Below are 203,658 nucleotides of genomic sequence, written 5' to 3' on the forward strand. Positions count from 1 at the left end.
GTTCGGGGGGGTCACGTGACCCCCCCGCCGCCCTGGGGACCCCGAAAGGGCTCGTTAGGCCCCGAATCGGCTCGGGAAACGCACCCGCGCCAAGATGGCCACCCCCGGGATCCAAGATGGCGGCCGGCGGGGCACTTCCGGTCCGGCGGGGGTCACGTGACCCCCCCAGGGGGCCACTTCCGGTTCGGGGGGGTCACGTGACCCCCCCGCCGCACTGGGGACCGGCGGGGGCGCCGGAGGGGCCCCCGAACGGGCTCGTTAGGCCGAGATTCGGCTCGGGAACCGCCCCCGCGCCAAGATGGCCGCCCCCGGGATCCAAGATGGCGGCCGGCGGGGCACTTCCGGTCCGGCGGGGGTCACGTGACCCCCCCAGGGGCCACTTCCGGTTCGGGGGGGTCACGTGACCCCCCCCGCCGCCCTGGGACCGGCGGGGGCGCCGCAGGGGCCCCCGAAAGGGCTCGTTAGGCCCCGAATCGGCTCGGGAACCGCCCCCGCGCCAAGATGGCCGCCCCCGGGATCCAAGATGGCGGCCGGCGGGGCACTTCCGGTCCGGCGGGGGTCACGTGACCCCCCCAGGGGCCACTTCCGGTTCGGGGGGGTCACGTGACCCCCCCCGCCGCCCTGGGGACCGGCGGGGGGCGCCCCAGGGGCCCCCGAACGGGCTCGTTAGGCCCCGAATCGGCTCGGGAACCGCCCCCGCGCCAAGATGGCCGCCCCCGGGATCCAAGATGGCGGCCGGCGGGGCACTTCCGGTCCGGCGGGGGTCACGTGACCCTCCCAGGGGCCACTTCCGGTTCGGGGGGGTCACTTGACCCCCCCCGCCGCCCTGGGGGACGGCTCGGGGGGCGCCGCAGGGGCCCCCGAACGGGCTCGTTAGGCCGAGATTCGGCTCGGGAACCGCCCCCGCGCCAAGATGGCCGCCCCCGGGATCCAAGATGGCGGCCGGCGGGGGTACTTCCGGTCCGGCGGGGGTCACGTGGCCCCCCCAGGGGCCACTTCCGGTTCGGGGGGGTCACGTGACCCCCCCCCCCCTCCGCACTGGGGACCGGCGGGGGGCGCCGCAGGGGCCCCGAAAGGGCTCGTTAGGCCCCGAATCGGCTCGGGAACCGCCTCCGCGCCAAGATGGCCGCCCCCGGGATCCAAGATGGCGGCCGGCGGGGCACTTCCGGTCCGGCGGGGGTCACGTGACCCCCCCAGGGGGCCACTTCCGGTTCGGGGGGGTCACGTGACCCCCCCCGCCGCGCTGGGGACCGGCGAGGGCGCCGCAGGGGCCCCCGAACGGGCTCGTTAGGCCGAGATTCGGCTCGGGAACCGCCCCCGCGCCAAGATGGCCGCCCCCGGGATCCAAGATGGCGGCCGGCGGGGCACTCCCGGTCCGGCGGGGGTCACGTGACCCCCCCAGGGGCCACTTCCGGTTCGGGGTGGTCACGTGACCCCCCCGCCGCCCTGGGGGACCGGCGGGGGCGCCGCAGGGGCCCCCGAAAGGGCTCGTTAGGCCCCGAATCGGCTCGGGAAACGCCCCCCGCGCTAAGATGGCCGCCCCCGGGATCCAAGATAGCGGCCGGCGGGGCACTTCCGGTCCGGCGGGGGTCACGTGACCCCCCCAGGGGCCACTTCCGGTTCGGGGGGGTCACGTGACCCCCCCCCGCCGCCCTGGGGACCGGCGGGGGCGCCCCAGGGGCCCCCGAACGGGCTCGTTAGGCCCCGAATCGGCTCGGGAACAGCCCCTGCGCCAAGATGGCCGCCTCCGGGATCCAAGATGGCGGCCGGCGGGGCACTTCCGGTCCGGCGGGGGTCACGTGACCCCCCCAGGGGCCACTTCCGGTTCGGGGGGGTCACGTGACCCCCCCCGCCGCCCTGGGGACCGGCGGGGGGCGACCCAGGGGCCCCCGAACGGGCTCGTTAGGCCCCGAATCGGCTCGGGAACCGCCCCCGCGCCAAGATGGCCGCCCCCGGGATCCAAGATGGCGGCCGGCGGGGCACTTCCGGTCCGGCGGGGGTCACGTGACCCCCCCAGGGGCCACTTCCGGTTCGGGGGGGTCACGTGACCCCCCCCGCCGCCCTGGGGACCGGCGGGGGCGCCGCAGGGGCCCCCGAACGGGCTCGTTAGGCCGAGATTCGGCTCGGGAACCGCCCCCGCGCCAAGATGGCCGCCCCCGGGATCCAAGATGGCGGCCGGCGGGGCACTTCCGGTCCGGCGGGGGTCACGTGACCCCCCCAGGGGCCACTTCCGGTTCGGGGGGGTCACGTGACCCCCCCCGCCGCCCTGGGGACCCCGAAAGGGCTCGTTAGGCCCCGAATCGGCTCGGGAAACGCACCCGCGCCAAGATGGCCACCCCCGGGATCCAAGATGGCGGCCGGCGGGGCACTTCCGGTCCGGCGGGGGTCACGTGACCCCCCCAGGGGCCACTTCCGGTTCGGGGGGGTCACGTGACCCCCCCCGCCGCCCTGGGGACCGGCGGGGGGCGCCGCAGGGGCCCCCGAACGGGCTCGTTAGGCCGAGATTCGGCTCGGGAACCGCCCCCGCGCCAAGATGGCCGCCCCCGGGATCCAAGATGGCGGCCGGCGGGGCACTCCCGGTCCGGCGGGGGTCACGTGACCCCCCCAGGGGCCACTTCCGGTTCGGGGTGGTCACGTGACCCCCCCGCCGCCCTGGGGACCGGCGGGGGGCGCCGCAGGGGCCCCCGAAAGGGCTCGTTAGGCCCCGAATCGGCTCGGGAAACGCCCCCCGCGCTAAGATGGCCGCCCCCGGGATCCAAGATGGCGGCCGGCGGGGCACTTCCGGTCCGGCGGGGGTCACGTGACCCCCCCAGGGGCCACTTCCGGTTCGGGGGGGTCACGTGACCCCCCCCGCCGCCCTGGGGACCGGCGGGGGGCGCCCCAGGGGCCCCCAAACGGGCTCGTTAGGCCCCGAATCGGCTCGGGAACCGCACCCGCGCCAAGATGGCCGCCCCCGGGATCCAAGATGTCGGCCGGCGGGGCACTTCCGGTACGGCGGGGGTCACGTGACCCCCCCAGGGGCCACTTCCGGTTCGGGGGGGTCACGTGACCCCCCCCGCCGCCCTGGGGGACCGGCGGGGGGCGCCGCAGGGGCCCCCGAAAGGGCTCGTTAGGCCACGAATCGGCTCGGGAACCGCCCCTGCGCCAAGATGGCCGCCCCCGGGATCCAAGATGGCGGCCGGCGGGGCACTTACGGTCCGGCGGGGGTCACGTGACCTCCCCAGGGGCCACTTCCGGTTCGGGGGGGTCACGTGACCCCCCCCGCCGCCCTGGGGACCGGCGGGGGCGCCCCAGGGGCCCCCGAAAGGGCTCGTTAGGCCCCGAATCGGCCCGGGAACCGCCCCCCGCGCCAAGATGGCCGCCCCCGGGATCCAAGATGGCGGCCGGCGGGGCACTTCCGGTCCGGCGGGGGTCACGTGACCCCCCCAGGGGCCACTTCCGGTTCGGGGGGGTCACGTGACCCCCTCCGCCGCCCTGGGGACCGGCGGGGGCGCCCCAGGGGCCCCCGAAAGGGCTCGTTAGGCCCCGAATCGGCCCGGGAACCGCCCCCGCGCCAAGATGGCCGCCCCCGGGATCCAAGATGGCGGCCGGCGGGGCACTTCCGGTCCGGCGGGGGTCACGTGACCCCCCCAGGGGCCACTTCCGGTTCGGGGGGGGTCACGTGACCCCCCCCGCCGCCCTGGGGACCGGCGGGGGGCGCCGCAGGGGCCCCCGAACGGGCTCGTTAGGCCGAGATTCGGCTCGGGAACCGCCCCCGCGCCAAGATGGCCGCCCCCGGGATCCAAGATGGCGGCCGGCGGGGCACTCCCGGTCCGGCGGGGTCACGTGACCCCCCCAGGGGCCACTTCCGGTTCGGGGTGGTCACGTGACCCCCCCGCCGCCCTGGGGACCGGCGGGGGCGCCGCAGGGGCCCCCGAAAGGGCTCGTTAGGCCCCGAATCGGCTCGGGAAACGCCCCCCGCGCTAAGATGGCCGCCCCCGGGATCCAAGATGGCGGCCGGCGGGGCACTTCCGGTCCGGCGGGGGTCACGTGACCCCCCCAGGGGCCACTTCCGGTTCGGGGGGGTCACGTGACCCCCCCCGCCGCCCTGGGGACCGGCGGGGGGCGCCCCAGGGGCCCCCAAACGGGCTCGTTAGGCCCCGAATCGGCTCGGGAACCGCACCCGCGCCAAGATGGCCGCCCCCGGGATCCAAGATGTCGGCCGGCGGGGCACTTCCGGTACGGCGGGGGTCACGTGACCCCCCCAGGGGCCACTTCCGGTTCAGGGGGGTCACGTGACCCCCCCCCCCCCGCCCTGGGGACCGGCGGGGGGCGCCGCAGGGGCCCCCGAAAGGGCTCGTTAGGCCACGAATCGGCTCGGGAACCGCCCCTGCGCCAAGATGGCCGCCCCCGGGATCCAAGATGGCGGCCGGCGGGGCACTTACGGTCCGGCGGGGGTCACGTGACCTCCCCAGGGGCCACTTCCGGTTCGGGGGGGTCACGTGACCCCCCCCGCCGCCCTGGGGACCGGCGGGGGCGCCCCAGGGGCCCCCGAAAGGGCTCGTTAGGCCCCGAATCGGCCCGGGAACCGCCCCCCGCGCCAAGATGGCCGCCCCCGGGATCCAAGATGGCGGCCGGCGGGGCACTTCCGGTCCGGCGGGGGTCACGTGACCCCCCCAGGGGCCACTTCCGGTTCGGGGGGGTCACGTGACCCCCCCCGCCGCCCTGGGGACCGGCGGGGGGCGCCCCAGGGGCCCCCGAAAGGGCTCGTTAGGCCCCGAATCGGCCCGGGAACCGCCCCCGCGCCAAGATGGCCGCCCCCGGGATCCAAGATGGCGGCCGGCGGGGCACTTCCGGTCCGGCGGGGGTCACGTGACCCCCCCAGGGGCCACTTCCGGTTCGGGGGGGGTCACGTGACCCCCCCCGCCGCCCTGGGGACCGGCGGGGGCGCCGCAGGGGCCCCCGAACGGGCTCGTCAGGCCGAGATTCGGCTCGGGAACCGCCCCCGCGCCAAGATGGCCGCCCCCGGGATCCAAGATGGCGGCCGGCGGGGCACTTCCGCTCGGGCGGGGGTCACGTGACCCCCCCAGGGGCCACTTCCGGTTCGGGGGGGTCACGTGACCCCCCCCGCCGCCCTGGGGACCGGCGGGGGCGCCGCAGGGGCCCCCGAAAGGGCTCGTTAGGCCCCGAATCGGCTCGGGAACCGCCCCCGCGCCAAGATGGCCGCCCCCGGGATCCAAGATGGCGGCCGGCGGGGCACTTCCGGTCCGGCGGGGGTCACGTGACCCCCCCAGGGGCCACTTCCGGTTCGGGGGGGTCACGTGACCACCCCCGCCGCCCTGGTAACCGGCGGGGGCGCCGCAGGGGCCCCCGAACGGGCTCGTTAGGCCCCGAATCGGCTCGGGAACAGCCCCCGCGCCAAGATGGCCGCCCCCGGGATCCAAGATGGCGGCCGGCGGGGCACTTCCGGTCCGGCGGGGGTCACGTGACCCCCCCCAGGGGCCACTTCCGGTTCGGGGGGGTCACGTGACCCCCCCCGCCGCCCTGGGGACCGGCGGGGGCGCCCCAGGGGCCCCCGAACGGGCTCGTTAGGCCCCGAATCGGCTCGGGAACCGCCCCCGCGCCAAGATGGCCGCCCCCGGGATCCAAGATGGCGGCCGGCGGGGCACTTCCGGTCCGGCGGGGGTCACGTGACCCCCCCAGGGGCCACTTCCGGTTCGGGGGGGTCACGTGACCCCCCCCGCCGCCCTGGGGACCGGCGGGGGGCGCCGCAGGGGCCCCCGAACGGGCTCGTTAGGCCGAGATTCGGCTCGGGAACCGCCCCCGCGCCAAGATGGCCGCCCCCGGGATCCAAGATGGCGGCCGGCGGGGCACTCCCGGTCCGGCGGGGGTCACGTGACCCCCCCAGGGGCCACTTCCGGTTCGGGGGGGGTCACGTGACCCCCCCGCCGCCCTGGGGACCGGCGGGGGGCGCCGCAGGGGCCCCCGAAAGGGCTCGTTAGGCCCCGAATCGGCTCGGGAAACGCCCCCGCGCTAAGATGGCCGCCCCCGGGATCCAAGATGGCGGCCGGCGGGGCACTTCCGGTCCGGCGGGGGTCACGTGACCCCCCCAGGGGCCACTTCCGGTTCGGGGGGGTCACGTGACCCCCCCCGCCGCCCTGGGGACCGGCGGGGGGCGCCCCAGGGGCCCCCAAACGGGCTCGTTAGGCCCCGAATCGGCTCGGGAACCGCACCCGCGCCAAGATGGCCGCCCCCGGGATCCAAGATGTCGGCCGGCGGGGCACTTCCGGTACGGCGGGGGTCACGTGACCCCCCCAAGGGCCACTTCCGGTTCGGGGGGGTCACGTGACCCCCCCGCCGCCCTGGGGACCGGCGGGGGCGCCGCAGGGGCCCCCGAAAGGGCTCGTTAGGCCACGAATCGGCTCGGGAACCGCCCCTGCGCCAAGATGGCCGCCCCCGGGATCCAAGATGGCGGCCGGCGGGGCACTTACGGTCCGGCGGGGGTCACGTGACCTCCCCAGGGGCCACTTCCGGTTCGGGGGGGTCACGTGACCCCCCCCGCCGCCCTGGGGACCGGCGGGGGCGCCCCAGGGGCCCCCGAACGGGCTCGTTAGGCCGAGATTCGGCTCGGGAACCGCCCCCCGCGCCAAGATGGCCGCCCCCGGGATCCAAGATGGCGGCCGGCGGGGCACTTCCGGTCCGGCGGGGGTCACGTGACCCCCCCAGGGGCCACTTCCGGTTCGGGGGGGTCACGTGACCACCCCCGCCGCCCTGGGGACCGGCGGGGGGCGCCCCAGGGGCCCCCGAAAGGGCTCGTTAGGCCCCGAATCGGCTCGGGAACCGCCCCCGCGCCAAGATGGCCGCCCCCGGGATCCAAGATGGCGGCCGGCGGGGCACTTCCGGTCCGGCGGGGGTCACGTGACCCCCCCAGGGGCCACTTCCGGTTCGGGGGGGTCACGTGACCCCCCCCCGCCGCCCTGGGGACCGGCGGGGGCGCCGCAGGGGCCCCCGAACGGGCTCGTTAGGCCGAGATTCGGCTCGGGAACCGCCCCCGCGCCAAGATGGCCGCCCCCGGGATCCAAGATGGCGGCCGGCGGGGCACTTCCGGTCCGGCGGGGGTCACGTGACCCCGCCAGGGGCCACTTCCGGTTCGGGGTGGTCACGTGACCCCCCCGCCGCCCTGGGGACCGGCGGGGGCGCCGCAGGGGCCCCCGAAAGGGCTCGTTATGCCCCGAATCGGCTCGGGAAACGCCCCCGCGCTAAGATGGCCGCCCCCGGGATCCAAGATGGCGGCCGGCGGGGCACTTCCGGTCCGGCGGGGGTCACGTGACCCCCCCAGGGGCCACTTCCGGTTCGGGGGGTCACGTGACCCCCCCCGCCGCCCTGGGGACCGGCGGGGGCGCCCCAGGGGCCCCCAAACGGGCTCGTTAGGCCCCGAATCGGCTCGGGAACCGCACCCGCGCCAAGATGGCCGCCCCCGGGATCCAAGATGTCGGCCGGCGGGGCACTTCCGGTCCGGCGGGGGTCACGTGACCCCCCCAGGGGCCACTTCCGGTTCGGGGGGGTCACGTGACCCCCCCCGCCGCCCTGGGGACCGGCGGGGGGCGACCCAGGGGCCCCCGAACGGGCTCGTTAGGCCCCGAATCGGCTCGGGAACCGCCCCCGCGCCAAGATGGCCGCCCCCGGGATCCAAGATGGCGGCCGGCGGGGCACTTCCGGTCCGGCGGGGGTCACGTGACCCCCCCAGGGGCCACTTCCGGTTCGGGGGGGTCACGTGACCCCCCCCGCCGCGCTGGGGACCGGCGAGGGCGCCGCAGGGGCCCCCGAACGGGCTCGTTAGGCCGAGATTCGGCTCGGGAACCGCCCCCCGCGCCAAGATGGCCGCCCCCGGGATCCAAGATGGCGGCCGGCGGGGCACTTCCAGTCCGGCGGGGGTCACGTGACCCACCCAGGGGCCACTTCCGGTTCGGGGGGGGTCACGTGACCCCCCCCGCCGCCCTGGGGACCGGCGGGGGCGCCCCAGGGGCCCCCGAACGGGCTCGTTAGGCCACGAATCGGCTCGGGAACGGCCCCCGCGCCAAGATGGCCGCCCCCGGGATCCAAGATGGCCGCCGGCGGGGCACTTCCGGTCCGGCGGGGGTCACGTGACCCCCCCAGGGGACACTTCCGGTTCGGGGGGTCACGTGACCCCCCCCCCCCCCCGCCGCCCTGGGGACCGGCGGGGGCGCCGCAGGGGCCCCCGAACGGGCTCGTTAGGCCGAGATTCGGCTCGGGAACCGCCCCCGCGCCAAGATGGCCGCCCCCGGGATCCAAGATGGCGGCCGGCGGGGCACTTCCGGTCCGGCGGGGGTCACGTGGCCCCCCCAGGGGCCACTTCCGGTTCGGGGGGGTCACGTGACCCCCCCCCCCCCCCCCCCCCGCCGCACTGGGGACCGGCGGGGGGCGCCGCAGGGGCCCCGAAAGGGCTCGTTAGGCCCCGAATCGGCTCGGGAACCGCCCCCGCGCCAAGATGGCCGCCCCCGGGATCCAAGATGGCGGCCGGCGGGCCACTTCCGGTTCGGGGGGGTCACGTGACCCCCCCCGCCGCGCTGGGGACCGGCGAGGGCGCCGCAGGGGCCCCCGAACGGGCTCGTTAGGCCGAGATTCGGCTCGGGAACCGCCCCCGCGCCAAGATGGCCGCCCCCGGGATCCAAGATGGCGGCCGGCGGGGCACTTCCGGTCCGGCGGGGGTCACGTGACCCTCCCAGGGGCCACTTCCGGTTCGGGGGGGTCACGTGACCCCTCCCGCCGCCCTGGGGACCGGCGGGGGGCGCCGCAGGGGCACCCGAACGGGCTCGTTAGGCCCCGAATCGGCTCGGGAACCGCCCCCCGCGCCAAGATGGCCGCCCCCGGGATCCAAGATGGCGCCCGGCGGGGCACTTCCGGTCCGGCGGGGTTCACGTGACCCCCCCAGGGGCCACTTCCGGTTCGGGGGGGTCACGTGACCCCCCCCCCCCCGCCGCCCTGGGGACCGGCGGGGGGCGCCCCAGGGGCCCCCGAACGGGCTCGTTAGGCCCCGAATCGGCTCGGGAACCGCCCCCCGCGCCAAGATGACCGCCCCCGGGATCCAAGATGGCGGCCGGCGGGGCACTTCCGGTCTGGCGGGGGTCACGTGACCCCCCCAGGGGCCACTTCCGGTTCGGGGGGGTCACGTGACCCCCCCCGCCGCCCTGGGGACCGGCGGGGGCGCCGCAGGGGCCCCCGAACGGGCTCGTTAGGCCGAGATTCGGCTCGGGAACCGCCCCCGCGCCAAGATGGCCGCACCCGGGATCCAAGATGGCGGCCGGCGGGGCAGGGCACTTCCGGTCCGGCGGGGGTCACGTGACCCCCCCAGGGGCCACTTCCGGTTCGGGGGGGTCACGTGACCCCCCCCCCCGCCGCCCTGGGGACCGGCGGGGGCGCCGCAGGGGCCCCCGAACGGGCTCGTTAGGCCGAGATTCGGCTCGGGAACCGCCCCCGCGCCAAGATGGCCGCCCCCGGGATCCAAGATGGCGGCCGGCGGGGCACTTCCGGTCTGGCGGGGGTCACGTGACCCCCCCAGGAGCCACTTCCGGTTCGGGGGGGTCACGTGACCCCCCCCGCCGCCCTGGGGACCGGCGGGGTCGCCGCAGGGGCCCCCGAACGGGCTCGTTAGGCCCCGAATCGGCTCGGGAACCGCCCCCGCGCCAAGATGGCCGCCCCCGGGATCCAAGATGGCGGCCGGCGGGGCACTTCCGGTCATGAAAAAGGTTGCTTTGGCCCATGTTGTAGAGGTTCCTGCCTATGCTCTCCTCTATGATTTTGATGGATTCGTGTCTCACATCTAGGTCTTTCATCCATTTAGAGTTTATTTTGGTGTGTGGTGTGAGAGAGTGGTCAAGTTTCATTTTTTGCATGTAGCTGTCCAATTTTCCTAGCACCATTTATTGAAGAGACTGTCTTTTTTCCACCGGATGTTTCTTCCTGCTTTATCAAAGATAAAGAGGGTCCATTTCTGGGTTCTCTATTCTGTTCCATTGGTCTATGTGTCTGTTTTTGTGCCAGTACCATGCTGTCTTTGTGATCACAGCTTTGTAGTACAGCTCGAAATCCGGTATTGTGATGCCCCCGGCTTTGTTTTTCCTTTTCAACAGTTCCTTGGAGATTCGGGGCCTTTTCTGGTTCCATACAAATTTAAGGACTATTTGTTCCAGTTGTTTGAAAAATGTCCTCGGTATTTTGATCGGGATAGCATTGAAAGTGTAGATTGCTCTGGGTAGCATGGACATTTTAACTATGTTATTCTTCCAATCCATGAGCATGGAATATTTTTCCATCTTTTTATGTCTTCCTCAATGTCTTTCAAGAGTGATTTATAGTTTCTAGAATATAGGTCCTTTACGTCTCTGGTTAAGTTAATTCCAAGGTAACGTATGGTTTTTGGTGCTATTGTCAATGGGATGGATTCCCTAATTTCTCTTTCTTCAGTCTCGTTATTCATGTATAGAAATGCAACTGATTTCTGAGCATTGATTTTTGTATCCCACCCCGTTACTGAATTGCTCTATAACTTCTAATAGTTTGGGAGTGGATTCTTTTGGGTTTTCCATATAGAGTATCATGTCATCTGCGAAGAGAGACAGCTTGACTTCTTCTTTGCCAGTTTGAATACCTTTTATCCCTTTTTGTCGCCTGATTGCTGTTGCAAGGACTTCTAGTACTATGCTGAATAATAGTGGCGAGAGTAGGCATCCTTGTCGTGTTCCTGATCTTAAGGGAAAGGCTTCCAGCTTTTCCCCATTGAAAATAATATTTGCTGTAAGCTTTTCATAGATGGCTTTTATGAGATTGAGGAATGTACTCTCTATTCCTACACTCTGAAGGGTTTTAATCAGGAAAGGATGCTGTATTTTGTCAAATGCTTTTTCCGCATCAATTGAGAGGATCATATGGTTCCTGAGTCTTTTCTTGTTGATATGATGTATCACGCTGATCAATTTGTGAATGTTGAACCACGCTTGCATCCCAGGTATGAATCCCACTTGGTCATGATGGATAATCCTTTTAATGTACTGTTGGATTCTATTAGCCAGGATCTTGTTGAGGATTTTGGTGTCCATATTCATTAAGGAAATCAGTCTGTAATTCTCCTTTATGATGGGGTCTTTGCCTGGTTTGGGGATCAAGGTAATATTGGCCTCATAGAATGAGTTTGGTAGCTTTCCTTCTGTTTCTATTTTTTGAAATCGCTTTAGGAGAATAGGTAGTATTTCTTCTTTGAATGTTTGGTAGAATTCCCCAGGAAAACCGTCCGGGCCTGGAGTTTTGTTATTTGGAAGGTTGTTTATCACTGACTCAATCTCTTCATAATTAATTGGCCTGTTTAAAAAATCAATTTCTTCCTGTTTCATCTTGGTAGTTTATAGGTTTCCAGGAAGTCCTCCATCTCTTCCAGATTGCTTAATTTATTGGCGTAAAGCTGTTGATAAAAGTTTCTAATAATCCTTCCAATTTCATTGGTGTTGGTTGTGACCTCTCCTTTTTCACTCATAATTTTATTAATTTGAGTCCTTTCTCTATTCTTTTGCATAAGTCTTGCCAGCGGGTTGTCAATTTTATTGATTCTCTCAAAGAACCAGCTTCTAGTTCTGTTGATCTGCTCTACTGTACTTCTGGTTTCTAATTCATTGATTTCTGCTCTAATCTTGGTCAACTGCTTCCTTGTGCGTGGATTAGGCCTGTCCCTCTGTTGCTGTTCCAGCCTCTTGAGGTGAGAATATAAAACTGCATTTTAGATTGTTCTATTCTTTTGAGTGAGGCTTGGATGGCTATGTATTTCCCCCTTAGGACTGCCTTTGCAGTATCCCAAAGGTTTTGGACCGTTGTATTTTCATTCTCATTGGTCTCCATAAATTGTTTAAATTGATTTTTGATTTCCTGGTTTATCGAGTCATTCCTGAGCAGGATGGTTCTTAGTCTCCAAGTGTTTGAGTTTCTTCCAAGTTTTTCCTAGTGGTTGAGTTCCAATTTCAGAGCATTGTGGTCTGAGAATATGCAGGGAATAATTTCAGTCTTTTGGTATCACTTGAGACCTGTTTTGTGACCCAGAACATGGTCTATTCTTGAGAATGTTCCATGGGCATTAGAATAGAATGAGTATTCTTTGGTTCTGGGGTGTAGTGTTCTGTATATATCTATGAGGTCCAACTTGTCGAGTATGGCATTCAAAGCCCTTGTTTCTTTGTCAATTTTCTGCATGGGTGCTCTGTCTATTGCTGATAGTGGAGTGTTGAGGTCCCCTACTATTAACGTATTTTTATCTATATGTCTCTTTACTCTAGTTAAGAGTTGGCTTGTGTATCTTGCTGCTCCCCTGGTGGGGCCATATATATTTATAATTGTCTATCCACTTGTTGGATACATCCTTTAAGAATAATATAGTGCCCTTCTGTGTCTCTAACTATAGTCAGTAGTTTAAAATCCAATCTTTCTGCTATGAGAATTGCTACCCCAGCTTTCTTTTGAGGTCCATTGGCATGAAAGATGTTATTCTATCCCTTTACTTTCGGTCTGAATGTATCTTTAGGTTCAAAATGAGTCTCTTGTAGACAGCAAATGGATGGGTCATGTCTTTCTATCCAGTCTGCAACCCTGTGGCATTTATGGGAGCATTCAGGCCATTTACATTGAGACTGATTATTGAGAGACATGATTTTAATGATGCCATGTTGCCAGTAAAGTCTTTGTTTCTATAGATTGTGACTTTCTGTTATCACTCTTGGGGCCTTTTTACTTTTATAGAACCCCCCTTAATATCTCCTGTAGGGCTGGTTTTGTGGTTACGAAATTGGTCAATGACTAGCGATTCCGGAAGGTCTTTATTTCTCCATCCATTCTGAATGACAGCCTTGCTGGATAAGGGATCCTTGGCTGCATGTTTTTCTCTGAAAGAGCTTTAAAAATGCTCCCCCAACCCTTTCTCTCATTCCAGGTCTGTGTAGACAGGTCTGACGTAATTCTGATAGCTTTGCCTTGGTACGTGAGAAATTTCTTTGCTCTGGCCGCTTTCAATACTGTATCCTTGGATCTAATATTTGCGAATTGTACTATGACGTGAGGTGGTGTAGGTTTGTCATGGTTGAGCTTGGGAGGGGTCCTCTCTGCCTCTTGGACATGAATGTTTGTTTCCCTTGCTAGATTAGGGAAGTTTTCAGCTACAATTTGTTCAAATATCTCTTCTAGACCTCTGTTTTTCTCCACCCCCTCGGGGATGCTGATGATTCTGACATTGGAACGTTTCATTGAGTCAGTAATCTCCTGTAACCTACATTCCTGTGTGTGGATTTTTTTGAGTCCAGATTCTATTTTAGCTTTTTCTTCTACTAACCCATCCTCCAATTTGCTGATACGTTCTTCTGCCTCATTCACCCTGGCCATCAGAGCCTCTAGTTTTGACTGAATTTGGCTCATAGAATTTTTAATTTCTGCGAAATTCACTCTCATTTCTGCCCTTAGAGATTCTATATTCTCATTAACATTTTCGTTAATACTTTTTTCAAGTCTACACATCATCTTGACCATTGTTACTCTGAACTCCATTTCTGATAATTTGGTTATATCCATATCCATTAGTTCTGTGGCAAAGGGCACTGACTTGTTGTCTTTTCTTTGCTGGGGCGGGGGGGGGGGACTTCTCCTTCTCGTCATTCTGATGAGGAGAGGTTGTGGGGTTGTCCAGAGCCCAAATTATTGACTGGGACCCAGGCCGTGCGCCCTTGTTTTATAGGGATCTTAGGGATGTGGGCTTCTTGATTTTTCAGCCTGCCTTCTGGGGGAGGGGCCTGCCGCGCTGATACTCAGGCAACCCTGTTTGGGTAGAGTCTCCGTGTCCCCTGCGAGGGGGGATGGGGATGGGCACACTGTGAGCCGGTGTTTCCAGGCTTTTGTTCTCTGGCGGCTTTCCCTGGCGGTTTGCTGTGCCTCTTCTGAGAGTCAGAGCAGCAGTGGCTGAATCTCAGCCTCTGTCTCAGAACAAAGGGATCGCGGACCGTTCTCCACTGATGTTCTGGCCACTTTAACTCTGTTGCTGTTGGTGCTGCTCAACCCTGCATCGTCCCAGGATGTGCGCCCCACACCCGGCGTCCCAGCCTTCCCTTCCAGGGCCGGCACGTCTCTGTCCTTTGTGTTTCTAATACCACCAGCCGCCAGCCAGCCCCGCGTGCTCCGAAACTCTGGCCCTCAGTCTGGTGGCGCACGTTCCTGGCCGGCCCGCTCCCCCGTGCAGGTGGCTACTGCCTCCTGGTGCCCGAACACGGCGTCTCCCTACCCCTCCCGTTTATCTTCTGATATCTGTGCGCAGTTTTACGGCTCCTCGTTTTGTACCTCAATACTCATCACTGGAGATGTTCATTTGTAGAGACCCAGATGTATCTTCCTGCATCTCAGGCTGATTCTGTGGATGTTCAGGCTGGTCTGGTACCTATCCAGCTCGACTCAGGGGACCGGCTGAAAAAGGGGTCCCCTACTCCTCCGCCATCCTAACTCCTCCCCGGACTCTTGATTTCTGCTCAGGTCATGATCTCAGGGTCATAGGATCAAGCCCCGCCTTGGGCTCTGTGCTCAGCGTGGAGTCTGCTTAAGATTGAGTCTCTCTCTCTCCCTCTGTTCCTTCCCCTGCTCACACTCTCTCTGTCTCTCTCTAAATAAATAAAAATCTTTAAAAAAAATTAGATCTGGTGGTGCCTGGATGGCTCAGTCGGTTGAGGGTCCCACTCCTGGTTTTATCTAGGGTCATGATCTCAGGGTCGTGAGGTCAAGCCCTCATTGGGCTCCACACTCAACAGGGTGTCTGCTAGAGGATTCTCTCCCTCTGCCCCTCCCCTTCATTGGCAAGCACGCTTGCTCTCTTTTGAATAAATACATAAATCTTAAAAAAAAAGTAGATCTCATCACAAGAAAAAAAGACTTGTAATGCGTTGATGAATGTCAACTAAGCTTATCATGGTGATCTTTCACAATATACACAAATGTCATATCGTTATGCTGTACACCTGAAACTAGTGTTATATTTCAATTATACCTCAATTGTTTAAAAATACAATTAAAAATAACTATGTTGTACATCTAAAACTAATCCAATGTTGTACATCAATTTCTTAATTAAAAAGTTAAAATTTCAAAAAAATGACTCACTGGAGCAGTATTCCCTGAGTCCCTGCAAAAAAAAAGAAAGAAAGAAATTGTTCCCAAGAGAAACTAGTAAAAGAGTTTGGGAAGCTGGGCAGGGAGGGGAGAAAGCCAAGAATGGGTGCAATTGCATGCAAAGTCCAGCCGGATCCTGGAGGGAACTTCTGGAATGTAGATAATTGCTCAGAGTTTAGAGTTTATCCCAACCAGAGTCAAGGAAGTTGAGCTTTCATGCTTCTGCAGTGGCTGAGGGCTGGGAGTGTTGGCAAGGAGGAATGTAAACTCCCGGTCACTTCCTTTGGCCTTTGCCTGAGCAGATCAGCTCTGATGCTGATTTCATTTCCTTTGGCTGTATACCCAGAAGTTATACTAAGTGAAACAAGCCAGATACAGAAAGGCAAATGCTGTATAATCTCACTTATATGTGGAATCTAAAAAAGTTGAATTCATAGAACCAGAGAATAGAACATTGGTTGCTCGGGTTTGGGGGCTGGGAGATGGGAAGAGGTTGGTCAAAGGTACGAACCTTCATTTATAAGATGAATAAGTTCTGGGGATAAAATGTACAGTGTGATGACTATGGTTAATAGTAGTATATTGTATACTTGAAATTTGCTAAGAAAGTAGATCTTAAGCATTCTTACCACACACACACACACACACACACACACACACACACACACACACAGCTAGGGGCACCTGGCTGTTTGGCTTAGTCAGTAGAGCATGTGACTCTTGATCTTGGGATTGTGAGTTGAAGCCCCATGTTGGGTGTAGAGATTGCTCAAAAATGAAATCTTTTTTTTTAAAGCTAACTTTGTGAGATAATGGATGCATTAATTAATTTGATTGTGGTAATCAAGTAGTCATTTCACAATGTATACATATATCAAATCATCGCACTGTACACCCTAAATATAGGGGGTTTTTATTTGTCAGTTATACCTCAAAAAGGCTGGAGGAATGAGGAAGAAGTTGTAATAGACCAAGGAAAGTCCTCCTAAGACAGTTGCAGGTGCCGGCCATTAAAAGGCATTAAGAAATGTTTTACTAAGGGGTCCAAGAGGATCCAGGCAGAGCACAGACAGGGCTCTGTGTTCAGGAACTAAATGGCTAGGAAGGGGCAGAGGGAATAGTTAGAAATAGGATTGTGATAGGTCTCCAGTATTCTAGAACACTGTTCTATTTTTTCTCATTAAGTAAAAATGTATTGACCACCATAAGGTGCCAAATGCCATGCCAGCCCCAAGGATACAGTCATGGACAATAAGGACACAGTTACTTGGTCCTCTTGGCACTTACAGGCTCACCATGAATAGAAACATTAAATCAGTTTTGAGCAATACGGGACACAAAATAAGAGAACATAAGCCAGTTTGGGAATCAGAGAAGGCCTCTCTGAGGGAGCAGGATGTGAGCTGAAGCTGAAGGGTGAACAAGATGTAGTCAGGCATAGGCTGGGCTGAGGGGAGGTGAGGAGGAGAGTGTTTCAAGAGATGGAACCAGATGTTCAAAACCAGGAGGCGTGAAGAGCGTAGTGAGTTCAAGGAGCTGAAAGAAATCTGGCATAACTGTGGCAGAAAGAGTGAATGGCAAGAGGTGAACTTGGGGATGATGGGAGTGAGCAGATGGAGGAGTAGTTAGGAGCCAGGGTGATATACTGTAATCCAAGGACAGTGACAGGATTTAAATGGGGCTAATGGGTGTGGAAATGGTGATTGTTCATGCTGGATTTACAATACATATGTCTAAGGAAAACTAAGATTGTGAGAAGAAAACCAAGTTTTGGGAAAATGTTTTGCCACTTCATCCTGTTTTTAAATATCAGTATTTTTACTAGTGTAAGATGTTTATTAGATATTTCAAAGACATCTGAAATATGAGTGTTATATAAAGTAAGATCTCATTTTTGTTTCATATATGTATTATGTTTGTTTATATGTGAGAATATGTACAAAATTATAATAGTGTGTCCCTCTAGAAAGTAGGACTGCAGATTTTTTATTCCTATTTTGCATGTTTCTGTATTGTTTGAATTTTTGTGAGCATATATTTTTACATAATTATTAAAATGTTGCCTATAATAATAAAGAAAAATAAAGGAAGATTGTGTGTGTGTGTGTGTGTGTGTGTGTGTGTGTGTGTGTGTGTGTGTTGTTACTCTTTTTTTTAAATCTTTTTATTTGAGTATAGCTGACACAATGTTACATTACATTTCAGGTGTACAACATAGTGATTTGGCAAGTTTTATACATTATGCTATGGTCACCACAAGTGTAACTACTACCTGTCCCCACGTCATGCTACTACAATATCGTTGACTATACTCCTTATGCTATGCTTTTTATTCCCATGACTTATTCATTCCATAACTGTATCTTCCAATCTCTTTCACCTATTTTTACCATCCCTCCACTCCCCCAACACCAGTGTGTTCCCTGTATTTAAGAGTGTGGGGTTTACATCAAAAAACTGATAATGTACTATATGTTGGTTAATTGAACTTAAATAAGTAAATTTTTTAAAAGGGTAAAAACAGGAGCACCTCAGTGGCTCAGTCATTAAGTGTCCACCCTCAGTTCAAGTCATGATCCCAGGGTCCTGGGATTGAGCCCCGCATCGGGCTCCCTGTTTGGCAGGAAGCCTGCTTCTCCCTCTCCCACTCCCCTTGCTTGTGTTCCCTCTCTCTCTCTCTGTCAAATAAATAAAATCTATTTTAAAAATTAAAAATAAAAAGGGTAAAAACAAACAAAAAATGTGGAGATTTTTGTTTTTTGTTCATTTTTTTTTAAAGATTTTATTTATTTGGGGCGCCTGGGTGGCACAGCGGTTAAGCGTCTGCCTTCAGCTCAGGGCGTGATCCCGGCGTTATAAAAAGATTTTATTTATTTGACAGAGAGAGAGACAGCCCGTGAGAGAGGGAACACAGGCAGGGAGAGTGGGAGAGGAAGAAGCAGGCTCCCAGCAGAGGAGCCTGATGTGGGGCTCGATCCCAGGACTCTGGGATCACGCCCTGAGCTGAAGGCAGACACTTAACGACTGAGCCACCCAGGTGCCCCTCATTTTTTTCCTTTGTTCATTTTTTTGGGTTATTATTATTTTTTTAGACTCCACATATAAGTGAAATCATATGGTATTTGTCTTTCTCAGTCTGATTTATTTTACTTAGCATAATGTTCTCTAGGTCCATCCATGTTGTTGCAAATGGGACAATCTCAGCCCTTTTTATGGCTGCATAATATTCCAGTGTGGGGTGTGTGTGTGTGTGTGTGTGTGTGTACACACATATATACAATATCTTCTTTATTCATTCAGCTATCAATGGACACTTAGGTTGTTTCCATATCTTGGCTATTGTAAATAATGCTGCAATAGACATAGGGATGCAGATATCTTTTCCGATTAGTGTTTTCTTTTTCTTTGGGTAAATACCCAGTAGTGGAATTACTGGATTGTATGGTATTCCTATTTTTAGTTTTTTGAGAAAACTCCATACTGTTTTCCACAGTGGCTGTACCAATATATGTTCCCACCAACTGTGCACAAGGGTTCCTTTTTCTCCACATCCTCACCAAAACTTGTTATTTCTTGTCCTTTAGATACTAGGCATTCTGACAAGCATAAGGTGATATACCTCATTGTGGCTTCGATTTGCATTTCCCTTATGTTAGTGATGTTGAACACCTCTTCATGTGTCTTTTTTGGAAATATGTCTATTCAGGCCCTCTACCCATTGTTCGGGTTGTGTTTTTTTTTTTTTTTATGTTGAGGAAGGCTCTTTTTACAGATGAATGTTACCTAGAAAATATAGGGAAATGGTTGAATTAAGAAATCACCCTTTTTGTAGCATTGTGTCTCAGCTACACTTCAATAAAAAAAAAGAGAGAGCAGAAAAAGAAATTACCCTTTTGTCACCACAATGTGATAATTGACTGAGGTGGGAATCATCAATGGATGCCAAAATCATCAGGAGAGATTGGTCGGAAACATGATGCCTGTTGTAGACTAATTGTGAAGAATGGTCTCACTTCTCCCCTCTCTAGCCATGTCACTTGCAATGTGACTTTGTAGCTCCCCTATCAAGAGATGGAGCCTATTTTTCTCTACCCCATGAATCTCAACTGGCTTCATGATTTGCTTTGACCTATGGAATATGGAAGAAATGACAGTGTCAGTTCCTAACCTAGACCTCACGCACTTCCACTTACTCCCTTACAACCCTACCATTGGTGTGAGAATAGGCCCAGGTTAGCCTGAAGAGGAGATTCGAGGTGCCACAGGCTACAGTGAGTCAACATCCAGGAGCAAAGCCATCTAGCCAATCCACAGCTGATCGTAGATGCATGAGGAAGTCCAGCTAAAACCAGAACTGCCCTCTAAACTCAACTTAAGGGGTGCCTGGGTGGCTCAGTCGGTTAAGCGTCTGCCTTTGGCTCCGCTTGTGAACCCATAGTCCTGGCTCCTCACTCTCCCCCTGCCCCACCCCCTGCTTGTGTTTTTTCTCTCTCATAAATAAAATCTTAAAATAAAATAAAATAACTCAACTTAAATTGCCAACCCTCAGAATTCTGAGCTAAATAAATCATTATTTTAAAACACTCAGTTTTGGGATGGTTTGTTATGCAGCAATAGCTAAATAATCTAAAACCACATACATTCGTTACTCATCACTAAGGGTGAAAATATGCGCCATTCAGTGGAGTGATCTTGTATTCACCACCTTAACCTTCACTTGTGGTGGAACAACCTGGCATTGTGTTTCCTTAGGTAATGCAATAGCAAATGTACAGCATTCAGTATGATGTATTCTCGCCAAAGTCGTTTAAACTGAATCTAATCAAGTCTCTAAACCTCCAGTCCTGTATACAGGAAATACAGGGAGAGAAAAACAAGTGATATGGCAGCATGAAGAAATAAACAAATTAAGCATCCAGAAATTTTACAAGATAGTTCGCCTGGACTTTTTAGGAAGGAAAAATGTGTCATTAAAAAGGAAAGGAAAATGTGTCATTAAAAAGAAAATCTTAAGAGATCTAACAGATCTGCAGGCTGGGAAGTCCAAGATCAAGTCACTGGCAGATTCAGTGTCTGATAAGAAAGAACCTGCTTGCGAGATCATAACCGTCTTCTCACTGATACCATTCATGAGGGCTCCACCCTCATGACCCATCACCTCTCAAAGGCCCCACCCCCTAAACCATCACACTGGGGTTTAGGGCTTCAATATATGAATTTTCAGAGGGACACAAACATTCAGTCTACAGCACCAGTCAACCCACAGAATCATGAGAAATATTAAATAATTCTCGTTGGAAGCCACTAAGCTTTGGGATGACATTTAACACAACAATAGATAACTGAATCACACAGATAGTCTTCATAAAAACTCTATAAGTTAACTGCCATTATTATCCTCATCCTGCATAAGAGAAAACAATGCTTAGGTTGTTTAAATAACTCGTCCAAGATTACAAAGTTCAGAAATGGCAAAACCAGGAACTAAAATTTATATTGGTTTGAAACTAGAGCCTAACTCCTGAGTATTACATTACAAAGCTTCTGAGCAAGGCCAATTTGTACCCCAAGATATAAAATAAACTCTAAAATTCAGTGAGAGAGGCACCTGGCTGGCTCAGTTGGTAAAGCATGCAACTCTTGGTCTTAGGGTTGTGAGTTCAAGCCCCACATTGGGTGTGGAGATTACTTAAAAATAAAATCTTAAGGGGCGCCTGGGTTGCTCAGTCAGTTAAGTGTCTGCCTTCGACTCAGATCATGATCCCAGAGTCCTGGGATCAAGACCCACATCAGGCTCCCTGCTCAGCGGGAAGTCTGCTTGACCCTCTTCCCCTGCCCCTCCCCCCGCTCGTGCTCTCTCTCTCCTTCTCAAGTAAATAAATAAAATCTTTAAAAATAATAAAATCTTAGAAATAAACAAATAAATAAATAAAATCCAACTACAGAATAAAAGGTTCTAGAGATAATATATTCAGAACACGAATAAATGACTTTACTGCAGCATTTTTGTCACCTGTAGGCAATGTCTCCAAACACAGGGCTTCTATTCAAAAAATACTCTGTCATAAGCAGCCTTATTAGTGTTCACCCCAGGCAGTGCTAGAGCACAGGGGAACACAGAGATTTTTACAAAAAGTAAGCACCCTCCCACGGAGAGTAAAGGGAGGAAGGATACTAATTAGGATCAAGCATGAACACTAACGTGTGGTCTCAGTTGGTATCATGGTTAAGAGGAAGAAGTCTTTGAAGAAAGATTAAAAACCAATGATGAAAAAGATGTTCAACATCACTCGCCATTACAGGAATGCAAATTAAGACCAAAATGAGATATAACCACACACCTATTAAAACAGCTAAAATTTTGAAAGTAGTGACAACACCAAATGCTGTTGAGAATGTGGGGCATCTGGACCTCTCACACCTTGCTGGTACAACTTAAAACGGAGGACTGTAGTTTGGCAGTTTCTTGTAAAACTAAACATGCAATTACCATACAATCCAGCAATCACACTCCAGGCATTTATCCCAGAGAAGTGAAAATTGACTTCTACTCAAAAACCTGTGCGTGAATGTTCATCACAGCTTTATTGGTAATAGCCAAAGGCTGGAAACAAAATGTCCTTCAATAAGTGAACAGCTCAATGGACTGCTACATCCACTGCATGGAATACTAATCAGCTATAAAAAGGAATAAATCGTGAGACATATAACTTTGGATGGGTCGCAAGACCGTTACATTAAGTGAAAATGCCAATCTGAAAAGCTTTGGGTTTTTTAAAGATTTTATTTATTTGACACAGAGAGAGAGCACGGAAGCAGGGGGAGCCGCAGAGGGAGAGGGAGAAGCAGGCTCCCCACTGAGCAAGGAGCCCAACAGCAGGCTCAGTCCCAGGACCCTGGGATCATTACTTGAGCCAAAGGCAGATGCTTAACCGACTGAGCCACCCAGGCAACCCTCTGAAAGGGTTTTTTTAAAAAAAATTTACATGCTATATGATCACACTTATATAAAATTCTCAGTGTGACAAAATTGCAGTGATGGAAAACTGTCAGTGGTTGCCAGGTGAGGGATGGTGAGGAGGAGAGGCGCAGGTGTAACTCAGAAGAGGTAACACAAGGGAGACCTTTGTGATGACGGACTGGTTCTGCATCTTGATCTTTGCACTGGCTACCTGAAGCTACACATGAGATATAATGGCATGGAACTATATACACACACTCTATCGACATCGATTTCCTAGTTTGGATATTGTACTCTAGTCATATAAGCTGTAACCATTGGGGGAAGCTGGTATGTGGACCTCTCTGTACTATTTTTGAAACTTCCTGTGAATTGATAATCGTTTCAAAATAAAAAGATAAGAAAAAAATTACAGTGTAAAATAGACCTCAATAAAGTCCATTTTAAAACTAACAAGAAGAAATGAATATAGTATCTTGTTTATTCTCATTGATCTTTTCCCTGGTTCTAATTCTTTGATCTTGTTTATACCCTGTTTTGTGTGTTCTGATTGTGAGCCAACAAGAGAATTTGTGAAATATGGCATGAAATAGCAATATATGTTACTTTGCATTTAGCCAATAATGATAAGGCACTTACTTTCCACCAGGCACCATGCTAGACCCAATGCAAATGACTAATACCTGAACACATGCTCTGCTTTGCCTCTTTGCACATCCCACCACCACCACCTCCACTCCTCCCCACCTCCACACACAGTCCCTGACCTAGTTCTCTCCCACACTTCATTGCTTGTTCTTGGATTTTTCATGAAAACTTAAATGGTATTTCTGAGAAAAGAAAACGGCAGGAAACAGAACTCTTCGGTTGCCTCCAAAAAGGGGAAAGCTCAGGATAAAGACGGAGGAGGAAATGGCTGCAGAACAGCTAACATTAGGCAGGGCACATGGGGAGGCTGGGTCTGTGTGTGCCCCAAGCAAAGCAGTTCCTGAACAACAGTCCCATGAGCTATGTGTTGGTGCCAAGTTCAAAGCTGTTCCCTTTATTCTGTACTGACCTCACTCTGACAACTCAAATTCATACCGTTATTCCGGGGAAGGATTAGTGCAGATCTAATACCAAAGCTGGAAGAAACAACTCGGAAGGTAGTGGTGTCTTCGTAAATACCAAAGACGTTCTTTGTTTAGTGGCCTAGTATTCTGTAAAGAACACTGAGAATGCAGATCTCAGAGCAGTGACTCGGGTACCGTGATTAATAGCCATTATTCCAGGCCCCCGGCCTCGAGGAACTCACAGAGGAACAGGGGATGTCTGAGACCTACATCAGCTATTGGGGTGTGTGTGTGTTCGTGTTTTTTAGAGGGTTGGTTTTTTTGGTTTTTGTTTTTGTTTTGTAAATCTGAGACTCTCAAACACCAGAAAACATTTATTAAACACAGGTACATTCAGCATATGGTACACTCAGGGCCACAGAGATGGAATTGCCCCTCCTTCCTTGCTCACATGTGTCCTTAAGCTGTAAACTCCCCTTTTAAAATTTTTTTCCTCGTCTCAAACCTATCTTGAGTATTATTGAATATGGTGAAATTTAACTGTGATTTTTTCCCCCTAATCTCTAACTCCCCCAAGGACATCCTTGGTAAACCTAGAATGAAGGCATAAAATCCGTGCCTATCTCTACCAAAGAGAAGTCCAGCCTCTTAGCTCCCCAAAAATAATCTGGTTTAGTATTAAATGAGCTTCTTGCTTATTGAGATTTCATAAAATGGTCCAATATTAATCGTGGCTCAAGAATAAGATGGAATGAAGAAGCTGGAATTCAAGTCCCACAACCACAATAGAGACTGTGTCCAACTCACCTTGTATGTGTATATGTGGATATAGATATTTATAGATATAGATATAGATATAGATATAGATATAGATAGATTCCCAGTGTGGTGTCTGCTACATAGGGATTGCTCAATAAACATTTTTTCATTAAATTGATAACAGACAAGATTGTTTGTCAGAATTCCCTCCTGCTTTAAGGCACCTCTAAAATGAATAGAAATACATTTAATCCCAAAAACATGTGGGAAACACACTCCTGATTTTGATTTTTCTACCACATGCACAGACTTCTCCAGAATCTTTATCTCCAACCCCAAGCTCCAGATCCACATTTTTACAAGCCTCCTAGACAATGCCACCTGGATCTGGCTGGTGCCTCCCAGCGAATATGTGTAAATCATGTCAACCCCAAATCTTCCTAGGCTCCCAAGCTAGACCTAGGCTCCAACTATGAAGCAAGCACCTAAGAGATCCTGGAGTCAGCAGGGTTACCAGGGCAGGTTGATGAAGGGGTCAGCCCCAGGTACAAGGCAATAGAAGTGTGTGTTCCATAAGGAATATAAAAACAATAATAAAATGGGCTAGAAATCAGTCAGCATTTTATTATCACTATGCATCAGCAATTCTGAACAATGACAGTGATCAAATGCTCCTCCAAACAAAATATCTTATGAATCCAAGTTTTAAACAATTGCTGTGGTTACTTTTGAGTTTTAATAATATTTATTTAAGCTTCAAGTTGGACATTTTTATTACTGGCCCTTTAATAAACATTGTAATCTGCATGGAATTTAACTCAAAGCTCTCTCAGTTGTACAACTGCCCCCAGACACAAGCAGATTCAGTAGCTATTCCCCTCACTTAGAAAGTCTGCGAAGGTCCAGAATCATTCCAGACTACTTCAGGCATCCTTCAAGTCTCCAGCCTCTGTGGTACTCTGTATTCCTACATTTAAACAAATTTGACATAAACAATGATAGCATAGTGATAGTGTCTCAGTCAGCTGACAAAATACCATGGGTGGCTTGAGAAACAGAAATTTATTTTCTCACAGCTTTGGAGGCTGGAAGTCTGAGATCATGGTCTGTTTATAGTGAGGGCTTTCTTCCTAGCTTGCAGATGTCAGCCTTCTCACTGTGTCCTCACATGTCAGAGAGAGAACACAAGCTCTTTGGCATGAGGTCCCCACCTAAGGGTCAAATATGCCAAGTACACTACTGCATGGAGTAATTCCAAGGGGGCTAGTAATCAATATAAATACCAAATATTATCTGCAAGCTGAATAAATAATAGAACTCATATGTAGCCACATGCCTGGTCCCTAATTAGTTGACTTTGAGTTGATCAAAAGTGATATTATCCTGGGTGGGCCTGACCTAATCAGGTGAGCCCTATAAAAGACAGTCTGGAGGTTAGACTGTCTCTGGTGCTGGCAGTAAAATCAAGCTACCATAAATTCTCCAGCCTCGAGGAAATGAATTCTGCCAACAACCAAGGAGGCTTGGAAGCAGATCCTCCCACCAGAAGAGAACATGGCTCTCACAACTCCTTGACTTCAGCCTTGTGAGACCCTAAGCAGAGGACCTAGCTAAGCTGGACTTCTGTCCTGGAGAAACTGTGATCATAAATAGAGGCTGTTACAAGCTGCTATTTTTAAGGCAAATGTTATACAGCAACAAAAAACCAAAGTGGTTTTTTGCACATAGCAGAATCTCTGACTTAAACTGGCTTAATGAGCAAAGAAATTTATTTTCTCAGATAACAGGAAGGCCAGAAGTACTTCAGACTTCAATTTGGTTTGCGCAGGGGCTCAAATCCATCATCAAAGACCCAGATTCTTTGGTCTCAGTGCTCTATCCTAAGTGATGCTTGATCTTCAGTTGTAAGATGGCTCCAGTAGTCCTGGGTGTCACATGCAGAAACACCCAGAGCATAAAAAGAGAGGGTTCATTTGTAAGGCACTTTCTGGAAGAGTAAGGAAAGTTCCCGGAAGTTCCTCAGATCTCCATTCATGTCTCATTGTCAGAGTCACACACCCATTCTAAATCAGTTACTGACCAGGAGAAAAGGACTACCTCAGATAGGTTCCACCCAACCTGGCTGCCCTTGAGGCAAATGGGTGTGTGAGGTAGCTAGGTACTTGAACCAAATCAGGGTTCTGTTAAGGAGAAACAGGGAGAAAGGACCAAACAAAGAGTTTACAAAAAAGAAAGTATGAAATCTCTAGCCCATCAGTCCAGCAGCACTGGCAGAATGAATTATACTAGTGCATGTAAATTAGAATAAGGCAGAGAGCAGAGGGGCAAAAACAAAGGAACAGTACCTTGGCAATTAGCAGCTAATAGCAAGCAGAACATTTTTGCAAAAAGTTAATGAAGATTTACTTAAAATGTTAAAAACTGCCACAAATACTGAGTTTACTGTGCAATCAGTGATAAGAAATCTGAAACAATGAAGTAACAGCATGTCAGAGAACAGCAAGGAGCAGGAACGTTGCAAGAGACATAGCAGGTGAATGGAACGAATGATAGAAGAATAGATATCCACACCAGACACATTGCTTAAGGGTTTTCATCAATTACACAGAATCGGAAACTAGTATCAAAGCTTTCTCTGTACATCATTGTTAATATGTGGTTATGCTTAATTTAATTACATAGTAATTTGCATATAATTATTATTACTCTATGGGTTTGAGTTCTAAGCTTAATAACTCCTCCTGGTATGGTTATAGATAATTTATGTTAAAATATTAGGCATAAAAAGCAAATATGTAACTATGAATTTAATGGATTGCCTTAATTGAGGAAAATGAAATTATAAAAGTATTTTAACTACCTTGGAAAGATAGATAGATACAAACCTGCTCTCCCTCAAATAGGTGGTAGAGACGCACACGTATGTGATTAAAGCTGGAATTACTCAGTAAAGCTGGAAATGGTTTTTAAATTTTTTAATAGGTAACTGAGCTACTGAATCTCTTCTAAGAACATTTAAAAATAAACAAATCGACTAGGATATCCCTTTGTTTCTCTGAGAATGCTGATGCTCCCAAGAATACAGGTAGGGGGGCGCCTGGGTGGCACAGCTGTTAAGCATCTGCCTTCCGCTCAGAGCCTGATCCCAGTGTTGTGGGATCCAGTCCCACATCAGGCTCCTCCGCTGGGAGCCTGCTTCTTCCTCTCCCACTCCCCCTGCTTGTGTTCCCTCTCTCGCTGGCTGTCTCTATCTCTGTCGAATAAATAAATAAATAATATTTTAAAAAAAAAGAATACAGGTAGGAATTAAGTGAATTAATTATGGGGCAGGGACGGAGAGGAGGGATCTAGATAGAAGCAGAGTGACTTCTGTCTTTTGCCTGATCCCCCTTCCAATGAAAGATTAATGGTGCGCAATGATCCAGCAACCCATTGATCTGTCCCCACTGTCCTCAGGAAATAGTGACTGACAGGAATGCTTAAGACAGAAAAAGAGGTGAACTGAAGGCAGCTTCTTTCCTCAAGCAGGGAGGCTCTCATCCCCTTTTTGTCCTGGGTATTATCTTTCTGATTGTGTTACTAGCTGTGGACCTCAAAGTCCACCCAATTCTCTGATCTCGCCACCGCATGACAAGCAGGTGCTGACCACAAGTTTTCCAGGATGGTTGAGAGCCTGGGCGCGAAGGGCAGAGACAGAAGAGAGGCAGACAGAGAAAAAGAGAGGAGTGAAAAGAAAGCTGCCTCCGCGGTCTTTCCGATTTTCACCGCCCCTCGCCAGCCAGGCCTCGCCTGCTCCGGGAAGCACACGGGCCAGCGTCTCAAGGGCCGCTGGGGCCGGGCGGACGCCAGGTGCGCGCCGCAGAACCGGAGACCCTGCTCGGCACCGGCAGGACGCCCAGGGGAGGGGTGTGAGGCACAATACGGCCGCCAGAGGGCACGAGCGCCCCAGGGCCTCCGCGATGGCGTCGCCGAGACCGCCAAGCGCAGGCGGTCGGCCGCGAGGAGGGGTGGCTGGGGCCCGCGAGCCGGCGGGGACAGCGGGGCCCTACTGGCCCCCGAGTTGCGGGCCTCGGCGCACCGCGCACCGCTCCTCCATTTCCAGCCGCCCGAGGGCCCCGATCGGCGCTCGCAGGGTGACCTCGACTCCCGGGCGGGGGCGAAGGACGCTCTCAGCTTTGCGCCCACCTCGCGGCCCCAAGCCCGCCGCGAGCCGGAGGCCTGCGGGGAGGCCGCGGCCCGGTGTTCCGAGAAGAACCCGGGAGGGCCCGGCCCCGGGTCAGCGCGCCCGGGCATCCGGCCGCCGCGGAACAATGGCCGGAGGGGCTGCGGCGGGCAAGGCAGGCGCGGAGGAGCCGCGGCGCCCGGGCGCTGGAAGCCCCGCCCCTCGGCGCCCGGCACCAGGCGGGGCCCCGGACGGAGCTCTGCAGCCGCAGCCGCCGCTCTGCAGAGCGGGACCCGGGGTCGGGGCCGGGGCGCCCTCGCTCCCACCTTCTCCCGCCGCTATGAGCCAGGGAAGTCCGGGGGACTGGGCCCCCCTCGACCCCAGCCCCGGACCCTCAGCGCCCCCCAACCCCTTCGTGCATGAGTTACATCTCTCCCGCCTCCAGAGGGTTAAGGTAAAGTGTGAGAGGGGGCGTCGGGAGGACTCGTGGGGTGAGAAAAGGAGGCCGTTTAGAGCCCAGGCAAAGATGGGGATGGGGATCCGGAAAAGAGGTGGGTGACAGGCTTGCGGGGAGGGTGTCTGGGGGAGCACACGTGGGGGCGGCGGGGGTGGGCGAGAAGTCCTTGGACAGGGCGCAGGCTCGGAAGATGGATAGCTCAAAGGTGTGGAAGAATTGACTAGGTGAGGATGGAGGACTGCAGGAGACCCGGCGTATGGGGAGATGGAAGATACTGGGGAATGCGGTTTACATCCTGCGGAGGCCAATGAACTAGGATGGAGGTGGAGGCTACGGAAAGCCGGGGGTGGGGGCAGGGGCGTGCTGAGTGCTTCTTCGAGGCTCTGAATGAGAGGGAAGACATCTCTAGACCCGTAGCCTGCGCCCTGTGTCGATCGAACACCCCCTCTTTCCACTCCCCCCTCCCCGCACTGCAGCACCTCCTGGTGGGGGGCAGGGAGGCTGAGAAGGGGGCTGGCTACAGGAAGTGGAAAGCCGCACCAGCCTAGGGGAACTGGGGAAGGGTGTGGAAAGGGAGTGTCCAAGGTTTCTGCTGCCCTCAACGCCCCTGAGGCTGGCTCCTGGGGCTCAGTTTGTTTACCTGCACTCTCCCCAGGGCAGCCCTAGGAGTCACCCTGGCTCCTGGCAACCCCTACCCTGCGGAGTAGGCCACGCTCTCCCCCCACTCCCAATCCTAGGGGAGTGTTGTTGAGTGAAACTAGACCGGCCCGGGCCTAAAAAGTGGACCTCTGTGTGTTCCAACTCTCTACCACCTCCCAGGGCCAAAGTAGAAAGAACTGTGCACCTGGTTTCTCTTGGACATAGGAGCTATTTATGGAATGCGAGGTGGGGGAGGAACTATCTCCAGCCTCCTCTCCGTCAAGCACTGTGCTGGGCGCCTCCACAGGGGTTGTCATTAAATGCTTTTAACAGCCTACCAAGTGATAGATGCGTTTTATGATTAAAAAAAATCAGGTCCGATCCTAATAATGAGGCCCCTGATCCTATTAATCCTTTATCCTCTCGCCTTTATTGGTATCTTCATCTCACCTTGGATTCCGGCCCCATCTTCTGTTCCCACACCACCTGTCCTGATCCACAGGGGGTGATGGCTCTCTGCTTCATCCTTGTGGGAGAAGGGAAGCAATGGAGAGAGTGTCTCCCAGTCCTGAAGTGGCATTTTCTCCCACCCTCTGCAGTTCTGCCTCCTGGGGGCACTGTTGGCCCCCATCCGAGTGCTTCTGGCCTTTATCGTCCTCTTTCTCCTCTGGCCCTTTGCCTGGCTGCAAGTAGCGGGTCTTACGGAGAAGCAGCTTCAAGAGCCAATTACAGGATGGAGGAAGTAAGTGGGGGTCAGCCCCCAGAGACCCTACTTCTCACTTCTCTTCCCGCTCTTTGAGAAGAAGCTGAGGGAGGGTTCTGAAGCTCACCTCCCCAGCCTAGGTAGGTGAGATGAGTCAGCCAGGCTCAGACCCGGTACCCAGGACCTCAGCTCTAAGTGATGTGCCCAGATATATCCCAAAGTCGGCAGACTCCAGCCCCTGGGCAGAGGAACAGAGGACAAGAGAAGGGCAGCTGCTTTTCTGGGTGCCTAAGCCTGAGGGTGAGTGCGGGACAGAATCACCGCCTCTGCTGATGCCCAGCCTTGTCCTGCAGGACTGTGTGCCACAACGGGGTGCTGGGCCTCAGCCGCCTGCTCTTTTTCCTGCTGGGCTTCCTTCGAATTCGTGTTCGGGGCCAGCGGGCCTCTCGCCTTCAAGCCCCTGTCCTTGTTGCCGCTCCCCACTCTACTTTCTTTGACCCCATCGTTCTGCTGCCCTGTGACCTGCCCAAGGTTGTGTCCCGAGCTGAGAACCTTTCCGTGCCTGTCATTGGAGGTGAGAGAGCATAAGAGGGATGAAGGGGAGAGATGACAGCTCCGAGCAAAAAAGGCAGGAATCAAGGCAGGAATCAGAGACGCTCTGGAGAGAAGAACTGGCCTCAAGGGGGAAGGGAGAGGTTAGAAGGGAAATTGGCTGTTGCTGGCAAATGAGATGCAAATGGATCCCTTTTGTGAACCAACCCCTTAGATTCTGAGGGCTGGTGCTTAGAGGTGTTGGAAGGACCTCAGATCACTTGCCTAAAAGGACAACACACAATAAAAAAAGGGTCCCGAGGGCAGAGAGACACTGAAGCATCTCTTGTTGAGAAAGGGGAGGCTGCAGGTATTCATGCCCCTGGGTAGGAACCGAGTGACTCCTTGTATCCTCTTTGGACCCCAGCCCTTCTTCGCTTCAACCAAGCCATCCTAGTATCCCGGCATGACCCGGCTTCCCGTCGCAGAGTGGTGGAGGAGGTCCGAAGGCGGGCTACCTCAGGAGGCAAGTGGCCCCAGGTGGGTAAGGGTCTCAAGATCTCACCTTTTATGTGCTCCCAAAGAGGCTTCTCTTTCCTCTCTCCCCTTCAGGCTACCCCACCTCATTCCGGTCCCTCCGGTTTTTTCCTCCCCCAGGTACTATTCTTTCCTGAGGGCACCTGTTCCAACAAGAAGGCTTTACTTAAATTCAAACCAGGTGAATAAAATGATTGTGGGTAGGGCTGTAGGAAAAAGAGCCCCAGATTTGGAGGGGGACTCTGGAATAACCCAAGAAGTGAAGTGGGGATCGTAGGGAAGAGAGACAGGGTACTTCCTAGCTGACCCTGAAAAGTCTGTAGGAGTCAGAAAGAAAATTACAAACGAAATAGAGCCAGGCCAGGTATCATTTCAGAACTGTCCCAGACCCTGACACTTCATGCCTTCTAGCTACCTCCATGAACTAACCTCTCCCTGGGGGGTGGGGGGTGGAAATGGGATTCAGGAGCCTTCATCGCCGGGGTTCCTGTGCAACCTGTCCTCATCCGATACCCCAACAGTCTGGTAAGTCTGAGTCCAAGAGAGAAGACAGGGGAGCCCAAATCCACCCTAAATCAGTGAAAACTTTTAGTGTCATGGGATGTGCATGTGGGGTGGGGGTGGGGTCAGGGCCTCTGCCCAAAGAGGTTTGGCTAGCTCCAGGGAAGAAAAGTAATGCCTTTCTCCCCTCATCTCTGCTTCTCCCCTAGGACACCACCAGCTGGGCATGGAGGGGCCCTGGAGTGTGAGTCTTGGTGTTCCTGGGATGAGGGTGGGGAGCAGGGCCCATCAGAGAATTCCTGGCCCATCTTCCAATCTCCGGACAAGGCAATCTCTCAGATTGAGAGAACTCTAGAGAAGAGGGTGCCTGTTTCCCTGTTTTGTTCTCATCTGCTGATACAATCTGGAAGTGCTTTCAGCCATCCTACCTAATCATTCCTGCTGTGATTGTAGCTCCTTTGAACTTACCGTCCAGTGTTTCTGAGCCATCTCCCTCAGTCGTCTCCTTGAGAGCCAGCACGGTTGCCTCACCTTTTCTGCACCTCACCTTTACTCACACCTCTTCTCTGGCAGGTCCTCCTCACGCCTGTCCCCACCATCCTTTCTCCGTACCCTCTTCTGGCCCTTCCCTCTGTCTCCCAACTGCGTATTTACCCAGTTCACTTGTGTGGTTAGAGGTCCATTTTTATATGAATGCGCAGAACTTTTCCACTCCCCTCCTCAGGGTGGGAGGCCCCATAGTTAGAGATTGGTGAGCATCTGAGGTCTCTCTTTTCTTAGACTGAAAGTCCTCTGGCTCACAGCCTCTCAGCCCTGCAGCATCGTGGACGTGGAGGTAAGACACCTCCCCACGCTCTCCAACACCACCATGGGTGGGGAGGGGAATGGGCATCGGCTGACTCTTGAAGGGAAAAGACGGTGGGAGTGCTCACCCACAGCTTTGAGGTCCTGATGAGAAGTGTGTGTGTGTATGTTTCAGTTCCTCCCTGTGTACCACCCCAGCCCGGAGGAGAGCAGAAACCCCACCCTCTATGCCAACAATGTCCAGAGGGTAATGGCACAGTGAGTATCCCACAGAATATTTCCTGGAGCAGGGACATAGGAAGCATAGGCGGGTGGTGGAGGGCTGAGGTTCCAAGGCAAAGATGGGGGATGGGCATTGGGATGGGCTCTGCACAGCCGAGACTGGGGGTGGTTAAAGGGACCTGGTCTCCTCCCTGTTCAGCGGCCCAGACTTGGTAATGAAGCCTCAGAAAACTCTTCTTCCTTGTCCGTCCCCCCCCCCCCCCACCATTCCATCGCTCTTCATCCTGTAGGGCCCTGGGCATTCCAGCCACCGAGTGTGAGTTTGTAGGGAACTTGCCCGTGATTGTGGTGGGCCGGCTGAAGGTCGCACTGGAGCCACAGCTCTGGGAACTGGGAAAGGTGCTTCGGAAGGCTGGGTATGTGACCTTGAATGTAAGGGTATGGGCGGTGTCACGGATGGATAAAAAAAAAAGAAGAGAGAAATGGGAAGATGGAAGGAAAGTCTTAAAAAAGAAATAAGTGGGAAGGTAGAGGATTTTTTTTTAAGATAATGGAGTAAAAGGAAGGAGGTAAAAAGAAAGGGAAAGATATATAATAAGCCCAGTGAGAAAAGGAGGAATGGCTCTCAAAGGACTGTGAGGTAGGGCCCATCTTAGAAAAACACCACTATAGCTCTGCTGGGGGGACTCTTGGGGCTGGGGTCGAGGTCCAGGAAGAAGCTGCGTAAGCTCTCTGCCTTCAACGATTCCACTGTAGGCTGTCCCCTGGCCATGTGGACATGGGAGCCGAGCCAGGCCGGAGTCGAATGATCAGCCAGGAAGAGTTTGCCAGACAGCTACAGCTCTCTGACCCCCAGACGGTGACTGGAGCCTTTAGCTACTTCCAGCAGGTAAAGCAGCTGGGACGCAGAGGCCAGAGCCCAGGCCCTGCCCTCCAGGCTGACATGCTCAGGTTTTAAGGACGCTATCCAATGGGCCACATGGGTGGCCAGCTTGGAACCTGCCCTGGATGTTCTGACAGCCGTTGTTGGATGGTCATCTCCTGAGGTCCACTGGAGGATTCGTTTCTTATAGAGTATCCAGTGCATTGGAGAACAATGTTTTCATTGTTGTGGGAAGGAACAATGGAGAAATAATCAGTCAGTGAGGTCCATAAGTGTCCAAAGCCACTTTAGAGATTGGCAAAGATGGGGGGACCATACAACCTCGTGGGGCACCTCTGAGTGGTGGGAAGATGATATATGGAGGAGAACATGGGACAGGTTAGATGGTGACGAGTTTGAGACTCAGATCTTTGCAACACTTTTTAAAAATAACCCATAGCTTCCCTAGGGGATTCCTGAACTATCTCAAGAATTTTGGCACTCCATAGATTTTCTGGAACTTAACCAAGTTTTCCTGTTGAATTACAATAATCCCAAAAGATTCTTAATGTTTGCAAACAATCACCACGGGTTCCAAAGAGCTCTCCTTGGTCTAAGATGCATACCATGGCTCTCAACATCCTGAGTGTTGATTCCTTAGATTGGGGCCGACTGTGTCTGAAAGGAGTTTCTCCACTTAGCTATATAGCAGAGCAGAGCCAAAACTGGAATAGCATAGTTTCACCATGGCAGGCATCCTCCTTGGGGTTTTTTGGTAAGAAATTATGCCAGTGGCCCCCTTTTAGTCTGTTGGACCAGTTCTCCATCATAGGCTGAGTCAGCAGAGAACCAGTTTTTCCAGCTTGGGGTATGTCAGAAACTTGATGGTAATAACTTCAGCATTCCTGAGGGATTCCCTAACATTCACAGGAGATCCCTTTCAGGGGAGCTTCGTCAGGTGACGTGGAGATAGCTCAAGCGAACCCTTGACCTGCAAGAAATCCCAGGAAACCTGGAGAGTTTAGGGCTCACAGTCCTGAGGGAGGCAGACACAAGGGTCATCCCTGTGCTTGCTGAGAAAAGAGAGGAACCAAAATCCAGGGCAGGAGGGAGGATGCAGTGTTGGTCCTCATACTGCCCTGGTTTCTCCTTCCAGGATGCCCAGGGTTTGGTGGACTTCCGAGATGTGGCCTTGGCACTGGCAGCTCTGGATGGGGGCAGGAGCCTGGACGAGCTGACTCGCCTGGCCTTTGAGGTATCAGTTGGGGGCGGGGGGAACATGTGGTGGCCATGCCTACCCCACCCAGAGGCCTCTGTGGGGTGCTGCTCCCAGTAGCTTCCAGATAGTAGGTGCTCAGTATCCACCCCGGTGCCCCAGTGTTGAGACCTGACTGAGAACGGGGCGAGGGCAGCAGCTGTGAGTTCTTAATTCTGCACAAAGGGCTGGGGTGGGGGTGGCAGGGGAGACAGGGAGGGCCTGTACTGCACACTCTCCGAAGAGGAGGAACCTGTCAGGCAGATCTGCAGGGCAGTGTGGGGCCATGGCTTGAGGAGAGGGCTTGACTTAGGTCCCTTTCTGTGCCAGCTGTTTGCCGAGGAGCAAGTAGAGGGGCCCGGCCGCCTGCTGTACAGAGACGGCTTCAGCACCATCCTGCACCTGCTGCTGGGGTCACCCCGCCCTGCTGCTGCCACTCTGCATGCTGAGCTGTGCCAGGCGGGTCCCCACCAAGGCCTCTCCCTCTGTGAGTCACAGCCTTCTCTGCCAGGAGGGCCTGGTCTACCATCAGCACCGGGCTGGGAGGGAACAAGGGCTGGTGACCAGTGGAGGGGTGGAGGGTTCATCCTCGGAGAGGTGAGGCCAGGAAGGCAGAGAAGACGGAAGCCTGGATTTGAGAAGTTGAAGCATGGATGAGAGGGACGGGACATACCAATTCCGAAAAAATACAGGGCGGCCCTCTTCCCCTCCTCCTTAGGTCGTTTGACTTTTTCTCTCCTCACTTTGCCTGTCCAGGTCAGTTCCAGGCCTTCTCCCTCCACGACCCGCTCCACGGGAAGCTGTTCAGCACCTACCTGCGCCCCTCCCCGAAACCACAGGCCTCAGCCTCAGGCGGCCCCGCGGCTCTGGCCAACGGGACTCTGCCATTGCTCAAGCAGAAGGGCGACTGAGCCCCTCGACCTCCCCAGCTCACCTCCGGCCTGCCCTGTGCCTCAAGCCCATTTCTGCTCCTGCTTGATTTTTTTGTTATTGTTGTTCTGTTTTGGTTTTTTTTTTTTTTTAAGTTGATTTTCGTTTTTTGTTTGTTTGGGTATTTTTTTTTGTAAAAAACTATTTTATATATAAATATAAATATATATCTATATCTATTTAAAAAAAATTAGGTTGTTATATTGATAGTATCAGCTGGGAACAAAAGAGATTAATGGTTGCAGGCTGCCCATTGGAAGATCCCAGAAGTTCCAAGGGTCAGTCCTCTTACCATTGCTGGATGAATCCTCACTTCCAGCTGGACTAGATGGGGCTCTTCCCTGCACAGAAATCATGCCGATGTCACATCCTCCCCTTCTGTTGTCATACCCTATATATGTACTTTTATATATGTATATATATGTGTGTATATATATGCACATTTTAACAGGCTTCCTCATGAACCTCTTTCCAGCCTATTCCCTCTTGTTCTGTCCTCACTAGAGATTAAAAAATAGCTAACTACCATTTTATATTTAATAATCCCACTGAGAATGACTCCGCCTCCCATGGTGGGAGCAGAGAGCTGTGTCCGTGGCAGCCAAGCATCTGCCCTGCAGCTCAGACCAACCTTAGGAAGCTGTGTTTTGCCTGGGGATGGATGAATAGAGGACATTTAAGTCCCTCTGTCCAGCCTCTTCAAGGAAGGGGAAAAAAACAAGGCCGCCCCCTAAAAAAGGTATTGTCTAGATAGAGTTATAGAAAATTAATTAGATTTAGGAAATTAGATATCTAACCCAGAGATCTGATGGGTTTAAAAAAAAAAAAAGCATCTTGCCATCTTACAGACTTTTAAAGGGAGACAGATAATGATGGCCTGCTCCGAGAAACACTCCCCAGCATCAAGTCCAGGCTCTTCCTGAGGGGAGGCTAGAGTGATCACTGGGAACTTCTCAGGACAGGACCTGGTCAGGGAGCGTGGGTAAGGCTGGCGGCTAGACGGATATCTCAATCCAGTGAATCTGGAGCCCCCTCCACCACCTCCCTTTCAGCACCTCACCCCGTCTAGCAGCGAAGACATGAACATGAAAGGGCACAATGCAAGCTTTTTCCAACAACCAGAAAATCTTTTATTTTTCTTTTCCCCGTACAACTTCCAAAGGTACTCCACCTCCCACCAAGGGGACCGCCTCCAACCTAGCCAGTGTGACCTCCCTCCCCACACTCGCCACTCTTGCAGAACAACAAAATAACACGGGGTTGAGAACCAGTCTGCTAGGGTGAGATCTATGCTGGGGCCCCCACCTTTAGGGATCAGCAGGTGGGGTAGGTGGGTCCTGCTGTCCCCTACTGACTACGCCGACGTTTCTTCCTTCGGCCGGTAACAAAAGTGTCACGCCGCCTTTTACGAGGCTGTGAGGCTCGAACTGCTCCCAGAGCCAGGGGTTTCTCCCCAGAGATGTCAAGGTCAGCTCCCTGGTGGGGCCTCTTTTCGGCAGGGGCTGGACCTCCACTGAGAGTTCTCTTCCCAGACTTGGCAACAGGACGTGGAGACTGGCCAAGGCCTCTCGCCTTAGCAGAGAGGGAGTGGGATGCTCTTTGGACCCCCCGCCCTCCCGTTGAGGGCAGGCCTGAAGCAGGGTGAAGACTGAAGGGAGGCGCCCTTGGTGGCGACAGGCTAAGTTTAGAAGCCAAGAGGTAGGCAAAGCTGGAGAGTTCCTCATCCTCCCCCTCCTCCTCCTCTTCCTGCTGCTCCTCCTTCCCTTTGGCCCCGTCTGTTGAGCTGCATGTTTCACTGACAGGAGAGGTTTCTCTCAGAACTAAGGCATCCCTGGCCCCCCATCTAGAGGAAGTGCTTCCAAGGCCCTGGTGAGGAGATGTTGATTTGGGGGTTCCATGTGCATAAGACTCTTGATTCCCTGGTAAGGGAGCAAGGTCTTCGGGCTTGGATAAATCAGTAGTATCCTCCCTGCCCTCTCCTTGGGGGTCATAAGGATTCAAATTTGGCCGGTCAGTATCCTCGCTGACCCCTAGCTGGAGGCCACAGGCATCTCTAATATCTAGTATGTTGACATGTTCTGTGGTTTCCAACAGAGGAGCGATGGAATGGCCTCTGCTCCCCGCCTCCAGGCTGGCCTCGGGGAAGGAGGAAATGCCCTGGGTCCCCAGCACAAGAATATTGCCTTGACATGCAGGCTGAGGGGTTTCTTTGGGAACCTCCGGTGTGGGGGCACGGTTACTACCTTCCAGCAAAGGGGGGCAACCTTCAGCCCACAGATCGCTGGGATCCCCTGTAGCCTTGGGGCTCTGCTCTCTATTTTCTTTAGGCCTTAAGGCTGGGCTGTTGGCCCTCAGAGGTCCCGGCAGGCTGTGGCAGCTCGTCTTTTGCAGGACAGCCATGCCATCTGTGCCTCCACAGGGAGTGGCACTGCCCCCCCCATCCCCAGGTGCTGTGGCTTCTCCAGGACCCAGAGAAATGTGGCTTCTGGAGCCCAGTGCCTGACAGCTGCCCTGAGGCTCAGTGACACATTCCCCGTCGCGGAAGTTCTCTATGACCTCCTCAATGTGTAGGGGCAACTCCAAGCCTACGGCGTCCAGCTCACTGCTCAGCCAAAGTCCTGGACTGAGAGAGGCTCCGTCCCCATCCCTGTCACCAGCTGCTCTAGGGGAAAGGTTCTGATCGTAACTCTGAACCACGGGAGGACTTTTGTCATCTCCCCACATGGCTCCCAGAGAGCCTTCCTGGGGCACTGCTAGTAGCTCCTTCCCTTGAGGAAGCATTCCAAGCCCCCCTAGCTGCTGTCCTGTCTGCAACCCCGGGACCCGCTTTTCTAACCCCTGTCCTTGCAGAGGAGACAGCTCTTCGAGGCCCACATCCAAACTGGGAACTATCTCAGGCTGGGAGCCTTCCTGCCAACAAAGGGGCAGAGTCTCAGAAGTTCTGTCAGCCACCAGGGGGTGCCCAGGAGACCTAGCACCTCCCAGGTGGTCGTCCTGATGTGGAAGTATTTGATTTGTAACCTTCGCGGGCCCTCTTTTCTCCGTATTTAAGGACCCTCGAGTTCCCTGTGGAGCTCTAGGTTCTAGCTGCAGGTCCCAGCTGCTGGGGGATGGCACGGGGTTCCCGTCTCTGCGCATCCCCCTCAGGCCATCTAGGGCCCGCTCCTGCCCACCCTGCACTTCTCTCACCCGTTTTCCTGGAGAAGCAGCCTTTCCAAGGCGAATGGTGCCCCCAGCCACCCGAGGCCCAGGTGAGGGCCGAAGCCGCCCACCCCCATCGTCATCCTCGTCAGAAACAGAAGGACTGGAGTCCGATTGAGGTCCACTGCAGCTAGGAGGTGCCTCTGCGTCCTCCTCTTCCAAGGCCAGGAGTCTCTTCTGGACCAGCTGGAAGGAGAATGGACAGACACCGTTCTATACATGGCTGTGAGAAGTGGGGGCTGAGGGGCTGGTGAGGAGATGGTCCTTGGACAAGGCAGGGAATGCAAGCAAGTGGCATAAGTCGCGGTATCAAAAACAGATACCATAGCTCTTCTCTTCCGCCTTCTTGGGTCTTATTCCCATACTTTGACCACTTACGCTCTCTCCCCTTTTCCTGTGTTTCAGTCTCTTGCCTACTTGTTCTGCACCTGAATCCCAATTCTGAAGCTGTCTGTCTCCAGAAGCCATACCAGCCAAGACAGCGTAGGGTTAGATTAAATCACACAAGCTTCTTATCCTGATATTTCCTACCTCCCAGGTTTACCTGGGCAAGGCTGAGTCCTTCCTCTTGCTCCAGCTCCTCAAGTAAGGCCAATGGGTCCCTCTGCTGTTCTGGGGACAGCAGATCTGCCAGAAACTGAGGATGAATGACAGCCTCCACCTGGGGAACAGAAGAAACAGTGATCTGAGTCCTTGACAGGAAGTAACCTGTGAACCAAGAGGCTCTAGAGAAGAAGCCATGTGTCCCCCTCCCCCAACCCTCCCCGCCACCAGCTGAACACATTCACGTGCGTGCATGCACACACATTTCTCAGTAGGAAGGCAGCCTAGTTCCTAACTGCCTCAGGCAAAGCCCTAGCTCTTTAGTCCCCTGGAGTTTCCACCCCAGGTTCTACTAGAAACTAGACACCGAGGTCCAGCCCACCTTGGAGACAAAGACCTCCTGAGAACAAAGCTCATCAATGTAGCTTAGGAGGCCTGGATCCGGATACATCCCTTCCTCCTCCTGCTGCTGCTCTTCTTCCTCTTCCTGTTTTCCATCTGCCTCCCGGATGGCCAACTGACTCCCCACCAGCCCTTCCATGATGTCAGCATACTCCTTCACAGCTTCTGGTGGGATCTCCTTGGGGGCCTCAGGGACCAGAGGCCTCTGTGTTTTGCGCTGCCGCCGGCGGGGGGCCCGTGCCTTGGAAGTCGCCTTTTTGGGAATGTACACTAAGGGAAAGATGGAAAAGGAGGAATGGGGGGTGCCACAGGGACTGTGGCTTCCGCCTACCAACCTTGGGTTTGTCAGGGCAGCGATCCGGTTGTGTGGAAGGGCTGCAGGCTGGATCAGGCCTGAGACACAGCCAGCCATGGGAGAAGACTGTGGAGCTGAAGGTGTGTGAGGCATCTGGAAACCCCTGCAATTCCAAGAAGTCCTCTGATCCAGCCCCCATTTCTTAGGAAGATGAGGTGCTGTGTGCCTCACGTACAGTCTCAGAGAGTAGTTGGTTCACTTGGCCAAGGTTACAGTGTGGGACAAAGGGAACCTGAGAAGCCAGCCTCCTATGTATGTATGCCCCGTTTAGAACATTAGTGCCACCCCCGGAGGGACAGTGACAGAAGCAAGGCCAACGCCTTCCCTATCCACGACTGCTCTGTGCGCGCCTCCCTTTGGGCCTCGGGCCCCAGGCTCCTGCTGGAATGCGGTAGTCTTACCTGGCTGCTGGCTAACGTCGGGGGCTGGGAGCCCTGGAGGGTCGAGTTTCAGGGGGGCTGCAGGAGGCAGGCCCTGGGACCCATTCGCCACCTGTGTGTTCTGAATCTGCATCTCCTCCTCGGCCTCAAATTCCATGAACCTGCAGAGGGTGAGGGAGGCCTGGACAGTGCCGAGAAGGCCGGACACCAGCAGGGAGCTGCTCACAGACGGCCCAATAACAGTTCTGGGGAACCTCACAAGGTCACCACAGAGTCCCTTATGCACAGTCATTGGTTAGGAAACTTGCAGAGAAAATGAATGTCGAGCTTCTCCAGGACAGAACCATCCCTTTCACTTCTATCTCATCCTGGATCTCACCCAGCATTATGGAGGGTGTACAGCAGCAATTAATACAGCCTTGCTGAAGCCAGTCAGGCCTATGCCAAAGCTGGCAGGATCCCACCAGCCGGCCCCGCAAGGCCTCATCTGCCCCTACCTAGAACCGTAAAAGGCGACTGAAATCCTAAAGCAGGGCCTGGGGTTGCAGTTCAAGGCAGTTCCCACCAGGAGGCAGTGCTGAGACCCAAGTCCTGAGGCTGGGACTGGGGGCCAGGAAGATTAATTCTAGGAGGTATGGGTCCAGAAGGGAGGAAATGGAAACTAAGTTTTGGAGGAAAGGGTCATTTTCCCCAGAGTTACTTCTTTAACCAAGGAGACGATCACGGAGAAGGGAGGGATATGAGCCAGGAGACCACTCCCGCCATCCAGGACCTTCCCCTGACCAACCTCTGCAAGCACGGAGCCCTCCCTGAGATAACAGGGTAAACGATTTCCGTGTCACTCTTTCTACAGGAGGAGTGGTCTCAAGGTCTGCATCGATAGCCACTTGTTACCTGGCCAGCGAGATAGGAAAGAACCTGCGTAGTAGGGCTTACCTCCCCAGTGTAGGTCCCTTCAGCAAGGAATTTTGACACCAATTGGGCTCCAATCCTATTCTAAGAGCTTCAGTATCAAGGACCTATATAATTCAGGATCTGGAGGAGGGAGAGCTTCCAAGGTGACAGGACAGAAAAACCCAAGAGTCAAGGTGGTGGAAACAGTGAGATTCCAGGAGACCCCATTCTAGTCTACACCGCTCCTCCTAGCATCCCTTTTAATGATCACCCACATGCCCAGATTCAAGCCTCTTACCTGCCCCCATCCATCCCTCCGCCTCACAGCACCCCTCAGGAGAATGAGGGTTGTTCAGACTCACTTTTCTGCCATCTCATAAAAGATCAGCCTGTCGAAGTTGCTGGTGTGCTCCCACTCCTGCACAGCCCTTGGCAGTCCCTCCTCCAGGGTCATAGTGGGCTTCAGCCGGGCCAGGGAGCGAAGCACTGGGCTAAAACCCCCATTGGGTCAGTCATGTTCTACAGTGTGCCCCCCCAGTCCACCTGTCCCAACAAACACCTCAACACACACCCCCTTGTCCCTCAGCAGAGCTAACATGCCCCCCAATCCTTGTCACGCCCCACCTCTGGTTAGACTTCCAGACCCCCAACCTCCCACCCACCCATCTACCATACTAGACTCTTCCTGCTGAAATTTTCAAATCTCACACAAAATCAGAAGATTGCCTCTGCTCTCCACCTTTTCAAATCAATCACCCTTAATTCTCACAGTGCTATCCTCAACTAAACACGAGGAAGAAAGCATTCATGTTATAAAATTCATGGATTCATTATAAAGTAGGCTTAACCCTGCCCAAAGGCTCTTGCTTTTCAAAAAAAAAGGCACTACCTAACCCAAATGAATCTCTAATTAAAGGTTGTGTGGTGTTTTTATTTGTTGGTTTTTAAGTGGTTTTTGTTTGTTTGTTTGTTTGTTTGTTTTGCCTCTGGGATGCCCTTCACAGACAGTCAAATATCAATACTCTTTAAGTTCTTTACGATTCATTTTTGCCTTTCTGACGAGCCAGAGACCTCAAGCACTGTGCCTAGAATCACCTGCTGAGGCTTGTTATAATTCAGGAGTCCAGCACCCCAGGATCTCTGGACTGAGTATTTTACCAGTTTCCTGGACAACCGCTGGAGAGAGTGTGGACCGCATTTTGGAGAAGACCCTGCGTGGAGCCCCTGAGCATGGAGAGCAGGAAGAGGCTAGCCGTTAGAAATTCAGCCTGCTAGGCTCCGAGAGAACTCAGAGCCATCTGGAGAAAGCAGGGAGCTGGTAAGGTGATCTACACCAGGGACTCTGGGGGAGCCTTTTGATTTATTCACTCCAGAGTCAGAGTGGAAAGGGAGATTCCTTTAGGAGCTCAGAGACTGGGAACACAATGGACCTGTTTTTTAAGTCCAGTAAAATGTGGTACGTGTTACATAGTGATTTACACAGAACGTCGAGAGGGCAGCGCCGCTGAGGGAAGCAGTGGGTCCTTGTGGGAGGAAGAGAAAATTCCCCAGATGGTTGGCTAATGGCTCAACTTTATAGACACGACAGACAGCCCCTGACCCCTGGGGTCCTTGGCTAAGCATACACTCACATAGACATTCTGGCATTTTGTCAGTTCTTTTCCTCTTCTCGATTGCCTTTTCTGTAATAATAGCAATAGTAACAGCAGCTGCCACTTAATGAGGCACTCTGTGCCAGGCACTCTGCTAAGCACTTCACAGATAAGAACTCATTTCACCTCAGCAACCCTCTGAAGTCGGGATAACCATCTCTTTTCTAGATGAGAAGACTGAGGGCAAGGTAGTAAATGTGGGGCCCGGGGTCACCAATGTAGCAAGCAGAGGAACCTAGGCCATTGGTCACTATGTGAGCGAGCTCTCCCACCTCCCTATTTCGGCTTGAACTCAGAATAAAATAGGGGGTGGTGGGGAGGGGCGGCACATGCTTTGCCTGGCCTCCCACCACCCTCCACTCCTACACAAAGGGTCAGGGCCCAGCTGTTTGGATGGCTCAACCTGATGTCGGACAGTAGTAAAATAATAATAAAATAGAATGGTAGGCCCATGTATTGGTGTCAGAGGCCTAAGCTCCACCCATGGCCCTTCGCTTCATCATAGAAAACCTCTGGGCTTCAGTCTTCTCATCTATACATGAGGGTTACGTTAGCGTGCTTGCCTGAACTCACAGGGTTGTGAGGGTCATTTGAGAAAAGACACCTGAAAGCTCATTACAATCTGGGAAGAGGGTGAAGAGGCTCATCATCATCATCATCATCATCATCGTTGTTATGCTTTTTTGTTCTCATAGCCTCGCTATCACCCTCATGTATTCCTCAAGCATTCCTAAATAGCCTAACCTCCTGTCCAGCCCAAAGTCCTCCTTGTTTAAAAGCGCTAGGATAATTAATCTCAGATCTCCCCACTTACATAAGAAAGCAGGCAAGGGCTTCTGCATCAGGACTTTGAGACAAGTGCCTCCGAGCCAAGGCTTTGTAGCGCTGCCAGCGTCGGAAGTTCTCATAAACACCTTTGGAGGTATAGGAGAGGTCACCCAGTGAGGGCTTAGACTGGGCGGCCAACGGACCTCCTTCTCCGGTTGCCCCGTGTGGCCCTGGCCAAGCCTTTTCCGGGGGCACAATGGGGGCCAGTTGGGCAGCTGGTGGTAGAGCCTGAGCAGGAAGGCCTGGGAGGCCCTCCTGGCTCACCCCAACAGCCTTAGTGGGCAGAAGGGTCTTCATGTTAGAAGCTGTCATGAATCGAGGGGGAGGACCCTCAGGGGCCCCGCAGGAAGTGCCTGAGGCAATCCAACCGAGGGCTGGCTGAGTAAGGATGAAGTTCTGAGTCTGAGAGGGCTCAGCTGGCCCCCCTTCTGTCTTGACTTTGACAATGACTCCAGCCCCAGTGGGGCCAGGGCCCCCATCCCCTGTCACCAACAACGGGCTGGGGAGAGCAGAGAGCACCAGAGGGTTGCCTGGAGAGAATGCTGAAGGCATGGGAGGCTGTGGAGGCGGCTCCCAGGGTGGCTGGTCTGGTAGGCCAGCAGCAGGCTGGGGAAAGGGAAGTGCAGTGAAAGGAGACAGGGCGGCACCAGGTTTCATGGTCATATCCGGTCCCGACAGTGAAGATGCTGTTGAGATGAGGAAAAAGAGGGAATGAAGTAGGAGAAAAGGAGGTCAGAGGTTAGGCTGTCAGAGTTCCATCTAGTCCCTGAACAATCAGAGCGCTGATTCTCAACAGGTGAGGGAGGGATTGGGGCAGGGGAAACTGCATAGTTTGCAAGCGTCCCCCAAGTGACTTTGACGTCCCTTACTCCTAGGTGAGAATTATTGCACTAGAGAACTTGCAGTGACCCTTGGGCCCATGAGCTCATACTTCCTAACACATGGCAGCCAGCACACAGTACCTCTTATTCCCACCCACTCCAAACACGTTCAAACCACCTGAACCCTGCCCCCAGCTACCCTGTGGTCCCTGCCATGACTCACACAAGAGCTGTTCCCTGCAGAGCGTGTGTGGATTAGGTGTTTGGTTTCCAGAAATTGTGTTACATAACAGCCAGGAATGACTAAGAGATAAGGACCAGGAAATGGGTGAAGGGAGGGGTGGCTAAGAAGGGAGGTTTCCAGAGCTCTAAGTAGCTGCTGGACATGTTAAAATTTGGTGTAGGCTGTCTGTGGTCCTTCTGTTTGGAAGTTCCAATAGCAGAAATTTAGGGTCCACTATGAAAAAGGCACAATGAAGTCTGAAACACAGTACGTGCTGAGAAGGAGCTATGTGGACTCCAGGCCAAGAACCCAAGGATAAATACCTAAAATGTGCACTTAATCAATCAGATAGGTGTCACAGGATTTTTAATTATAATAATAGAAGATCATTTGCCTAATTTCACACAAGTCTCCTCCGCCTCTAATAAAGAATATTCCGCTGGCAAACTAACAACACTCAGCTTCCGCTTCCTGACCATGAAAGACACACGGAATATGAGCAACCTCATCATCTCAACCACAAAGCAGAGGGCCAGGAGGATTCTGTGAAGTGAAATGGGTCTGAGGGCCTGAGCTCCACAAAAGGTAGAAAGACTGAGAGCATCTCAGGGAAGGCCCAGCTCTCATTCTGGTTGCCCACCTCCCCTGGCCGTGGGAAATCAAGGAAAACTGCTCCCGGAACTGGAAGAGAAGCCATCTCTGGGGCAAAAAGGAGGCATCAGACTCTGAGCAGAGGCAATTACAGTACTTCCAGGCTAGCGTTTGGGAGGACATTTCTCTACAGACTCGGCAACAGATAACCCAGAGGAATAGTTTTCCAGCTAAGGTCTCCACCCACCCCACTCGATCCGACGGAGTGTGGCTCCGGCTCCAGTTTCTCAGGGCATAATTCAAGAGCAGGCTCCAGTTGCCTAAAGAAGACCAGGAATTTGGACCTTCCCCTTGAACCCTCTCTGTGCTGCTCGTACCGCACACGCCCCTCCGTGCCACACAGACACATGTTGAAGGGATCCCTCTTCCAGGGAAGCAAGTTGCTAACTGCCATCCCTTTTCTATACTCAGCGTATTCCTCTGAGGGGCTTTGATCTGTCTCCCAGGAGGCCCTCTTCATCCCCTAACCCCGGTGCTAATGGCACAATCTCCTTCCCCAGCCTCCCCAAGACTGATGACTTTGCTGGGGTCTAGTGCTCTTACATCCCTCTAGGTCAGCCCCAAAACCTGGTCCCGGGTAAGATGTCAAATTTGAATCCGCAAGGAGTACACAGGTAGCGAGGAACTTCCCCACAACTTGCAGACTTACCTCCATCCGAAGCCATCCTCTCAGGTTTGGGCACTAACAGTGGCTGTCTGGACGCCTCCAGAATGAGACAGTCAGGTCCAGGACCCAGAGAGCAACCTGGCCCCAGTAGATACACAGGGATCCAAGGAAGGGAAGATAAAGATCAGATCAAAACAGAACTAGAATCTAGGATTCAAAGCATTCTGCATTGGGGGAGGGGAGGGAAGCAGGGGCAGAGGTAGAGAAAGACGCCAAAGGGCCCTGGTAAGTAAGCAGTCACCAGGAATTCCCTCCAAATCAGAGTATGGCAACACAATTGTTGTGTGTCTTTTTAGGGCAGTTTGTAAATTCTTTCTGATCCCAGCATTACAGTTTTACATCTTGGTTACCTATACATTTCTTCACCAATATATATATAGTTTTATGTCCTGCAATCCCACCCAGTTCTGTAATGACTTCCTATTTATAGCAGGTTGTGACAGCCCCTTGGCTTAATTCAATGTCGGCTATATTTTCCAAACCAAATTCATAGCATAAAGTCTGTGCACTTAAGGAGCAAAGAAACAGAATATTTGAACCTAGGATTGTCTCAGAAAATCAGGGTGTATGATTGGGTGCATGCATATCATTTCCTTAGAAAGCCGTCCTGCAGGGGCGCCTGGATGGCTCAGTCGGTTAAGCGGCTGCCTTCAGCTGAGGTCATGATCTCAGGATCCAGACCAGCGGCAGGCTCCCTGCTCAGCAGGTGGCCCTGCTTCTCTCTCTCCCTCTGCCTGCTGCTCCCCCTGCTGTGCTCTCTCACTCTCTTTCTCTCAAATAAATAAATAAAATCTTAGAAAAATAAATAAATAAAGCTGTCCTGCAGTACCAAATAGTCCAGTACCATCAGCTCTGCAGTCCACAGAAGGTTCGGTTTACCGATGGCTGAAAAGCACCACTTTATCAAAAACTGCCATTCAGCCTAAAATCCCAAAACTAAAAAAGTCCTTCTTTTTGTTAAATTATTTTGTTGTTTAAAAATTTTGTTAAATAATTTTAGTTTTTGAAATGACAAATACATTAGCATGGTCCAAAAGTAAAACTTTGCAAAATGGAATATACACCAAGTGTCCTTCCCAACTCCTTTCCTCTGGAGCTGATATCTCTCTCTCTCTTCCTCTCTCTCTCTCTCTTTTCTTTCTTTTTGGAACCAATTTCTTTATCCCAGAGGAAACCAATAGTATGTTTCTTGTGAATCCTTGCAGAGATATTTTATGCAGCTACAAGCAAACACAGACTATATACTTTTAAAAAAGAAAAATGCTTTCAGGCTTTTCTTGGTTATAAAATTAACGTATGTTCCAACGTTTTTGCCATTGTAAATAATACTGTAACGATCGTCTTTGTAATATCTGAGTTCCAATTGTCGTTTTTTAAAGCCCAGAGTTCTATAAAGAGAATTTCTACGTTCCTTTAAAATTTCGAAATAACCCTAGGAGGTGCATCGTATCATGCTATTATTAGCTACTCACCACTATAAGAAAGAGCGCTGGATTTGTGGTGAAGAGACCTGAGTTTAAATCTTGGTTCGACCCCTAAAATATACTTCACCAGTTTCATAAAATAACTTCACGCTGTCTTCGCTGTACCTAATATTGAATACCCATCATGCACTCTTTACCGCCAATACTTTGAAATAGGACGGGGGAACCGGATGTGAAAGAGGGGAGGGAGGAAAACTTTCTTCTTTATACGCTAAGGTAAAGGGGCTCTGAATCCTGGAGACTTTGTTTCTCCAGGCACTAGACACCCACTGCCCGTGAAATGGGTGTGCATCTCGAGATAAAGACAGGATTCTATTCACCAATGTTCAACTCGTATCCATTCCTACCCCCCTCTAACTCCTAGCAGTGTCTTGCACACAGTGGGCACACTCCACGTGTCTCCCAACGCCTGCAAAGTTGCAACTGGAAGCCAACGCCTGCAAGGTTGCAACTGGGTTGCAACTGGGCCAAATCCTGCACTAGTTCGCCCCCTTCTGGCCAGCTAGAGAGAGAGGCCTAAATGGACTACATTTCCCGGCAGGCCTTGAGAGAGACTTCCGGCTTTACCGGAAGGAAATTGACAAACACGTGAGACCAATAGTTAGAGCTGCAGACGAAATTGGAACTTCTGGCTTCGGTGTGGTCATGTTTCTCCAGTATTACCTCAACGAGCAGGGAGACCGGGTCTATACGCTGAAGGTGAGGAAAGAAAACAAAAACAAAAAACAACGGGTTGTAAATGGTCATGGTGAGAAGCATAGGTGGGAGAAGCGGTTGAGACCCGCCACCGAATTCCCTAGGTGGGTGAGGGGAACTTGAAAGCCCAGAAGCCACGAGTGTGGAAGGAGTGTAGGACTAGTTGATCTGACCGTCGCGTGTCCTGTCTTCCTGTTCACCTTTTTTCGCGCAGCCCCCTCCCCATCCCAGCCTGTGTCTCCCTGATGACGCCAGTGACTGAGTTTTCCCACCGCTCCTGTACTGAAATTATGTCTCTCTCTCTTCCTCGAGCAGAAGCTTGACCCTATGGGCCAGCAGACCTGCTCGGCGCATCCCGCTCGGTTCTCCCCAGATGACAAATACTCTCGACACCGAATCACCGTCAAGAAACGTTTCAAGGTGCTCATGACCCAGCAGCCGCGCCCTGTCCTCTGAGGGTCCCTTAACGTCATGTCTCTTCTGCTGCCCCTCAGAGACTTTCCGAAACCCAGCTCTTCAGACTGTGAGCCTTGAAGCCCTCTTACCACCCTTGCTCTTTGGAATCCGATTTCATCGTTACCCTCGATCATGCTTGTGTGAAGCAGTCATGGTAGCATCCGTCTTAGCGGAACAAGTTTGAATCTTCTTTCCATGTTTTGAATCACTGCTGGGTGATTAAAATGATTTGAAAAAGCTCCTGTTGTATGTTGTGGGGAAAAAGGAGGGGTTTAAAAACAAAAAAGAGGGAGATGAGAAGGAAGAGCACCCCAGCGGTACAACAAAGAGTACTTGGAAGAAAAACTTAAGTCAGTGCTGTAGCAGTAATGCTATGCGCGATAGGGTGTTGGGGAACGGGAAGAATGGTTGAGATTCTTCCACAACTGCCGCCATTCACTGAAAAATACCCTTGTTCTCATTTAAGTAATTTGCCCCTTGAAATGACGTTTTGACTCAAAATGGAGGAGTTGCTTGAAAAATGGCAGCTATATTGTAGAGGGAGTGCAATGAATTGGAAGTCAGGAAAGCAGGATTTTCCCCTCCGCATAACTTTGAGAAAGTCACTTACCCAGTTTTGTCTCATTTTTCTCATCATTTCTAAGCCTTCTTCCAACTTGAAATTTGGTAGGGTTCAGTGGTGGATGTCAATATATCTACACTGTGTTGCAAAGAGAACTGTTGTGATTACAAATGCCTTGATACCTATATACTCCCCCCTGAAAATATTCCCAGGTTTTTAGTTCTCTCCATCAAGGAATTGTCTTCTCACATACACCTAACTTTATATTCTCCTTGGCAGCCAGCTGCTTTGTGGAACTCTACACAAATCTTAATTTAGAAGATGAGGTATGAGAGATTCAAGCACGGATTTTGCTGTTTTTTAAGCTATTGTTGGGGTTAATTAAAAAACAACAACAAAAAAACCCTGGGAAATTTCTTAGGACAGTTCATAGTAGAGGGATGATGAGGCAAAATACTGTATATAAGCTTTCAAGAAATGCTAGCTTGCTTCCTCTCTTTGCAAAGTTAATCAACTCATTATTTTCCAATCTTCCCGTTTGTGGCTTTTGACACTGGATTTGAATGTTTGCCTCATGCCACTGATTTAAAAATTGCTTTATGGAGATTGTGTTCTAATTATACAACCTTTTCTTTTTTTAAGATTTTATTTATTTATTTGACAGAGAAACAGGGAACACAAACAGGGGGAGCAGGAGAGGGAGAAGCAGGCCCTCCACTGAGCAGGGAGCCCGATGCAGGGATCGATCCCAGGACCCCGTGATCATGACCTGAGCCGAAGGCAGACACTCAACAACTGAGCCACCCAGGTGCCTTATACAAACTTTTTTGACTGCATCAAGACTCTAGACTCTAGAAGCAGATGTAACTTAAATCAGCATAAGTTTAATTTATCAGCACGGTCCTGGAAAGGGATAGATAATGTTTCTCTTGGACTCTGACTGTCTCAGCAGAAAAGCTGAGGATAGTTGCTGACTGCTAAAAAAAAAAAAATCTCTCATCCTGGGTGATAATTAATAGAAGACAGATGATCTTTGAATCACTTAACTTACGGCCATATTAAAATGAAATAGTTGTTTCCTGGCAAGCAATTTTTAATTTCTTAGCCTGTTCACTTACAGGGATTTTAAAGTGTTACCCAATCTTATTAAGGGGGTCATGATGGAAGAAATTTTAATTCTGCAATAACTAGAAAAAGGATCTGCTTTGGAAGCTTCTTAAACACCAAAGTCAGTAAATGAACTCTGCTAGCAATGTTTTGTAATGTTGACTGTAATTTTGTCTTTATAAGTAACCCACTACCTGCCCCTGCCCCTCGCCAAAAAGGATTACTGTTGTTCCATGCTACTTACCTGCTGTGTAAACAGAAATGAAAAGACTTTGATCTGAAACTATTCCTAATTGAAATAGAGGAGAAAAGGTAGACTGCTTTAAAATATATCAAGGACTTTTTCCTTAAAAGGTTCTCTGGATATTAACATTTTCTGAGATACGCTCAGAAATGGAAGAAGAGTTTTAAGAGGTGTAGGATATTGGTGTTAGGTAATATATGTAAGTGAATGAAAATACACTGTGATATGAAACAGAATTGAATGTTGTAGAAATCCACCATTTCCCTATAAATATGAGAAAGTCTGTGAGAGCAGCGGGGGCTGGCTGAGCCCAGCAGGGTCAGCTGTGGGGAGTGCAGGAGCCTTTGCCACCTGGAGCTGGCCTGGCGCCTGTGTGGCCGCAAGTTGGGTGGCTCTGCTGTGCGCCATCACCTCTGAAACATGCATCCTGACTTATCTCCACACTTGCACACTGAAGAATGCAAAGTCTTGATAAACTTGCTTCAGGAATGTCACAAACACTACAGCATTCTGCAAAATTTTTAAAAAAGATTTTATTTATTTATTTGTTTATTTATTTGACAGACCACAAGCAGGGGGAGCGGCAGACAGAGGGAGAGGGAGAAGTAGGCTCCCTGCTGAGCAAGGGGCTCAATCCCTGGACCCTGGGATCGTGACCTGAGGTGAAGGCAAGATGTGTTTTGTTTTGTTTTTTTAAGATTTTATTTATTTGACAGAGACAGCCAGCAGAGAGGGAACACAGCAGGGGGAGTGGGAGAGGAAGAAGCAGGCTCCCAGTGGTGGAAGAGCCTGATGTGGGGCTCGATCCCAGAACGCTGGGATCACGCCCTGAGCTGAATGCAGACGCTTAACGACTGCGCCACCCAGGCGCCCCTGAAGGCAAGATGTTTAACTGACTGAGCTACCCAGGTTCCCCTGCATTCTGAAATTTTTTGGTCATTGCAGTGACCTCAGTTGGGTGATGAGAAAATGCTCGAAGAATGAGTACATGGAAAAGGACCAAAAGCAGGGAGCATGACAATGTAATGCAAAAAAGAATTTTTAATCCCGTGGAGAAATCTGAAAAATAAATTACAGACATATACCTCATTAAAAAAAAAAAAAAAAAAGTCTGAGATTTGAATGACCAGCCAGCCTGCCTGAGAAAAACATTAATACCACAGGAAGTGAATTTCTTGCCTCCTCAGAAAGCTATGAGCCAGAGTTGTTAATCGTAGGCTTTAAAGAGAAAGAATCAAACTTTAAGGAGGTTTACATTTTATCTTATTTTTTAAAAAGATTTTATTTATTTATTTGTGACAGACAGATAAACAGCGAGAGAGAGCACAAGCTGGGAGAAGTAGGCTCCCCGCTGAGAGGACATAGGGCTCTATCCCAGCACTGCCCCCCCATCATGACCTGAGCTGAAGACAGGCGCTTAATGGACTGAGCCACCCAGGTGCCCCAGGAAGTTCACATTTTAAATGGGAATTTATTTCTCATTTTGTTACCTGGATCTTTCTTGTTTTGTGTTTTTGTTTTGTTTTTGTTTTTTATACATTTCAGTCCTTATTTACATACTATATATCTCAAAAAAGTTTTTTTATTTTTTTATTTTATTAAAAAAAGTTTTTTTATATTTTAAAATTTTTATTACTGGATCTTTTTAACCAGACTTTGGATTTTATGTGTCATTTGATAAAAGAGAATTTCCTGGCTCAGGTTTTCAATACAGTTCTGATCTATCGCTAAGGGTGATGTATAAACATTTCCGCTTGTGAGGTGGAAGGACCCAGGCAGAGCCTGGAAAACTATAGGATAGCTATAGGAAATAACTTTCAAACAAAACATTGATAAGTCGAAATTTATTGAACGCTTCTGTTCGTATATTAAATAAACATGCTAAAAAAATATAATGGTGGCAGTAGTAGGAAAAACACTGGCAATAGAGTAAAAAAGTACCTCATTGTTTTCTCCAGGTCTAAAATAAAAGACATTTTCTTTAATAGAACCTCCAGTCTAACTAGAAAGTGAAAATAGCATTTTTCTCCAGCCTCATTGAGGTATCATTGACCAAATTGTATATATTTAAGGTGTACAGCATGACGAGCTGATAAATGCATACGTGGTAAAAGACATTTTAAGAACAGGAAAAAGAAAAACTTAGCACAACATGTATATAATTTGAGAATATGGTGCTTTAAAAACAGACATCTGCTTAGAAATTTCAGTAAGGGTCATACCTCGGTATATCGTATGGGAGGTTTGTGATTTTTAAAGAAATTATGAACGGTATTTTCAGAGACGCTTTTATTAAAGAGAGATGGTTTTTGAGGTTCTGAGGGCAAAAGGCATCGTCTGCTCCCCGAATGCCTCCAGAGTGAGTCTGCGCGGGACCCAGAAGGAAAAGGGTTTGTTTTCCCCAGTGCGCGCAGCTCAGGCCCCAACACTCAACTACAACTCCCATCTTCCTCCGGGCCTCCCACATTTGGCTCCTCAGGCCCGCGGCGACCCCGGCAGCGCATGCGCGCAGCCGTTTCCGTCACCTTGCAGACTGCAGAGGCTGGGCGGGGCTCCTTGGCGCTCGCGGGACGGTACCGCCCTCCGACCGCTCCCCCAGGCTTCTCTTCGGACCGTTAACCTCGAATGAGGAACGAGCTGAGAGGGAAGGGAGGGGCTGCGGCGGCGCTGGCACAGCCCGCCGGGCCCGGGGCCGGGGGCGGCGAGGTCACGTAACCGCTGCTCTGGCGTCTGCCCGGGGAGGGGGCGCCCTCCCCGGCAGCCGGAGCCCTCCTGCGCGCGCCGCGGCTCCGAAACAGTTAGCGGCTCGTAAACAACAGCTGCGCGCGCACCCGCATCAGCTGGCGCCGGGATCCCGCACCTGCGACCTCCTCCTCCCCTCATCCCCGGCGCCCCCTCCTGCTCAGCCCGTGCCAGCCTGCCAGGCCATCTCCTCTCTTGCTCGGACCCGAAGGAAGAACGGCGAGGGGCTGACCTGCGCCGCGGCCCTGGTGGGGGAGAAAGCGTCCTCCGGCAAAGGGGTGGCCCGTCCTGTCACACGCAGGAGCAACCCAGCGAGCCGACCGTGGGCTCGACGGACTAGCAACGACCTGCCACGACCCTGACTGAGCTGCAGTCCGAGGGGTCTTGATCCGCTCTTTAGCCGGCGCCTCCCAGATCCTAGGGACCGTTCTGCCAGAAGAGCTGGTGGGCCACCCCCGCAGACCCCTTGGAGACGCGAATCCGCTCTGCCCCTGCATCCTCTGCTCACCCTTTTCATTCTCCTCTATCCAGTAGCGTGGGGTATTTTTCCCGTTATGCATGCGCATCTCTCCCACCAGACCCAAGTGGATTATTGGCCTCCAAAACATCGGGTGGCTCTACACACACCTCCCAGCCAGACCTGTGGGGTATTCACCTGATACACAACAGGTGGCCGGGTGTACACCGTTTCGCAATCTGATCTGTGCTATATTTTCCCGATAAGGGTGGGCCTGCGCGCACTTTGCTGAACTAGAACCGTGGGACATTTACCAGATAAAAGGCTTAACTACCTCGGCGGAAACCTGGGGGTCGAGGGGAGAAAGGCTTCACCTGCTTCTCTGAGACCATGGCACTGAGCCCGCAGCCCTGGACCAGGGGAGGCAGCTAGATAACTCTTCTTTCTGAAGGAACGAAGTTACACGAGATTGGCATCGTTTTGTCTTTTTTCTTTTTCTTAAATAGTTACTGGTAGTGCACTTTCTGGGATAGTGTGAATTCTGAGTAGGACTCTCATTTGGGACTTTTTGTGTGGTGTAAATCAAGGTTATTGAAGGTTTTTTTTTAAAGTTATCTTTTCTATTTTTGCAATCAAAAGTAGCTAGCGTAGGAGGAAGGATTTTGTGGGGTTTTCCTTTTTTCTTTGTTCTTATAAAGGAAAAGAGAATAATGCATCCTCCAGAAACCACCACCAAGATGGCTTCAGTCCGGTTCATGGTGACACCAACGAAGATCGATGACATTCCAGGTTTGTCAGATACCAGCCCGGACCTCAGCTCCCGATCCAGTTCCCGAGTAAGGTTTAGCTCACGGGAAAGTGTGCCTGAAACAAGCCGTAGTGAGCCTATGAGTGAGATGTCTGGAGCCACCACTTCGCTAGCGACTGTTGCACTGGATGCAGCTAGTGACCGGACTTCTAACCCCCAGGACGTTACTGAGGGTAAGTGGAAACACAGATGACAGGATGCATTCATACTGGCTTATTTATCTGGTTGATTGTCTACTGGGAAATCACTTTTCCATTATAGGGTAATCATCAGGAACCGAGGAGCCCTTTGGAATAATGGTTAGCACAATGACTGCAGTAATACTTCGGCATGTGGGAAGGAAAGTAGATTTATATTTTGACTTCTTCATTTTTGCCTCCTTGGAATTGAAATGAGTGGTTTTGGTTAAGGATGAATATCAAAGAATTTAATAGTTTTTCAGCACAGAGAATCCTAAATTGTGAAATTTAGTGGAGAGCTAGTTTTGGGGCTCTATTACAGTCTGCTTTTAAGGCTCCTTACCAGCAGTAGTTATTGGTCGTATCTTAGTTACTGGCTTTCCTACAAAGACTTCAGATATTGTATCACAAAATTCTTTGTAGAATTGTATATTTTACAGAGACAGTGGTTCAAGAAGCTGGGCTCAGGGTGAGGCTGGTGGATCTATTGTGCTATACTGTCGAATGGAGAAATTCTAAAGAGGCTTTTAGGGCCTGGTTCCCATATAATTTTGTAAAGAGGCTTTTAGGGCCTAATTTCTACAAAATTTTTTCACTTTGAACTTTAGATGGGATGTATTGAGTCTCTGTACTCAGGAAGTAGTAGTACACAAGCCACTTCTGACTTACTTCACCACTGTGGGCCTTTAGCTGCCCAAACTAATTTGTGTTAGCTGATTTGGAGGTTTTTACTGCATTTAGTGGGAAGAGGTGGATGGAAGAGAGAAGTGAGATAAAATGGAAAGGTCATAACGTTTTTCAGACTACGGGGTAGAAAAGTTTGAGAATTGCTGTACTGCTTTATATGTTTAGTTTTGTGCTAAATTCTGACATAGATATGTCAAGTAATGAAAATTTCTCTTAAGAATCTTAAAGACTCTTAAAATGGTATTCTACCCAAATTTGAAAACCATAGCTTCAGCTACTGACTCAACATTTTCCGGTGTCAGGAAATATTGTTCCTCTTAACCTAAAGGGTGCAGGAAACCAGAATGATTTTAGTTCCTTATTTTGGTTTGTGTTTTTGAATGTTTGGAAACAAGGTAGATTTGGTAAAGTTTGTAGTCCTCAAATTCACTTATCCTTGACTAATTTATTTTATGGAGATATGGACTTAACTATTTACAACTTCTTTTTTTTTTTTTTTAACTATTTACAACTTCTTGACAAACTTTATACCATGTACCATGGTATTAAAGTTACATTATGGAATAAAAATAATTTATCATTTTCTCTTCCTCTAAATTCTAAATTGTAGTTTTAGTTTATATCCATTGTACTATATTTAGTTGTAAAAATACCAAGTAAAGACTCTAACAGTGTTAATTTTTTTCTATTGCTGTAATGGTCATTAGACAATTTATAGCTAAATGTTGTTAGACTTGTGACTTACATGTTATGGAACTGTACTTTTATTCTGTTTAAAAAATGTACTTGAGTAATGTGTTAGGCTTGTGGAACAGGATCCTGATCCGGGCTGCTGTCCTTATCCTATTTACAAGCATTCTTTACAGTAGAGTGGTGCCATTTTACATGATAGGGGTAAAACTGGGACACGTCTAGGTGAAATCTATGTTGTCTAGGTGGATATAGAAGTTAAAGCTTGGCTCTCTTTCTATCTAACATACTCCTTAATGTTTAAATATTCTGGTACCAAATGAAAGAGAAATCAATAGTCCACCCATTAGATTGCAATTTCCACTGTATTCTCAGGAAACTAGTTCCCTATTTTACTAATGACCTATTTTTTTCTCTTTCCATTTTCTTAAAAAAAAATCCTTATGATAACTATAATCTTATGATGTATTTTCCCCACTATCAGAGGGACTGGTCAAAAATACAATTATTTCATCCTTGGCTTCATAAGCTGTGGATACCCTTGTTAGACTTGGGTATAGATCTTTACAGAATGCTGTTGTCAAGAAAATCAAGGACATAGTGATCTACATTTGTCTCTGGGCTAGCGTTATTATAGGAAAACAACACTGCGTTTTCTGCAATTGATTCTGTCCTTAAGCTCATACTGTATTTCAAAATTGTGTTTGCTGTTTTAATATTTAGAATTCTGTGATTTTTTGGCCTTTTATACATCCTTCTGTGGTTGTGACATTGGTATGATTATCTCTCCTTTCTCCACAGTTCCCATGCCTCCCACATTTCTTCCACATTGAAGCTTCCCACCTTAAATTTCTTTTCTTGTCATACGCTTTTTACTCATATTACATTGCACAACTGGGGTGGGGGGGGTGTGAAACAGGAAGTTTTAAATACTCATGTCTATCTGTTTTAATTTTTTCTACTGTTGGCCTTTTGAGTAGATAATTATCTTTCTGTTATCAAAGTATTTTTTTAAAAAATTTATTTATTAGAGAGAGAGAGAGAGCGCACACAAGCAGGGAGAGCAGCAGGCGGAGGCAGAGGGAGAGAAGCAGACTCCCTGCTGAGCAAGGAGCTGGATGCGGGGCTCCATCCCAGGACCCTGGGATCATGGCCTGAGCTGAAGGCAGACGCTTAACTGACTGAGCCGCCAAGTGCCCCGTTATCAAAGTATTTATAATTGTCCTTTCATTTCGTCAAGGTTCCCTTAGAATTGATGGGACTGTGCAGTTGGTAAATAAATACAATCTTAGTCTGTATTTGCTTATCCATGAACAGTGCGTTAAAGATACCAGAAACAGTTGAGAGTGGGTACCTTTGGGGAGTTATGAAAATCCCTTTACCTAAACATTTCAGAAGGCCATGTACAATTTTTTATATTGAGGGTATATCACTTTTATAATACAGATTTTAAGAGGCATAGTATGTTAGGGAACCTCAGATGATCAAGAATTGAATTCTGAAAAGAAAAAAGAAATTGACTTCTGGTGAAACTCCCTTTTAAAAAATGAGGAAACTAAGGCTCATAGTGATGGTTACAGAGTGGCAAAGCCAAGACTGAAGTACAGGCCTCCTGACTTACATCCAGTGCTTTCCATTATATCATTTTGTCTCTGCCATAATAGCATTTTTTACATTTGCCTCATAACCATCAGGTTATCTTAAATGATTATTGAAATAATAATTCCGGAAAAAGAGCAGGGAACATATTTTTATATGTTTTACACAGTGTCTGATACATTTCATCCTTTTACAATTTACATGCTCAAATACATGCTCCCTGAGGCTCTGATATGTGTGAGGCACTCCAGCAGGAATTACAGGAAATCTGTAGATGAGGTAGTCTCTGCCTTTGGAGAGCTTGTGGTCTGGTGGTGAAAATGACAAGAATACTTCATCCATTCCTTCGCCAAACATTTACTAAACACTTATTAGGGGTCAGGCCCTGTTCTGGGTGTTAAGGATGCAGGACCAAGAAAAAGAATCCAATGACTATTCTACAGAAAGTTATGATCTAATAGAGAAAACAAACAAATGTTCCTATAAATTACAATGCTGTATGATAAATGCAACAATAAAGATACAGCAAAATACAAAAAAAGGAAAATACAGCACATTGTAGAATAATATGATAGAAAGATACAGCAAAGGAAAATGATGAACTGAGGTAAAAATGGAGACGCTTAGAGACGGGAGGACTTGGTGGGGATGTAGAAGGTTTAAAGATTGTGGTCAGATAGTTGGATGTTGGAATTAATGGTTTTAGAGGTGGGGCCGTTCCAGTGTTAACATCTAGTATGCAGCCTTGGGAGTGGGTTTTTGAAGTAGAGTAAAAGTAGAAGCTTTAAGTCAAGGAGCTCTAAATAGACCAACGTCGAGGGTGGCTGTTACCAAGTTTTTATTGGGGGGTGTTAGGTGGTAGAGATGAAAAAATAACTTAGATCTAAGTCCCTCCTTCAAAGAGTCACCTTCTCTCTGAAACTTTTTCTGATTCAACCCCGCACCCAGAAAATAGATCAGTTCTTTATAGCCCTATATCCCTTATACAGACTATTACTGTAGCACCTATTTCACTTAATTTTGTTGTTTTATATGTTATCTTTCTCAATTAGGCAATAAGATTCTCAGGGACAGGTACACAAAGTTGTCTTTGTATCATCAGCACCTAGGATAGTGTGTGATGCTACATAATATTTGCACTCAACGAAATACATATTGAGTTGAAGATCTAGACTAAAAGAGATGGAAATATAAACAAAAATTAAAAGCATTCTTAGACAAAGGCAAATGAAATATACCCAGTAGAGCAGTGATGCTTCATCTAGCTGCATTTTTTTTTTTAAAGATTTTATTTATTTATGTGACAGACAGCCAGCGAGAGAGGGAACACAAGCAGGGGGAGAGGGAGAGGAAGAAGCAGGCTCCCAGCCGAGGAACCCGATGTGGGACTCGATCCCGGTACACCAGGATCACGCCCTGAGCCGAAGGCAGATGCTTAACGACTGCGCTACCCAGGCGCCCCCATCTAGCTTCATTTTGGAATGATCTAGAGATCTTTTTAGAAAATACCTCTGCCCCTTATCCAGGGATTCTGATTTAATTGCATCAGTAGTTTTAAAAAGCTTTTCAGCTTATTCTAAACTGAAAGCCAGAGTTGAAGACCATAGCCCCAAAGGAAAGAGTGATTAATGCTGTACGTATGGGAAGAACTTTCCCACCTGATTGGGATTTCACCGAGTGGATAGGCACATCAGGCTTTCCTTAAATGTTAGTAGGTCTAATGGAATAGAATAGTTATCTGCCCTTGGAGCCATTACATTACACTTGTGTTTAGCTTATTTGGCTGATCTACCAATTCTGTGTTACTGGTAGGTCTCATAAATGCCTCTTATGCTAGGGTTAAATCAGAATGATGATTAAGCAACTTGGAAAGCTATCTAGTTTTTTTTCATAAGAGCATGTTTCAAAGTACCAAGTACTTATCTATACTTCTCCAAAAAACTTCTAAATTTTTGCCCCAAACAAAAATAAGTGAATTACATTGTTTTGCCAATCGAAGGTGACTATTACCCTTCTTTTAACTGTATCTTTCATATTATAGTTAACCCTTGAACAACACAGGGATTAAGGGTGCCAGCCCCCATACAATAGAACATTTGAATGTTGTTTTTTACTCCCCCAAACCTTAACTGCTAGTAGCCTACGGGAAGGCTTGGAAGCTTGTTGACTGGAAGCCCTACCAATAATATAAAGTCAATTAACATTTTTGTATGTATTATATACTGTGTTCTTATGATAAAGAAAGCTAGAGAAAAGAAAATGTTATTGAGAAATCATAAGAGCCGTGCCTGGGTGTCTCCATCCATTAAACATCTGCCTTCGGTTCCATTCCAGGACCCCGGAATTATGACCTGAGCCGAAAGGCAGATGCTTAACCGACAGAGCCACCCAGGCACCCATCAAGCTTTTTTTTTAATATACAGAAATAATACTTATTTTCACAACTGGGTAATTTATATCTAAGATAGATGTAAAAAATTTACTTAGTTGATTTATTTTTTTATAGTTTAGCAGTGTGCTAATTTCCAAATAAGATTCTAAGAATTATTAGGATATAGAAAACATTCTTCCCTTGAAAGGTTAATTCTTTCCTTTCCTGAAAAATCATATTTTGATATTTTTTCATTTTAAAGATTTTATTTATTTGTCGGGGAGAGGGAGAGCACACACACAAGCAGGCAGAGGGAGAAGCAGGCTCCCCACTGAGCAAGGAGCCCAATGAGGGACTCAGTCCCAGGACCCTGGGGTCGTGACCTGAGCCCAAGGCAGGTGCTTAACTGACTGAGCCACCTACAGGTTCCAGATATTTTTTCATTTAAAAAAAAAATCATTTTCTTAGGAGCTGTGATGGGATTTCTCATCCAGGAGAAAATTGAAACTGATAAGGTTAAGTAACCTACTCAAGGTCATACAAGTAATAAACTGAAAAATAGTGATTTAAACCCAGGTGTGTATGATTTTAATATTGGTATTCCTGTTATTACACTTCCTCTATTATATTAACATTGGTTGGCTCTGTTGAAGCATTTAGTAAGAAGCAAAGGTAGAGTAGAAGAAGCATAAAAGAAATTTTTATGTTCAGTGTACATTTTTGCAGCTTTTTGCCTGGCATTGGGGGAATGAAAGGAAACAGTTTATTGTTTTTGTTTTTCAAAAAAAGGTAGTAAAATGACATGTTTCCTGAATAATTTTAAGGTTCTATGTTCCTGAAAGGAAATCTGGCCTAAAAATATGTATTTCAGTGTCTTTCTTTTAAAGTTTTTATTTTTAAGTAATCTCTGCCCCCAGCGTGGGGCTGGAACCCACAACCCTGAGATGAAGAGATGCGTGCTCCACCGATTGAGCCAGCCAGGTGCCCCTCTTTCAGTGTCTTTTAAATAAATGGTCTGCAAATACCCAGGGCAGTTTAGTAATGCTGATTTTTACAGTTATTGATTTAATACAGTCATCTCTCATAAAGTTAATGAATATTCACATTTTGACCCAAGTTTCAGTAGATCTGTTTGTTTTGGGTTTGTTGGGTGTTTTGTTTTGTTCTGTTTTAGTAATCTCTACATCTCTACCCCCAACATGGGGCCTAGAACTCACAATCCTGAAATCAAGAATTGCATGTTATACTGACTGAGCCAGCCAGGCACCCCCCAGGAGATCTATTTCAAAATGGAGTTTTGTGGCAAGGGAGGAAAGAAGCAATAACTTATTTAAAACAACAAAAACACTTGTTCTCTGAGGTGAAATTAACAAGAAAATCTTGTTTTGAATTGTGTTTTCATTTTCCTTTATTTACTTTTTAGAAATACATCTCAGGTTTTGACCGTGTGTTGCAGTTTCATTTTCTATGCACTGTTTGTAGTGTTGATTAGAAGCCTATCTAGCAAGTATTTCATAATAAAGAATGAAATGGCATACATCAGAAATGAAATTCTGAGTTACTGAGTAGTCCGTGTACATAGCGCCAGTGCTGTTTTTGGTTGGTGATCTAGGCTGTAATGACGTTAGACTAATGAAAAAGATGGGCAGCCTTATGTAGGGAGTTGTAATGTTGTAGAAAAGGAAAGAGTGGAAGCTGAGGACTCTGAGTGCACAGAGGCTTTTGATAATGCCTTCTTTACTATCTGGGTCAGCAGCCGAAATGGGTGGTACAGCTATCAAATTAGCTAGCCATCAACTATCCTTCTACTGCGTCCTTTCCCTTAGTGAAGACTCACAGCTTCAGCCCCTTGAAGAAGTGACTAGGCAAGGTAGTAGTGTGTTGCGCTCTAAAGATTTGTCTATGCTTGCACTATGTTGTGCGTACAGCCCTGGTTTAAGATTGCCTCTTATTTTATAGTGAAGTAGATAATAATGATTGTGAGCTCCTCGAGGGCAGGAACAAGTGCCTTGTTCTCCATTGTATTCCTGTTTCCTGGCACATAGTGGGCATTCATCTTTGTATTGAATAATGCATGATTTCTTAGCCTCAGTAAAGCATGAGATTTTCCTGATGTTTTGATTTGGAGAAGTCTTTGTCTTCCTTGCAATACAATATGTTGAATCCATCAGACAGTAAGGTCTTTTATGATATATTATCTTTCAGTTGTTAGTCCCAAAATATGTTATATATTCATCACTGATGCCATTTTATAAAAATCAATTTTCATAGATAATTTTTTATAATTCTGAGATTTAAGAGTTTTAAATTCTTACTATCCATGATCGTTGGTCTTCACCAAAGTAATTGATTAACTCATTAATTTCTCTCTATAATCATCCACATAATAAGGTGTAATTTAGAATTTGTGATCATTTTGGTATATTAAACCACTATTTACTGTCCAGTGTCTGAAGGAGAAAAAGGATTTGCTGATATGCTGAATAAGGAAAATATCTAGATTTTCTGCTTAAGAATGAGAGTCAGTATACTTTTACAGCTATAGCGCTAAATTTAAGTAATGAACTGCTTATTCTCTGCCAGTAAAAGGTTTACAACATTCTGCAACACAGCCATTTGGAGTGTGATATGTAAATGGTGCTGGTCCATGAGCTGTTCACTTACCCTGTCTGTGAGGAGATAAGCTCAGAAATTGAAAGTTTTTAAAAACTTGCATAGCAGTTTGATAGAGCAATTTTATGTCAAATCTGATAATAAAAATTAGAACTTCTGTTTTGTATATTTTTCATTTTTCTAGTATTTCATATGAATTGTGAATATAAAGAAAAATAGTCCTATACCAGAGATAATTTGCAAAGCACTGTTCTTTTGAATGTTTGCCTAACCTTCTGAATGATACCACATGAGGTATTGTCTCCCTACCAATGGTCCTTTGAAGCCTGAGTAACTGAATGGGGGTCGGGGAGTGAATTAGTCCTTCAGCCAAGTCTGATATTTTCCTTAAGAATCCCTGCTCTAACACATGACCTCTTTCCTCTCTTGACATTTGAAGATAAGAAGTTAAAAATTTTTGGAAGTTCTGGGGCGCCTGGGTGGCGCAGTCATTAAGTGTCTGCTTTCGGCTCAGGGCATGATCCCAGCGTTCTGGGATCGAGCCCCACATCAGTCTTCTCTGGTAGGAACCTGCTTCTTCCTCTCCCACTCCCCCTGCTTGTGTTCCCTCTCTCTCTGGTTGTCTCTCTCTGTCAAATAAATAAATAAAATCTTTAAAAAACAAAGAACAAAACAAACAAAAATAAAAAAATAAAAAATTTTGGAAGTTCTGTACTTTTTTAGAGGTTGTATAATTCAGACATTTTAAAGACATTGTTTAATTCAGATCTTTTTCCTGTCAAACAACATCTCTTAATAAGATGAATTATTACAGATTTGTTGTTAGATTTATAGAATAAAGAGTATGAAGGGTTTACAGCTGAAAATAAAACATAACTTTTGTTGCTCAAAGTTTATCATAAATTTACCTTGGTCAAGAAAATTAAAGTATAATGTAGTTTTCTACTTACATTTAGTTGCTGGCTGGCAGTTACAATGATACAATGAGAATGTCTATCCTAAATATTTTGAAGTAATAACTTGCTACAGTAGAAGCAAGTGCTTGGGAAAGAAATAGAAAAAGCAACTGCTTGGAAGTAGATTACACTTTTTTTTTTTTTTACTATTTCTTATAAAAATACCGTTTGTAATAAACCAAATACTGTAAGCACAAAACTATTAATTGGCTACAATTTTAAAGGTTCTTTCAAGTGTGGTTGGTTCTTAATAGTAGATAAAGTACTCTGAATGGTATCTTCAAACTCAAGAGTTAGGAGAGATTCATAAGATTTGAATCTGTTTCCAAATCAGAATCCACTGTTCTTTGCATACCGCTCCCACCAAATTTGTGTGTGTGTGTATGTGTGTGTGTGTGTGTGTGTATGAGAGAGAGACAGAATTCTATGAAAAGGTGTAGACAGATAAGTCTATGTTGTGTGTATGTCTTGGAAGCTAGTCTGCTCTGTTTTTCGGCTTTTTTTTTTTTAAGATGTTATTTATTTATTTGACAGAGAGAGACAGCGAGAGAGGGAACACAAGCAGGGGAGTGGGAGAGGGAGAAGCAGGCTCGCAGTGGAGCAGGGAGCCTGATGTGGGGCTCCATGTCAGGACCCTGGGGTCATGACCTGAGCGGAAGGGAGACCCTTAACTGGCTGAGCCACCCAGGCGCCCCTATTTTCCAGCTTTTTAGTAGCATGCTAGTACCATTGATCAAGCTGTAGTTGGATTTTTTATTTAAAAAAAAAAGTACTATTTGGGGCGCCTGGGTGGCACAGCGGTTAAGCGTCTGCCTTCGGCTCAGGGCGTGATCCCGGCGTTATGGGATCGAGCCCCACATCAGGCTCCTCTGCTATGAGCCTGCTTCTTCCTCTCCCACTCCCCCTGCTTGTGTTCCGTCTCTTGCTGGCTGTCTCTCTCTCTGTCAAATAAATAAATAAAATCTTTAAAAAAAAAAGTACTATTTAATATGTTACTAAAACCTTAACATTATATCTACAAGATGCTGTCAGGAATGAGCAGAATGACATTTGGTAAAACTCGTGTTCACAATGTATGTGGCTTTTTAATTCCAGGGATTTGCTTACTGCTCACTTACTATAGAAGTTTTCTTGCATAGTGGATCCATTTTTAGCATGGATTACTAAATTCTTAAGAATCACTTCAGCCGGGTGCCTGGGTGGCTCAGTCAGTTAAGCGTCCACTTTTGGCTCAGGTCGTAATCCTGGGGTCTGGGATCGAGCCCAACATCGGGCTCCCTGCTCTACCCTTCCCCCCTGCTCGTGACCTCTCCGTCTCTCTCTCTCACTCTCTCTCTCAAATAAATAAATAAAATCCTTAAAAAAAAAAAAAAGGATGACTTCAGAACATAGTGTGGTTCTAGATTATTTGTGTATGGTTTTTGTACAGTACAGTTCTCAGGTTCTGAGAATGAAGAGGAGACACACGTATGATCAGCTCTAACCCTGAGTGATGTAGTGTAACAATATAGTACCACCTGAAAGAGAACCCTTAAGTTGAAAATAATTTCCCACTGACTTTTCCTTGTTTAAGTCTTTTCACTACATCTAATTTGTCTTTGTTTTTTTAATAAATGGGTTGAATAAAACAAAATGCTAGTTGTCATGATTTGTTAGCTGTGAGTAAAAAGAAGCAATTGGGTAGTGTAGCATGGTAAAGTGTACTTTTAAAATATTACCCATAGTAGACCCATTCTTCTAAAGAATGGGCAGGTGTGCTTTTTTTTTTTAAAAACAGACATAGTGTAGTCACTAAGTTTTACTGAAACTGATTAGTAAAATAAATATAATATGTATAATATTTGGCCTTATGTACAAAGCACTATGGGAATAATGCCATTATAAGTGCCCTTTTTGCCCTAGCCTGCCCTATGTCTTACTACTTAAAAATACCATAGTTTTCTTTTTTTCCTTAATGTAAAACTGTAGATATTTCAAGTCTGTTTGATGACTCTGATTTCAAACAGCATTCAACACTATAAAATCAAAGTTCGGGAGTAGCATTTATGTAACTACCTAAATTTTATGTGAAATGGAATTTGACCCATAAGTGATTTGCTTTATACTTAGATCTAGAGATCTTTATAAAGAGTTCAGTGAACTTCACATCACTGTATTTTTTCCAACACTTTATTATGAAAATTTTCAAACATACAGAAAAATTGAAAGAACACTCGTATCTTTATCCTCCAAGTTAACAATTTGCTGTATTTGTTTTACCACATATTTATCCCTTCCAGTGGATCCATCTATTTTTGAAGCATTTCAGAGTAAGTTGCAGGCATCATTTATGCTTCAACTCTAAACACTTCTGTATGCATGTGATTAATATGGAATATGTAACTTAAAATGTTTTTGAGATTCATCCATGTTGTTGAATCTATCAGTAGTTTGTTCCTGGTTATTGTTAATAGTCTATTGTATGAATATACTGCAGGTTCTTTATCTTATTGATGGATAACTGGTCTGTTTCCTATTTGGGCTGCTATGAATAAAACTACTATAAACATACTTGTTCAAAATTTGTATTAAAAACACCCAGACCAGGGCGCATGGGTGGTGCAGTTAAGCGTCTGACTCCTGGTTTTGGCTCAGGTCGTGATCTTGTGGTCCGGGATAAAGCCCCTCGTTGGGCTTGATGCTTGGAGTAGAGTCTGCTTGGAATTCTCTCTCTTCTCCCTCTGACCCTCCACCGTGCACAAGCGTGCATGTGCTGTCTTCTCTAAAATAAATAAACCTTTAAAAACAAAAACTGCGAGACCTTTTTCCAAAGTGGTTGTATTATTTTATATTCCCACCATTTGCTCTACATCCTTGCAACAGTTTTAATGGTGATTTTAATTTGCATTTCCCTGAAAGCCAGTGCTGTTGAGCGCTTTTTCAAGTGCTTATTAGCCATTTATGACTTCCTTTGTGAATTGTCTACTTAAATATTTTTTTCCATTTTTATTTTTTTTGTCTTTTTATTATTGAATTGTAGATGATTTTTATATATTCAAGATATAAGCCCTTTGTCAAGTACATGTTTTAGGAGTATTTTCCCCCAGTCTCTGAGTTGTGTGTTCATTTTCTTAATGGTGTCAGTTTGTTGTATTTTTTTCCAACATTTATGAAAATTTTCAAACATACGGAAAATTGAAAGACTTCTATAGTGAACATCTGTACGCCCACCAGAGTCTATGATTACTGTTTTACTGTACTTTTTCTAACACGTTTCTGTCCATTTTTCTCTTATTTGCATTTCAAGGTAAAGTGCAGATAACAGTTCACCTCCCCCAGATACTTCAAAATACATATTAAATAGAATTCAGTATTTGTTTGCAGGTGTTTTTTTTTGAAGATTTTATTTATTTATTTGACATAGAGAGACAGCCAGCGAGAGAGGGAACACAAGCAGGGGGAGTGGGAGAGGAAGAAGCAGGCTCCCAGCGGAGAGCAGGGAGCCCGATGCAGGGCTCCCTGGGATCATGCACTGAGCTGAAGGCGGATGCTTAATGACTGAGTCACCCATGCACCCTATTGCAGCTTTATTTTTAAGCAAAGTTTTCATACAATGAATTACACTAACTTTAAGTGGACATCAACTAAATTTTGATGAATGCATATGCCTATGGAATCTTAAACTCTAACAAGATGTAGAATATTACTATCACTCTGGGAAGTTCTCTCATGCTCCCATCCCCACAGAGGCAACCATTGTACCATAGATTAGGTTTGCCTGTTCTAAAATCTCGTATGGTGGATTCATATATTGTGTACTCTTTTAATAAAGGCTTCTTTCACTTAGCATAATGTTTTTGAGATTCATCCATATTGTTACGTGTTTCACTGAGCCATTCCTTTTTATAGATGAATAGTAATCTTTTGTGTGAATATATCATACTTTGTTTATCCATTCTCCTATGGATATACATCTGAGTTGTTTCCAGTTTTGGGTTGTTGTTAATAAACTGCTGTGAATATTCTTGGACAAGTCCTTTTGTGGGAATATGTTTTCATTTGGGAGGAATAAATACCTGGGAGTGTAATTGCTGGCTTATAGGGGAGAATACTAGATCTTTTTCCAAAATGGGTAAACCAATTTACACCCATTAACAATGTATAAAAGTACCCTTTGTTTCACATTCTCACCAGATTTGTTGTTTCAGTCTTATTAATTTTAGCCATCATAGTGGATATGCAGTGGTACTTCATTGTGGTAGTGTATTTTTTTTTCAATTTTATTTATTCTTTAAGCAATCTCTACACCAAATGTGGGGCTCCAGTTTATAACCCCAAGATCAAGAATCCCATGCTCTACCAACTGAGCCAGCCAGATGCCCCCATTGTGATAGTTTATTGTACTTTAAATAGCTATTTCTAATTTTTAAAAAAGATTTCTTTATTTGAGAGAGCGCGTGCGCTCAGGGGAGGGGGGAAGCAAAGGGAGAGGGAGAGAAACCTAAGCACATTGTTGGGAGGGGTAAGGGTGGACTCATCTCAGGATCCTGAAATCAGACCTGAGCTGAAACCAAGAGTTGGATGCTCACCCACTGCGCCACCCAGGCACCCCTAAATAGTTATTTCTTACAGCTTAGCTTCTCTATTTAGTCACTCCCCACACAGCGCTCACCTCAGCTTTACCAGTCCTCCCTCAGACTTTTTCTGTATTACTTTAACTTTGCCTTCAATTTTTTATGCTCCTGCACTTTTATCTACAGTCTACTCTAGAAGAGAACTATTTTAAAATTGCTGAGCACTGTGGTATCAAAGCATCAAGTTGGTAAATAAATACTCCTGCCACAGATTAACAGGAATGTGTTACCTTCCTAGATCTGTAGTTTGGGAATTTTCTTAAAGGGGAGAAGTGACAGGATAACGTTTGTACATAAGCTTATATTCACAAGCTGTACAGATTTATAATGTAAGTCATTGTTCGGGTCCATCAACTGTAGACGATTAGCTATAGTTCAGGTCTCTTTATTAAATAAATACGAAAGGCAAGATCCTACTGGAAATATCCAGTGGCACTCAAGTATTAAAGAATTTGGAACCCAGAATATGATGTTGAAATATTTGACAATTTGGTAGTTAAGTTCCTTTGAATAAATTAGTAGGGTAGCTACCTGAGTTGGGTTTCTAGTGTAATGCAGAGTACAAAGTAGGTCTTCAACAACTATTGGCTTTCTTTTCTTTTAAAAATAGTATAGGAATAAATGAGGATTTTTTTATTTTATTTTTTAATAAATGAGGATTATAAACCATCATTCCTTCTCTGTTAAATTTAGTGCAGTCTTAGATGTCAGGTGTTACCAGCAACAAAGCCCTTATATTACATCATCAACATGGAAGTTAACACAGGGCTCAATTTACTGAACTCCCTTATCTAAGTTCAGAGATAGGGCTTCCAACTCTATAGTTAAAGTTATCAGCTGAGCACTTGGTACAGTTATCTGATAAAACACACCAAGAATTAAATATGTTACATGTGTTGAAGGAACTATACACTTCTTAAAGGGATTTTCTTGAATTTTCTTTCTTTAAAACACAATGTTTAAGCTCTCCGTACAATTAAAAAAAAAAAAGCCTGAACTCTTTAAAAATATTTTGCTTTTTTAAAACAAACTTGGACTTTTGGGAATATTAATGTCTCTTCTTGGATGTCGTGGTATACACTAGTGTCTAGAACTATGCCTTGTATAAAATATGGAGACATTCATTGAATACTTGAGGAATTGGTGTTCTCATTTGAACAGTAAGAAATTACTGTTTTTCATGTGCTTTAAAATAAAGCAACAACAGAAGCTTACATACAATTTGTTTCATTTTCTAAATTGATATAGTACCAGTTTCTCTTTAAAAGGAAAGTTTGTACAATTAACTGTTCCCTAATCCTTCTCGTGTGAAATATGAGGGCAGAGGTTGAGATCGTGACGTGCACATAGGGTTGGAAATAACTTAAGTGAAGGAAATGAGTGGGTGAGTACACAGTGGGCGGTAGTTCATGAATTCGGCCCACTCTCAGCTTTTGGCAGGTCCGGGAAAGCTGCCTAAACAGTTCCTTGGGATTCTTGAGCTTAACGACCGTAAGCAAGGGGTGGAGTGCTTAATCCTTGGGAGTGAATGGTAAACACAGTGGAAGGCGTGTCTGCCCGCGTCCACTCCCTCGGGGCTGCAGGTCACGTGAGCAGAAAGTACTTCCCTATTCCCAGCCTCGGTCTCCCGCAGGCAGTGATTTGAGCCTGAAAGGGGCACAGCAAGGGAGACGTAGGCAGGGAAAGTAGACTGGGAGGAAGTTTAAAAACGGCGAGAGCAAAGGATTCCTAACTCGAACAATGCCACACTTCACGGTGACAAAGGTAGAGGACCCGGAGGAGGGGGCAGCAGCTTCGCTCTCCAAACTGGGAGAGCCCAGCTTGGCAGAAATCAAAGCCCTGATTCAGCATTCGGATGAACCAGGTGAGTCCTCAATTTAGGAGTTTTTGGAACCTATGGGGTCTTTTGTCAAAGAAATGCTAACTAAAATATTAAAAATACCTCCTGAAGGATGGGAAGTATTGTGGTTAGTCAACTGTTTCCCTCCCTTGTATATCTGATAACTTCTCTCTTTTCACATTCTGGTTTGTTTTCCCCACAATGAGTTCTGTGTTCATTACCTGCAGGTGAAATTGAATCAGTGGCAATGCATGAAAAGAGTTTTCAAGCAAAAAGAAAGGCACAGTAAAAGTCAATTTACGCGGAATTTAAATTGCACCTTTTGCTCGGACAGTTTATATCTGGAAAAGTACATTAAGGGGAAGAGTGTGGTTCAGTAGTTTTGTACAGCGGACTCTGCACTTGTGACTTCTCAGGTTATTCAGTATTTTGCCTCAGTTTACCAGTTAAAAATTAATTCAGTAGCGAATGGTCTAAGAACTCTTTAAGGAAAGAAGTACAATAGATCATTATGGTGACTAGCATAGCATCAGGTTTAGTAAGTTTGGTGAATGTGATTATCCCTATTATTTTCTCTAAATGGTAACAGTTACACTTGCTGGGGGAATTGTGGTTTTGAATTTTTAAACATGCAATTAAAATGTTAGTTAATATTGTTAAATATAGATGTAGTTTGAAGCCTTTTGTTTTTTAAGTCTATAAATTTCATAAATTGTTGAAAAACTTCTCAAGTATGTGAATAAAGGCTAAAAGAATAACCTCAAAATTCCTTTTAATTCCATGAATCTAACTTTTCTTTATAGCAAGTAACACATAATTCCTTTCTGTAAACTATGTCTTTATGAATTTTTAAGAATCTGTTAACTTACAGACAAGGACTACAAAATTCCTTTTATTTTTTCCTTCTAGTGAAAGAATTTACCAGGGGAAGATAGAATTTTATGGAAAATCTTTGTCTGCCAGGTTATTTTCATTTTGCTGAATAGTCAAGGGTGATAAGTTGAAGTAGTTAGCCTACTTTGAACTTGAACCTGGTTCTCCACAACTTTAGCTCAAAGAAGTTAAGGTTTTCTTTTCCTGATCGTGTGTGTTTGAAGTTAGTATTTTCTTGGTTGCTTATGTTTGCTGCCCTTAGATTTTATTTATTTAATTTTTTAAAAAGATTTTATTTATTTATTTGACAGAGAGAGAGAGACACTGCCACGAGAGAGGGAACACAAGCAGGGGGAGTGGGAGAGGAAGAAGCAGGCCCCCAGCAGAGAGCAGGGAGTCCGATGCGGGGCTCCATCCCAGAACTCTGGGATCACGCCCTGAGCCAAAGGCAGACGCTTAACGAGCCACCCAAGCGCCCCCCTTGCCCTTAGATTTTAATCCCTTTAGGCTTTTGGCTTTGCTATTGTCTTAATTTCACAAAATGCAAACAAGTGAAGTCTATCTGTACCTTATTTCACTTCTCATTGGTTTTTATTCCTTTCTTTACCACCTCTACTCTGTTTTATTATTTCATCTTTACTGGTCCCATCATGTTTGATGAAATCTGCTTTACTCAAATTACAACAGGGTTGATGTCATTTAACCTATTAGCAACTACCTAGAAAAGCTCTAAAAATTCTTTGATAGTAGCCAACTTTGTAATAAGTGACATGCTAGGCTTAATTTATGTTCTTCCATAGTTATTGCTTTGGGCAAAGAAGAAGTGACAGATATAATCTAACTTGAATTTAATAAGGTTTTTTATTTTGGCGTTTTCCATGACAGCCCGAAAGTGCCCTCTTGAATGAACTATTTGGTAAGTAAACAACTGATGGGAATATATTATCTAAATTGTATTTTCTTTATTGTAGGGTTAACTTAGAGGGAAAGGAGGGAAACATATGGGGAAACTTAATTAAAAGTTTTTTTTGTTTTGTTTGTTTTTTAGGATTATGACATTTTTGAGGATAGATGGTGTTTTGGGAGCAGTTGCTTAAAACGTAATAAGTTTTAGGCCCCTATTCTTCTGAGTTAAAAATCTAAATTGATTGTGGTTTTGTGGCAAGCACTTCTAACACTAGCCAGTTTTGTAAACAGTCGCCTTTTTCCATGTTTTTCTGTCTGTATCTGTGAGGAGAGAAAAATACATACTGTCATATAAATGGAACATATTTAGAAAGCAAATCCTTCTTTAAAATGTGTTTTTTTAAAGGTGAGATTTGAACTAGACAGGTAATTTGAGATAAAATAGAAATTGAATATAGACATAATCTAAACTAATTTTAAGAAGTACGTTAATCCCTGCCATGCTAGCTACTAGAATGACAATCTAGTAGAACCCTGCTTAATTAGTTTTGAAGGGAAAAGCAGAAACTCAGACTTCCTAACATCTTTTTTTTTTTTTTTTTTTTACTTTATTTGAGAGAGAGAGAGAGAGCGCTCACACAAGCAGGGGGAGGGGGCAGAGGGAGAAGCAGACTCCCCACTGAGCAGGAAGATTGATGCCAGGCTCCATCCCAGGACCCTGGGATCATAACCTGAGCCAAAGGCAGATGCTAAAGCAACTGAGCCACCCAGGCGCCCCTCCTAACATCTTTCTTGGCTGTTTTCCTGTTTTCCTGTCCTGTTTAGGTGCCCCATCCTATGTTTTTCCAGCAGCCTGTCCATAGAAATCCTATGAAACACATCTGTATTGTAATCATCTGTTACAGTTGTCTCTCTTCCCCCAGCCGACTAACTATAGGTCCTTGAGGATAGAGACCTTGTCAGATCATTTGTGTGTACCCAAATCCAGCTGAATTGCACATAAGAGGCTATTCAGTGAATAGACCTTTTCTCTGCCTTTTTGCAAATACCATGCCAGGTGTTGTACTTTTTTCTTAAGGCTACAAAGGCACAGAAAGTGTAAGTTCCCCACCAAAGGCAGCAGAATGGCTTTGGAGCCAGGGACCTGGCTTTGAATCCCAGTCCTACTAATTATTACTAATTAAGAGTAGTGATAATTTGTATTAATTATTACTTGAGTGACTTTAGGCAAGTTATTTAACTTCTCTAACCTTATTTTACTCTTTGATAAGAGGAGTAACAGTACCTACTTTACATGGTGGTTGTGAATTACATTGGAAAATGAATATAAAGCACAACAGCATTAAAAAATAAGAGCTACCTTTTACTTACTGTGATTAGTGGTTTAATAAGAACAAAAAGAAACAGCTTTGGGTAACAGGTGATGGAGAGAATAATAATATTGCCTAGAGGGGACCCTAGACAGGTATCTCAGAGATTGGGATACAACTGATTCTTGAAGGAGTGTCTGGGAAAGATTACAAGTAATAGTAAAACAATAGAAGGTATGAGAAGAAGGTACAGCATATGTGGGAAATAAAAGTTTAAGGTAGTTAGCACATTGGACATGTGGTGAAGAGTGCTAAGAAATGAGACTACTTGGGGCACCTGGGTGGCACAGCGGTTAAGCGTCTGCCTTCGGCTCAGGGCGTGATCCCGGCGTTATGGGATCGAGCCCCACATCAGGCTCCTCTGCTATGAGCCTGCTTCTTCCTCTCCCACTCCCCCTGCTTGTGTTCCCTCTCTCGCTGGCTGTCTCTATCTCTGTTGAATAAATAAATAAAATCTTTAAAAAAAAGAAAGAAATGAGACTACTTAATGAAGGGTTATCAATTTCATCTTCTCCTCACTCTGCGGAATAGTGGGTGTTAATGCCTTTCTAGAGATAAACCAAGGCTGTGGTAAGTACTTGCCTTGGGCTACATGGTGAGTAGTAGTGGAGCCAGTGTTCAGACTTCTAAATTTTATGTGCTTCCCATCACACCATGATGCCAAATCATAGTTTTTTTAAGAGTAAGTTAACTTTATATCTTGATGTTCATGTGTCCACAGGATTTGGTGTGAGTGTTACCAAATCTGTGATGGTTTTTGTAGGAACAGTGCAACTGAATGTTACTGTTTATTGCATTTACTCAATCAGGTATAAATGTTTCATTCTTTCATTTATTTAAATATTTACTGAGTTTGTTAAAGTATTTCTCTAAAATAATTATTCCCAATCTTCTCCCTAATTCCTCAGATGTTCTTACAGTGTCTATGGATTAGGCAGATTTCAGCTGCTGGGTTTACCTTCACTTGGTACAGATAGCAGATTGGAAGGTTCCCCTTTCTTGGAAATGGGAGTCTAAGGAAATTTTCAGAAACAGACCTGTAATAGAAAAGAAAGGAACCTGTATTGGTATTGAATGGCATCTCTAGACATTAACTGTCAAGTAATCCAAATGGCATGAGAGCATACTAGGAGAGAGATTTTGTGTTAGAGTTTAAATTTTGTTAAGAACCCACAAGCTGTTAGACTGCTATTAGTTCTGCTTGTTACCCATGAAAGCTTATATTCTAAAGAAGGTGATATGACTACTTTCTCTTACTGACTAACATTGAAATAGGTTGAAGTAGATAATCAGAGTTTCTTTGTATTGATTAAAAAAAAAAACTTTTCAGAGAGTGCTTGGCTGGCTCAGCCGGTAGACCACGCGACTCGTGATCTCAGGGTTGTGAGTTCCAGCCACATGGTGGGTGTGGAGTCTACTTAAAATTAAAAATTAAAAATATAAAAATTAAAAAAATATATTTTCTGTAGTAAAGATGTTAAAGCTTTTTGTATGTGTGCCCTTTTAACTATTCAGTGGGGTTTTCACCAACCCAGCTAACAAAACTTCAGGTCTGCTGTTTTAAAATACGAGGGTCAACGGTTTTCCTGAAATATGACTCAGTGAGACACGTTTTTCTGCCTCCCTTCCCAGCCCCTGATAGTCCATCATTGTCAGGAAGAACACCTCCCTGAATTTCAGTACTCTTTAGAATCTTTTTTTTTTTTTTTTAATCTTTCCCCAGTTTTCCTTGCTTGGTGTCCAGCCCTCTGTGTACCATCTACTACTTTTGCCCCATAGGGGAAAAAATACCAGATTGGAACTCATTTAATGCTATAAAGATAAAATTTCTCCGAAATATATATACATGCGTCCTGTTTAATATTCTTATATTCTATACTCAAAGCAATGTTTAGTTTAGGATTATAAAAATATTAAGTGTAGTTGTAGCATATGGTAAAATGGTTTCATATTTCAGACTGAATTTAGACATTTGGCATAGGTTACAAAATAGATTGTAAGCTGATAAACTTTAAAGAGTTTAGTGTGTCTTGGTTTTGCCAGGTTGAAAGAGGAAATGACTTTGCATTACAAAATATCATCAGCGTTATAGTCGTAATTGTTGAGTACCTAGAGTGTGCCAGGCGTGTTACAAATATTGGCTTATTTAATTCTCACAACAACCAGGACAGGCAACCATTAGCCCCATTGTAGAGATGATGAAAGTTAGGTGCCCAGAAATTAGACAGGCTGTTTAAGTGATAGACATGGAACTCAGACGAGGGTCTCTATGATTCGAAAGCTTTTTTTCTTTTCACCACACCACACTGTCCCTCTACTTTAAACAGTCACATAATTATTTATTGCTCTGTTGTCTCAGTAGTTACTAATTCTCCTTAGATTCTATTTGTCTCTGTGTATTTCTCAAAATTAGTTGAAAGTTAGTTGCTTCTACTTTTTCATGTGTTGGATTTTTTAAAATTTGGTGTTGAATATTTCCACATGTAGAATACTCTTTCAGATGATGCTGAAAATTGAGAAGTCTGAACAAGCAATGAACCTGGTTTACTCTGGCAATCCTCCACTAGCCCTCTGCTCCTGAAATTTCTAGGGAGATGTATACCTACAGTGAGATAGGAATAGAGGCTTCGTTAAAGACTAAGTGTTAGTGATGGGCATCTGGAGCAAGTGAAAGAATCTTAATATAACTTTTAAGAATATATATACTACTGAACGTAAGAGGTGTTTATTTTAAAGTATTAGAAAAAATTGTGTTTCTTTTTATGGATCTTATTCTTAGAGTGAAGGTAGGTAAAAACACAAGTCTGATTAGAGAAATACTAATGTAGGTAGAACAATGACATGGTAAAGATTGAATATGGTTGCGTAAATAGTATAAATGATTTTGATCCATTCCATACCTTCACATAGTGAATTAGGTTTCCTTTCCTTTCCTTTGGGTTCCTTCCACTGCAACATCTAGCCTTTTGGTGACAGGAGATTTCAATGGTTGTATTAAGAATGGTGAGCCTATAGTAAGAGTCCTTTTCAAAAACTGTCTGTATCTCCCCCCGCCCATCACATTGCCTTTGTTCATATATTTTTCGTCTGAACTCTTTTCTCTTCTGCCTACTTCCTGTGTACCACAAAAAATTGTACACACTCACGTCATCTCAAGACCAAGGTGACTTGCCTGATGCTCTTCCCCCACTTTGATTATTGCATCAGTCCATATCCATCAGCACATATACTTTGCAGTACGGCCTGAACTTGCAATGGCTTTGTAATTGTATTCGTATCTCTTCAACCATATTGTTAATTACATGAGGGCTAGGGATAGTGTTTTAATATTTTTTGAAAATTATTTCTATTTTATTATGGAAAATTTCAAACTCACAAAAGCCACAGATATTTGGACTTCACAGAGGCTTTTTAAATTTTTGACCTGTTTGCCAGGATTTGGATGTTTTTAGTATTAGTCTGTAAACAGAACTTACTTTTCAGAGCAGGTTCTGGGAAGGTGAAATCTCACTATCCCTCTGTTCCTGATTCCAGCCTGTATCTGCCTTATTTGAGCCAAATGGCCCCTGGATCCAGTGAACAGTTAGGTGCAAGTGAGGCCTGGGCTCTGTGGGAGATCTGTCAGGGAGAGATGGCACAGGACTTGTTCCTCAGGGGCTGGACAGGAGCCTCGGCAGGAGGATAACAGTGGCAGATCCCGGAAAGAGCTTGGCTTGGTAGAGATCCGTGGACTCTTGGAGGAGAGAAGACAGGGAAAGAGCCAGGGGGCTGATACCTCTTTGTCTCTGAGGCTGGGAGATGTAAGGGGACCCCAGTGCCGGGAGGCTTCCTCGTGGGCCTCCACAAGGCGGCCAGCTTGCCCGCTGGACCGCCCGCCTACGGGCGTTGCGCCTGCTTCGTCTGTCCATTCTCTGGAGACTGCTACCTCTCACTTTTGTGGTCCTTTTGACAACAAAACCTAAGCCCCCTCTGAGATAATAAAGGAAAAGAACCCATGTAGGGAAGCCAGGCAACCAGAAAGAGAAACATCACTTAGAATAAACAATGTGGTAGACTAGCTAAATAGCAGTGCTGAAGGAGACCGTAACTTGAATATGAAAATAATAAATAATAGGAGTATTTAAGGAATTTTAAGTGAAGTACAAAAAAAGACTTTATAGAGCAAAAATAAGCTTTCCCAGCTAAATACTACTATCTGCTCTTAATCCATGTGTAAACACTTTTTTTTTTAAATATACCATCTCCACTAAAATGTGAGCACTGTAAGGGCAGGACCTTTTTCTCCGGTACACACTGCTGATCTGTTGTGAACACCCAATGCCTGGAACACTGTCTTGGCATATAGTAAGCATGCAGTGCATAGTTACTGAATAAAGGAATGAGTGAATGTGGTCATTTATTGGCCTGGCAGATCTAGTGGAAGAAATATTTCAAAGCACAGAGCCAAAATTACAAAGAGATTGAAAAAAAGATAAGAGACTGGGAGGGTAGATTCAGGGCACCCAACCTGGCTAATTAAGTTCCAGAAAAAGAAACAAATGGAGAAGCAATAATTAAACAAATAGAAAAAATGTCCTGAGCTAAAAGCCTTCAACGTGCAGAAAGAAGTTCCAGGGAGGATCGGTGATGAAAAACTCAAACCTAGGGTTATTCTGGTAAATTTTTTGAACTGTAAAGATTCATCTTGGAGGCTTCCAGATAAAACATGCTGTATCTATCAAGTGTCAGACTGGCATCATACTTCTAATCCATAGCACTGGAAATTAGGAGACAGTGGAAGAGTATCCACAGATTACCAAGAGGAAAAAAACTGTTATCCCAAATCTTTATTTCTAGTGAAGATATTTCCAGTACAAGGGGGATGCATGTTACATAAATGCAAAAAATTAGAGAATGTGTTACCACTTAACCCCTTAAGTATTCTGAGAATATTTGAGAAATGTTTTTCACCAAATAAATGGGGTGGAAGAGAGATCACAGGGGAAAAGAAGTAGAAATAGTAGACAATGACAGACTCTCCTGGGAATATGTTGTGTGAGTGCTAACCAACGGGACGTACTTCAGGGAACAATTCAATGGTAATGATGATGCAGAAGTACTCAATGAGTCAAAGCAAAACCTCAGAATTATGGGAGGAAAAAGAGGCAAAAGCTTTCCGAATGGAGATGAGGAGAGAAAAAAGTGCCAGTAAGCGCCGACAAAGCTGTTCAGCATCATTAGTCATCGCAACCACAAGGAGACCACTTCACATCCGTGAGGGTGGCTCTGGTAAAAGCACGGGCAATAACAAGTGTTGACAAGGGTGTGGGAAGATTGAAGCTCTCATATCCTCACGGTGGGAACATAAAATGGTGTAACCACTTGGGAAAATAGATGGGCAGTTCTTCAAAAAGTTAGAAATAGAGTTACCATATGGCCCAGTGATTCTATTCCTAGATCTGTACTCAAAAGAAATGAGAATATATGTGCACACAAAAACTTGGAATGTTCATAGCAGCATTATTCACAATAGCCAAAAAGAGGAATAGAAAGAACCCAAATGTCCACTAATTGATGAATACATAAATGAAATGTGGTGTATCCACATAATGGAATATTATTTGGCAATAAAAATCAGATGAAGTTATGTATAACACTCAGTGCTCTAATGAATCATTGAACACTACATCAAAAACGAATGATGTACTACTATACAGTGGCTAACTGAACATAATAAAAAAATAAATTAAAAAAATCAGATGAAATACTGATAACGTCCTACAGTACGGATGAACCTTGAAAACATTATGTGAAGTGAAAGAGCCAGTCACAAAAGACCACATATTATATAATTCCATTTATATGAGATGTCCAGAATAGGCAAATTTAGGAAACGGAAAGTAGATTAGTTGTTGCTTTGGACTGGGTAAGGTGGGGGAGTGAGATGAAGATTGACTGCTCATGGGTATGGGGACCAAAATGTGAGATTAGATTGTGGTGACAGTTGCACAACAATGCAGGTACATTAAACATTGAATTGAACGCTTAATGGGTGAATTATATGATATGTAAATCATATCTCAATAAAAGTTTTTAAATAAAGGGACTAAGTACCAATACATGCCAAACTTGTATAAATCTCCAAGGCCTTATGCTCAGTGAAAGAAGCCAGTCTCAAAAGGTTATATACTGGGGCACCTGGGTGGCTCAGTCGTTAAGCGTCTGCCTTTAGCTCGGGGCGTGATCCCAGGGTCCTGGGATTGAGCCCTGCATCGGGCTCCCTGGTCAGCAGGGAGCCTGCTTCTCCCTCTCCCACTCCCCCTGCTGGTGTTCCCTCTCTCACTGTGTCTCTCTCTGTCCAATAAATAAATAAATAACTGTATTTTTTAAATCATGGAAGATTGTGACACATTTATTAATAAAAACCTGTTTGTGTGCATGTGTACAGTCACATACTAACAATGTTTTTTTTAAATTTCAGTGTACAACCTTTATAGCAATTGTTTCCATTTTAACTTCTCTTTATGTTTGAAACTTTAGAAAATATTTAATTTAAGCAGTTTTGACCATGACATGAAATCAACATAGGCTCTTAAAATACCAGAAATGTTTATTGTATGCTCTTAGTCCACATAATACAAAGCTTTAGCTCCTTAGTTCTTAGCTCCTTAGAATTCGGGTATTCAGGTCAATTTCCTACCCTCCTTCTTAAGGAGGTAGTCTATATGATGTTGATGTCTCTTCTTCCAGAACCATCTTTTAAAGTGAAGGAAACTTGAGGAGCACCTGGGTGGCTCAGTCAGTTGAGCGTCCAACTCTTGGAAGGAAGGGAGAGAGGGAAATATAAAAATATATAAAGTGAAGGAAGCATGAAATATATTTTTCTACAGTTCATGAAAAATAGTTTGGGTCATCCACAATGCCAAAGAAGGACATAAGGTGTCAACAGTCATCCTGAATGTTTGCAATAATCCCCAAATCTAAGTAAGGATGACTTCTTGGTGAGAGTTTTCTGTTTTATTAACTATGTAAGTTCTGCCCTCTTCTACTTGGATTTGGCCCAAGAAACCATCTTTATATCATACTGTGGGCTTTTTCCAAATCTGCTTTCTGCTATTATGCTTGCTGTTTCCCAAATCTTACTGATTGTGTGTTAAAATCACAACTCTCTTCATAGATGAATTCTTCGACTTCTGGTGGATTTACTCCTATATGAAGAGTTTCAACACAACTGAGTTATTCAAATGAGTTAAGAAGAATAATTTATGTCATTTTCTTTATGCAAATCTGAAGCCCCCCCCAAAAAAAGTGGCCTTCTAAGAACATTTCTCTTGCTTGGCACACTCTACTAGACAGCGCTGGTTTCCTCGAGGGTCTCTCTTAATCTAATGCTTATGCTTGGCATGTGCAGAATGTGAAGGGTATTTTCGATGAGCAGCCAGCATTGGTGGCAGATCTGCCTGTATGACCTAGTGTCTTCTTCCACTTCTTCTGTCTAGAGCGCATTGTCCCCCAGTGCCATCCTTTCACCTCTGCCAGCATCAGGCTGTCCCCCTCCCTGCACTACAGTGGGCCCCTGCTGCAGGGTCAGGATTGAGTGGCCTAGATAAGACATGACTGGTGCTGGTTCTTGGTCTACTCAAGCTTCAGCTACTTCCCTGCTGGCTGCTGTTGTCTTGCCACCGCTTCTGCAAACCAAGTCTGATGGATCAGAAGGAAGATTGCTAAGTGAATTCTCATAAATTTTTTCAGGATTTGTGTGTAGTGTTCTCTGCTTCCATTGACTCTGTATTTTTACTACTTCCCACCTTTATTACCTTTCTTACCCTTTTAGTGTCTAGTTTTGTTGGGGGAAATTGGCATGACAGCATTACAGTCAGTTCTTTCAATGATTTTTTCTTTGTTTCCTTCTGTGTTTACACTTTCCATTATTAACTTTTTGTTGAAACTAGTCCTGAATTTCTATCTCTGGATATTTTTCTTTGAAATCAGTTTATCACCAGTCAATTAACAAGCATATATTGAGTGTTTTATAGCCTGTACAAGATAACTGCTGTGTTACAAAAAGCTATAATTGTCACAGCAACACAAAAAACGAAGTTTGCCCTCAAAGCACTTAAAATGGCACATAAGACCTTGACCCTGCCCACCCACTCCCCTACCCCTGGATTGACTTTTACTGGGCCTCCTCTCATTCTCTTTTCTTTTAAAAAAATTTTTTTTGCCTTTACTTTTTCCTCTCATTCTTAATCTTGGCAGCTGTGTTGCTGGGGTAGGGACACATGGGTGGTTATCTCACAGCTATGAAAATTTGTGCCACCAAAATTCATTTCCAACTTCAACTGTACTGTTAACACTATTCAGAAATTCTTCTAAGTAATCCTAGTTAGCCTCCTTTCTCTTAAGTTCTTCACAAAATTTAAAATGTTTGTTAAGCTCCCAATCCTCCATTCTCTTATACTCAGCACATGACTGAACTTCTGCTTCTCTCAGTAAACTGTAATTTCAAAACGCCTTTTCCCAACATCCATATTGACACGTATCCTTTACCGTCTTCCTTCTTATGTAATACTCATCTGTACACCTGTGCTCTAGAGCTTTTCTTGCCCTCCCTCTCCTGTGTTTTTTATATTGGCTCTTTGCCCTCCATGTATTAAAACATTCAGTCTCTCTCCACTTCCCCCCATCCCTTTCTTTCCTCCCTTTTCCCTCTCTTTCACCAGTTGTTGACCCTTTAGTCTCCCGAATATTTCTCAAATCTGTCCCCTTCTCCCCATCCTCACTGCTACTACGTTAGTTCAGTGTAGTTCATTGTTCCTTCTTGTCTAGCCTCCTAAAGCTATCCTTATAGTAGCTACCAGAGGAAGTTTTCTCAAATATAAATCTCATCCGTTTACTCTCCCATTTAAAACGCTGTATTGTCTCTCCATTGCCTGCAGAATAAAGTCTGTTCTGCTTAGCATGTGCCTTCATGATCTAGAACATTCCAGTTTAACAGTCTCCTAAAGACTGAGTTCAGACTTCACCTCTTCCTTGATGGCTTCTCCATTACATTCTTCGGGGAATGTAATGTATTTTATACAATCCTATATCTCTTTGTCTCTACCTCTACTATATAGTGCTTCAGTCACTGTGATGTAATTGTTTTACCCATGTGTGCTATAAATCCCCAAGGGTAGGTACTGTGCTCTGATCTTAGTGTATCCCAAGTGCCTAGCATATCGTATTGACACATACAGGTGCTTAGTAAATATTCTTTGAATTAATAGGTTGATTAATGAAAAGATAATACAAGGCAGTATATGCCCAACGATTCAGAGGAAGGTTAAAGCTGATAGAAAATTAAACCTCAGGGTGGACCTAAGCAAAGAAGCACTTGTGTTGGCCCTTTTGAAGGACGTAGAACTCAGATAAGTAGAAAAGAAAAAAAAGGAAATTTTCAATGAGAAATTGGTGTAATCAAAGATACATGGGTCTGTGGCATGCCTGGGTGGCTCAGTTGGTTAAGCGTCCAACCCTTGATCTCAGGTCTTGATCTCAGGGTCATGAGTTCAAGCCCCAGCAAATGATAAGGTTAGACAGAAGTAAGCTAGTGCTAGATTATAAAGACAGGATGAGGTTTTTGGATCCAAACAAGTAAACCAGTGTCTACTATAGGTGTTTAATCCCTTAGCCTCTGCTATCACCAGTACCTCCATGCCCAGCCTGAGAATTCACAGTAGGAATGGAGGCAGAACTACAGAGACAGTCCTTTCTCTTCCTTAGAGGGACTTGAACCAGTACCCACATGTGATGTCCGGATATAAGTAAGTGAGAATGGTCATATCTTCACAAAATGTTTGGGGACTCCTGGCACTGTCATTAGGAGACCTTTGAAAATGTTTGTTAAGCAGTGAAGCAACCTAATAAAGGCAGAATTTTAGGATTATTAATATGAAGGAAAATACAGGATTGTTTGAAGATGGGAGAATTGGTGAAGGGGGGAATAACTGAGCTATTTCAATGGCCCACGCTGGGAAGAACATGAACCCAAACGATGGCAGTGCAGTGGAAAGAAGAGATGGGTGTAGAAGCCATAATTGACTGGGTTTCGTGGATGAGGGAAGGGGAAGAATCTAAAGTTGAAAACACTATGCTGACTGGTCTTACCCACAGTTTTTTGTCAATGACAAATTCTTTGATCCTGTCAATTTAAGTGTATGTTATATATTAGGTACAGTGTATTTGTTTGTATGCTAGTATAGACTAATACATAATATTACATTACATATTATATGGGTTGTAATATATACCTGATATTCTATAAAGGTATATTTTTAGGTATAATAATTCCTATTATATCTCTAGAACTTCTCCACTAGCTATGTCCTGACTGTTAATTCCTCTATTTAGAAGGTCTCCCATTCTCCATTTCTCTCACCCTTATGCTTTTTGATAAACTGTCCGTCCTTCAAGATTTAGCTCTGTTATTTCCTTGACACCATTCCTGACTGCTTTATTTTGTTTCCTTTCCTTTTTGATTCCCACAATATTTGTATCTATATTGTAACAATTATTATTGTTTCATAATTGTATAATTCCTCTCCAAACTTCTTTTTTTTTTTTTTTTTAGATTTTATTTATTTATTAGAGAGTGAGAGATCATGAGCAGGGAGGAGGAGTAGAGGGAGAAGCAGACTCCCCACTGAGCAGGGAGCCCAATGCAGGATTCAATCCCAGAACTCTGGGATCATGACCGGAATTGAAGGCAGACACTTAACCAACTGAGCCACCCAGGCACCGCCTCTCCAAACTTCTTGTGTAGAAAGGGTAACTCTTTTGGCATCTGTAGTGCCTAGCGAGTACCTGACATATGGTAGGCATTCAGAGTATTGGTTGGATTAATGATAATAATCCTAGAGACCATGTTAGAGGTGATTGTTAGCACATGGATGCATTAGCGTGGTCTAATAATGATTGTGCTTGCCTGTCTCTAATAATTCTGGCATTCACTTCATTTTGCATATTGCACTTGTTTCCTTGCCTAAACACTGCTTTCGTTTTTAGACTTCTATGTATAGAATTTCAGTTGTTTTCCATCGGCTTTAGACTCTCAGGACTTTTGCTAATATGACCCAACCCTTCTAAGCCAGCCATCCTAGACATGTGCCGTGTTTGTTCTGCTCCTGTGATTTTGAGTTTGCTATGATTTTTCAGGTTTTTAAAAGTTCTACTTAAAGCTCATACTGCCTCGATCCATGTTGCTCTCTTTCTTTGGACCCTTAACAGCACTAAAGGCCGTACCACAGGTTATTGGCTCTACTACCTTGGACAAATCATTTCAGCTTTCTCTGAGCTAGTTTCCTCTGGAACATGGGAGTAATTCTTCGTCACAGGGTTGCTGTGCAGAATTGGTATGATGATAGCAGGACGTGTTCCCTAAATTGAGTCATTTAGAGACTGCCTTTATAATCTTTTCATTTTTAATGTATCATCTTTGTGTTTAATATTTTTTTACTTGAATCGAATCACTGAAAGGAACTTTATCACTAAATGAAATACCAGCTTGCTTGCCACTCTATAAATAGAGAATAAACTAAAAATAGATATAATATAAACACTATTAATCTTGCTAGATACTGTTGCCAAGCAGAGGCTCTTAGCCTGTTAAAAAAAGAGATGAAGGGGAGGCAGTGCATCTTCCTGGGATAAGTGGTGGTTATTTTTTTTTTTAAGATTTTATTTATTTATTTGTTGAGAGAGAGAGAGCACAAGCAGGGGGAGCAGCAGGCAGAGAGAGAAGCAGGCTCCCCGCTGAGCAAGGAACCCAATGCAGGATTCGATCCCCATACCCTGGGATCATGACCTGAGCCAAAGGCTGATGCTTAACCGACTGAGCCATCCAGGCGCCCCATAAGTGGCATTTTTAATGATCACTGTTAGTTAGTTCCACACATTATTTTGCTAATTTATAATTTATTTTATAAGTACCTTGTTGTAATTTCCTAATATATTTTCCTGGACAATGAAGAGTTGACTACATTACTAATATTCATTCTCATACCTACATTTTATGACTTGCATAATATAATAGAAAATCAGAATCCAGGATCAAGCCAATCTTTGAAATTTTCTCTCAGTATTCCCTGGCCAAACCATTGAACCTAACTTAGCTTTAACTTCTTTATATGTGTCCTACCTGTATCACAGAGTTATCATGGGAATCAAATGAATATGTGAAAATACTTTTAAAACTGTAAAATGTTATTAAACGTAAAATACCATTATTACTGCCATTCTTTTTTAGTTTCTTAAGTTGAATTTGACTCTTCAACTAGCTGCTTAATGTCAGGAAGTATCTTATTCTCATTTTTTTTTTATTTCTTACAGTATCCAACACAGCTTTAGGTGTATTTAAAACTTATTGAATTAAGTTATTGTTTATTTGAATAGGAATCATTAACAGACTTGTACTGGAATGTAATACAGACACTCCTGGACAATTACTATTGTAATTATTTTATCAAAAAGTCCCAAATCATATGCTAATGCATATTTAATCCAAACTATCAAGGTATCAAATTTCAAAATAAGACAAGTTACTTAAACTATTAGTATCACATGACTATATGATTTTAAGTCAATGTGTATATCAGTCCAAGGATTCACCCACATTACTTTTGTATTCTCCTAAGAACTCACCTGAGCTTTGTCTGCTTCCAGATCCTGTGTTCCCTTTTCACTGTGCTTCGCATTTGCACCAGGACAGCTGCCCAGTTGTCACGTGTGCCTCCTCTCCCCACTCCATTCATCATCATCACTCTTCTCCCAGACTCCCACAACTCAGGAAACGGCAACCCTGTACGTCTAATTGCTCTTGGAAAAAACTTTGACTCGTTTCCCCACCCCACCCCCACCATCTCCAGTCAGTCTGTGTGCTAACCTTGTGAATCCTTCCTTTAAAACATACACAGTCTCTGAGCACTACACAGCAGCTCTGGTACTTCTGACCTGATCCAAACTACCATTACCTTTTCTTGGACCATTGCAAAGTCTTCTGTGTCCTACTTCTTCACTTGCCTCCTGCAGTCTGTTCTCCAGACAACAGCTAGAGTGATCGTGTTAAAGCATAAATCAAAACCTTTCAATGACTTCCTAGCTCGCTCAAAGTAAAACTCAGAGTCTTCACTGTCTCACAGGGCCCCACTGTGTACTACAAGGCCCCACACATCATCTCTTCTCCTGTGTCCTATCACTTTTACCCTATTCCCTTTGGTAACCTGGCCTCCTTGCTGTTCATTGAACATGCCAACATGCATCTGCTTCAGGGTCTCTGCACTCAGCATTCCCTCTGCCTGGAATGTTCTTCCTGCAGGTATTTGTATGGCTAGATGCTTCACTTCAAGTTTCTGGTCAAATACCGCATTATCTGAGAGACCTTTTTTAGACTCAGTATAACGAGCACACAACCCCCCCCCCCCCCCCACTAATCCTCTCCATTCTCTTACTCTGCTTTTTGGGTTGTTTTAGAACTCATCACTCTTGACTAACATGTTGCTCTTTGATCCCGTAAGCTCTTTGATGGCAGGGATTTTGCTGCCTCATTTCTAGTAATTAGAATAGTATTTCACATGTAGAAGGTACTCAAAAATTTTATTGAACAAGTGAATGAGAAGAACTACAAATTTAGAGTAACATGGGCATGACCTCTGAAGACAAGCTCAAGAATTCTCCTCTGGAAGATATCATCACTCTGTCCACCATGGATTTCACCATCTTCGCTTCAGCCATTACCATGTCTTCCTAAGATTCCTGCAGTAGACTCCTAATTGCTTCCCCCGTTTCTGCTCTTGCTCCCTCCACAGTGCATTCTTCAACAATTAACTAAAAAGTTAATCAGACCTCTCTTGCTGCTTTTAAAACTTTCCAATTGTGTCACCTCACTTTTATAGTAAAATTTACACTTGTTACCATGGTCTGCAATACCACAGCATGTATCTGCTACCTAGTTTGAGGACTTTTTTTTTTTTAAGCCACTTTCTTACACATTGTGCTTTAGCCACGTTAATGTTTCCTAAACATGCCAAGCTTATTCCCATCTTAAGGCCTTTGCATGGCTACTTCTCTTCCCTGATCAGTCCTCTTCGAGATCCTCACGTGTCTGCCTCCTTTACATGCAAGTCTCATCATAAAGGTTACCTCCTCAGAAAGGCCTTTACTGTCCACCCAAACCAAAATAGCCTCTCTCTCTTTTTTTTTTAAGATTTTATTTATTTATTTGACAGAGAGAGAGACAGCCAGCAGCGAGAGAGGGAACACAAGCAGGGGGAGTGGGAGAGGAAGAAGCAGGGTCCCAGCGGAGGAGCCCAACGCGGGGCTCAATCCTAGGTTTCCAGGATCATGCCCTGAGCCGAAGGCAGACGCTTAACGACTGAGCCACGCAGGCACCCCCAAAATAGCCTCTCTATTCACTTTTCTTAACTTTGGCTTATGATAAATGTTATGAAGAAAATAATCTTGATTATTAATTTTCTTTTATTCTTTATCTCCACATATCTGCATGAGAACAGGAAATTTGGCTTTCTTATTTATTTATTGCTCTATCCCTAGCCCGTAGAACAATGCCTGGGGCTTCTTAATCACTCAACTAGTTGAATCAATGAATGAAGATATATAATAGTTATCTGGGCAAGTTATAAACGGCAGAATCTCAGGCTTTTCCCACGAGATCAAGTCAATTAGGGCTAGTTATATGATATAGGAATTTGTAGCTTAAAATAACTCCAGATGATTCTTTTGACTGGGCAAATTTGGAGAATACTGGTTTAATGGTAATATTGCTAAGTGAAAGGAATGAATAAATGGGAATGATGATTCAGGGAGTTATCATTTGTTTTATTTATTTATTTATTTATTTTTATTTAATGATTTTTTATTATGTTAGTCACCATACAGTACATCCCCGGTTTCCGATGTAAGGCTCGATGATTAATTAGTTGCGTCTAACACCCAGTGCACCATGCAATACGTGCCCTCCTTACTACCCATCACCGGTCTATCCCATTCCCCCTCCCCCCTCCCCTCTGAGGCCCTCAGTTTGTTTCTCATAGTCCATAGTCTCTCATGTTTCATTCCCCCTTCTGATTACCCCCCCTTTCTTTATCCCTTTCTTCCCCTACTGATCATCCTAGTTCATATGTTCCATAGATGAGAGAAACCATATGATAATTGTCTTTCTCTGCTTGACTTATTTCACTTAGCATTATCTCCTCCAGTGCCGTCCATGTTGCAGCAAATGTTGAGAGTTCGTTCTTTCTGATAGCTGAGTAATATTCCATTGTATATATGGACCACAACTTCTTAATCCAGTCATCTGTTGAAGGGCATCTCGGCTCCTTCCACGATTTAGCTACTGTGGACATTGCTGCTATGAACATTGGGGTGCATATGGCCCTTCTCTTTACTACGTCTGTATCTTTGGGGTAAACACCCAGTAGTGCAATGGCTGGATCATAGGGTAGCTTACTTTTTAACTTTTTAAGGGACCTCCACACTGTTTTCCAGAGTGGCTGTACCAACTTGCATTCCCACCAACAATGTAGGAGGGATCCCCTTTCTCCACATCCTCTCCAACAATTGTTGTTTCTTGCCTTGTCTATTTTTGCCATTCTAACTGGCATAAGGTGGTATCTCAGTTTGGTTTTGATTTGAATTTCCTTGATGGCTAATGATTTTGAACATTTTTTCATGTGTCTGTTAGCCATTTGTATGTCTTCATTGGAAAAGTGTCTGTTCATATCTTCTGCCCATTTTTTGATTTGTTTATTTGTTTCTCGTGTATTGAGTTTGAGAAGTTCTTTGTAGATCTTGGATACCAGCAGTGTCATTTGCAAATATATTCTCCCATTCCGTGGGCTGCCTCTTAGTTTTTCTGACTGTTTCCTTGGCTGTGCGGAAACTTTTAATCTTGTTGAAGTCCCATAAATTCATTTTATCTTTTGTTTCTCTTGCCTTTGGGGACGTATCCTGAAAAAGGTTGCTTTGGCCAATGTCGTAGAGGTTGCTGCCTATGTTCTCCTCTAGAATTTTGATGGATTCCTGTCTCACATCGAGGTCTTTCATCCATTTGGAGTTTATTTTTGTGTATGGTGTGAGAGAGTGGTCAAGTTTCATTCTTTTGCATGTAGCTGTCCAATTTTCCTAGTACCATTTATTGAAGAGACTGTCTTTTTCCCACCGGATGTTTTTTCCTGCTTTATCAAATATTAGTTGCCCAAAGAGCCGAGGATCCATTTCTGGGTTCTGTATTCTGTTCCACTGGTCTATGTGTCTGTTTTTGTGCCAGTACCATGCTGTCTTTGTGATCACAGCTTTGTAGTACAGCTCGAAATCCGGCATTGTGATGCCCCCAGCTTTGTTTTTCCTTTTCAACAGTTCCTTGGAGATTCGGGGCCTTTTCTGTTTCCATACAAATTTAAGGACTATTTGTTCCAGTTCTTTGAAAAATGTCCTCGGTGTTTTGATCGGGATAGCATTGAAAGTGTAGATTGCTCTGGGTAGGTTGGACATTTTAACTATGTTAATTCTTCCGATCCATGAGTGTGGAATATTTTTCCATCTTTTTATGTCTTCCTCAATGTCTTTCAAGAGTGATTTATAGTTTCTAGAATATAGGTCCTTTACGTCTCTGGTTAAGTTAATTCCAAGGTAACGTATGGTTTTTGGTGCTATTGCAAATGGGATGGATTCCCTAATCTCTCTTTCTTCAGTCTCGTTATTCGTGTATAGAAATGCAACTGATTTCTGAGCATTGATTTTGTATCCCGCCACGTTACTGAATTGCTCTATAACTTCTAATAGTTTGGGAGTGGATTCTTTTGGGTTTTCCGTATAGAGTGTCATGTCATCTGCGAAGAGAAACATTTTGACTTCTTCTTTGCCGATTTGAATACCTTTTATCCCTTTTTGTCGCCTGATTGCTGTTGCAAGGACTTCTAGTACTATGTTGAATAATAGTGGTGAAAGTGGGCATCTTTGTCGAGTTCCTGATCTTAAGGGAAAGGCTTCCAGCTTTTCCCCATTGAGAATAATACTTGCAGTAGGCTTTTCATAGATGGCTTTTATGAGATTGAGGAATGTACCCTCTATTCCTACACTCTGAAGGGTTTTAATCAGGAAAGGATGCTGTATTTTGTCAAATGCTTTTTCAGCATCAATTGAGAGGATCATATGGTTCCTGAGTCTTTTCTTGTTGATATGATGTATCACGCTGATTGATTTGCGAATATTGAACCACGCTTGCATCCCAGGTATGAATCCCACTTGATCGTGATGGATAATCCTTTTAATGAACTGTTGGATTCTATTAGCAAGTATCTTGTTGAGGATTTTGGCGTCCATATTCATTAGGGAGATCGGTCTGTAATTCTCCTTTTTGAGGGGGTCTTTGCCTGGTTTGGGGATCAAGGTAATATTGGCCTCATAGAATGAGTTTGGTAGCTTTCCTTCTGTTTCCATTTTTTGAAATAGCTTTAGGAGAATAGGTATTATTTCTTCTTTGAATGTTTGGTAGAATTCCCCAGGAAAACCATCCGGGCCTGGAGTTTTGTTATTTGGAAGGTTGTTTATCACTGACTCAATTTCTTCATAATTAATTGGCCTGTTTAAGAAATCAGTTTCTTCCTGTTTCAATCTTGGTAGTTTATAGGTTTCCAGGAAGGATTCCATCTCTTCCAGATTGCCTAGTTTATTGGCATATAGCTGTTGATAAAAATTTCTAATAATCCTTCCAATTTCAATGGTGTTCGTCGTGACCTCTCCTTTTTCATTCATAATTTTAATAATCTGAATCCTTTCTCTTTTCTTTTGGATAAGTGTTGCCAGTGGTCTGTCAATTTTATTGATTCTCTCAAAGAACCAGCTTCTAGTCCTGTTGATCTGCTCTACTGTACTTCTGGTTTCTGCTTGATTGATTTCAGCTCTAATTTTGGTCAACTGCTTCCTCGTGCGTGGATTAGGCCTGTCCCTCTGTTGCTGTTCCAGCTTCTTGAGGTGAGAATATAAAAACTGCAAATTAGATTGTTCTATTCTTTTGAGTGAGGCTTGGATGGCTATGTATTTCCCCCTTAGTACTGCCTTTGCAGTATCCCATAGGTTTTGGACCGTTGTATTTTCATTCTCATTGGTCTCCCTAAATTGTTTAATTTGATTTTTGATTTCCTGGTTTATCGAGTCATTCCTGAGCAGGATGGTTCTTCGTCTCCAAGTGTTTGAGTTTCTTCCAAATTTTTCCTTGTGGTTGAGTTCCAATTTCAGAGCGTTGTGGTCTGAGAATATACAGGGGATAATTTCAATCTTTTGGTATCGGTTGAGACCTGTTTTGTGTCCCAGAACATGATCTATTCTTGAGAATGTTCCATGGGCATTAGAATAGAATGAGTATTCTTTGGTTCTGGGGTGTAGTGTTCTATATATATCTATGAGGTCCAACTCGTCGAGTATGGCATTCAAAGCCTTTGATTCTTTGCTTAGTTTTTGCCAGGTGTTCTGTATATTTCTGATAGTGGAGTGTTGAGATCCCCTACTATTAATGTATTTTTATCTATATGTCTCTTTATTCTGGTTAAGAGTTGGCTTGTGTATCTTGCTGCTCCCCTGTTGGGGGCATATATATTTATAATTGTCATATCCACTTGTTGAATACTTCCTTTAAGAATAATATCGTGCCCTTCTGTGTCTCTAACTATAGTCTCTGGTTTAAAATCCAATTTATCTGATATGAGAATTGCTACCCAGCTTTCTTTTGTGGTCCATTTGTGTGAAAGATGGTACTCCATCCCCTTACTCTCAGTCTGAATGCATCTTTGGGTTCGAAATGAGTCTCTTGTAGACAGCAAATGGATGGGTCATTTCTTTTTATCCAATCTGCAACCCTGTGGCGTTTTATGGGAAGGTTCAAACCATTCACGTTAGCACTAAGAACTGAGAGATAGAATTTTAATGATGCCATGTTGCCAGTAAAGTCTTTGTTTGTATTGGTTGTGACTTTCTGTTCTGTATCACTCTTGGGGCCTTTTTACCTTTATAGAACCCCCCTTAATATCTCCTATAGGGCTGGTTTCGTGGTTACGAAATTGGTTAATGACTGGCAATTCTGGAATGTCTTTATTTCTCCATCAATTCTGAATGACAGCCTTGCTGGACAAAGGATCCTTGGCTGCATGTTTTTCTCTGAAAGAGCTTTAAATATGCTCCCCCAACCCTTTCTCTCATTCCAGGTCTGTGTAGACAGGTCTGACGTAATTCTGATAGCTTTGCCTTGGTACGTGAGAAATTTCTTTGCCCTGGCCGCTTTCAATACTGTATCCTTGTATCTAATATTTGCGAATTGCACAATGACGTGATGTGGCGTAGGTTTGTCGTGGTTGAGCTTGGGAGGGGTCCTCTCTGCCTCTTGGACACGAATGTTTGTTTCCCTCGCTAGATTAGGGAAGTTTTCAGCTACAATTTGTTCAAATATCTCTTCTAGACCTCTGTTTTTCTCCACCCCCTCGGGGATGCCGATGATTCTAACATTGGATCGTTTCATTGAGTCAGTAATCTCCCGTAACCTACATTCATGGGCGTGGATTTTTTTAAGAGCAGCTTCTATCTTCGTTTTTTCCTCTATTAACCCATCCTCCAATTCACTAACCCTTTCCTCTGCTTCGGTGACCCTGGCTGTCAGAGCCTCTAGTTTTGCCTGCATTTGGCTCATAGAATTTTTAATTTCTGTCAGATTCGCTCTCATTTCTGTCCTTAGGGATTCTATATTCTCAGTAACATTTTCGTTAATACTTTTTTCAATTCTACTCATCATTTTGACCATCGTTACTCTGAATTCCATTTCTGATACTTTGGTTACATCCATATCCATTATTTCTGTGGCAGAGGCCACAGACTCACTGTCTTTTGTTTGCTGGGGGGGGGCTTCTCCTTCTTGTCATTCTGATGAGGAGAGGTTGCGGGGTTTTCCAGAGCCCAAATTATTGACTGGTTCCCAGGCCGTGCCCCTTGTTTTATAGGGATCTTAGGGATGTGGGCTTCTTCTTTAAGATTTTATTTATTTATTTATCTCAATACTCAGTGCTGGAGATGTTCATTTGTAGAGATCCAGATGTATCTTCCTGCGTCTCAGGCTGATTCCGTGGTTGTTTAGGCTGGTCTGGTACCTATCCAGCTCGACTCAGGGGACCGGCTGAAAAAGGGGTCCCCTACTCCTCCGCCCCAGGGAGTTATCATTTAACCTTGATACTTTGAAATGAATGAGTTGAACATTTCCCAGAGTGTATACAATAGAACACTAATTACATAAGATGTTTAGTGATAAATGAGTTATCTCTTCTGATATATTTAAGAATGCCAAAATTATATTCTTTTGGAGATTAGTAAGGCAGCCATTAGCATATTGAAGGGTCTGAGAAATTAAACATTATAGGAATCTACTTGAGTGTTAAATATATTTGCCAAGTGTATTTACCACCCCTACCCCAAATTATTTTCTCACCGAATCTCTATGAACATACTAAAGAATATGCATGGTGCAGGAAGTACAGCCCTTGGTTCACTACAGCGGCAGCTTATTCTCTCCGTGGTTATCTGTCTGTACAGACCAGTTGCATGACTGATGGTTTGGACTAGACTACGTCCTAGCAGAAATTATGTTTTTTGGCAGAAGTATATTCTAAGTATCTTTTTAAAATTATGTTCTTATTATAATAAAAATTCAGATAAGGATCTTTTGACTCTCCTTTGTTGGGTAGACTAGAAACAAAAAACTAATGATTTATTAACTTCTGTATGCATTCCTTTACATTTCCATCTTACAGCTAAATTATTTTGCCTACAATTGCCTTATGTTTTTCACCCACTTATTTATTTAAACCCAATTAATCACATGTAAATTTTTTTAGACCTTTCTGGTCTCATTGCAATAAGTTCAAAATGTATATAAAGAAGATAGGCTTTTTCAGATTTTACCTTATTTCAGCTTGTTTTCCTTCTTGGAAATAAGTACTCATTATAGAGATGCTAAATCTAGTAAGTGTGAATGTTAGAGTAATTGTCTTTGGTTCCATTTTTAATCCGCTTTGCCTAATTCTGAGTCAAAATGGTTTCTTACGATAATGCTACTTCGGTTTTTTAAAAGTTGGAGTCCAGAAAATTAGGAATGTGTTAAGACTGGTGATTTCAGGTATTTTTGTATCCTGAAATAGGTTTTTGAGGTATGTCTCGATAATATAGACTATAAAGAGCTGATTGCCCTCATGTAAATGCACTTGGTCATGCTTACTTCTTTTTCTAGATAATTAGGCCTAACAGTTTCCACTATTGACTGTATTACTTAATGAAATTACTGATACTATCTTTAATGAAGACTAAAGCCTGCTACACTGAGTTTTAGATGCAAGGTACAAGCTAGCCTTTATTTGCTTCAAATTCTCTACCAAGAATGGTAGATGAAGTAATTAGAGGAAATTCAGAAAAAGGCTATTGCTATGGACAAACTCAGGGAGATAATAAGGCCCTTCAGAAAAATTATTTACAGAGGCAGTTTTGCAAGCGGGTACCACCCACAATCATTTTTCTCTCTATTCTCCAAGGCACATGGCAAGAAACTAAATAAAATCTCCATTCTTTACCATTTACCCAGGATAAATGAAATATATTGAGAAAGTGCCCATTTGTAAAACTATATCATTACTGTAACAAGGAAATACTTACAGGTCATTTTTCTGAGTGTATTTACTTGTGAAAAGGTACATGTTTCTATTTGAACTACCATTTTGACTGATAGAGTATCACAGGCTTTTGAGTATAACCTGGTATAACCTTTTGAGTTATAACCCGTGAGTAGCTTAGTTTATGAAGGCCATCAGAGGTAAAAATAGTTACATTATTGGCAAGTTGTTTCTATTACAGGAAGTAATTTGGTTAAAATAAATGTCATTTTGAGTAATGTTTAGGACAACTACCAGTCTTCGGCAAACTTGGGTGTGCCCTCACCAGTGACATAAGCGGGAAAACCGTCAAATGGGAGATTTCAGACATGTCTCAGAGCTGTGTTACCATGTCGATCACACAATTTGGATTGCATACCCAGAAACCTCAACTTAAACCCATTTACCAACTGTGGTTTTTATAGGTGTGCCTAATTTCATTCTCATGCGTTCGGAACCTCTCTACTCCTAGATTTGCCCTTGTTTTGGTTTTATGTGTATCAGTAAAGTATTTGCAGGTACTTGGACCTTATCTTCAAATTACCAAATAAGAATTAAGTAAAGGTTGCCCTGCATTCCTTCAATTAATAAAAAATGAAAAACAGAAATCTAAGTTGAACTTGTAGGGAACTACACAAAAGACTTATTTCTACTCATCTCAAATACAGGAGGGTGTTCAAAGGAAGAAAGCGTCCTGGCTTGACTAGAAAATGCATGTATGGCATGTGGGCACAGCTTAGAAGGCAAGGGAGTATATAGTATAGAAGGGGGTTGTAGGAAAAAAATCATGTGTTGTTTCCCCATCTAAAATCATACGTATTCTGCCTGAGTTATCTGAGATGTTTTTCTATTTTTACTCATAGATTCCCTGGCAATTCCAAATAACTTGTTTTATTTTTTATTTTTTTAAGATTTTTTATTTATTTATTTGACAGCCAGCGAGAGAGGGAACACAAGCAGGGGGAGTGGGAGAGGAAGAAGCAGGCTCCCAGCGGAGGAGCCTGATGTGGGACTCGATCCCGGGATTCCGAGATCACGCCCTGAGCTGAAGGCAGACGCTTAACGACTGCGCTACCCAGGCGCCCCCAAATAACTTGTTTTGGGCTATTCTTCATTTTAGGACAAAAAAGTTAGAATTACAGAGTACCAAGAAACATGAACATAGGCCCTCAAAAGATTAAGACAATCTCTCTAAGCTTTCTCTTTTGACAGTAGTGTGCTGTGTCTTTGGCCACTTATTAACAGCATTAAATATATTTTAGTGATTTTTTTTATTCATTTGAGAGAGAGAGAGAGAGCAAGTGAGAGCACAAGCAAGGGGGAGAAGCAGAGGGAGAGAGAGAAGCAAACTCCCCACTGAGCAGGGAGTTTGATGCAGGGCTCAATCCCAGGCCCCCGAGATCATGACCTTAGCTGAAGGCAGGTGCTTAGTCAACGACCCCTCAACTATAAATATTAAGAGGTCCTCAAGTTTGCCCCATCCCAACATACATAAAAGGCATTCCTATTAATGACAGTATCTGAGAATCAGAATCCTGAAAAGGTTGTTGGTATGATTTTAGGGGGAAAAATGATGCTGGTAATTTCTCCAGTTTTTCCTTTGGAATCATTAGAGTAGAAATAGATGATGACCATAGTTCTGGTTCTAAAATTCTGTGGTTCTTTGTGTACTCTTCCTTCCATGCTACCTTTACACCTGCTTCTCTGTAATGATAGGGCCCAAATTATCGTGTGTGTGTGTGTGTGTGTGTGAGAGAGAGAGAGAGAAAGAGAGAGAGAGAGAGAGAGAGAAAGAGACAGGTGAATCCAATACACTAATGTACTGTAGAACTGTTATTCCTACTTTGTCTTATGCACAAACCCATATTGTTTATATAGAAAATAAGATGAGTTTAAATTTAAAAACTAGAAATCCATTTGGTGGAAAATACTGAGAATATAAAATTTTAGAATATCTTTTTAAAAACCAAATTAAGGAAGAAAATATAAAAATAGATCTTAAAATATTCACATAACATTTAAAACTTTAGTTGTATCAACCAGGTTTCTACCTCATTTCCTCCTTGATTAGAGTACATAAACTATGATATGTACCATACATCAGATATAGAATTTGTTTAGTACTCTTACTGATTCTTTCTATATGGGATGCTTAAAGTGTTAGATTTAATTAAATTATATATAAAAAACATTTATTACAAACACCATCAAAAATATTATTTGAATTTTGTTTAAAACAGTATTCTAAATCTTTTTTGTGTCTGGGACCTCTTTGGCAGTCTGAAGTCTGCAAATTCCTTTTCAGAGTAATGTTTTTAAATGTGTAAAGTATTAACATGCATATAAATACATATACATATAGGATTAAAAAGAACCCTCTTATATTAAAATACAATTATCAAAATATTAAGTTTGTGATCTAATAATATAAGTGCTTTTTTATCAATGCATTGAAGAAGACCTAGTAGCCTTTTCATTACTACCATGATTTCAAAGTAGTATTGTACCTAAATGGTATTATGAGATATATATAACAATTACAATGTGATATAAAAAATTATATTTATTGTTGACAAAGCATGGGTACTTTTATGTAGTTTGTTGCTGACATCGCACTTGGAGAAAACGCTAAACTTCAATTAGAGGTTAGTGAAAAAGATGTAACTTTTTTCCTATTGTTCACCGACCCCCTTGTGTAAAGTTATTTTTATTCCCCAGACACATTCAGGGAAGTCATATGTAAACCTCAGTATCTCAAGAGACTTAATCTTTGAGGAAAGTGGAGCTCAAAGTCTTTTCCATATTTAGCCCTTAATGTTTTTCAAGCCTTTAAAATAAGCAGGTGGTTAGTTGTGAAATCATGATTGTCAATATCTCTTGCATTAGGAACTTGTGCCACTAATTTTATTATAGATTAGAAGAACTAGATATTTATAAAAGCCAGTTTAGTCATTTTATCATGAAGTCGATCGAATCAGGATATACCTGCTAGTAGTAACAGTGCTTTACTTATGTCCCGACTTTGAGCTGCTACGCCATTTGTTCCTTTGCCATTAAAGAGAAAATGTAACCCATGTGGTAAGCCCCAAATCAGACTACTTTATGGAACTACTATCGCTTGGTTAAATTTGTGTGATTATAATTTTAATTTACCTTTGTCTCAAAATTTCATTTAAGCAGAATTATTCAAAATTTGTCCTTCTCTTTCTGGCTTTTTTCCGTTAGCATATTTTCAAGGTTCATATATGTTGTAGCATGTATCTGAACTTCATTTCCTTTTTATGGCTGAATAATATCCCATTGTATGTATATACCACATTGTTGTTTATCCATTTATCTGTTGAAGGACACTTCGGTTGTTTCTACCTTTTGGCTATTGTAAATAATGCTGCTGTGTACATTGTCATACAGTCTGTTTTGAGTCCCTGTTTTCAGTTCTTTTGAGTATATGCCTAAGAGTGGAATTGCTGGGCCACATGGTAATTCTGTTGCTTAACTTTTCAAAAAAGCTGTGTGATTATTTTTTATAATAGTTTATTCTATCTTTATTATCCTTTTATTAATGTCTTTTGAGCATTAGAAAACTTTTTTTTGCTTATTTTCTTGGTTGACTTTTGTTGCTGAGTTTCAAGAAATTATTTGTTTTGGTCATTCATTTTTTCTTTTCTTTTCAATTGTTTGTTTTTCAGACCCGAGTCAGAACTCCATCACAGGGGAACACAGCCAGCTGTTAGGTATAGTATTACTGTGGGGATTGACTATCTCTAAAGTCACCCTTTTCCTGACTATACTAACAGACATTACTCCCACTTCTTTTTCTATCCCCTCCTTTTCTGCTTTTCACTGCTCAACTTTTTTTCCTCCTGTTTCTATTCCCAACTTGGTAAGTTTTAGGAAACTACTTCTACAATTGATTATTAAGGCCCAATGTAGTTACATTTAAAAGTAATTTACATAGTCTATGTTTAAAAATAAAGTCTGTAAGAATTAGAGCTTCCTTTTTCCAGGATAATTTTGTCAAGAAGATAGTATAATACTCTATAATATCTTGGGCTTTGCAGCTGTTTTGCCATTTTTATTATTTTTCTTGGTCTTTTAATTACCCTCATTTTTTAATTACTGGAAGTATTTCATAAACAGCATGAGCTTAACCAAGATGTAGAAGTTGATGTTCCAGTTCTTTATCTGTTTAATAAGTGATGGAAATAAATTTGTTTCTTCTAGGGATCACATATTTAAATTTCAGTAAGCTTGTTATTTAACAGGAATTTCACAACATCTCAGAACTTATAAAATGTAAAATACAGAAATAAAACATACTCTGGTGAGGAATTCAGACACTACAAAGAGTATATGTAAAGAAAGTAAGTCCTCTGAAGTATCTCTTCTCCCCACCACCTCACCTCAATCCCCCGAGGGACTTACTATTGACACTTCCTTGGAAATTCTTTTAGAAATTTTTAGTTACACATTTTCTTATTATGTATGACTATCTTGTTTTTCTATCGGGGTTACACTCTACAGACTGCGACTTCCTTTCTTTCACCTGACATTTTATCTTAGACACATTGTTTCAGTACACAAAGATTTGCTTTTTCCTTTATTTGTTGTGGAATAGTAGTCCCTTGTATTCCTGTGTTCTGACTTTACACAGCCAGTTCCCTATTCTCGACTACTTATTTCAAGGTGTTTTTCTGTTAAAAATTGTGTTACAGTGAACATCTTGTACATGTAGTCTTGCATTCTCATTGCCAGTGTATTTGAAGGAAAAATTCCTGACATTAGAATTCCTTGGTCAAAGGATATACATATATGGTTTCACTCGTTTATGGAACATAAGAAGTAGGAAGATCGGTAGGAGAAGGAAGGGAAGAATGAAGGGGGGGGGTAAACAGAAGGGGGAATGAACCATGAGAGACTATGGACTCTGGGAAACAAACTGAGGGCTTCAGAGGGGAAGGGGGTGGGGGATTGGGATAGGCCGGTGAAGGGTAGTACGGAGGGCACGTATTGCATGGTGCGCTGGGTGTTATACGCAAATAATGAATCATGGAACTTTACATCAAAAACTAGGGATGTACTGTATGGTGACTAATATAACAAAATAAAAACTATTAAAAAAATACATCCGTTTCATAAAGAGCAGATATCAGTCTTTCCCTAACAGATGAAGACGGCATCTCTAGTTTTTATTTGTACTTCTTTAATCATGAGTGAGGTTAAGTGATTTTAAATATATTAACAGCCATTGTGTGTGTGTGTGTGTGTGTGTGTGTGTGTGTGTGTGTGTGTCTTTTAATTTGAGGCTAATTTTTTGTTGTTGGGTTTTTTGTTTCTGTTTTTATTGAAGCAGAATTAACATACAGCAGTGTTATATTAGTTTCAGATGTACATACATTGATTGGAGAATTCTGTGCATTGCTCAGGCTCTCACCATAATAACTGTAATCACCGTCTGTCACCATATAGTGTTACTACAGGATTATTGCCTATCTCTCCTGTGTTGTGCTTTTCATCTCCATGACTTACTTATTATAACTGGAAGTTTGTATTTGTGTCTTTTATTTCTATTAAAAATTAAGAAAATATAGTTCATATGCAATGTTACATTAGTTTCAAGTATACAACATAGTCATTCACCTTCTCTCTAGGTTATGCTGTTAACCCCCCTTATCTCGCCCACCCCACCCACCCACCTGCTCTCTGCAAACTTACCAGTTTGTTCTTTGTATTTGAGGGTTGTTTTGTTTGTTTCTATTTTTTTTCTTTTGGGGGGGAGGGGCAGAGGGACAGAGAGAGAATCCTTTTTTTGTGTTTGTTTTGTTTGGGTTTTTTTTTTTTTTTTTTTTTGAGAGAGAGAGAGAATCCTAAGCAGGCTCCACGGTGGGACGAGGGGCTCAATCTCACGGCCATGAGATCATGACCTGAGCCAAAATCAATAGTTGGTCGCTTAACCAATTAAGTGCAGGTGCCCCTGTTTTCTTTTTATATACAACATGCAAGTGAAATCATGTGGTATTTGTCTTTCTTTGCCCTGACTTCACTTAGTCCAACGTCTTCTAGATCCACCCGTGTTGTTGCACATGGCTGAATATTCCTTTCTGCATATAATACTGCATCTTTATTCGTTCATTTGTCGGCGGACACTTGGGTTACTCCTGCAGTCCGGCTATTGTAAATAATGTTGCAGCAAACACAGAGGTGCATATGTCTTTTCAAATTAATTTTCTTTGGGTAAATACCCGGTAGTAGAATCATTCGATCATATGGTAATTCTATTTTTAATTTTTTGAGGAACCTCCGTACTGTTTTCCACAGTGGTCAGTCCAATTTACATTTTCACCAGTGGTGCATGTGGGTTGATTTGAGACTTTTTTGATTTTTTACATTGGTGAACTTTTTGCTGTTTGAGTATGGGCAAAGCAGTTGTGGAAGATATAAGCTCTCAAAAAGTCCAAAGTAAGGAAAGTACTTGACTTCTTTGCTTATTACAGGTTCAGAGTATTAGTTGAAGAAACTGGGATACTCCTTTTCTGCTCTCTGTTAAGGACATAAGTTTCTAATTTTTTTTTAAGATTTTATTTATTTGAGAGAGTAAGAGAGAGTACAAGCTGGGGGGAGAGGCAGAGGCAGAGGGAGAAGCAGATTCCCGGCTGAGCAGGGAGCCCGAGGCAGGGGTTGATCCCAGGACCCTGGGATCATGACTTGAGCCAAAACCAGCCGTGTAGACTGAGCCACCCAGGTGCCCCATAAGTTTCCGATCTTAATTCTCATTTCTTTGAGATAGTTTATGTGCTGGAATAGTAACTGACATCCTAAACACTCAATAAATATTTGTTAGGTAAATGGTTTGACATAAACATTTGGCTAAAATCTGATCATAAGGGTCTTAGCCTTGTGATATTGTGATTGTCATTGTTCTCTTTTTTTAGACTTTTATATTGGATAGCTTATTTAGACTGTTCAAAATTCTTCTCTATATAAAAATTTCATATTTGGACCAGGAATGATTAAGATTTCATTGAAGGGCAGACCAGGAAAAGTACAGATCCCCCCCCCAAACTATTAAATTGCTGTGTCTCTGATAAATGCTAACAAGCAGAGGAATTTGAGAGTGGTTTGTCATCTGGCCTGGAACATGTGTGTAATGGAGGTAGGGAAGGACTTAGCTAATGAAATGGACAGTCAAGGGAGTTGGGGCCATTCCAGTGTAAGCTGGATTTTGTTTCCAATGAAGCACTTGTAGTAAGAGATAGTAAAAAAAATTATGGGCAAAAAGAAATGGCATATGATTGTGAAGAAGACATTAGCTAGAAACCCTAATATTTTGCAAAGAGACTGCTCCAGACATCAGTCTCATTTGGCAACCTATATTTGCATTCAATTTTAAACTAACCTGGGAATTTATCCAGAGTCTTCTGGCTAGATTCTCAGGTAAGTTCATCCTGCTACCTTGGGTGCTTCCTCTGAGGTTCATTAGATAAGATTATATTCTCCTTTTTTCTCATGCTCTTTGTGACTACCATCTGTGTCCCATCCTGAGTATCTTTCCTTTCCTTCTTTCCTTTCCTTTTCCTCCCTCCCTCCCTCCCTTCCCCTTCCTTCCTTGTAAGCTCTACACCCAACATGGGGCTTGAACTCACGACCAGAGAGTTGCATGCTTTACTGAGAAGCACCCCTCTGAGTATCTTTGTTTAAGCTACAGCCTCAAGATCCTTAAAAGGCTGGGTTATTAAAAAAAAAAAAAGTTTGCAAAAGATGGAAAGGTGATTTTTAAATTATATTTTCTAACCATCTTACAGAAAGGGCATTGGTAGCTTGAATTAAAATTTTGCCAGCTCTTGGGGCACCTGGGTGGCTTAGTCGGTTAAGTGTCTGCCTTCGGCTCAAGTCATGATCCCAGGGTCCTGGGATCAAGCCCTGTGACGGGCACCCTGCTCAGTGGGGAGATTGCTTCTCCTTCTCCCTCTGCTGATCCCCCTGCTTGTGCATTCTCTTTCTCTCTCTGTCAAATAAATCTTTTGAAAAAAATCTTGCCAGCTCTCAATAAAAGTCTTGCTTAGGAGCACCTGGCTGGCTCAGTCAGTGGATCATGTGACTCTTGATCTAGGGTTGCAAGTTTGACCCCCACCTTAGATGTAGAGATTGCTTAATAATAAAATCTTAAAAAAAAAAATCTTGTTTAGCATAATTTGGCTTGGTAGGTTAGAAACTGCTTCAGTTGCCTTGCCTGCTGAATGGAATTTATAATAGCATCTTTCAGACCTTCTAAATGTTGTTCCTGTCAATAGGGTGCAGTTATTTTAATGTATCTATTGTTCCCACTGACTCATCAGATTTCTTGTAAAACTCAGGGTCAGGCTGAGGTGCTGTATGGAAGAGTGAAACTGCTATTGTGGTAAAGATTTAAGCTGTATACTTACGATTTATGAACTGTGTGTGTGTGTGTGTGTGTGTGTGTGTGTGTGTAATTTTTAACTTAAAACATTTTAGTAAACAAGCAAATGAGCAGTGGGCCCTAGCATTTTTACAACAATTTTTACCAAACATTGAATGAAAAATAGTTCCTCTTCCACAGTTTCTCTCAGGGAATAGGAAAACAAACACTCCCCAACTCAGTTTGAGGATTGCATAACTTTGATACCAAAACTTAGCAATGACAATATGAGACAAGTATAGGCCAGTCTTACTTTTGAATACAGATACAGATGTCTTAAATGAAATGTTTGCAATCTAAATCAAGCAATATATATTTTTAAAATTACCCCTGTGAGCACTTCGGGTTTCTGCTAGAAATACATGGTTTTAATTGTTTTTACTGTTAAAAATCAACGTACAAGGTGGGAGGAGGGCTAACAGGGTGATGGGTATTAAGGAGGGCACGTGTTGTGATGAGCACTGGGTGTTAATACATAACTAATGAATCATTGAACACTACATCAAAAACTAATGAGATACTATACAGTGGCTAACTGAACATAATAAAAAAGAAATGAATGTATATAATTCAGTGTGTTAACCAATGGAGATTAGGAGCACCTGAGTGACTCAGTGAGTTAAGCATCTGACTCTTGATTTTGGCTCAGGTCATGATCTCAGGGTTGTGAGATCAAGCCCCGCATCAGGCTTGCACTGGACATGGAGCCCGCTTAAGATTCTCTCTCCCTCTCCCTCTGCCCTTTCCCCCCCACCCCTTAAAAAAAAAAAAAGATTAAAGAATGAATCATCTTAACTGATACAGGAGAAGAATTTCATTTGAAATATATCCAATATATAAATTCATCAATTCATATTGATACTTTAAAAAACTAATTGGTAACCAATTCATTATTCTGAGAATTGGTTAATAAAAGGAAAGAATGAAGTCCTTTAACAATACTAATGGGTAACCAAATAGTATATTAGAAGGAGTGCCTCTTTATACACAGTATTTCAGCTAGTAAATAAAGGAAGAATGATAGAAGAGAGTATCACCACCTTGTAATCCCTCATAAATTAATGGATTTAGTCATTAATTACCAACAGTTGTTAGTATCTCAAAAAGAAAGAAAATCCAATGACATGTACCTCCTGACAGAAGATCAAAATACCACTGTGAAGTTTTCCTGCCTCTCCCCTAAAAATACCGAATGTGGATAAGCCTCTAGACCTAATTAGCAATATATAGGAAATACAAAAAAACAGAACAGCATTTACACGGTATCACATGGATGTCATCATCAAAATCAGAAACTCTAGGGGCGCCTGGGTGGCTCAGTCAGTTAAGTGTCTGCCTTCGGCTCAGGTCACGATTTCAGGATCCTGGGATCAAGCCCTGTGTCGGGCACCCTGCTTCTCCCTCCCTCTACCTCCTTTCCCCCACTCTTGCTCTCTCTCTCTCTCTCTCAAATAAAATCTTTAAAAAAATATCAGAAACTCTACTGAACATATGACGTGGTTTCTTCAAATAAATGGTAAAGAAAAAAGAGAGTAAGCTATTGACTTAGATACAGCAGTCAGTTACAATGTTTGCCTCTCACTTGACTGCTTATTCAAACACTGTAAAATCAGAAACATAATTTATAACATTTTAGACAACCTTTCATGTTCACACAGTCACATAGTTCAGACCCAAACCTGTGCCAAGGGAAATTAAGTACATTTGCTGCTCTTGTTCTGTCTACCTCAGATCAGCAAAGACCATTTGACAAAATCAGGAGACTAAGGGAGGGATCTGAGATTTATTTATCTTAGCCCAAAATTGTGGTATAAGTGGCAAATTACAAAATGTAATGTAGAGCAATGTAGAGATAATGGCACCACAACAATAAAATTTTTATAAAGAGCAAGACAATTGATATACCATTTTTCTGTTTACAAAAAAAAAGTATGCCATAAAAGATGGAAGTCTGAAATCTGTAGTAGAATTAATCGCACTTTATCAGGTTTTGTTTGAATTGTGCAGTGAAACACCAGTAATGTTAGCATTATCTGGATAGTAAAATGAGGGGGAAAAAACCAGCATAATGATCTGATGGACTGTTTAATTCATAGCAGTATTGGGATTAGTCTCAGTAGGTATCCTCCAAAGGAATTCTTTTAGGATTCTGGATAATCCTAAGACAGCCCTAGGATATGGATTTGGTTCTTGGTTCCTGCAAAGTAAAACTTATTTACTATTCAGACACTCTAGAACTTCCATCCTTTTGAGATTTCCTGAGGTCACAGTAGTGATCCAGACTTCTGAAAGGCTCTACTGTTTATCTATCTATTTATTTATTTATTTTAATTTTTTTTTAGAGAGAAAGAGCATGTGAGCGGAGGGGCAGAGGGAGAGGGAGAATCTTAAGCAGTCTCCAGGCTCAGCACAGAGCCCAACACAGGGCTCAATCTCACAACTCTGAGATCATGACCTGAGCCGAAATCAAGAGTCAAACACTTAACCAACTGAGCCACCCACGTGCCACCCCCCCCCCTTTTTTTAAGAGAGAAAGTGAAGGTTGTACTTTTTTTTTTAAGGCTATACTTTTGAAGCAGTATGATTTCCCATCAGGAAGCTGAGATTGAGAGTTGATCCTTGCCTTTCCATTAACCACTCCTGATGAGAACTTTGTTTTTTTCCTGGAAAGGATTGATCTTCCATGATTGACCAGGAGCTCTGTGGAACCCTCACATTCCCAACGCCTCCGCATGTAGACCCTGATAAGACTATCTTGGAGGCATCATTGGTCTCATAAATGTAGGCAAAGTCTCCAGGGATATTCTTCCACCCCAAAAAATTAAGCAAGCAAGCAGAGTCGGGCCAGAAATATCTAGGACCAAAGTGCCAGAAAGTTAAGGTGGTTGCATTTGAAACTTGAGACTCCAGGGGCCCCAAATATAAAGGTGCCAGGGCTGTAGCAAGGGGAGCCAGAGCTGTCAGGACATGGCCTGGATCAGCAGGCAGCAGAATGGGGCAGGATTGTTCTGGAAGCCAGGTTTTTATAGCAACAATATTGTAAGGTTATTGAACCATCAGGGAAGTAGTGTGTTGGATCTGGGACTCCTACTCATATAACCCTCAAGAGGGATGAAGTGGTCCTGAGTCTGTGATACAAAACTATATTAAATGTCTAAATCAATAAAGGTGCAGTTAGGAAGATGAACATACCACTCAGGAATGAAAGACTGTTTACAGAGGACAAATGGAACTTGTAGAAAAGAAAAAAATAGCTATTGATATAAAATATAAAGGTAACCGATTAGAAGCAGGGAAAAAGGGGTTTGTGAACAGAACAGAAGCAAAACTACACCTAGACATATCTTCATAAAGCTGCAGAAACCTAAGAAAAGATGTTGAAATCAGTCAGAGAGAAAATACAGATCATCAAAGGGACAGCAGCATGACAGGAGAATTCTCAGTGGCAAAACAGATGACAAATCTTGTCTCAAAGTGTTTGCAAAGCTTTTATACATCCTGGAATTGTGCTTATTAGGCAGACACTCAGTAATAAGGTCAAAATACACAGTCGTTGCTAAATAAAAGCCAAGAACATTTTTCACCATAAGATTTGCTCTAAGCTAGCAGCTTACAACTGAGGACAGCTTTGTCCCCCAGGGGATATTTGGAAATGTTTGGAGTCTTTTTTTGATTGTCACTACTGGAGATGCTCCTGGCATCTAGTGACTCGCAGCTGGGGATGCTCTTAAGCAGCCTACAATGCGCTGGACATCCCCCACAACAAATAATTATGTGCTGAGTTTGAGAAACTCTCCTCTAAAGGAATTCTCAAGAAGGTTCTGCAAGTAAAAGTGAAATGATCCCAGAAGACTAGTACTCTGAAATGCAACAAAAATATTGAACAAATAAAATGGTAAACGTGGACCTTCACCCAAGTCAGTGCTGTCTCTATGAAATTTTTTAGTGTCTTATTTGTATAATAAAATAAGCTATTAGAAATATTGGACAGAACAGTAATATGCGAATCTAAGGAGAGAGACTAAAGTGTTTGAAAGTCTTTGTTGTTGTTCAGGAGGATGACAGACTGTTGTTTAAACTCACTTAACAGTTTGGGAGATTTGGGTTTTTTTTTTTAAGATTTTATTTATTTGAGGGGGGAGAGAGATCATGAGCGGGGGGAGGGATGGAGGGAGAAGCAGCCTCCCCACTGAGCGGGGAGCCTGATGCAGGGCTCGACCCCAGGACCCAGGGATCGTGACCTGACCTGAAGGCCCATGCTTAACTGAGCCACGCAGGTGCCCCTTTACAGTTTGTTTTAAGTAAAATATGTGGTAAAATTTCAAAAGTAATTACTGAAAGAATAGATACAGAATGTGGAAACTCCAAGAGGAGAGAGAACAAATGGAATAAGGGAAAAACAAACCAAAAATCCAGAGAGAAAAAATGAGAATGAATCCTAAAGAAAAAAGACCAAATAGAAATTTTAAAATGGTAGAATCCAGTCTTAATCATATGAATTACTATGGTTGATGGACTAAATTTGGCATTAAAAAGACAGATCGTCAGATTTTTAAAAATAAAGCTATCTTCTGTTTACAAGAGATCTCCCCAAAACGTAAGGACCCAGGAAAAATGGACAGTTGAAAGACAGAAAAGGATATTGAACCAAAGGACAGCTGTATAGTTATTGTCATATTTTCTACCGTCTTAGAGTTTATTCTGCTCTCCCTCTAGCTTGCTAAAATAGGTACTTAGTTCAAATAATTTTTATTCTTTTTGCTTTGCTAATGTAAAACTTTAAGACAATAACTTTTCATTGAAGTGCTACTTTTGGTGGATCCTACAAGTTTCAATAGGTAATGTCCTTATTGTCATTTAATTTTTTGAAGTATTTTAATCTTTGATCCTTGTGTTGTTTTGCAGTGGATTTTCTCTAATTTCTAAATTTGGAAGGATTTAAAAATTTATCTTTTCACAATTCTAACAACTTTTGTTATAGACCAAGATCACAGCCTCTGCCCTTTGAGTGAGGGCTGGACTTAATGACACCTTTTAATTAATAGAAAATGGCAAAAGCAGTGTCACTTTCAAAATGAGATTACAAAAAGGCTGTGACATCTGTCTTGTACTCTCTCTCTCGCTCTCTTTGATGACTTGCTTTGAGGGAATCCAGCTGCCATGCTGTAAACTGTCCTATGGAAAGGCCCACGTGGCAGGGAACCAAGAGAGGCCCTTGGCCAACAACCTGGAAGAAAGTGAATCCTGCCAACAACTATGTCGGTGAGCTTGGAGGTGGATCTTCAAATGAGACCACAGTCCTGGCAGAGGTTTGATTGGAGCTTCATGGGAGGCTGAAGCAGAGGAAGCCATCTAAGCCGTGCCCATATTGCTAGCCCATACAAACTGTGAGATAAAAAGTGTGCGTTTAAGTGACTAAATTTGGGAGTAATTTATTTTACAGAAGATAACTATAAACCATAGATATATGTTTAAATACTTTCTTGCGGGGCCTGGTGGCTTGGTTAAGTGTCTGACTCTTAGTTTCGGCTCAGGTCATGAAGTTTCGGCTCAGGTCATGATTTCAGCGTCGCGAGATGGAGTCCTGCTTAAGATTCTCCCTCTTCCTCTCCCTCTGCCCCTCTCCCTGTCTCACGCGCTTGCTCTTCTCTCTCTTTCTCTCTCTCTCTCTCTCAAAAAAAAATATTATACACTGTTTTCTTGGTGAATTCAACCTTTTGTTATGTGGTTACCCTCTCATCCAAAATAAAATTTTCCCCTTAAAGAAAAATTTGTCTGGTGATGATAAAACCATACCAGCTTTTTTTCGGTCAGTATTTGCCTGACCTCTTTACTTTCAGCCTTTGCATGTCGTTATATGTCTCTTGTAAACAGTGTATGCCTGGATTTTGTTGTTAGTAGTTTAAAACTGGCATGTGTGAATATTTACAACGTGGAAATTGGCTAATACTATAGGTCAGTTTTGTATGTGTGTATGTGCTTTGAACTGTCTTCTGTGACTCCAGTGTACACACAGTGAAAGCAGCATCTTTAACCGCTTTGTCTACTCCTGTATCCCCGGGACCTTTCCGAAGGCACAGAAAAGCAGATAGAATAGCATAGTGAACCTCCATGAAGCCATCACTCAGTTTTAACAATGTCAAGAATCTGTTTTCAAGCCTTACCTAATTTTTCCCTGGAATATCTTAAAGAAAATTCCAAACATCACACGATTTTATTTACGCTTTTTTTTTTTATTATTATGTTCAGTTAGCCAGCGTATAGTACATGATTGGTTTTTTATGTAGTGTTCAGTGATTCATTAGTTGTGTATAAGGTTTTATTTAAATATCTGTTTTAGAATTGTCTTTTTAAATTTGATTTGAGTCAGGATTCTAACAAGTTTCACACCTTGCACTTGATTGATGCGTTTTAAGTCTTAGTTTATGAAATCACCTGTTTTAGTTTATGCCATTAATTTTTTGAATAGGTCAGGTTATTTGTCACATAGAGTTTTTCACATTTCGAATTTGATGATTGCGCCATCTTTGTGGTGATTGACATGTTCCTCCCCTGTTTTTTGTGAACTGATAGTTAGATTTAGAGGCTTGATTAGATTCAGTTTCCATTCTTTTGGTAGAAATACATCACAGGTTGCACAGTGTACTTTTCACTGTATTACGTTTTGTCCGTTTTTGGCGATGTTGAGCTCGATCATTGAGTTCCAGGTCACCCTGATCCACCCATGGTAAACTTATGTCTCAGCCTTTCGTCTAATGGTTTTAGCAGCTATTGATGATGATTGCCTAGATCCATTATTTCATTAGAGGTTGAAAATTGGTGATTTTTCCTAATTACATTATTCCATATGCATTAAATTTTTTTTGTTTAAATTCCAGTTAACAGACAGTGTTATATTAGCTTCAGGTGTACTGTATAGTGATTCAGCAATTCTGTACATGACTCAGTGCTCCTGATAGTGCACTCTCATCCCCATCACCTGTTGCACCCATCCCTTCAGCCCCCTTCCCCTGACAACATCAGTTCTCTATAGTTAAGAGACATCCCGATGCCAACAGACACATGAACAGATACTCAACATCACTCATCATCAGGGAAACGCAAACCAAAACTATAATGAGTCAGCAAAGTTAAGCTTAGAAGATAAAGCATAGCTCTCTGGGGGTGCATCTCTTTCTAAAAGTTGTAGTTAATGAGTGTTGAAGAAATTGAGGAATTTATTTAGGGATAGCAAGTGTTAGGACTGATGTGAGTTCCAATAAAAGTTAGGAGGAAGAACACCTTGGGATGCTTAAAACACATAGGGGCATTGTGTCCAGTGTTAGAAAAGTAAGACTTTTCCATCAATTTAAAAGAAATATTTTAAAAATCAGTTTATGTAGGGGACAGGGATGCCTGGGTGGCTCGGTTGGTTCAGTGTCTCTTGGGCTTGGCTCAGGTCTTGATCTCATGGTTGGGAGCTTGGGCCCCAAGTTGGTCTCCATGCTGGGTGTGGAGCCTACTTAAAAAAAAATCAGTTTATGTAGGATGGTTAGAAAGTTTGGGGAATAGGTAGTGGTGATGGTTGCACAACATTGTGAATGTAATGCCTCTGCTTTGCACATTTAAAAATGGTTAAAATTGCTAGTTTTGTTTTAAAATTCACCACAGTTTAAAAAATTAAAAATGTAATATACCCAAAACTCTAATATTGTATGCTTTAAGTCAATGAATTACGATGTCTAAATATATACAATGGAATATTATTCAGCTATCAAAAAGAACGAGTTCTCAACATTTGCTACAACATGAACGGCACTGGAGGAGATAATGCTAAGTGAAATAAGTCAAGCAGAGAAAGACAACTATCATATGGTTTCTCTCATCTATGGAACATAAGAACTAGGAAGATCGGTAGGGGAAGAAAGGGATAAAGAAAGGGGGGGTAATCAGAGGGGGAGGGAAGCATGAGAGATTATGGACTCTGAGAAACAAACTGAGGGCTTCAGAGGGGAGGGGGTGGGGGAATGGGATAGGCTGGTGATGGGTAGTACGGAGGGCATGTATTGCATGGTGCACTGGGTGTTATACGCAACTAATGAATCATCGAACTTTACATCAAAAAAAATTATATTTTAATAAAGCTGTTAAAAAACCAATCTATAGAGTTAAGCCAGAAATTTCTGTAGAAGTCAAGTTAAAGGGAACTGGTCTAGTCCTTGAAAACTGCCTTAAGCAGTTTGACAGCGTTTTCTCTGGTACTCAGTAAATATTTTTTAAGTGAATCAATAAGCAAATGAAAAACAAATTAAAAAAACTACAGTGAGATATCACACCTGTCAGAATAGCTAAATGTAACAACACAGGAAACAACCGGTGTTGGCAAGGATGTGGAGAAAGAGGAACCCCCTTGCACTGTTGGTGGGAATGCAAACTGGTGCAGCCACTCAAGAAAACAGTATGGGGATTCCTCAAGAAGCTAAAAATAGAACTACTGTACAACCCAGCAATTGCATTACTAGGTATTTACCCAAAGGGTACAAAAATACTGATTCAGAGGGGCACATGCACCCCAATGTTTATAGCAATACTGTCCACAATAACCAAACTATGGAAAGAGTCCGGATGTCCACCCACTGATGACACACCAAACGGAATATTACTCAACCATAAAAAAAGAAACCTTGCCATTTGCTACAATGTAGACAGAGCTAGAATGTATTATGCTGGGTGAAATAAGTCAGAGAAAGACAAATACCATATGATTTCACTCATGCAGAATTTAGGAAACAAAACAGATGAACATAGGGTAAAGAAAAAAAAGAGAAGCAAACTGTAAAATAGACTGTGAACTCTACGAAACAAACTGAGGGTTGCTGGAGGGAGATGGGAGGGGATGGGCTAAGTGGGTGATGGGCATTAAGGGGGGGCACTTGTGATGAGCACTGGGTGTTATATGTAAGTGACGAATCACTAACTTCTCATGCAACTAATACTACACTATATGTTAACTCATTAGAATTTAAATAAAAACTTGAAACAAGAAAGAATATGTTGGTTGGTTCGTCTCTTTTTCCCTATGCTCATTTGTTTTGTTCCTTAAATTCCACATTTATTAGCTGGAATGTTTCTATGATGAAGAAATTTTCTTTAACTTTTTAGTTACCCTGAATTATAGTGGGTACAAGAAAGGTAGGATAATTGCTTGATTCTTTCCATTTATTGTTTCAGAATGTTGTTTCTTTAGTAACTCTGCAAAGGTGACTAATTTTTTTTAATATATTGGATATTTCACATATTTACATTTCAACTCAATGCATTATTAATTTTAGTGTTCATATTATCCCATTTTTAGCTAGCGGGGACTCTGTCAGGTTGGCTCTTTTGTCCTTTGACATGATCCAGTTATTTTGATAGCTTATTGGCTGTTTCTCAAACTTGTGTTTAAGGTTATTGGACTTTAAATTAATTTCTTTAACTTTTATATTGGTATCAATTTCCTGAATATTTAAAATGTTAGTTCTTAATGACATTTATATAATTTTATTTTCTTTCTCTCCTAATAAGGCAGTTATAATTATATATAACTCTTACACAAGAAAGAACCAAAGCTAAGGAAACACTCACACAAACTGTACTGTGTGAGGGAACCCAGTCTCTTTTTCTTTTATTTTTTTCATAGCTGGTTCACCAAATTCTTGTGGGTTGCCTCTTTTAACATAAAAAACAAAACGTGGTAAGGGTTTGTACAAAACTAATGCTTGGTTGCATGACCGAATGTCTTTTTTTTTTTTTTTTTTTAACCTAATGTCTCTTATAAAAGGTTGGACAGCCCTGGAGGTAGAGGACTTTTACTACTATTATCAATAGCAATAGTGTATAAAGTATACAGTAATAAACTGAGTAAGAACTCAATAAGTACTTCTTAAAAATTTTATTCTAGATTTTAGTGACTTTAAGAGTAGGGTCCTATTGGCTAGAATCCTGAAAGAATAGTGTTTCCAGAGGTCTTCATACTGTGAAGCCTTCCTATTGTTTACCTCTTTGAGATTTATTTTTCTCCTGTTCTAGAGGGAGCCACATTCTCTAAGGATGGCTAATTGAGTTCTCCCACTCTCAGATTAAAATTTGAATATGAAAAAGGATTCTGTTAATACAGAGGCAACATGAAGTTATTTGGTGCAGATACTTTTTTAATACCAATGAGAAACTAACTTGATTTCCTTTTTTTTCCCCAGATGATGGGCATAAGAAAGCTCGAAATGCTTATCTCAATAATTCCAATTATGAAGAAGGAGACGAATATTTTGATAAAAACTTGGCGCTCTTTGAGGTAATATTTGGGAGAAAACTAGGGCACAAATTTCAGGAACATAGATTTCAGGATAGCTGTTTTCTATCCCATTTAGTTTTAAAACAGTACAGGCTCGATAATTTTAAGAACTAATTGTTAAAATATAATACTATAACTTGTCATTGTAGTTGATTTACCTATGTAATCTAATTATCACGAACTAATAAGTAGCCATTAAATCAGATTTCTATGAATTGAGGAAGAATGTTGACATCACAGGCATATGAAGAACTTGCTGCCTAATTCAGCTAGGATTTAAATATTTGCATTGGAATTATCTGTGAAGTATAAGATAGAGCTTTTTTCAACTCTGTGTTTGGGAAGACATCATTTGCCTTAGAACTACTAATCAAAAATCAGTGTAGAAAGTAGGCTGCTAGATTAAGAGGGCCCGTATGTCTTACTTAAGACCGTATGGATTCTGATGGGCTCTGTAGTTGGGTTGTTGAAAGGAGCCTGCTTTAGTCCAGCACTGCCTCTGTGTTTAGGTTTGGACAATGATGTGAGTGCCAGTTCTCTCTGTGTATCTGTTTTTTAAATGATACCTTTTTTCAGCTTCCTTCAAGAAAAGATCTGAAGTGAATATTTAGTTCAGTCACGGAAGTTTTTTTATTGAGCTGTCTGTGCTTGGTGCAATAAATAATAGCCATAAATGTTATTAGAATGTTAGTAGCCTAGGGCGCCTGGGTGGCACAGTTGTTAAGCGTCTGCCTTCAGCTCAGGGCGTGATCCCAGAGTCCTGGGGTCGAGTCCCACGTCAGGCTCCTCCGCTAGGAGCCTGCTTCTTCCTCTCCCACTCTCCCTGCTTGTGTTCCCTCTCTCGCTGGCTGTCTCTCTCTGTCAAATAAATAAATAAATAAAATCTTTAAAAAAAAAAAAAAAGAATGTTAGTAGCCTAAAGAAAGGGGCACTGTAGTTAAAGGTAATATTATCAATGTTTTTTTCAAGGTTACAGCTGTCTATAGAGGCCAACATGAGTTTGTTTTTACTGTAAAGTTAAACCATTAGAAAGAATGATAAAGCTTTTCACTTAAGAATTTTATAAGGATTTGTATACTCCTAAGTGATATTTTAATGTGGGAGGAGAATAAAGTCTCATTTATAAATTTTCTTAAAATATTTACCTGTGAAATATTTTCTCATTTAATTTGCAATTTTCTGGTAGAAGGCCACTTCGGTCCTTATTTCCAGTGTTCTTTTTTACTCATTTCTTCCATGTTTCTGGCTTTATAGGAAGAAATGGACACCAGACCAAAGGTATCTTCTCTCCTCAACCGTATGGCCAATTATACTAATCTGACACAAGGAGCAAAGGAACATGAAGAGGCAGAGAACATCACTGAGGGGAAAAAGAAGCCCACCAAGGTGAGGCCTTAAAATAACAAGGATAAATAAAAAGTCCCATATGTAAGAAAGGAGATATCCAGGGCATCACTCTGTGCTCAGTAACTGTTGAATGCTTGATCTATGCCAGGCAGTGTTTTGGGCAGTGGGATCATAGCAAAAACAGAACATATAATGTCCTGCTGTCATGCAGTCTAAATTCTAGTATGAGGAGATAGTTGTTAAAGTATGTATTACATGTTGACGATGGTCTAACAAAAATACAAGCAGGGACGGATGGCAGCTGCACTTGTGATGAGCGTAGCATAACATATGCAGAGACTTGTCAGATTACTTTGTGGTACACCTGGAATGAATGTAACATCGTCTGTTAACTTCAATAATTAAGTAATTTTTTTTAAAAAAAGGCAGGGTAAAGACACTGAAATTGGCCAGCAAGAGAGCCAGGGCAGAGAGGGGGTTGCTGTTGCAGAGAGGTTGGTCAGGGAGAGCCCTTTCTGACAGGGTGAGGTTTGAGCAGAGGCCTAAGCAGTGTGAGACAGTGAGCCCCCTGGTTGGGAGAAGAGCATTCCAGGGAGAGGAAGTGGCCTTCAGAAGAAGATTCACACCCATCTGCGGATGCCGTCTCTCTGGTGTGAAGTGATTAGGTTTTTCAAAGACTAAATTTCAGTTTTTCTCAAAATGAAAATGTGGAACAATATTAGAAGTTAGATCTCTGGTTGTGCAGGAGTAAAATGACCCTCACATCCTCATTTTACCACCTCATTTACCAGCTCCCATGAAGGGTTTACGCCAAATTCTGAAGGAAGTCCGTCAAATCATTATTCAATTTTTAAATGAAAAGGAAGAGCTAGGGGCACCTGGCTGACTCAGTCGGTGGAGTGTGCAACTCTTGATCTCAGGGTTGTGAGTTCGAGCCCTATGTTGGTTGTAGAGATTACTTAAAAATAAAATCTTAAAAAAAAAAAAAACTAATAGCGTCAAAGAACAGAACATTTTAAATTGTTGGGGGTACACTTAAAAGTTTATGGTCAGATTCCCATGTGAAAACATATGGGGACCTGTGTAAAGTAAAAATGTATAATTCTAGGAATATTAAAAAGTATGGTGACCATTTATAAGATGGAGATTTTATAAGTGCCTCTTTTAAAATATTGATTATACTAATTATCTCTTTTATAAGTAATACGTAGTTAGGGAGCAAGTTTTTATATACAAATAAAGGGATAAAAGCATCTCTTCTAGATGCTTATATAATTTTTCTTTTGTCAACATCTTTCTTTCCAGACCCCTCAGATGGGTACTTTCATGGGTGTCTACCTCCCATGCCTACAAAATATTTTTGGAGTGATCTTGTTTCTACGCCTTACATGGGTCGTGGGCACGGCTGGAGTTCTTCAGGCCTTTGCAATTGTCCTTATCTGCTGCTGCTGTGTAAGTCCCCAGCTGGCCCCTAGAGATCATCTGGAACATTGCAGGAGCTCAAGATCGTACGCACTTGACCTGTTAGAGGCGAACACAAAGACGAGTAGGGAAAGACTCATGATCTCAACAGGAGACATTATTTTGATATTAAAATCTGAAGGATTTTCAGTTAATTAGTGTACATACAGTCTTTGCTGCTTATATGCATAATATGTGCTCAAAATTACAAAGGAAGACTTCTAGAGGAGGTAGAAGATACAGTCCTTGATTCAAAGAATTCAGAATACAAACCATTTGAGTTTGATAGCACCAAAGTTAGAAAATGATGATGGTATTACTGCAGTATTGTATTGAGGACCAAAACGGATTATTGTTTGGGGTGAGGGGTATTTGTTTTGTTTTGAAGTCTCATCTGTTACCCCTTCCCCAGAAATTCAGGTGTGTTTTTCAGGTCTTCTCCCCACTATTCTGAGAACATTCTGATCTTGCTTGAATTTAAACTCCTCTTATCCACATATCCCAGCCACATCTATCAATTTTATTATAAGTTGGTTATTATAGAAAAATTATTTTTTATTCAACTGCTGACCTCTTTAATTACTGTCATTCTTATACCCCCCTTGTGCGTTATGCTCGCCTGAGTGCTATGTAAAGCGGGGTAAGAACACCTAGTTTGTATCATTAATAATGTAAAATTAATAGTACCACCTTTTTTTTTTTTTTCTGTTTCTTAGTCTTAAAACTTCAGGGCCATGTTTGGCTCCTTGATTGCCCCTCACATCTAATCAGCTACGAAGATCAATCCAGTCTCCCTCTGAAATCTCTTACATACAACCCTTCCTTTATATTCCTGTTACTAGCACTACAGTCCTTCCTTTTCACTGAACTGTAATAGGCTACTGACAAGTCGCTGTGCCTTCATCTGCGCCCTGTCTGCCGTCCGTTCTATACTGTGCTGCCACCATGTAGTGTTTCCAAAATACAGTTTTTATTAGTTCAGAAGTCTGCAGTGTTTCTGCTCCTTACTGAATATTGTTCTTGTAATTGTAGCTAGTGCTTAGTCAGTTTCCAGTCTGTTCTCCAAGTTAACTAGGAGACCAGGGTGAGATCAGTGGCTCCCACTAGCACCTAACCTCCTGCTTATGATGTAGAGGCATTTTAACAATACTCAGAATAACAGTAATGTGACTAGTGCAATGAGTTGAACCATATCATCTCATTTCAATACCATTAGGTAAGGGAGCCAACTCCCTCCATAAAAGTAGGAAGAGTTAATTTTTCAGAAAGTGCTCTGGGGCCCACAGACGGGAAAATAGTACAGAAATCAGTAACAATCTTCTCCTTTCACTTCCTTTACAGACAATGTTGACTGCTATCTCCATGAGTGCCATTGCCACTAATGGAGTGGTGCCAGGTCAGTAGGCTAAGATTGGATTTCAGGGATTGTCAACGACTACTGTATGTTTATGCTATAAAGTCAGAGGTGCAAGCTTCTGAGGACTAGAATACTATTTAGTCTCTTGGTCATAAACATTCACATTATTTGGCTTTAGGATACATTCTTTAAAAATCTCTTTATGTTATAAACCAAGGGAACCCTTGCTCACTGTTGGTGGGAATGCAAACTTGTGCAGCCACTTTGGAAAACAGCATGGAGGTTCCTCAAAAAATTAAAGATAGAAATCCATACAGTCCAGTAATTTCACTGCTTGGTATTTATCCAAAAAAAACCCAAAAACAGTAATTCAAAAAGATAGATGCACCCCTCTGGTTTTGCTGCATTATTTACAATAACCAAGATATGGAAGCAACCAAGGTGCCCATCAGTAGATGGCTGAATACAGGAGATGTGGAGACACACACACACACACACACACACACACACACACACACACACTCTCTCTCTCTCTCTCTCTCTCTCTCTCTCCCTCTGACCAGAATATTATTCAACCATAAAAAAAGAACAAAATCTTGCCACCTGTGATAACAGAGGTGGATCTAGAGATCCACTTTATGCAAGTGAAATAAGTCAGACAAAGACAAATACCATATGGTTTTACTTATATGTGGAATCCAAAAAAATAAACAGACAAAAAGACTCATAAATAACAAACTGGTGGTTGTCAGAGAGGAGAGGATTGGGGGTTGGGCAAAATAGGTGAGAGGGAATAAGAGGTACAAACTTGCAGTTATAAAATAAGTCACGGGATGAAAAGTATAGCATAGGGAATACATCAGTAATATTGTGGTAACATTGTGTGGTGACAGATGGTAGCTGCACTGTCAACGGTGTGCGTAATGGGCAGAATCGTCAGATCGCTATGTTGTACACTTGAAACTAATATCACCATTTATGTCAACTATACTTCATTAAAAAGGAAAAAACCTCCTCATGTTCTAAGCTGAAATTGTTGATTTGTATCGCCTTCTTCTAGTTAGAATATATTTTCCTGGCTGTGTCATGCTGTGGTAAATACCCTTCGATGCTTGTCTGGGCCGTACTGACAAGTCGCGCTCCTTTACCTGGAGTGTTAGATGTGCGGTATATCCTACCGTGAAGGGTTTATCTTTTACTTCCCACTAGCAAACCTACGTTTATCACAGAGTTTTAAGAAACTTGAAACATTTACTCTTCTTATTAATGACTCGTTTACATTCTTCTTACTGATGTACTTTCTTTATCCTGCTTACGTTCTGTTTTGTCTTTTAGCTGGGGGCTCATACTTTATGATTTCCCGGGCACTGGGCCCAGAGTTTGGTGGGGCTGTTGGACTCTGCTTTTATCTTGGTACCACGTTCGCAGCTGCCATGTATATCCTTGGTGCCATTGAAATTTTTCTGGTGAGTAATGGCTTAATTGTGGTCTACAGTGTAGAAAAGATAGAGATTTGGATTTATTTTGTTGTTTGATAGCCAAACTTCTGAGAGATCCACTGAGGAATCAATCAAGTGATTGACTGTTAACCTGTTATTGACTTCCCCTGGGGAAATAAGTCAGAAAGGTTGAGAGTATCCTTCGCCTGCACACTGCTTCCCTTCTGCCCATTCACCAGCACCCTACCAGTTCATCCAAGAAGTTAAAGTCTTGAGGCAAGACTTGCACTAATAGGGAAAGAGTAAAAGTTTTTGTCTTTTTTGATATCTTCATCCCGATGAAATAAAATGCTTTTCATTTCTTTATTCACTGGAATATTTTTTTACTACTTAAAATATCATAGGTAAGTAGGAATAATGAGGTAGGACTCAAGATAGTCATTGTAATTATTTTATATAGCCCTTTGTATAAATTATTAATGCTTTTTTTGCTGTTTCCTTTTGGAAATGTAGGTATTCAGAATAGCATGTAGACTTAAAAAAAAAAAAAGATAAATGATGTCCGATCTCTGTAGGAATTAGGTTAAGTCTCCAGTCATTTTCGGTCTTAGCTTTGCTTTCCTTTGTGAAAGCAAATGCAAACCACAGCAGCCCTTTTACTTGATGACTTTGAAATAACCTCATTTTCTACTTCTTTTGCTTAACAGGTGTATATTGTCCCCCGAGCTGCCATCTTTCGTAGCGATGATGCACTCAAGGAATCAGCAGCCATGCTAAATAACATGCGTGTCTATGGCACAGCCTTCTTGGTCCTCATGGTATTGGTGGTGTTCATCGGTGTACGCTACGTGAACAAGTTTGCCTCGCTTTTCCTGGCCTGTGTCATTGTATCTATCTTGGCCATCTATGCAGGAGCCATCAAGTCTTCTTTCGCCCCGCCACACTTCCCGTACGTGTCTGTATCTCTGACCAGCCATCGTTTACTGGGTAGCCATTGACAGTGTCTGGTGATGTGATCCTGAGCTTTCGCTCGTGGATACGCTCCCTTAGCATCTAGGCAGGAGGCCTCCCCGCCGACCTCTCATGTTGGTCCTCCACCTGTGTCACAGGCATAGAACTGGCAGCTCCCAGCATCATTTGGATATAGATTCTAGGTTTTTCTCAAAACCTCCTTATAATGATTGTGCATATTCGAACAACTATTCATGAAGGGATTTCGGATAGTATAGTTATTACCAGCAAGCTTTGTAAAGTACTTAAATTTTGGGTTCCTGTCATTAATAAAATATCAAGAGAATCAAAGAAACCGAAACTCCTACCTGAGGATTTGTAATTAATTAAACTTTTTAAGCTGCTGTTAATACCGTGGCAGACTTTCTAGTCGTAAAGTAAAGAGAAATAAGTGTCACATTGTTTGCATATATATCTATATCTAGAGACTGTATGATATACCATAAGTCGTGCAGGTACATTAAAGTGTAGTTTTTGAAGCAGTGATGGATTTGTACAGATAGGTGACTCTCCGGTCTCCTGTTCTCTGTTTGACCAATGGCATAGGGATTAGCTAGCACTAAGTGGTGTTTGTAATCTTGCTACAGAGATCGTCTTTAAAAAGTCATCTGGATTATCCAGGTATCAAACTCCTCACTCCTATGTTGATTTAACCTGATTACAGAAAAATAGTTTTTTCCGAGATGAAAAAACAGATCTATAGAGATTAAATGACTTGCCCCAAAGTTCATTAAATGGCAGAGCAAGAATGTGAACCCTTTGGTTTCCTAACTCCTGGTCCAGTATTTCTGCTATGCTAAATGATGTCAGTGATTGATTCCATCATCAATTTTTAGTCTGCTCGTTTAGGGATTGCAGACTAGCCAAAAGTACTGAAGGCTATGTTCTGGATATCTTAACTTGAGAAATTCCATTTTGCCTCAAGTTCTCCTTTGATGCTTTTCTTTTTTGGTGGGTAAAAGGTCATGATGTGTGGTATTTTCTTTAAAATATCCCAGTAGAACAAGACCAAATTCCCCAGAGGACTGCATGAATCCAGACTGGGCAATGTTGTGTTGTTGAAGCTGAGTAGTGGGTACATGGTTTGTTATGTACGTTTGCTGTCATTTTTGCATTTCTTAAAAAGTTGCTTTGTTCTTCTTGAGAGTTACTTTAACTGTGGGCATATTATTCTTTTGTTCATATTTATAGCTCTGGGTTAAAGAAAAAATTAAAATCAGCAGTTATTATTTGTAATGTCCTTAAATACCCTCACTCCCACTGGGTCTAGGCTTACGTTCAAAAATAGTTTCTCTTAGGCCATAGTGGGATGTGCTTTTTCTTCCAGGCAAGCTGTCTTTCTCGAAACAGTAGCCAGATTTTTTGACCTTTAGTGTAACATTTTCAAAGGGGTTGTTATGAATATAGGCTTTTCTAGGCCAAAAAGGGGGGGGGGTTTAGAAAGAACAAAAGGACTCTAGGATTCTTTTAGACCTAACAATTGGTTAATAACCTAGAACATTTGGAAGATGAGTACGCACAGTGTCTTCAGACAGTTCTTCTGTTTGAATTCTGTCACTACTGCCTGCTGCCAGTATGAGTCAGGGAGATTACTTTATCTCCCTAAACTTCAGTTCCTCCATCCACAACATAGAAATACTAGTGCAGATTTTGTGAGATGGCTGTCAGGATTAAATTAGTGTAATTTATGTAAATAAAATGTAAATAAATCTCCATCTACAGGATGAATCAATAAATACTAGGTCCTTTCACATTTTCTTAGAGATGAGGGTTTTTTTTCCCCATTACTTACCTATTTACTAACTTATTTCTAACTTACCTTCTTTTTTTAAAATTTCTCTCTCTCTCTCTCTTTTTTTTTTTTTTTACCTTTACTTCATCTTTCTCTTTGTTTGTTTTCACTTAGGGTCTGCATGCTGGGTAACCGCACCCTTTCATCAAGACACATTGATGTTTGCTCTAAGACCAAGGAGATTAACAACATGACAGTACCGTCAAAGTTATGGGGCTTCTTCTGTAACTCAAGTCAGTTTTTCAATGCCACCTGTGACGAATATTTTATTCACAATAATGTCACTTCAATTCAGGGGATTCCTGGATTGGCTAGTGGTGTCATTACAGGTAAGTCGGGAGGGTTTTGAACAAGGAAAGCAGGTGTTTCAATCGTAGACTCTTGTGTTGTCCATGACGTCTCACTGCCACAGTATCACTTCCCTCCTTAAGCTCAGCACACCGCTCTCAATTCAACATCCTTCTGCTTTTCTGTTAGTGAACTTATCCTTTTTCAGACTTCCTTGTGGCACTTTCTGCTAAAATACCCCTGCTTTTGGGGTGCCTGGGTGGCTCAGTCGGTCAGGCATCTGCCCTCAGCTCAGGTCATGATCTCAAGGTCCTGGAATCGAGCCCCATGTCAGGCTCCCTGCTTATCACTCTCCCTCTGCCTGCCTCTCACTCGCTCTCAAATAAGTAAATAAAATCTTTTTTGAAATAATATAAAATTTCCATCCTTTTGAGAGCAGAGCTAAGCAAATCACTTTTTGAAGTAGGATAAAATAATACAGTACCCTGTGTGTTACTATACAATTGCTAGTGTTCTTCCCACAGTGACAGAATAGAGCTTTCTTTTAGTGTCACCACACCCACATGTGTTGTTTTCCTCACTCAGCACAACTCTTGCCTTAAGTGACTTCTATCTTTAATGTTTGGTCCACATATGTCTTCGTGTGTAAGCAAGTTTACACTAAGGTGTTAGAAATAGCTTTGATTACTAATTTCAAAAAAATAAGGTTGGCTGAGCATTCATTAGTCCACTTAATTTTTACTAATTTGCATTTGTAAATTTAACTGCATTTGTATGTACCAGAGCATTTTGTGGAATTAGATTTGAATCAGATGAGAAAGAGCATTAGGTTTTTACTTACGTGTTCTTTATTGTGTGATACATATGTGCTCGTGTAGAAGCAAACATACCTTTAAAAACTATATAAATAAGGAATCTGATTTAGAATAGCGTTTAGGTAGAAAATTACCCGGTTATCTTCTTTCCGTGCTTCTGTTGCTTATATACCCTTTTCTTCCCACTTGCAGAGAATCTTTGGAGTAATTACCTACCAAAGGGAGAGATCATTGAAAAGCCCTCAGCCAAATCTTCTGATGTCTTAGGCAGTTTAAACCACGAATATGTCCTTGTTGACATCACCACCTCTTTTACTCTTCTGGTGGGGATCTTCTTTCCCTCTGTCACAGGTAAGCAGAAGTTAGGAGACCCAAGGGAGTGATTTTTCTTAGGAGACAGAATTACATTCTCAGGCTTCTCAGATTTGCTTCCAGTCTTTGGTATCGGCATGAATATCAAAGTGTCCAGGAACTAAGAAGTTGACTTGTTCTTTTTTCCTCATCTGAAGGTATCATGGCTGGATCAAACAGATCCGGAGACCTAAAGGATGCTCAGAAGTCTATTCCCATTGGCACTATCCTCGCCATCCTGACCACCTCCTTCGTCTGTATCCTTTTTGTGGGTCCTGCCTGAGTTTTAGTCATAGGCACATCTGTGGAATGAGGCTGATCATTATTTTTATCCTGGTAATAAAGATACCTGCTTTCTACCAGCTCACTTCTCACCAGATAATCTACCCACCTCATCTCTAAAATTCAAGAAAGAATTGACAACATTAGTGAATTTAGCACCTTATTTTACCGATAGAAGAAATATCCTGAGTGTTTACTTTCTATCTCAGAGGGTTGGAGGTCAGCTTCCTTGACTCTCAGTGTGGTAGATTTAAGCAATGTTGTCCTTTTTGGTGCTTGTATTGAAGGTGTTGTTCTTCGAGACAAGTAAGTAGTTGATCTCTTTGTAACATTTACGTGTCTGTCTTCCATTATATCTGATCATTCCACATTGCCCCACAACAGTCGTGAACTCAAAACCCAACCTGAGGTATAGATCATGACTCAAGACTAACAATTAGAAAATATATGTATATAGTTCCCAAAAAGGTTTGTGAATAATAGGTACCAGTTACATTGTTCCAAATATGTGAGATGCAATGAATATAGCGCTTCAATAAAGTAGTGAATTTGTCTGCATAACAAGGGCTTCCCTGCACGTGAAGAGCTGTTGGAAAATTAAAACCAAAAGTGAAGGAGAGCAAGTTAAAAAACCAAACAAAACAAAAACTCTCTAGCATCTCCTCTATGAGATGTGTAAGTATGTATCTTTTTAGCATTCTAGATACAGTCTTGAAACTTTCTTCATTTCATTCATGAAGGCCACTGGCTATTTTTCCTTTTCTCTCCTATGAACAAAAAATATGTTTGTTTGTTTGTTTGTTGTAATAAGTTTCTATTATATTATGTTAGTCACCATACAGTACCTCCTTAGTTTTTGATGTAAAGTTCCATGATTCATTACTTGCGTATAACACCCAGGGCTCCGTGCAATACGTACCCTCCTTAATACCCATCACCGGCCTAGCCCATCCCCCCACCCCCAACCCCTCTGAAACCCTTAGTTTGTTTCCCGGAGTCCGTAGTCTCTCATGGTTCATTCCTCCTCCTGTTTACCCCACCTTTCTTCTTCCCTTTCTTCTCCTACCAATCTTCCTACTTCTTATGTTCCATAAATGAGTGAAACCATATGATAATTGTCTTTCTCTGCTTGACTTATTTCACTTAGCATTATCTCCTCCAGTCCTGTCCATGTTGCTGTAAATGTTGTGAAATCGTTCTTTCTGATAGCTGAGTAATATTCCATTGTATATATGGATCACATCTTCTTAATCCAGTCATCTGTTGAAGGGCATCTTGGCTCCTTCCATGATTTAGCTATTGTGGACAATGCTTTTTGTAAGAGATTCCTACAAGAATCTTTCCCCTAAACCTGCTAGATCTCTTCCCATTTTCCCCCAACTGAGGGAATCACTAGCCTCACCATTCACCCTTTCTCAAAACAGGCGCCATCTAGATTTTTTCCACCAGTTCCTTCATCCAGTTAGTTTGTAATTCCTGTGAATTGCACCTTTCATCTTAATAGGTCTCCTCCTTTCCACTATTCTTTATTCTCATCCCTTTGCCCAGGCCTTCAGGATCCTTTGCCTAGATTATTGTAATTATCTCCCTTTCAGTCTTAGCACCTTCCAGTCCTTCTTTCACACTGCCACCAGAACGGTTTTTCTACAACACAAAATTAGATCATACACACCTTCCTGCTTCACAGCCCGCCAAAGCCCCTTGAAACCCATTACTTCGATCTGGCCCTGTGTACCTTTTTCTGATGTCCTCTCCCATCATTCTCTCATAAACTCCTGTGCCCCAGCCATAACCTGAAGTTAAATACGCAGCCACACATTTGTTTGTACAGTTTCCTTTGCTTCGAACGGGTAATAACTCCCACCAGCAGACACATTGATCCTCTAAGACCAGACTTCGTATCTTCTGTCCTGCGAAGCTTTCCCACACCCCTTCTTGTTTAGCCACTACAGTATTGCATGTACCATACACGTTGTAGCTCTTCCTATCACTCTCCCTGACTCCAGGTTCTTTCAGGACAGAAGCCCTAGTGGATGCTGTAGACACATACTGTTGACAAAAAAGAATAAGTAGCACAGTTTACTATTACTACACTGTTGCCATGGAAATGTATGGGTTATGAGCTTTGGTAAATTAAACCAAAATATAAAAAATATTAGAAGTGTAAGCTGGCATATCCCTTTGGAAAACTGTTGGTCATTATCTTCTAGAGTTGGGCGTACACATACCTTATAACCGGCAGTTCCTCTGCTAGGTAGACCCAGCAGAAATGCCTGCACACATGCATTAAGAATCATGCACAAGAATTCTCACAGCAGTATTATCATTAATAGTCAAAATCTGGATATAGTTCAAGTGTTCATCAGTAGTAGAATGGATAAATTATGTACTTATAATGGAAATGGAGTGGAAAACAGTAGAGCAATGAAAATAAATGAACCACAGCTACATACAAAAAAATACATATACATGATGAATTTCACAACGTTGAGTGAAAGAAACTAAACACAAAACACATACACCATATTTCATTTATTGAAAGTTTAAAAACAGGTTAAGTAACAGTATTAAAAGGACAGTGGGGGGCAAAAGGGCTAGTGATAGTGGACATAAAAGAGACTTTTGGGTGCTGGCAGTGTTCTGTTTCTTGACTAGATAATAGCTGTATGGATGTTTTGTGAAAATTTATTGAAATGTACATCTATTTTTTTGCATGTTACTTTTTGTGTGTGATACTTAATAAAAAGTGGGTAAAAACAAACAAACTGAGGGCTTCAGAGGGGAGGGGGGGTCGGGGAATGGGATAGGCTGGTGATGGGTAGTAAGGAGGGCACGTATTGCATGGTGCACTGGGTGTTATACGCAACTAATGAATCATGGAACTTTATATCAAAAACTGGGGATGTACTGTAGGGTGACTAATATAACAAAATAAAAATTATTAAAAAAAATAAACAGTGAAATGCCATGTTACACCCATCAAATTAGCACTGACTTTTAAAATTTTAATACTCAAGGCTGATGTGAAATAGGTATGTGCTATCAGCCTTAAACCTTCATATATTTCCAGTGGAAATAAAATGTATTATAACCTTTCTGGAAAGCAGCTTCGTAGTGATTTTGAAATTTTAAGATATTGATCTCTTTTATTGCAGTCATTCCCTCTTAGGAATATGCCATAAGGGAAAAAATCTGAAGTGTGAATGTAAATATGTGCATAAAGATGTTAATCACAGTATTTTCCAGCACTAGAGGGATGGAATATGTACATTATGATGCAATATTATTAAAACCACTGAAATTTTTATTCATGAAGTTTTTCATGACATAGGAGAATACTTACAAGTTAAAAAGAATATGGAATTATAGGTGTAATGTGGTTTCATCTATGTTTTTATTTTATTTTTTTATAATTTTTTATTATGTTATTCACGATACAGTACATCCCTAGTTTTTGATGTAAAGTTCCATGATTCATTATTTGCGTATAACACCCAGTGCACCATGCAATACGTGCCCTCCTTACTACCCATCACCAGTCTATCCCATTCCCCCACCCCCCTCCCCTCTGTAGCCCTCAGTTTGTTTTTAAAAACAGCAAACAGACTAAAATGTGCAAAGTATGCTAAATATTACCAGTTATGTTATGATTATGAATTTCCTCCCTGCTTTTTATATTTTTTGTATTTTTCCAATTTTTCTGCAAAAAGCACAGATATTTTGATATTTTGAGGGAGAAAAGCTATAATTGAAGCTACAATTTTCTGGCTCTACGGGTTATTCTTTCTTAATATAAATCAAATCTGCCTACCTTTATGTTTCTTAGTATTTATGTCAGTCTCAATTTTAATTCTCTAAAAATTATAAATTAAAAAAATCAGGTGAATGTCTCTTTTGTCTTTCATTCTGTCATTAAATTTCCCCACTCTCATTTCTTTCCCAGGTTTGGGGATGCTGTGAAAGGTAATCTGGTGGTGGGTACCTTATCTTGGCCATCCCCATGGGTGATTGTTATTGGCTCCTTCTTCTCCACATGTGGGGCTGGACTTCAGAGTCTCACAGGTGCACCAAGGCTGCTACAGGCTATAGCCAAGGATAACATCATACCCTTTCTGAGGGTGAGTGACCCTTTCCCATACCCTATTTCCTTTTTCTCAGATTTTATGAGAAACAGTGTTTGGTCTGCATAGGCTTAGTAATTACTAGATCATATAATGTGAAGATGTGGGTTTTTAGTACAAGACCTTCTAAATCCCTGTGAGGGATGAGTTTATATGTGAGTGGGATAAAGGTATTTAAAGATATCACAGTTGTTAACACTATTATCCGTCATATATCTGAAACTGTAGCAGAGAGGAATCAGGGAGACTCTCCCCACACATCTGTGTCTGATATTTTCCTTCTCTGTACAGGTTTTTGGTCACAGCAAAGCCAACGGGGAACCAACCTGGGCTTTACTTCTAACTGCTGCCATTGCAGAGCTGGGGATTCTTATTGCCTCCCTGGATCTTGTGGCCCCAATTCTTTCTATGTAAGAGCCAGTTCTTCTGTTCACTTTTTCTTGCTTATATGATGTGTATTACATGTTGACTTCCATCGGGCATACATGAGTAGTGATAAGAGAGTGAGCCAAGTACAGGTGTAACTTCACTAAAATACCTAAGAAGTTTCAAGTAAGGCTAACTTTATAAATTGTCATGGTTTCTTCCTACCTGTATAACTTCAAAGGTTCTTTGCCTTCATTTCTTATTCATTATCAGCTGGTTGTAGCTTTTACTGCTGCTGTTAACTTTGATCCTTCACCTGCGACTTAGTGATGACTTAATACCTACCTGGCACTGGACAGCATGCTAGGAATACAAAGATGAATTACACAACCCTAAGGAACCAGTGAGAGAGCGAAAAACCAGTGACCCTTGTGTAGTGTGATGAGAACTGTAGTAAAGGTGAACACTGCTCTAAGACTCTGAAGGGAGGCACCTAAATGGACTGAGACTTAAGAAAGGTTTTCTGGAGAAAGGGACACTTGCATCTTGAAGGAGGACTGGTTATTTACTAAGCAACAAAAGAGTGAGATGTCCCGGACATGGAATGTGTGTAAAGGAATTGAGGAATGAAACAGTGCAGCACATCTGCGAATCCACAGTAGTTTGGCTTTGATAGAGTGGAGCATGCCTGTTCGGGGTAGCTGAGCAGAGAAGTAGGGAGAGCCAGGTCACAAGAGACCTGGAACTTTAACCCCGGAGGTCGTGAGTGATCCTTTGAGGATAGAATGATCATATTTATGTTTTAGAAGACGAATTTGGTATAAAAGACAAGTGAGAAGGAGGCAAAAATTGAGCTGGGAATGCCAGCCAGGAGCTTATTTAATCCAGCAAGGAAGAAATGAGATCCTGAACTAAGGTGATAGTAGTAGAGACGGAAAGGAAGGGAAAGGGTTAAAAATGTGTAAATAGGTAAAATCCAGAGGATTTGATAAATTGATTTGGAACAAGTGACAAAGAGGAAACTGGATTATCCCAAGAACAACTGGGTAAGAGTGGTTGTGTCTCCCTGACAGAGAACACGGGAAAATGAGCCAGTTCATGGGGGGAGACGTTGAAGTTCTCTTCACCCTAGTCTCAGTCGAAGGCTAGCAGGCCAGAACAGAGGATTAAATACAACAGAGGTCTCTGTCTCCCCTGACCCTGGAGGGTCATTTCACAGTAATAATCAGGCCTCTTCCTGTTTTTATTCTGCCAGGTTTTTCCTCATGTGTTATCTCTTTGTGAACTTGGCGTGTGCGTTGCAAACATTACTTCGAACACCCAACTGGAGACCCCGGTTCCGCTACTACCACTGGTGAGTCTGCTCTTTTTCTTCTTCCCCGCATTTGGAGAGAACCTGTTATTGAGCTAGAAAACTAGGAGATTCTGGGTGGTTAATAAAATGTTTCTTGGCCAGCCGTCCCACACTGCCTGTTTCAACTTCCGCGATGACCTGAATTTCCACCATCTTACCGTGTTTTTTCATAGGTCACTCTATCATTTATGACACGCACTTGAGAATAAAGATCAAAACTGAAGTAAATATTTCCAGCCTGCAGCATTCTTCAGGTTAAACCAGTCTACCCTTTGCACATCTGTTTTCCCATTTTCCCCCTAGCTAAGCACTGGACTTCACCCCTTTCTATCTTTATTCTCATGTTCTCATTAGTTCAGTCTCAAACTCTCTTCCTTATGAGGTTCATTTAGCAGGTAAGAGTATGAGCTGTGGAGTCAGATGTCCTTAGCTCAGTGTCAGCTTTACTATTTCGTAGCTTTGTGGCTTTATAACATAGCACATAAGTACATAAAGTGTAATTTTATTCATTTGTAAAATGGGACTGGTAGTATTCCCTATGTCATAGGGCTGCCTTGAGATGATCTGCGGTGCGTAGCACAGTGCGTGCTACGTAGTAAAGCTCTCAGTGAAATGTTGCTGCAGCTGCTGCTGCATTCACGTCTCCTCAGTCCTAAGGGAGTCATCACGCTTTTAGCTACCATCCCAACTCCTCCTCATTTCTTCCCTGTCTTAGCTAAAGATTCTGTAATATGCCCTGTTTGCACCTCTTGCTACATTCCTCTGTGCTAACTTCCTCCTTGACCCTTTCCTGACTTCCCTTACCAGTGATGGGCAGTAGTGTGACCTTTATGTGGCAAAAATTTAGATCCTGGGAAGCTTGGGTGGCTCAGCTGGTTAAGCATCTTCCTTCGGCTCAGGTCATGATCCCAGGGTCCTGGGATCGAGTCCCGCATCAGGCTCCTTGCTCGGTGGGGATCCTGCTTCTCCCTCTACCTGCTGCTCCCCCTGCTTGTGCTCTCCCTCTCTCTCTGACAAATAAATAAAATCTTTAAAAAAATTTAGATCCTCACTGATTTTATCACCTCTAATTCTCTTTCTAGCTTTAACCTTAATTAAATGTTCACTGTGAACTTTGTTGTGTTACTGTTTTGCTTTTGTTACCTTTTCCCTTTATCCTTCTGCTACGTTTTTATTAGATCCAGTTGTCTCCATATTAACAATTGTCCTGTTCACTCTCTGAAATTCATCGTAGGGCTAAGACGTTCGTTCTGTACACAGAAGAACTTCAGTAAGCATGGTTGTCTCCCTAATCTGTTTGATCAAAACAGGCATTTCATCATTCTCTGCCAAGTCTCTCTCTCTCTCTCTCTCTTTGTTTTAGAGACGGAGAGGGAGTGAGAGAGAGAGTGAACACAAGTGGGGGTGGGCAGGAGGGAGAGAGGAAAACTTTTTTTTTTTAAGATTTTATTTATTTATTTGACAGAGCAAGAGAGTGCAAGTAAGGGGAACACGAGAGGGAGAGGAAGAGGGAGAAGCAGGCTTCCCGCTGAGCAGGGAGCCCGATGCAGGGCTCCATCCCAGGGTCCTGGGACCATGACCTGAGCTGCAGGCAGACACTTAACCCCTGAGCCACTCAGGTGCCCTCTGCCAGGTTTCTCTTATGGGAAGTAAGGACAGTACTGGCAGATTCCTTCAGTAGGTTCTGCGTGTATGCTGATGAATGTTCATAAGGTTTTAAGCAATATATACATGAAATACTTTTTTTACAAAGATAATGTTAATAATTCTGACTACATGCCCCATCCTTGCTTTGTCCAGTAGGTGTTAATTTTCCTCACAACCACAGTTAACTTTCATTACATTCTGATCATTTATATGTTTTCCCAGCAATGGGAAACATCAGCACAAAGGGTAGTTTGGGCCTTGGTGCAGGTCTGCCGACCACTGCAGTCCATGAGAAGACAACTATAAAAACTGAGAAAAATCATTTTGAAACTTTTATAGCAATTTGACATTCTCACAGCATCCAGGCATACAGTAATTTTTCTGACAATTCATTTTTATTGTATTTTACAAAAGTTCAGTGTGCACCGTGTTGGAATTAAAAAAATAATAGCAATCCCTCACCAGTTTGAGAAGCACCTCTAGCATGGGCTTCTTTTTTTAGCTGCTTAGGAAAACACTCTCGTTTGTGTTTTTGTTTTTAATTTTCTAGGGCCCTCTCTTTCATGGGGATGAGTATCTGTCTGGCTCTGATGTTCATTTCGTCCTGGTATTATGCCATCGTAGCTATGGTGATAGCTGGTATGATCTACAAGTACATCGAGTACCAAGGGTGAGTCTGTGGATTTGACCTGGATTACTGCTTCAGGTGTCAACACGGGCTAGTTCGTGTAGAGCCAGCTCAATGAAAATGGCATTACGGATCCAGACGATGTCATTCATTAACTAAATTTTGTGTCTCCAGTTCTTCTAGCCATCTTACAGACACAAACATACAGAATCAACAAGGGGGACCCATTGAGAAAGTATGAACAGATCGGTGAAAAAAGTAGCTAAAAGGACATGTCAAAATAATAATGATGAGTATTAAAGTATAACACAAATATAAGTATTTTTGTTTATCTCTTCAGTTAAGGTATTATCTCTGAAATGAAAAAGAAATTAATCCTGAGTAACTTTGTAAACAACTAAGACTTCAGAAACAACTTGCAAAAATTAGGAATAAATAACACTGAAGATTACATTGGGTTTTGCTTTGTCCCCGTTATTTTCAAAATAAAATTAAACTTTGGGTCTGTCGTAATTCCTTCTCCAAATTGCTGTTGCTTTTGAATAATTACATGGAAGGACAAGTGAGTGACCCTTCCAGCCTTTACTTTGAATTGTTTATTGTACAGTGTGGTCCATTGATGAAGGGCAGCGTGGATCTGCTTTTTGTGGGTTCATTATGTTAATAAAGAGTGTTATATAAATAATATGAGTTTTAACTTTCTACCTTGTGCATATGTTAGTTTTAGATAAAGAAAAGATAAACTTTATGTTTTGAAATTGTACTTTGCTGTAGTTGAAATCTGTCTCTGCTTTTTTCTGTTTTTTTCTCCCAGAGCGGAGAAAGAGTGGGGTGATGGAATCCGTGGGCTGTCCCTCAGTGCAGCCCGGTTTGCTTTGCTTCGGCTGGAAGAAGGACCTCCACACACTAAAAACTGGAGGTAAAGAAATCACTAGAGCTTAGTGGTGTGGGGTTTGGCACGTGGTTAGCACACAGAAGTGTGTGCTTCTGTGATTACAGGATGAGGAGTTAGGTGGCTCAAGAAATTGGTGTAATGGACCTGTTTTGAATGATTCAAAATCCTTCATACTTTATTCTCTTTTCTTCATGGGGTATCTGATCTAGACTTCTGCCATTTTTATTGTTCTTGCAGAATGATCAATTTGTGGTAATACTGGGAGGTTCAAATAAACTACACCCTCATCCTATCGTTTCCTCTAATCTCTTCCTTCTGCCCAATTACATGTTTTATATAGATCTCCTGAATTAAAGGGTAGAGTTGTCATTCTGTTCCCCAAACCCAAAGTGTTTTCTCCCTTCCACCCTCCCACCAACCTCTTTACAGGCCTCAGTTACTTGTGTTGCTGAAATTAGATGAAGACTTACATGTCAAGCATCCTCGCCTCCTCACCTTTGCCTCACAACTTAAGGCAGGAAAGGGTCTCACTATTGTGGGCTCTGTCATCGTGGGGAACTTCCTGGAGAACTACGGGGAAGCTTTAGCTGCTGAGCAGGTAAGAATCAGGGCTTGTTGACTTAGTGGAATTCAGCTGATGGTTTGTGATGTTGAGCTGTAAGACGTCACATTTCTAAGTTAATCCCTTTCCTGAGTGATCCTGGAGGTTTCCTTCTTAGTGCTGACTTTTGAACAGTCATATTCTCCCAAATAATAAGATGAACCAGAAGATAACAATGTATTTTTTCCATTTAAAGAACATTACTAAAGTTTTGTTGTCAAGGCTAGGCACTGTTTCCAGATAGACTGTAAACATTGACTCGGGCCTCAGAGAAGTCATGTAAATAAATCTGTCCCTTGAACTGTGGAGATGGTTCTGCTCAGTCTGGTGACAAGGAGCAATGAACAACTTCCTTTCTCCTTACCAGTCTGCACTGGTATCATGAGCAAGGTTCTTTGCTTTACTTCTGATTAACTTGCCAAGTATAAGTTCTCCCTAAAGAAGAAAGCAGTTTTCACTCTGATACTTATTGTAAATGATAAAACCAGCCCTGTTGTTCATAGAAATGTACAATTACATTTCAAAAATGTTACTGGTTTCATTTTGGAGTACTCTGAAACCCTGAAAACTAGAAATGGTGAAGAAGCATGAGTCTGCAGTGATGGTAAAAATAAAAGCACAGGATTGTAAATCAGTAAACCTTGCTTATTACCCTTATTTATTACACCACTGAGTAATCTGTGCCTTTAGGAAAGTCCTGTCCTCTTTCTGCCCCATTATTCCCTTTGTCTTTCCACTAAGAGAGTGGAGGAAGAGCAAACGAAATATTATCTCCAAATTGGCTTGAATAAATAATAGCAAAGCAAAGATAAGGGTCATCAGTAATCACCATTAAAATATCAAAACAGATGGAAGTAGGAGAAACGAAAAAAACATTCCTGAGAAAATTCTTAAACTGAAGCATAGATTGAGTTTATAATAACATGAGTCGGGGCATCAGGATGATTGAGGACGGAAGCAGATCACGTGCACACTCGGTCTGGCCAGTTAAGAAAGAATATTGAATATTGTTTTTTGAAGATTTTTGATTTGTTTGGTGTGTTACAAAGAAGGAAAAGCAGAATAGAGGAAAAGGCGGAGGAACTTCTTGCAGTCGACCAGCAGTATATGTAGTAAGCACTTAGTGAAGAAGGCAAAGGATAATGAAGTCCCACTGGGTTAATTTTACTTTCTGGACTTTTCTGTAGGAGATACAGGCTTATGCAGAGTTTGGAAAAGAGATGGGGATATAACAAAGAGAAGGAGTAATAGATTGGAAGATTCAGGGTGAAGCAATTCAGCATTGAGGTTCTCTTTTTCAGACCATAAAGCACCTGATGGAGGCAGAGAAGGTGAAAGGGTTCTGCCAGCTGGTGGTGGCGGCCAAGCTGAGGGAGGGCATTTCCCACCTCATCCAGTCCTGTGGCCTTGGGGGCATGAAGCACAACACGGTGGTGATGGGATGGCCCAATGGTTGGCGCCAGAGTGAAGATGCTCGAGCGTGGAAGACATTTATCGGTACAGACCACTTCTCATTTTGTCCGGAGGGCCCAAGTAGGGGACACCGTTAAACTGTTGCCTTGACCTCCCCCCGCAGCCGCCTCAAGTAGAGACTGTGCCATTGCTGAAGCATAGTCCTGTACGGGCACCTAAGTAACTGCTAACGGAATAATCTATTCTCCCCACCCTTCCAGCTTTATATTGTGTTCATGAAGTGTTTATCTCTGTTGGGTATTAGGGTAGGAATCATCTCTGAAATTGCCATATTTTCATTTGTGATCTGCCACATTGACGTTCTCGCGGGAATTGGAAGGATTGTCTTTCATCAAAATCTCCAGAATTCACATAATCTCCCCTCAGAAATGTAGTGATCAGAATATATTTAGTAATGTAAATAATGGTTCTGAATCTAATTCTGTTAGTTATTCAGATTTTTCTTAAATGATTGTTGTCACTTGATGGGGTATAACCCACTATGTAAACAGAACATGTTGCTTTAAGAAATGTGGGAAAAAGCATTATCCTTGCTTTCCTGACATTGTGGGAAGCAGGGCAGGCCTCAGGAGTCCTCTCTGTTTATCCTGATTCTGTTTTCTCCCTAGGCACAGTTCGAGTGACAACTGCTGCCCATCTGGCCCTGCTGGTGGCTAAAAACATCTCCTTCTTTCCCAGCAACGTGGAACAGTTTTCTGAGGGCAACATCGACGTGTGGTGGATTGTGCACGATGGGGGGATGCTCATGTTATTACCGTTCCTGCTTAAACAGCACAAGGTAATCTAGATACCTTTTGAAAAAAGTCTTTCTCCCTTAATATCTGTCCTGGTTCCCTAGACACGTCCTTCCTTTTTGATGACAGTGTTGGGGCTTAGGATCAGAAGAGTTGGGGATTTTTCTTAGCTTTCCCATGATCCTAGTTTCAACCGTATGAGAAGTAGTTTTCTTTCTAGTTGATACTTACCTATCTCCAAGTGTAATTCAGCAGGTTAATAAAGTTCCATACGAACTCTTGGAAAAACATTAACGAGGGAACACATCCATTTAAGGGGCGCCTGGGTGGCTCAGTCGTTAAGCGTCTGCCTTCGGCTCAGGGCGTGATCCCGGCGTTGTGGGATCGAGCCCCACATCAGGTTCCTCCTCTGGGAGCCTGCTTCTTTCTCTCCCACTCCCCCTGCTTGTGTTCCCTCTCTCGCTGGCTGTCTCTATCTCTGTCAAATAAATAAATAAAATCTTAAAAAAAAAAAAAGAAAGAAAGAAAAGGAAAGACCAGTCTCTCAAATACTGGAAACCTATGTTCGGGTGTGTGTGTATTTTATACATATGTATACTGATCCTTTGGTAAGACTAGTTAAACTGAACTTTAAAATAATAAATTTTAGAATCTGCATGAGGCCATCAATATACTATCTGAATACAGCACCTTCTTAATGTGTCATATATCCTTTTTGCCAGTTTTCTTTTTAGGAAATTAAGAACGTCTTAAAGCTGTTTTTAATGTGTTTCTTAGTCAAGTTTTTGCCCTCGTACAGCAGTAATATCAAGTTAGAAGCTAAGAACAAATGCCCTGATACTATAGCAAGGTTGTCCAAGGCAAAAAAAAAAAAGCCTTGTGTTTTAGGAATAACTCTTCGCCTTCTTGCCTCTAACTTCCCGTGTGTGTATGGTGCTTTCTCAGGTGTGGCGAAAATGTAGCATACGGATCTTCACCGTGGCCCAACTAGAAGACAACAGTATTCAGATGAAGAAGGACCTGGCCACCTTTCTCTACCACCTGCGCATTGAGGCAGAGGTGGAAGTGGTGGAGATGGTGAGAAAGCTGAGTTTAAGATCAAACGGACCACCTTCCCCCATTTCCTACCCTGTCTTCCTAGAACTTCATCTGGTTTGGGAAATTGTGCAGCTGCAAATGTGGGTTAACCCTTTAGTTCCAACAAAGCCCCAGTGTATTGATCTAGGTCAGTAGGGTATGTATGTGTGTGTATTTGGTGTTTCTTTTTTATTTTTACTCTTGTTTGCTACTCAGCCTTTGTATTTCTCCCAGATTCTTATGTGCTTAGTATGGTTTTATTAAGTTTTAATTCATATATGCATGTTAAAATCACACATAGCTTTTTTTTTTTAATATCCTAGCAGCACTTAAAAAAAAAAAAGACTAGAGTTTGTGTTTCGTTTCAAGGAAACATATATGTAATGGTTAGATCATGGAAAAGACTCTCAGGGCTTCTAGATTTGATCTACCGTCCATCATGTTATATAGCTCAGTAACTAAACAAAATAGGGCTGAAACTTAGGTTGATGCTGTGCTTTCTCTGGCTTAGTTTAGTGAGTGGAAATGAAAGTGTGTGGTTCATCCCTTATTCTGCTCTGTGCTTACTGCCCACTCTGTGTGCTCCATGGCAGCATGACAGTGACATATCTGCTTACACTTACGAGCGCACCCTGATGATGGAGCAGAGGTCCCAGATGCTCCGGCACATGCGACTGTCCAAGACAGAGCGGGACAGAGAGGTGAGGCCTCCTGTGTGCTCTGAGTCCCACTCTGTCACTGAGGGGGAGGATGCTACATTGTAGAATGGCGCATTCTTCCCTTCTCCCTTGATCAGTCCTTCCACTCTAACCACATTACTGTTTGAAAATAATCGAAGCTGAAGCATGAGGGGAAATTGGGTATAGAGGTCATAGCTGTGTTGGGCCCTCCTCAGGCACAGTTGGTGAAAGACCGGAACTCAATGCTGCGCTTGACCAGCATTGGCTCTGATGAGGATGAAGAGACAGAAACCTATCAGGAGAAGGTGCACATGACTTGGACAAAAGACAAGTACATGGCATCCCGGGGACAAAAGGCTAAGTCAATGGAAGGATTCCAGGACCTGCTTAACATGCGCCCGTAAGTTTTCCAGCTCACAAGCTTATCGCGTAACATGGTCTCCTAGTCAGTGGCACACGTGGGACTTTGCCTGGATACACAGGATGAAGTCTCTTCTTCATCTCACCCCATACCGAGCGATCCCTCTGTTACTTGCCTGTGCATATCAGCTACCGGTGAACATTGTGCACAAGCTAGCCACCCTTCTTTCTCACCATACTGTGTTCCTGGCATAAAACAAGCAAATGTAGAATGAGAAAACCCAGGATATTAGTATAAGGAAATCGTTTGTTCATTATTCATAGTCACAGCAAAAAAGCTCTGTATGTCAAGGTTTTTAAAGTTCAGTATATGCCTGTTTTTCTCTTTGCCTTAACCACCTCTGTTTCTCCCTTCCACCCGCCCAGGGACCATTCCAATGTGAGGCGGATGCATACGGCAGTGAAACTCAATGAGGTTATAGTTAACAAGTCCCATGAAGCAAAGCTGGTTTTGTTGAATATGCCAGGGCCACCCCGAAACCCTGAAGGTGATGAAAACTGTATCCTTTCCAAGGGAACTACCAGTAGGGAAAGTCTCAGCCTGTTTCTTAGAGGACAGCACTAGGTAACCTTAAAAGTCATCGTGTGTGCCCATATTTCCCTCTCAAGGAGGGTAGGCTGTTCAAAGTCTTAGGCAAGGATTCTTTCATGGCAGTGAGATTGATCTCCTTTGGGGAAGTTGGGTGTATATGTTCTCTGAACCCTAAAGAGACTTTTTAGGTGGTAAATTTGCAGCATGACTTCTAATATTCAGAGTATAGAACCTTCTCTGAAACAATCCTAGAGACGCAATACCCACATCCTTTCTCCTTTTCAGATCCACCCACTTTGCAAAGCCTCTTTCTTGTGGATGTAGTTAAAGTGAAATTTCCTCTGGGGGAAAAAAGAGATACGGATTTTTCTTCCTACCCGGATGGCAGGATTTTTTTAAAGGGACCCGTTCAGAAATGCAGTGGTATAGACTGGCCCATTCCCGTCAGTACCATTTAGGAAAAGAAGAAAAGAACCGGCAGAAAAATCTGACTTGAGCAGCTTCACTTAAAAATTACTTGGGTTCTCTCTAGCTGTCTTATAAGCTACCCTGTAGCTTATAAGCTTATTTTGGCTTATTTTGCTGTGGTACAGACACATCACTTGTGAGTTTCCCCCATTTGTAAAATAACATCTAGAAAAAAATCTAACAGATGAAGGTCTTGTATTATATATGCAAAGGAATTAGATGCCTGGATTATTTCACAGGATTAAATTGAATCCAGAGCTCAGACATCTCCAACTCTAAGTATATAATAATTAAAACAAGCATGTTAATTTTGCAGCTTTGTAGTCAGATAAACCCCGATTATCATGTCAGGTTATAAAGTGTGCTGTTCTCCCACCTGTTTGTCTCCTTGACAAATTCGGAAGACATGGAGTTCCTAGAAGTGCTCACCGAGGGACTAGAGCGAGTCCTCCTTGTCCGAGGGGGTGGCAGTGAAGTGATCACCATTTATTCGTAATCTGCTCCTGAAGACCACGCTTGGCCTCACCTTTCCTAAAAGGCTCCCCTTCTCCATGGAAGTGCCAGCTCTTTACTACTGTTCCCTTCAAGTACAGGCCTGGGTTCTGTACACGTCACACTGAACTCCTGACAAGCTGAGCCTCAAGTACTTGTGCAAAAAGTACACGTAGTTCTGCTCTTTGCTGTCCTACAATCTGCTGTCCTTACAGAAGCAGCAGATATTTCCTCAGCATCAGAACACTGGCCACGTCCTAAAAGCCATGTCTGTACTAGTTGAAGGCAAATTAGAATTAACAAGCTAAACCATTAAAGTGAATTGGCATAAGGGATGCTAGAAATTCAAGAAGACAAAAAGCAAGTACATGTCCAACATTAAAGGGGAGCCTCAGAAGTCATGGTTCAATGATGACACCCGGGGTAACAGCCAGAGACACAGCTTCATCATACTCAAGAATTCATGGCCAAGTATGTGGGGACCTCACATCCTTGTGGAGATAACCTGTGGCAAACCAGGATGAAACCCTTTTTTGCCCTCCAGGGCTCTATTTTATATTAGGGTTCTATACAAAAACCGAAACACGGCTACAGCCTCTACTTCTTCCTCCAAAACAAGATTCCCCCAAAGTTCCAGGTTCAAGTACGCACCCTGTGTTGGTTTGTATGTCAGCTGGTTCTCAAAACCCATTGTGTGGTGAAGATTATAATACAGGCATTGTTATCCTGGAAATTGTTTTTTTTTTTTTTTTAAGGTGGATAAAAAGAATTTCAGATTCTTCTCAAATGGCCAAATTAAGGTAACCCCATTAAATTAAGATCTACTGAAACAGTCTGTGGTTACCTGTGTGACATGGTCAAAACATACAAGCTGTTATCTAAGAAATGTAGACGATGGTGCACATTGACCAGTAGTTTCTCCTCTCCTTTCTTTTATGCCCTCGGTTAGTAGGCACAGGTCCAAAATCACAGGAATAAACTAGGAAGACTGGCTAAAATCCTTCCCTAAAAGCTTTGGAGTGTCTTTTAAAGGGGGAATCCAGCAATGGAATTCAAAGTTCTAGAGCCATACTCCTTCCATAGTGCCAAAGATTGAGCTGCTGCTACTCTCCCTACCTGCTTCACTAAAGTGGCATACGATTGGCATTGACCTGATTCAAGAAACGTTTTTCACTAAGAAACCTGTGGACTCATTTCCAAAGCCATAGGAAAAACTTGAGGCACTCAACTCACCTAAATGCCCAGAGTATGAGTGTTTTTCTTTTCTCAGTTTTATTCTTCATTGTGACTGCAGGAGCTTGGCTCTGAACTAAGATTATCCCAAGCCAGCAGTCCTCTGCTATTCCAGTTGTTTTCAGAAAGCTCTCAGTGTGTCAAGGAAGTAACTTGTACAAGCTTAGCTATTTATTTGCTGGTCATAAAACATTTACTGGTCCTTTTAGTTTACTGGTCATAAAACACCTAGCTTTCAAGCATAGGGAAACTACCTTGAGTGGTAATTGCAAATATGTGAAATGCTCCTTTTATAGGGTAAGTATTTAGAGAAACTGATTTGCCTGTATTCATGACTGCTTTTGAATCACTTTGTTAATGATAAATAGTGCCACTCTTTTTTGATCACCCAATAGGATATGGAGCAAGCAAACCTAGGTACGAGCAGATTCATTTGACCCTTATGGACAGAGAAAACCCTTCAGTATGGCTTAAGAAATTGAGTATTTTGTTCCTTTTGCTCTTTTTTCAACCTCAAGACCCAGTCAGGGTAGCAAAACAGACACAATCTTTAAGTCTGTTTTCCTGCTCCTTCCTGCAGAGGGTAGAAGCGTTGTTTACAATTTCCACTGTAACACTGTTGTTGAGTCCACACTAGTGGACCAGGTTCTCTCGGACCCAAGATATTGAAGCCCCCATGCTCTAAAGGTCAGCCTGCCCAGGAGTTCCTCTACATTTACACACATCCTCTGGCCAAAGTGGTTGATACATATATATTTTTCCATATAGAAAAAATATGGGCAGGAAACAAGGTTAGTTTAGAAGAGCTTTTTGCCGTTGGAGCTCTGTAAGAATCTTTTAAAGGGATAAGGGAGTTAGTGGCTATGGATACAGCCACTGCTTCAGCCCCTAAAACATAAAGGCACCATTACATGGGAAGATGATTATTAGGCCAGAGTTAAACTCATCTCTGTCTAGAGCATTTCATGTCCACATGTTGCTTATGTTGTTTGTCTGCAAAGTGTCTTGTCTCTTCTAATCACTGCAAATAAAGCAATACTGAAAACTTGATAAGAGAGAATGCACCTTAGGGGAAGGGGCTTTTGTGTTTCAAGAAGGAAGAGAAAGGAAAGACCTCTTCCTGACTTTTGAATAAGATCCAGCTTTTGAGTCTTAGCTAAGATTTATCGGGGCAGGTTGTGACAATATACACTCTCCAGTTGCTGGCCCTCTGCCTTCTAAAGCTATCTTAAAAGCTGAAGTTTGAATTGCAGCATCTGCTTGACAGGTGCCCGGTTCCTCCTGGCAGGGGAAAGATCATTACTGTGTATCTTCCTTTGCCTCCGATTCCTGTGGCCCCAACTAGCCCTCCAATCCTCACTCCCCCTAAATGTGTTAAAAATCCATTGTGGATATTAAAGTAGAAATTACACTGTAAGCATATTTATGTGCTCTTTTTGTCTGGTTTATTTTTTTCATCATGTATAATCTGAATCCAGCATTAGTTTCTCACATCTTCCACAAGTGTCTCCAACAGAATTTTTATGTCCCAGCTGGTGTTAAATAGAAGTGAAATATTAAGGAAAATAGATTTAAGGGAAACTTGTGCAACTTTTTTTTTTTAAGCATTGTTCTCAAGCATTTAATTTATTGAAAGGAGATGCTGCTGTGGTTCTTGATTTAGCAGCAACCATTCTTTTGTTTACATAGAGTTACAGTTTTATTTGTTGTTTTGCTCTGTACCGGAAACATAAATAAAGTTTTCTACATTATTTTCAGTCAAGGGTTGTCGTATAGTCTCTTTGTTTGGAGTGATACATACACTGTCTTTCTGGGATTCGTCTCCTCACCACGGAGTAGAGAGCTTTGTGTTCTTTTCAGCATGAGTGATGACGTTAAGAGTTAATATGCTGAGAAGGAGTCCCTGGGCACAAAAAGAAGGTTGTAAATGAGACCCCGATACATAGGCACCAGGTGCTGCTTTCTCCTGTTCACAGAAGCAGTCCTCCACCACTGAACTCCATCCTCTGAAACAAGAAAAGGTAAAAAGGTGAACGGTCAGTCGGTGTTGAACTAACTTACGGAATCAAGTACTTCATTTAATCACAGGCTCTGTTTGCTTTATCCTTAAAAAAGTAACAACTTCCAAACTCCCAAGGGATCTTATTTCTTAAGAAATAAGGTCTGGTACAAACTCAAATCCCCCACCATCAAATGGGTCTGTTATTTACATTACAACTGCCCAAAACTTAACTTTCCCTTTGCCTTACCTCAGGGGGCTCAATGAAGGCTAACCAGTCCGAAGCGTGTGTAGGCAACAGTCCCATTGACTGGCACTTATAAACAGCCAATGCCAAACCCATGAGGTTTCCAATGAGATACACCAAACCCTGAAGAAACTTCTGGCTTGAGCTTTCTAGCATCTTGAAAGCTGTTGGGGTAACAAAAAGTGTCAAAACCAAAACAATTAAAAAAAAAAATGAGGGTATATTTTAAAATAATAGAGACCCAAAGTAAGATAGCAAATAGGACCATTACAAGTGAACAAAAAACCATGATAAGCTCCACTTCCCTCCTCCATGCCACCACCGCTACTATCACCACCCTGCACACCCTCCCCTGGCAACTAACCAAGGGCAGTACTAAAGATTTTCACGGGTCTCACGAAAATTTGTCTTTAAAACTTACAGCTTAAGGAAAGGTGGTTGTATCAAGTATACTTACTGGCTGAAATGGCCATAAGTGCCTGAATGGGCCGCCAAGCCATCATGCACACCATCATGGTAGGGAAGATGGAGATAGTATTGCCTGCCATGTACATGATGAAGAGGTTCATGGGAATCTGCTTGAGGGGACCCAAGGCGATGTCCCAGCAACGCTAAAACAAACACAATTTTAACCTGTGATCTCTATACTCAGTCCCACATTTATCGGATTCCTGATCTTAAAGTCAGATGAACACAATTCCCAATTCTGTGCTCCTGACTGAGCTGACTCCTCAATTCCACCACCTCCGTCTGCCCTTCTCTGTGTTGCCACAGGAAGCTTGCTCATCGACTAAAAATAAGGCATCCTCACCATTCGTTATGTTTTTCCTACTGGTCTTCCAGATGCCATTTTTCTCCATGATCTGGCTAAAAAAACACAACCCTTCCCTGCTTTTGTTCTTACACTTCTGCATCTCACTGCCCCATCTACAGCTGAGACCGGTAAATCCGCAGGGTGGGAGATCAGCACACCTCAGTAGCTAGAAGAACAAGCTGACAAATCAAGATGTTACGATCTAAATGACACTCTCAACTGACACATACGCAACACTGCACCCGACATGTGGAGGATTCACGGTCTTCTCAAACACACATGGGGCATTTACAAAAGCTGACCACTTGCTGAGCCTTAAAGAAAGTGTCAACTCTCAACCCAAATCATGCAAAGCATGTTCTTTGCTTATGATGCAATTAAGCTAGAAATCAGTAACAAAGCTGAAGATTCCCTACACATTGGAATTAACAAATACATTCTAAATAATCCATAAATGAAAGAAGAAATTACAATGGAAAACAGAAATATTGTTAACTGATAACAAAAATGCCACATATTAACCCTGGTGGGGCACAGAGCACTGGAAAATTTATAATGAATACATATTTAGAAGACTAAAAGTAAGCATCTATTTCTTTTTTTGCAATATTTTTTAAGTTTAAATGCCAGTTAACACAGTGTAATATTAGTTTCAGGTGTACAATATAATGACTCAACACTTCCATACAACACTCAGTGCTCATCACAAGTGCCCTCCTTAATCCCCATTGCCTTTTTCACCCAACCCCCTACCCACCTGCCGTCTGGTAACCATTGGTTTTGTTCTCTATAGTTAAGAGTCTGTTTCTTGGTTCGCCCCTCTCTCTTTCTCCCCTTTGCTCATTTGTTTCTTGAAATTTCATATATGAGTGAAATCATCTGGTATTTGTCTTTCTCTGACTGACTTATTTCACTTAGCATTACACCCTCTAGCTCCATCCATGTCATTCTCAGCATCTATTTCAAGTTAGAAAAAGAAATACATTAAACCCAAGGAAGTGAAAAGGAAAAACGAGAAAAGAAATTAATGAATTTTTCTTTAAATCAACAAGGTTAAAGGTGTTTTCTTTTAAAGATTAATAACATCAATACTGGTGAGCCTGCTGAAGGAAAAAGAAGAGAAATATTCAGCACTGGGAATAAGAGGGACAACTCTGTAGTTCTCGCAGCGTATGAAAGTGATCATAGGGGCGCCTGGGGGCTCAGTCGGCTAAGCGTCTGCCTTGGGCTCAGGTCAGGATCCCAGGGTCCTGGGATCGGGTCCTGCCTCGGGCTCCCTGCTCAGCGGGGAGCCTCGTGCTCCCTCTGCCCTCCCCTTGCTTGTGTGCTCACTCACTCTCAAATAAATAAAATCTTGAAGTGATCATATTACAAACTTGGGGAAATGGATAAATTCCTAGAAGAAATACCTAATGGCATAATAAATTGAAAATTTAAATGGTCATAAAACTGAGAAACTGGAGAAACAATCTGTAATTAAGCTCAGATGGTTTCTCTCGGCAAATTCTAAACATTAAAGGAAAAAATAAAGCCAATCTTACACAAATTATTTCAGAAAATTAAAAATGAACATTCTAGGGGCGCCTGGGTGGCTCAGTCGTTAAGTGTCTGCCTTTAGCCCAGGGTGTGATCCCAGGGTCCTGGGATCGAGCCCCACATCAGGCTTCTCCGCTGGGAGCCTGCTTCTTCCTCTCCCACTCCCCCTGCTTGTGTTCCCTCTCTCACTGGCTGTCTGTCTCTCTGTCGAATAAATAAAGTCTTAAAAAAAAAAAAAAAAACATTCTACAACGCATTACATGGGGCCCCATAAATACCAAAACCTGACAAGGACATTATGAGTAAAGTTTGTAGATTGATATCACTCCTGAACCTAAATGCAAAAATCCTACTAAACAAAATATTAACCAAGTAAATCTAGCATTATTAGAAGAATATATCACTATCCATTTGAGCTTATTCATGTTAAAATAAATGGTCATATTTGTAAGCAGTTCCCTGGTGTGTCACTTACATAAAAGATCATTTATCTGGGAATTTAAAGATCAAACCATCCATACAACAGAACTGTTCTAAAGTAAGTATAATCGACCTTCAAAATCAGGCCATTTTAATAATACTTTCATGTTATTGTTCATATTACAATTTGATGTACCAAGATGAAAAATGATATACTTATCAAGAAAAGCCCTGATACCAGCTGCCATTTTCATGTAAAAATCACTGCATTTCATGAAATGAAGATCATTTGGTATTGAACAATATTAAGGCTAAGAGGAAAGAAAGTGCCAGGTCCTGTTCTAGGGACTTGGGAGACAAAAATCTGCTTTCCTGGACCTTACAAGAGTAAAAGGACAGGTAATAACTATATCATATATATGAATGATACAGAGAAATACAGGAAGTAGGAAAACAGGATAGGGAGTGCCATGAGTAGGTTTCTCTAAGAAGGTAACATCTGAGAGACCTAAGGGAGATGAGAGAGCAAGTCATACCGGGATCTGGGGGAAGAGTATTCCAGGAAGACGGAAAGAACTTGTACAAAAAAGTCTGAGATGGAACCCTTGCCTGCTATTTTCAAGGAGCAGCAAGGAGGCCATTCTGACTACAGCGGAATGAAGAACAAAGGGGAAAGTGGCAGGAGATGAAATCACTCAGACTAGAATGATAGGTAAGATAAGAAAAAGTAGTGATAAGTAGCAAAAATTTTAATCTGTTTTGAAGATAAAGCCAAAAGAATATCCTGACACATTGGTTGTGTGGTTGTATGGGAACTAGGGTAAAAGGATGACTTCAACCTTTAGGCACTGGCACCAATAGATAATTTTCAACCTACTTTCTTATATATTCAAACATCTTTTATTTTTCCAACTATTAAGCACTTTTACTACTGTAAATTAATCTCAAGCAGTTTACCAGTATTAGGGATACGACTCCTAGAGCAGGATATTCATATGCTGCCTGGAGAGGAGGGTGGATATGTAGGTCAGGACTGGCCTAAGAACTACTGTGACATGTATACCTCTGTACCTTCTCCACCAGGATCCTGTCCGTCTCTTGCACGCTGGTGTCAGGCACTTGCTTGTCCAAGTAACCGACAGGGTACAGCGAGTCTCCTTGGCCACCGCCGCGGTCACTTCGGCTCCTAAAGAACCAAACCAAGAAACTAAGGCTGCAGCCTCTCACGCTTCCTATCCCACATTCCTGTTCTAATCATAAGAATAAAGATCCTCAGATACACCTACCCAGATTAGACCAAGCCCTCTCGTGGGTTCGTCAGACCTTTGTGTATAGGGAAGAATGAAATAAGCATCTTTTGAACATTAGAAACTTCCACGGCAGAGAAGCCGCTGGCTCCCCGGGCGCCGTCTTTGTACTACCCATCCTTTTTAGAGAGTTGTACCTGAGCAATCAGGTTCTATTCCTCTGCTGCAGTTCTGGGGTGAAGGCTCTGTTACCGAGCTTCGCCCGGGCTCCTCACCTGCTGCCTCCTCCAGGCCCGCTCAGCTCAATGGCCCACTTGAAGCGCCGGCCTCGGTTGGCCACCAGGCTCCCCTGGGCCGTCATGGCAACGGCCGCCTACGAAAGTTGCGAAGCTCCTTACTCTAAAGCGGGGCCCAGGTCCAGGGCCACCGACACCCGCTACTTCTTGGTCTTACTCCGCAAGCCCGCTTCCGGCGCGTAGCATAGACGTCACTTCCACCCCGGAAATTGGCGGGCGGAGGATGGGCTAGAGAGTGCTTGGAGCTGCACAGGAAAGTCGCCGGTACTTAGCTTCCTCCGTTCGCAAGAGGCTTGTGTTCCTGACCCCAGAGGTGCGCTTGTGGGACCGAGGGGAAGTCCATACTGACTCTGCGTTAGGAATTGAAGCCAAGGACACCTTCTTAAGCTCCTGCGCGTTTCCCTGAACACAAGATTCAAATCTCCATTTAAACCTGGTTTCACCACGGGTTTGAGCAAGTTACTTAGTAGCTTCCGAGTATTGAATATCTGCCATGGCCCAGGAGCTTTGTGTTTATTATTTAAGTCACATTAACCCTGCGAGGTAAAAACAGTTCTTTGCCCGTTCTGCCCCAAAGCTAGGAAGCAGTGTGGACGTGGGAAGGCTCATGGGTTTGAGATTCAGATGGCTCCTTTTGAACCCTGGCTTCTTAACTTAATTGTGTGACTTTGGACACGTTAAATATTTAGTGCTTCAACCTCTTCATGTGTAGAAGTTAGATTATCTATTTTCAAGCGTTGTGAGGTTAACTGGAGTGCCCGCCACCTATGCATGCCTTTTTTTTTTTTTTTTAAATTAAAAACACATTAGTAGGGCGCCTGCCTGGCTCAGTTGGTTAAGGGTCTGCCTTCCCCTAAGGTCTTGATCTGAGGGTCCTGGGATGGACCCCCTGTGGGGCTCCCTGTCAGTGGGGCGTCAGCTTCTTCCTCTCCCTCCGCCTCTCCCCCTGCTCGTGCTGTCTATAACGCGCACTCTCTCACTCTCTCTCAAATAAATAAATAAGTAAATAAATAAAATCTTTTTTAAAAAGGCACACTAGTGATCAGATTTTGTATTGAGTTGTATACCTATATAATAATATAACCTGTTACTGGATATTCGTTTCCCGTTTTTCCCCCTTTCATAAACAGTGTTTATAAACAGTATGTCTTTTCTTATTTCCTTAAGTTAAATTCCTAAAAGCGCAGTTGATGGATCAAAGACTATGCACATTTTAAGGGAATTTTCATTTTAAAATCCCCTAGCAAAGTCGCGCCTATTTGCATTTCACCAACTTTATAATAGTTTTAAATTGGTGGTTTGAAAATGGTACCCCTATTCCTTTGACTCCAGGTTATTTGATATGGTGGTGGGGGCGAGGGAAGAGGAGTGCTGTGAGAGTGTGGTTGGGAAAGGGCCAATTAAAGAGTTTGGACCCTTGAAGATGATGGTGATCTGGAGACACTGAAGATTTCCACCCCGGTTTGTTTTCTGATTTTAAAGATATTTTGTGTTCATAGCAGACTGTTTGAATAAGGCAGTAATGGAAAAGGCTTTTCCCCTTCCGATTCATTCTAAAATGTTTATTTACCTGATCATAGGAAGACAGAAATTGTGGATTGCTTTCCTGCTTCTTTCTACTTTTCTGCCTTTATCTGTTGTCCCTGATGAAACTTTGAGATTGATCTCAGACTTCACAAGGGTCTTGGCCCTTATTGGGCGATCTTTGCCCCAGTGAAACCTGCGTCAGCACTCACTGCATTGCATTTGTGTTTGTTGACATCCCCTGAGCACGCATCTACCCCCTCTCACTGCACTCTGCCCTAAATTCCTTGATGTTAGTAACTATATGTTAATTATATTTGATTCCACTGCCTAGAACATTTATGTTTAGTGAACGTGAGTAATTTAATTGAAAGTAAATATAATACAGAACTGAATGTACTATAATTACATTTATGTGAAAAAATGTAAAAACTAGAAGGGAATACATTTTAGAATGTTATATCCAATTAATGGTTTTCATGCAATTTTTTTGATGCTCAAACTATTGTTCTGCTTCTTAAATAAGTTGTAAAGGAGCACTTTCGAAAACATCAGTCATTCAAATCACATATTCCTTCCCTTTTAAAGTACTCCCCCACTTAATATAAAAATGTTTCAACTGTAACCCAAATCAAACTTGCTTTGGCCTCAGGTTAGTGCAGGCTATTTATTCCTTTATCCTAGGAATCCTCATAGCATTATTTGCTAAAACATGAAGACTGAGGTGAAAATCGGAACTGAACTGAAGAAGGATTCCAAGGTCAAACACATTTGAGAAGAACTGCAGATACTATTCTGCACACACTTTAGTAATGCTCAGTGGGATTAGAATAACATTAAAACCATGAGAAATGGTTCAGTAAAGAATCTTCTTTAATTCTGTTTCCAATTCATCTAAATGAGAAGCTCCCCCTTTCTTCCCCTTATCACACCTATTAACTTCCCATGGAGTCAGTGTTCCATAGGATACAATGAGGGCAATGTTCTTTAAGCATGCTAGAATTTTTCAGGAGAAAGATGAAGGTACTCCTTGAAAAGCTCTGCTTGTTGTTGTTGTGTTTTTTAAAGATTATTAGAATATCATGAGAAATAATGGATCCTTTACAATAATGGAGTTTCAAGTTGAAATTAAACTTGAGGATTCAAATATATATATATATATGAAGTATATTTTGCAAAAAAAATCAAGGGAAACCTAGATTCTAATCCTGACTCCAAATGAGCTACCTGTGTGACTTTGAGTTAAGAACTCTTGGCCTTAATTTCTTCATCTATAAAAATAAGGGACTTGTACTAAATGACTTCTAAAGTTGCCTTCTAATTCTAAAATATATTTTAAAAAACATTTTGCATATTATTCTTTCATATCTATTCATAGAAAAAAATGATGAACACATAAAGGAGTCACGGGATTTCAGATGATTTTTTAAAATTGTGCTTTCCTGTACTTTTCCTAGTTCTCTGCATTGTGCAGTTACCATTTTTGGATTTAGAACAAATATTAATGTTAGTATAAGATGATGTATTTCCAAACCTCAGAGCATAATGGTTCTCTATCCTGGATTCACAGGAGAGTCACCTTGGAAGCTTTTAAAAGACACTGATTGATACGTGGGCCACACTCCAGAGATTCTAATTCATTTGCTCAAGGTAGAGCGTGGACATCTCCTGTGCAGCAAGAACTAAGAACCACTCACCCAGAGCATTTTGCTGCTCTAAAAGGTTTGAACTTACACAACGTAATCTAAGCTAACAATCAGCAGTTTGGGCCCGCCTCCTTGCGTGCCTCCCACTGGACTAAACTTGAATTAGTAATGGAAACACTCAACTTGCAAAAATAAATGTTAAACTTCCCTTTGTGCCTTTGAGCGAATATGATTTTAATTAAAGAAACTGAGAAGGCACACCGTGATTCCATAGGTCATGTGAGTTGCCTCGTTTGACTTTTGTATGTGGGCCATCTGCACAGTTTTTGTATTTGTTTTGGAATCTCACCCCCTCCCATTCTAAAGAAGCTGACTATTTCTAATACTTCATGCTGTTTTCTGAGCAGTTACATTTGGATGGAAACTTGCAAAAGGAAATTTTCTTTTTATTTGTTTACTTTAAAAAAAAAATTAAGTAGGCTCCACACCCAATGTGGGACTTGAATTCACCAGTTGGAGATCAAGAGTCACATGTTCTGACTAGGCCAACCAGGTGCCCCGAAAAAGGAAACTTTCTATTCAACCAGATTTGCAAGAATGGATCTCTCCAAAGGAAAGAAAAAAACAAAAAACAAAAAACAAAAAAAATAAACGCTTTTATAGATAGTGTCCTATATTTTGGTCTATGCCGTTTAACAATGTCTCTATAATAGTTCCGTTCAGCTCTATTCCATGGTCCAACCAGTTCCTCCAGTATGCTCTAAAAGAAGGTTCTGAGACTTTTGGTAGCTTCCATAAAATGGGTTTCCCTTGCAAATCCCCAGTTATTTGTGTTATTTGACTCTAATATCATCACTGCCTTCTGAAAAGGACCACCTTACACTACTTTATTCAAGATGCAGTTTATTCTGTGTCAGTAAGGGTCTTAACAAGAGGAAACTTTTCCCCTCATTTTGTTTGTTTGAAATTTCAAACCCCTTCAGTGAAAAAACAACTTTGGGGTTTTGTTTGTTTGTTTTTTGTTTTTCGCGGTTTTTGTTTTTTTTGTTTTTTTGGTAAGATACTACCTTCCTAATTATTGTTGGGTTTCTACATCATTTCCATGTGCATTACTTTTTTTTTTTTTTTTAATTTCTGGTGTATGACTCTGCAGTGTCATGAAATGCCCCTGTCAGCAGTGACATGAACTAGACAGTGCTGGGGGAAAATGTTGGTTAGTAATACCATTCTTCCCTAGCAATTACCTTTTTTCATTTCAGGAGAGCTGTTGTGCAATTCACATTTTAACAAGTTCCCATTATAGCCGGTCCCTCCAGCACTTGCTTAGGAAACTGGGAGGATTGCCATTCCCACAGATCTTATTAAAGGATAAGAATGACAACCATAGCATGAGTCATAATGATACATTGCTGATGGCCTAGCATGTTTCTTCAAGCTTGGTTACTTTGGATTCATTCTGATGATTAATTTCAGCTATCTTGGAAGTGAGCTAAACTGTCTCTACAAGTATCTGAATGACCAATCCAGGTCCTTTATGGTACTTTTTCCTATGTGCTAATTTTTAAAAAATATATTTTATTTATTTATTCCAGGGAGAGAAAGAGCAAGCAAGTGGGGCAGCGGAGGAGCAGAGGGAGAGGAAGAGGGACAAGCAAACTCTACACGGAGCACCGGGCTCAACCTCAGGATACTGACGTCATGACCTGAGCCAAAACCAGGAGTCAGACACCCAACCCTGAGTCACCCAGGTGACCCCCTATGTGCTAATTTTTAAAAGCCTCAATTGGTTCAGGTATAAGCATTGCTTTATGGCCTGAATTTTTTGGAAGGAAGATTGTTGTGGACTGATTGTCTTCCCCCGAAATTTATATATTAAAGCCCTAACCCCCAGTGTGATAGTATTTGGAGTTCTGGACTTGGGAAGTAATTAGGGTTAGATGAGGTCATGAAGGTGGGGCTTGCATAATAGGATTACTGTCCTTAGAAGAAGAGACACAAGTAGAGCTCACTCTCTCACCCCCACGTGAGGACACAGTGACCACGTGGCCGTCCACAAGCCCGGAAGAGAGCGCTCATCAGTAATTGAATCAGTAATCACCTTGGTCTCAGACTTCGCAGCATCCAAAACTGTGAGGAAATAAACCTCTGTTGTCTAAGCCACCCAGTCTGTGGTATTTTGTGATGGCAGCCTGAGCGACTAATATGAGGGTGAAGTGGGATTCAGAAAAATTGAAGGAGAACAATAAGTACCTTTTGGTACTTGAAAGACAAAGTCGTCCCTTAAAACATAAAAATAAATGTAAAGTTGTTTAATTTGTAGGAGCTATTGTATAAATTAAAACACACTGAACATGTGCACTTAATTTTTTTTAACTTTATCTTGGATGTCTTCCATATCTGTCACTCGGTTTTTTTCTTTATTTTTTTTTATTTTTATTTTTTTTAAAGATTTTATTTATTTATGTGACAGAGAGACAGCCAGCGAGAGAGGGAACACAGCAGGGGGAGTGGGAGAGGAAGAAGCAGGCTCCCAGCGGAGGAGCCTGATGTGGGACTCGATCCCAGATCGCCAGGATCACGCCCTGAGCCGAAGGCAGACGCTTTAACGACTGCGCTACCCAGGCGCCCCTTTTCTTTATTTTTTTATTATTATGTTCAATATAGTACATCGTTAGTTTCTGATGTAGTGTTCATTGATTCATTAGTTGCATATAACACCCGGTGCTCATCACCACACGTGCGCTCCTTAGTACCCGTCACCCGGTTAACCCAGCCCCCCACCCCCTCCCTACTGCAACCCTCAATTTGTTTCCCAGAGTCCAGAGTCTCTCATGGTTTGTCTCCCTCTCTGATTTCTTCCCATTCAGTTTTCCCTCCCTTTAAAGACTATACACTATACATGGCATGGGTGTATGATAATTTAGTTAACTGGTTCCCCAGTTGATGGATATTTAGGTTGTTCCCATTTGTCACTATTACAAAAAATGTTGCTGTGAACATCCCTTAGAGACCTCGTTAACACAGTTCTATAGGACAGTCATGTAATTAGGATTGCGTACCACAGTGGTTATAGTTAAAACATTGATAGGCTCAAAGAGGCCCTCCAAAAGGGCTAATTTATACTTTGAATGGTTTGTGGACTAAATTATTTCTATAGTAAATTGAATAGTGTCCCCAAAATTGACATTCATCTAGATGGAAACTCAGAATGTGACCTTATTTGGAAATAGGGTCTTCGCAGATGTAGTTAGAGAGATGAGGTCATTTTGGATGATTGTGGACCCTATATCCAATGACTGGTGTCCTCATAAGAAGAGAGGAAGACACACAGATGCACAGGGAAGAAGAAGTCCATGTGATAAAGGAGACAGAGGTGGGAGTGATGCAGCTGTAAGGTAATGACTGCCAGAGCCGCCCGAGGCTGGGAAGAGGCCGGGAAGGGGTCCCCCCAGAGCCAGCAGAGAGAGCGCGTCCCTGCAATGCCTTGATTTTGGTCTTCAGCCTCCAGAACTGAGGATGACTATATTTCCGTTGTTTTAAGCCACCTGGATTCTAATACTTCATTACAGCAACCCTAGGAAAAGGGTACAAGTTTCCTTCTAAAAGAGGTCCATTCAGATGAATCAAGCTAACCAGGGTTAGCTTAAGTGGAAAAAAATAACAAGTAATAAAATAATATCACCAAAGCTGCAAATTAAATTCTAAACTTTCAAAGATTTGCACAAAAAGTCTCATTTAATTTCCCAATTGCTTTTGATTGGTTCCTTTAATAAAGTGATTTTTTACAAATTAATTACAAAAGATGGACATTTATTAAATAAAATGGAACATACAGTTCAGTAAAAAAAGATAACAAATAGTACCATGCAAAATAAAATTTTTCCCCATGGACATTTTGATTTAGACTCTTCCAGACTTTTTGATTTATATTTAGACTTACTTAGCATACTGTTTTATAACATGCTGTTTCATGAAAAGCCATGTTGTTGTTGTTTTTAAGATTTTTATTTATTTATTTGAGAGAGAGCGTGAGCATGAGTAGGGTGGAGGGGCAGAGGGAGAGAATCTCAGGCAGATTCCCTGCTGAGCACAGAGCCCCTCGCAGGGTTCCACCCCAAGACCCCAAGATCGTGACCTGAGCTGAAGTCAGACGTTTAACTGACGGAGCTACCCAGGTGCCCTGCCATGTTTTCATATTTTAAAAAGACAAAGAAAAAGGTATGGCTTAATCTTTACTTCAGTTTTTTAAAATTTGTCTTTTATAGGTCTTGCCAGATGTTCAGGCTCTGTGGCTCTCCTCCAGCCCTGACTGATCACAAGGCACCCACCCGACTTCCACACTCCTCGCCACCCAGCCCACAGCTGGAGCCACACCGCATCCCCCAGCACCCACGCTAGTCCTGCTACTCTTTTTAGATTAGAGTAATTCTTTAGAATATTTGTTTTCTCCCCTTTAAAGGATTCAGAGTTCGGGTAAGTTTGAGCAGCACTGTATACATCTTTCTTTTAGAGATTTGCAATTGATGTTAGTGTTTTAAAGACTGAGAAGTACTACAGTAAATAAATATTTGCTTAATATTTGTTTAGTCTAAAGTTACCAAACTTTGTGGCCAAGGAAGCCTTTCTTTTTTTTTTTTTTCCTCTTTTTTTTCAATGTATCAACAGCTTATAGAACTGGAATTGTGACGAACATAGCTAACTTGGGGTAGGAACTTGAGCCAGTTCAGGTTCAGATTCAGTTTTGTCACTGCAAGAGTGGTTTCACCTTTGTGTCCAGCTCTGAGAAGTAGACTTCGGTCTTATAATCTTCCCACGGGCCCCATCTCATGAGGCTGGGGGTCTGCTTTGCTCTTCCAAGTCTCCTTTCTATAGACATTATCCTGCTTCTTATAATTGCTGTCCTGCCCATTTCGTTGCCTTCCTGCCTGCCGCCCAGCCCTTGAACTCCTCCCCACGAGGCCTGTTTGTTATGAGGCCCCAGTAGCCGTGAATCCCCCAAGCACCTGCATGGTTGGGTTTGTGTTGTGCATGGCCATAGGGTTCAGACGCCATGTACTGAGTACCAGGTCATCAGCACCACAGCGAGTCTGTCTTCCCACCACTGCCCCCCTTCTAAAGCTGGTGTAAAGCTGGTCCAGGGCTCTGCTTTCCAGGGCAGCATGCAACCATACATACTGTGTTCTCTTGGAAAAATCACTGAACAGGTAAAGTTAGGAAGTGGGGGATGTTTTGCAGAGAGAGACACAGTCACTGCACTAGGCACTATTGAAGTGTTTGACGTAGGTTCCCCTACTTCCCAACAACCCCTAGGAGAAGAATAGTATTATCCCCATTGTGCAGTTCGGGGAAAAACGGAGTCGAGAGGGCCCAAAAGCAGTGATCCAGGCTTCTGATGGAGATGAGCTTTGTTTTTTCCTCTCTAGCATGCTGCTCCCTACCATCTACCTGACGACAGTGTACCCTAATTGTAGGAAATCTACTGGGAAAAGGAGGGAAATGGTCTCTTGAGATTCAGATTTGAAAATCTCTATAGCGAATATTATCACCTGCTTTCCATCTGTAGACGCGTAACAGAGAGCTGCATCAGAAACTATCTTAATAGGAGGATTCCCTAAATCAACAATCTCCACCACTCCCGCCCCCAACACCCCACCCCCACTCCCACCCACCCACCCACCCACACAAAAGCCTGCTGCTTCTGCACCATCGAGGGCATCAGTCTGTGGTGGTGCTTGAAATAATCATGAATCTGGTAAACTACCAGTGAGATTTGCTAATTTCCATGGCTACGGCCTTATCAGAAACGTTCCCTAATGCCATTCCTTCCTTCTACAGTCTACACAGGAAGGGGGGGAAGGGAGGAGCAGGAAAAAAAGGATTGACTTCCCACTTTGACTGCCAAAGTCAAGTGCCTGGAATTTTCCAAAAGCTCTGAGGCTGAGCAGTGGATGCATTACTTACGAAATGAATGAGCTGTTGCTGTCTTTTATTTACGTCTTCTCAAGCGTAGTCCTTTATCAGGCCTGGCATTAGTCTGCATTGATGAGAATGACACACACAGTAAAAGCTATGGCTCCCGGAACCTCCGGTCTGAACTACAGCTCCTTCATACCTAATGTTCTTGCCATCAATCCTCCCACCCTCCCACTAGCCATCTTGCAACCCGGTGACAGATTAATCCTTCTAAAGTAACGTTGTAACTTCATCATTTCCTCCCTCAATGCCTATGCCTTTTTATTTAACCGCCGTTTTTATTATGTAATATATTAATAATTAATTTATGTAATATGATATTTCTCATAAAAAAGGCAGTTTACAAAGTTGTAGGTAGGATATAATCTCATTTCTGTTCTTACATATATTTACATTTGCATGGTAAAATATCTGAAAAAAACATTCAAATGGAAATTGTGCTTATCCATGAATAATAGACTTTTTTTTTTTAAGATTTTATCTATTCATTTGTCAGAGAGAGTGCGCACAAGCAGGGGGAGCAGCAGGCAGAGGGAGAGGGAGAAGCAGACTTTCCGCTGAACAGGGAGCCCAACGAGGGGCTCAAACCCAGGACCCTGGGATCATGACCTGAGCTGAAGGCAGATGCTCAACCCACTGAGCCACCCAGGTGCCCCGAGTAATAGACTTTTAAGGGTTTTTAGTGATTTTTTTTTTCTTTCCCAAAACCCTTTGCTTGATCACTCCAGATATTCACAACCTGTCAAGGGACTACAGGCCTTCTCAGTCTTTGCTCTCGCTACTCTGCAGAGCTGCCTCCACCCACTCAAACCTAGACAGTGCTGCTAGAACTTACTTTGCACTCCCTCCCCCAGAATGTTCAGAGCACCCTGCTTGTCAAAATCCTGTCCAGCTTCTCAGGCTTGTTTCAAATCTTCCCCCATAGTGATCCCCAACGGTCCAGTTAGAAGGAGGCAGGAGATGTTGCATGAGAGTTCTTTTCTCATATGGGGGTTTATGGTCAGGGTTACTCTATACACCCCTGTACGACGTCCGTAAGAAAGGCAGAGGGGGTGGGGACAGAAAGGCTGACTTAGCTGCCTGTTCATTCAGATACAAGGAATATATGGTATTCAGAAGGAGGGAATGAGGGAATGGCCAGAGGAGTAAATTCCCTTGGAGACCGCTCAAGGTGAGGGTGAGCAGTGAATACCTTTCTCTGTACAAGGACTAGTGGAGGGATAATAAAAATATGTATGGGCTGCACTTTTTTAAATTTATTTTTTTAAGTAATCTCTATACTCAATGTGGGACTTGAACTCACAAACTTGAGATCAAGAGTTGCATACTCTACCAACTGAACCAGCCAGGTGCCCCTCTTTTTTTTTTTTTTTAATCTTTTTTTATCTGTAAAAGAAAAAAAACTTGATTGGGCTCCAAGGGAAAAAAATTCAGCTTTGGTTGACTAAAAAGTGTCAATGAAGAAAACTGATCTGCATTCTCATCACTAAAATGGTATATATTTAAAACATAGCAATAAGAAGGCAAATTTCTTTATTTTCACCTTAAATTATGTTGACACATGGCAGCCACATGAGATCTATGGGTCAGGGCTGCTCATCACCAGTGTAACCTCAGAACCTGAGTCTGGAGACAAGCTGCCTGAGAGACTGTGCCCTAAGAACCTATAGAAATGGGAATATCAGGGTTATCCTCCGGCCTCGGACAACCCGAGGCTTTATCTTAGCTGAGATCTTTCTGTGTTAATACAGCAAATTCACTTGAGTCCTAGGACTCCGTTATTTGTCTTCTCTCATCAACCAGCCTCCCTTGAGGCAAAGTACTGTGTCTTACACTCTTTTCGTCCTCTTCTGATGAGGACCCCACACAATGCCTTTTTTGGGTCATCAGGAAATTCCTGTTTATGATGACAGTAATGAAGAAATAGCTTGAGAGAAAGTGACTTCACCTACGTGTGTTGAATTTTTATTTTCTTCAATATAGCACACCTGCTTAGTGGAAGTCATACTCAAGGAATGTTCTATATTGCACACCCCTAGAACCCAGGGCCCCTGCTCCCTTCCCTCACTCACGCTGCTGGAGTCTCTCAATAGTCCTGCCTGTTACAGGTGTGGCCCCACGCATAGGCATGTGCCTGCTTGTGCTTGGCTCTCAAAGGCATTACTTAGGCAAAATATATCTTAAAAGATTTCTCCCACCAACCTAAAGTAGTGGTCCAAATTTTCATCATTACTTAATTCTTTGCATTAAGTTACTAGGAAAGAAAAATACATTGTTTTGTATCATCTAATGATGTCTTATTTCTGATTAGTTTGTCTACCAGGCCTCCCATTGCTCTGAACTCCCACAGTATTTAGGATATGTATTTTATGATTGCACTCACTACAGTGTACTGGAATGATTTCTTCCTGTTTGTCCAAGCCACTATGAGCTCCTCCAGGCTATCTGTGGCAGCTGGTACAATGTCAGCCTGGCACATGGTAGGCCTTCAAAAATATTGCTGAACCAAACGTAAGCAACCCATTCCTTAGGCAAGCCCTGGAAAGTTCAGAAAAAAGAGCCTAAAAAAGTGAGTCAAGGAGTGTAGTAATTGCAGTGAGGAAATGTTTCATCAAAGATGCACCACTTGAATGTGGCAGGATACAAAATCAGTGCACAGAAACCAGTTGCATTTCTATACACTAACAATGTAACTGAAGAAAGAGAATTAAGGAATTGATTCCATTTACAACTGCACCAAAAACCATAAGATACCTAGGAATAAACCCAACCAAAGAGGTAAAGGATGTATACTCTCGAAACTACAGAACACTGACGAAAGAATTTGTGGAAGACACAAGAGATAGAAAAATATTCCATGCTCGTGGATTGGAAGAACAAATATTGTTAAAATGTCTATGCTACCCAGAGCAATCTACACTTTCAATGCAACCCCTATCTAAATACCACTGACATTTTTCACAGAGCTGGAACAAACAATCCTAAAATTTGCATGGAACCAGAAAAGACCCCAAATAGCCAGGGGAATGTTGGAAAAGAAAACCAAAGCTGGGGCACAATGCCTGACTTGAAGCTATATTACAAAGCTATGATCATCAAGACGGCATTGTACTGGCACAAAAACAGACACATAGACCAATGGAACAGAATAGAGATCCCAGAAATGGACCCTCAACTCTATGGTCAACTAACCTTCGACAAATCAGGAAAGAATATCCAATGGAAAAAAGACAGTCTCTTCAATAAATGGTGCTGGGAAAATTGGACAGCCTCATGCAGAAGAATGAAACTGGACCATTCTCTTACACCATACACACAGATAAACTCAAAATGGGTGAAAGACCTAAATGTGAGACAGGAATCCATCAAAATCTTAGAGGAGAAGATAGACAGTAACCTCTTCAACACTGGCCACAGCAATTTCTTTCAAGACAGTCTCTAAAGGCAAGGGAAACAAAAGCAAAAATGAACTATTGGGATTTCATCAAGATAAAAAGCTTATGTGCAGCAAAGGAAACAGTTAACAAAACTAAGAGGCAACCCATGGAATGGGAGAAGATATTTATAAATGACATTACAGATAAAGGGCTGGTATCCAAGATCTATAAAGAACTTCTCAAACTGAACACCCAAAAAACAAATAATCCAGTCAAAAAATGGGCAGAAGATATGAACAGGCATTCCTCCAAAGAAGACATACAAATGGGCAACAGACACATGAAAAAATATTCAACATCACTAGCCATCAGGGAAATACAAATCAACACCACAATGAGATACCACCTTATACCAGTTAGAATGGCCAAAATGAACAAGACAGGAAACAATAAATGTTGCCGAGGATGTGGAGACAAGGGAGCCCTCTTACACTGTTGGTGAGAGTGCAAGCTGGTACAGTCACTCTGGAAAACAGTATGGAGGTTCCTCAAGACGTTAAAAATAGAGCTACCCTACCACCCAGCAATTGCACTACTAGGTATTTACCCCAAGGATACAGATGTAGTGAAAAGAAGGGGCACATGTACCCCAACATTCATAGCAGCAATGTCCACAATAGACAAACTGTGGAAGGAGCCGAGATGTCCTTCAGCAGATGAATGATAAAGAAGATGTGGTTCATATATACAATGGAATATTACTCAGCCATCATAAAGGATGAATACCTACCATTTTCATCAACATGAATGGAACTGAAAGGGATTATGCTAAGTGAAATAAATCAAGCAAAGAAAGACAATTATATGGTTTCACTCATATGTGAAACGTAAGGAATAGCATGGAGGACCATAGGGGACGGGAAGGAAAACTGAAAGGGAAGAAATCAGAGAGGGAGACAAACCATGAGAGACTCTGGACTCTGGTAAACAGACTGAGGGTTACAGAAGGGAGGGGGTGGGGTGATGGGTTAACCGGGTGACGGTTATTAAGGAGGGCATGTGTTGTGATGAGCACTGGGTGTTATATGCAACTAATGAATTGTTGAACACTACATCAAAAACTAATGATGTACTATGTGTTGGCTAACTGACCATAAAATATATATACACATCACTAATACCAATGTAAAAAAAATACATCACTTGATTGGCTTCTGCAAGGGGTGAGAGGCCCAGCAGAGACAGTCTTGGTCCTGTCACAATTTGGTTAACCCTGACCAGTGGCTTACCTTTGAAGATGGGTACACTCTGTCTCTTCTATGATGAAGAGAATTTTCCTTAGTGATTAAAAGTAGGTGAGGGACAGACCCAACCCTAGCCTCATATTCTAGTGTTTCCCATACCAAAGAGCCTGAGCTTGCTTCCTGCGGATAGGGTTTTCATCATACATTGTTCTTGTGTTCTTAAGAGTCTAGCACAGAGTCTGACACATATTGGGAACGGAAACATAGCTAACAATGGTATAGTGCTTACTATGTGCCAGACACATTCCTCTAAGCATTTTATATGTATGAATTCGTTTAATCCTCACAACTATGAGGCAGATACTATTATAATCCCCATTATACAGACGGGCAAACCAAAGTACACAGGAATTTCTGTGACTTGCCCAAGGTCACATAGCTCTAGGGGCCATGCTTTTACTTAGCCTTAGTGCATTTAAATGGGGGTGAATGAATAAATCTCTCCCTGCACCATAGTTTTATAGCAGATTGTTTCATCTCCTGGGACAACACTTAGGGCATGGTCTCCATCACCAGACTGTCACTAGCTCAGGGTCATTTTTTGGCTCTTGCCCACCCTCAGTTCCTAAGCCGCATTATTTGCCAATCCGTCGCAAGACTGCCGTGCGTGCCCGTGGCCACCAGGGGGCACGATGGCCACACGTCCTCTTCCCCCTCCCTCCGGTCCTGCGCAGCCCAAGGAGGGCGGGGCCAGCGTTGGGCGGAGCCGGCCAGACCCCCGGGGAAGCTATCCCGGCGGGCTGCGCGCGCGGCCGCGTTTGAATGGCTCAGAGTGGGGCTCTGCTCGGGAGCCGAGGGACGTTCCGGGCTGCCGGGCGCAGTTGGTTAGTGCCGGGGCTGGGCTGAGGCGCCGCGGTACCATGAGGCGCCGGTAAGTGACGGCCGGGCCTGTGTGAGCCCGGCGCCCGCAGCTGCTCTGCAGAGGCGGCGCGTCTCCCGCGCCCGGACGCGCCCTGGGCCCACCTGAGGCCCCGCGGCGGCCTCCGCTCGGCCGAGCCGGGCGGCGGGGGCGGGGCGGCGAGGCCGCGGTCTCCGGCTGGAGCCCCTGCCCGGCCGCGAAGAGGGGCATCCGGGCGGCGGGGCGCCAGGGGTCCGGGTCGGGAGAGGCGTGGACGCGACCAGCTGTCACTTAATTTATGTGCGGGTGGGGCCGGCTGTGCTCGCCGGGGGGGGGGGGGGGGCGGGGGGAGGACGGACGCGTCTGCGGCGATCTGTTGGAGGACCTGCTTTCCCGAGCCGCCGGGGCCGGGCCTCGGTGTTTCCTTATATTCTGACGGGTCGGTGGTTCCCTGACAGATAAGCTTTTGTTTAGCAGGAGAAACACTTGACATAGCTGCATAAGAATTGCTGATTGCTACTTTAAGAACCTCATTGTATTTTCTGAAAAGTTGTTCTGTAACAGTACCTCGGCTTTTACCACGCTTTTAAATTGGCTTAAATATGGAGATAACAAAGAGTTCAGTTGTTTTCTTGTAGCTTGTAAAGTTCCTTGAAAACAGAGGTGTCTATGTCAGCTTCTTTACAGATAAAAAGAAAAAAAATACTAACAAAAATGAGTTGTGTAATAATCAGTTTAGCACTGGCAAAAATTCTGAGAACCTAGACCACCTAATAGCTTAAACTTGTGTAAATAGTTTATTCTGTTTTATGTGTTTGAACCTGCTTCAGACTTGAATCAGAACTTTATACATTGAGGCTTTTACTTGGCTGATAACTAGCATGTAAGAAAAACTGGTAAATATTTATTTTGGGCCTTCTATATGCTAAGCGCTGTTTGAGTGCTTTACTTTGGGACGGATACTGTTATGATCCCCTTTTTGACAAGGAGGACACTGAGACCTAGAGAAGCTGAGTAACTTGTACAAGGGTACACAGCGAATATATTCAGAACCCAAGCAGGCCGGCTTCATGCTTTTAACTGTGCTGCTTTACCTGCATCCTTTATATGTGACTCTTTTTAGTTTACAAAGCTCTTTCATTTACTTCTCTCAACTGGGGATATGATATATGTCAAGTGTGTTTGAATATATACATTCACACTATTAAATTGTTGTGACCATACTTAAATTTTGTGCACTGAGCAAAAATTCTGTTGAATATTTTACGATAAATGGAGTTCATAAAGTTCATGTTTGTGCTGTATATCATTTTAATTCCTTTGTATCATTTCTTGAAAGTGTAGAGAACAGTTTGAAACCTATATATTCCTTACAATATACCGTTATATATTGTTTTTGTTCTGAAATCCTGTTGAATGATTACTCTGTGCTTGGAATGATTATACTTCTAGCTCCATGACAAGAATAAAGGTTCAAAGCAAAATCATTTCATAAGAAATCAGCAGTTAACAGTGATTTACAGCAGAGCATTTAAATTTCATTCATCAGTTATCAAGCTTTTGATTGTCTCTATGCCCAGCAGTGTTAGGTACAATTGTTTACACAAAAGAAATGTGCCAGGGCAACAGACCTTAGTTTGGGATATGCGATTAACAACAACAGTATAAAATACTGTTGTGTGCAGAGGCTGTATGGTGAACTGAATTGGGCTGAATGGTAATGGTTCTGCAAAGAACCAACAACTAGAGGATGGATGTAGGGCACTGAATAGAAGCATGGATGAGGAATTTTAGTGAGGATACTGTGTTCAAAGACTTGGAAGTGAGAATGAAATGATTTTTCTGGGGAGCAGTGAACCTGATCTATTTGGAAAATTCCTTTTGAGAAAAATGAGATTATGTGGGCAAGACTAAGTATAATTGTTTAAAACATATATGGCAAAGAAGTTTAGATTTGACATATATGTAGATACTCGGGTGATTTTAGAAGTTTAAAGACTTTTATCAGTGGCTCTCCACTGGGGGCAATTTTTGTCCCTCAGGAGACCTTTGGTGGTGTCATGATTAGAATTGGAGGAGGTGCTACCGGCCTCTAGTGGATTAGAGGCCAGGGACGCTGATGTTAAACATCTTGCAATAGGACAGCCCCTCCATAAGAAATAATTACCCCAAATGTCAGTGGTAGTGAGGTTGAGAAACCCTGTTGTGAGTTAATTGTTTATATGGCCAGCCTCTGCTTCCATGTGCTTTATGTAAATATGAATGATGAATGTTAGGAGCATGAGTACAAGTAATATTAAAGCTGGGGGAAGCTGGCTCAGAGACCTCAAGGAGGAGGCTGTTGTTGGAGTCCTGGGAGGAGGGGAGGCTGTAAGGAAACAGGATAAGGGCAGTGAGAATGGCTTGTAGTGGTCAAATGAGACAATTATTTAGATAACATTTGTTTTCTGAGTTGGAAAATAATGTATCTTCCCTGAAAATAATGCATGTTCATTGTAGGAAAGTTTGGAAATGTAGAGAGTGTGAAAAAAAAAGTTAAAAGCGCTCAAGCCCCCCCACCCCCACCCCAAGCAGAAAGAACAACTGTTAACTGTTATTTTCTTCTGGTGTTTTTTTTCAAATTCTTTTTTTATGCTGATAATTATTTTCCTTTCTATAAAACTGGGATTATACATTTTTCTCCCTGTGGGTTTTTATTGTTTTGCCTTTTTTTTTTTTTGACTCAGCAGGTCATGAGTATTTCCCATTGCTTGAAAAATGTTCTTTTTAATGCTCACAGTCTTTGTTGTATGTGTGTTCTTTTGAAATTGGGAATTTTGCTTATATTCAAAAGAGACATTTTGAAGGAAGAAATAGAATATGGTGACTGATTAACTATAGAAAACAATAGGAGCAAAAGTCTGTGGTATCTTCAAGGTTTTAAACCTCGGAAGCTAAAAGAATGGCAGAGCTACTGAAATAAATCGGAAGTCTCAATAATTTTTGGGGGGTTATCTCATAATATTTCATTTTAGATATGGAAACTGCCATCACAGAGACCCATAATGAGATTTTAATGAGGCCCCTTGCTGCCTGTCAGCTTACATTCTTTTTTTTTTTTTAAAGATTTTTTATTTATTTATTTGACAGGGAGAGAGACAGCCAGTGAGAGAGGGAACACAAGCAGAGGGAGTGGGAGAGGAAGAAGCAGGCTCCCAGCGGAGGAGCCTGATGTGGGGCTCGATCCCAGGACTCTGGGATCATGCCCTGAGCTGAAGGCAGACAGACGCTTAACGACTGAGCCACCCAGGCGCCCCTATCAGCTTACATTCTTCCTTTAAAACTTTTTTTTTTTTGGTCAGGCAGGAGGAATTCCCTCTTTTTTTTTTTTTTTTCTTTGTAAAACTCTTAAAATTAATAATCTTTCTTTGGTTTTCTTTTTCCGTTATCTTTTTTTTTTTTTTTTGTACAAAGCCTCTTTTTCAGTTCTTAGCAAGTCTTCCTTTTTCCTCTTCTTAAAAAGTTATTTAAAATACAGTTTCTGGGGCACCTGGGTGGCACAGCGGTTGGGCGTCTGCCTTCGGCTCAGGGCGTGATCCCGGCGTTATGGGATCGAGCCCCACATCAGGCTCTTCCGCTATGAGCCTGCTTCTTCCTCTCCCACTCCCCCTGCCTGTGTTCCCTCTCTCGCTGGCTGTCTCTATCTCTGTCGAATAAATAAATAAATAAATCTTTAAAAAAAATATTAAAAAATAAAAAAATAAAAAAATAAAATACAGTTTCTATTAGAATACTAAATAAGGCTCAGGTTGGTTGTTCAGGAATCTTTGAGAGATTAAAGGATGTGTTTGGGTTTTTTGAATGTATAGATTGTTACAGTTTATATGCAAGAGGTGAGTATAACTCTTTTCTGGAGGAAGAGGAATTATCCTTAAAAAAATGCTTACTTAGTGCCTCATAACATCACCCTCGTCAATATTACCTTACTATTTTATCAGTCATTATACTCATGACCCATATCAGTTAATTTGGTGTTTTCTGGAAAATGTATTTAGGAAAGTAATTAAAAAAAAACAACAAAAAACTTTAAACTTAAAACAAATGGTACCTTTACTGGGAACATACACTTTCAGCTTAGATAAGGTACGGTTTGACTTTGCTAGATTCAAATGCTACGTTTACTACTTCGTCCTCATGTCCAAGTATCTTCTCTAATATGCATTAACTTTGAAGAAGTTTTGTATTTCCTGTCTTTGTTTTGGGGACATGATGAGGGTAGAGATGGGAGAAAGAGTCTTCTGAAAGGTACCCCCAGTTTGCTTCCCCTATAACCACCTTTCTTTTAAGTTTAAACACTGCCTGAAATTCTTTTTGCCTTGAACAGTCATCCAGTAACATATCACCTATGTATGAATCATGAATGCTCGTTCTAGCATCTCTTCTTCTCACTAGTACGATCTTAAAACAAGCAGCTTGGTGTTAATGGAAAAGGCACTAACACTGGAAATCACAGTTCTAGGCTTTGCTCTCCTACTGGTGACTGAGTGTTCTTGGGCAGATCCCTTAATCTCATTTGTAAATTGAAATTATCTCCAAGGTCCTTTCCAGCTCTAAGATCCTGTGAATCTGTGAAGTATTTACTTTTCAAGGGTAATTATCTCTGGTGAGACTATTAGTTTTTCTCGTAGTGTGCATTAATCAGATGATATCTGCCAAAGGCATTTGTAAAAGCTACTCCCATGTAATAGGATTGGGAGAGAAATTTTAGAATGAAATTTAAGTGCCACTAGCATATAAGCTCCAGGAGGGCAAGGATTATTGTTTTGTTCACTCATGTTTTCTCAGTGTCAAGAATGGTAATTAGCCTGTAACACGTACTTAATATTTGTTGAATGAAAGGAATGGATTGTTGCTGAGGAAAGACAAACTCGTTGGAATACTGCACAGAAGCCGAGTATCTTGAAGGAACCCAGAATGCAAACCAACTTGATTACAATCTAGCCATTCCTATAATATAAAAATACCTCCAGGTGATAGTAAAGCATCCGTTGTTCACTTGGTTGCCTTTCAGAACTCTGTAGTAATTACTGCGCTGATTGCCTCTCATACTCAGAGTACAGTTTTGTCCATTTCCAGGTCTTTAGGGCCACCTTGACTTTTGAGTGTGCCTTTTACTCTTAATTTGCAAAAACTTAGGCCTTGCTGGGGCACCTGGCTGGCTCAGTTGATTAAGCATCTGCCTTCAGCTCAGGTCGTGATCCCAGAGTCCCAGGATCCAGCCCCACATCTGGCTCCCTGCTCAGTGGGGAGTCTAATGCTTCCTTCCCTCTCCCACTGCCACTCCTCCTGCTCATGCTGTCTCTCTCTCTCTCTCTCTCTCTCTCAAGTAAGTAACTAAAATTTTAAAAAACAATAACAACAGCAGCAGCAGTTTTGGCCTAGCTTATTTCCCATACCACTTAATACCATCATTAACAGTATATTTAGTGTTGTAGCCAAAATAAATCATATAGATTGATTATGGAGGATTCATGGCACAGCTGTTGGAAACTAGTACCCTTGGCATTCCTGTTCCAGTCATCCTATTTCTACAACTGCCATATAAAATAATCTTCAAGAATAGTTTTTTTAAAAATAAAAAAAAAAAAGTTTACTTAAGTAATCTCTACACCCAGTGTGGGGCTCAAACTCATGACCCTGAGATCAAGAGCCTCATGCTTTACCGACTGAGCCAGCCAGGTACCCCAAGAATAGTTTTTAATCATATGATTTCTATACAAAGCTTCTCAGTAAGTGTATTTTGTCTATAAAATTAAAGTCCAGGTTCCTGACCTGGTATCCAAGGACTTCTACATTTTATCTAATCTACTTTTTTTTTAAAGATTTTATTTATTTATTTGACAGAGAGATAGCAAGAGAGGGAACACAAGCAGGGGAAGTGGGAGAGGAAGAAGCAGGCTCTCAGCGGAGCAGGGAGCCCGATGTGGGGCTCAATCCTGAGACCCTGGGATCACGCCCCGAGCCGAAGGCAGACGCTTAACGACTGAGCTACCCAGGCACCCCCTAATCTACTTTTTTATTTCCTCCACAATGACCTGAACTCAGTAACTGTTTAATTATTAAATAGTTGGTGTAGATAATAAGCAAAAAGCACAGTTATTCTCACCTGTTTCCAGGTAAGGAAAGGCTAGTAGGTATGCCTGTATAGGGTGGCATTCATTATTTGGGGCGTATTTACTGAAAAATAGCATCAGGGACAAGAATTCATAAACTCCACCTAAACAGTTTCTCCTCTTTTTGGCAGACCTATTTGGAAACTGAGTAATAATCAGAAGGAAATTACTTATGTATACTTAATGGCATCACTTGACTACTTAGTGATACTGACTACGTTATTATGTGCCCACTGCATTGTTTGGGTGGTTTATCAGTCTGGATGGCCTGTGTTATTTTACAGTAACAACCCCCAAATCTCAGTGGCTTCAAATAACAAAGGCTTATTTCTCCTTGATTCATCTTACGTGTGAGTTATCTGGGGACTCTGCTCTATGTTATCCTTGCTAAGGAATGTGGACAGATGGAACCTTAATCTCTGCCCTGTTGCTAGTTGCCACAATAGAGGGATGGTGATAGGAGCGAATCACACAAAGTGGCTCTCAAAGGCTTCTGTTTATATTTCATTGGCAAGAGCAAGTCATATGACCATACCTAACTTCAAGATGATGGACAAGTATAAGCTTACCATGTATCCGAAAGGAGAATTGGAATATCATGGCACAGTTAGGCATTCTTCCATTGACTTTTTTTTTTTTTAAGATTTTATTTATTTATTTGACAGAGAGAAAGAGCACAAGCAGGTGGGGTGGCAGGCAGAGGGAGAGGGAGAAGCAGACTCCCCGCTGAGCAGGGAGCCCGATGGAGGGCTCAATCCCAGGACCCCGGGATCATGACCTGAGGTGCAGGCAGATGCTTAACCACTGAGCTACCCAGGCGCCCCTCCCATTGATGTTCTTTTTTTTTTTTTTTAAGTTTTTTTTTTTTTTTTTTTTTTTTACTTGAGAGAGAGCACAGAGGGAGAAGGAGAAGACCCCCCACTGAGCAAGAAGCCTGATGCAGGGCTCAATCCCAGGATGCTCGGACCAGGACCCGAGCCAAAGGCAGATGCTTAACCAACTGAGCCACCCAGGGGCCCCTCCATTGACGTTCTTTAATATTTTGTGACTCCTCCTCCCAGCTGATCATTATCATTATCTTTCATGGTTGACATCATCCTTCTTTAGATAGGTTACTTCCTTCCTCAGCTGTTTATTAAGCACCCACTATGTGCCAAGCACTATTCTAGATAAAATGAATAGGATTCCTGCTGTCATGGAGCTCACAGTAGTGGGAGGACATGAACAATTAGCAAATAAGCAAGCTAATTTCAGGTAGTGATAATTGCTATGGTGGGGGAAAAATACAAGGTACTAGTATAGGGAATGGAGGTGAGGTTGGGGCTATTCTTGATTGGGTGGTCAGGGAAATGCTCTTGGGTGGGTAACATTTTAGCTGAGAAGTAGTAGCCCTGAGAATATATGGGAGGAATGTTTTAAGCAGAAGGAATGGTTTGGCTACAGAATGGAAATGAACTTGACGTGTTTAAGGACAGAAGTCCAGTGTGGCTAGAGGAATTGGTATTAGTCCAAGAGAGAAGTGATGATAGTTTGGGCTAGGATGTTGGTAACTGAAATGGAGAGAAATGAATAGTTTGGGAATATGTTAAAAAGGCAGAATCAGTGGATTGGACATAGGGAATTTATGAAAACAGAAGATAAGAATGAATCCTTTGGGGCTTTCCACAAATGGGAGGATGATGGTTCTGTTTACTGAATTAGGAACAGTTGAGAGATCAGATTTGAGAGGGTGGATACTAAGCGTTCTGTTTTCAATATGTTGAGTTCAAGAATTGTTGACTGTGGAACTGACATCCACATGGAGCTACTCACAGGCAGTTGGCATATGAGTTCAGGGTTGAGGGGAAATAATTGAGAGGGGTGATTTTTTTTTTTTAAAGATTTTATTTATTTATTTGACAGAGATAGAGACAGCCAGCGAGAGAGGGAACACAAGCAGGGGGAGTGGGAGAGGAAGAAGCAGGCTCATAGCAGAGGAGCCTGATGTGGGGCTCGATCCCATAAGGCCGGGATCACGCCCTGAGCCGAAGGCAGACGCTTAACCGCTGTGCCACCCAGGCGCCCCGAGAGGGGTGATTTTTTTTTTTAAATGAGGTTAATATGTTAAATTTGGTTACAGTTAAGTTTTATTTTATTTTATTTTTTAAAGATTTTATTTATTTATTTGACAGAGAGACAGCCAGCGAGAGAGGGAACACAGGCAGGGGGAGTGGGAGAGGAAGAAGCAGGCTCCCAGCGGAGGAGCCTGGTGTGGGGCTCGATCCCAGGATTCTGGGATCACACCCTGAGCCGAAGGCAGCCGCTTAATGACTGAGCCACCCAGGCGCCCCTACAGTTAAGTTTTAGACCTGGATTTCATTATACCTCATTAAGGCAGTGTAAGATTCCTATGCTGGAAAACGGTGTTCCCTAGGGAAGGGGACATTTTCAAATTTCAGCCTACATTCTGATTTCAGCCCAGGGGACAGTGGTAACAAACCATCCTAATGGATAGGGACATGCGGTAATCCTTGCAAGTGTTGGAGTGTAAGAAGGATTAAGAAGTATTGTTATAAAAGGACCCTAGCATCATCATTTGTTGATTTAATTCTCAAAGGGCAGTGATGTTGTCTTATATATGTGTTTATTTATGTACATTTCTGAGTTTAAGAAGACAATAAGAAAGGGGCGCCTGGGTGGCACAGCGGTTAAGCGTCTGCCTTCGGCTCAGGGCGTGATCCCGGCATTCTGGGATCGAGCCCCACATCAGGCTCCTCCGCTATGAGCCTGCTTCTTCCTCTCCCACTCCCCCTGCTTGTGTTCCCTCTCTCGCTGGCTGTCTCTATCTCTGTCGAATAAATAAATAAAATCTTAAAAAAAAAAAGACAATAAGAAAGGATTAGAGTATTTTTCCTCCCTATGACTATTTCCAGAAAAATACTGGAATATTCTAACAGGGAGAATAAGAGATATTCACCAAAACATGCTAAGATAATCACCTACTTGGCTTTAGAAACCCTAAGTCTTCCTAAAGATTCAGGTATTTAGCCATTTAAGAAGATCTTATACTATCAATACATTTTATTAGTTTTTAAAAAATATTTTCCTTTTTTCATGTTTTTATTTAAATTCCAGTTAACATACAATTTAATATTAGTTTCAGGTGTAGAATTTAGTGATTCATCACTTACATACAACACCCAGTGTTCATCACAAGTGTCCTCCTTAATACCCATCACCCATTTAACCCATACCCTGCCCACCTCCCTCCAGTAACCCTCAGCTTGTTCTCTATAGTTAAGAGTCTGTTATGGGGGAAAATAAAGATTTTATTTTAAAGTAATGTCTGTACTCAACTTGGGGCTCAAACTCACAACCCCAGGATCAAGAATCACACACTCTACCTACTGAGCCAGCAAGGCACCCCACTATCAGTACATTTTAATTTCGTTAAAAAAATAATACTTGGTTTGATACAAAATTCAGAAAGCGCAAAAGGGAAAAGTCTCCCTCTCATCTCATCCCCCAGCCACACTTATCCTCTCTCTAGAAGTGACTGTTGTCCCGTTTCTTGTTTAACCTTTCAAAGATAGTCAGTGAATATAAAATCACTCACATACACATTTTGTTTTTACATAAGTTATAACATACTTTTCTGCACCTACCCCTGCCCTGTGCACTTTTCAGTGTAAGGCATTGAAAAAATTAAGTCTGTAGGTCAACTATTACTGGTAAAGGCGTTTATAGGCAGCCACCTAGTTCTCAGAATTTAGCTAACTTCTTTTTCCCATTATTAATACCAGTTCCTTAATGTAGTATACTCAGTGGACTTAACTATTAAAAATAAGGAAGAGGTGGCGGGAATGGTGATTCCCACATAGCATCAATTTTTTAATATTCATTTCAGGGTAACTTAGTCATAAGAGAGTTGGAATTGAGTTTGGTCTAATTGATTGAAATGATGTATTACCATCTTATACCCACTGAATCTCCAAAAATCTGTATTTTCATGCTTGATCTGTCTTCCTGAATTTGACATTATTTCTTTTTTTTTTTTTTAAAGATTTTATTTATTTATTTGACAGAGATAGAGACAGCCAGCGAGAGAGGGAACACAAGCAGGGGGAGTGGGAGAGGAAGAAGCAGGCTCATAGCGGAGGAGCCTGATGTGGGGCTCGATCCCAGAACGCCGGGATCACGCCCTGAGCCAAAGGCAGACGCTTAACCGCTGTGCCACCCAGGTGCCCCTTGACATTATTTCTTAAACCAGTCTTCCATGGATGGTGGACTGAATTAATAGAAGATGGTGTGATGAATCAGCAAATAAAAAACCCTTGTGGTTTATTCCAGGTACTAGGGGCTTTGAGTTGTTCTGAACATGGAATCAGAGTAAGGGTACTTAGTTTTATGATTTGAGTAATAATATCAGGCTCTGATAACTTGGTAAATCCATTTCCTCAAAGAGGAATAAACCTAGCAAGTGCATTAGACATCCAGGGAACTTGATGGGGTGCCATTTCCCTGGAGGGTGCATGGATGAGCACTGCTTATACTGGTTTCTGGGCTTCTTTTTCTTCTCCTTCTCCATTGTTACTCATCTGTCCACCAAGCCATGCCCCATGTAACTGAGACATTCTTTCAAAATGTTAACCCCCAATCACATTTGAATCTAGAAGGGGTTAAAAGACTCCAAACATGTCAACAGAATATGTCATTTTTCTACCAAAATATTACTGTTTCATGTAGTTTATAAACAGCACATTAGCATGCCATTCACTTGGTCACGTTTTGAGTGCCGTGTTTACAGTCTTTGTAAGCTGCCTCCCCTGTGTCCAAATATACCTGAGAGAGGAATGTCACCTTTAGGAAATCACAGAATCATTTTTTTAAAATCTGGCTTGATATTGAAGTATGCTTTTTAGTCCTTACGATAAGTCGTAACCGCTCTACACTAGGTCACATGATCTGTTCAGCCCAACACTTGCTTCGATCACCCTTGTAATAGTTATGAAAATAAATTGAACACATTGATTAAAATTACTGAAACCCTCGTTGAGAACACTGGGTGAGTTCTACTGGTCTAGAAGCTGTTGTTACTCTGTAAAATGAGGTTTTGGGTTTTTTATTTTTAAGACTGATTTATTTTTTCGACGAAGAGAGAGCCCTCGTGCATACGAGCAGGGGGAGTGTGGCAGGCAGAGGGAGAGGCAGGCAGCAGAGGGAGACGGAGAAGCAGACTCCCCACAGAGCAGGGAGCCCGATACGGGGCTCCATCTCAGGACCCTGGGATCATGACCTGAGCTGAATGCAGATGCTTAACTGTCTGAGCCACCCAGGTGCCCCTAAAATGACTCTTCAAGTATCTTTGCTTTAAGCTACTCTCTTCTATTTCATCATTTAACTCAAAGAGCAATTTTTCCCCCTAAACTATTTGATAAATCATCAGGAATATTACCATACTTAACATAGTGTATTACAATGGCTTCTCTGTGTTTCTCCTGCTATAAATGTGGTATAATGAGAATTTTGCAATAGGAAAAGTTGGGAGGCTGAAGGTGTGAGCAGGAACGAGGCAGGAAACTACCAGTTGCCATGATGTAGCTGTATATAACACCAAAATTCTACATTGAAGTGATTCAGGTTGCTGGGTTTTATAATTTTACAGTTCTTTTGTGTTCCTTTACATAACTTGAGAATGTATGTGTTTCAAGGCCCAAGAACATTTAATTTATCATTTCTTATTAATGTATTGTCTTATGCTAAAAAAGAAACTTAATTCTTTCATTTAAAATGTAACTTTTTTTTAATGTAGGAAATTGATACAGAAAAATAAGCCGAAGAAAATGATTCAACCTTAAAACTGTAGAAAAATAAACAGGAAAAAAGGATTCAACTGTGATACCAGTCTTTAGAAAGAACTTTTGTCCTTTCAGTCTCTTTTTTATTTTTTTCCTGTGCTACATGTACACATGCACAGAAACATATAACACATGTAACAGGAAACTGGCATTGAAATTTGCTGACACCACAAAGAATGTTTCTTAACACCAAGGGCAACTTGCTTCATCAGTGATGTTCATGTATGACTTAATGATAGCTAACATTTACATGACGATTAACCATGTGCCAGACATTGTGGCACGTGGATTATTTTGTTTAATCCTTACAACACTACTCTTCAAATAGGAGGTTAAGTAATTTGCGTAAGATCACATAACTATTAAATGGTTAAAGCAGGACTGAAACCCAGGGAATCTGACTCTAGGACTTCTGTCACCCTGTCACAACATACAGCCTCGTCCTTTCAGTTTAATCACCTAAGAAAAGTACAACTTCATATTACTTCTTTCAGATACAGACTAAAACATAATCTTATTTATCGTCCGTCAAATTTTCAAAGGTAAAAATTCATAATACAGAATCTTCTATCATCAAGGGTGCAGATGGTGGTCATTGCCCACCTCTGTCGGCAGGAGTGTGGATTGAAGGGCAGCTGTCCATCCATCTGCCCATTTGCCAGACTTACATAGTTGCCCAGTTTCGTAAATGCAGCAGTTTAAAATAGAAGTTTAAAAGCATTGTTTCAGGGCCCCTGGGTGGCTCAGTCAGTTAAGTGTCTGCCTTCGACTTGGCCCTGGGGTCGAGCCCCACGTGTATCGGGCTCCCTGCTCAGCAGGAAGCCTGCATCTCCCTCTGCCATTCCCCATGCTTATGCTCTTGCTCTCTGTCAGATAAATAAAATCTTAAAAAATAAAAGCATTGTTTCTATGAAAACTAGTTGGAATGCTTTAGATAGACTAGATGAAGGCAAGTGACTCAAAAACTTCATATCAACTTGAGTGTAGCTTATGAAGCTAAAGATAAGTGAAGTAAAACCATAACCATTTAGAATTTTGTACTGATACTGCTTTGTGAGTGGCATTAGATCTTGGGCCACTTGAGAGAAACCCAAAGTAGAAATCATAGATGATGCATATGCATTATTTTAAGGTACATGTGTACATTTCTCTGTTTTAAATGAATCCTCATTTTAAATGATTTTTTGACTAAAAACCACTGCTCCCAGTCACAGTATATGGAAGGGCTTCTATCATATATTTGAAGAGATCTATAATCATATTTTTTGACCCAGGCATGAGCTTATCCAGAGGAAATAATCAATTTCGTACAAATATATATGTCCATCAAAGTATTTTCTGAAATAGCAAAAATAAAAATAATATTCATATGATAAAATAGTATATAGTCATTTAAATCATTTTCAAAAAGACTTTTTAATATGTAGGAGAACACAATGTTAATGACAAAATGCAGCCTGTAGAAACTAAACTGCATAATAGGGCGCCTGGGTGGCTCAGTTGGTTAAGCATCTATCCTTCAGCTCAAGTCATCATCCCAGTGTCCTGGGATCAAACCCCACATCAGCCTCCTTACTCAGCGGGGAGCCTGCTTCTCCCTCTCCCTCTGCAGCTCCCCCCTTGTGCTTTCTATCTCTTTCTGTCAAATGCATATATAAAATCTTTAAAAAAAACAAAAACAAACTGAACTGCATGAGAGGAGAAGCACCAGAATAGATTGGTGGTTGAATTACTAGTGATTTTTTATTTTAATTTGACTTATTTTTAAAGTAAGTAATACTTGTATGAAAGGCAAAATTTTGTACAAAGGGAGCATAAAGTAAGAAAGTTTCTCTACTGTTTCCCAGCTGTGTGGTTCACCTCTCTGGAAGCATTCAGTGTTTGTTAGGATATTCTAATATGAGAGAGATCATTTTTATCCATGTTTATTTCTTTTATTTATTTATTTTTTAAAGATTTAATTTATTTGCTAGAGAGAGCGAGCACAAACAGGGGGAGCTGCTGGCAGAGGAAGAAGCAGGCTCCCTGCTGACAAGGCACCCGATGCAGGACTCGATTTCAGGACCTTGAGATCATGACCTGAGCTGAAGGCAGGCCCTTAACTGATTGAGCTCCCAGGCGTCCTATCCATGTTTATTTCTGATTTTTCCCCCTTTTATGCAACAGGATTTCTGCCTCCAAATCCAAGAATATGAAGTTAGGGAGGGACAGGACCATAGACTTCCTGCCCACCATCTGTTTTTGTTTCTCCCCCCTAGCCCACTTTCACATTACTCTTGTTGAGAAAAAGTTGACTGCATCTGCAGTCATTAAGGGGAATACTACCTCTAACCCAAAGAGCAAGGACCTGCCATTTAAACTGTCATTGCAGAACATTGCTATATATATATATATATATATTTATATATATATATATATATATATATTTATATAGCCCACAAAGAAGCTTTGCTCATTGAAGTAGTTTAGTATCTGATCTGTTTCTTTTATGAACATTTTTTTTAAGAGAGAATCTTTTTTTTTTTAAGATTTTATTTATTTATTCGACAGACAGCCAGCGAGAGAGGGAACACAAGCAGGGGGAGTGGGAGAGGAAGAAGCAGGCTCATAGCAGAGGAGCCTGATGTGGGGCTCGATCCCATAACCCTGGGATCACACCCTGAGCCGAAGGCAGACGCTTAACCGCTGTGCCACCCAGGCGCCCCTCTTTTATGAACATTTTTAATCATATGGAGAGAGAGGATGGCATAATGAATATCCCAGTTACCCAGTTTCAGCCATTACCAGTGTTTCTTGTTTCATTGATTTTCCCCTACTTTGCAAATCCTAAACATCATCTCTTTTCATCTGTATGATTATGTATATGTATCTCTAAAAGACTCTTTAAAAAAAACAAAAGATGTAATAATAATACCATTCAACTAGAAATAATTAATGGTGATTCCTTACTGTCATACACTGCTGATGCAAATGTTAAATGGTACAACTTTTCAAAGTTTGGCAGTTTTCTTAAAAAGTTAAATGTATACCTAGCACCATCTCACTCCTAGGTATTTACCCAAGAGAAATGAAAGTATCTGTTCATGCTAAGACTCGTACAGGACTATTCATAGCAGCTTTATTAGTAATAGCCAAAACTGGAAACAACCCAAATGTCTATCAGCAGATGAATGCATAAACATAATTTTGATATACTCACACAATAGAATACTGCTCTGCAGTAAAAAGGAACGGACAATTGAATATATAACAGCATGGATGATTCCCAATATAATTATGTTGAGTGAAAGAAACCATAACCCCCCCTCCAAAAAAAGAGTATATACTATATGATTCTTTTAATATAAAGTAGTAGAAAATGCAAACTAATCTGTAGTGACAGAAAGCAGATCAAGTGGTTGGGGAGGAATTATAAAGGGACACAGGAAATTTTTAAAGATGGTGGATGGGGGGCACCTAGGTGGCTCTGTTGATTAAGTGTCTATCTTTGGCTCAGGTCATGATTGTGGGGTCCTGGGATCGAGCCCCACGTTGGGCTCCCTGCTCAACAAGGAGCCTGCTTCTCCCTCTACCTTTGCCTGCTGCTCCCCCTGCTTCTCCTCTCTCTATCAAATAAATAAATAAATAAAATCTTTAAAAAAAGATGATGGATAGGTTCCTTATATTGATTGTGGTAATGGTTTAATGGGTGTATGTATATATAAGTACACTTTAAATATGTACAGTTTATTTGTTATACTTCAGGGTTATAAATAATTCCTTAATATCACATATCCAATCAATATTCAAACTTCCCTAATTATTATACATTTTAAAAGCTTTTAAAAAATACGATCTTAAGCAATGTCCACATATTGTATTCAGTTGATGCAGTGTGTTTAAATATATAGCTTCCTCTTCTTTATTTTTCTTTCTTGCAAAATATTTGTTGAGGAAACTGAGTTTTGTGTCCCAAAGATTTTCTGTTTTCTGGATTTTTCTAATTATATCTCCATGGTAGTGCTTAACAGGTTCCTTTCTGACTTCTATTTCTTTTAATCTGGTAATTGGTAACAGGCAGTTGAAGCTTGATTATGTTCAGGCTAGATTTTTTGGCAAGAATATGTAATAGTGTTGTGAAGTGTATTTCCTGTTGTATCACATCAGGAGACATGTAATGTCTGATTGTCTCCTTGTTTGTGATGCTCAAGTTGATAAGTGGTTTGGATGTTATCAGCCCGATATATCCATTATACAGTTTCCCGTCAGCTTCTGTATCTGTTCTGGCTTTGTATTCATGCTCAAATTGAAAAACCATTTCTGGAGAAAAACCGAAAATATGGAAAAAAGAAAGCTCTAGTAGATTTTGATTTTTGAGTACCTAAGAGTTTTTACTGTGGTTGCTTTAGAGAGCTTTCCTTTATTTCATTTTTACAATTTCTGTTTGTCTTCAGGATTCAGATCTGGTACGACAGAAGATGTATTTCTAGATACTTGACTGCCTCTCAAATTAGATTCACTGCTGCTGCTTTTTTAGCAACCTGTGCTATCTGTTCCTCTTCTATAGCACTTGCTGTTTTATAGTTATTGACTTTCTTACTTCTTGTCATTCTTCCCCCCAGGCCACGAGCTTCTTGAGAAATAAGACATGTACTTCTGATTAGTCTCTTGATACACAGTAGTTGCTCAGTAAATGCATGTTGAATACATGTGCTTCCTTTCCTTTAATCATTTAAAAAATGAACTTGAAAATCATAGTACTTTGTGATGATACGCAGTTGCTCACTGGAGGATATACACTATATATGTTTATATTTTTGTGTCTTTATATATATTTAAATTAAGAGTTGTTGAATTACCTTTTAGATTGTGTATCTAAAGGTGTGTATCTAAAGGTGTATCTAAAGGTCTGCTCATGAAAAGTTTTGCAGTCTAATTGGCAGAAGGAGACATACGGGGATCAGTCAGTGCTCAGTCATGTTGTCATTTAGGCCCTCAGTTATTTGTTGTTGAAGTCCTAATCTATGTGATGTTAATTTACTAAGTACCATAAAAAATGTGAAGGAAGAGATCAATGAAGACAGGAATCAAATGATTCAGAGAGGAAGATTTGAACTCAGTCATGGTCAGAGAGGCTGTGATAGAATGGAAAGGTACGGTTCTGTTTCCATAAAAGAAGAAACATTTAGTTTCCAAAAAAAAAAAAAAAAAAAAGAAACATCAGGAAAGGCAGGAAGTATTAATAGCAAAAGAAATGAGACTTATTATCATAAAGTATGCTTTCTCTGATTAAGGATGCTTACAGTGAGTTTTTACCCTTTTCCCTGTTTCTTTTTGTGAAAGTGTTAATGTGGTTCATTTCTTAAATCTTTGCCATCTTCTGGGACGTCTGGAGGCTCAGGTGGTTAAGGGCCTGCCTTCGGCTCAGGTCATGATCCCAGGGTCCTGGGATTGAGTCCCGCGTCAGGCTCCTTGCTCAACGGAGAGCCTGCTTCTCCCTCTGCCTGCCGCTCTTCCTGCTTGTGCTCATGCTCTCTCTCTTTCTCTGACAAATAAATAAAATTGTAAAAAAAAAAATTTCTTTGCCATCTTCTCATACACTGACACTCTTGATCCTTCTGTGAACTTCCAGTGTTAGTTCTCTTTCTCTCCCCAAAATTTGCCTAGTGCTATGAAATCTCTTTAATCAGTTAAAATATTCTCTTCTTCAGTTTTGATAGGTTATTAACTTATTTACCCCCCATTCTCTTTGTCCTAGTTCTTCCTTTATTAAAAACAACAACAACAACAACAACCCCTATTTTACTGTCTGCAGGTTTTCTTTTACTTTTGGAGGCAGGGTAAATACACAAACATTTTCACTTTTGTAGGTGAGGAAAATGAGGCTCAGCTGTTTCCAAGGTCACATAGCTAGTTAAGAAGGAAAGCTGGGGATTTGAACATGGGACTATTTGACCTAATCTTTTAGCTACACTAGACGTTAAGGTTGGATGAGTCTTTAATTTTTCACCCAGGTAATGAATTTTGATACCTACTGCATAGTGAGCAAAAAGCTTTCCAGAGCGCCTGGGAGAGGCAGGAGAAGGCTTTGCAAGTTAAGATTTTAACTCCCACTAGCCTGCAAGTGAGAGCACTCACCCCTCATCATTACACACAGAGGGCACTGAGGGCATTTCCCGTCCTCGGGGCCAGACAGCCCACATAGATGAGTAGAACATAGAACCAAAAGGGTGGGCCTTAGTGATCACAGCTCAGAACAGATACATATATTTCAGATGCTTTGAGGAATGTTTCTGGAACCTCTGGCACTAAAATCTGGACCAATTCCTGAAGAAAAAGAATGGATGTGGGCCCAGTGGAACCATATTTCTCACTTCTGTCAAGTGAGTGTTGAGTGTCCAAGGAGCCTAATGAAAAGCCATGAATGATGTGTGCTCTGCACCCCAATTTTTTAAAGTCAGGTTATTGAGGCATCACTGACATGAGTTTTGACATACACAGAGTTGTGTGTGTATACTCACTACCGCAATCAAGAAATAGAACATGTCCCTCACTATGAAAAGTTCCCTCTGGGCCCTTTATGATCAGCTTCTCCTTCCTCGAGACTCTGGCAACCATTGCTGTTTTTCTTTCCCTATAATTTTGCCTTTTCTAGAGTGTCATAAAAATGAAGTTGTATAGTACATAGCATTGGGAGTCTCATTTCTCATTTAGCATATAATGAGATTGAGACATATTCATGTTGTCATGTGTATTGGTAACTCCTTCCTTTTTATTGCTGAGTATTTGGTAATTTTTATAGAAAAAAATACAAAAAATCTGTCTAGGAAGGTAAATCTTTTAATCGAGGTGGGGTGGCCGTATATCCCAATTTGCTTGGGACCAACCTGGGTTATGCCTACTGACCCAGCATAATTCCGTGAAGAGGGGAAAAAAGGTCAGAACGGATCTTTGAAATATTTTGAAGAAAGATTCAAGACGATTTAGTGATCAATTGGAAGGAAGGTGAGAGAAGTCAAAATAACTCGTAGGTTTTCAGTTGAGAGAAGTTTGATACCAGCAATTTAAAATGTGGTAGCTAGGAAGAGCCATTAGTTGGTTTGACATTGGAAGACATTGAAAGAAGTTTGTTTTAGATGTGTTGACTTGGACGACCAATGCCGGATCGGCAGGCCAAATACATAGAAGTTAGAGCGACTGAAATAGCTGAAGCCTTGAAAGCATGTTTTTCCAATTTTAGTGTAGAGATAAGAGTTGTTGAAGGAAAAGGTACCGAAAGGGAGTAAGGGAACAAGGAGACTCAAAATACTGTAGTTCTATGTTCTGTGAATAGATACGTGCACGCGTGCAGGCGAGCACGCTGGGGTGCAGTGAAATGATGAAAAAGCTAAATGGTGATGAAGAATGAGCAGAGTTTTTACAGGTGGCTTGGCTGACCTTGATGTGAGCATCGTCAATGTTATATAAGCTTCAAGTGACCTGGAAGATGGAATTTTTTTCAGAAGAGAGGACAAAATAAAATCAAGGTCATAAAGGGTTAAAGAGAAAATGGAAACTAAAAAACACTCATTGTAGAAGTTTGGCAGGAAAGAGAAGTAGAGAAAGAGTATAGGAGTTGATAGAGGAAACCTGAGCATGTTTGAAAGCAGAAGGAGAGGAATCAGTTCAAAGGGAGAAATTGAAGAGATAACCAAAAAAAAAAAAGAAAGAAAGAAAGAAAAAGAAAAAAAGAAATCGAAGATATAGAAGTGTGTGTGGAGGGAAACTAAGTCCCAAATGAGGTGAGAAAGCAACAACTGAGAAAATTAGCTGTCCTGATTTTAGAAAAGGTTAAATAGAGCCTTCCTATGAAATGTTACACCTTTTTCACTTTTTTACTATAAGGGAGTTGTATAATTAAACCGCTTTTTATAAGACAGTGACCTCATTAAGTTTTAAAGTATTTATTCAGATTATGAAAATAGAGAAACCTATAAATGAAAGGAAAAAATCACCTGTAATTCCACTAGCATTAAATAATTTATGTTAATATTTTGATACAGCTGTTCTGAATATGCATTGATAATTTATATGCACACACACGCATACACACACATATAGTTCAGATAGCTTTTAAATAACCATTTATTTTTTAACCTCTTTATAATGCTATTATTTTTTGAAACTTCCACTCACAAAACATTCTTTGAAAATAGTGTTTTTAATATTTCATTGTAAGCACTGATCCCATTTGGATCAACCTTAGCATTCTCAATTCCCTTTTTTATCACCTTGTTTTTTAACCTGATCCAGATTTCACTGTTAAACGTTTAAATAAGTGCTGCAGATACCAAAGCAGTTATTAAGTGTCTAGTACCTGAATTTAGGTGAAGGGAATCCATATCCACAGGCTCTGAAGATTATACCAGAAAAACCTCAACTTGAAGGAAAAAGCCCATGTTCATCTTTCCCATTCATTTTTTTTGTGTGGCAGCTTCCTTATGTGGGAAACCTGTGATTTGTCTGTCTTTAAAACTTAAAAATCCACTAGTGGGACTTAGAAGAGAGAAGAAAAGGTTACCCTTATAGGGTAAGGGAAGGATAGGAGGTAGGACTCCCTTATAGTTTATGTCCATTTGTCTCTCCTGTCGTCTCCTCAGAAGAATTAGTACTCTCATCTTATTCAGCTATTCTGGATTGAAAGTTGACTCTACTGTGGTTATGAATGAGTTGCATTCAATTAATGAAAACAAAGTTGTGGTAGAATCCATGGATTCTATGCCCTACACTCTGCCGCTAACTAGCCTAGTATCTTTGGGCAAGTTACTTGATCTCCTGGGCTAAAAAAATGTTAAGCTAAAGCCTTAAATTCTAAAACCTCTTTCTTATTTATGTATTTTATTATTATATAATAATGGTTATGTACAGTTTTCAACCTCAAGACTCTTGGGGAATACCATTCAAGCCCTTTGAGAGAGTCTGTGGTGGTAATTGGAGAGTACTTGATACCAGGAATATTAATTATTATAATTCTTAGTGCACAACCATGCTTTGCCTTTTAAAAAGAGGAATGAAATTGCCTAGTGAAATTGCAGAGTTAAATACAATGTAAATAATTGATGTACTATAGTATATTAATATGAAAAGAAAGTTTAAATTAATTTGATCTTACGCTTAACAAGTTACTAGAGACAAAAGTCCAGATGTGTTTCATTCCTGTATGATTAGTTTTTCTCATTGTTTTGAGTAGATAGGGAGTATGTGAACACTTAGAGCTGTTTAATCTCTTCATTTGGCAGCCATTGTAGTAGATTATATGAATAGAACCCTTTTCATCTTTCCGATAAGAGAAAGCTTCTGTATAAAGGGAATTCAACCCTCCAGCTCCTTCTATGTGCCAGTGTTTTCCTACCTTCTCAAGAAAATATCCATAAGCAATCACTGTTATCTTTTTTTTTTGTCTTATCTTTAAGAGAAAATACGTGTTATAGTCAACGTTCAGAACAATTATAGGTAAAGTTAGTATTTTGATCTTTTCTCAGTATCTCCCAGCCCTTGCTTTTATTCTCTTTAGGCATTGTTTCCTTTTATTCTTTTTGCATTAAAAGATTATCCTTTCTAGTTTCTATAATCATTGTCTTCAACCGCTCTTTATCCCATTTCAGTTTATTCTTTTTGTATATTATCAAACAGCACTGTGGAAGCACCTACAGGCTTCAACAGTTGCTTTAAACTATTTTAGTACCACTGTCAGATGCTCTGGAGGGGAAAGGATTATCTTACTGCCTAAGAAGGGTGCTACCAGATGTATAAGAAATAAAGCAAATTGGAGTTTGTAGTGTAAAAATCCTTTGTAATGAGACTTTACCAATTACAATTTTGATAATTTACTTTTTTAAAGCTTTATTGAAGTATAATTTACATACCATAAAATTCACTTTTTTTAAATGTACAGTTTACTGATTTTAAAAATATACAGAATTGTACAATCATCAACCACAATCTAATTTTAGAACATTCCATCACCACCATCACCCCCAGAGAAGCCTTGTGTCCATTTGGAATTATTCTCACTCCCACCTCAGCCCTAGGTCTCTATGCTCTTTACTTTTTTTTTTTTTTTTAAAGATTTTATTTATTTATTTGACAGAGATAGAGACAGCCAGCGAGAGAGGGAACACAAGCAGGGGGAGTGGGAGAGAAAGAAGCAGACTCATAGCAGAGGAGCCTGATGTGGGGCTCGATCCCACAACGCCGGGATCACGCCCTGAGCTGAAGGCAGACGCTTAACCGCTATGCCACCCAGGCGCCCCAACTTTTTTTTCTTTTTAAGATTTTATTTATTTATTTGAGAGAGAGAGCAGGGGAAGGGGCAGAGGGAGAGAGACAAGCAGATTCCCTGAATGGAGAGCCTGACTTGGGGTCAATCCCAGGACCCCAAGATCATGACCTGAGCTGAAGTCAGAGGCTTAACCAACTAAGCCACCCAGGAGCCCCTCTATGCTCTTTACTTTCATGGACATTTCGTATAACTGAAATAACATAATATCTTGTCTTTTGTGTTTGGCTTCTTTCACCTAGTGTGATGTCCATACGTATGGTTGCATGTATTAATATTTTGTTCATTTTTGTTGTTGAGTAGTATTCCCAGCAGATATATCACATTTTGTTTTTCCATTCACCAACTGATAGACATTGGGGTTGTTTCTACTTTTTGGCTCTTCTGGAAAATGTTTTTATCACCATTTGCATACAAGTCTTTGTGTCTACATGAACTTTCATTTCTCATGAGTAAATATGTGGGGGTGGAATTTCTGGGTCATATGGTAAATCCATATTTAACATTTCAAGAAACTGCCAAACTGTTTTCCAGAGTCACTATGCCATTTTACATCTGTACGGTAATGTATGAGGGTTCCAGTTTCTCCACATCCTTCTCAGCATTTGTTACTATATGTCATTTTTATTATAGTCATTCTAGTGGTTGTGAAATAGTACGTCATTGTGGTTTTAACTTGCATCACTATCATGGCACGTCCGTGTTCTGTTGTTGGTTGCAGTTTTCTATCACTGTTGATTTTATCCTGTTGGTTGATGGTATTGTCTTATAGCCTTGTTGAATTTGTCTATTTGTTCCATCAGTCATTGGGAGGAGATATTGTTTGTTTGTTTCATATGTTTTCAGATTCTCTGGTTCTGAAATCTGACAATTATGTGCCTTGTCGGTCTATTTTCATCCACAATGCTGACCCTCATTGTGCCCTTTCAAATTTTTTTTTTTAAGATTTTGTTTATTTATTTGAGAGAAAGAGAGCTAACAAGAGAGAGAGAAAGAGCAGGGAGGAGAGGGAGAAGCAGGCTCCCCGTGAGCAAGGAGCCTGATGTGAGGCTGGATCTCAGAACCCTGGGATCATGACCTGAGCTATCCAGGTGTCCACCCTCATTGTCCTTTTTTCAGTGTGGAAATTCATGTCCTTCAGTCCTGTACAGTTTGCAGTTATTTCTTTGATTTCTTCTTTGTTTTCTCTGTACTCATTTGAAATTCCATTTATTTGGATATTGGTTCCTCTAAGCCAATCTTACCTATTTTTTTTTCTTCTGTATTTCAGGAGATACCCTCAAGTTTCTCTTCCAGCTTTCTACTGATTTTTTTTTTTTTTTGCTCTCTTATTATATCCTATTTTTAATTTCCAAATCTTTGTTGCTTTGTGTGTGTGTGTGTGTGTGTTTGTCTCATTTGTGTTTCATATATACAATTTGTTCTTATCTCTCAAGGATTTCTGAAAGTCAAGTTTATTGAGATATAATTTACATATGATAAAAATTCACCCGTTTTTGTGCATAGTTACATTAGTTTGACAGGTAACTACCACCATAATCAAGATGGAAAGCAGTTCTTTGGAGGCTTTGACCATCACTGATGTCAATATTTTTAGGTGTGTGTGTGTGTGTGTGTGTGTGTGTGTGAGAGAGAGAGAGAGAGAGAGAGAGTGAATGTATGTGTGTTTTCCTCTGGGACTGATCAGAGTTCCCAAAGGAGGATCTTCTATACTCTTCCTGGAGTGTACAAGGCTGGCCGCAAGCTTCCATGAGGCAAATGGTAGAAAGAAGTTTAGATCTCAACTTTCACTTGATCCCCTGTTAGAATATACTCCTCTCCTTCATTTGTGCCTGGTGTTTCCTATCCCAAGGACTCTTTTTAAAATTTTCCATACTATAAAACTTTTATTGGAATGGGGAAAGGGATCTAGGGACTAATTGTGTCTTAAATGGACGTTCAGTCTTTCTCATTCTTTTTTTTTTTTTTAAAGATTTATTTATTTGAGAGAGAGAGTGCACACGCATGAACAAGGGTGGGGGGAGAGGGAGAGGCAGAGGGAGAAGTAGACTCCCTGCTGGATAGAGAGCGTGATGTGGGCTTGATCCCAGCCACTTAACCGACTGAGCCCCCAGGTGCCCTCATTCTCCTTACTTATTCTTAAGCCTGCATTTATCCCCACTTCTTGAGGTCCTCAAGGTCGCAAAGTCCTGAACCTTTTGGGGATTCTGCTTTTTACCTTTCCTCATTGCCGATTTAAGATTTGGCTTTCTCAGATCTGCTGTCATTTATCACGCTCTTCAGTTTCCAAAATGTTACTGCCATCAGCTCATCTTTTCTTCTTTGTCCTTATGGATTTTATGCCTTTAAAAACCTTTTACTATCATTGTAATGGGGCTTCAGGGAAGAGTAGGAGTAATTGCTTATGTTTAGTCCATTATCTTTAATAATAAAAGTCCCCCTTTCTTTAAAAAAGAAAAGCTTACCTTGTGCAAACAATCCTTTATGATCCAGCTTCTATCTTTCCAGCCTCATTTTTTCTCTGCTACAACGCACCTCCAGCCTAAGCTCCAGTCACATGCATCTTCTTAAGAGATTGCCAAACAAACCATGTTGCTTCATGCCTTTCAGTTCTGCACATGCTATTTTTTCAATGTGCTATTTGTCCTTTAAGTCTCTGCTCAGTGAAGCTTTGCTGACTCACATGACTGCCCCTCTGTTGCAGTGTTTATTGTATTACTGTAATTATTTATTTTTTAAAAAAGTCTCTTCCTAAAGATTTTTTAATCTGGGGGTGCAGCGGGAAGGGATGTCCATGGATTAATGGCAGGAAATCTTAGAATACCCTGAAATTATTTGCAAATTTTCATGTGTTTGTGCATATTTTTGGAAAATTCTCTAAAGCGGATTTTCTTCTAAGAGTGTGCATCAGAAATGCTGTGGAGCTTCTTAAAAATATAATTGCTGGGGCGCCTGGGTGGCGCAGTCGTTAAGCGTCTGCCTTCTGCTCAGGGCGTGATCCCAGCGTTCTGGGATCAAGTCCCACATTAGGCTTCTCCGCTAGGAGCCTGCTTCTTCCTCTCCCACTCCCCCTGCTTGTGTTCTCTCTCTCACTGACTGTCTCTCTGTCAAATAAATAAATAAAATCTTTAAAAAAAAAAAAAAGAAAAATTTAAGGGTTAGGCATAAAACAAGTCAGATAATATATAGTTTGAGTTTTGTTCCTCTGCTGCTTGTAGTTGTATTTGACCCAGTGATTTGATTCAAAAACTAGGCTTCTATACATTTGGATGTCATTGATACTTACTGTATAGACCTGATTTCATAACCTGTAAATTTAAATTTAATATATGGCTAGTGATATAGAAAATGGGGACATTGACATGTTGCATTGGCAAAAAATATATGCCATATTATTGTTAACTGGCTTCAAATAGGAGTCTAATTTAATTTCCTGGAATGCCCTGCCTTGTGTTTCCTCTGTTTAAGGTTTTAAAAAGTGTATAAATTAGAACTGTGTCCTCTGCTTTACTCATAAACCTCTTTTACATAGTGTTGTATTTTTATATGTCTGTTAATGATCAGGCTCTTTTGCTTTTTTTATTTTCCATTATTTTTGTTTTATTGTTTAGGTATTTAAGAGATTATGGCATCTGAAGCCCACAATGTTAAAAAACGAGCCTTTTGTAATAACATTGAGGATCATTCCACTGATCTTCCTAGAAAAAGGATCTCTAATTTTACTAATAAGAACATGAAGGAGGTAAGTGCATGGTTCTAGGTAGTGGGTAAGACAGTATCTTAATCTTTTCTTGCTACTATCGTAGACTGGGTGACTTCTAAACAACGGAAATTTATTTCCCACAGTTCTGGAGGCTGGGCAGAAGCCTGAGCGAGATAAAGGCACTGGCCAGTTTGGTGTCTGGTTAGAGCCTCTTTCCTGGCTCATAGTTGGCTATCTTCTCTGCTGTGTCCTCACATGGTAGAAGGGGCAAAAGAGCTCCCTGGGGTCTCTTTTATAAGGGCAGTAATCCCATTCATGAGGGTACCACCCTCATGACCTAATCACCTCCCAGAGTCCCCACCTTCTAATATCATTCATTTTGGGCATTAGGATTTCAACATGAATTTTGAGGAGACATGGTCATTCAGTACATCACAGATTGTTTAAACTGATAAGTCTGTGGATAGTTTTGGTTAAATCATTTAAACAATAGGAAGATGATAATTTGCTTAATCTCCCAGAATTAAGTGGAATTAATGAAATATTGAAAACTGTTTATATTCCAAAAGCTCTAAAAACTTTATGGACAGTATGCTGTTTTGATATGATATCATGTGAATATTACAGTTTGATTCTAAAGAGGAGTCTCGGAGGTGCTTTTTTTTCCACCATTGCAGGGCTCATTCATGCTGATATAATTTCCTTTAAACAATATTAAAAGTCAACGCACTTATTAAGTACCATGTAAGTAAAATATATGACTAGTGGCATGGAAAATAGGGAAATAGATATGTTGCTCTGTCAAATATACCTACACACAGTGTTGTTGTAACTACAGACTGAAACTGCAGATTTAATCTGAAAACCTTAACTGTGGAATTTCAGATTTGTTGATATCAATTGCAGAATTTACACAGCTTCACAGAAGAACTTAAATATGCTGTTAACTATCTACTTTTCTTTTTCAGGTTAAGAAATCTCCAAAACAGTTGGCTGCTTACATAAATAGGTAAGAGCTTCTTTAAAGTTTGTGGGAAACAGAAATATTGAAAGCTAGGTAAGAATGAAAAAGAAGGGAAAAAAAAGTCTTCTCTTTTATTATAATAAGTAACTTATTGTCAGGTAGCTCTTTTGTGCCAGTCACTGTGGAAGACACATCAGTATTATCTCTAATCCTTACAACAGTCCTACTAGAAAGGTATCATTGCCCCTACCAGTTGATGAGAAAAACTAACGATTTGTGATTTGTTCAGGGTCATACAGCCAGAAAGTGGTAAAAGTGGAATTCATTCCCAGATCTTTTGAACCCTGAAAGCACTTTCTACTAAACTACTGGTTCTCAAAATGCTTCTGAGGACAATGGGGGTCCCTGGAACCCCAATTAGTTAGTTTATGAGGTCAAGACTATATTCGTAACAATAACATTAATTCACCTTCTTCATTTTCACTCTTACAAATAGAATTTTCCAGGGGCTACATGATATTTGATACCATGGTAGATTGAATGCAGAAACAGATATGAGAATCTAGCTGTTTTAACTAAATATTAGAGATTTTGCACAAATGTAAAGAACAGTGCCATTCTTACCACTATATTTCGTTTTGGAAAATGGGTTAGTTTGGGGATTTTTTTGGTAAAATATTCTGTTAATATGTAATAAGCTTATTATTTCTTAAACGAATCAGTAAGTTTTCTCAGTTTCAGTGTCTGATACAGTAAATATCAGTAGATACTGCCCACATAAAAAAATTCTTTTCAAACCTCAATAATTTTTAAGAGTTGCAAGGTATCCTGAGGCCAAAATGTTTGAGACTCACCATATAAAACTGTGAGATTTGCTCTATTGTGTTTTATCTTACTTAAACAAATTAAATATACTTAAGTTTAATCAAAGTAAGTATTCTTAGGGCGCCTGGTGACTCAGTCTTTTAAGCATCTGTCTTCGGCTCAGGCATGATCCCAGGATCCTGGGATCAAGCTCTGGACTGGGCACCCTGCTCAGTGGGGAGCCTGCTTCTCCTTCTTCCTCAAACTCTCCCCCTGCTCTTGCTTTCGCTTCCTCTGTCTCTCTCAAATGAATAAATTAAAAAAATCTTTAAAATATATATGCATATTCAAATTCGCCCAACTCAAATATAAATATCTAGTTATGCTTCTTCAGTTTCATTTGGTATGAAGTATCATCCTTTTCATTGCTTTTCAGATGGTTTGGAATTTTTTCCCTTTTATTTTCCTTTTTGATTTAAGAGTTAAGGTTTTTAAAATTCTGTTTACTTCTAATTTTGTGATTTGTGATTACAAAATGTGACCTATTAAATCTTTCTTCTTAAAAAGTTGTGAAGGTTTTCATGTAGTTCTTTTTCACTTATTAAGCAAATCAATTCTTCTTACAGAACAGTTGGACAAGCTGTGAAAAGCCCAGATAAACTACATAAGGTGATCTATCGCAGAAAGAAAGTGTATCATCCTTTTCCAAATCCTTCTTACAGAAAAAAACAGTCCCCTAGAAGTGGGGGCTGTGACATGGCAAATAAAGAAAATGAACTGGCTTGTGCAGGTCACCTGCCTGAAAAATTACGCCATGATAGTCGAACATATTTGGTTAACTCCAGTGATTCTGGTTCTTCACAGACAGAAAGCCCATCATCAAAATATAGTGGGTTTTTTTCTGAGGTAAGTCATTTAAATGAGCTTAACTTTATTCCTATTATACTATTCGCTTTTTTCTTTGTCATATTCTGCCTGTTGAATTCAGACTCTTTGAGTGATTCTAACTCCCTGAGACAGTTTTCTAGATTAACCAAATTTGAATCAGTAGTTACTCCATTTCACTAAGTTAGTGATATCTGAGATGGAATGCAATGGTTGACAAGCTGCTATAAATATTCAAAATGGCAAGTTGGCCAGCAGAGATTTAAAGGAAAGGAGAAGAAGACATCTTGCCTAAAAAATAGACAACCAAAGCCAGTTATCCAGGAACAAACGTTTTGCTTGGCTATCAGAATTGCCATTGAAGGCTTTGTTCAGGCAAACCTGCAGAGGTTTGCTACTATTCTAGCTCAGGTAAAATTGGTTGTTTGAACAGGCTCAAGGGAATTTGGGGGTGGGGAGGTGGGGGAGGGCGGTAATAGAAATATTCTAAAACTGGATTGTAATGATGGTTGTATAATTCTGTAAATTTATTAAAAATCATATTATATACTTTCAATGGGAGAGTTTTATGATATAACACCTCAAAAAAAGTTTTTTTTTAAAAATGGTCATTTGAGGGGTGCCTGGGTGGCACAGTTGTTAAGCGTCTGCCTTCGGCTCAGGGCGTGATCCCGGCGTTATGGGACCGAGCCCCACATCAGGCTCCTCCGCTAGGAGCCTGCTTCTTCCTCTCCCACTCCCCCTGCCTGTGTTCCCTCTCTCGCTGGCTGTCTCTGTCAGATAAATAAATAAAATCTTTAAAAAAAAAAAAAAAAGGTCATTTGAAGGAATAGTTAGGTAAAGTTTAATAATTATTAATAACATGTTTTTTGTGTATGTTGTAAAAAATGAACCCAAAGGAAAAAATTATTCATAATCTCAACATTTGGAAATAACAGTATTAAATTTTTGATATATCTTTTTTCTTCATATTGTACGTGTTGCTTGATTACTTGATTTTTATGTTTAATAAATTTGGATTTTTCCACGTAATTAAATAATTCTACAATTTTTTGATGGATACATAACAATTTCTTTTACTATGATTTAGTACACTTAGTATTATTTCTATCTGGCATGACAGCTTGAAAAATATTTTCTGTGGCATGCAAACTAAAATATTTTTTTAAGGATTTATTTATTGAGAGAGAGTGCACATGCACGAGTTGGGGGAAGGGCAAAGAGAGAGGGAGAGAGAATCTTAAGTGGACTCCCGGCTGAGTGTGGAGCCCCACACAGGGCTCCATGGCACAAACTGAGATCATGACCTGAGCGGAAAGCAAGAGTCCAACACTCAATCAACTGAGCCACCCGGGCACCCCAGAAAAAAGTTTTTTTTAATTAAAATGGTCGTAAGTGTGTAGGTGAATGAAAATGTGCATCACGTTTAGGGTAATAATTACAAGTAAATAAGATGAAAGAAAGGTGGAAATTTAAATGTTTAAAAAGTAAAAACCATAATGAAATGATGCAAAAAAAGATTGTATTTGCCAGTGAATATCTTCCTATTTGTAAAAATAAGATCCTGGAGTAATAGAAAGTAATTCCAGGAGAAGTGAAGAAAGTGCACGTAGTATCTGTGAGAAGAAAGGAAGCAGGGGGGCACTGGGTGGCTCAGTCGCTTAAGCCTCTGACTCTTTGTTTCCACTCAGGTCATGATCTCAGGGTCCTAAGATGAGTTCTGTGTAGGGCTCTGTGCTCAGGGTGGAGTCTGCTTGGGATTCTTTCCCTTTTCCCCCTCCCTCCCCTTCTGTCTCTCCATGTGTTTATGCCTGTGCTCATACTCTCTCAAGTAAATAAATAAAATCTTTAAAAAAAAAAAAAAGGGAGAATTTGACTTAATAGTGAATTATCATGGACCCTGGAGAATAGGATGGTAACCAAACTTAGTATTAAAGAGAATCGCTGTCATGCTAATTCATTCACAAATAACCTTTGAAGGCTCCCAGCTGTGCATGCATTCTGCAGACTCTGAGGAGTTACATCAACAGAGGAGAAACAGACAGTGCTCCTGCTTTCATGCAGTTATAGAAGTGATGGGGCCAACACCAGTCACATAGTCAAAGAAACTACATACTCTGAAGGAAAAGAATATATGACTATATAACCCAGAAATCTGGCCTAGATTTGGACCTAGGTTGGTTCATCAGTTGAATTGAGGGAATGAACATTCTGAGTGCAAATACCTTTAAAAAAAAAAAAGAAAAGAAAGCTTCCGTTGTGCATTTGAATTAGTGCCGTGGTGAGTCCTTTTTTCAAGGTCCCCCTTTTAATTTGCTCTCATTTTGAGTACTTTGCACAAACCTTCCTTAACATGACACTTAATAAGTTTATTGATCTTTTGTTATTTTTTTTAAGATTTATTTATTTTGAGAGAGAGCGCGCGCGCGCGTGCGTGCGCATTCGTGCGCATTCGTGCATGCAGTGGGGAGGGGCAGAGGGAGAGAGAGTTAAGCAAACTGAGTTGAGCACAGAGCCCAATGCAGGGTTTGATCTCACAACCCTGAGATCAAACCTGAGCCAAAACCAAGAGTTGGTTGTTTAACCAACTGTGCCACCCAGGAACCTCTGATCTTTCCTTATTTCAAACCTTTTTTACTGACTCACTAGTGCCTGCTCTAAAACCTTAATCTAAACGTGGTAACATTATTTTGTCCAAGTTCAAATACAAATAACCTTTTGACCCAACAGTTTTATGCCTAGGTGTATACCCAAGAGAATTGTAAATATATGTCCACACAAACACTTACAAACAGATGTTCATAACGTTCATAATAGCCCAAAGTGGAAACATTCCAAATGTCCTTCACCCGATGTATGGATAAATAAAATGTCATATATTCATACGGTGGAATATCATTTGACCATTATAAAGGAGTTAAGTACCAGTATATGCTACACTATGTATAAACCTTGAAAACATTATGCTGTGTGAAAGAAGCCACATAAAAAAGGCCACATATTGTATAATTCAATTTATATGAACTGCCTAGACTAGGTAAAGTCACAGAGGCAAAAAATAGATTAATGGTTGCCAGGGGCTGGAAAGAAAGGAGAATGGAGTTTAGGGTTTCTCTTAGGGATGATGAAAATACTGATTTTAAAATTGATTGTGGTGATGGTTGTACAATCCACAGATATACTAAAAACTACCAAATTGTACATTTTAAGTGGTTAAGTTTTATGGTATGTGAATTATATCTTAATCTGTTGTTTAAAAAAATGGATCTAGTTGTTCTAGTGGTTCTAAAATTAATCTTACCGAAATATTTGTACAAGTGTACATATTTGCATACATAAGGATCTCCACTGATGCGTAGTTTTAATAGGGAAAAATCAGAATCAATCTAAATAAATTATGGTATATAACAACTGGAGACAATATAATTGTTTTTTGAAAATGAGGTTGATCTATGTTTTGACATTAAAATCCTTATAATATATAAGTGAAAAACAAGGTTTTCAAAAATACAGATATTAATATTTTAATTTTATATCTATCTAATTTGTATGTCTAGAAAATGGTTTGGAAAGATATATGCCAGTCTATTAACTGTAATTACTTCTGGGAAGTGTTTCAATAGGAACATATTCCCTTTATTAAAAAAAATGAGTGAATGAATTTAAATACTGGTTATGGAACTGAATTTTTTGATTCCTTTCTCGTGTTATTCAGTTGATAATGACAAGCCTGCATATATTTACCTTTTCCTTTAATCCACATAATAAATTAAATCCTAAATTTGTAGGTGAGTTAAAAATAATTTATTTTACAAATTATTGAGATTTAAAAAGAAAATGGTAGCAAATAAAAAGTATTGATAAAAAAGAAACAAGTCTAAATTTATTCAGATCATTTGTTTACTATGTTCAACTGCAACATTCCTTTTGTGGGGTCAGTGAAAGGAGTCACCTCTGCATAATTTTAAAATATGTCTACCAGAATAATTTAATTGGAAAAAAATGGTTTCATGTCATGTTTCAGTGTGCTTTTTTTTTTTTTTAAGATTTTATTTATTTATTTGACAGAGAGGCAGCCAGCGAGAGAGGGAACACAAGCAGGGGGAGTGGGAGAGGGAGAAGCAGGTTCCCAGCAGAACAGGGAGCCCGATGCGGGGCTCGATCCCAGGACTCCGGGATCACGCCCTGAGCCGAAGGCAGACGCTTAATGGCTGACTGAGCCACCCAGGCGCTTCTTCAGTGTGCTTTTTAACAAATTAGATTACTGCCTTTCAGGTTTCTCAGGACCATGAAACAATGGCACAGGTTTTGTTCAGCAGGAATTTAAGATTGAATGTAGCTTTAACATTCTGGAGAAAGAGAAGTATAAGTGAACTTGTAGCTTATTTGGTGAGGTAAGTGTGGCCTTTTATGCTTTTATTCAATTAAAGTAATTTCCATGTTTTATCTTGATTTGCCTCTTCTTTTTTATGTTATACTGGCTAAAATTGTAAACTTCTTGACTTTAGCTTCAGTAGCAACAATATAGTTTAAATTACATTTATCACCAGTCTAAGAGTAACCAAAATACAGAAAATCATCTGTTTCATCATATTGAACAAAGCTATTACCTTCTTTAAGATTCTTATGTATAAAACTAGGAGATACCAGTATGGGGAAAGTAACCTTTTAAAAATCCCCTTTGAGTCAAAATTTTAAGCATGGCTTTCCTCAGTATATTCAAGACTCTTCTCAAACATTATCTCCGCCCCCCCCCCACCCCAGAGTGGGGGCAGGCGGGGAGCGTGGGATGGGGGGGAAAGGTGGGGGTGGTAACAGGTGGGCAGAGAGGTAGAGAGAGATTTTTTGAGCAGGCTTTGTGCTCAGAGCCCCACATGGGGCTAGATCTCACATTCCTGAAATCATGACCTGAGCCAAAATCAAAAGTTGGGTGCTTAACCATCTGAGCCAACCAGACACCCCACTTCTCCAATATTATCTTAATGAGGCCTTCCCTTTCCACCTTATTTAAAAATACATATTTCTTCACTCCCTGTCTCTCCTATTTTATTTTTTCCGTACCACTTGCTACCATCAACTTGCTGTATATATTTTGCTTGTTATCTGTCTGCCTCCTTCCACACCCCATCCCCCCACACACACTCTGAAATACAAGTGCTATCTCCTGTTTAGTGTTGCATCCCCAGCACCTGGCTCATCCTAGAGACTCAGATTATTTGCTGAATGAGTAAATTTCTCAAAAGCAGTGTGAAGGTTATAAATAAGAAAATCAGCTCTCCAAACCGTTTTGTACCCACAGGATAGAAGACCTTGGAGTTGTTGTGGATTGCCTTCCTGTGCTCACCAATAGGTAAAAAAAAGAATATGTTTCAGAAAAAAAGTAAGTTTGAAGGAGGACAAATGACTGTTCATATTTTTACAACTTTGTATTTATTTTAGTTTACAGGAAGAAAAACAGTACATCTCACTTGGCTGCTGTGTAGATTTGTTGCCTCTAGTAAAGTCCCTACTTAAAAGCAAATTTGAAGAGTAAGTGCTAATGTGACTCTCAATTCATTTTTCTCTTTCAACATCCTTGGTTTTGTTTCTTGTGAGTGCGTAGTGGTAGACTGAGTTCCATGAGACATGCATGGTTTCTGTTTTCAAGGAGCTTGTAGCCCAATTAAGAAAAGAATACGAAATGATTAAAGAATAATTACAAAAGCATCTATAAACAACTTACATAAAATATAGCTTTTGAAAGTAGTGAAATAAAATTTTTAAAGGGGAAAGATCAGTGTGTGTATGTGCTTTTTGAGGTGGGGGCAGAGTATGTATCTTTTTTTGTAAAGGCTTGTTGAGTGAAAACACTTGAATTCTGTAACAAAATGTCATTTCAGATATATAATAGTTGGTTTAAACTGGCTTCAAGCAGTCATAAAAAGGTGGTGGTCAGAACTATCATCCACAACAGAAATTATAAATGATGGGTGAGTATATCTTTAAAAATAAACTCAGTCTAATAAAAATTTTTTTCAGAAAAGCAGTTTGATTAAACTAGGTGATAATTCTATTCCATGATCATCATTAAATAATAATGTATTTTCTTCATTTTCAGAGAAATATTAAATTGGAATAGTGTTCACATGTGAAATTACACATGGAAGTTGAATTCCAGAGCCCAGTAACTGCCCCCTCCCTGGCAGAACCTTACACTTCATTTTAGAAGGAAAAAGCACAATAGTGATTTAACCCTCAGACCTCTTATAATGAATAAGGGAGAAAGAAAAGAGATGGCTTTTGGTGGGTTAAATATTGAGGCATAGGGATGGAAGCATCCTGCATCCTATAGGTCTTTTGATTACCTAGACATTAACCTGAAAATCCAATGTGGATGGTTATAACTCTAAAAACTGTACTATAATCATCATAATTTGAATATTACCTTGATGTAAAAATGTGTGAGTATTCTACCAGATGAACCAGATTATCATGAAGCTGCAAAAAAATATCTCCCAAGTCTTCCTAAAGATTTTCTCTCTAGGCTCTCAAAAATTTCCTACTTCATAGCTAAGACCAGGTTGTCCAAATGCTCCAAATGCCTAGTTTTCTTTCCTGCTTTAACAAATAAGTAATCTTTAACTTCCATAGTTGGCAAGTATTATTTTAAAGAGTTGCTTGATTTCCAGTGGTACAATTTCTCCTGATAAATACTTAAAAAATTTAAAAACTGTGTTAAGTGTATTTACTAAGTCCATATTCTTATATTTGCGTTCTTTCTTCTTTTCTCATAGAAATATTCAGATTTTAAAACAACAATTAAGTGGCTTATGGGAACAGGAAAACCATCTTACTTTGGTTCCAGGATATACTGGTAATATAGCCAAGGTAATCTACACTGAAGCTTAAAAACTTAAGCTTAAAATCTCTATTTAAACTTAATTAAATATTAGAAATAATATATTAGTATTATGCATTTATAAATGAAGTCTTTCAAATATCCAATACAGTACTATTCTAATAAGGCCTAAAGTCAGTTTCGTATTTATATATGCTTAAGGTCCTCTCAATATGAATATGACTTTGGCAAGAAACACAGGAATTAGCCATTGAATGTGTTTCAGATGCAGCTGTGGAAATGATGTGCTAGAGGGAATTTAATGAACTAACTCCAATTAGAGAAAGGGTTAAGAACCCAGGTTAGGAAGGCATCCGAAAAACAGTGACACTCAGGAAGCAAGGGGTGAAGAATGTAATCAAATGGTTTCAGGGTATTATTTTTTACTTGGCTTTTTCTAATGTCATGCTTTTGCGAAAGTAAATTTTCAAATCACAGTGTGAATTTGACATTGTTCTTTATTTTCTTATCTCTTAAGGGAAAAGGTGCATTGCTAATTTGGATTTTAATATTTAAACTCCAGAAATCATTGGTAGTTAAAATATAATTGCAGGAGGAAAAAAATCACTATTAAGAAATATTTGCACCCTTTTACTGGGCATACTGCTATCATAAATGGGCATTACTCAGAAATATACAAGCATTCTTTAGTTTAAAAAATACAGTATCCTAAGTAAGAGGTATTATGTTATGGACTTAGTTGTGAAATTCTCCTTGGATACCTTCAAGAAAAGAAGCAAAATGATGGATCAAACAAGTGTGTGACCACTGGGTATAATTTTACTCTGTAGAATTCTTAATGATGAAAATCTCATAAACAAATACCAATTTCCAGTTTTTTGTTGTTTTAGTTTGTTCTTTCAGTAACGGGGGGAAATGAAGTAAAAGTTGATAAAAAATTGATCGAGAGCGTGTATTATATGTCACCTTGTTCTGGAGGCACCTTGCATTCTTGTTAGTAGTACTGAAAAAATACTGTCTCCTTAGAAATTTGCTTTCAATTACAATTTCTTACAAAGAGAGAGGCTTTATTGTGATTATGACCTTAGATACTGTATTTATTATTGAAGACAATATTGAGTGATTTAAAAAGTTCTGTGAAGTTCCTTAAATTGTGATAAAACCTCCTTTACAGTATTAAGCCTTCAGTTGTAATTTTTCAAGGGTAGAAATCAGAAAGGCTGCCATCAGGCCGGCCTAGAGTGTATATGCACTGAAGGGATTGCTGGGAATGGTTTTAATGACCTTGCTTAGCTATAAAAGCAGAGTTGTTTGATTACAGAGCCAGGACATTCACTCAGCACCTAACAGACATTTGTCGCGCGTGTACTGTATGCTGGACGCTATGCTCAACAACGTGCAGCTAGAACCGTTCAGTAGGACACATGTTTTACCCTCGGAAGGTCACAGAAGGAAGCTAAAGCACACCAAGTGACAAGAAGGGAGAAGAAAGTGGGGTATGCATATGTGTATTTCCTGTACCAGCTAATGAAGTGTTTTTGTTTTGTTTTCTAAGGATGTAGATGCTTATTTATTACAGTTGCATTGACAGACTTCATCTGCTAAAGAGCATTTGATTATTCAGAACGTCCCCAGACTAAGATTTCCATAAAAAAAAAAAAGTCTCTCATCTGAGAACTGTGAACTGTGGAAGAAATCAAAACCCTTTTTTTTTTTTTTCTTTAAAAAGCCACATATGAAACCACTAACGAAACCCTGACAATCTACTTCACATTGAAGTGGAAAAATATCCAAAAGGAGCAGCTTCAGCTTCAATGAGGTGAAAGTGCACTCTGAAGATTCTTCGTCTTTGCTGCACTTGGGATTTATATGGTTATTTGGTAACATTGTTTAAGAACTACTGGGTCTTAAAGCAATCCTGCATAAGAATATAATTTATACTATGTCAAAAAGAAGACAGGACTTATTAGTAGGAATCACAAAGACCAATCATCGTGACTTTTTTGAAGATTGTGTTTTATAAGAAAACACTTAAATGTGTGCAGCTATTTTCTTATTTTGAAAAGACTTTGCAAGTTTAAAATGTCATAGCAAATAATCAATACTAAAAGTTTGTCCACACTGAGATACTGTGTATACAAATGCCTTAATTATTGATAAGCCAATGTGTATGATACCAATACCTGTTTAAAAAAATTAAAACCAACCATGCTTCTGGCATGATAAAATCATGGAATTAAATCAGGGGTTTCCACTCATGTAGAATGTTGTTAAAACTTACTCCATACCATTTTTAAAACTTGAGAATATTTTTAGTATCTCTGATTTTTTTTTGCCAGAATCATTGTGTCATGTATGTATGTGTTATTCCTATATAAAAGAAAAAGGTGAATATGTATTTGTATGAATGCTTAACTAGAGATGTCCATGGAATTAGCTAATTTATATTCACTTTTTATTGTGTATAGATTCCTAATATTTTCAGTTCTGTATCATTTAAGCTTTCTTCATTTGAGTAAATTCACTAAATATTTCTATTTTTTGCTTTTTTAAATTCTGCTTTTATATCAGTTCTAATCCTTTTTCACTACTAATGTTTTAAAGAATTACATACAGTGCTTTAGAAATGTTTACAGTTAGTGCTGACCTGGTATTCTAAATTCCAACACTTCACTACCTCCTCCAATGGTTGGTATGAAATGCCAGCAGACTGTATGAGGTCTTTTTTTTTTTTATACCATTTTTAGTGTCAGTGAACCCACTTCTGAACAGCTGCATATCTTATCTTGAAGGTGATTGGGATTTAATTACCACTATTGGTGGTTTATGTATCATCTCATCTTTATAAGTCTGAGAGGCATCACTCTGAGTAAAGATTTTTAGTAATTGAATTTCTCTGCAGTAATCCTACAAGCACTTGAATGTAAATCTTTAGCATTTATCCAGTTAGCCACTACTGATGTGAATCCCAAGCAACTTTTTTTAAATTTTTTATTTTAATTTTTTTTATTATGTTAGTCACCATACAGTACATCCCTGGTTTCTGATGTAAAGTTCGATGATTCATTAGTTGCGTATAACACCCAGTGCACCATGCAATACGTGCCCTCCTTACTACCCATCACCGGTCTGTCCCAGTCCCCCACCCCCCTCCCCTCTGAAGCCCTCAGTTCCAAGCAACTTTCTTGCTTTAAAAATGTTATCTTTCACTGAGCTCTATTTTTTGTGTAGCTGTATTTTCATATAGCTATGTATTCCTCACAGTGAACATCAGTTTTAATAATTGGTTTCTTAAGTCTTTAAAATAATTTAAGATTACTGCATCTCTGTGATTTGAGAGTTGAGTTATTTAAGAAGTTGTTTTTCAGGAGGTGGGAAATTGAATCGTAAACCTGCGTCATCTCTGTGAAACCTTAAGATGATGAAATAGAACCTTTCTTTGTTCCTATTCCTTTAGTTATCACTGTCTTATCTAACACTTTGAACCAGTTAACTCAGTTGGAGCATGGTGCTAATGAGGCTAAGGATAGGAGTTCAGTGCTTTTATAAGTTCATTAACTTTGTACACATACACAGAATTATTCGTGGCTACAGATTGCAACTTCTCGTGGGTATGTATCTCGCAATTCAGCTCTTAGTCACAAGGAAGATGATGCGTATAGCTTAGCATAAACCTTTCATTTCAAATGGAAAGACAACTTAAATAATTGATATATGTGATACTATGGACTTTTAATCTAATATTTAAATTAAACATAATGTAATATCTAAAATAGTGTGTCACTATAATTTTCTCTGGGTAAGACCATTTCTAGATAGTATCTTTTAAGAATCAAATTTCAATAAATTTCAGTAAAAATTAGATACAAATACAAATAAAACATAGCAAGAAAAGGTAAAAATCCTGTTAACACCGAGTTCTTGTGTCTAAGTTTGGGTTTGTTGAAGGAGAGTGTACTCGGTGCTGTGTAAGGCGGCAGAGTCTTTAGCTCCCATGTACTGTTCAGTATCACACAACTCCTAATTTCCGTTCTTGGCCTTTGCAGTTTACATGAGTACCTACCTTTCTCAGTTACTGAGTTACGATTAGTATTATTTTTAGTATGATTTTTGGATAAAAGATGTTAGATAAGTAAATGTTGTTGAACATTTTGGTTGCTATTAAGCCCCTCTCATGCTATTTAATCAGAACAGTGTTGATTTGATCTCCAGAAGGAGCCAAAGAAAGTGTTTACAAGTATTTGGCTGTTGTATTGACCCAGATTAGGACACTTGCTGCCTGTCATGCTCATTTGTTATTGTGCTGCTAAGCAGTGCACAGAACAGAGGGGCTACCCGATGTCTCTATGCCTTTTTACCTCTTCTACCTTCTTAGGGACTCTGCACTGGACTGTGCTGACTTTGCAGGTCTAGGGACAGGAAATTTATTGAGGTGATGGAGGGTTATAATCAAGTAATTTGCTTCTACTGGAGATAAAGTGAATGGATTTTGTAACCAGTGGTCATGATCAGAATAAGGATTAAAAGGAAACAAGCATTACCAGATGGGTTTTAAAATTAATCTTTTGGCAGTAATTTCAGAAGTAATTGACACAGATAATTTACTTGAATCCTGAGATGTGAGGATTTGGATATAAATCCTGTATCCACTTTGGGGAATCATTAATATCAGCACTAAACTCTAAGGCCTACTGAGAAATTAAATCTCAATGCCCTTGAACATTCTTGATACGTGTTATGCCGTAATCTTAAAAAATAGTCGTGTAGATTCAGAGAGACATTTCTGGCCTTTGAAGTAGGCCAACTTCGAACATTTCTGTATTTGGCAAGTTGTTGATGTAATTAACAACATTAATGGAAGATTTGTGAAATGATTATTAGCTATTAAATGCTGATAATAGGAATCATATTTAAATAGTCACTTAAATTAATCAAGGAGCTTGAAAAAGCAAATTTTAAGTTAATATTTTAGCAGTCATTCCCAGTTATCTTTCTTCCTATTTAAGAGCAAGATGGTAATATCAGTTGGCCTTCGTTGATTTAAAGAAGAAAAAAAATCATAAGCAACTGACTTAACTGGAGTGATCCAGTTGGACGCACTACTCATCTTTCAATACAAACTTTTATTTTCTGGATTACTTAAAATGGAAATAATATCTCTGGACATTTGTTGGTAGGTATTTATTTACTCCTAGTCATTCTCCCTTAATTTCTAATTCTGACTATGAAAATTGTCATAAAACTTTGTGACCAACTATTCCCGCTCCTTGTTTATTCTGTAACAAGAATATAGAATAAAAATATCATCTGTAAACACTCTGTGCTCCTAATTTGTAAGATAGCTTGCTTGATTCAGCAACAGCATCAAGTATAACAATAAAAACAAATACTGCATATTATATACCCAGTATAACAAGTGTATTTTCCAGTGCTGTACTTAAAATAATATTTAAAATATTGTAGTCAGTATAGTATTCTCTGGGTCAGATCATTGACTTAATAGCATCTGCTAAGATCAAGCATCAGTAAAAATTAAGTACAAATAAAACATAGTATTATACACCACAATATTTTCTCTTACAGACTGTAATCATAAAACACAAAAAAGACAGTGACTGTGTACCAGTTCTATGAAAGGGCAGCCCCAGAGCTACCAGTAATTTTTATAGCAAAGCTTTTATATATTATTGCTTTGATAAACAATTACTATTATCTGAGCTACAGTTTTCAAGTAAGAGATGTCAGGAGTCTAGATGAGGATTCAGCCCCCAAATACATTTGAACTAGTATTGAATTTTTTTTCACATATACGCCATTTATTATACAAGGTATACCTCAAAAAAGTAATAAAGGTCAAAAGAAAAAATGTAAAAGTATCGTTTATAATATAACAAATATGACCCACCTTAAATAAAGCATCACAGATGCAACTGAAATCCCGTGTGTACCTTCCCCTGTCCCATTATTTCCCTCCTCCAGTTCTAAATACAGCCTTTGTCATGCCCCTATGGGTTTTACAATTTTTATGTAAATCGGGTCACACTACACATCCTTCTCTAACTTGCTGGATTTTGCTTAATAATATATTTTTAAGATTCATATCTGTCTATACATATGGCTCTAGTTCATTTGCTTCCAGAGTGATACTCTGTTGTGGAAATATACCCTCATGTATTTGTCCATTTTGCTGGTGATGGACATCCAAG

The 203,658-nt window shown here is 42.5% G+C and overlaps 6 protein-coding genes and 1 long non-coding RNA gene across 11 annotated transcripts; 5 read left to right on the forward strand and 2 right to left on the reverse strand.

Moving 5' to 3' along the window:
- Positions 1-27,921: 27,921 nt before the first annotated feature.
- On the forward strand, positions 27,922-35,742 carry LPCAT4 (lysophosphatidylcholine acyltransferase 4). The gene is made up of 14 exons (XM_026480091.4): positions 27,922-28,565; positions 29,807-29,949; positions 30,264-30,484; positions 30,869-30,981; positions 31,099-31,159; positions 31,445-31,503; positions 31,689-31,723; positions 32,260-32,314; positions 32,459-32,541; positions 32,796-32,921; positions 33,262-33,394; positions 34,524-34,622; positions 34,953-35,109; positions 35,379-35,742. Exons 1-14 carry the CDS (start codon positions 28,260-28,262, stop codon positions 35,531-35,533), a joined length of 1,746 nt encoding a protein of 581 aa, XP_026335876.2. The 5' UTR covers positions 27,922-28,259; the 3' UTR covers positions 35,534-35,742.
- A 1,157-nt stretch (positions 35,743-36,899) lies between these two features.
- On the reverse strand, positions 36,900-46,182 carry NUTM1 (NUT midline carcinoma family member 1). Its single transcript, XM_026480093.3, has 7 exons — positions 46,152-46,182; positions 43,794-44,493; positions 41,690-41,818; positions 40,455-40,594; positions 39,679-39,968; positions 39,298-39,414; positions 36,900-38,939 (listed from the first exon to the last, which is right to left on the reverse strand). Exons 1-7 carry the CDS (start codon positions 46,165-46,167, stop codon positions 36,900-36,902), a joined length of 3,432 nt encoding a protein of 1,143 aa, XP_026335878.2. The 5' UTR covers positions 46,168-46,182.
- A 2,044-nt stretch (positions 46,183-48,226) lies between these two features.
- On the forward strand, positions 48,227-49,042 carry NOP10 (NOP10 ribonucleoprotein). The gene is made up of 2 exons (XM_026480090.4): positions 48,227-48,352; positions 48,665-49,042. Exons 1-2 carry the CDS (start codon positions 48,299-48,301, stop codon positions 48,803-48,805), a joined length of 195 nt encoding a protein of 64 aa, XP_026335875.1. The 5' UTR covers positions 48,227-48,298; the 3' UTR covers positions 48,806-49,042.
- A 4,254-nt stretch (positions 49,043-53,296) lies between these two features.
- On the forward strand, positions 53,297-142,513 carry SLC12A6 (solute carrier family 12 member 6). 4 transcript variants are annotated; one of them, XM_026480082.4, is made up of 25 exons: positions 53,299-54,898; positions 98,828-98,872; positions 113,793-113,887; positions 115,142-115,273; positions 116,540-116,686; positions 118,037-118,091; positions 119,388-119,518; positions 120,199-120,440; positions 122,409-122,623; positions 123,590-123,748; positions 123,907-124,005; positions 124,279-124,336; positions 127,974-128,148; positions 128,443-128,561; positions 129,773-129,871; positions 132,069-132,188; positions 132,961-133,065; positions 133,471-133,639; positions 134,944-135,139; positions 135,724-135,893; positions 136,795-136,926; positions 137,520-137,627; positions 137,822-138,006; positions 138,393-138,526; positions 139,431-142,513. In XM_026480082.4, exons 1-25 carry the CDS (start codon positions 54,628-54,630, stop codon positions 139,520-139,522), a joined length of 3,453 nt encoding a protein of 1,150 aa, XP_026335867.2. In that variant the 5' UTR covers positions 53,299-54,627; the 3' UTR covers positions 139,523-142,513. The 4 variants fall into 4 exon arrangements, 3 of the variants coding, with proteins under 3 accessions (XP_026335868.2, XP_026335867.2, XP_026335869.2); XM_026480084.4 differs by lacking the exon at positions 53,299-54,898 and adding an exon at positions 69,458-70,297; XM_026480083.4 differs by lacking the exon at positions 98,828-98,872 and having other exon boundaries at positions 53,298-54,898.
- EMC4 (ER membrane protein complex subunit 4) lies at positions 142,174-147,491 on the reverse strand. The gene is made up of 5 exons (XM_026480087.4): positions 147,290-147,491; positions 146,839-146,953; positions 143,455-143,608; positions 143,001-143,161; positions 142,174-142,757 (listed from the first exon to the last, which is right to left on the reverse strand). Exons 1-5 carry the CDS (start codon positions 147,373-147,375, stop codon positions 142,722-142,724), a joined length of 552 nt encoding a protein of 183 aa, XP_026335872.1. The 5' UTR covers positions 147,376-147,491; the 3' UTR covers positions 142,174-142,721.
- Positions 147,492-147,503: 12 nt separating this feature from the next.
- LOC130542487 (uncharacterized) lies at positions 147,504-160,942 on the forward strand. The gene is made up of 4 exons (XR_008957065.1): positions 147,504-147,623; positions 150,405-150,556; positions 152,073-152,228; positions 154,746-160,942. It is a non-coding gene; the product is annotated as an uncharacterized LOC130542487 (long non-coding RNA).
- An 874-nt stretch (positions 160,943-161,816) lies between these two features.
- Positions 161,817-202,766, forward strand: KATNBL1 (katanin regulatory subunit B1 like 1). 2 transcript variants are annotated; one of them, XM_026480086.4, is made up of 10 exons: positions 161,817-162,005; positions 187,870-188,000; positions 188,930-188,970; positions 190,356-190,635; positions 194,890-195,008; positions 195,914-195,964; positions 196,054-196,143; positions 196,494-196,583; positions 197,388-197,481; positions 199,008-202,766. In XM_026480086.4, exons 2-10 carry the CDS (start codon positions 187,884-187,886, stop codon positions 199,038-199,040), a joined length of 915 nt encoding a protein of 304 aa, XP_026335871.2. In that variant the 5' UTR covers positions 161,817-162,005; positions 187,870-187,883; the 3' UTR covers positions 199,041-202,766. The 2 variants fall into 2 exon arrangements, with proteins under 2 accessions (XP_026335871.2, XP_057162117.1); XM_057306134.1 differs by having other exon boundaries at positions 161,831-162,005; positions 199,182-202,766.
- Positions 202,767-203,658: the final 892 nt, after the last annotated feature.

Source organism: Ursus arctos, unplaced genomic scaffold, assembly GCF_023065955.2.
Source record: "Ursus arctos isolate Adak ecotype North America unplaced genomic scaffold, UrsArc2.0 scaffold_36, whole genome shotgun sequence".
In the NCBI taxonomy this organism is placed as follows: domain Eukaryota; kingdom Metazoa; phylum Chordata; class Mammalia; order Carnivora; family Ursidae; genus Ursus; species Ursus arctos.

Excerpts from the sequence above, each read along its gene's own strand:
- LPCAT4 (XM_026480091.4), top strand. The coding sequence starts at position 28,260 with ATGGCCGGAGGGGCTGCGGCGGGCAAGGCAGGCGCGGAGGAGCCGCGG. Across the intron at positions 28,566-29,806 it reads CCCGCCTCCAGAGGGTTAAG|TTCTGCCTCCTGGGGGCACT; the intron begins GTAAAGTGTGAG and ends CACCCTCTGCAG. Across the intron at positions 35,110-35,378 it reads CCACCAAGGCCTCTCCCTCT|GTCAGTTCCAGGCCTTCTCC; the intron begins GTGAGTCACAGC and ends TTGCCTGTCCAG.
- NUTM1 (XM_026480093.3), bottom strand. Across the intron at positions 41,819-43,793 it reads GCCCTTGCCTGCTTTCTTAT|CCCAGTGCTTCGCTCCCTGG; the intron begins GTAAGTGGGGAG and ends TGGGGGTTTTAG. Across the intron at positions 39,969-40,454 it reads CGACGTTAGCCAGCAGCCAG|TGTACATTCCCAAAAAGGCG; the intron begins GTAAGACTACCG and ends TCTTTCCCTTAG.
- NOP10 (XM_026480090.4), top strand. The coding sequence starts at position 48,299 with ATGTTTCTCCAGTATTACCTCAACGAGCAGGGAGACCGGGTCTATACG. Across the intron at positions 48,353-48,664 it reads ACCGGGTCTATACGCTGAAG|AAGCTTGACCCTATGGGCCA; the intron begins GTGAGGAAAGAA and ends TTCCTCGAGCAG.
- SLC12A6 (XM_026480082.4), top strand. The coding sequence starts at position 54,628 with ATGCATCCTCCAGAAACCACCACCAAGATGGCTTCAGTCCGGTTCATG. Across the intron at positions 98,873-113,792 it reads GGAACACAGCCAGCTGTTAG|ATGATGGGCATAAGAAAGCT; the intron begins GTATAGTATTAC and ends TTTTTTCCCCAG. Across the intron at positions 135,894-136,794 it reads TCCTGCTTAAACAGCACAAG|GTGTGGCGAAAATGTAGCAT; the intron begins GTAATCTAGATA and ends GTGCTTTCTCAG.
- EMC4 (XM_026480087.4), bottom strand. The coding sequence starts at position 147,375 with ATGACGGCCCAGGGGAGCCTGGTGGCCAACCGAGGCCGGCGCTTCAAG. Across the intron at positions 146,954-147,289 it reads GGGCCTGGAGGAGGCAGCAG|GAGCCGAAGTGACCGCGGCG; the intron begins GTGAGGAGCCCG and ends TTGGTTCTTTAG. Across the intron at positions 142,758-143,000 it reads CCTTCATTGAGCCCCCTGAG|AGGATGGAGTTCAGTGGTGG; the intron begins GTAAGGCAAAGG and ends TTCTTGTTTCAG.
- KATNBL1 (XM_026480086.4), top strand. The coding sequence starts at position 187,884 with ATGGCATCTGAAGCCCACAATGTTAAAAAACGAGCCTTTTGTAATAAC. Across the intron at positions 188,001-188,929 it reads CTAATAAGAACATGAAGGAG|GTTAAGAAATCTCCAAAACA; the intron begins GTAAGTGCATGG and ends TTTCTTTTTCAG. Across the intron at positions 195,009-195,913 it reads CTTGTAGCTTATTTGGTGAG|GATAGAAGACCTTGGAGTTG; the intron begins GTAAGTGTGGCC and ends TTGTACCCACAG.